At 36.6% G+C, this 274,027-nt stretch overlaps 6 protein-coding genes and 1 long non-coding RNA gene across 7 annotated transcripts in view; 4 read left to right on the top strand and 3 right to left on the bottom strand.

Annotated features, from left to right (window-relative positions):
* Positions 1 to 40,808: 40,808 nt before the first annotated feature.
* On the top strand, positions 40,809 to 54,119 carry LOC140153708 (uncharacterized). Its single transcript, XR_011859134.1, has 2 exons — positions 40,809 to 40,875; positions 48,814 to 54,119. It is a non-coding gene; the product is annotated as an uncharacterized lncRNA (long non-coding RNA).
* Positions 54,120 to 65,336: 11,217 nt separating this feature from the next.
* LOC140153707 (SNW domain-containing protein 1-like) lies at positions 65,337 to 82,913 on the bottom strand. Its single transcript, XM_072176530.1, has 15 exons — positions 82,836 to 82,913; positions 78,125 to 78,188; positions 77,079 to 77,156; positions 75,898 to 76,068; positions 75,091 to 75,186; positions 74,613 to 74,719; positions 73,776 to 73,880; positions 73,317 to 73,386; positions 72,748 to 72,813; positions 70,495 to 70,611; positions 69,739 to 69,874; positions 69,112 to 69,211; positions 68,252 to 68,375; positions 66,650 to 66,813; positions 65,337 to 65,591 (listed from the first exon to the last, which is right to left on the bottom strand). The coding sequence occupies exons 1-15, from the start codon at positions 82,850 to 82,852 to the stop codon at positions 65,378 to 65,380; spliced, it is 1,629 nt and encodes a 542-aa protein (XP_072032631.1). The 5' UTR covers positions 82,853 to 82,913; the 3' UTR covers positions 65,337 to 65,377.
* Positions 82,914 to 87,213: 4,300 nt separating this feature from the next.
* LOC140153706 (aarF domain-containing protein kinase 1-like) lies at positions 87,214 to 101,015 on the top strand. The gene is made up of 9 exons (XM_072176529.1): positions 87,214 to 87,409; positions 87,966 to 88,049; positions 89,040 to 89,243; positions 89,798 to 89,956; positions 90,628 to 90,786; positions 93,109 to 93,225; positions 94,167 to 94,313; positions 95,968 to 96,165; positions 97,057 to 101,015. The coding sequence occupies exons 1-9, from the start codon at positions 87,266 to 87,268 to the stop codon at positions 97,435 to 97,437; spliced, it is 1,593 nt and encodes a 530-aa protein (XP_072032630.1). The 5' UTR covers positions 87,214 to 87,265; the 3' UTR covers positions 97,438 to 101,015.
* Positions 101,016 to 103,488: 2,473 nt separating this feature from the next.
* Positions 103,489 to 173,415, top strand: LOC140153704 (ankyrin repeat domain-containing protein 13C-like). Its single transcript, XM_072176528.1, has 11 exons — positions 103,489 to 103,640; positions 108,215 to 108,256; positions 140,924 to 141,028; positions 147,100 to 147,231; positions 151,655 to 151,866; positions 156,043 to 156,245; positions 160,033 to 160,123; positions 160,524 to 160,603; positions 165,778 to 165,847; positions 169,141 to 169,270; positions 170,711 to 173,415. The coding sequence occupies exons 1-11, from the start codon at positions 103,532 to 103,534 to the stop codon at positions 170,887 to 170,889; spliced, it is 1,353 nt and encodes a 450-aa protein (XP_072032629.1). The 5' UTR covers positions 103,489 to 103,531; the 3' UTR covers positions 170,890 to 173,415.
* A 10,964-nt stretch (positions 173,416 to 184,379) lies between these two features.
* LOC140153703 (monocarboxylate transporter 12-like) lies at positions 184,380 to 196,779 on the bottom strand. The gene is made up of 5 exons (XM_072176527.1): positions 196,539 to 196,779; positions 193,852 to 194,156; positions 192,868 to 193,008; positions 191,393 to 192,193; positions 184,380 to 185,782 (listed from the first exon to the last, which is right to left on the bottom strand). The coding sequence occupies exons 2-5, from the start codon at positions 194,066 to 194,068 to the stop codon at positions 185,574 to 185,576; spliced, it is 1,368 nt and encodes a 455-aa protein (XP_072032628.1). The 5' UTR covers positions 194,069 to 194,156; positions 196,539 to 196,779; the 3' UTR covers positions 184,380 to 185,573.
* A 16,071-nt stretch (positions 196,780 to 212,850) lies between these two features.
* LOC140153701 (E3 ubiquitin-protein ligase UHRF1-like) lies at positions 212,851 to 245,153 on the bottom strand. The gene is made up of 17 exons (XM_072176525.1): positions 244,903 to 245,153; positions 237,069 to 237,329; positions 235,087 to 235,164; positions 234,714 to 234,751; positions 233,967 to 234,135; positions 232,975 to 233,146; positions 231,610 to 231,796; positions 231,174 to 231,297; positions 230,375 to 230,482; positions 227,617 to 227,721; positions 225,935 to 226,041; positions 224,890 to 225,052; positions 221,020 to 221,157; positions 219,176 to 219,326; positions 218,001 to 218,149; positions 216,272 to 216,370; positions 212,851 to 215,347 (listed from the first exon to the last, which is right to left on the bottom strand). Exons 1-17 carry the CDS (start codon positions 245,053 to 245,055, stop codon positions 215,201 to 215,203), a joined length of 2,349 nt encoding a protein of 782 aa, XP_072032626.1. The 5' UTR covers positions 245,056 to 245,153; the 3' UTR covers positions 212,851 to 215,200.
* Positions 245,154 to 245,373: 220 nt separating this feature from the next.
* The window catches only part of LOC140153697 (delta(24)-sterol reductase-like), a 60,802-nt gene continuing 32,148 nt past the window's right edge, over positions 245,374 to 274,027 (top strand). The window contains exons 1-4 of the mRNA XM_072176520.1: positions 245,374 to 245,501; positions 268,279 to 268,563; positions 269,830 to 270,091; positions 271,485 to 271,603. Coding sequence (XP_072032621.1) covers positions 268,321 to 268,563; positions 269,830 to 270,091; positions 271,485 to 271,603 — 624 coding nt within the window. The 5' untranslated portion in view covers positions 245,374 to 245,501; positions 268,279 to 268,320. The remainder of the gene's footprint in view (positions 245,502 to 268,278; positions 268,564 to 269,829; positions 270,092 to 271,484; positions 271,604 to 274,027) is intronic.

The following is a 274,027-nucleotide window of genomic DNA, read 5'->3' as shown; positions in this document are numbered from 1 at the left end:
AATAATCATCTCAAAACGTGAAATTCCGTGCTGGAATATCAGGTTTAATGTGCAGAAATCACATACTACGCTACGAGAAAATTGTGCGGTAGATCGGCTTGAATAGTAGATCGATTTCTCGATCAACGCTTGTCGTGCAACAAAATACACATATTACATCAAACTTGTAACTGATATTAAAACATCGATTAGAAATATCAACAATCTAGGCACGTCTCGTGAGTTTTTATCCGTAGCTGTAATAATCATCGTGATAATTGGATTGACTCGATGAAGCCGGTGAAAGGATGAAAAATTAACCAAAACATCTCGCTTATCTAACCAGTGTCACTGTTGTGTTTGTCGGCCGTCGTGGGCCGTGGCTTGGACCTGAGCTACAGAACCGGGTGAGATTTTAATTTTATGTTATAGTGGGGACCCGATTTTGTAATTAAAAATGTTTAAATAAATATAATAATTATTGGGATGTCTTTCAAAAAGTTTGGAGTCGAAAGGGAACATTCCCGTGTCTTTTGGTCATTTAAAATGGTTTGTTTACGAAGTCAGCAGGTAGGGAGAATTGACTGAGGCAAATATGCAAATAAAGTCAGCAGGTAGGGAGAATTGACTGAGGCAAATATGCAAATAAAGTTATGACAGCTATGGCTGAAGATGGGGACGGTTCGTTTGCCCGTATTTTAATAAATTAATTCATTTAATAAATCGTGTTTTAATAAGTAATGAAATCAGTAATGATAAGATTCAAGATTTATTTATTTGATATTCATCTTTCAATTTTAAGATATAATCAAATAAAGGATACAAATAAGTGATAGTACAAACGACATTACAAGATGACAAAATAATCATGTAGTACGTATGTTTATCAAAAGATGAGGAAACTATCGGAAATCGCGGGCGCCAATGTTGAAAAGTCGCCCAAATTTTTTCTTAACTAGTGGTTTTTGTGGGGCAGGAAATTGTAATAAGTCTCTGGAAAAATCTTCAAAAGTCGCCCAATTGGGCTCCCAAATCGCGGGTTTGGCAACCCTGATGAGTTAACAAACTGAATAACCCGATGAATGGTATCATTGTCATGTTAGACCAGATCGATAGACTGTCAAGGTCACAGATGCTAAAAATATGGGCATCCAAGCATCACGGTTGCAAATGCGTTGGAAAAAATAATAATAATAATAATAATAAATAATTAAAATTAAAAAGCTTATGAGATGATGTTCAGATACAATATTGAAAGCTACTTTTAGCAAAATAGGTAGCAAAAGCAAGTATTTTTGGCAAGAATTCAAGTTAAGCCATAGAAAATCTGAAAATTCCAAACATCTCTGAGCATTTTCGTTCGTATTATTTCGCTATTGATAGCCCGTCTCCCTCAAGAAATTTGGTCGTATTTGGCGTATTTTGTTCAATTTTGGACATTTTCTTAAAGGGCCTAAAACATTTTGAGGTTATGGCAAGTAAAATTTGATAGTTAATGTAACATAAGCACGTCAGGTTCTGTGATTTAATGAAGTGAAAGGCTATTATGAGTATTTTTTTTACCTTTACATTTTGGAAACTTAGGTGTAAAGCTTACTGACTCTGCATAAAACGTATATTTAATATGCATACACGATCATGTCAGAAATTAATATTTTGTTCTGGGTCTGATTATTCGGACTAACATGTCACAAGGTTGTTTGGTGTTACAATCTTGCTGGTGGGTTAAATGTTAACTGTTGCATAATGCCTTATTCATGAGGTAACCAAGTTCAATTTCATCTTAACTTGGTCATGCAGAGCTTGAAAAAAAATGTAACTAGGCAATGCTCTTTGGAATCCGTGGATCCTTTGTCTATAATGGTCACGTAAGACTCAAAAGAAGGCAACTTGAACATGCAATGCCCGTTAGCAATCCTGGGTTACGGATTTGTACAATTAATATTTGGATAAATAAATAAATAAGAATAATGATAAAAATAAAAATAAAATACCAAAACGATCAGGATATGAATATCTGGAAAAATAAACGAATAAGCTTTTTAGCTATCTTATCTAGTATAACTGGTTCATGCAAAAAAATAAATAAATAAATAAATAAAAACATCCAATGCTCTTTGGAATTTCTGGAACCTTTTATTAGAATTGTTATGTGAAAGACTCAAACGAAAGCATGGAGGACTTTTTAGCAATTTGGGTAATATTAAAATATTTGGAAAATAAAATAAAAGGAAGAAAAAAAACGAAAAAAAAACTTGGAATGGGATATTTATATTTAATATCTGGATAAACAAATAAGTTCCTTACCAATCCTTGGATTCGAATTTTGATAATTATATTTGGACAAATAAAAAATAAAAATTAATAAATTAATAAAAAATAAAAATAAAAAAAATAATAAAAAAAAAAAAAAAATAAAAAAAATGAAAAATGAATAAATTAAAAATAATAATAATAAAAAAAATAAATAAAAAAATAAAATAAATAAAATAAAGTTGGAAAAAATAAATAAATATGTATATATTAATATATATTAAACTAATAATAAAATTATTAAAAGTAAAGTTAATGTGCATGCCTAATAGCATGCTTGGTTCTTGGTTGGATATCCCGCTTTTTATCAGGTGCAATACATGAATAATGTGTAGAAATGATTTAATTCATAAATTTAAATTAAGTAACAAGATCAACGGATGATGGTGAGTTTAATAATTCAAAATTTTGGTAATCTAAGGTCATCAATTGACACCTGTATAGAAAAGAAAAAATGGTAATTTCCTGATGGCCACTAAATGGAGATCAAGTCAAAGTCATGATATAAGTAAATCTGTCCCTATTCTTGACATGCATAGGACCCATGTATAATCAGTGGCAGTGTGTCATTCTGGACTCCCTCATCTGCATATTAGTCATAACTGGCTAGCTCATGAGTTAGGTAGGAAGTTGCTCAAACAGCAGACTACCAATGCAGGGCACAGTATGCCTTGGGGTACACATACAAGTTGATATGAGATTCTAAAGTCTGGCTCAGCAAATCAAGTGTCAACTAGAATTTAAAATGTCAAGGTAACACTGTATGATGGTAAATAGTTCTTTAAAGTATATAATTTGAAATGTTCAAATTTCATGAGGAAAGATGATGGCAAATGTTTATGTCTCATAGCTTCAGAACACGACAACATGAAAAAGCTCCGAGTCGTGGGCAAGAAATTAATAAGAACCAAAAAATTGTTTGACACTACCGACATGTGATCTTTTTGGATCACAAATTAAATTAAGATATTAATAAATTAATTTACATATGGTAATTATTAAGGCTATGCTGTCAGGTGTTTCTCCTCTTTTCTGTTTTTATTATATTTTGCAGGTGAGGTCAATGACTCTTAAAATTTGGCACCAAGAAGGAAGCCTGCTTGCATACATGTGCATTTGGATACCCATAATTGCTAGTGTCAACTAGACCGGGTGTGAGCCTACATCAACTAGACTGGGTGTGAGCCTACATCAACTAGACTGGGTGTGAGCCTACATCAACTAGACTGGGTGTGTGCCTACATCAACTAGACTGGGTGCGAGTCATCATTGACTGTAAAGATACATAGCAAAGATATTGGATATTCTCAATTGTTGACACCTCTATAGATTGCAGTGATAGATATTCTACATTACATAATTATGGGATTAAAGAGAACTGAAGAAAGCGGACCTTAGAGATTTGGAAATTCTTTCAACGCCACATTAGCAGTGGACTTTAAAGTGGAGTGAAGGGACAACATGCATAAAAATTTGATAATATTTTACAGAGTTGTTCGAAAAATAGCGGTCAACATTAGAAAGTTGCATTGGACAATTGAATCTGATGCTGTGTTCTCTGTTTATCAAATATTTGAATGGCATAGTGTTTTATGAGGTCATTGCCACTTCGATGCTGGAACGCTGAATTACAGGTGCACCTGGATTATACCCACAATTGCTAGTGACTACTAGACGTTGGTGTGAGCCTACTGTAGGCTAAAGAGGCAGCGAAGATATGGAATTCCTAATTGTTAACAAGAAAGTACTTATCAAGGTGGTTATCATAGCTTTAAAAAGTACAAGTTTATTTCTACAACAAGTAACGATTAAAACAATCAACTGCAATCACCAGGTTATTTCTAGAGTATTAGATAATCTACAGTAATAGAGGACTAAAAATTACTGAAGATAGAAGGAAAGACTATACAATCAGCCAACATCTAGCGATACATGAAACAAAATGTAAATTAAAGGTGAACAAAATTATGCGCCACTGAATAATTATGTCATTACATTGGTAGTGGACTTTCGCATTGGAGTGAATGGACATCATGTATAGAAATTTGATAATTACAGAGTTGGACAAAAAAGCGGCCGACATTGGAAAGTTTCATTGGCCGATTGAATCTGATGGGTCGGAATATCATCAATATGTCATCTTCTCACCATGAACTGTATCTGTGTTGTAAATAAAACTTATAGAAAATGAAAACATAGTTTGGTGGCAAGCCCTGGAAGAGAATATATTGATGTTCTTCAGATTAAGCTATAGTATGTCTACCATATAGTGAGATCAGAGTGCATGAGTAGATCACTTCAGAGTCGTGTTTTATTTCAGCAACACGTCATATTGTGTTGCCCATTATGTAAAATCCTATTCTCGGGTGAAGAAGCATGAATGTTTCAAAAGTTTTAATGAAATTAATTTCAATGTGTGCCGGTTTGATCGATTAACCTTGTTATAGCTTCCTCAGCAAATGGAACGCGTGCATGGGTCATTGGGGACAGCATTGTGTACCGGGCTGGCCAAAGCAACACTCAGCTATATGGTGGTGGTGAAGTCCAATGGTTCGGAAAGCCTGGTGGAAAGTGTAGAGGCCTTGTGAAATGGGTGCTATTTCTCTTGAGAACAAATCCATACCCCACTACATTAATATTGCATGTCGGCACCAATGATATCTTATCAAGTCCTACGTGGGATATCAGACAGAGGGCATTAGAGAACCTGACCGAGTTGAGAGAGGTGTTGCCAAACACCAGAATTATTTGGTCAGATATTATGCTTCGCTTAGGTTATGCAGAAGAGATAAACAGGGGGGCAGGAAAAAAAATGCATGAGAAATGTCAACAAGTACGCACATGGGGTCATTAAAAAAGAGATGGGGGGCAATGCTCACATTGTAGTTCATTCTGGAAATTTTACTTCCAATAGGCGCAATGAGAATGGAAGACCCATTTACCTATATGATTGTGTTCACCCATCACCATTTGGCTTGCTAGTGTTCAAACAAACACTGTCAAACGCATTAGTCCACTTTGATAACAGAAATCAGTCCATAGTCTATCCGCCAGATGCTATTATAGACGAGGTGTAGGGATTTTTATGCAAAATAATTAGTGAGCAAACAAATTTAAGGGGGGGAGGGGGGGGGGGGGGATTGGTCAAGTTCCATATATAAATAAGTCACTTGTGTGGGATTTGAATTCTCTTTTCTTGAATTATAATAATACTCATGTCGTGTAATAACATATTTTATCCTTTGTAACTTCAGGTGACCACCTGTTGAGTCTTGGGACACACGCCTGGGAGCATTTGACTTGTATACACCAGTACCCTATTGATTGTTGAAATTCCAGCCATTATATTTTGCTTTAAGGATCCCAGGGTTCAGGGTCAAAACACTCGGATTCAGTCTTAGGGTGGGGGCACGCCCTAGGGCAAGTGTGGATCACGTGTTGGTTAGCCATGATTTTTTCTAGGTCCAACACCGAGAATTTATGCCAGGGTGGGGGCACACCCTCGCGCAAATATGAACACGGGGGGTTTTATGGAAAAATTATTGCGGTAGCGGCCACTGCTATAAACAGGAGTCAGTCGCTGGTCACTGACATCTCAATTTTCCTGACCTTCATATACATGGCTTTTACGGCTGAGATCATAGGGACTTGGTGTTGGTCTGAAAACAAAAGTCAATAAATGGTTGTCTTGTTTGATTGCCAACGAGATTACAATTTTGCGTCTTTGTGCTTCTTCAGTTTCTCGGTCTTAGGGTAATAAAGTTTAACGATGTGCAACAAGTTAAACTCAATTTGCCCTTGCCGTGAAAGTGGCGATTCCATTTGTTTACCGGGTCAGAGGTCATGTTGTCATGCCAGCGTTGTGGTGATTGACCCGGGAACCAATGAGAGTCGTCGCATGTCGCGGGTTTGGGACATGATCCTGGTGATCAAATCATTGTTGGTTTGAAATCATACAAGACAACATCTAAAAAATTTTCCCACCCACCGCTCCCATTGGGGGCAATTGGGCAGAATTGCATGATAAATCGTAAGCATGTATAGTATAAAAATTATGTCAATTAACAATAGCTAAATTTATTTATTTTAGGTACAGTAAGTTCTGCAAGATAGTGCCTGAAAAGGCAAAGCACTCAACTGGCAGCAAGAAGGGTTAAAGGAAAATTATAAATAATAAAAGTATGTTAATTGTATATACGTGAAAATAGAATGTAGGAAAAGGAGAGCTTTTGTTGATCATCAAAATTATTTATTTAAAAACTTCCGTTCTAGCAAGAGTATAAGAGAGTGCCTACATCGTCAAAAGATGCACATATATATTGTTTGATTAAGCAATAGTTCCAATTAGTAGATTGATGCTACAATTGTTCCCTTTCTTGTATAGCATGGGAAGAGCAAGATCACATATCAGCAAATATATTCTGCATATTTAAATTATGTATTTATTAATTGCAGTTGTTCATCATCGTCGGAGCTGTTGTACAGGTGTCGTTTAACACCAGCGTATTGTGCAGGTTTTCTTTTAGAAAAGGCAAAAAGTCGCACAAGCAAAAAAGAATGGGATTTGAATTCTCTTTTCTTGAATTATAATAATACTCATGTCGTGTAATAACATATTTTATCCTTTGTAACTTCAGGTGACCACCAGACTTGTACCCGAGTCCAGCTTGTCCGAGTCCGAGCCGAGCCGAGTCCATTTGTATCCGAGTCCGAGCCAAGTCCGAGTCCTTTTGTGTCCGAGTCCGGACTCGAGTCCAAGTCCAGGGGTGCCGAGTCCGAGCCAAGTCCGAGTCCAACAAAAATAAGACCTGAGTCCGGACTCGAGTCCGGCTCGAGTCCGACTCGGGGTGAGAGTCCATGCCCGGTGGTGGTGGCGGGGGGGGGGTTCATTCAACTTTAATGTGACAGGTATCTACCTATTGGCATTGCTTAGTTTGGATATAACAAAATGAAAAAGGGGTAATTGGGTATAAAATTTTGAAAGAAGGGGTCATTTGGTACAACATTTTGAAAAAATGGGTCATTATTTGCAAAAATGGAGCAAAATTTTATATTTTATTTCTTATTTGAAAAATTTACAATACAAATTTGCTGAAAAGGGTCAATTTTAAAGTTTCCGCATAATTTTATGGCATTTTGATGATAAAATTGTAGAAATGTGATGAGAAGGTCACTCACTGCATCACACCACACACCACTCTACCAAACCCCACCCAACACTGTTGACTCAACCATGGAAATAGGTTATCTACTATTTCCATGACTCAACCAACCAACCATACACACTTTCTTCAAAAGCCATGTCTATGAACATGATGAACAGGTTACTCCTGAAGGTAAAAACTACATGTATCAGACCACCTAGTACCTGTATCAGACAGCAGGCATGTGGGGGTATTTTTTGTGTGTGTGTAGCACACTACATGTAAACTCACAGTTAACTTAATTGCGGCTAGGGAAGCACTTTCCGTAGCAAAGTTACATCTTGTCAAAGATTGACTTTCATCAAAAGATTCAGCTAACAAAACAGCATTTCGGTCATAGACATACCACCTAGACCTATGACTGCCCATCCCTTACCACAGCGGGAGATGAAGCCCAGTATCCAAGGTGATATTGACGGATTGACAGGGTTACTATGCGCGGAGATAATCGCGTACATTCTGCCGCTCTCGGTTGCGTGGTTACTGCGCCGTTATCGCCCGCGTCAAATGCAATATGTTCCGTAGACGCGAACATTATCTGCTTGCTTGCGTCCGGGTATGCGTCCTTGTTCAAGTCGTTGCTAAGCAGTGTCGGATTCACTACGCGAGTCAAAGTCACTGGTCTAGGTACTAGTTTGTCTGAGATTTCGGTGGTGTTTCTAGATCTTAGTGTCATGATGATAGCAGCTTTTCTATGTGGAACTGCTATCAAAATCCGGGTCAAAATCCCTCTAAAATTCCATGTGCGAGTGTCTCATCGCCATAAAAAATCATATATTTGGGTCAAGTGAAGTATAGACAACATACTAGTATTTATGTAGGTTCTCTGCCTTGACCTACCTGTTCTTTTAAATTTCTATGTAAATATGTATTGTGTTCTAGGCGAATCATGACTAGCAGATAGGTTTGCCTGGCATACCTATACGCTGTGTGCCCGGGGCTGTGTGCAGTATTACATGTAAATGAATTGCAATATATTCAAATACAAATAGAAAATTAACATCATCATCATTATAATAATAATAATACTAACAGAAATTCACCTTTATAATTCTAAACATATTTTCAAATTGGCCCACACAAATGTCATGTGTACTCACTTACTGAGCACATGCAAACTATATAGCCCTACTGAGTGGGAGCTGAGATGTATGGTCCAGTGTGCATGTTTCTCTTTCAAGAGCTTAATGGATTGGAAAGTTCCATGAAAGAAGTCTTACATTGTAGGAATTTTTATATAGTCCAAATATTTAATAAAATTATGCATTTGATTAATTATCAATTATTTCATTTTAAATGATAACAAAAATATGATTCTGCTAAGTGACAGATAAATCTAAATAATTTGGTGGATATGTAGGAATAATAACAGGTCACAGATTTGACAGCCCCAATTAATTTGGAAAATGGCCAAATAAGTAAAGTCAACAAATTTGAGATCTATTTTAACAATTTTAGATAATCATTTCACAGTTTACATAGATTTGGACATTGGACTGGACTCGGACCGGACTCGCCTTCGAGTCCGAGTCCTTTTGTGTCCGAGTCCGAGCCGAGCCGAGTCTTTTTGTGTTCGTGTCCGAGCCAAGTCCGAGTCCAACAAAAAGTGACTCGAGTCCGAGTCCGGACTCGAACGATACATCTCTGGTGACCACCTGTTGAGTCTTGGGACACACGCCTGGGAGCATTTGACTTGTATACACCAGTACCCTATTGATTGTTGAAATTCCAGCCATTATATTTTGCTTTAAGGATCCCAGGGTTCAGGGTCAAAACACTCGGAATTCAGTCTTAGGGTGGGGGCACGCCCTAGGGCAAGTGTGGATCACGTGTTGGTTAGCCATGATTTTTCTAGGTCCAACACCGAGAATTTATGCCAGGGTGGGGGCACACCCTCGCGAAATTATGATCACGTGGGGTTTTATGGAAAAAATTATTGCGGTAGCGGCCACTGCTATAAACAGGAGTCAGTCGCTGGTCACTGACATCTCAATTTTCCTGACCTTCATATACATGGCTTTTACGGCTGAGATCATAGGGACTTGGTGTTGGTCTGAAAACAAAAGTCAATAAATGGTTGTCTTGTTTGATTGCCAACGAGATTGCAATTTTTGCGTCTTTGTGCTTCTTCAGTTTCTCGGTCTTAGGGTAATGCTATATATGCACTTGTGTAAAATGTTTATTTTTTGAAGTAATTGGTAAAAAGTAGTTATAATTAAGCATTTTGCTGGGTTTTGTAAACTACGCAATGAATAAATTATGCGTTTTCAATTGAGAAGTTAATATAAGAACGTATTATTTGAAGAGTTATTGATTGGGTGTCTTACGAATTTAATATCATATCAATAACTCCTGATTCATAAGACTTATGTAAATCACCACAAACAAGCCTGTAGCCACGGTTCTGCTATGCCTGTAAAAATAGCAAAATTGGACCAAAAATGTCAATAAAATCCAAATCATGATATTTCTGTGAAACTTGTTAAAAATATAATCCAAAAATCAATTGCAGATGGGATATAAAGGTCTACTTTTGGCCAGAATGAAGTTTTCTCTTGAAAAGGTCTGCATTTGGAAAATCCACAACCTCACGAAAGAAAATAAAATCTGGCTGCGGGCCTGCAACCAATGATAATTTCGATTGATGTCTTTGGTGCAAGTATGTTGACAGGAAACATGTAACATATACACATGAATTTGATGAGCATGCTTATCTGAATATGCAAAAAAAAGTCTTTTTCGTTTAAAAAGTGGGATAATTTGTGAATTTAGATTGTCACAATATCAAATGAAAAAAGTCGTTTCCGCGCGTGTGCAATCATGTCGAATTATCTGCATTGACAAGATTCATCATTATGCTGTGCTCAGAAGTTGGAAATAAGTACCATAATTAAAGTTTTTAACACACAATAAATAAACAATTATTAGGAAATCGGCCCGCGGGAACTTAATGAAATCGCGTCTAAAAAAAAAAAGTGTGTGAGCTGAAATGCAACATCACATATAAGTAGGTATGTCACAGTGGCTGCACAATAATTCTGTCATACTGTGCACGCATACATAACAGTGAATCAAAAAGCGCGCGGATCAAAGTTGGCCAATTTTTGAAAACATACATGTCAAAAAACGATTTCCTCGTTATGTTTCATTGATCACAATAATTTGTCTTTTTAATATATGGTAGGTGAAACATTTCCTAAATCACTATCAACTCCGCCGAAATTAAACACTGCCTAGTTTAAGAGTTAAGACCTGTTTTATAAAAATTTTTAGATCGTCCATAAATCAATAAATATAGGTCTCTCGAAATAGAGGACCGAGTACCACCGGTCTGAAATACCAGTGTTTGTTATCATGTATTTTTTTTCCTTGGACAATGAGTGAAACACTTCCCTATACCAATTGAAAACTCGGTGCACTTAGGCAATTAACTGCAGTTTCTTTATTCAACATCACAGCAGGTTCATATTTGACAAAATCATGCTGTATGAATAAAACATAAATAAAACATTGAAAAAAGTAAAAATTACATATGCCTAATTAACATAAGAATGGCATAAATATATAATTAGATGTAATTAGCTAATTTGCATAATTAATGACTTTTTGTGTATTTTTTGTTACCAAATGAAAGAACTTTGGGTACTTATGTGTGCAAAAAAAACCGCATCCTCACATCATGTACTGTTCTCTGTTGGCATTATTTTTGCATATTAATTAGCTGAACTTAGTCATTTTTTAAGCTTTTATTTGTCTGCAGATTGGTCAAAATGGCTAAAATTGTATATTTGGTGAATTTATTACATTTATTCGAGGAGAGATTTTTTAATCTTGTTTTCTTTAACGAAGTCCGGAAAGATATGCAATTAATCTGTGATACTTAAATCAATGCTACCTTTTCAAGTAAGTGTCCGAATAAGCATTACAAATCCCAAAAATTATCATTTTGCCATTTATATCAATTTGTGGCAGGTTTTCACCCGATTTCCGGGTATCTTCAAGTTGACGTTACATCACTTTGCATTATCCGATTTCAATTCTGTTTTTGTTTTTGAAGCATTCATAACGATGATTCAATTAAAAGCGTCAAATAACATGTTTCTGCTGCGCTTATTTTTGGGGTGATATACCTAATATAAGCCTATTGAAACCTTACACACGTAACCATGCTCAAGTATAAAACTAGAGAGTTTGGTCATTGATGTGCACCATCAATTTTGAACCTATGATCAATATTGCGAGAAAAAATTCACAGCAAACATGGTAGAATCTTCCCATTTCTGCTCAATGTAAAAATAAATTGCCAGACCCCTTAAATCCAACACATAACGCGTGTGGAAGAGTTACGACTGGTTTGGGACTATGGGTTTAGACCTTACGATGCGTCGTAAATGTGAGGGAAACGCACCCTTGATTAAAGTGCCTATGTTTTCAGCTAAAAGCGTCGTTAACCCCGGGCATTAAGCACGTAATTTTTCTACAAATCCAGATTTAATGTATAATGATATCACTTTTACGACTTTTAACATTTATATAAAAGAAGACATCTCAATATAATTTTTATGATGTGCTATGCTGGAGCCTGGATCCATATGAGTAGGGCTATTACGCAGCATGCATTAACGTCAAGTTGAAATTTTGAAGTATTCTACAAAATATAATAAGCCTATGATAATGGCTAAGAGTAATGTACCTGTATTTAGTTCCGGAAATGAGATGCTCCTTAAGTATGTCTAATAGCCTCTTGAATTTTGAATTTATCTCGTTCTTGTGAAACAGTTGAAAAAATCGCCTAAATATTTAAAAGTAACAATAGCTTTTTTTTTTTCAATGAACGTGTGTCTTTTAGCGATGGATGCTCTATTTCTTTCTCTCTTCACGATTGTTAAAAATCACCGATATTCAACGTTTTAAAGTGGCACTACACCCTTTGATAAATTTGTGACTATTTGTGCATTTTTCTTAAAAAATAATAACACAGTGGTAAGTTATATATATTGTAGGGGCAAATAATCTAGTTACTACACCAGAATTTCAGCAAGACAAGCGGTACGTTATTTATGATAAGAAAAGAGGTACCGCTAGAATGTGCAAAAAATGTACCTCATTTCTTAACATACGGTATAATTATAATGAACCACTTGTCTTGAATCACTGAAATTTCACTGAAGTAATTGGATTCCTTGTCCCTATAATATACATAACTTTTGTTGCTGGTGTGTAGTTATTTTTTGAGGAAAATACAAAATTAGTAATTTACCAGGGGGTGTAGTACCACCTTAACATAATCTCTTATATGAAGAGAGCGGACAATGAAAACGAGTTTTGTTTTCTTCATTTAGTAATAAAATGAGATTGTAAAACAAATGAAACAAAACGCACAAGAAGTACACAAAACAAAAACAACATGAAACAAAAGATATTGAATTTAAAAAAATCAATTTCATTTTCAGTATAGCGTATCTTAACAAGTGTCCTTACAAAACAGTAATAATTCATAATTATTATACAAAATTAAATTTACAGTGTCATGGAATACTTCTTTTTCTTCGTAAGAATAATAACGCTGCTTCTACCTAAGGCAGACATTACATGTACTTGTTACGAAATAGACGACAATACACTAATTTAAAAGCTATCTATTACATGTGCATTTCAGATGAAGATAATTTTCAATAGTTAGTTCGGAACACAAAAACGGCGACTGACCAATATAGCTCAATATGATGCATTTTATATTAATGAAAGAAATTGGCGTCCGACAGAAAGTGATAAAAATATTCCAGATTGGCTAGGATTGTTGTCGTTTTATGGCTTCTTGAGATTAATCAAAATCGTCACATCACAATCATGCAGGGGGAATCTTTTAGTTCAGCGAAGGGTGTAATTGCTTGCTTCCCTCATCCTGCGAGTTTCACTGCCGACGCAGGACCTAAATTCCCAACTTAACCAGTTGACTCGGACTAATTTTTGGGACATATATAGGGGCGAAGTGGATACGACGTTTTTTCCGCCACTGCGGTATAAACAAGGAATTTACACTTAATTTGGGTGCACTCAATAGCCATAATATCAAATATAGCAACACTGACTGCTAATCTGCAATCATCAACATTAGGCTTTGAAATTAGCGCATTTATGAATTCTACTTCATAATTGTGCAATTTGCAAAATAGCGCAATTATGAAGTCTGCTTTGCTATTCTGCAAATTTCAACCACATTTTGAATTTTGCGCCATAAGTTCACGTTGCAATTATGCAAACTTTCAAAATGCTTGATGATAATAGCTCAATTATGCAATAATGAAATCACTTGTTGAAAATTAGCGCAAGCCTACTTTGCTATTTTGAAATCAACCACATTTTGAAAATTAGCACAATTATGAACTAAACGTTGCAATTATGCAACTTTCAAAATGCTAAATGATAATAGAGCAATTATGAAATCATAATAAAAGAAGACATCTCAATATAATATTTTTTATGATATGCCGGATCCATACGAGTAGAGCCATCACGCATGCAATACCTTGAAATTTGAAGTAATCTACAAACATGACAAATGTAAGCCTATGGCTAAGAGTAATGTACCTGTATTTAGTACCGGAAATGAGATGCTCTTTATGTATGCCGTAGCCTCTTGAATCCTGAATTTACCTCGCTTCTTGTGAAACCTTTGCAGAAAATCGCATATATAAATGGCCATTTAAATCCACAATAGTTTTTTTTTAGCGATGGACGCTTTTATTAATGAATAAACGATGGACACTTTATTCATGTTATTTCATTGGGAGATTTGTAGTACGACAATGTACAGAAAGTAATCAAAAATTCGTTTAAAAAAAACAACAGAACAGGTTATTGTTCTCTTAAAAATTCTGATTTTGTTTTGTTTAATAATTCTTTTCATTGTTCTTTGTCTTCAAATCTGTTTCTCACTTCTCTTTCCATACAGGCCAGCATGCTTATATAGGCTTTTTAGCCTGGCTTGAGCATTTTGTTTGAGCCTGGTCCCATCAGAACCAAAGCGTGTCTCCACACGGAGCGACCGTGTATACAAACAAACAAACAAAATAATAAAATGAGATAACTTGAGATAAAATGAGATATCTTTCAGTGCAGAGCAATTTTGCTCTATCGTGTCTGTTTTATTTGTAAGATAATTATGTTAGTGATGAACTATTCTGTGTGTCCTCACAAACAGTAATACCTGCGAAATTAAATAGTGCCATCGAATACTTCTCTTTAATCAGCATAATAATGTTCCTGCTACTTGAAACTGTCGCTGCCTGTTACGAGACAATACCCTAATTTAAAAAGCTATCAATCACATGTGCATTTAGATGAAGTAGTCTTGCAATAGTTTGGAAAACAGAAACGTTGAGTAGCCAATATGATGCATTTTAGATTAATGAAAGAAATTGGCGGCAGACAGAAAGTAATAAAAATATCCCAGATTGTGACTTCACATCAACATTATGCAGGGTTAATCTTTAACCCTAGTTCAGCGATGGGTGTGTTAACTGTAGTTGCTGACTTTTTACCCTTCCAGATTTCCTGACCACGGTTCTGTATAACTGCTCTATTTAGCCAAATGACTCGGATAATTGTGGGACCACTTTAGGAGCGAAGTGGATGCGTTTCATTTCAATTTGTTCAAAATTAACGAATGGTCGTCTGTAATAGGCTGGAAATGAAAACCGCTGCATAAATCGGTTTCTTGATTGTTTCTGCTTGTTTTATTTTCTACTTGCAAGCGTTCATTTTGTACTATCATGGCATCGAAAGTGTAAAATGCGTGTGGGGTTATTCGTCATCCTATTCCGATAATTACTCAAATAATTTTTTGCAATTTTGAGAACATATGGTTCCCAAAATGACAAAAATTTACATAGGCAAATAAGGCAATTATCGTAGTAGGGTGACGATATATGTTTGAGTAAAGTGTGATGTGCCCTGAGTAATTTAATTTGATTATTTATATTACAACTTAAAGCTATGTCATGAGAAATAAGAGGAAGGGGGAAACCAAGAGTTCGTGTGTTATAAAATGCTTTAGGGAAAAACAAACTCAGTCAGAGTTATTTTAATTGAGTTATTTTCCAAGATTATTAAAATAATCTTGGAAAATCCCCACTATTCCAGCAGTATTGTCTAATGTTAACTGGGAAAACCCCATTTGCTCAAATAAGCTGAATGTGACAGAATGGTCTATTATATAGATTGTGGGTTAATATAAAAAAAAGTGAAAGCATTTGAGTTCGCTCTTTACAGAATATAAAGAGGCTCTCTATAATTGAAGAGCTTTGTTTCAAAACCCCTTACATCCACTTGCCCAATTTTGAGAACACATCATGCAAAAAATCATCAAAATAATCACTGATATAAGGTGGTTTTCAACAAAAGCAGTTTTTGGCGGGATGCTGATCCTACCCAAGCATCCCGCCGAAAACTGCTTTTGTTGAAAACATCCATATATCAGTGATTTTTTGGATGATTTTTTTATGTGTTCTCAAAAATGGGCAAGTGCCAGTGGCAGAGATGTATCGTTCGAGTCCGGACTCGGACTCGAGTCCGGACTCGAGTCCACTTTTGTTGGACTCGGACTTGGCTCGGACTCGGACACAAAAAGACTCGGCTCGGCTCGGACTCGGTCACAAAAGGACTCGGACTCGAAGGCGAGTCCGGTCCGAGTCCAGTCCAATGTCCAAATCTATGTAAACTGTGAAATGATTATCTAAAAATGTTAAAATAGATCTCAAATTTGTTGACTTTACTTATTTGGCCATTTTCCAAATTAATTGGGGCTGTCAAATCTGTGACCTGTTATTATTCCTACATATCCACCAAATTATTTAGATTTATCTGTCACTTAGCAGAATCATATTTTTGTTATCATTTAAAATGAAATAATTGATAATTAATCAAATGCATAATTTTATTAAATATTTGGACTATATAAAAATTCCTACAATGTAAGACTTCTTTCATGGAACTTTCCAATCCATTAAGCTCTTGAAAGAGAAACATGCACACTGGACCATACATCTCAGCTCCCACTCAGTAGGGCTATATAGTTTGCATGTGCTCAGTAAGTGAGTACACATGACATTTGTGTGGGCCAATTTGAAAATATGTTTAGAATTATAAAGGTGAATTTCTGTTAGTATTATTATTATTATAATGATGATGATGTTAATTTTCTATTTGTATTTGAATATATTGCAATTCATTTACATGTAATACTGCACACAGCCCCGGCACACAGCGTATAGGTATGCCAGGCAAACCTATCTGCTAGTCATGATTCGCCTAGAACACAATACATATTTACATAGAAATTTAAAAGAACAGGTAGGTCAAGGCAGAGAACCTACATAAATACTAGTATGTTGTCTATACTTCACTTGACCCAAATATATGATTTTTTTATGGCGATGAGACACTCGCACATGGAATTTTAGAGGGATTTTGACCCGGATTTTGATAGCAGTTCCACATAGAAAAGCTGCTATCATCATGACACTAAGATCTAGAAACACCACCGAAATCTCAGACAAACTAGTACCTAGACCAGTGACTTTGACTCGCGTAGTGAATCCGACACTGCTTAGCAACGACTTGAACAAGGACGCATACCCGGACGCAAGCAAGCAGATAATGTTCGCGTCTACGGAACATATTGCATTTGACGCGGGCGATAACGGCGCAGTAACCACGCAACCGAGAGCGGCAGAATGTACGCGATTATCTCCGCGCCTAGTAACCCTGTCAATCCGTCAATATCACCTTGGATACTGGGCTTCATCTCCCGCTGTGGTAAGGGATGGGCAGTCATAGGTCTAGGTGGTATGTCTATGACCGAAATGCTGTTTTGTTAGCTGAATCTTTTTGATGAAAGTCAATCTTTGACAAGATGTAACTTTGCTACGGAAAGTGCTTTGACAAAACGGTTTTCAGTTTTGACTTTCTTTACTCAAGGGCTTTAATTTGATATATAAAATGATGCAGTTTGATGTCAAATTTGAATTCACCTGGCATACCTACAGCCTTGTCCCTAGCCGCAATTAAGTTAACTGTGAGTTTACATGTAGTGTGCTACACACACAAAAAAAATACCCCCACATGCCTGCTGTCTGATACAGGTACTAGGTGGTCTGATACATGTAGTTTTTACCTTCAGGAGTAACCTGTTCATCATGTTCATAGACATGGCTTTTTGAAGAAAGTGTGTATGGTTGGTTGGTTGAGTCATGGAAATAGTAGATAACCTATTTCCATGGTTGAGTCAACAGTGTTGGGTGGGGTTTGGTAGAGTGGTGTGTGGTGTGATGCAGTGAGTGACCTTCTCATCACATTTCTACAATTTTATCATCAAAATGCCATAAAATTATGCGGAAACTTTAAAATTGACCCTTTTCAGCAAATTTGTATTGTAAATTTTTCAAATAAGAAATAAAATATAAAATTTTGCTCCATTTTTGCAAATAATGACCCATTTTTTCAAAATGTTGTACCAAATGACCCCTTCTTTCAAAATTTTATACCCAATTACCCCTTTTTCATTTTGTTATATCCAAACTAAGCAATGCCAATAGGTAGATACCTGTCACATTAAAGTTGAATGAACCCCCCCACCACCACCACCACCGGGCATGGACTCTCACCCCGAGTCCGGACTCGAGCCGGACTCGAGTCCGGACTCGGGTCTTATTTTTGTTGGACTCGGACTTGGCTCGGACTCGGCACCCTGGACTTGGACTCGAGTCCGGACTCGACACAAAAGGACTCGGACTTGGCTCGGACTCGGATACAAATGGACTCGGCTCGGCTCGGACTCGGACAAGCTGGACTCGGGTACAAGTCTGGCAAGTGGATGAAAGGGGTTTTGAAACTAAGCTCTTTATATGTTAGTCGTTGTTGTGCTTCAAAAGAAGGTACATTTGAACCAGTTTGCATAGCCAATAATGTGCTACATTTACAGCAACGAAGGAGATTTTGAGTGTATGAAAGTCCTGCTGGAGTCTGATTTATAAAACAGCACATCTGTCAATAAAGTGAAAGAGTGCAGAAAGAAGCCTGTTTCCTGAAGAAAGAGAGTGATTGGTGAAATAGGCACCATTTTTGGAGATTGTCATCTGCGCAAGGAGTTAAGTGTTTGGAGAAAGCATCATCATTTTTGTGCGAGGATTTTCACGCAAAGGATATATATATAAATGCAAGTGTACAGTGGACTTCGCTGAACAGTGATTTTCCCAGGACATGTGAACGAGGATATATACATCAGCCGTCCAAAACATTGCAACAGAACTCTATGGTCATCAAGAAGAAGACTGCCGATTAAGTAGTGATAATTAAAAAGAGTGATTATATTGTACGTGCATTTATTGTTCATGTACCAAGCATATTTCACTTTTCTTTTAATTAAAGACCAGATATTGTTAACTTAATCAAACAGTGTATCATTGTTGTGCATTCATGTGAATTTGGGTAAAAGGTGATTTTGGCCTTGAGTCATTACGGCTCGTAACAAAAAAAAACATGATCTTTATCCATTTGTATTTAACTGAACTGTTTTGCTAGACAGAAGGTATTTTTTGATCTTTAAAGGAAACCATATTATTAAGGTTATTAATTATTTTAAACTGTTGTGATTTGGTAGTTCACAGCATCTTACGAATGGTAATGAGCTTTGGCAAAAACTGCATTGTTCAATTCATAGCGAGTGTGTAGAAGAATTAAAATATCACAGATATACTTTTATAGGTGCTGCGGTTCTTTAGCTACGTTGTAAAGAGGGCTTAAACAACAACACTTTTGTAAAACGTACATAAACTCATTAACAACAATAAATTAAGCAAGTTGGCAAAATATACGATTTGTGGAATGAACTTTTGCAAGACATCAAGGTGTTATTTTTCATTAATATATTGATCTAGATAATGAAAATCGATTTTTAGGTTGCTTCGACCAACAATACCTCGTCTACCCTTAAAGACACATGAGCCATTTTAGATGTAGATCTAACGTAAAAATCATGTGGACGAGACCGCAAGTTAGTTACGACGGGTTTGGCTTAGTTGCGATGCGTCGTAAATGTTAATGACCTGCACCCCTGATTAGGTATATTTTAATTCAACCCACGCTCATTCTACGATTACACAGGTACATGATTATTTATGCAAAACAGAACTCACTTGAGTACACTATTTGCTTAAAGTGCTTCTATTTATCGTCATGATCATGCAGATTGACTGTCGGTTATTGCTAAGCTAAGCGTCGCTAAACACATCATTTACCATAACCATCATTTAACTCAAGACTCATATCATATTTATAATAATATCACGTCTACGGCTTAGCCTACTGTACAATAACCTTGTATAGTATATATGAAAGAAGACATCTCAATATATGATTATTATCATAATAAAAAAATGGTGGATTCATACGAGTAGGGTTATGATCGGGGTTATGCAACAGCGGCATTACATTAAAGGAAGGTGACCTGATATATTTGGAAAATCAAATTCTTTAAAACCTATGTATGACATAAACTGTTGTCCATTTCAAGCATGTAATTATGTTCATTGTAAATGCGACTAATTCTTCATGGAATTACTGACATTTAATACAGCGTAAAACTGGTAGTCTACAGTGTTTTTATTGATGATAATCATCATGATCATGTAATAAATTGATATCAAATGAAAGATCCTATTTTTCTCATTTAACATACTGAAATTTAGGAGTTCCAAATCGGTGTATTTCCGAAGATATCATCAAAAATCTGCTGAATTAGTCAAAATTGTGGTATACCACGTTTGAGACTACTTCGGCAGTTTTTGATGATTTCTTCGAAATATACCGATTTTGAACGCTTAATTTCAATATGTTAATGAGAAAATATGAGCTTTCACCTGATACCAAAATCTACATTTTGATAGGGTAAAGTTGGGGATGAGGCTGTCAATCAGGTCACCCAGTTTAATACTTTACGTCAAGTTAAAATTTTCAATATACAGAAGAGAAATGTAGGACCTTGTATTATATTTACTTCCGGAAATGAGATTGTCTTAGCCTTCTCGCTTCTTGTGACACAATTGAAGAAAATCCCCTAAATAGATGGTCATTGTAAATCCATGATATTTTTTAATGTTGCTGGCGCTTTATTTCGTTGGTGTATTTTCCCTATTTTTCTCTTCACGCTGCTTCACGGTTGACGTGCAAAGAATATTCAAATATTCACCACTGACGTCAGTCATCGTTAAAACATATAATAATCTTCCCGGGATAATCTTAAATAAAGAGAGCGAACAACGAAACAGGGTTTTGTTTCACAACAAAATTTTGATTTTGTTGTGTTTAATGATAAAATGAAATGATAAAAGAAATGAAACACATTAAGTACACAACACACACACACCCACACACAAAACCCCATAATAGTGTATCACTCAATGCAGAGCAAATCTTACAAACTGCAATTATTCCGCCATCGAATATTTCCTTTTAAATAACTTTCCTCTTAATACTGAATATTCGCAGTCATCCAGTCGTTAAAATCACAAACTGCATCTAGCTACTGACCTTAGTCGTCTTCAAGTGTCACATGACCAACTCAGCGGGTCAGTTGCCTGATGAAGTCTGATGGTATTAGACGCAACAGTAGCAAGTTGTAAAAGTAAGTTCCAGTAACAGATTTAATTCAAAATTGTGTAGTGTTCCTCTAATGTTCCGCTACTTGTTTAATACGAGACAATATCTTAATTTAAAAAGATATCAATTAGATGTGTATTTAGATGATGTAGCCTTTAAATAGTTTGGAAATCAAAAACGGTGCAAGCCAATATGATGCATGTTAGATTAATGAAAGAAATTGGCGTCCGACAGAAAGAGGTAAAATATTCCAGATTGGTCAGGATTGTTGCCGCCTTGTGGCTTCTTGAGATAATCAAAATCGTCACATCACAATCATCATGATCATGTAGGGTCAATCTTGAACCCTAGTTCAGCGAAGAGTGTGTTGTTGCTGACCTTTTTTACCCTTCCAGATATTATTTTCCTGACCACGGTCCTATATAACTGTCCTCTATTTAAGCCAAATGACTCGGGAGTAATCGTGGGACCACTTTAGGGGCGAAGTGGATGTGTTCACAGATGTGTTTCACCTCTTTTTGATGTTGTATGATGCCCAACATTCGATTGTAATTCTTATTTATTCTTCCAGATTTCCTGACCACGGTCCTGTATAACTGCTCTATAGCCAAATGACTCGGGAGTAATTGTGGGACCACTTTAGGGGCGAAGTGGATGTGTTCACAGATGTGTTTCATCTCTTTTTGATGTTGTACGATGCCCAACATCCGATTGTAATTCTTATTTATTCTTTGCATGCGATAAGGATGTGGTACTTCCTGCCGTAAATATATTACTTGAGAGAACCTTTCCTATAGTAGCCTATAACTCCTGCTACAAATATTGACTAATGGCATATTCCAATATGTCATCAATTCATTATTCATTCCCCGATTCATTCCTACTTGTCATTTTACTTAGTTTATCTAATGTGTTGCCATAATGGACAAAGGTCTTCCTCAGATAACAATTACATTTGAATGCAATAACAATGTTATTAGATCGTTGTTGTTTGGTCAGATAGTACAAGACTTACAATATTGTGATCAACAACCAGGTAGTCAAATATCGTCAGCCTGCTACGATAATATTGCCTACGTCATTTTTGTAATTTTGACACGGGAATTTTGAGAACAAAGTACAAAACATGGGTCAAGCATGAATTTTAATATATATATATTATATATAAAAATTCAAAGAACAGACCTTCCAGAATAGGTAGTCGTTACTCTGAGTTTCATGCCTAAAAGGCAATCGTCAGACGACACGATGAAATGCTTTGGGTGGACTACCATCACTTGGGAATGTGAAAGAATATACATTCCATGGTGTCAACACAGCCAAAGTCTATTCATATATATATTCACCAATCATTGCAAAAGAACAAAATGATAATGACATAAATACAATAGTCAGAAATAATTATGATGTACTGATGCATGCTTGAACCGTATTTTGTAAGTTGTTCTCGAAATTACAAAAATGACTAAGGCAATGATCGTAGTAGTACGGTAGGGTAACGATATCATAGATATGTCAAAATATAACGCGTGTACATCCAAACATTATGCTCAGAAATCATATTCTATGACAATCTGCGTGACGATCGTTTGTATGTCCAGGCAGTGGCGTAACCAGTGGGGCTGGGGGGCAAGCTGCCCCCCCCGGGCACAAAAAAAACTGGGAAGAAGAGCAAAAAATTGGGAAGGGGAAAAGGGGAGAAGGAGAGAAAAAGAGGGAAGAGAAAGGGGAAAGAAGAGAAAAAAGAGGGAAGAAAAAGGGGAAAGAAGAAAAGAAAAAAGAGGGAAGAAAAAAAGGAAGGGAGAAGAGAAAAGGGAAAGAAAGGGAAGAAGATCTATAGGGTCCTACTACTTTCATTGTGAAATTTGTTCTCTGAAACACTGATTTTTTAGCTTCTAATATGCCCAAAACCAGGAGCTTCAGCCCCTGGACCCCACCAGTTTAATCAGAAATTAATTTTCTGAAATTGGGAAATTTTACAATCTTGCCCCCCCCGGAAGGTCAGGTCTGGTTACGCCCCTGTGTCCAGGATAAGCGTACCGTTGCCAAGGGAAGGTAATGATTTGTGTATCCTTTGTGCCATTAGTTGTTTAACATTTTTACTATAGAGGCCTTGCATGTGACGTATCATCCCGTAAATATGGCGGACTACTCAAATGCATTCAACAAAAGCATGATTGCAATCTACCGTGACAGTTCGTCTCGCTCATATAACCCTGCACTACGATCGAATAGGTTGATGACAACATTTGATTGAATGGACTGCACTCCGCCATAACTACGGTGAAGGACACTGGTTCAAATCCTTTGTTTGGAGCCAATCGATAAAAGAATGCAGGGCCTCTATATTGTCTAGCATGTTCAATCAACCATGCTGAGAAGCACAATAGTCATGATAGCGCAAATAGTATAATTGGTGTCCATTAGAAAACTTAAGTTAGAACGTGATTGGAGAAGGGTAGTGTCCAAAGGTAATATACAATATTCCTGTAGATAATGAAAGGGGTGGCATCTAAAATGCTTCCCGGACAAGAGTCTCCACCTTCACCATCATGATCAGTTCATCATCTGATTCTTAGTAATATAATAATGAATACGATTTCTTGAGGATAAGGTGTGCGTCAAAGTCTCCTACCACCACCTCCACGTGATTTTCCATGAGCTGATCGTGCCGGTGCAACACGAGGGCTGCGACCTCGGGATTGAGGAGTTCTCTTGTGAGCAGTGTTTGCCTTTTGTTTTTGACCACCACCTAGTTGAATGATGGAATGTCCTTTAATTGGACGTAGATTACCAAACAGCCCATGCTGAGGCTTAGATGATTTCACTTGCTGTATTTGATTTCTATGTTGTTGTCGCCTTTTCCCTCTTTTTTCGGGCTTAAATCCAAACGCTACAGCAACTGTGCTTAGTGACATTCCCATTGTCAACTGAAAGATATAATAATATTATTGTATCATTATAAGGAAATTGTTGTCATAAATATTTGAATTGTGTCGTACATAAAAGATAAACACCGAACCGATTAACTTGGTTTTTCGATTTGATAAACCTGGTCTTTAAATCGAAAACCCAGATTTTTCGAATTTGGTTGTCATAGTTTTTGATAATTAAACCAAGTTTATCGACCGAGAAACCTGGTTTTTCACCGATAAACTTGGTTTTTCAATTCGATTGTCATACCTGTAGTTCTTTTTGATAAAAGTGGTTTTCAATCGAAAAACCAGGTTTTTGAATTCGATTGTCATAGTTTTTGAAAACCCAAGTTTATCGGCCGAGAAACCTGTTTTTTCGCCAATAAACTTGGGCTTTCACTGATAAACTTGGTTCGAAAAACCAGGTTTTCTGTTCTATTGTGCAATATACTTGCCATAGACGTCAGCAAGTCAACGTTTTGTCCATGTTGACCCAATAACCGATTAACCAACATCGGACCAACACCAACATCAGGAACTTGCAGCAGCATCGGGCCCACGATGATTCGCCAGTTGGTACAACACTGCACGGCTCACTGGGCACGTGTTCGGCATTATCTTATAAATGATGAGAATTCGCCGTAGAAGTGACGTAATAATCGGATTAACTACCAAAGCAATAGATGAATACAATCTTTGAATAGATCGCCCTGCACTACAAGCAGATTGCACTCTAACAGGTGCGAGTGATCAGCATAATATGCATATTCTATAGAATTACGATACATGTCTTTATCCAGGCGTTCTTTGATATCTATGGTTTAATGCATAGGTACCGAGTGAGCGTTGTAGTGAAGGGCGATATATTCAAAATCGTATTCATCTATAATAATAATATTAAGTTTTAAAATCTTACCTATGTATTGCGTCTCCTATATATGATATGGTGTCGCCAATAGAAATATCAGAGACATATTAATAAAGACTATGGAAAAATGCACTGATAGTGCCTGAGCAATTGCTGGGCCAAATCATGTGCCCGAGAGAGCGATAGATGAGTTGAATGAGCGAAATTTGATTAACCTTTCCATGTTTTACCATAGCAATCATCATTAGTGTAAGAAATAAACAGACCTTTTAGGCATCCATTGATTGAGTAGCATGATTGGTCTGAGGGAACTTCAACAATTGAATTATTTGTTACTCTAGAGACAGACTACACAGCAGTACAAGCTATTTTGTTGATAATAAACCTGCCGTTTAAATTCAAAATGTAAGTGATCGTCCTTGGGCTACTCAAAGAATTTAAATCATCCCGATGACGTTTATAGTGGGGTGTGCCCTGAGTAATTGAATTTGGCTATTTATCGTTGATTACAATTTAGAGTTACTTCCATGATGAGAAACCCCCTGTGCAAGAGTTGGTGCATAATAATATTTGGGAAATCCCTTTGTGAGGTAATAACTGTAAACAAAGGCAGGACTATTTATAGATGGGAATCCCCAAGAATATGACATCATATTGGGAATATACCCACAGGAAGTGATGTGATGTGAAAGGGTAATGTTTATAATTAATCTTGGGAAATCCCGAATTACATAATATATTGTGAAAGTAGTAATTGGCTATTAATATAATGGGATTTTTCTGGTGTTTGGTATAATTATTATAAGCAAATGTAAAGACAATTCTACACAGTATAGTGTTGTTGTGGGCTAGTGATAGTGTACTTACAATCCATTTCCTCTAAAGAAAGGAAATTGCGAACCAGAAATATTTTATGTAGTCAAGGTACTACAATTGAGTAATATCGGAGAAGATCTAGAATACGTCAAAGTGCGTACCTCTTCTAAGAAATGAATATATTCTTTTTGTCGACTTGCTGAAGTCTAGTTTATGAAACAACACGCAGGATATAAAAGTCTTCAGTGGCCTTCGCTGAACAGTGATCTTCGCAGGACAAGTGAATTTGAACATACATCAGAACTTTGAAATCAACAACACGAAGAAGGCTGCTGGCTAAGAAAAATTATTAAACATAGTGTATATTTATTCTGACTGATTGTATGTATTTATGTTCACTCACAAGATTATTGTCATGCTTTACTTTTGATTAAAAAACTTAGATAATGTTTATTTGTTAACTTAATCAAACAGTATGTTTTGTTGTGCATTCTGAAGTGAACTTGGGGAAAAGGCTTGAGTCATTTACGGCTCGTAACAATATCCCCGTGCAAATTAAGCGAAAATAAGTGGTTAACCCACCACTATAATTGCAACAGAATCCATTTAATTACAATTCATTTAAAAAAACCACAATTATTACATAACACATTAAAAGTCCCCGAAAATTAAAGTAGTGAAACAGTGTCAAATTTATATGAATTCAAAATGGCCCCTTATGCAAGTGTGAAATTTTAAAGTTGTTCAACTCTGGTTAAATTCAATACCAATGTGTTCCTCTCATCATAAGTATTCAGAAAAGTATAATTTGACCCACATACAGTTCATGAATTATAGGCAAAAAGGTTACAGTTCAAAATTTGACTGATGACTTGTTTCTTTGACTCAAGTGACACTCCACATCCTAGAGTATTATTAGTACATTGCTGCTTTGTGTGTAATTCTTGTTTGGCTTTTAAGGTCCGACATGCGGTCACTGTATGGCCTGATTTCCTGATGATTGCAAGTTAGTTGGGATTTAAATCCAGTCCCACCTGTTGGTACCTGATCCCCACGAGGTCCCTCTACCACCAGCACTATGCTGTGAATTAGACCCAGGTTTCCCTTCTTGTGTGCCACCCTGATTTGCTTTAGGTTGATTGTGGCTGAACTTGTTTGAATAACTTCTGTTATGACTAAATTTACTTGTATTCAACTTGTGCGTTATTCGCGTTAAGCCATAATCATCAGCCATCGTTGCCGCCTCATTCAGTGTTTTAATTTTGCTAGCGCTTTCATCCAAGTGGGTTTTATTGTCAGCGTGGACACATTTCTTAAACTCTTATATAAGAACCAATTGCTTAAGTTGGCCGAAATCATCTTTGACTTCTTTTGAATCAAGCCACCTGTCAAACGTTTGTTCCTTTACCCTAGCAAATTCTACATGAGTTTGATCTGCTTGCTTTCTTGAATCTTTAAACCTTTGTCTGTAAGCTTCAGGCTATGTATCATAGGCCTTAAGGACTGCCTGTTTGACTTCTGTATAATTATTACACTTATCTATTGGTAGAGCTGAGTAAGTCTCCCTGGCCTTCCCCACAAAACGACTTTGTAACTGTAGGGTCCAATGTTCTTTAGACCAGTTCAAATTTGTAGCTACCTTTTCAAAATGTTGATCAACTTCATTTTCTTTGAATTTAGGCACGAGCTTTACATACGTTGTAACATATATCAAAGCCTGAGGAGAAACATGATTTTTGTCACCTAGCATTGCCAACTTTTCTTCTTCGAACTTGAATTTTCCTCAATTTCTTTTACTTTCAAATGTGCTTCCAAATTGAGCTTTGCTTGCTTGCTTGTCTTTTTCTTCCATTTCCAATTTTGCTAGTTTTTCCTTTTCTTCCATAGTCAATCTTTGTTGTTCAAGCGCCATCTTTTCTTGGCGCGTTTTATCTTCCATTTCTAGTTTTTGTTTCTCCATATCTAATCTTTCTTGTTTTTCTTTATTTTGCATATCTAGCTTTTGCATGTCTAACTGCAATTGCATTATCATTTTTTCCATTTCCAACTGAACTTCTAGTTCTTTCAACTTAACTGCATCCCCACCGATTTCAGTTTGGACCTCTTTTCTCTTGTCCACAATGGATTCCTCAAAATAATCTTCATCAACCAAAACAAATGCCTTGATTATTGTTTTCTGTTGGATTGCTTCACTTTCAAATCATAGTATTGTGCAAAGTCTAGTAATGCAGGCTTTTTCAACTCATCAAACTTCTCCCAAGTTATAGTTTTAAGAAACTCTTCTGCATTGAACGCCATACTGTACTTTCACTTTTAAGACTTAGAATTAGTAAATTAATGTCAACATTTTTACAGTGTGTTTCCCGGACGAGCCCCCCAATTGTTACGAATCGCTTAATGACTCAAGGCCAAAAACACCTTTTCCCAAATTCACTTCAGAATGCGCAACAAAACACACTGATTAATTAAGTTGACAATATCTAAGTCTTTTAATCAAAAGAAAAGTATGGTTGAACAATAATTGTATGAGTCAACATAAATACATACAATCAATCATACATATACACTGTTTAGCAAAGTTACTTATCCAGCAACCTTCTTCTTGTTGTTGATTGTTCTCGACGATACAGTTCTATCAGGGACACCCTGTATAATCACAATCTTTGATTGTTTCAACAGTAATTTCTACTCAACATAATACAATACAGGCTGTAACTCATTATTACATCGAAACAACAACTTTATTGTCACATGATTACACCGTATACACGTATAAATAGATTTATAAAAAAAATTACTGTTTACTACTGACGAGTTCAAAAACATTCTTTATTTATCCTGACATATTTCCTGGATATAATGTATGAAGTGTGCTATATATAGTGTAGTCTGTTTCAATATCAACATCAACCATTTAAGGCGACGAAAAAAAGAAACCCTGTTCTACGGGCGGACGGACCTTTCAAGTAGGGTCGGTCGGTCGGCCTTTTTTTTTTTTTGTTGTTGTTGAAATGACCCAAAAAATCACCAAAATCTGTAAATAATTTGCAATTTGAGGAAATACAAAAAAAAATTGTTCCTGAAATTTCCAAAATTTGGGTCGGCATTCAATTGTACCGGAATTTTTTTTCCCAATTTGTTCAAAATCTGGGTCGGTCGGGCCCGTAGAACAGGGTTTTCTTTTTTCGTCGCCTTACTGATGGTTATGCAAACCTACGATATATTGTCATAGTGAAGAACAAACCAGCATTTACGTAAGTCAACAAGCATCACAAGTTTATTTAGGGAAATTTGATCTGAAATTTAACTTGCGTTATCATGTTACTCAGTAAATTTATATTATCTTGATGTCTCGTTATTGAATATCTGGTTTTTTTACCTATAAAATATACTTCTTGTCAATTATTTTGAGTAACTTACCATAAATACAATATCAAAAGAAAACACAATCACCAAAGTAGAATATTTTGAATCAGGTCAATCAACTAGTTTTTGATCGGCAGCACCACATAACATCCAGTTGGGTTTTTGGCTGGTATTCATTCAAAAACATAACACTGTGATTCAAGAAAGGGGCAATAGTCCCATGCATGTCCATAATAAACATCTCAAAAAAAGTAACTGACCCCCCTTAAATAATGACCATTATTCAAAAACGGGTAATTGTATTACAAATCTGTAAAATGCGTTGGAAGCAGAATTTATTTCTGCACATTTTGACACCTCATTTGTAGCAATTGACTAAATATTGACGGCACAGCGTACATTTAAATCAATGTAGACCAAGATTTGAAAGTTGCAGTCAATGCTATTGATTTTGCATTCAGTGTAATGGAAGGAAATCTGTGTAATGATATCTGAGTGTTTTTGTATTGTAAACATTTGTATGTAAGTGCAACTTTCAAATCTGGACCTTATACATTAAATTGACCGGTGTTTTCTGGGCTATCGTATCAAATGAGGTGTCAAAATGCGCAGAAATAAATTCTGCAGATTTTACAGATTTGCATGCAATACAATAGCCCCTTTTGAATAATGGCCATTATTTAAGGGGGTTTACTTTTTTTTTAGATGTTTATAAATTGTGGGATACGTCACTTCAACTAAATGTGGGTCATCACATTTATTGTTCCAATGCGCTTCTCATAGGCGTAGATCTCGGGGGTGGCGGTATCATTACAAAAAAAATTTTGCCAGGGGGTGGTCCATACAATCACCCCCCCCCCCCAATGTTGAGGCCTGTATATGGGTTTCTGACCAAATTAGCCTTATATTTGGCCATTTTAGCCCCAAAAGTGCACATTTTGGCGCGCTCTTCGCGCGAATTTATTCCACATTTGCACCATATTTTATCAGTTCGCCTGCATTTGTACAATAAACTTATTCTGTCGCTAAAACGTGCTGGACTCGCTATACTTCAAGAAAATTGTTCATCCCCCAATGTAAAAAAAATCTACGCCACTGGCCCTTCTGGGATAGTCCAAAGTATAGTATTTATTAGGCACAAATTGGCAAAAGGCCTTGAATACTTTCGTGCAACATTTTTTTGACACAGCTTTTAATAATGGTTTTAAATTTGACTTACACACTCTGATTTTTCGTTTGACCTGGATGTCATTCATAAAGAGCTGGTTTGAGCTGAAAAGGCATTTAATATTTTGTTATCTATCATTCTATTCTTATCCATTAGAAACGTTGTCCAAAATGTTGCACAAAAATCTAGAAATCATTATTTTGTCCTCTTAAAAGAAATCGAATCCAAACTTTTCAGGTGTCATTTTTCACAATTACGGACCCATTTGTTCCTAGCGATAAACTAAAAGTGTCATAAAACAAAAAATAAGAGCGGAAGAAAGTTGTTCATATTTATGGTGGTTTGGAAGAATGATGCTGTCATACAAAACTAAGAGCTGTGAAAGTTTTGTCAGTTTGCATAAACTGGCATAGTAATAAGCAACACTTCGGTGATACAGCCTCAGTTAAACAATGTTTCTTAATTCCTCGTCGTTTGAATGTAGCACTTCGGTGATTATACCAGCACTTCCAGCTTAGAACAGATTTTTTTATCATTCCTGTGTTTCCTTTTCCACATGCGAAGTCATTGTCTTCTCAGAGACCTCATTTGTTGGTGGAGAGTCTGGAGCCTGTCCAATTGAGCCACCTGGCAATGGTAAGAAAGGTCCAGCATGTGCCGCTGCTACTAACATGCTGACGGTATACTCGTGTTTTTGTAAAGGTTGTGTTGGTTTTTGGAAGAGTCGTTTGGTGGTTAAGAATTGTGCATCTGCTGTTGATAATCCAGATGACGAAGTTGGCCCCGCGTCTGCACCTGGTGCCTGCTGTACTTCTACTGCGCCACCTGAACGACATGATACAACAGATCCCATCTGAAAAACAATTAAATAAAGATTCTAAAGAAACATAAACAAGTGCAGCCTGTCTCTCAGATTAATATGTGCCAAAGTTTTTAACCTCTAATGTATATAAAACAGATACATCAAATTGCAACAATTAAATATTTGAGGCTATGACTTCCGATGTTTGTTTATTGTATATAGGCTTATACAACAAACTATACATAACCAACTGGTCAACTTGATTTGAAATTACTTGGTACTCTAGGTCGGTAAACATGAAAGATTTAATCTTTCCCTCTGCAAAGGACATCTTCAGGGAAAGATTAAATCTTTAATACTAGTACTCAACATGGCGCAAAAAAAGATTAATAGAAAACAATAAAATAATATATCAATAATAAAATGATGATGAAAGGACGATGATGACCAAATTACTTTCGAAATACTAAGTACATTTAAAAGTGGTATAGCCAAGACATGAGCCACAACGGGATATTCCAGTTGAAATTCATAACCCTACCGTAGGAAACATGACTTAACCTTTAAGGTTAGCAACTATTTTATACTGTTGCGATTTGGGAGTTTACAGCATCTTGCGAATGGTAGTGAGCTTTGGCAAAAATTGCATTTATCATTTCTTAGCGAGTGTACATGATGTATTAGAAGAATTCAAATATCACATATACTTTTGTAGGCCATGTAGTTCTTGAGTTATGTTGTAAAGAGAGCTGAAACAACAACACTTTTGTAAAACATACATAACTCATTAACAGCGATGGATCAAGCAAGTTTTCAAAGTATATGATTTGTAGAATAAACTTTTGCAAAACATCAAAGTGTTATTTTTCAATAATATATTTATTTTGATTAATGAAAATCGAATTTTTTTTTTGGCTGCTTCGACCAACAATACATCATGTACCTTTATATATCAAGAATAAGATATAATATGATCACGGCACCCGCGGTAAATATAATTTGAATAATGAAAAATGAGTAATTTCCTTAATACTCGTACTTAGGTTTTGTCAATTTGTATAGCCATTTACCATTTATGAGACATTCTGAAAGTGTTAATTTTTGATAGTAATTTTACGCGTACACGGGGCCCCGGAGACTGGTAAGACGCCAATACTACGACATTTGCTATACAAGCCAATTGTACAGGGTGTCCCAGAAAAAATTACCGAGTGAATTAAATTGAACGTAAGTCGAGATATAGACATCAGAATAAAAAAAAATCAAAATGCAGCGCATAGCTTATTTTGTTGTGCATCACATACGAAAATTTGATTTGATTCGGTTGACTGGTTTCGAAGAAATGAACGATTGCATAATCCGTGCATCAATGCAGTTCATTCCAAGTTTGATCAACAGGCGCTTTTTTCATACTCGCTCACCGCTTCCTAAAGTGTGTGTATCTCATTAAATTTAGTCCACATTATCTATTAAAATCCGACGGTGTTATGTCATTTATGTTTTCACTGAAGATGAATAACAGTTTGTCCGAGAAAACTTTGATTTCTGCAATTGGAAGCTCTCCAACTTTAATTCTTTAGGCTGTGCAAGTATACTTTACAAAGAACATTTGAGCCAAGAATGACAATGATCAGGTGCTTACAGCTTTACGTGTGATTTTTGTTTGATACCACGCAACATTAATGTTGAAGTTTTAAAAGATTTAAACTTTGCAATACAATTTCTTGGAAATATTCCGAAAACATTAATGTGTGTGAGAAATTTTAAGCCAGCTGGAATTCTTTATGTAGTATTCTTCATGCAACATTTATATCAACATTAACGAAAAAAGATATTTACAAATACCGAGCATCATCTAACATGCAAGCTTTCATTTTCAATATCGCGCAGGTTTTCAAATTTGAACAAAACCTAATTAAATGTTTGCAAGAAACAGGTTGTTTAAAAAGAACGAAAAGGATTTCAAATATGAAGCCCATTGACCCGTGCGCATTGTGTTGAATGATCTTTCTTTCAAACTTGGAATGAAGTGAATTGACACATGCGTTATGTAATCGCTCATTTCTTCGCGATCAGACAACCGATTCCAGTAAAATTGGCGTATAAGATGCAGAATAAGATGGGCTACTCGCTGATGTTTAGATTTTTGGATTCTGATGTCTATTTTTCGACTTACGTCCAAATTCATTTGCCCGGTAATTTTTTCTGGGACACCCTGTATTTTCATGTATCTATAGGTAATTGTCATTGATTGCATTCAGCGTGGGAAATCACGTCCACCATGGAAATATGCCTGTAACCATGGTGATGTTAAATAAATATATCTATAATTTGTTATTTGCGTATTTCAGTGATTTAAAGCTGATATGATGGATGGAACATTTGAGACTTATTTCAAGACTTGCTTTGTTTGTTCATCGTATATCACCTGGGAACCAAGGGAGAACAGTGCCAGTGCATTGATTGGTCACCCCAGGTTAAATAAAAAATAAATAAATAAATAAATAAATAAATAAATAAATAAATAAATAAACAAATAAAAAAATAAATAAATAAATAAAAAATATAGACACAGATATTAATACATTTCACAACACTGTGTTTCACGCCAAAGCGATCATCAGGTGAAATAAATATCAGGTAAATAAATAAATAAATAAATAGATAAATAAATAACTAAATAAATAACAACATTTTACTCAAGTTAGACTATCTAAATAAATAAATAAATAAATTTAAAAATTTAAAAAATAACAATCTAAAGGTTACTCTGTCTATCCTGCTTATACAGATCATGCCGGGATATCAGGGTCCAATCTGACCTAAGAACTGGTCAACATGGCGCGCAAAAGGTTAATAAAAATAATAAAACAATATGTCAATTAATAAAATGATGATGATGAATGGACGATGATGAATAAATTACTTTCGATATAAATTTAAAAGTGGTAGAGCAGGTTAAGGATATGAGCCAAAATGGACTATTCCAGTTGAAATCCATAACCCCATCAAATTAAAAAACAAACAAAAATCAAACAAAAAACAAAAACATGACCTTAATCTCCCACTTAGGGACTAGGAATTTCAAATGGGGTTACCTGAATGAGTGACTCCATTTGAAATCTAAACCCCTGGGCGGGAGATAGGGGGTGTAAGGATTTCATCTGGAATATCCCAATACGTACACACGGACGCAACCTTTAAATAACGAGCTATATAAATTTTTATCCTACTGCCATGAATATGATATGATCACGGCATCCACGGTCAATATAATTTGATTCTTCATATCTTAGGTTTTGTCAATTTGTATAGTCATTTTATCATTTATAAGACATTCTGAAAGTGTTAATTTTTGATAGTAATTTTACTCATACACGGGGCCCCGGAGACTGGTAAGACGCCAATACTACGACTTTTGCTATACAAGTCAATTGTATTTTCATGTATCTGTAGGTAATTGTCATTGATTGCATTCAGCGTGGGAAATCACGTCCACCATGGAAATATGCCTGTAACCATGGTGATGTTAAATAAACATATCTATAATTTGTTATTTGCGTATTTCAGTGATTTAAAGCTGATATGATGATGGAACATGTTTTTGGTTATTAAGTCGAAGGAAATATCTTAGTTTTGTCGTTAAATGAATCGTGGGAAATTTGAATAACACAACGACTTTAGGAGAAATATACCTTTATTTTTTACTTGAAAAAATGAAAGCAAATACAGAACTGAAGTTTTGTGTCCTAATGTACCCATTATGTGTCAAGTTATATTTCGCATCTTAATTTATGAGTGCATGCTGTTTAACATATTTAATTAAAAACCCAATCGTGTAACAACTTTTAACAAAAACAAAACATAAATGCAATGTTTGGGTTTGCGACTTGGGCGTCCCATGTTTCCTAGGCATTTTCATCTAATAATATATACTTCGTTAAAATGGTTGAGAGGACATTAGGCCGTATAAAATTAGGCCTACTGTTTTTGGTTCTCGTCCAGCGGATTTTCATGAATTGATGACTCTGATGAGGGAGGTCCTCCCCGGTGTAAAATTAGCATTAGTTATTACTAATGTTATTTCAGCATCTTGGGCATGTTGAACAGTTGAATAACAAAATTGTACATTATGGCTTTAAAGAGACCTTTAGTTGGAATTTCCAATTATTCTCTGGGATAAAACAAAAGAATTCCGCATGTTAATTGAAAATCTACATGGTAATTCCATCTCACAGATAACAATGTCATGGGACGTGTCCCTCGGTATATAAGACCCGTTCAAGGATGATTTGTATTTCTTTGCCCAACTCCAGGGTAAGACAGGAATAATAATTGTTTAGAATAAATGATATTATTAATTTTTATATCAACCATTAATATCCATTGAATTACGACCATGCAGCAAGAACATCATACCGTACCTTAATACATTAAAATGACGATCATATCCTTGATGGTTGTAAACAAAATTAACTACTAGGCCTATCTTAGATCTGTCGTATTATGACGTTTTAATGTTAAAAGATAACAAGAAAGAAAGAAGGCAGGAAGGAAGGAAGGAAGGAAGAAAGAAAGGAAGGAAGAAAAGAAGAAAGAAAGAAAGAAAGAAAGAAAGAAAGAAAGAAAGAAAGAAAGAAAGAAAGAAAGAAAGAAAGAAAGAAAGAAAGAAAGAAAGAAAGAAAGAAAGAAAGAAAGAAAGAAAGAAAGAAGGAAGGAAAACTTTGGAGAAAGTATACTTTGACCTCAAGTAACCGCTGGAATCACTTTCTTTGTAATATCATGAAAGCACCTATTTCAAAAGCACTTCACAGTTACCTTTAAGGGGGTACTACACCCCTGTGGTAAATTTGTGACTATTTTTGCATTTTTCTCACAAATTAATAACACACTGGTAAAATTTATGTATATTATTGGGGCAAGGAATCCAATTACTACACTGAAATTTCAGTGACTCAAGACAAGCGGTTCAGTAAATATGATAGGAAATGAGGTACATCCTAGCGGTACCTCATCATAAGTATCGAACCGCTTCTCTTGGGTCACTGAAATTTCAGTGTAGTAATTGGATTCCTTGCCCCTATAATATACATAACTTTTGTTACCAGCGTGTTATTAGTTTTTGAGAAAAATGCAAAAATAGTCACAAATTATTGAGGGGTGTAGTACCCCTTAAAACATGTAAAAGAACGTAAACATAATTAAATAAACCTACCTTGAATCTGAGATGCGTTGTTGCTTCAGTTCTAGGCCAATACTGGCAAAAAATGCATCAAGTTGTTAGTAATTCCTTATTATCCATCGTGTCCGTCATCCAGGCCTCTCTCGCTCGCTTGTCATAGAGACTTTACTGCATCACGCATATCATGCTACTCGCAATCAAAATGATCAAGGTTTGGTTTTTTTTCAGCTACTTTTATCCAAGGCGAAACAGCGCGTATTTGAATTATTCAAAATCCTTGAATAATCTTACAAATAATGATCGCATCGCGTATATCTTAATTTAGCTCGAACTGTATGATATTTCAGATTCTCCTTTATACTGAGCTTTGCATTTTTAGGCAAATTTCAACTGAACTATTACGGTAAAGAACTGTTACCATGGTTACGGATTTTGTTTATTTGTGATTTATGAAGCCAGCTTTAATTTCAGCTGAAAACACGCCAATTAAAAATAGGCCTTTATTTCAGCTTAATTGATCCACGTATTAGTCCCATATCATTTACAAGAAACATTTACATGTTTTTGCATGAATGGTTGAAAGGACCGACATTTTATGTTATACGTCGATTTTAAAGAATTCCATTTTCCAAATGTATCAGGTCATCTTCCTTTATATAATATTCAATCACGTTTTAAAATTGAATCGTGCTTTTTAAAATTATGAGAAAAATGATAATAAATAAATTTATAATTGTACCCATATTGGCATTACATTTATATGGCATTTAAAGCCATAATTACCGAACTCTTAAATGAATTTTAATAGCTTTTTTTTTCAAACCTGATTTTTGGGCACATTTGTAATGTTCACACATGTCCCATGATTTTAGTTTAGTTTAGCTTATTACCCCCCTCCCCCCCAAACACCAACATGTGATGTACTAGAACCTGAACAGGATGAGTGAGAACTATACTATTTATTATACAGACATCAACTAAAAGGTAACATAAGATATACAATACAATTCAATACAATACAGTATTATATAGGGCCTACTTATATAAAATGAGAAAGACTTACACAACATTATCATAATTATTATATAATTGAATATTTGGGTCAAGCTTGTAATATTTCTGAGCATAATTATGTGAAACAAGTTTTTGAAGCAGGAACATCACTAAGTATCCCTGTTCCAGAAAAATACAGAACTATTTTTTTTTTATTAAAAAATATTATCCTGTTTTACCAAATGAAACATAGCTAAATCCTAATCCTTTAGTTAGTCCCTGGTCCTAACTAGCAATAAAAGTCAGATTTTAATGTTTGGTCAATTTTTGTAAATCTGTGACAATCAAGCCCAAAGACTTGAACAAAGACTAATTTCAAGTTATGCATTCTAATTTTGGAAAACACATTTCTCATCTTTTTCATAACAAATGAGCAAAAATTAGGAAAAATAATATCGTAACATAATATTACAATTCGTCGCTATTTCTGGATTGCGTACATTTCATGTTAAAATGTATATATTCTATGAATTCCTAATTGTGATTGCATTTTTTGTATATCTTATATTGTATCACTTTTGTGTACTATTATACTTTATATTATATTATGTTTTGTATTGACTGAGGGCCTGCTTGGAAAGCAGTGCTGGTCACTGAAGTTGTTCACAATAAAGAAAGAATAAACTAAACTAAACTAAACATTAGAGCACATCAGACATATCTGAATACGAAGAATGTCCTTCTGATATCAAATAATTTTGATTTTTTGAAATTCGCAATGTAATACACATTTTATGGCAAATGATTAAAATTGATATTTTTGATATTTAACAGTACTCAAGTAAACTTTATAAATCTGATGATTTATACTTAAAGTGTATGTAGGTGGGATGAAAATCCGACTATCAATTGAAAATTTTGACCTTTCGTATTGAAGATATGGATTTTTTCCCAAAACACCAAAAAAATTAGGTCTTTTGGGAAAAAAATCCATATCTTCAATATCAATGGTTAAAATTTTCAATTGATCGTCGGCTTTTCCTCCCAGCTACATACACTTTAAGAATATATCATTAGATTTATAAAATTTACTTCGAGGACTGTTATATATCAAAAATGTGAAAATATCAAATTTTAATAATTTGTCATAAAAATTTGTATTAGGCCTATATCGTGAATTTCAACAAAATGAAAATTATTTGATATCAGAAAGACATTCTTCGTATTCAGAATGCAATTCGATATGTCTGATGTGCTCTCATGTCCCACAAAAATACTGTCGAAACGCTCAAAACGCTCATTCCAGATCCCTTAAGCTTTCGGCCCTCAGAAGTTCCTGTTTTAATGAAGAATAGTACGAGGGCGGTCAATAAGTTCGTAGAACAAGGTACTTAGTACTTGAAAGAGTACTAGCCAATTTTTTTCTATCTCACTTTTGAACATGGTCATTGCATATCTTAATGCACCCATCTCAATTTTTCTTGAAACATTCTATGTCATCTGAATAGAAGTCTTCCGATTGCTCCATGAGCCATTCTTCAGTGAAGGCTCACCAGCATTGATCACCATCAAACCTGATATTATGAAGGTAGGACTTAAAATTCTAAAATATGTTTCGCTAACTGGGGGCCATGCCTAGACCACAATATGGTTGTTTTAGTTATCTGACGTCTCTGTCGTGAATGGCAGCTTGACAAACTGAGAATAATGCACAGGACACAATCCGAGAACAGACCCATTTATACCATCAACCTTCTTCACTTGATGGCTTGCCTCAATTTAGCTATCAAAATTGTATGATATGTGCCTATTATTATACTTTCATTTGGCAACTGATCTGTCATCAAGACTCTCCCTGAATCTCAGAAAACAGCGATGAAGACCTTGACCTATGTGACCGAATGATGATCTTCTTAGGGGTGGGAGATCCAGGTGCTTCCACTGAATGTACTCATAATTTCAGTGATTAATGTATGTCTTATTACCTTTGGCTAAATACATACTGATGAAACTTGTGTCGGTCCTCATTATAGGTGTATAGCAGGTGCACAGTGTCTTCGACCCTATATCTTCATGGCAGGAATCGCCATGGTAGGTTAAATCCACAGCCACGATTAGCCATTTGGTTCAAACCTTTAAAGCTCTTTTAAACTAATAATTAGTCGAGGGACATAACTAAGGCTACTCACAATAGCCGGGTAATCGATCTTGGTTGTGCGTGATTAAGCTTGTATACCCCATTGAGGTCAATGGTCATCGACTTTTATACTGCCTACAGTGAGTGCAGCTGTACTACACGCTGCACGCTGTAGTCCATAACAACAGGACCAACGCAATATAAAATGGTCAAATTTTGAGTTCAAAGCGCACGGCCAATTTTCAAAGCGCATTCTAGCGACTATCATATCTGTTCAACACGTATTTCCAAGTTTATGAGACCAAATCTGGTTTCTTGAGAAAAAAATCATGACGGAGATATTCATCATTTTCTAACCCGGTATCAGAAGATTTTCGTCTGATATCAAAATCGTGCATAGCAATTCACGTGTATCGATCCCGTGTATTCATTTTAGTGTCCCTTCTGCACTAAATAATTATTAGCCAGGCGGTGTCGGTGTGAGGTGTGGACCCTATCAAGTCAACTGGCATCATTTTACATGAAGATTCACGGACCTCCATCTAGAAGACACCCTGGAATAGGTCTACCCAAATGTTAATGGATTTTACTTTAAACACTTTCATCAGAGTTGTTATACTTTGTGGCTATCTCATCTTTCTTGTTTGGTTCTTTATTTATTACCAATGTCACTGTACCAGCCCGTATATCATTAATGGTGACGTCAGCAAGTCTTTTGGACCTTGGATGATCTTCAAGGACGCTCATTCCATTCTTGAACTCTAAGAGCCATTTCGTTGCTGTTGAATATCAAGGACTTCATTACCATTTACAGCAACTGTACATTGTTATATTTCATTTGAGTTTTCACCACCGTCCGGAGAAATTTCCATGATGATCCCGTATTCACTTCTGGTAGTACCTGTGAATTCATGGAGGTAGGCTTCCTCTGAATAGTGTCCTGCCCATATACAGTGATGCAAAAATCTAATATCTTTGCAGTAATATTTTGAAGGGACAAGCTTTCAAATGAGACCAAAGTAGCATATCGAGTTCTACGAACTTTTTGACCGCCCCTCGTACTTTAATTGGTTGGAAATATAAATGGACATTATATCAAAGTTCTTTTGTTGCAAAAATGGGCAAAATTTGACTATTTTAAGGTATAAAATTATTTCCGAAATCACTGTCCCAAAATACCCCGTGTCCCAATTTACCCCAGTCTACCCTACACACAAAATCCCCGACCGCGCGATCATCAGCGCATAATCATGCCTCAACAATCCGGCATCCTCTGCAGAGCTAAGAAGCAAGTCAATTTGAAGAGAGCCCTCAACGGTGGGGTTGATGACGATGAAAACATGGCCGCCGAGTGAGAAGCAGTCGACGGCAAAACCGGCTGAGAAAATAACTTCAAAAACTTCAAAATACATTTGCTATTTTCTTTATCAGAACTTCAGAAGGTGTCCGTTTTGTTGTATCGAGTACCTGCAGGTGAGATTCTGGCCCTGGTCATGCTGGTGTAATCATTTAGGGGCTGGGGGGAATTGATTGTAATTTTGTTAAATTGTCAATGTCATGATTGTTTGTACCGTGTTTTTATATGTAATAACTTTTTGTGTAAATATGAACCATGTCATGATGCATGATGATGGATCATGGAGATGATTTGATTATCATAACCATTCGAATTAGATTATTGTCCCTGGTAAGCACAACCCATACCTCTTAATACCTAGGATCCACTCTCCCCCACCTATATAACCTCCTCTTCCCCTGGCCTAAGGCTACAGTGTCTCCTTTCCCCCTCCCTACTATACAATGTATATTCGATATTGATCTCCTCTATCGAGCTCTCCTCATGACTCATGTCCTCTCCCTTTCCTTTCCACTTCCAACATTTGCTCTCGCCCATCTGTTTCTCCTTCTCCCTCCCCTTATGCCCCCCCCACACACACACCCTCTTTCCTCCTCTCTCTCGAGCTCCCTCTTCTCATTTTATATTATCTCGTCATTCTCGAGTAATAAATAAAAGTCAATTTAAACCCGCCTGTTTATATTGGGAGTCATAGCGTTCTAGTATGATCGTATGCATGCGATAAAATATATATATAAATAGAGAAGTGTATAATCACTCTACAGTATTCTTTTGTTATATCCGTGGAAATATTTTGATGGTCTATATAAACTATATTTTTTCACAGTGAAATAAGTCATGGCTATTTCCAAAACTAAATCACACTTTCAAATTTGTACAAATGTAGATTGACTTGTGCACTGCGAAATTGAAAAACTTCTAAATGTATAATTTGCGACTTGCGACAAATGTTAAGTTTCTAACAAAGGGTACAGACAAAGATATCGATAGCTATATCGATAATGATGTCACTCAAGAGCTCGGGCAGAATAATAAGAAACCATGTGACCAAAACCAAAACTAAAAATCAATAAAAAATGACAGATTCTAAATTGTTATTATTATTATGTTTATGTTGTTGTTGTTGTTGTTGTTGTTGTTGTTGTTGTTGTTGTTGTTGTTGTTGTTGTTATGTTGTTGTTGTTGTTGTTGTTGTTGTTGTTGTTGTTGTTGTTATTTATTATGCTATATTATTATTTTTGCCAGCCAATGGGCTGGGCGCTTATTGGAATGAGACAGTTATAAGCCAGGCCTACACAATATTAGTTTGATAGTTTCCACAGCATAATGAACATATCAACATGATCAACGAAAGAAAATTATATCACTCAATGATGTCATACCAGTGGCACTTCCCTGGTATGAACAGTGAAGCTGTACGGTATTGGTTAGGCCTGGCATTTTCGGGTAATTTTGTACCCGGGTCCCCGCCGCAATTTTCGGGCGGGTAACCAGGTACAAGTGAAAAAAAAAAAAAAAATTTTTTTTTTTTTTTTAAGTTTTATTTTCTTTCGGTTTTGTAGTGTCTCTGGACCTAGACCTAAATGCCAGGATCATTCATGGTTGACCTAAAAAAAAAAAAAAAAAAAAAAATTTCAAGATATTTTGTTATTTTTTATATGAAAATTGATAATTTGTATTCATGTCATAGTCTATTAATGATTTCAAAATGTATTGAATTTGAATGCATTTTGAAATCATTAATAGACTATGACATGAATACAAAATGCATATTAAAAATAACAAAATATCTTGAATGTTTTTTTTTTTTTTTTTTTTAGGTCAACCATGAATGATCCTAGCATTTAGGTCTAGGTCCAGGACACTACAAAACCGAAAAAATAAAAAAGTTTTTTTTTTTTTTTGAATTTGGGTACCGGGAGGGTATTTCCTACCGGGTAATGTAATCTCGGCGGGTACCCGTTTACCCGACCGAAAATGCCAGCCTTAGTATTAGTATCCGTGTTTGCAGACCTGCAAGACCACTGAGCACAGCATGATATGTTTGGTTGTGAGTGCATTGATCATGTTGATAACAGATTATAATGTTGTAGATTTAGAATTAAAATCTTCACCATATGGACCGCGTCAATAAATAAATATCCTATCCTGTATCGTTTTATGGATAAAAATGACTCAAAATGTTATTGATGAAATCAAATTTTGATATCTTAAACATCCGTATTGTCTTTTCAACAGGAAAAATCCAATGCAAAATAAAGTTTTTACATGTAGGGCTTAGCCTTAGTTATGATATGGGCATAATTTATCATTTTGACCCCTGCTTGACCTTAAAAGCCATAATGTACGATTTTATAAGATGAAATTGGTTAATTTTTTTCAAACCTGATTTTTTTTGCATTTTTGTAATGTTTAGGCCTACACATGTCCCAACTTGCACCTAAATGGAATCGGCCAAATTTGTTCCTCCCATAGAACTGCGTGTTAAATGGCCAAAATAACCAGTGGGGTTTCTTTCACTTTACCTTGTTATTTCAACCTAAAATAGACAGCAACCCTTCTCGTCAGTTATTACTAATAGTATTTCAACATTTTGAATAAAGAATAACAAAATCAAAATTTGACGGAAATCGTACATTAAGGCTTTAAAGGAACACTCTGGCAATCACAACATTATTTACAATAACATAGTTCAAATCCATTTGCACCCAAACTTGGGCCAAGCTGCACTATGGGAAGTTCAATGTAATGGTGGTGTTCAAGGTCACACTGAGGTCAAAGGTCATTTGAGTTCAACTTGTAAAATAGGCTGACATGAGAAAAATGATAAATACTATGGAGTGGTGTTCACTTCTCATGTCTTCGGACGACTTATTCGGGACCACCATCCTTACTTTCGTTACTAAAAGTAATTATGAAAGCAGGCGGTTGTGAAAGCAGATGAGATTGGTGGTTCGAGAATCACCTATTCGCCTTGTTTATAATAGTTCTTGGTTGCTTTTCTTTTTTTGTAAATAATATATAATTGTTGTTATTGTGCTGTTTTACTGACTTCCTTTATTATTTTCTTTTCATCTGATTTGATGATATTGACTCCTACTTAAGTTTCCAAATACCATTTATAATTTACAGGCATGAGAATTTTCAGTTTAAAAACTGAATTCAGTTTTTTTTATAGTCAAAATTTCCGCAACTTTATTTAATTTCAGCCTGTTTTTGGTACTTTTTGCCCAATTTCACACACATTTTCAGTTTTTTCAGTTTTTTTAGGAAAGTGCAGTCTCAGAGTGCATCTATCGTCTCATATAATACAGGCGACATCATTATTTCAAGTAAAATGATGATAATATGTACGTAATCTGTGGTTTAAAATCTGTAATGGCTGCTGATCTGCGATGTGTAAGTCAGGCAAAATTGGCTGACCATTCAATTTTAAGGTGGCAAATTTCTTATTTTTGAAGACACATTTTTATGCCTGCACCGGAGGTTTTATTTTTCCTGGTTGTCCGTCCATCTGTCTGTCTGTCGGAGTGTCGGTTATCTGTTGACCTAATGGGGAAAAGAAGAAAAAAAGTAAAATTAAAAAAAAATTTTTTTTTAATATTGCAAATCCAAACTTTTGGGGAGAGAATTCATGCATTTTGGAAAAAAAGCACAAATTAGGCATTTTCGAAAACTGGCGCGCGCGCATATTTTGCTCTCAAAAAATCGCACATGTGCCCTATCCTATGCTTATCTATGGGTGGGTTTTCAGTGAAGACCAATGCCCTAAAAGCGCCCAATTAGAGCAAATTTGGGTGCTTTTTGTGAAATATTGGTACACTGATAACAGCAAAAAGTAGGTATAGAGAAAGTCAGCATCCAAAAGTCTGCATGGCACATCCCCTTACCAAATTTGTCAAAGAACCACCCCCATGGATTTGTACATGTGCTCATGCCTCATAGACCATGATATAGTCTGCATATGGTCTATGATGTGCTGCATGACAATCTAGGACTAGAGAACAAGAAGAAGAATACTATTTTAATATTTCCAGTGAATGAAGTGATATTAAAATGTTAAAACTTAAAAAAGCATCACAATTATTCAAAATTCATAATTAACCTATTTTACCACCGGTTAAATATGATGCGGTTAATTAACCGGTTAATTAACCGGTAAGATTGAGGTTAATTAACCGACTAAGAACACTGGGCTGTGTATATTCAGGGAATTACTACTTCAATTACAAGCTTTTAAAAAAAATGTGTTGGCTCATATCTTCATTTAAAATGCATTAGCTCTGTTTATTTTTTACAACTGTTAACTGTCTGAAAAGTTGCTTCTGAAGTAAAAATTAGGGTTTCTGCCCAAACCATTAACCATTTCATATAGAATATACCGTACTAGTACATTGATTTGACACTTTCCACCTCGACAGCCTTACCCTTTCCAAACCTTGGCAATGGTTCTAATTTTAGCAGCAAACACTCTCTATTTTCCTCCGCCATGTTTGAATACATACTTGAGCGCTTTTATAATAGTCCTTTTCATCTACAGAACTGAACCAGTTTCATTGTTCCATAGAAAACAATTTCAATAGTGTAAAGTTCAGTGTCTGATTCAAAAAGTTCATGACCTAGTACATACCAAGCCCTAAATATCTGTAGGTATGTAACCAGTACATTTGGTACTAGTTTGGTTTGGTGAAGACAGACATCTTTATCAAGACTGTAAACACACCCCCACCCACCCCCTACTTACACCAGGATTCTTGTGGGTTCCAGCATTATGTGTGTGTACAAAAATTATTATTATGATTATAATTATGTATATAGTATACACACAAGGCTTTTGAACTGGATACACATATTTTTGCCAAAACTTGACATGATAAAGAATGGCTCATAAAAAGAACATTGTTTTTCAGGTTTTTCGCCATCGGGCTGGTACCTATTTCTGGGATGGGGTCAGTTTGCTCAAGAGATTAATTTTTATTGGTATTGGAATGACTTTTGTTTAAAACTTTTTGTGGTTGAATTTTTTAAAAATATTTTAATTCGATTTGTAAGGAAAAGTAAGTATGTTTTGCCGTTTCAACGCACGAAAACGAGTGAGTATTACCAAAGTTATGTTTGAACTAATTATGACTTTAAAAGTTCTAGGTATAGGCCTAAATGTAACAATAATAGTTAATATATAGCATCATATGGTCAGCAGAAGAAAATCTGACATCACCTATGATGTCATATCAGTGTCCTTGACCGGGGGCCCTTACTCCTTGACCACTGAACAGCGTGATATCATGTTGATAACAGATCTATAGAATCAAAATCTTCATCATATCCCCCGATCATATCACAGATTCTCAACAATCTGTTATCATATGGACCATATTGATGTGAAAGTAGTTATCTATCATATCCTGTGTCGTTTTATGGATAAAAATGACTCAAAATGTTATTGATGAAGTGGTTGCTATCATAAACATCAGTTTTGTCTTTTCAACGGGAAAAATCCGATGCAAAATAAAGTTTTTAGGGCCTAGCTATAATATGGGCATAATTTATGCATGTAGGCCTATAGTATTGAACAATGTACCCCATTTGACATGCACTTATAGATAAATAAATTGTCTTACTTTATTAATTTAATAACTTCTTTATTATAAATAAAATGACACATAACTATTTGATTCATAAAATTACATTCAACAAAATGATTGAAGAGAAAGCACACAAGGCACTAGGCAGACTGTTATAGAATGGAGTATGTAAGATGCCATGTCCATAGCTTCGCAGGAGTTTCCGACTAGCAATCAACATGATCAGCACATTCAGAAAAACACAGTTTAAGAGTGAAGATTGTAGTGAGTAACCAGTCCTTTATAAATGTGCTGGCCACTATCTATTATAATATAGTAGGCTTAAACTATACATTGCGAATTAATTAAGTTATTTTAAAATAAAATGTACATGTAAGTTAACTCAAACCGGCAGTGTATTTGTGAAGTGGTATATCGAAAGCAGTGAAATCGGACATTCCTAAGCGAAGATATTGAGTTCGTAAGTTCTGGTATTACAAAATTGGAAATTGAGATATCGTGGGTAAAAAGCTGAAAAAAAAAAAAAAAAAAAAAACAACAACAACAACAACAACAACAACAACAACAACAACAAAACAAACAGACCAGAACAATTTGGAGTAATGAATTAAAAGAGTTGACATGAGATTAGGAATTAATGTTTTCTGCTGTTTCAGTGTGCATGTTCTCATCGTTGATGGTTTGGTGGACTGTCATGTAGATGTAAGCGTGATCTTAAAAATGCCTTTCACATTGACCAAAACTAATTACAAGACCTCTTCTACATTGAGGCTGGCTTTCCTTTTTAAAGGAATTTTATTAAAGAAAAAATTGGTTTTAAGGGTTTTGAAGCTGCCCACATTTAAATAAAGTTAAATGACAAATATAATATCGTGATAAATGTTTCTGGCGATAAAAAAATGCCTATCAGACATAAAAAATCATTAAAATGATGAAAATATTAAAAAGTTATTGTCATCTCATTGATGCGCCAGATGCATTTGTTGCCATTTGTGTTATCACTGAAATTATTGAGTGTTATTCTTGCAACAGCTGGCAATAATATCTTTTTTAATTACAGTATGCTTTAAATTAAACATTGCAATTGCAAACCCGATATTTCTAGCACACTAACAGATGTATATTTTAAAATTGACTTTCAATTCTGTCATTAATACGCAATTTATGCTGTACATAGTCAAACTCAATGGGTACCATTTAAATTGCAATATTGTATGTACAGGGTGTATAAAAATAGAGTAGAGTTTGAAAAATGCCACTAGATTAAAAAGTATGAGGTATTTGGTTAAAATGTATTTGTTGATTAATAGCTGAATCAACATCTTGTCCTCTCACAACTGTAAAATCACTCACTGCCGCATGACCATTATTAATATAAATATATAGCCTAAGCTTGGCTCAGTGGCTATTTTTGCGAGCCGTGTAAAAATGCAGTTCGCAAAGTCAATTAAAATAACATAAAAATCACAGTTTCACCACTTTCTTTACTGTAATTGACAGAATGCCTTGCAGAATTGTTTGCCAATTGTTTGATTGCTTTGAAGCAACAAGTGGAATGGCCCCTATTACATCTCCTGATCTTACATTGTACACCTCTGTGATTTCCTCTTTTGGACTATCTGAAATCAAAAGCCCTCAGCCCCCGAAAATCAGTGAGGGCCCGCAAAAGACACATCCGGTGGGCCCAAATGGCCCGCAAAACGTTGTGGCAATTTTTCTCACTTTTCTGTGGGGTTCATAGGTTAAAACCAATGGCCCAAATTGGGGCCCACAAAAATTTGTGAGGGTCCTCAAACATTTAAGATCAAGGGCCCAAATGGCCATAAGAAATTCTGGCTTATTTCGAGGCCTGTTAGAAGGCATTCAATTAAGGGTGATTTAGTCAATTGTGACAATTTCAAATGTACTGTAACTGATTTATCAAATTAGTTATTAGAAGGTACACAAAGTAGGCCTGTAGTTTTTTTTATGTGTAGAATATAATTGTTTTAATCATTGAATTCATTTGGAGTAATTGCATATATATGCAAAATATACTGACAGATAATCATTTCCAGAGACAAGAGAACAGGTATGCAGAGACAGGCCCGTATGCAGGAATTTTTTTTGGGGGGTGCTGATTTTGAAAAAGTGGACTTTTTTCCCAAGGGGGGGGGGGGGCGAATTTGTGAAAAGTGGACTTTTCCCCAAAAATTTGGACCTTTTTTGACCAAAAAAGCATAAAAAACTTGATTTTTTTTGCTCTCTACGCTCGCAATTTGTGAAATTTTGGGACTTTTTCCATACTTTTGCAAATTTGGGGAGGTGTTGTCGCACCCCCGCACCCCCCCTGCGTACGGGCCTGTGCAGAGACAATAGAATATGTATTTTGAAGTAGTGCTTTTTAGTCATTGTTTAACACAAAATATTCTTCAAAGTTAAATCATTAAAAATATTAAATATGTGTTTCCATTTTGATTCATTATACAGAATACTCAACATGGGTGACTGTCTTTCTACAAGCAGCACAGGAAATGCTGGTTCACCATCTAGATCCAAAGGTCATCCTATCTTTGGTCGTAGGAAAAACCCCAATGGTAATGGTGGTGGCCGCAGTGGTGGTCATGGCGGTGGTGCTAAGGGAGGTGGTAGAAAAATTAAACTCTGACACGGCTTCAGAATTAGTGGATCCTTTTGATAGGTTGTCAGGTGATGTACAATAGCTGCCTTTCGCCATTTAAAATATGTACCACTGTTAACCCCATGAGAACTACCTGCCGATTGGTCAAAAAGAAGTTTTCATTATCAATTGGACCAATCAGCAACATTGTTAGAATAATTTCGCCACACATAAATATTGGGGTGAATTATTTGCAAAGCTCCATCTGATTGGTGATTCAAGTGAAGATATCATGTAATTGATCAATCAGAAGCAATGTAAGATCGGCAGGTAGTGCTCAGGGGTTAAGGTATCGACTCTGGAGGAAGTGGGACTTGAGATGCTCCTGGGACCAACTTTGATCATGTGATGAACAATCTCAAACTTGATAATGAGATTAACATTTATGTGAAGTTTTTGGATTCAAAATCTAATGTGGGCAGCCTTATGTTCAGACAATACAACTTTCTTGCATTTGCACAACGCTGGTGCTCTCTTGAAGCTGTGGTATGCAGATATCTATCAGCTTGTAGCTGACAACAGATTGGTTCTTATACTGTCGTTGTTTGTCACTTTGTGTGATGTATCTATTGGAACAAGAATGGTTCTAGGAAGTTACTGTGACTTTTTTGCTTAACCTGTTTGTGTCGCAGTGAAATAATGTTTTGTGTATCAATTGAATCGAAGGGCCAAGAGAAGCCTTGTGATCGATAAACAACAACTGAATTCAGCCAGGCGGCCTACTGAGATACAACAGAAAACACTTGTTTTTAAAATCCACTCAAGTTGCAGCTCTGGTTTAGAATTTTGGTGCAAATTTCCAAATTGAGTCTCTCAATGATTCTTGTAAGAGTTTCATGAGTTTAATTGATTCTTGTAAATTTTCAAAGTCTGCACCAAAGATACCATGCAAATCAAATAATTTCACAATACAACATTCCTTTACCAGAATCAGGAATGAAGTATTGTTGTGCACGCGAAATTCTAAACTTGGAGCTGTGACTCACTGTAAATGTAAATACCAGTACATTTACTTAATTATAATATATTGTAAATAACTTGATAAAGTGTATTAATACCAAATCTATTATATTGTAATCAATTTCAGGTATCAGCTTGAATGTGTTAAAGGTGAACTTTGTATTGCACTTTTTTGCTAATTTTTGATTCTCGGACATGACACATACAATTTGAAAGCAATTCCACACACTGAATTCAGGCAGTTTTTGTTATCCAAATTTACGCAATTTTCATTCAGCCTGTTTTGACCCTTAAAGGCCAAATTCACACACTTTTTCAGGCAGTTTCCAAAATGCCATTCTCATGCCTGATGATGCACAACTCAAAAAAAATGCTACGCAATGTTGAAAGCAGTTGGTCACTAAGGTTGGAACCTCTGAGAAGTACAAATACACATATGAGATGAACCTATCAGTAAGTACACTTTCGTCCGAGAATTAAAACTAGCAACAGTGCATATATTTTTCTATAAATATCTATTATGTGTAGCTGATCAATCCTGAAACAGAACTGTGCCACATTTATTTTTAAATTCGTAATTCACTTGTAATGGTATCAAGGGCTTGTTCAAATTCCGGAGTTGCCTGCATTTCACTAATTTTGTAATCAGTTTTTGTATCAATAATTCAATCTATATTTGAGATATCACATTCTTTTAATTGTTCGGAATGAATTGGGTCTGTAATTTTTTTATATCATTCTTTAACAATGGTTATTTTGTACAAATAGTCTACATTATATGTAAAAAGTATATGTGTAACCATAGTGGCAACCCCATTCCTGTTTGGTTGTTTTTTTGTACAAGATGTGACATGATCTGGTCTATGGGGGCCAAAGGAGGCATTTTTAAAATTTGAATTACTGTAATTAGTACATTATATACAATATGCTATCATTTACTGAAAACACCAAAGGTCTAGCATACTTGGTTTATAAGTTTTTTGATGTCTATTTTCTTATGTATTTTATTGCTTTTTACTCCATATTTCTACCTTTATCTCAGTTCAAATTTGTCGTCTTTGGCCCCCATGGACCAGATTGTGTCACATATCCTATTATATTTAGTACTGCTTTGTATAGCTGTGATAATTTTGGGAATTGCTGACAAAGTTGGACTTCCTCTTAATTTTTTTTAACTATCGTGTATTCATCCAAAATATTGAACAATTTGAAATTAGTGTAACAGGCTGTTACACAGAAATGTATGTGTACTTACGTAATTTGTATAAGTTAAAGTTGCTTTCAATACTCTCACAATTCAGTCTGTATGCATTGTGGTAAATAAATTACTTAATGTAAATCCAAACATATCATTTTTCCTAGACAACAAAAATGATAACATCTTTCAGTGCCCAGGATTCTGTGATCCAAGTCATTAAAATTTTCATTAGGTATTTTTTAAATGAAACAAAACACAAGGAAGTCAACAGACTTATTGACAAAGTTAAACCCCATTCACAAATACAAGTAGCTAATTTCTACTTAGTAGAGATCAGTTTCATGTAACATGTCTTTCTTATTTTGTCACACAGCTTTTGGCTTGATCACTAGCAGGCAATGTTAGCTAATTAATGTTAGCACATCTATGTTACTATAAACAAAGGTGCAAAAAAAAAAATGAATTTGGATGATTCATTTTAATGCTTTTCCGAATGTCAAGCAAATCGCTGAATAGGCCTTTCATATTAAGTTTGAAGTAAAATGTATATCATTATCAAATTCTGTGAGTTTATAGCTCAGTAGTGGTAATTATTATTAGAAGACATTCAATACATACCATATTCATTCCATTAACCGCCCAGGGTGCTGAACAAAGTCATTTTGGGTGGGCGCTTATTTTTTTATATTAATTGTTTACATAATAGCCCAAAATATGGACTTTATGTGATGTTTATGTATTCGATATGTATGTGTGGTTGGATCCTGCACATAATAACGGAGGATCATGTGTAGCAAAGTCACTGGATGGGCGCTTAAAGAGGCATGGGCAGTTAATGGAATAAATACGGTTTTAGAGATAATGTATTTTACAGATCACTGTAGCAGATGGGTGATATTAATGGTTTGATGTGTAATTACTGTCAGTATTACAATGTTTGGTTTGCTCCAAGAAGACAAATATGCAACAATATGGCAACTTTGATAGCAGTGTTTGCCAAGCAACTATTTATATGCATGATGGATGTAATCATGATTGATAATGGTAGAATTAACCACAGGTGCATGAACATGTTTATGATCATGTTTCATCTGTTATTGTGCTTTTTTTTATTGGTGCCTGACTTAAAGGGGCACTTTGTAATCTATAACCTCATGAAATGTGGGGGGTAACCGGCCAAAATTGTTAAAAAGTGGCTGAAAAGAACAAAAAATGGGTCATTTTGCCAAAAGATGGAGGGGACACGTCCTGCGTTTACTTTGTAGCAGACTAGCAGGGTGACACTAATACATTATGTGTAGCTCACAGATTCAACATCTGAATCAACTGAAATTATGGAAACAAGCTTTTTCATGGATATTTATCTAAAAAGGATACTAAAATCATGAAATGCTCCTTTAAACATATGTACTGTAAAAATAGCATGAAGGTGATTTAATACAGTAATATAAAAGCATGCATGGTTGAATATTGTAGCACTACACAATGTATGCCTGATTGAGGCTTACTTTTATGAATAATATTTTATTACTTTTACGCAATTATATTGGTTTTCAGCCTGTTTGGAGGGTATTTTAGCCAAATTTCACACTGTTTTTCATGATTTTCTACTACTATTTCACAAGCTTCGAATCACATCCCTGAATAGTCTTGTAAATATTTATTGGGTCAAACTCTACATCAAGCAATTAGTTAACTATCTTCTTGTAGATTATTCTTCAGCTCACATAGTGAGTCAAGACTCAAAATCCTATTTTTTAGCAGAAAATTTCTATCATAAAATTGTTTTGAAATCAGATTTAAGCTGTCAGAATCTCTGTGAAGGTTATATTTGTAAAATGCAAAAATGCAACATTTTGAAGATATTAGAAAGACCAAAATATTGTTGCTGGGCAGGAAAAAACACCTATGTGTCATTGGCCCCTGAACATGTTTAAAGAGAAACCTCTATATGTAACCTGTTGGCAGCTTTGTTTTAAACATGTTCAGGGGCCAATGACACATGGGTGGTATTTCCTGCCCAACAACAATATTTTGGTCATCTCCTGTAAATACTGGAAAGAATTAATTTTGATGAGCAATTTGTTATGATTAATGGTAAACTATGATTTATGATATATGTGATGCGATCAAGCAAAATCAGTCGGAACTCAGAAATATTAATTTTATATAGCCAAACAAAGGAAACTCTTTAATTGCTCTTATCTTTGGAACTGGTTGTTCAATTTCAATGGGGTTTTCTGCAAAATCCAGCTTTCTAAATGCTTTTTACTCTCCTATAAGAAACTGAAAATTTAATATTTCTGAGTTCCGACTGATTTGGCTTGATCGCATCACATATGTAACAAACAAGGTTCTTCTAGTGGGTTAATTTATTATACGTACATGTACAAAATGTTTTTTTTTAAATGTGATTTTAACTAGAATGTACACATCTTTTCTTTTATAGTACTAATTTGATTTTGCTGTAATATTGCAGTGTTTTGTACTAGTTGATGTATATTATTACCTCCCACTGATTGAGTCTCACACATAGATTTGTCTTTTGATTGATTGAAATTACATATCACAACAACAAATAGTTTTACAATCAACCAATCAGAGGTGCTATCCTTTGACCCCCTTATCTGGGTCAAATGGTAGTACTTTTTTTGCTTTGCACATGTACCCATTTTTATGATGGCATATCACATGCTAGATGAATATGTCACCCTAGAGATGAGTTTATATACACAGCATGTAATAAAGTGCCTCATATTTAGATATACCAGAAATCTATCGGTAAACAAGGTATCATGTTGTTCACATAGTGAAACATTATTCAAGGCATCCAATTTCTGACTTCAAGACAGAGGGACATGAATCACATGTTTAAAATACAAATGTTAAAGGTGTTAAAAAACAAAGAGTTAAATAAAGTCATTCCATAAGAGCTATCAAGCTGAGTAGGCTGGAAAATAGGTATGTGCTGGTCAGGTCTTTAAATAGTTGCCTAGCATCTGTTTAAAACAAAGTACTCCAGCAAACACAAACTGCTTTTGACATTATTCTAACATACATAATGTGATCTAAGTGTTGACAAAATATTTGGTAAAAAATGTTTGCAAAAATTATTTTACAATAATATTTTGATAACATTTTAAAAATGTTGCAGTGTCTTTTCATACAAAACATTTTAAAACGTTTTCATGACCTTTATAAAACCCGACATTTAATGTTAGTAAAACGTTTTTACCAAAACCCAAAATATAATGTGTTTAAACCCGTTTCAAAAATGTTTTGTAATGTAAGTCATGAAGCCTCTATGCTTAACTGCAATAATGCTTAAAAATTACCAATTGTAAGCCCAAGTACATTTGTATGTAAAGCATGTGAAGAATTTAAAATCAAATGCAGAAATCAGCTGAATGCATTTTCCCCCTCTTCCCCCTGATTCAAACTCAGGTAAAATAAGCTAGAGATGCTAAAAACTTTCTAACTTGCATTCTTATACACACATGGAATATTTTCACTAACTTAACCCCATGAGAACTACCTGCCTATTGGCCAAAAAAGAAGTTTTCATTATCAATTGGACCAATCAGCAACTGTTAGAATAATTTCACCAAACAATTTTTTTTTTTTTAATTTTCCTTTCTGATTGGTGATTAAAATGAAGATATCATGTAATTGACCAATCAGAGGCAATGTCAGATTGGCAGGTATAGTGCTCAGGGTGTTAAAGCGTTAGTCACACAATTCTTCCAACAAAATGCCTTTATAACATATTTTCACCAATATTAAAAAAATTAAATACAGAAAAAATTGAACTGGGCAGTTTTCTAAGACAAAGAGCTCACAATACAAATACACAAAAAAACAGAAAAAAACGGACACTTTTTTGTCTATAATATATGGTATGCAAACTAAAAATACACAGTATCTTTACATTCCTTCAAATAATTGAAGATATTTACTCCTGTATAGCAATTCTTGGTGTACAAGCTATTATAACTTTAAGTGGCGCATTCATGTATATTTTCAGTACTCCATTATTCTATATTTATATTCAAAGTGAACCAAAACCTTCCCTTCAGTAAGACTGATACTTGGTACAGTGTATCCAAGCAAAACGCACAAGGTCCATTCACTAATTTTGACCTTATTTACTCCTGATTCCAGAAAAATACAGCACTCATTTTTGGAATTAAAAAATATCATCTTGTTTTGCCAAATCAAAGATGGCACAATGATCAATCCTAATCCTTTAGTTATTACGGGCAGTAAAAGTTAAATTTTAATATTTTTGCAATTTGAGGGAAAATAGGCCAAAAAACATGCAATTTTACAATGTACATGTCTTTTTTTTAAACAATTGTAGTCACAAAATTCTAAGACTTTGCACAGGTCGAAGCATTCAAAATCGTGAGTATAGGCTATAAGTAAGAGTTAGCTCCTAATTTAAATATTTTTATGTTATTTTTGATAATTGGTTATGAAAATGATTAGAAAATGTGTTTTTCAAAAAAACTTGAAATTAGTGTTTGAACAAATTAGTGTTTGTTACAGCATACAAAATAACTCCCTATTTTGACCTTTTTATTTCCACTAAATTGACATTGCCAGTTGGAACCAACTAAAGAATTAGGATTTTAGGCTTAATTCAAAAAAATGTGTGGTGTATTTTTCTGCAATAGGGAGTAGCGTAGGCATAATTTAACTTAAGACCAGATGTTTGGCTTCTACCAGACAGTATGCATGTTTGCATGATTTGATAAATACTCTCTGTGCATTGAACTGTGCACTGAATGTTAGCAAAGTTCAGAAAGGGCAAATGATTTCAGTTTTGCTTGGATATACTGTACTGTACTTTGTACTCTGTACTTTGTATACTATAATACTTGTATATTTGAATGTATCCATATGTACATATTAAATGCAAATGTAGATTTTGCTAATGCTCATATAGCATCATATTTATATATAAATCATTTTTATTATTTAATATTATTATTATTATTATTATTATTATTATTATTATTATTAATATTATTATTATTATTATTATTATTATTATTATTATTATTATTATTATTATTATTATTATTATTATTATTATTATTATTATTATTATTATTATTATTATTATATATTTATTAAATAATCAGTAGCCCACAGACCAAATCTGGGCTGCCAATTAACCACTGATATTTACCATTTAACTTAGGCCTGTTATCGATTGTCAAAAGTACAGATAGTCAGAAAATTCATAGACTTCCGACATGTCGGTACACTCAATGGTAGTATCGATATACAAACAATATGGCACACATGCTCAGATTATCCCAAATTGCCGTCTCCCAATTCCAGTGCAGCCGACAAGGGGGGTTAAGGGGGTGCGTTACCCCCGGGCCCGGGGTCCTAGGGGACCCGTTAAAGTAAAGAAAACATAAAAAGCAAAGAATAGAGTCCTCAGGGTGGCCGTAAAAAGGGGGCCTGGGCTTTCATTTTATCCCCGGGCCCGCAATGGTTCTCGGCGGCACTGCCCAATTCTAAGCTGAGCCATTCTGTCGTCTCAAACCCCTCCAGAAGATAAAAAAAAATACTTTGCGCGGTCGTTTTGTTATGTATGGGGCCTATTCTGTTATAATAAACATTGAAGACACATAAAATGCATCTTGAAAATATGTCAATATATTGATACTGTATCGATATGTTGCATTGCTTCTGATATATCAACTTTAAAATACTGTATTGATAAAAGGCCTAATTTAACTTGACCAATTCTAAACAGTAGAGGAAAACATATTGGCCCTCAAGCATGTATTATACTGTATACAGTATGTTTGTCCCCCTTGTGGCCCTTGAAAAAAATTCAAGTTGAAAACCCCTGTATTACGCATATTGACATTGATATTCATTGGGCTATTGCAGTTGAGATCCATACACCCCCTGTGGAAGACATGACCTTATAATCTTCCACACAGGGGGTGTGAATTTCAAATGGGGTTACCTGAATGGGTGACTCCATTTGAAATCTACACTCCCTGTGTGTGAGATGTCTTCCATACGGGGTGTATGGATTTCCATACGGGGTGTATGGATTTCCATCTGGAATACCAATCATTATATTTGATGAATGGAGTTATACAATTGATATAGTATGTATACCGTCCTCAAATATTGCATCTGTTGCTTCAGGTAAGGTAACATTATAAAAAGCAACTGACCTCTCATCTGGCAATGAAATAAAGTGTCTTTAGACAATTATTTGTTAATTGTCATGCCTTGCAATATTAATCAACATTATTTTAATTATAAATTACATGTATATGTTAGATTATATACTTGTTTTTCCATGACAGAAATATGAAACCCGACTTAAAATATAATATTGAGCAGAATGAACAATTTGTAATTTAAGGTGGTACTACACCCCTTGATAAATTTGCGACTATTTTTGCATTTTTCTCAAAAACTAATAAAACACTGGTAACAAAACTTATGTATATTATAGGGGCAAGGAATCCAGTTACCACACTGGAATTTCAGTGACTCAAGACAAGTAGTTTAATTTATTGATCAAATATTGGGTTTCCCTCATTTTTGACTGTAACTCCACAACTGATGTCTGTGCTGAAATAAAATTTCCAGTGCAGTAGTTGTAGTCCTTGCCCCTATAATATACATATCTTACTTATCACCATTGATCTATAATTTTTGAGAGAAATGCAAAAATAGGCACAAAATTGGCCAGGGGTGTAGTACCACCTTAAGCTAATCAATCAGGTTTTTGCTGTGATACTGATATTTGAATGTATTGCATTTCTAATAAAACGCACAAAATCATCATGGACACTAGAAGTTATCCAGTTGTTTTATTTTGATAACATACTCAAAAGTTACTTGTACTAGCAGGATGTGTGTCCAGAAACCGGTTAACCCAGGGTACGGAGTTGCTAAAATGTGCACATAGGCTGATTTTGCATATTTTTTAAAAAGCACGTGGGCTGAAGCCTAGGCACACCACTGCACTGCTATGAGCAATAATGCGACTTGTTTCTATGAACCCAGCCTAAGTTTGCTTTTGGAATAGCTATTTTAAGCTAACCTTTCAAATGGCACCAAATTTGTTTTGGGGCCATCTATACTTTGCAGAAACAAGGCAAGTTGCTGATGATTCTTCTAATATTAGGCTGTCCCAGTCTCGGTTCGGCCTGGTCTCTGGATAATGGAATGATACATAATTGCATAATAGCACAACCGAGCACAACCAAAATTTTCTTAATTTGACAAATTATTGAAATAATTTTTAAAGGGCCTTGATCTCAAAAGTCAAAACATATAAGGCTACACAAGACTGCTTTTATAGCTTCATTAGTCAACCGTGCAGAGATGCATTCAACCTGCAATTGCAATCATTATGGCCAGTGGTTGTTTAGTTATTTAAAAGGGAAAATGTCAAGATTTCAGCAAGGTACTGACAGCACTCTGCCGATTTGGCACTGCCGTTTACAGCATAAACGTTGAAGTGGGATTCTGATTGGCTATTTGAATCACATCATTATCACATTGGCACCTCATTCGCCCAACAAGCTGCATAGCACCCCATGTCCCAGAAGCAGAGTTAATTTTGTAGCCCCCCTTTTCGACTTGGGCAAAAGCAAGGTTAGCTTTATATGTAGCAAACTCATAAGCAAGGAATGCCAGGACTTCAAATTTCCAAACTACAAATACTACAAAATAGATGGATGTACTTGCTATTTTATTAGATCATCTAGCATTAAATGAAACTTAGAAAACCTTATATTTTGACCATTACACAAATTTGTGCTATCTCACTCATACATAAATTCAGTAACATTTCAAGAAAATTACATATTTTACAAAAAAAAAAAAAAAATGAGTTTAGGCGTGGCTTAATTCATTTGATCCAAATTTACCTGCAACGGTGAAATCACAAGTCATGCGAATCAGCACATACTATGTCTGACCAGGGCGTGTATCAAACAGTGGTGGTTGATGGCAAATATATCAAATGCTAATCAACCTGTGAACTGTTATGTACGAGTGATATAATACATAAACTGGGCTCAAAAAGAAAATTTTCACAAGGTCATATCTTAAAATCCTCTCCATAAAAATGAACCAAAAGTGCACACAGGATTACTTCAATACTCTACTTTAAACACTGGTCAGTAACCAAACAGTTGTCCAACTGACACAAAAACAGCAAAATGCCCTGACATGGAACAGCTTCCTGGACCACATTCACATCCCAATAACTGGCAGCCAACACAAGAAATCTGTGAGTAAGTGGAATAATGTGGAACAAGACCTGTTTCTTAAAGAAAGTGTGAAAAGCAAAAGCAGCCCCGTTCCACACTATTCCACTTACTCTTTGGAAGTTTCTTTAGTTTACTATTGTAACTTATTCTTCAACGTTACAGCTTGGGGTTGTATTTTGTGGCTGTCATATGGATGGTGTTGCTAGCTCTATTTTCAAACCAAAATCTCATTTTTACCAAAATTGAAGTTAAGATATTGTTGCGCTGAGCTCTCGCAATACTGACCTGCCAATAGTTTGATCAACAGATTTTCTGTTGTATCAGAAGAAAGCTCATTACCCCCATAAAATTTCATGCCCACGATATGTTTTGTTTAGATGATGTGAACAAAAACGGGGGGAGCGCGGCCGTGCGATTAAGGCATTGGACTCCAAGGGTCAAGGGTTCGAAATCTGAGTAGGTCCTTGAGCAAGGCACTTCACTCTACTTGCTTAGTGCTTCTTTAAGCTGTCGGTCCCGTGTACATATATTTCTGACATTAATGCAGTGTGCATGTTAAAGAACGTCACAGGCTATTTGAAAATAGCAGGGGGTCATCCCGGTATGTTGACTGTACTTCATACACTCATCTACTCTAGGTTCCAGAGTAAAAAATAAGTACAGCTTGTCTGTACGCAGTGTGATGATAATACTCGTACATAATGAAGGAGGCACTAATAAGGAGGAAGAAGAAAACTTTGTGAATTGTGGTAACCACAACTGAAAGTATCTACTATCCTCACGGGCATTGTTATACACGCTTTTTGCTCTCATATAACAAGCGATGAAACAATACAACTTATTATTATGTTCTAAGAAAAGTCTTTCCTAATCTACACAGATTGAAGAAGTATTGGTTGGTGTGTTATTACCACTGAAACTAGCCAATATAAAAATATTGTTAAAGTAGCCATTATATATAGAATATTGGCTGGCCACTGTAATTGTATAGTATACAAATATTGAATGTTTAGGAGTACAATGGTAAGAATATTTTCATGAGGTGAAATATGGATCGTTCTATTCAATTCTATTCTTTCCATTGAACAAATAAAAACATTCAATAGATGTTTTACATGTATATAACTTGTATATAAATTCCTTATATGTAGGCCTCAATGTAAAATTTAAAAACAGATTAAGGGATCTAAAATGAGCGTTTATTGCGTTTCGACAGTATTTTTTGTGGGACATGGAGAGCACCTCAGACCTATCGAATTGCATTCTGAATATGAAGCACGTCTTTCTGATATCAAATAATTTTCATTTTTTGAAAATCACAATATAATACAAATTTTATGACAAATTATAAAAATTTGATATTTTTCAAATTTTTGATATATAACAGTCCTCGAAGTAAATTATATAAATCTAATGTTATATTCTTAAAGTGTATGTAGCAGGGAGGATATTCCGATGGTCAATTGAAAATTTTGATCTTTCATATTGAAGATATGGATTTTTTCCCAAGAAAGACCTAATTTTTGTTGGTGTTTTTGGAAAAAAATCCATATCTTCAATACGAAAGGTCAAAATTTTCAATTGATCGTCGGCTTTTCATCCCACCTACATACACTTTAAGTATAAATCATCAGATTTATAAAGTTTACTTCAAGTACTGTTAAATATCAAAATATCAATTTTAATGATTTGCCATAAAATGTGTATTAAATTGCTAATTTCAAAAAATCAAAATTATTTGATATCAGAATGACTTTCTTCGTATTCAGAATGCAATTCGATATGTCTGATGTGCTCTAATGTCCCAAAATAAATACTGTCCAAACGTTCATACCCCAGCCCTTAATAGAATATTTAAAAAATATCAGACCATGCCCCTTTAAGAGTTCATCACAATATTTAAATCCACTGCAGATTGTTACAAACACTTTTATTCATCCTTTATTTTGATATATTATCACAAAATTATGGGAGATATTCATCATTTTCTACCCCGGTATCCAAAGATTTATCGTCTAAATATGAAATCGTGCATAGCAGATACATGTGTATTGATCCCGGGAATTGAAATAGTTTCCTGCTGTACAATGTAATTATTTACCAGGCGATGTCGCTGTGCAAGGTGTGCAAGGTGTGTGAATTGTGGGCAAAGTGTTGAAGATCTGATCATCTCTCCAAGCAATGTTGGTATGGACATTTAGCAACAACATAATCTGTCACTCCATTCAACATTCAGGGGGAGTGCATATGCATGCATAATCAACTATTCCATCTAAATCCATACATCCCCTGAGTAAGACATGATCTTCATCTTCCACACAGGTTTCAAATGGAGTCACCCATTCAGCTATAGCCCATTTAAAATTCACACTCCCTGTGTGGATGTATTCCATAGGGAGTGTATGGATTTCAAATGGATGGAATAGCCCAATGTGTCCCAACATATTTCTGCTTAGACTGTAGTTCAACAACTACCAAATAGACAAGGGGGGGGGGGGTGAGCATACTCTTATCTCGTAAATCATATACACATAATTGGCAGTGGCGTAACTTTGGGACAGGGTGCCCGGGGGCGAAAGTAGTTCGGGTGCCCCTAACCAAGGGTGTGCATCAGTGGTGCAGAGCTAATCAATTTTGGTATTGAAAGGCATATAGACCTACCGAATAACTTACAAATAGTGTTTCAGATTAAATTTATTTCATGTTTCAATACAAGCTAATGCAGTGCATGTTAATAAAACAAAATGTTTTCATATTCTCCAATGTCTTTACTTTTGAAGACTCATCACTAGCTGCAGTGATGTAGCTAGTGATTGTGGCGATCAGGGGCAAGAATACAAAATACCCCCTCTTCCTAAAACAATTGTGTGCAGGCGTGCAAAAATACCACTAATTTGGTATTAAATCAAGTTGAATTTAGGTCTTTAAAATGCCAATTTATGTTTCAATGCTTGCCGAAGCGTCATGAAAAAATTGTGTTGAAGGGCACCCAAACGAAGAGTAATTCTATGCATGGTGGTAAAGGTTTCCACTTCTTTCCTATAACAAAGTATTATCGTGTCGAAAGGGTATCCAGGCTTGGGTGCCCCTTAGCCTGGGTGCCCGGCCCCCCAAAGCCCATAGGAGTTACGCCACTGATAATTGGCAAATGTACATAACAAGCATCCACAAAACAAATGACCATTACATTTTTGAATAGATACTGTATTATAATAAACATATCACATAATTAACATTATACAAATACAACATGTTTTGAAGGGGAAGTAGTCAAAACTACTGGTCCCTCGGTGTTGGATGATTTGACTACTTCCCGGCCAGCGTCAGCGGAGGGAAGTAGTCAAATCATCAACACCGAGGGAAGTAGTTTTGACTACTTCCCAAAATAAAACATGTTGTATTTGTTTTACTATACCTCATAAATATTTTCACTATCACGGTAAAATCGCAAACAAAAGTCAACACACCCCAGTCAACGTGCCGGCCAGCATGGTAAATAGGCCTAATAGTTTGCTTACCTGATATTATTGGAGGATTTCTGTTCAATCAATTTACATTTTGACCTTTATTATTCTAATTTTCTTTTTAACATTCCATAAATAGCATTTTGTTTCATAAAATGTCAAATTCACGTGTTATTATCCATCGGAAATCTCAGCAAAATAACTGCAGCAGACGCCATTTTCACGATAAACGCGTCTGCAGAATTGCCGTTGTGTAGCATAATGCTACGTCAGAAGGAACGGCGACGCACGGGGTCGAGACACTGTGTGGTAGTAGGGTGCGGAAGTTTTACTACTTCCCGTGTGCGTAATTGCACAGGCGCGGGGTAGTAGTCAAAATACCGTACTCGGACGCTAGCGTTATTAACCAATAAGATGTCTGGATTACCTAATAAATATTTATGAGGTATAGTAAAACATAAGATGCCATTTCTCAGTTTTGGTCATCTTAAGTTGTATTATGGCACAACCTGGCCCATGGAGACCAAAGGAGGCATTTTTGAAAATTGAGTTCCTATAATTATTACTTTAATTTAATATTTTCTTAGGTATTCTATTATTGTTTACTCTATATTTTTGCCTTCATCTCAATTTCAAATGTGCCCCCTTTGGCCTCCATGGACCAGACCGTGTCACATATTGAGGTCATAGAACAAGAATTGTCAACAACTATAGCATGAACTTGGACAGTGTCAGAGTGCCATAGGTGTCTTTACAAAATCATTGTTTTTGCTGATTTTTCAAAAAGAATCCAACATCTGTACTCAAAACGTAAATTTTGGACACAGCCAGTTGTGGTTTTCAGTCATTGATAATTAGCATGATACTATGGGGTCTGTTTACCTCCAGCAAGTAAACCTAAGAGGAATTTGGATGAATAATATGATCAGATTTACAGGGTATAATTTTACGAGATCATATGCAATCGGTAACATAGTGGGTTTGGTTAATATGGGAGTGTACTGTTTGCGCATAACACATGGTAACACTTTTCACAATTTATACAAAATCTAGCAATTTAATGGTTTATACTAATATTACTTTGCCTGGCAGTATTTGTTAAGGACCCTGTGCTTAAAAAACCTCACACCTAATCAGATATAGGCAATAAAACCACTGAACAGTAAAGTGGTCATATCAAGGGGTTAGTGCAACAAAGTCCTAAGTTACATTTTTGGCATTTTGGCATGATTTTGCACAAGCATTTTGTGTGCTTCAATTTTGTAACTTATTGTTTATAAATTTTTTAATTATTTAATTAAAATTTAATTGCTTTTTAGAAATGTTCATAATCTATTCATAATTCAATTTCATCCAAAATGCCAGTTACGTCTCTCTTGCACTAGCCACACAATCAGGGTCTTAGCTAGCCATCCGTCTGGCCGTCATTTCAGACGGCCAGTTTGCTCCTGGGACGGGCAAAATTAATGCCTTTGACAGATGCTATATTATAAATTGTATGTTTTGAGAAGCTAATTGCCCTTTTTAGTGGACCCAGTTAGTAGAACAAGGTCATATCAGCACATATTTGAACTCTTTGAACCCCCAATGGGCTATAGATGTCTGGTAAATGTTTTTAAAGGTCAAATTAGGACAGGCAATTTTATTCAAATGACAGGCAACCCTCAATTTCTAGCTAAGACCCTGCACACAATACAATGTCACTCCCTCAAGTATATCGGTTACTTCACATTGCTGTTACCCCATCTATATTTATAGCTTGATTCAAACCACAAATCTTCATTTATATTACTAATGTTACAGTTGCTACCCATTCATTGAAGACTTCCGACAGAAAACTTCCAACATTTAATCCTGACCGGACCATACATTCAGTTTTGACTACTTTCTTCACACCTTCAATTTAAAGTGTTATAGGGACCCCCCAGTGATTTTACTACACCACAATACCATAAAATTCAGATTTAAGTACTTTGGTGGAACCAGCATAAATGTGCAAATAACCCCAGCAAATATATTCAAGAAAGCAAAACCTGTTTGTATGTTTTCTCATGCGCAAGTGTAGTTGTCAAATTCAGAAGTCATGGTTGGTAAACCCGAAGGATAGTTATTGGCACTTACCGTATTCATTCCAATAAGCGCCCATGCCCAATAAGCGCCCACCCAGGGTATTTTCAATTTGCTCAAGTGTACCATTAATGTTGAAGTGACGGATAGATGTCGATACAGTTAAACCATGTAAAAGTGAAACCATGTAAAAAAATAAGCGCCCACCCTAAATTGACTTTGGGCGCTTATTGGAATGAATATGGTGCAAAACATGTTAATGCAATGTTTTATGAAATGAGCATGAGATATTTTGATTATATTGACCTTTGTATGCTTGAGAGAGCAGCTAGGCAAAATAGTTTGTGCAGAAAATCTCTAGATTGTCCCTTTTTAATATGGACATACAAAATGGAAACGAAGGTATATTTCATTGTTTTTAGTAGTCTTTTCTTCTCTTGCCACTACGGTCATAATCATTGTCTCTTGACCGTGAGGAGCTGCCCTCAGCTGGTCGCTTATCAGCTTTCTTTACGGTCTTCAAGAATTCGTCTAAACCGAAAGGATCTTCATCATCTTCCCTTTCAAACTGGACTGGTCCGTCACGTCTTCTGCTACGATCTGTACCAGCAAAGTCCTTGTCTGGAACAAACCTATCAGGAAATCAAGCACAAGGGTTTATAATTAAAGAAAGAGCTAGAAATACCAAGTCAGATGAATTGAAAGCAAACCTGAAACAGATTTTAATAAAGGGGTAAAGGTTAAAGTTCATGCATGTGTTCACATGCATGTTTTCATATGCTGGAGTGCCACACTTTCTTTTGAAGGCATACAGGGCCAGACCTCAAGGAAGAACAGATGATTGTGTTTCAACTGATTGAGTGTCCCAGGTTAAAGAAGAAATAAAACAAAACAAACAAAAACCCCTCCCCAATATAATATGTGACATGATCAAGGGGAATGAGTCGGATGTCGCTAACATTGTTTTTGAGATATTGGCAAAAAACAAGTGTTCAAATTCTTTTGTATTATATTGTTTTCAGCCATTGATAAATTGCTCATAACTCGGTAACCAAATGTCCAATTTTGATGGGGTTTGCATCAAAATGTAGCATTTGTAAACTGTCAGAAAATGATATAAAAAACTTCTAATTGAAAATTGTCGACATGTGACTCATTCCCCTTGATCATGTCACATATGCTGTGAAGGGTTTCACACACCTCCTGCAAAACAAATATATTTTCTTCCCAGCATGAACTAAAGTTTGTTCGGTTTATATAAGGCGATAAAAATAAGACTCATAACACCGTGTATTGATATAGAATGGCATGCATACAGTTGGGTGCAATGCTTACGCTGTTTGTGTGTTGCGTAATGCGTGACTGGCGCACGCTTATGTGAATTAACGCGAGTGTGAATTGGGACTTTATTGACGTGTGCAGTAACAAAAGCCGAATAATTTCCACCTTTTATAAGCCGAACAAACTTTAGTACCCATGGCCAGGGACAGGCAATAGAGGGTAAAAAAGCCTTGCCGAAACGCAAACATAATGACACAGCCAGGGTTTGAACCGGCAATCTAAAAACCTTTCAATGAACTCAATGCCAATTAAATAAGTACATAGACAATCAATTGATGCCTACTGCAAACAATATGTTGTTAAGTCTGATGTACATGAAAATTTCAATCTTAAATTCATGTCAACCTACCGTTTCTGTCTGATGAGATCATCCAAGTCACCACCATATATATCCTTATCTGCATTCTTGCTAGGCCTGTACACAGCATTAGCTATATTCTGGTCTTTCCTCCATGGTTCACTGTATACATTGTAGGATTCATCTTCCCCAGCACCAAAACCACTGTCCAAACCCTGATTGAAAAACATTCGTGAATAGTCAATTAAACGTGTTGCAGTTCAAATGAACCTTTTGCATATCGTCACTGGGCGGGAAAAACCTCATGTTTTTTGCCCTTGAACATGGATAAAGCCTCGTAGGTGTAGACTTTATTATTGAAGAGGTTGCTTCATCCATCAGAGATGTCACAGGCTGACCCAAAAAAATCCTGAACTTGCGAAGCGTAGCGAGCAAAGCGAGCGGAGCTCTTGCCCAGCATGAATGGTTTGCTTTATCCATGTTCAAGGGCAAAAAGTACATACATAGGTTTTTCCCACCCAGTGACGATATGGGAGAAGTGGTAATGTGTTTAATTTTTGCACCGCAAAAAAATCATACCTTTTTTTATCATATTTTTAATTTCCCTCATGGACCTGCACACGAAAGAAACAAGTACGCAAGTTTTGAACTGCATGGTTAGAGAGATGAATGTACCATGAAAATTTCGATTCAACTTTCATACCCTCAGATTATAGTAGCCACACCCTATGTTGGTGGTGGGAAAAGACCATGGTGCAAATGATAGTGGCAATATCTTAGAAATGCATTCAAAATAGACACTTTCAGAGATCCCAAATAAATCTGAAAAAAATCCTTGATTAAAAATGGTTGATACATCGGTTTAAACAATTTTCTTTTCAGGACATATCAACAAAATATGATGAAAACTGAAAAGTTACACCAATCTTTGAAAACACGTCCCCCATTGGATTTACACAGTTATTCCTTATGTCCAGGCATAACAAATTGAGATTGGTCTCCCTTGACATGAAAACACATTCTAACTTATTCACTGTAGGGGTTAATCTAGAGTCCGAACGGAAAACGGAAAAAAATCACGGAATCAGAGGTACAACATGGAAAATGACATTTTTGTATGACGTGACAAAAATTGTTAAAAGATATTAGAGAAATAAATGTTAAAAACAATCTTGAGTTGTGTGTGTCAATTTTTATGATAAAAATACTGTTTAATAATACCAAAATAAAGGTATATTACCCAGGCATGAACCCCCTATCCATCCAAATATCGTAACAGTCTGATATTGCAATCAGAGCATATTGATCGTGATATTGAACACTTTATTGTGATATTAATTATCATTCATAATCATTGTTTATACATTTTAAGCTTTATTCATAAAACATGGATTTACAAATTTTACAACACGGATTACAACACGGAAAATGGATTTTAGAAAACGGTAAACTTCGGACTCTAGCTTAGTCATTACATTAGTATATATTCTAAAATGGCAAAAAATGACATGTGTGGGGAATTGCATAGGTTTGGATTGATGATTCTCTGAATATCACTTTAACAGGCAGATAAAGATCCGCAACACAAGGAATACTCATTATTCATATAATAACACACATATTTTGCACACACAGATCTAATTGATCACATACCTTTGATGTATTGAAGAGTCTTTGGTCAAATTGTACATCGTCTCCACCCCGACCGCCTCTATTGGGCAGACCAAGTGCAATCTGCTCACTGACATCACGCTCCCTCTGCTTCTCAAGCTTGGATCTACAGAGGATAATTGTGTTACAACCTTGTTAATAATTGATTACTTTCAAAGAAACTGTTATCTACTTCAAGGTTTGTTACTGTGCATCAGTTGCTTTGAGGGCTCAATGAAAAATGTACCCAAATAGTAATGTGCTGGGCATGTTACGCAGTCCGACTCTTTAAATTTTTCACGATCCCCAAAAATAAGCAATGCAAAGTCATTAACCTTATTCATTAACCAATGTAGCTATAATAATGCAGAAGCTGTGATAGTGCATAGCCTCATTACTCATACCACATCACACACAGATATCATCAATAACATCATGTACATTTTTACAAACGACAAATTGGATCACATAAATTGCAAATATAGTTACATAAAACATGATTGGGTCGCACACACTTATCTTAAAAGGGCATTTTGTGATCCACAGTATCATCCCCCCATTTTTCTCCAAAAAAGTTGAGATTTTTATACCACTGGAAACCTCTGGTTACATGTTTATGTACCAAATATTGTCAAATTTGAATTTCATTCTGGTATACCAGAACAAAATTACAACAGTGGCCTATGATGCAGTGTAATACACATAATTATGCATAACTCGCAAACTCAAAATCGGAATCAACTGAAATTTTGGGAGTAAGCTTTTTACGTGGATATCTGCTGAAAATGTCATAAAAAGAGGATGCTAGGATCACAAAATCCTCCTTTAAAAACCTGCAAAGATTAATTAATCTGTCATCGTACCTCCTGTCTGGCGCTGCCCTGTTAATATTCCTCTCTCGCTGTCTGTCACGATGCCTGTCATCTCTAAGCTTATCACGTTCTCTGGCTGCATCATCGGCCTCTGTGCATGCAAAATTGAGGTTACATGTGAACATAATCAGCTGGTTTAAACAATGGTGATATTTCCTAATCATCAACCAAATTCTATTTATTATTCATATGACGTCAACACTGCAGTCGCTGCTTGTATGTGTTTATTTTGATGTTTTCATAAAATATGTTGAAAATTCTTACTTGTGAAATCAGAATTTTAAAGACTCATGTTTTAATTGCATTAAAGGCATGTCAATAAAATAAAGATTTGCCAGTACTATAAATTACAGAAGACCTTATGATTTCACACATTAATGTACCTAAAAACACCGTCCCCACATAAGCAAACAACCTGTTCTGTCACATGACATCGTCAGCTCGTCATGTGACATCCCAGATCAATAACCCAATCACCATCAGTTTGAAAAAAGACAGAGTCGTCGTGTCGAAAGCTCACGTAAGTGAACAATTTTAGTTGTGTGTATAGGTTTAAACTCTACCAATATAAACATATCAATTTATCTTCTATCTACTAATTCCTGATATTCAACCAACCTGCTTGTTGTCTAATTCCTGCCCTGTCTTCCCTGGCCTTCTGAGCCAATTCCTTCAGCTGCTCCTCTCTCTTCTCTTTCTCCTTCTGCGCCACTCTTTTCTCCATGGATGCACGCATTTCAACAGCTTCACGAGCCTGTAAAAATGGGTTGTATTATTACTTATGAGTACTGGGAAACATGTGAAACAAAGTAGCTAATAATTTCTGCTGGTAGTTGTGAAATGTGGCTTCATGGGTCAAAATGCTCCTGAATTAAGCACAAACCTGTACATACCCATTTATACACAACATTATGGGATTGTCAGAGTTCAAACCCACAACTTCAATATATCAAAGCATGTACCTCCAAGCCAATGTGTACTCATTAACAGCAGCAGATTATACTGTGACTTGTAAGTTTTGAACCACAAATCTATTTCCAAAAAGAAGTTTTGTTGGATCACTTTTGAATGATTGGTGAAAAGTCATATAGGTGATATCCGTGTTAAACATGTGCACACAAGCTGAGCCGGTTCAAGCTTTCAGGAGTCTAAGAGTCTGTTATCAGGTCAAAGGTCAAGAAAATCACGACCTGATACAGTCACTCACTCGCTGATGAAAGATGGAGTACCATCTGAAAATTCCGAGGTAGGAATTAATTCCTTGTGTTTGGATCAAAAGTTTAAATCAAAATCAAGCTGAGCATGTATCAACCAACAAGACTGCCACAGAATATCCCAGGCATCTCAACAATGTACCATTCATAATTTACGTACCTTCCTGTCAGCAATGTACAATGCCTCAGCAAGTTTAGCAAAATTCTCATTAATCTGTGGATTCTGGAGGCCTCTGCCATCTGCTGCAAGACGTTTGTCCAACGGGATGGTGTAACCCTGAAAAATAGAATGAAAACTGTATTAATAGGGATGCTCACTGTCAATACAGTTGCCACTAGAACGATTTTTCATTTACTGTGTGCGTGCACTCACACACGTATTGTCTGTGGAGAAACCGATCGATATAAGAAATCCCAGGCCTGTTAAATGGCGTACATACTTGTTTTGATGCAAATGTAGGCCTATATCAGGGTGTTTCAAGAAATTCCTGATTCCACCAGAAAACATTAACCAAACTTTTTCCTGATTGGTCAGTAAATAGAGAGGACCTTCCTTCATGAAGAGATCAACTTTTTTTAATGAAAAATTTAATGAGATGAGAACTACAACAGGTTGAAGTGACACCATTCCGTGCATCAGGTGTTCAAACGCAATTATCTCCAAATTTGGAGTGATTCAGACAAGCAAACTTACATAGTCATAAAATGTAACTATTTTTGAAGACAAAATGTACAGGATGTTAAAAAATTAAAGAATGTTTAAGCCTGCCGAAACCCATCTCAAATTATGCACTCCTGACCACCATGTCCATTTTAGCATGATTTTAGATATGCTACATCATGGCTTCCATGTACAAACAGTATATTGCTCAATGTAGTAAAGATAACCTTTGAGTTGAAGCAAATGTCTCAAAATTGGTAGTGATTAATGTTACCAAACTTATATCATGATGAAATATAATCATTTTTGAAGATAAAATGTGCTGACATTAAAATATTGAACAATGTTTAAAACTGCCGCTATTCATTTGAAAAAAGGCATTTTTTGTTCAGCTTCTCTGTGGAGATATTTTTCATGGCAGCCATCTATGATCATACTAGAGGTTCCACCAAACAAACCATGGGTTTTGAGGTCTTATATTTTTTGTTGTATGTCAACAAAATCGTTTAAATTTTCAGGATGATCTTATTTCATGTGGTTATAAGCAAATATAATGTTCCAGATAACGCTAGTTAATAAATACATTAAGAAAAAGCACCTTAAAATTGTACTTTCTGTAGTATTCCATTTTGGACTTAAACTTTTTAACATGTTCTAGCAGCCCTATATAAAAGCGTGACACTCGAAAGGCCATATCTCTGGAATGAAACGTCCGATTAAAATTATTTAAACGCCAAAATGTTTCTTTCATCAATTCCCAGCCAATAAGTAAAGTCTGAATCAATTTAAAAGTACTTCAATTTTTAGTGGGCATGCCTAGTATTAACCATAATGCAACATAATTGTGAAAGTAATGTGAAGAGAAATTGCTACGAAATGTCGCTATAGAGCTATTCCATCTAAAATCCACACTCCCCCTGTGAAAGATTTTGGAAATATCAGAATGAATTTCAGATGGAATGAACACTTTAGGCAGCTCCATGTGAAACTTATCCTCCCTCTGTTGAAGAATCCGGTTGAATCTTTCTCAGAGGGTGTATGAAATTCAAATGGAGCTGCCTAATGTGCGCATTCCATTCCAAATTTGTACTCCCCCTGTGGAAGAAATCTTCCACAGGGGTAGTGTGGATTTTAAATGGAATAGCCCATTATTATTAGCAAGGATTTGCAATATGGTAGGCCATTAGGCCAAACATGAACTACGTTTTATTATGCAAGTGTGAACCATTCACAAAATAATCAGAGGATGTATGACCTAGAGTGGTATACCAGAATCTAAAGTTGCCCTGGCTAAATGTAACATGGCGTAATTCAACACATTGTAATGATGATGGTATTTATATTGTAGCTTTATAAAATGGTACCACGGTAAATATCAAAACCCATAAAACAACCTGAATTATCCAAGATACGAAAGTAGAACATTATTTCTTTACATTTCGTTTGAATTAATGTAATATGGCATGTCCAATGTTTGAAGACAAATTGTTCCCAAGTCACAGATTTAGTCCCTTGTAAATGGACACACAGGTATGACAGGCCTTATCAGAATTAATCTAGTCCAAACTGAAATAGCACCCAGTGGCATGGAATGAGTTCAACAAGATACATGATAGTGTGCAATATCAGCAGCTAAATATATGTATACACACAGTTAAGTTATGTAAACTATGTGCTTTTTAACTATGTGCTTTTTAAAAGTGAATTTAATCCAACTGAGTTGATAAAGCTTCCTTAATGCATTATACAAACCTTTGAATTCTTCCAGTTAGAGATGCAAGGTGGGATTTTCCATTCTTGTTGTTCTTTCACTGTCACCTGTAAATAACAAAATCAGATCTGCAAATTAAGTCACAAGTCATATAAGTAGAATACAAAATGTTGGGTTTATTGGTTAAACATGCTTCAAAATTTAAAAATTCATTTAACACTGCGCAAGATTAATTCCATATGTAAAGATTTCAGTACAACATAAAAATTTGAAATGCATGAAACATTTTATACCAAGTGATTATGTGGAAATAACCTGAAGAAAGTTATTATACGTTCCAGCTACGGTGGCACCGTGACAAATTCCATTCACTGTCAGAGGAAGCTTGTGGGTGTAAATGCAATGGAGCAAATAAACATGTAAATCAATACAGCATTGAATTGCATGGATAATAACACTCCAACAGAAACACTTCGGAGTGAATGAACTGGTTACAACCTTATTGTATTTTTGATGTAGTGCTTTTGAATGTGCAATATATGTATGTATATGTTTTCTGGCGAATAAAATGAAGTAAAATGAAACCCCGATTAGAGGAATGTACACATACCTTTCTTGTTGGAGAATGCATGACTGGTGCAGGAGGCGATGGTGGACCACGAGGAATTTTCTTGTTTGTTCTATAAAATCAACATGTTAAAGCAAATTAATACACATTCAAGTGAATTGAATTTCATATCAAACCACTGTAAAACAAGCCTGTGCATAACCAATACGGCCTTTTTAGGAGGGAGGAGTGGACGCATTAGCTTTGTTATTGACAATTCTGTAAAAGGTGGAAGGGAAACAGGAGCCAGAGAAGGTTGGTTTCATATTAATTTGCATCCTTCCCATCCTGATATTACATAAAAATACTTTTCTGAGGGACAGTCTGCTGCTCCCATCCCCAGGTTATGTCGCTAACAACAAGTAGTCTTTAGATCTACCTTTGTCACCATTAATCTACAATCAAATAATTATATAACTATGGAGCAAGGAGGAAATGTTACAACTACATCTGACAACTTACTTGAATCTTGGCGGTTCCATGGGATCTTTCTGCACTTCTACCATACGAATCACACGCTGCTTAGCACCAGAGTTGAAGGCCACGCCTTGCTGGGATGGAGTATATCTATCACAAACAGAAATTTATATCACAAAAATTACTTCCTCAAAACTACAACTTTTGAAATAAATCAGACAGAGTTGTATTATAATAGCTGCCATTGTCGTGTTAGGTTGTAGGCATACTTTGCAAAAGTTCTGACAGGCTGCCTGGATACAACATTACATAGTGTGATTATACAATGCACATAGATGGGTTGTGTATACTTTACAGCTTCATATGATTATTAAGGGACACACTCATTCCATTCAAATATTCATATTGTATCCCAGAAGTATTTACAGACTTTGTGCTTCTGTACACAGCATTAGTCAGTATAATAAGCTTTCTGTGAGCTTTCTATTTTACAACATCAGTACTTCGAATGATCGTTCACTAGTGAGCATGGTATCTTGAGAATCGTTCCAACTAAGGCCAATTTTAGCCAATACCCAAACAAAGTGTGGCTGCCTTGCCCATTCTTGTGTTAAAGTAATGGATTAGATACAGGTTATAATCACCCATGCAAAGGGCTTATTCATTTAAAGTACACTCTCTCCCTGTGGAAGGTTTTGGAAATATCTTCCACAGGGAGCTTGTCAAATGGAATTAGCACATTAATCAACTGTACTTGAAACACACCCCCTTCCAACATCTTCTACATGGAATAGCCTGTTAACAAAAGAATTCTCAACAGGGGTGTGTATCTTTACGCCTCCTTGTGCATTGACAGAGTAGGCACAGCAAGTACAAACATACCTGATATACTGTGCTGGGGCTGTCTTCTCAGCATGTCTCACTGGCATAGCAGCAGATATCTTACCCTGCACAAGTTTCTCCAAGGCTAATCGAGTCTTTTCAGTCGTCTGTGTTTGACAAAAAGAAGGAAGTTTTTATTGAAATACATATTATTACACAACTCATCCTTGATAAGCAACAACATTTTGAATATTAAGATTCATTTTAATAATTCTTTTTTTCTGGTACTGACCAGGCAAGGTGTGGTGTCTACAAATTTCATTTACTGTATAAGTAGTAATTTTCGTGTACAGTTTTCGCGAATATTATATTCGCGATTGCACAGTCCTTCCCTATACTAGTAATACATTATTGCATATATTTGCGAGGTGTTATTTTCATGGTTGGAGCTCTTATCACATAATTCACGAAAATAAAACCTTTGCGAAAATTACCACTTATACAGTATGATAATACTCGACTGATTTTATGCGCATACCTCTTGTATATCATCCTCATCAGGTCTCTGTATTTCAGGGTCGTCTTCACTTGTTATCTGAGTTGGTATCAAATCTTGAGGCTTGGAATGAACCACCTGAAACAAAGAAAATCAAGGCAAATTAAACAGCAACAGCAACAACAACAAAACTACTTGAAACTTATCGAAACACAAGTTTGGTAGAAAATCTAGCAATTATTCTCAAAATAATTTTTAAATTGTCTATTTGACCTACACAGATCATTTTCATGCTATAGTCAGGGATAACTTTAAGATGTAGCGGCATATGTTGATCTTTTTTAAGATCAGTTAAATATTCTCAAAACAATGGTCTAATTGTTTTTTCAACTGACATAAAGATACTTTCATTTCTCAATATTTATTAGGCAATGTTTACCTCATACACAATCTGTAAAATACAAAGAACTATGCATTCAATTAGGCAGTAATCTCATTTCATATGTGATTGGCTTATTTAATTTTCATAGTGGCTGTTTCATTTGATTATCAATGACAGGGTTCCCGCACCTTGGAAGCCTTTAAATTCAAGGACTTTTCAAGGACTTTCATGGTCCAAAAGCATGATTTTCAAGGACTTACCACAACACAAAAATCATGATGCGGCTCTCCATGCGGCACATATTAACAAAGTGAGAGTTCCTCTCCACTCCCCAAATTTTGTCAAAATTATACATTAGGTAAAATTCTAATTATCAAAGACTTTCAAGGACCTTATGCAAATTTGCAGGTGTTTTCAAATTCAAGGACTAAGGACCGTTCATCAACAAAATACTTATAATCCCCTACCTTGTCTTTTCCATGTCCGACCCTAGCCAGTGCATCATATTTGACCTTTCCTTCGGCATCTACCGTCTTTGCTACCGCATTAGATCCTTTGCCGGTGCCTTTAGTGCGACCCATATCCAGTGGATACTGGGCCACCTGGATCTCTGGGAAGGCACCTCCATCTCCATAGTCCTGAAAATTGCAACAACAGTAATGATTAAATTGATGTTGCTATATTGTGAACAAATTGCTCTATTGAAATACACACACAACATTGGGCTGAATTAATTTTGGTATAAGTTGGGACATGTGTAAACAATAATACTAAACATTACAAATATATCCACACAAACAAAAAACAGGTTTGAAAAAATTTTACCAATTTTATAAGATCATACATTATACTTTTAACAGTAATAAACATACAAACACACCCAGCATTATTGAGACAATGTCCAAGTTGTCATATTTTGGGAAACCTTCACAAGTCACTCTCATTATGGTACTGGCTTATGGCCATAAGCAGGACCAGGTCTATAAAACATTATCATCTACAAAATGCACAGCCCTTTAATGAAATGGGGCTTTCAGGTGTGGTTTTGAACATAATTTTACATCTCAGATGGGGCACTAGTAGGACAGGAGGGAGGGACAGTTTCAGTTTGGTCAGTAAAATTGGTCGATCATTTTGCCTCAAGGTCACAATCAGGTAAAACCAAAAAAATGTTGTTCATTGACTATGAAAAACCAAAGTTTATGGAACGCATACCCTTGAGGGAAAACAAAAAGGGAAGGAAGAGAGGAAAAATTAGAACTGAACCATGAGAAAGGGTGAAAAGGAAAATAAAAAGAGGAGAAAGAGAGAAACTGGTAAAACTGCATTTAATTGAGTAGGTCCATTCTTAAAAAGTCAGATCTAATTGAAAATTCAGTTCATTCAGTGTGTAAAATTAATAATACCGTTGAAAAATAACCAATAATAGTGAAAAAATGGTGCACCAAATGGCTTGGGCCTTCATTTTCAAAAAAAATTTCTAAAAACTTCTAAAGGGGCAATATCCCTGTCAGACACCACCCTTGTCATACTGACGCACCAAAGTCCAACCTTAAAGAGGCCTTCTCAAGTCTAAAACACCCCTAAAACACCACCTTGACATTTTTCTGGCTACACACCTGATCACAGATATATCAGAAGAACTTACCATGGCTGAGCGTGGTATCCATCCTTTCCGGTGACCATAAGGTGGTGCTGAACTTCTTCCTACTGCAATCAAACTTGTCTGCAATTTGGAAACAAGCTTGTGTTAATACACTATTATGATTTTATTGAAATTGCATTCTGGGGATGAACTCTTTGATAAATGTTTAACTTCTTCACAAATTTTTTTTTTTCAAGGCAAGTAGTTTTAACTTAATTAATTTAAAAATTGATTGATCAAATACTGGTTTCCCCTCATTTTTGACTGCAACTCCACAACTGCTGTCTGTGCCGAAATAAAACTTCCAGTGCAGTAGTTGTAGTCCTTGCCCCTATAATACAAGGTGTCCCAGAATGATTTATACTGTGTTTGAAAAAATATTAAAAATATTTAGTCAACAGTGTATCCAATTTTAATAAGTGCAATACAATGACAGACATGTCTCCTACTTATTCTGTGACTTTCATATAAATAGCTTGATTCGTTTTGGCGTGACATTGATATTACTGAAAATGGATGAAAACGGTGTGTGTAATTTACAGTGCAAAAGACATCATAACACATGGATCCTTTATCACCATCGTCCTGCCGTACTGTGCAATACCGTAAACGTTCGCCTAATGGCGCTATGAACTTTATAGAAATGTGAGAGCACCATTCTTGTAAAATCCCAACAGCATTCAGGATGTGTAGTTGAAACCTCGACATAATGATTCAGATTTTGTAAATACCACTTTTTTAGTGTTTTAGCTACAAATTGGGGCTTAAGTGCTCATTATTTGGCTTCAGCTGAGAACAATGTACTATGAGGCCAGACAGTTCCAAATGTACTCAATTCTGAAATTGCCCTGAAAGTGGGCCAGATGCTTGGTTTAGAATTGTTTTTCTAGTTTGACTATTTTATCACTCTACAGGGTAGGTTAGCACAATCTCTTTAAGTAATAAAGTTCCTGATGATTTTGTAGATTTTCTGATTTTGCGAAGTGCTGGTAGTGATACATTTTGTAGTACCTCTAAATTTAATTGATATTCGCAGATCCTCAACTTACACTTGGTTTTGGTCTTTGTATCTCCAGATCATCTTGGTTCCACTGCCTGGGGGCCGGCAAAATACTGCAGGAGAAACAAGAAGTGCATTATTTCTTTGTTAATTTCAAGTATTTAAGAAGAAGAAACTTGACATATCCATGTTGGTAGAGTAAGTATGCATTGCAAGTCATACCTCTGCCACATGTGTAAGGTAACCAATCACAGCATTGATGATCGGATAGGGTGATTGATTTGCTCACCAGTAGCTCCTATACCCTGTGTGGGTAAGTCATACTTCAGTATGACTTACTCTGAACGTCCGCATATACGCGTAAGAGACAGAGACATTGCACGAGAGCCTGCCAATTTAAGCTTCCTATAATATCAATTGCATTAAATATACTGAAGTCACAAACTTACAAACTTCAATATGCACTTCAAATATAGCAGACCAGCTGTTAATCATTACCGATCCTTCAGAACGTTTTACTCTTGCAGCTGTTTGATGTAAAATGCGACTTCGGTATCTCCATTTTCCCTATCGAAACGTCAGGCGTTGTTTACAATTTTACCGGAAATGTGGGAAATCGCCAGGCCTTCTTCTGGAAATGCGCAAGGCATTGTGGGAAATTGTCAGAGCTGTGCACGTTGTGTAGCCTAAGTTCCTTGGCCCCGATCTCGAAACAATAAACATGGCGGAATAAAATTACCGTGCGTAAGAAGTGAAGTGACTGGTTGATCAAACCTATGTAACTCATCGGTCTGACAAGGTCAGGTCATTACGCATCGTCAGAGTTGGTAAATACGTCATCTGCTTAATTATTCATAGCTACGCTTGAACCGCTGGAATACATGGATTACGCCATTGTTGTAGCCGAGAGAGCAAGCGTGAGGTCTGGACACTTTTCGTGTTCTGGACACAAATTTGTCATAAATATATTGGCGATGTCCAGTATTTAAGGGCACTTTTTACATACAGGTACGTTTGCTTGTGATAGGGTAGATTCGATAGCTGTACAAATTGTACAAAATATCAATTTCATACTGACCTCAAATTGTTTACAAAAATATATTTTTCCATACGTTGTCATTGTATCCATTGGTGGTGCGTGTAAGTAGCTCCCACCTACTTTTGTAGTTTTGACGTGCCAAAAAACCATTGCCTCACCCTTTTTGATGTGCTCAAACATCTTTGCCCCACCCCCTTTACACATGCAAGATTTTTGGGAACCCCAATTTAATAAAACATTTAAATATTGTTTTAATAAATTGAATGTTATCATGTTATCACTTATAAATATTGTCATATTTAAATGTGGTGCAGCGAGCAGAACATTTTAATACATTTGAATGTATTCCCAACTGCTTTCCTACCTTTTTAAAAAGGCATAATATAAAAATGTGCCCAAAACATCTGTGCCAAAAAATCCCTTGCCTGCTTTTTGACCACCAAAATTACCCCCCCACCCTTTGGCCTGCCAAAATATCCCCCCCCAATTCCCCACCCCAGTGGCGTACATAATTATTGCAGCAGCACCAATCAATCAATCAATCAATCAATTCTGGACTTCCCACCTCTTGTTTCACTTTCAGGTGCACCGCTTTATGGTAACTCCACAGCACAGACGAAAACACCACACTGTCACAATAGAATATAAAACACTCAAAGCAAGCCAAGCTAAAGTAGGTTACAATGCATGTACAACGGGGCCCGCAACGGGGACTACAACAACAACCTCATAATTTATCAATGAATGGGCACTGCCCCACTGCACTGCACACATATGTACCTCCAAAGTTGCTTCTTTATGGAAACTTGCTTTAAATCGTGATGATATAAAACGTGATATTGATTTCTTTTTGTCAGAATTTGTTAATGCTGATATTTCTGTTGATACTTGTCTTGATAAGTACTATGAGTTGTTACGTACGATCAGTTGTAAAGCTGGCTTACTGACGGATTAATTCTAGAGGTAAACGTGTTAAAACCAATAAGAAACAATCTTGGTATGATCATGATTGTAAGTTGATTTACCGGAAACTTAAATCTCTTTCTCGTAGTATTAAACAACAGCCTACTAATTTAACTCTAATTCATAGTTATCGCAAGATTCGTAAGAGTTACTTTAAGTTGTTATCTAGCAAGAAATCTGCTTTTCGGAGAAAGATTTTTCAGAAGTTGGATGATCTTCAAAGCAACAATCCTCAAGCTTTCTGGAACATTTATAATGATCTATGCGTCTCTAAGAAAAACATGTCCAATCCTATTTCACATAAAAAATGGTGGGACCATTTTCTTACTCTAATGAATAGGAATATTTAGCATAATGATGTTAATTTTGAGAAGCACATTGATGATTTTGTGTCCAATTTAAATGTTAATGAAATTACTTCACTTGATTTTGTAATCTCTCCATCTGAGATCATTCAGGCGCTAAACACTTAAAAAGTGGTAAGGCTGCTGGTATCGATGGCATTAGACCTGATATGATCAAAGAAGGAATTGATATATTTGCTCCTGCTCTAGCAAATTTGTTTAATTTAATCTTCCAGGAAGGGAACTTTCCTTCCCAATGGAGAACTAGTTCGCTCACTGTTATTCATAAAAAGGGAGATAAAAATACTCCTAGTAATTATCGTGGTATTGCTGTTTCTAGTAATCTGTGTAAATTATTTTGTATTGTACTTTATAATCGTTTATATACCTTTGTTACTAACAACTCTGTTATTCCAAAACAGCAAATTGGTTTTCAAAGAGGCTCACGTACAAGTGATCATATTTTAGTTCTTAAGTCTCTGATTGATAAATATATTAATCGTGCTGGTAAGTCTTATCTTTATGTTTGCTTCATTGACTTTTCTAAAGCGTTTGATACAGTATGGAGAAATGCACTTTTATATAAATTAGTCCATGTTGGAATTGGTGGCAAATTCTTAAATATCATTAAAGATATGTATAATTCAGTATCTTTTGCCATTAAGTGTGATGATAAGATTACAGATTCATTTCAAACTAGTGTTGGTGTAAAACAAGGTTGTGTACTTTGCCCGGTATTTTTTAATATATTTCTTCATGATCTTCCGCATATTTTTGATACAAGCTGTGATCCAGTTACTTTAAATAATTCTTTCTTGAGCTGTCTTATGTATGCTGATGATTTAATTCTTATTTCTGAAAGTGCTAAAGGATTACAATGTGCTATTGATAAATTGTATGATTATTGTAATAAGTGGAAGTTGATAGTCAATATTCGTAAATCAAATGTTATGATCTTTAATAAGAGTGGTCGCATGCTGAAGAATTATACTTTTAAATATGGTGATGTTACATTAGACTTAACGAATGAATATTGTTATCTAGGTATCATTTTTGTTCCATCTGGCTCTTTCACTAAAGCTATGAACCAGTTGAAAGATAAGGCCAATAAGGCGATTTCAAAATAAGAGATAATTTGTATAGTTCATCTGTTGCTTGTAGCCTAAAATTGTTCACTACTCTTATTCAGCCCATTTTGAATTATTGTTCTGAGGTTTGGATGCCCTATTTGCTTAAGAATTTAAATGATTCTAATATTACATCTATTTGTGATAAATTGCCTGGTGAATCTTTACATGTGAAGGTTGGTAAATTAATTCTTGGTGTTAATAAAAGAACCACTAACAATGCAGTAAGAAGTGAATTAGGTTGCTTTCCAATGTTACTTTTTATGATGAATTTATCTGTTAAATATTGGTGGTCTTTAAATAATCATTGTTTACATGGGAATAATTCCCTAGCCATTGATGCTCTTTTGGACAATAGAATATTATGTGATACTGGTTTATTCTCATGGTCTTCTGGTATTAAGAAAATTCTTGCTAGTATAGATAGATTAGATATTTGGGATAAACCAAACATATTAACTAAGCACAATTTTCATGTTAATATTCTTTCCAATCTTCAATCCAATTATGAAGTTCAATGTTTAGATTTTATGTGTCAACATCAGCCTAAACTTCGTTCTTATTGTTTGTTCAAAACAAATTTTCATTGTGAGAATTATGTTCTTATGTTTCATCGCACATTTAGATCAAATTTCAGTAGATTAAGACTCAGTGCTCACTCTTTGATGATTGAAAAGGGGCGTCATTTAATACCTAAACTAGATCCTCATAAGAGAATTTGTCATCTATGTACTTTAAATATGATTGAGGATGAATTTCATGTTATTATTAAATGCCCATTTTATGATACTTTGCGTAGAGATATGTTGAACATTTTAACTGATATGTATGATAACTTTGATAATCTGACTGACGATGTTAAATTTATAAAAATAATGAGTGTCACAGATTTTGATAGTATAAAACCTGTTCTTACTTTTGTAAACTCTGCTTTTGAAACGTAGTAACCTAGATGTTTAATAGTTTAGTTTTATAATTTACTTATTCTCTTTTATATTTTCTATATGTGTATCTTTTGTATAACTTGACTGTACCTATTTGTTTGGTGATGTCAATAAAATAACTTGAACTTGAACTTGTACATGTACACACACACGCGACACGCATTATTGAAAACAACGAAGAGAATTTAGGTCAGATTTAAACGATTTATATTTCGTGATCAAGTTGGCTTACAACGTTACAATACCCATCATTATGGTCCTTAGACATCATTTACTTAATCAATCAAATTACTGAAGATATTTTAGACAACGAAGGACAAAATTTACTATTTTATTCACTTACTCTGCCAAAGAAACCATCCTGAAATTATTTACGCTGGAGATTGATTGACGTCCTTGACCTTTTGCTTTTGTAGCCTCGATCATATACTGAGTTTATTTGGTAGTGTTTAATAAGCTGAAATTAAATAGATCTTCTTTTTTTTCAAAGTTCAAATATATAAATAACTAAATATATATTTATTCATACTAATAATGACAAGATATTCGTCAACATAAATAACAAATAATTATAATAGTATTATATATTTTAATTGATTGATTTATTTACAGCTCGTCACCATGAAAAGCAGCCGATAAAAATTGCGTAAAAATGCGGTAGTGGCTAATTACCAACATTATGTAAGCTTTGCTACTCAAACACAGGTAAGGTTGATACTAATTTACTAGCATTTTATTTCTGCACAGATTCGACCTGTCATTGGCCACATTTGGGACATGCTGTAGCTTGTGAAACACCCCTCAATATAAATTATAAACCCTCTCAGACTCAGTCTCACTCAGACTTCATCAAGTTCATGCCTCATGGACTCAGTCTCAGCCTGAGGCGGTGTCACTGTGTGTCTGTGAGCTGTGTTTTATGGCTACGGCATGCACTTTCAGTTTCCCATGCGTTTGAATTGGGAATTATTTTGCCTAGTCGCCACAAGATTAGGGAGCACATTTCTTCAATATTTAGGGGTGGTGCAATAATTATGTATACCCCGGGTGAATTATAGGGGGGCAAAGATTTTTGGCAGGCCAAAAGGGGGGCAAGCATTTTTGGCAGGTCAAAAGGGGGGTCAAGCGATTTTTGGCAGGTCAAAGGGGGGGCAAGCAATTTTTGGCACAGATATTTTGGGCACCGTTTCTATATTACGCCCTAAAAGGCGTGAGGAAAACGTTAGGAACACGTTCAAATATGCAAAATTTCCTGCTCGCTGCGCTCGCACTATATGATAAGACAATTTAAGGTTTTAAATTCGGGTTCCCCAAAATCTTGCATGTGTAAGGGGGGGGGGGGCAAAGATTTTTTGGCACATCAAAGGGGGGGGGCAAAGGTTTTTGGCACGGCGAAAGGGGGGGGGCAAAGATTTTTTGGCAGGTCAAAAGAGGGGGGGCAAGCGATTTTTGGCAGACCATTTTGAGAATTCACCCCGGGTACACATAATTATTGCACCACCCCTTAGGTAACCTAGGCTGTCCTAGGCAAACCTTAGTTAACACATTTACTAGTCAGCGAATTCGCCGAGACCGGGGCCCAAACACAATGCATATTTACATAGAAATTTGAATTTTTTCGAGAATAGGTGGGTGAAGGAAACCTACATAAATATGTTTTCTATACTTCACTTGACCCAAATATATGATTTTTATGGTGATAATCAAGTCGCACATGGAATTTTAGAGGATTTTGATAGCAGTTCCATTAAAAAAGCTGCTATCGCCATGAGACTAAGATCTAGAAACACCCCGAAATGCCGTTTTGGGGAATTTTGCTAGCTGAATCTTTTTGATGAAAGTCAATCTTTGACAAGATGTAACTTTGCTATGGAAAGTGCTTTGAAAAAAGGTTTTCAGTTTTGGCTTAGTTTACTCAAGGGCTTTAATTTGATATATAAAACGATGCAATTTGATGGCAAATTTGAATTCACCTAGCATACCTACAATATTTTGACAAGTTGACATGATAAAATGTTCTATTCTAATATTGTTTGGCAATAAGGCCAAATTACAATTGATCCTTAGTTTCCTGTCCTGTTTCCCTCGCGCGTCCAAAATCAAGAATGGAAAAATATTTAATTGTTTTCTTTTTATTTAGGTATTTTCATCTTTTAATTGACTTTTTAATTACTTTTATTTGCTAATATCTGTTTTTGATCATCTCAACTTTGATTATGAATATAAAACAAGAACATTGTAGGGTCCCCTACTAATGTTAATGTAAAAAATCAATTATAAATGTAAAATAATTAAATCCGTAGTCTTAGTCAAAATGACCAAATGGACTGTTGATAATAGTCACGACCACATTTTCAAAATAAAGAAAGTAATAGATAATTAATAATTAATAATTAAAAGTCGCCTCGTCCTTTATTTTCAAACTTGAAACAGGAAACTAAGAATTTAATAATTGTGAAGGGCCTAATGTCTTTTGCCAATAGTCCAAAGTTGTAATTTTTTGTTTTTGATCACAAAAAGTTCTGGACTCCCTGCTTTAAGTGATCATGATGTGGTATTTATGGACATTAATGTTCGTGCCTGTAGGAAAAAGCCTGTGAAGCGCAAAATCCTGTTATGGAAACGCGCTGACATGGACGCCATTCGTGACAGAATGAAGAAATGGTCCAATAAATTCACTTCTGACCATTCCTCGTCAACACCAGTGGAGGTTCTTGCTGAAGCGCTGCAGAAGGAATTAGAGAGCATTATTGAAGAGTGCATTCCATCTAAATTAAGCTCTATCAGACACAACCAACCTTGGTTTAATTCATCTACCAAGCAAGCTGTGAGACGTAAAGCTCGTTCCTTTAAGAAAGCCCATCGCACCAACAAGACAAGAGACTGGGCTCGCTTCAAGCGTCTTAAGAAGGAAACTCAGAAGGTATGCCGCAACTCTTACAATAAGTACATCTATGACATCATCCACACAGAGCCTGGTAGCGGAAGAAATAAAAGACTTGGGTCTCTTATAAAATCGAAGAGATGTGACAATGTGGGTGTAGCACCTTTGAAAGATGGTGGCTTCTTGCACTCCGATCCTAGATCCAAAGCCAACATACTGAACAAACAGTTCACTTCCGTCTTTTCAGAAGACGATGGTTCTCCTCTACCGGACATGGATGATAGCCAATTTCCTTCTATGGACAGTATCTTTGTTTGCCAGAATGGAGTCATCAAACTCCTCCGCAATCTCAAGCCCTTCACTGCTTCTGGTCCAGACGGAATACATGTACCTACTAAACTCCTGAAGGAAACTGCAGAGGAAATCTCGCCAGCCATAACTCTCCTCTTCCAGGCCTCCATTAACCAAGGCAGAGTTCCTACTCAGTGGAAGAAAGCGCAGATTTTCCCGTTGTTCAAGAAGGAAGCCGCTCGAAGCTGTCAATTACAGACCAATTTCGCTTACCTCTGTTCTCTGCAAGCTGTGTGAACACATTATACATTGTGCTATTATTCGTCACCTTACTGACTCCAACATCTTGTCAGACGCACAGCACGGGTTCCGGAAGCACAGGTCCTGCGACACTCAATTGATCCTGACTGTGGAAGACTTAGCTAAAGGCCTTGATAGCAAGTCACAGATTGATGTCATCCTACTGACATTCGAAAGCGTTCGACAAGGTCTCCCATCGCCATCTGCTAATGAAAGCTGAGCACTACGGAGTACGTGGCAACATCTTGAACTGGATTGCCGACTTCCTTCATGACAGATCTCAAGTTGTCCTCGTTGATGGCCAGAAGAGTTCTGAATCCCCAGTATCATCAGGGGTTCCACAGGGGAGTGTCTTAGGACCGTTACTTTTCTTGATCTATATCAACAATCTACGGACTCGTCCGTTCATCGACCACCAGATTGTTTGCAGATGATAGCATTGTTTAAGCGCATATCTACGCCTGATGACTCGGCCAGCCTCCAGAAAGATCTTGATGCCCTACAAGCCTAGGAATCCAAGTGGCTGATGAGATTTAATGCGGCAAAGTGCCAGGTCCTTCGAGTCACCAACAAGCGTCAACCCATCATTGCTTCATATAACATCCATGGTCATGTCTTGGAGGCTGTTAACTCTGCCAAATACCTAGGGGTTCATCTGGATTCTCGACTTAACTTCAACTCTCACATCGACGCCATCACCAGAAAAGCCACATCCACCAGGGCCTTCCTCGCTCGTAATCTCAATTTCTGCAGTCAAAAGGTAAAGGAAGCAACCTACACTACGTTCATACGACCAACAGTTGAGTATGCTTCTTCAGTATGGGACACTCACACCCAGCGGAACACAAAGAAAGTTGAACAGGTCCAACGTAGTTCAGCCCGCTTCATCATTGGTGATTACAACAGGACAAGCAGTGTCTCCGCCATGTTGCAGAAACTCAAGTGGTCATCTCTTCAGAACCGTCGTATGAATAGCCGCCTGATAATGATGTACAAGATTCGCTACAACTTAGTTGACATCTCATTAATCCCAGCCACAGAACACTACGCAGATCTAGTACATGGTAGACCAAAAGTTTATGAATCAAAAACAATTTGTTATATTTCCCAAACTGAAAGCCTCTGCAAATGTAACCAAGATTATATGTCGACATTTATATTGACATCTTGTACTTTGATTATTTTTTCTTATTATTATTATTATACTTTGATTATTGATTGTTTTGCAGATCTGGAAATTGGCACAGGTACATATTTCCAGATTTTATCCAGAAATCCAAGTAATTTTTCCAGCTAAAATGGGGCTGCTTCGAGCAATTCAACGCCATAAGCTGCTGTCTTTCTCTATCGCAGCTGCATCCGGTGTAGCAATTTATACTCAAACGAGAAGAAAAGACTGGAGTTCTGTTGGTACAGTAAGATTTGGACGTGCAATGTTTGGGGTAAGTATAGAAATAGTTGTACAATTGCAGGATAAATTGTTTTAAGATTTCCTTTACCTTCAAATACAACTCCATTTTTAGTGGGTTTTAAATATTGAAATTAGAACAAATATTCCCTGAATATGGCAATTATAATTACAATTATCCAGGTACAGAAAGTTAAATTTCTATAGAATCATTTTACAAGATAAAATGTTTGTGTTTTGAAAGACCTGTACGTGAAAGTAAAAGTATCATTTCAGTTTACATGCTTGCTGTGTGAAGCAGGGTGTAGTAAGAGCCTCGATCAGGGGCCCATGGACAAGGAGCAGTGCGGACCCTTTTAACATTCATTCCCCCTAATTTCGTTTTCGCTTTTGCTTGAGCCCCAGAACCTTCGCACCCGTAGACTTTGTCCAACCTGTCCACCCCCTTGCTACGCCTCTGGTGTTTAAAAGTGATCTTGTCATAAAAATTGAAGATGTTCTATATTGTGAAAAGAATTTGGAAATCAGATTATGCCAACGAGTCTGATACTTAAAGCCATTAAAACACAAACAATTATTTTAATTTTCAGGTTGCTGGAATAGTGGTAGACTATAAGAAAACCTTATTTCATGTTGATGACAGTACAGAACAATACAAAGAACTCAAATCACAGGTGAGAGTAGAATAAAATTCAAGCATTTATTTTCCTTATACATTGTAAATGGTATACATTGAAATGAAGAAGAAACCCCTTTGATTTTTAATGGTTCCAGTGTCTTACCTAGAAATTGAGTAAAAATTCCGGGGGGGGGGGGGGCACTCAACTTTGGAGGTGACGGTATGTGCCTGTCAATAAGCCCCCTCTTTTGAAGTCGACTATACCCGATGACCCCCTTTTTTAAAAGTCATACCCAATGAGCCCCCTTTTTTAAAGTTGCGGCTACCCAATGACTCCCTTTTTTTTTTTTTTCTACCCAATGACCCCCTTTTTCTAGATTTTCTAGAATAGCATCATCAAAATGACAAAAAAAATGCAGAAATGTTCAAATTTTGCTCAATTGTTTCAAAATTATGCCGAAACTTTCAAAATTTTGCTTCATTTTTTCAAAATTTTCTACCCTTTTTTTTGAGATTTTATACTCAATGACCCCTTTTTTCAAAATATTATACCCAATGACCCCCTTTTTAAAATTTTGTTTGTACCCAATGACCCCCTTTTTTAAAATAACGCTTTGTACCCGATAGGCCCCTACTTTGTGATGCTGGTAGGCACATACCCGTCACTTCTAAAGTTGAGTGCCCCCCGAAAAATTCCCTAACTTTGAGTCCAAAATCATTAACCAGGGTTTTTAAAGCACCCTACCGGAGAGCGGAGGCTCAATAAATTCAAATGTTGTGTGTGTCCTTCAGGAACTTGATACATTCTGAGCTCAATCAAACTTTGTCCACAGCTCTAATTAGAAATTGACATCTGACTTTTAGGCTTTTAAATTGATGAGCAGGGATGACTTGTTCATATCTGATCTGTAAATTACAATTTATGTTCAAAAATCTTCATTTATTTTCATATTTTGGAAGAGAGTACTTTAAATTTTGCCTATCTTTTGTTTTGTTTTGTTTTAATTCTTTTTTTTTTTTTTACTTGCCTTGATTATATTTTTAGGTTCATTGGCGATCAGCTGAAAAGTTACGTCAGATGTGCTGTAAAAATGGTGGTATATTTGTCAAAATTGGACAGTATCTGGGTTCATTAGACTATCTATTACCGGAAGAATATGTGAAAACCATGAAAGTATTACATAATGATGCTCCTAGGTCTCCGCTGGACTCCATCAGGAGAGTAGTGGAGGAAGATCTGGGATGTAAGGTAGGTATTTCCTTTTTTTCTTGGTGCTTTATCAATCAAATTTAACATTTTAAGTCTTGATCAAATTTAACATTTTAAGTTCTTGTTCTTGTTCTTGTTTGAATACTGGCCAACACTCCTGAAGGAGTCAAACGGCCAGTCTTTTTTAAAAGACTTAAAAGACTTAAAAGTCTTAAAAGACTTAAAATGTTAAATTTGTCTTAAAAGACAAAGTAAAAGCAAATATATGTGTTACCAGTAAATTAGCATTCTCTGATGATTGGAAATAATGTGTGCACTCATCTGCAATGCAGAAATATGATTGGAAAGTACAAATTGTTGTTGTAGAAGCAAATTACTGATCAATGTACAAAATACAAATATGTTTCAGACGTAACTTTGGATCCTGTTACTATGTAATACAGACTCCAAATAGGATGCATGACGACCTTGCAAACATTATATGATGATTACTTCAATTGTTTGAATATGTTTATTTTCAATAACCATTATTGCTTCTGCTTTGTTTGTTTCATTAAACTTTATTTACATGCATTTTTTACTCACAATTACAGGTGGAGGATGTGTTCCAAGAGTTTTCATGTGAGCCTATTGGTACAGCATCCTTAGCACAAGTCCATAAGGCATCACTCAAAGATGGCACTCAAGTAGCTGTCAAGGTCCAGCATCCTCAAGTCAAAGCTTACTCAGATGTGGACATGAAAACAGTAGATGTGAGTAAAAACAATTTACTACATATTGGAGAGTAAAATAAAGGGCAGTTTATTTTTATTGGATTATCAGAGAAACTGTAAAACAGGCAATATGTTTTTCAAATCCAAAATGAATTTTATAATTCATTTGAAGGTTATACACATTATGAAAAAACATGCTATGGCTTTTTTGTTTATATATAAGTATACTATGAGTACTACCAAAGATTGAAAGTTATAACATGTTGGTAAGGAAATTGCATTGCATAATTTGTATTGGCAAAAATGCATAGTATAATTTGTATTGTAGTGCAATGCAATCATTATATTTCAAAAATACATCTAATTCTTTTATAGTCCCATTTCACTTTACACAAAGCACTATATTTCTTCCACAAACATTGAGTATGGTATTGCAGTAATTTCCTGGAGATGATTTCCTCCTAAAGCATATTCACTGGTTCTCAAATTCATGATTAAAGAAATGTGCTCTTTGGAATCACTATGTTAATTCTTGCCTGGAAATAACAAAAAGGTTATGGTATGTAAGGTTATGGTTTTTCAGGTTTTTCTCACCAGTTTCAGTTTTTTAGAGTGAAACTGAACGGCTTCTGTGCCTAAAGTTTTCATTTACAGCAGCATTATATGAGGCTTAATGAAAGTTTAACAAGATGTGTTTCTTTAATTTACAGTTTCTTTTGCATGCAGTAGCTTGGGTGTTTCCTGAATTTGAATTCTTATGGCTAAGTGAGGAAATGAAGAAAAAATTACCGGTAGAGCTTGATTTCATCCAAGAAGGACATAATGCGGAAAAGATTGCAAGACTACTTGGACATTTCAAATTCCTTAAGGTATGAAAGATTATATTGGTATTAATAATGTGGTTGATTTTAAGATATTTCTTATTAAAATGTATGTGTTTTGTTGGCACTACTGCCACATTATCGTTGGGCCAGGTTCGTTCAGTAAAACACTCGAAACAGTCATACCTAAAACCCAAAATTATACTAGCCATTGTGACTGAATCATTGTTAGTGATCAAATACTTTGATTCGAACCCGAGACCCCTCGCATGCCAAGCACTAGACCCTCCCTCGGGTTCATGGAGAACGACTGGTAATGTAGATTATACAACATTAAATAAACCCGATACATGGACCCTTCCAATGTGTAGGCAAGTTGCCTTCCAGCTCCCAGCATTTTGTGGGAGTTCACTTTTACCGATCCTGGGTCAGATGAGTTTTCTATATATCACGTCCGTGGTCTCATTGTCTTGCCGTTTGTGTAAGCAGCTACTTAGTCTGACCAATCAATGTAGATCTCAGCAAGCAAGGCGATATTTGAAATAGGTTTTCATTGATGTTATGTGCCTACCATATTTGATTGACAATGAGGCGGGGCTATCATAATTGACGCCACAGTCACGTTACATAGCTTGATAATTATTTGGAAGGGAGTTTACTATCAAAGCGGAACAGTCTGGGTTTAGGAGAGCTATTATAAAAAAAATAAACAAGTTGGTCTGTAGATTAATTGAGTTTTCGTCAACACGCAGTGCTCTAGGAGCACTATAACTTTGTTGTCATTTATCATTAGGGCTTAGTGGTGTGTTGTTTTAATCTTTGGAATGAAGGAGAAGGTGGTTTTAGCTCATATTATTTACCCACAGATGGAACCCAGACTGTGGGACAGTCTATCCAAGCACTAGGTCACCAACACTTAGCCACGGGTCTTCCGCTGTCTAAGCCAACGAAAGCATGCCTATATATCACTTAGGGTGATCGAATCATCACATCCTGTGGGATGCATGCACACACACTGAAGTTGTTTGTAGTACTCAGGCCAGTTAAGGTTAATTAAGCTCCTATGGAGTTTCGATAGTGGTTACTTAACCCTAACGCCCAAAGGGCTTTTTTGGTGACTGGAAGGGAAAGAAGAGAGGAATAAAGAAAGAAAACAAACAAAGAAGTTGTTTGCCCTGGATGGGATTTGAACATGAGACCCTTTGCATGCCAAGCACTAGGTTGCCGACACTTAGACTGCGCTGCATTCCTTTTTTTTTTGATAAACAATTCATACGTTTCCATGCATGAAACCATTTAAAATCTATGATGAAACACATCACATCTCCAGTGACTGCCCTGCCCAGAGAAAAAAAGGACTGCGGTAGTTGGATATGACCTGTGTGACCCACCATATCTTAACACATAGACTCAACCTCTTTCATCTCCAATCTGAGATGAATGTTAATGAAGTAAAAAATCAATGTGGGTGGTAAATCTTAACCAATAACAGATAGGCAAGCATACATGTTTATGCATTAGCCCAACCCACTGTGTTCACTGAACCCAACCCACGTGGGGTAGCTCTATCTGGGTCAGGTAAACTTTTACAGTTGACAGCTTAGTCAAGCGTATACATTGGACCTTGTGCAAATAATACGCGCCCGGGAATACGCGCTGGACGGCTATTCAAACGGCTTAATTGGTAAAAACCACAGGATATGTGCATAAACAGCCAAGACTGTATTTTTAATGAGGTAACATCATACCCACTATAGAGTGCATAGTTCATTGTATATTCGAAATACAGTAGACCAGTTTTCTCATGGATATCTGAGCTGTTGAATCAGAACAGGAATGATGAGTTTTCCAGTTCAGAGAGATTAATTTAGGGAATAATAAATTAAACTGGTCTACTACAGTAGACTAGCCGACACTTAGCTATGGGTCTTACGCTGTCTAGGTCAACGAAAGCATGCCTATATATCACTTAGGGTGATCGAATCATCACATCCTGTGGGATGCATGCACACGCAGTGAAGTTTTTTGTAGTACTCAGGCCAGTTAGGGTTTATTAAGCCTATATGGAGTTTCGATAGTGGTTACTTAACCCTAACGCCCGAAGGGCTTTTTGGCGACTGGAAGGGAAAGAAGAGAGGAATAAAGAGAGAAAACGAACAAAGAAGTTGTTTGCTCTGGATGGGATTTGAACCTGAGACCCCTTGCATGCCAAGCACTAGGTCACCAACACTTAGCCACGGGTCTTACGCTGTCTAGGTCAACGAAAGCATGTCTATATATCACTTAGGGTGATAGAATCATCACATCCTGTGGGATGCATGCACACACTGAAGTTGTTTGTAGTTAATAAAACTTGTCTTTCAATCACAGGTACCTAAAGTCTATTGGAATCATTCCTCAGCTAGGGTACTCATCATGGAGTACTGTGAAGGTGGGTTTGTAGAGGATAAAGCATACATGAAGAAACATGGCATTAATGTAAACAAGGTAAGAAACGACTAGTATATTTGATAAGATTCCATGATGTTAATTATTATTTAGTTAGCTATAAGTGATAGGAGATGAAAAGCCTTAAAACCATATTATAACATTCGCCGAGGAGAATGCCCTCAAATTTTTCTCTCTGGTTTTTACACGATTGTAATGTACTCTAGTCAATAAAGATACTCTGCAAAAATCAAGACTTTAGGTGCTGTAGTTTTGTCAAAATCCGAGATTTTGAATAAAACGCTGGAACCGTCGTTTTATTATTACAATGGAAATATTAGTCGAACAAGTATGCACAGTACGCACAGTCGTTTACGGTGTGCGGGATATACACACCCAGAGGATCATACCGTATTACAACCGCAGGAGTAACATGCATGGGCGCTATTAGTAAAGTCCAATTTTCTATGGTTTACCTCACTTGTTCGGCTCAAAATTAAAAGGGGACATATCTGACAGTAAAAGTTAACATTTTATGGAAAATAAATGCTAATCTATTTTTACAGAAATGTTATAATATGGCTTTAAGTGTTTGTGAGGAGGAAAAAAGGCAAGTTGAAAGAGAGAGAAATGAGGAATAGATGACTACTTTTAAGTGTAATATTGGGTCCTCTTGAAAAGAACAGAACCTCTATACCCCTGAGATATTTCATACAATAACCAAACCTTGAGTGGTGGTTTTGGGGAAGGACCCTGTGCCTTCACTGTGATTGGCTCAGGCAGAGGCACCCTGTAAGTTGGATTTTGATTAGTCCATCAGGTTTATGGTTAAGCTATCTGATCATTTCCTGTAGAGTAGGCCCAATATTACATATAGAAGTGGCGGTCTTTTCTGTTGGTATTGGTAACTACATTGGTCCCGATGAGTTTGATGGTTAAAAAGTTAGATGGATAAATGTATCTATTAATTGACCATAACCTATCTATTTGTACTTGTGCAGATAACACAGGCACTAGGTGAACTATACAGTGAGATGATCTTTGTACATGGATTTGTACATTGTGACCCACATCCAGGCAATATACTCATTAGGAAGACTGACAAACAGGAGATGGAGATGATACTACTTGATCATGGACTCTATCAGGTAATGCACAAGCTGCAGATGGGGTGATCTGTGGTCAGTAGGGTGGGGCAAAAAACGCTTTTTTTCTCGGATCGACTTAGAACTCTCGGATTTTACTGGGGTACATACTAGTATTGTGCTAAAATATCAGTAAGATCGGAGCATGTTTCGCCCAGGCAGTGGATTTTCACAAAATCCCTAGTTATTTGCTATTTCTTACTGAATAACTCTATATAGAGAAATCAGTAGAAACAACCTGGGGGAAGTAGGTATTGATATGACATCATAGCCAATATTAAACAATTTGGGTATATGTTTAGACCCTCCAGAACATCACCAAATAGCAAACAGTCTCCAATTGGTTACCATTATTTTTTGCTAAAGACATGTATTTAGTTAAATATTGATGATATTTGAGTTGCTAAATTAAGGGGTAGGGGTAGCATTATGCAGCATTTCCCTAGTTCTACTGAGTCAAATTTCACAATCTTGTTGCGTAGATATGAACTGCAAAAGTACACACAATACATGAGATTTAGAGCAGCTCTGACTTGACCAGAGGTTAAAGGGTCATGTGACGCCTGATTTGTAGTAATTTTCAAGGCCGTGTTACCTTTTGACCTCTGGACAAAACATGGATAGCCGAAAATCATATATCATTTATTTTTGGCAATGCTGCAGGTCATATCTATGCAATAGTACCACCGTACATTTGGAAAATTTGACTGAGTAGAACTGGGGAAATGCTCCATAATGCTACCCCTACCCCTTAATGTATCAACTCAAATATCATTAATAATTAACTTACATAGGTGTCTTTAGCAAAAATAATGGTAAACAATTGGAGACTGCTTGGTATTTGGTGATGCTCTAGAGGGTCCAAACAAACTACCCAAAGTGTTTAATATTGGTTAGGATGGCATCTGAATGCCTACTTTTCCCACATTGTTTCTACTGATTTCTCTAGATATAGAGTTATACAGTAAGAAATAGCAAATAAGTAGGGATTTTGTGAAAATCTACTGCCTGGGTGAAACATGCTTTGATCTTCCTGATATTTCAGCACAATACTAGTATGTACCCCAGTAAAATTCTCAGAGAGTTCCAAGTCGATCCGAGAAAAAAAGTGTTTTTCGCCCCACCCTAGTGGTCAGTCATGTCAGAGTTGGTCATGATTTGATGTGGTGCCAGCGACGGTTTTACTGTTAATAATGTGTGAGGTCTGCTATTTTGTCAGGCTCGCACATGCACAGTTTGTCGTCTGCTCCCACCAAGACGACAGACTTTATATTTATGTAGCGCCTTTGCCAAAAAGTTGCAAAGCACTATGAAAAGAGATGAACAGAAATTTAACATTTATAAGCAAGAAAAAGAACAACTTGTTGAAACAAATATGTCTTGAGAAGGGACATAACATTTAGAAAGCATTTTCAAAAACTTAATTCAAAACATTCTAACATACATTTTTAAATATGTTGGTGTAGTGTTTTTTCATATAAAACATTTTAAAATATTTTCATGACCTTCATATAACCACATTTGCAAAACATTTGTGTATTTGCTGGGTTACAATTGCCCTGTCTGCTCACTCTATACTGTGCAGGTAATGGAATCCTGATAATATCATCTTTTTATTTGATACTAATACTTCATCTTCCGCCATTTTCTTGCTCAGACCCTTACAGATGAATTCCGGTGGAACTACTCACATCTATGGTTAGCCCTCATAAGAGCAGATTTGGACAATATTAAACAGTATGGCCAAGCATTAGGAGCTGGTGAATTGTATCCATTATTTGCTTGTATGCTCACAGCTAGATCATGGAATTCAGTTACGACAGGAATTGACAAAGTGACACCAAATCAAGCTGAGGTGAGTGAACTTTTTTTTGCTTAAAAATATGTCATGTCCAGCAAACTACCAGTTAAGCTGTTTTCATAATTGTGGGGCATGGTGGTTTAGCGGTATAGGTTCTGACTCATAATCAGAAGGTTGTGGGTTCGAGCCATGGTGTTGCCATCATGTTGTGCCATTAGACCTATATTGTGTCTCTCACTACCCAGGTGTATAACCGACTTATGCTGGGAAGGTGAACAGACTCGTTGCGTAGATGAGTCTGGCGCAAATTCGCTTCGAAGAGAGATGGGCACTCCGGCTTGTTAAATACAGGCATGAACCTGTACTACATAATTGTACAGAGTCATTTACAGTGCATCATGTGTGAGGTTTGATCATGTGTGATTATATGTGATGAGATCAAGTAAAATGAGGCAGATGTCGGGATTATTGATTTTGAGATATAGGCAACAATAGTATTCAACTTCCTTTATATTTTATTGTTCTGAGCAGCACTAAAATGACCATATCTCTGGAATCATAAGTCTAATTATGACAGGGATTTTAGCACAATAAAGCTTTGAGAATGGCTCATGTAATGAAATGGAAAAGTGAATTATGATTTTGATCGTCATTGGACCATTTAGCTTGATTGCATCACATATTGGAGTTTTTGACATTTTACACATACGTTAGGATTTCTAATGAGCTTGGTTCCAAAGGCAAGCACACATACTTGAGTACTGCGCCCTTGGCCACAAACTCTGAATAATTATAAAAATGTAAAAAATACTGGTTCAACATTTTCAATTGGCAACTTACTGCTTGATGTTTTTACTTTTTTTTCACATTTGAAATGATTACTGCAGGTAAATACATGCTTTTGCATACTAATTTTTAATATTACATCTGGGTGTTTTTTTTCAGGACCAAGAAATCCAGGAATCTGTTGGAAACTACCTACCAGAAATCTCCAGTATCCTCAACAAAGTTCCCAGACAGATGCTTCTGCTATTTAAAACCAATGATCTCTTACGCGGTATAGAGTTTGCATTAGATAGCCGCAAGAGTGCTAGCTCATTCATCAACATGTCCAGGTGCTGTGTAAGAGCTGTGGCCGATCAAGACTTATCTAGATGTACAAGTTGGATAAGTAGGACCAGAGTACATCTATATAAGCATTTAAGACTTGTGGGTATTAGTGCTTATCAACTATATGTGCAGATTTCAAATATGAGTTTTATGCAACACATCATAAGATTATTTAGTACAGCTCCTGTTAAACAAGTATCTGTTGTAGGATTATGATGTTGGCTTACATGTCTAGATTAGCACATTGTCACTGGGCGGGAAAAACCTCATATGTACTTTTGGCCCTTGAACATGGATAAAGGCTTGTAGGTGTAGACTTTTTATTGAAGAGGTTGCTTCATCCATGTTCAAGGGCCAAAAGTACATGCAGGAAACACCTCATATTTACTTTTGGCCCTTGAAAATGGATAAAGCCTTGTAGGTGTAGACTTTATATTGAATGGTTTGCTTCATCCATGTTCAAGGGCCAAAAGTACATATGCGGTTTTTCCCCACCCAGTGACGACATGTACAATTATGGTACCAAACAGTCACATATTATATATCCTTTACATCATAGTGTAATTATTTAGCATCAAGACTTTGTGTCTTGTATTTGATTCTGAGGAATAATTTTGGAATTCGCAATGCATTATCATAAATATATAATAACCCTAAACCTAAATCTAATCTTGCACAGGGTAAACCAAAATTATGCAGATTCTGCAAAATTTAATAGAAATTCAACAATTCATTGGCAATTGAAAATCATATAATATATCTGCTATTTACATGGAAGCTCACAGCAAAGATACAAAAGACCAGCAGTTGCAGGAATGCTTGGATCAAAGATACAAAATACATGTACCATGAAACTATTCCAATGTATCTCAATCAGAACTATACTTGTTTCACCTTAAGTTTGGTAGGTATGTGTGTCGCTGGTTGCAGTATGGAATGGCATGCGTCAACCTAATCCTGCAGAGTGTATTCATACAAGGGTGTACTCAAACTTTTTTGGCCACTAGCCAGTCGGGCAGGTAACTCAGAAAAGTTACCAGCCTGACAGAAATGTTGCCACCTGACATTTGCCAGAGTTAGAGTTATAAAGCACAAGTTACACAAAAAAAAATATAACGTACTCTGACAGTTTTGCAGATGTCTGTGATTTCCTCGAGGCGACAGAGTGACAGAGAAGTGCGGATGTCACATCCCAGAGTTAGCTCGGGCAGCTCAGCTCAGGGTTGCGATATTACCAGTTTACGATCCTCAATTTATTACCTGCTAGGCAAGCGGGTACTTTGAAAATTTACCTGCCTGACAGCAAAGTCACCCGCCCTTGGCGTTCGGGTAGGTGTTAAAGTATATCCCTGCATACACATACACATACAGTGGATGTATGTCAGCATGCTTGTGGCGTAAATGAGTAAAATCACTGGTGTTATTTCCAAGCTCAAGGTGAAGTGTAGGAGTGCAAGAACTACATGTATATGGCATCAGCAGCAGGGCTGTAGCGTAACCCCATGAGAACTACCTGCAGATTGGCCAAAAAGAAGTTTTCATTATCAATTGGCCCAATCAGCAACATTGTTAGAATAATTTCACCACGCAAAAAAATTGGGGTGAATTATTCTGATTGGTGATTAAAGTGAAGATATCATGTAATTGACCAATCAGAGGCAATGTTAGATCGACAGGTAGTGCTCAGGAGGTTAACACCCACCCACTCTCATACCTGTGACAGGTTACCAATCTGACAGATAGCAATGGGCTATATCCCAGTTGAAATCCTTATACCCCCTTATGGAAGATATGACCTCACAGGGAGTGTGAATTTCAAATGGGGTTACCTGAATGGGTGACTCCATTTGAAATTCACACTCCATGTGTGGGAGATTAAGGTCATGTCTTCCATGGGGGTGTATGGATTTCAATTTTTCAACTAGAATAGCCCAATATGAGATCAGTTTGGATAATATAAATATAGAAATTGTAACTTGTAAATGTCATGTTTGACTTAAAAACCATTACTTTGAGCAATTTTAAATTAATGCATTTTTAGTGTGTGTGAACAAAGGATTTTATATTGTACAGAGAAATATTTTTATCATGAACAAGAATATATATCTGAATGTGTATGTAGGTTCATTATGTTCCACTATTATAGTACTGAACTCATGTATTTCACTGGTACTTCCACTACAACTTCTTCAACATTTGCAGCCGTTTTTTCACAACTTCTTTGTATAATCTAAAAACTTCATATTTTGTTTTGCCAGATGAAACATGGCTCAATTCTAATGGGTGATTCAGTTGAAATCCATACACCCCTATGGAAGAAAAGACCCTAATCTTCCACACAGAGAGTGTGAATTTCAAATGGGGTTACCTGAACGAGTGGCTCCATTTTAAAATTCACACCCTTGTGTGTGAGATTAAGGTTATGTCAAAAATAATGTCTTCCATAGGGGGTGTATGGGTTTCATCTGAAATAGCCAAATTGAATCCTAATTCAACTAAATTGGAAATAATTCCATATCAATTTGTAGAGAAAAAATACCTTTTTGTATATTATAACAGTCACAGACCTGCCAATTGTCCCTCCTTTTGAGGGACTGTCCCTCATTTGGGGTTTTCCAAAGTGAAAAAGAGGGACAGTTCTGCTTTCTGAAAATTTCAGTGATGGCAAATATAAATGTAAGAACAGCAGAAAATGATGCAAATTTCACTTTAAAATTTTGCTATGGCATTCTCTTTAGTCTATTGTGATAAATTTAGACCTGCAAATCCTTCCCTGAATTATGAACGTATTGCACACCTCAAGTCTTTGAATTTGTTGGTACCTAGTTTATGTTATGTATATACAAGGTTTTGGCCTCAATGTCCATCTTTTTGACTTTGGTAGGTTGGCAGGTCTGCAGTCATCCCGAAATGCAAAGTCTATGCATTCCAAGTTGTGGCAAAGGCGCTTCATATTTTAATCTATAATCATCAATTAAAAGAGTGAAATTATGAGTAATATTTTGGCCTTTCTACATGATTTTGAATGCTTAGTCTTGTGCAATAAATGTGTTTTGGTCATCAGGGCCGGATTTACCTTTTTGGGGGCCCTTGGCCAGGCCAAAATTTGGAGGCCCCCAAACGCACCGTGAGGAAGGTATGTGCACTCAAGTGGCTAAGTTTTTAGACTTAAAAAAGGACATATGTGCGAGATGCGCGCTAAAAAATTTCGATTAAAGACTATTTTAGCCCAAATTGAAGCCAAATTTTGCTATATAATAGGCCTTTGCGCACAAAGCGCGCAAAATTTTGCAATTTTTGTATCCTATATTGGCTAAAATGGAAGATGCACACTACACAGGGCAATTTTGGGGGCCCTGGGCCCGGGCCCATCTGGCCCTATGGTAAATCCGGCCCTGTTGGTCATTTCCCTCTCAAAATTGATTAAATATGTAATTTTAGCTTTTAATTTTCGTGAATGCAATGCATGCATTGAGCATTCTTGGATAGAAAATAAAAAATACACTTGTACAGAGTGCAATATTCTTTTTGCAGCTGATGCTAAAAATAGCCAAAATAAATCAATATTATCTTAATTAATTGACCAATTAAATGACAAGAATCTTTGTATAAGCAATATAAAAAGTAACAATATCCATACAAATAATATCTAGTGTTGCATCTCAGCTTCAGAACTGGAATTGTATAATGAAAAAAACTATTGTTTAAAAAGAAAATTAAATGCAAAGATTTTATCCTGTGATGTGAATTGTCAATCAAAAAGATCAATTATTGTAAAAATTGTAAACTGTCAAATAAAGTATCATTTTATGATAATTTTACTTATGTGTGTTAAGTTATCTGTTAGTGTTATGCTCAATGGCAAATAATAATCTGCACAAAATATAACTCGAACAAATCAAAACTGGATCAAAAACAACAATATGCCAAATATATTCATGAAATTTGAAAATCTAGACATTTTAGACGGCATCTTCCTGTAAGAAACTATTGTTGTTAGGGTTTTATCTTCTTCGTTTGTTTCCTTATTGAGTCCAAAAATGGGTTATTCCTTCATGTAATTTTACACGAAATTAGGGTTAAGGTTAGGGTTAGGATTAGGGTTATGATTAGGATTAGGCAGGGCTGTCAACTTTTTGGAATTGCTTGGCGTGAGACAGATATCGTGCGGGATTTGCCGACTCAATGTTCATTTTGTACCATGATTATTTGAGCCACGGTAGCTCGAGAATAAGTGAAAAGCGGGGGGTGTAGGAGCAACAAATTATTCATGACGATGCGTGAGATTTTACTCATTTTCCAGCTTTTTGCGTGAGCTTTACTACCTTGGCGTGAGATTATACTACCTTGGCGTGAGACCGTGAGAAAGTGACCCAATGCGTGAGACTCACGGCCAATGCGTGAGAGTTGACAGCCCTGGATTAGGGTTAGGATTAGGGTTAGAGTTAGGATTAGCTTACACGAAATAATTACATGAAGGATCGACCCGAAAATGATTCACATCCTCTTATATGATTCCAACACGCACTTCCAGGAGTTGCATAGTCTCACTGCCTGGTTGACCCTTTGTTTTCACAATGCACTAAACCATTTTTCACCCAATGTGGCAGTGATGTCAATGCATTGCGACAGCTGTTTAGCACATTTGCGAAGTTTAAGGTGTGTGGTGCCCCCAACTCCTTCTTGCCCCCTCCCATGGGATTTTTCTCTATCACTCCTTTTGCAATCTTACCCCTTGAAAGTTATCTTTCCTCCTTCAATCCTAGCTCTAATAAGAAAAGGCTCCCATTATTATTGAAGTGTTTCCCATTTGTGATGCGATCAAGCAAAATCAGTCGGAACTCGGATATATTGATTTTGAGATATAGCCAAACAAAGGAACTATTTCGTTTTATTTCCTCTTGTTTTGAAATCTCTTTAATTGCTCATATCTTTGGAACTGGTTGTTCAATTTTCAATGTAGTTTTCTACTTTCCTATAAACTGAAAATTTAATATTTCCGAGTTCCGACTGATTTTGCTTGATTGTATCACATATGATTACACCAATACAGGGCTGGATTTAACCACAGGGCATGGTGAGCCCTGGCCTCCATGGCTACTAAAATATTGAGAAGAAACAAAATAATAATTTAAAAAACTTAATTGACAAAAAAGGAACAGGAAGTTGGAAAGATTTGCTGTCCTAATATTGTCCCATTTTAGCATTAAAATTGCATTTGTCTAAGTAAAGTCATTTTGAGGATACTCTAGCAACATGAAGCAAGAGTTTTGGAAAAACTTAGCTTACAGTGGTGGTGGTGGGGTGTAACATGAAGAGCCAAGGGTCCAATCATGTTGCCCTACCCAGGGCCCAGCAATTTAAATCGAGCCGAGCGGGGGGGACTTGAGTTCACCTACCCACATACCATGGGCTGTTGTACATATAAATAAATCATTTGAGATATTTTTTCATTCCAGAAAAATACAGCACTCATTTTTTTGGATTAAAATAATATCCTGTTTGCATAGTTAAATCCTAATCCTTTAATTCTAACTGGCAATGAAAGTCAAATTTTAATATTTGGTCATTTTGAGGAATATTAAGGGCCAAAAATATGCACTTAGAGCATTTTTCGTGTGCTGTGGCAATCAAGCCTAAAGACTTAGCCAAAGGCTAATTTCAAGTTATGGATTTATATTTCTGAAAAACACATTTTCTAATCATCTTTTTTTTAAACCATGATGATTATCAAAAGTAATTATTAAAAATATGAAAATTATGAAAATCTAAATTTTCAATTCTTAGAATTGTGCCATTTTGTGACTGGACCTACAATTGTAAGAAAACATGCAAAATTGCATGATTTGGGCCATTTTCCCTCAAATTGGAAAAATATTAAGGACTTTTATTGCCAGTTAAAAAGTTTAAAAGCAGGGTCATTTAGTGTTTCATTTCAAGACAAAACAAGATATCATAATTTCAACAAATTAGTGATGTAGGCCTATTCTTCTGGAATCAGGAGTAGCCTAGTTGTTGTGGAAGTTTTCGTTTTTTTGTACATACATTTGTTTTCTTTTATGCAGGGTAAAACGAAATTATTTCAAAAAGTTTCGGACCTTCCATAATCAAAATCTCATACCATGCAAGTTCCTGCCCTGGTTCCTCCAAAGTTTTAGTTGTACAGCGCCATCGTCTCCTTTTTGCCAGCTGATCTCTTTACATCTCTTACACAAACGTAACAATTACCGCTTTGTGCGTGGAATTCAAGCGCCTGCTCTAATGCTGGAGATGAGATAGTTGGCCAAAACCAAAACACGGAATTCGGAAAATGGCCGACAAGTACGATTTTCCGTTGCACGAAAGTGTATTTTATGATGATATACGAAGGTTATCAGCATTATTAAGGACACACGATGTTGCCCAAAAGGATGTCCACGGTAAGATAAATTTTGGTAGCTCAATGTTTTATTGATGCGAAGATACAGAGCATGCAATGAGAGTTTGAATGGTTGCATTCTATTTATCATGATTATACATAGATACAGACTTTAAGGTACATATTTCGAGGTGCATAACAGACACAAAATTTGTGTCATAACAAACACCAAATTGGTGTCGATGACCTGACATGCATGCATTCTTTTGTGATGGTCTTTCAATTTGTGCCGAGTGTCCTTGGCAGTCTTGACTATGCTTCAGTGGTCATGAAAGGATTCAATAGATAACCTCTGCCCCACTAATCCCCAGCTATTGTCTGAAATTGCACCTCGGAAGATATATTATAACAACTCAGTCCCTCAAATGATAGTCATATAACGACCAAAAGATAAATGACTGACTATCATTGAGGACTGAGTTCCGCAGTCTAGATTATACATACGTACATGTACTGTACATCATAAAAATGTTTGTAAATAAAGTCTTGCAACTGCAAAGACTTCATTCTTTGTCGTGACATCAATCATAAATAAATAATGATATGAAGATACGTACTGCTGAGTTATAGTTTATAGAAGTCTAGTGCAGGGATATATACGTTGATTTTTCATTTTTTATTTCTGTCGGTCGGACATCCGGGCTATCTCTAGTCTCGGGCCCAAACTGCATGTGGCTACGGTTTGTTGTGAACAACAGAAACCGGCTGTGAAGGAGGCTACATAGCGATGTTGCTGGAGTGACCCTCAATTTCGGAGAAAACGACACTCGACCATTGAATTTAATTTTAAGTTTGTCAGTATATAAACGGTAAATCAAGTAAGTTTCTTCCACTCTGAAGACTTAGAAACGGTTGTTTGATTCCACTGACTATTTGCGATCGAAATTTACATAACACCAATGACAGAAATCATCAACAAAAATCGAATGTTTTCACTCGACCGTGAGTCGCATCATCAACCGGAAGTGACGTGGCACGGACCGACAGAATATGGATCCATAGTCTATAGGTGACCCCGGAGTGACGTCACAACTTGCACAAGCCGTTGACCTCCGTTGACAACAAATCCGATCCAGAAGTCAAATTTGTAGTTTTCTGTGGTTTGTCCCTTTTCAAATCGGCCAAAATACTACCATTTCTATAACTTCTCGACATGGGGCCTCCAGCCAACAACAAAAATAAAGACTCTCCTCTACATGTTCATGTGTTCAGCTTCACATAAAATGCAATTTTTGCCAAGTATTTAACCTTTATTTTACCGAAATCGGCCGAGAAATTTGCTCGATTCGAGTTCAAAACAGAACGTAAACAACCGAATGAGCTCTGCTACAAGTAGTCGCTCAGCTGCACGATCTATTGTGGGTTGAAAAGCGTAAGTGTAGCCGACTGTAGCGTCATGTAAAATAAGTATCCGGATGACCGGGGTGACCTATAGATCAACAATATCAACGTACAATTATAGGCAGTGACAGTGTTCGAAATCATATGTCCTTTCGCATTGGTTTTGCACCCCAAAATTATCAGTTCAGTGTTGCGACCCGGGGTGTTGCAATTAATACAACATTAAAAGTGTGGTGCTAATAAATAAGCCCTTTCCCAATTTCGGAAAATTGCAACTGCGCATGCTCAGACATCGTCACACAGTTCTTTGAAGAGAGATAAACACGAGGAGGCTGCAGTGCGTTTGCATTGGCAATGCCAATGGTGGCGAACTTTTTACTTCCTTCAAAAACATATTTTTGTAAAACATTTTTTATTCATTCATACATTAATATTTCCTGTGAAATACAAATATTGTGAAGGAATGAAGACCAAACTGTCAGCGAAATTCCAGTACAAAACGTTTTTATGCAAACGTCAAAGTTCACCCCATGGCATTGAAAATGTACAGTAGCCGCATCATGTTTATCTCCAATTCTATCGGCAAATATTACCCATGATGCACCATGATCTGGAATTGCGAAAGGGCTTATCTCCTGTGGTCGGCAACTTATGTTTGCTGTGAGTGTATCTCTGTGCCAGGAGAAAAATTTTAATGTGATTTCAAAGGAGCATCGTCGGGGCCCAACTCCTGTCATGTTTGGCTAAGTAACAATCAGGCCTTCATTTTTGGGAGCGCGATCGCGCATGCGCTCCTACCGTGCACCTCAAAGCATAGTCAGGAGCGTTAATGACAGCGCTCCTTATTCATGTTATTCAAATTCTAAACGTGAAGGCCTGAACAATACTTTTGTGCCTAGTAAATTTATAGTCATTGTGTAAACATATATGGCAGATCTATGTCCACTCAAATCTCAATATTAGGCTATAAATTAATATAATAAACACTAGTCAAAATGTTTCAGAGATACCTATATGAAAGCAAAATTTCAATTCATTTTGAAATTTTGCACTACGAGTTAGGCCAAGGCCAAAATTGCTCCCTCACTCTTGGCCTGCCAAAAAAACCTTGCTCCTCCCCCCCCCCCCCATATTTCTGTAAATGCACTGCAAGCTGATTCCAAAACATACAAAATGTACACATCATGTTAGAATCAAATTAAATTACTGTCGCGCTATACCATTTTTCACCCTGATCCTGATGCGACATCAGAATGCATTGCATTGAGCACAGCCTTAAATCGCTAGCGCTTAAGGTGGTATTGGAGGCATTTTGGAAGTGCTCTATTTATGTTTTCACCATATTGAGTAGGGCAGGGAACACTGATCAATACACCATTTGTTTGAAGCTAATCGGACATACGGTTTTCATAATACATATATTTTAAATTTCTTTGTATTGTAGGCCTATTGTTTTTATCGATAATCAATACAGTTAATGAGCTAATATGACTTGAAAGTGCTCATTAATATGTAATTTTTGCCAATATTTTGCTAAAATTCAATGCCTAAATGTTCATAACATTTTTATTTAATAGAATATTGGTTTCAAACTTTGTCAAAGTGTTCCTAATGACTTCCAGAAAATTCATGCATAATTAATGAGCTGGCTGCCCTAATTTGCATAATTAATTAGCAATTATGCAAATTAGGGGGCGACTTCACTATATACATTACAACATATTAGAAACACTTTGACCAAGTTTCAGGGCAAAGTATGCATTTATGCATTGATTTTTAGCAAAATATTGGCAAAAATTATATACATGTACTGAGCCTTTACAGTCATTAGCTGATTGATTATTGATATAAACAATAAGGTACAAAGAATATAATTTTATCAGGGCCCTGACACTCAGTTCAGAAGTATGTTACTGCGTGGAAGCGGCCTTTGACCCTGTAATCGCGTATCCAGGAACTACCGGTCGCGTAGGCGCACTTGTATGCGTGTTATTGATCGCGTTGGACTTGTGCTGGCGACGCGTTCATTAGCACCCCATTAGCACCCCATGGCAGCGCCCATACGTGTGTCAATTTGTGGTTCGCGGGATCTTTTTTTTTCAGGCTCTGTAGCGTGCAAATTTGGCTGGTGCGATTTTACAGTTTACCGTGTGATTTTATGTATTATGGAAACCGTATGTCCGATTTGCTTCAAACAAAAGGCATATTGATCAGTGTACTTTACTCTACTCAATTAATCTGTTTAAAATATGCTCAAAAAGACACCGCATAGCTGTGCGAGCGAAACAGCCTTCAACGCATTGACGTCCCTGCCACATCAGGTTGAAAAATTAGTATAGATACATACATTTATTTTTTAACAAAAACATGCATTTATTGTGCTATCAATTTTCTGTCTGCATGGATATAATTATAATTTGAACAGCTTGTACCTGCACTTTGTTATTGGGAATGTTATTTTCAGTTGCTTATAGTACATTGTAGTCCTAACAATGTTGGGAAAATTGATTTAATTGGATTTTCAATTGCACCTGTTAAGAGGAAATTATTTAATTAAAAATCTGAACACAGCTTAATTTTGTTGAAAAATGCTCATAAATAATTTAAAATCGACTAATAACATTCGGATTGACTGGATGCACACTCCTCTCACATGTGTACACACCCCACCCACACCCATCTACCCCTGCACACACCCCACTCGCATATATGCATGCACTCACCTCCACACCAAGTACCAGAAGTACCAATATTATCAATTTCAATTTGTACAGAAAGCATATGGGTCAATATTTAAAATTGACTTTCAAAAGTCTTTTTACTAGGGGGGGGGGGGGGTCAATTCATTAATTCATCCCAATTTTGACCCTTGATATGGAACTGAGTCTTACTAAGAAATATAATTCATTGGAGTAATCTAGTTCATCATAGACTAAGGCAGACCATTTTTGGTCGGGTTATAGGGTTCCCGACCGAGATTTCACTACCCAGGTAGACTAGAGTCAGGCAGCATCGGGTTACCCAAAAAAAATTCCAATATTTGATCGTTCATGTAGTGGGTGCCAACATCCACTACTCAAAATATTAGACCTGCCTGTTATCTATCACACGGTAGAGGATAGTAAAGATAAAAATTCATATCGTTTATTCTCTAAATTGCCATCATCATAATATAGGTACAGTATTACACCACATGTGTTACAATGCATCTCTTTTTTTACATCCATTATACAGGTAATACACCCCTACATTTAGCTGTTATGTTAGGAAGAAGAGGTAAGTTATTGATATAAAATTGGATCGATTGAGCCCATATTTATTGGTCGAGCTACAAAAACAATGTATGAGTTTTTGTTAAGTCCAATATTTTAAAACTCATAGCATCTAATTATATAATTGTTATGTTTTGGATTCAATATTTTCACATATTTGGGATTCATCGAAACATACATGTAATAAAATTAGATCGATTGATTGAGGATCGTCGACGATGTGATACTCGTACTTGCTATTTGAACCAATCGGATAGCAACAATGGGACTGATCAATTCTAATCCCTAGGTTATCCTTGTAAAATGTAGAATTTAATTTGATTAAAATTTGGTATACTTATGATTAATATTTGAATTAAAATGTTTTAGAATGCCGTAAAACAACCCGGCTTCACCTCATTGTTTTACTTAAATAATGATGTCGTACGTATTAAATGAAATGATAGTTTCACGACAGCGGCTAAAAACAATACCTAAATTTTCTAAATCATGTTTTGTTCATGACTAAAACTAAAAATACAATATCCGACGATACAGATCTTTCAATGACACCCTGTATGTATGATACATGTATTATTTTGTAGCATGCCTCGTCGATCAGAGTGTAAATTATATATTTTTTTCCTGAATATAATCTCTTTTCAAGGCAGTTTGTGGAAATTAGTGGCAGTGTAACTATTGTACTCTTGGGAAATTATATCTTAGCTCTGACAAGTGCTATCCTTTACAAGCATGCCCGCCCCCCGGGCCTGTTGACACTAGCCAGGATTTATTTTGGGGGGTGCTGATTTTTTAAAAGTGGACCTTTTTTTTCAAAATGTGGACCTTTTTGGACTGGGGGCAGATTTGGACATTTTTGGACCAAAAAGGCATAAAAAACCTATTTGTTTGCTCGCTACGCTTGCAAATTGGACTTTTTGGGCCTTTGGCATTTTGGGGTGGGTGGGTTTACATCACGCCCTCGAACCCCCCCCAGCTACGGCCCTGCCCTCCCCTGGGTCAGGTCTGTACCTGTACCCACCTTCCACTAAGAACACCCCCTCCCGGGCACCCCCTCCCAGACATACCAGCCTCCTATTATACTACGAGGCAGAATCAACCAACTTATAAATGATCAATGATGCAGAGTGATATTCAATCTTCTCTACAAACCTCTTGTCCTTGACACCCAGCTCTTGCATATGATGTGGAATAAAATTAGAGATGTTATCTCTAGATGTACGTGCCTCCATATTTATGAACCGTAAGATTGGATTTGCATCATGATTTGTATGGACAACAGAAGTTGTATAACATGATCATTTCTGTCAGGTTTAAAAATAGTAGTTAATTGGCTCTGTCGAGCCATGCTTGCTTATTAAAGCAGACTTACTTTGGTTTCGATCTTGCCTTTTTTTTGTTCAGAAAGGGATTTATTACTTTTTTATTCAGTTTTCATGTTATCAGCTTTTTAAATGTTTCATTTTTTGCTCGCACCAAAATTATAAATCTAATAAAAGCTTATTTTAGCTTAAAACCGACTCGATATGCAAACAAGAAACTTGAATACATGTAATTGGTTATTTTAGTGTACATGTTACTGTGAAATGGAAATTACAACTTGAATTTTTTCATACTCATTTACTCAATCATAATTCTCTTTGTGTTTATAATTTGAAAGAATATCATACATATGGAGCAGAGAATAAATTTTGCTTTTATTGAATATTTTGATTAAATTTTTTTTCAAGATAAATTCAGCATAGATAAACAACTGTTTTCCTGACATTATCTGCTGCCAACGCAGCAAACCTCTTGGGTAATAAGTGATACATAGGCGCGTTCACGCGGAGGGTTTTTGCTTTTAGCAAACAAGGATCTCAAGCAAAAACTTGGGGGAATCCACTGTGTGAGCTGACTCCAGGATTCTAATCCCAAAGTTTGCCCACAAATTTATCCTCAAGAAAAATAGCGGATTTCACAAATGATCCCCAAGTGATCCTTGAGAGCTACTGCCTTGTGAATGATACATTTAGCGATTCTCAAGTGACCATTTCAGTATATCCCATAAGCCTCTGCGAGTACACATGAGAACTTGTCATTTGACGTCACGCCTTCTTTAATATGGTTCAATATTGCGCAACACTAAATGTAGATGGTGGCGCATTGCATTCTCTAAATTCAGTAAATTTTCATCGTCAACCGTGTAATTGAATGGGATTATTTTGAAATTTTAAAACGCTTGAAATATCACAAACAAATAGGCCTATGTTGATAAATAATATAAATACAAGCTAAAACCGTTGGGGTTCGATAATGAACCCCCACAAAACTAACCGAGCATATTGGAAAATGCCATACGGCTGGGCGGTTTCACAAGTTGCCGGCTCGATCATGTCATCCGCCGCCTGGTGTGGACACACATTTGGAGACTGACCTAGGAATCGCAATTCTGGAGCACGCCGACCCTCAAGAATTCTTTGTCCGTCTGAACACGACTTGTGTGATGCTGATTAGAATCAATAAAAAGACAGTGATTTGAAGGAAATTGGAAAATTATTTGAACATCAAATCCTGTTTAAATGGAATAAATTGAGGTTTATTTGTCTTTGATTTTTGGGTCTCAAAAGACTTGTTTCATCGGAAGTGTTATATTAGCTCTGAATGCAGAGATAGATCATTTGCACTCTTGCTCAAATGACACATATATATCAAACATTTTTATTGTGTAAGTAAAATAAGAAGTTCTGCATCCATGTACAAGACGTGCAATGACTTGTAAGCTCAGAGTTTTTGGTTGTTTTACCCCAAATGTTTTATGCACTATCGTATACCATTTTAGTGCAGGAAGAAAATGATGTCAGGTGAATCATAGATTTTGGGTGAATGAACATTCATGCAGCGATTCATGAACATTATGAGTCATTATGCCAAGAAGCTGGAAGGCAGAAATTTGATGTGCAGTGCATCCTTGCTACTTAGGTACTAAACAGTGATATACTCTATATTGAGATTAGTTTGTTAGTCATCAATTGGCTATCCAGATTTCCCAGATTATTATTACAAATACTTCCAGGAATTCTATAAACAAATTGATCCAAAATGGTAAAATTCCAAAATTGTATCTGTAATAAGCAGCGTTCGAAATTTTGGTTGTCCGTTCGCCCGGGACAACTAAAAATGTCGCAGGACAACCAAAAATACTGATTCGGTTGTCTGCCGGACAACCATAAATCTGTAGCCAAAAGTCACCTTCGTAGGCCTACGGACAACCAAAAACTTAGACGGACAACCAGAAATTGTAATCTGGTTGTCCATGGGACACCCATTTATTTTTCCTTAATTCGAACACTGGTAATATGGCCTAAAAAATTGTGTTGTCCCACTGTATGATGACCAAATTGTTAACACAGACTGAGACTTTGAAAAAGGAAGACTGCAAAAAAGATTTAACACTACATGTACAAAAGTATACAGATCCACATTGTTGACATTTCAGACAAAAGGGTTTTTTTCACTCTTTTCAATATATTGGTGTTTTAAAGTACTTTTAATTCTAAATTGACATGAATATGTTGTAGGACGTTTAAATATTTGATATTATCATTTTCATTCTTTATTTATCATATGGTCCCTAACCCATGAAATGGTAATTTTGGTAATTTTTAAAGATTAAAAAAATCAAGCAATCTCATATTATACGAGGTTTAAAAAAATAAAATGAATCCAATTTTTTAGGGATGTTGATCAGGCCAGTAGCCAGGATTTTTTTGTGAGGGTGCTGATTTTGAAATAGTGGACTTTTTTCCGGGGAAGGGGTAATTTTGTGAAAAGTGGACTTTCTTCCCCAAATCTTGCCCTTTTTTTGACCAAAAAAGCTTAAAAACCCAAATTTTTTGGCTCCCTACGCTCACAATTTCTTAAAATTTGGGACTTTTTGTATACTTTTGCAAAAAAAAAAAAAAATTTGGCGGGGTGCAATGGGCTTGATGTTGATAATGTTGGGAATGACCCATTCTATATCAATGAAGGACTTTCTTTCATTACATGTTTCTATCTTTCTTTGAAGTAAAAAATAAAATTTGTTCAAACAGTTTTGTCAAATTGTGCTCAAAGCTCTGTAAATGTATACTTTATAGTGTGTCCAGCGTGAAAAGTACAATATTTCCACTTTCTACTACTAGTATCACATTCATTTTGACGATTTGTACAACTGACAAGCTGCCTGCATGCTGTGCACCATCGTCAAAAGCTGGCAAAATGAGGCCCACAGAAACTTGATGCTCAGCATTGAAGCCTCTTGAGAGGATAAATGATGTAAAGAATGAATTGCTGTGAACTGAATGTGCTATGTTAGTTGACTTGTTACTAAGTGTCAAAATTGACAGTGTCTCATCTCAACCTTGGCGTTGCCACAGTATGGATTTCTTACAAGCCTGTTACCTCTGTAAAACAAAATAAGGAATTAATTTCATCTTGGATGCAGAGGCTAGAAGGATGGTTTAGGTATATGATTTAGAGAGTTAGAAATGGCGAGTTTAATTGAGACAATGGAGTTCACAAGAATCTGTGATAGAATATATGAAATTGAAATGGTTTAGGACTTAAAGACGGTATAGGGATGAAGTCATTCATTAGTGATGGTGGGGATGGGTAAATTCCCTCTAGTCACAACCAGGTTAATTACCAGGGTCTTAGCTAGAAATTGAGCTTTGAAATTGACCATCATTTGAATAAAAATGCCTGTCCTAAGTTGACCTTTAAAACATTTACCAGACCTCTACATGCCATTGGGGGTTCAAAGAGTTCAAATATGTCTTGCTATGGCCATGTTTTGCAAAGCTGGTCTACTAAAAAGGTAAACAGCCTTTGTCAATACCTACAATTATAATGCAGCATCTGTCAAAGGCATTAATTTTGTCCGTCCCAGGAACAAACTCCCTGTCTAAAATGACGGCCAGATAGGTGGCTAGCTAAGGCACTGGTCACAACTATATTGCCCCTCAGCTGCCACCTATAGGCTTAGAACTGTACTACTACTAACTTATTTGCTTATCCCATGCTTACAATGATTTCAGGTTAACTTTTAAAAGAACTATAAATTATGTTTTACAGAGTGATATCAGTTGGCTAGATGTAAGCTCCCAGAAAATTGGATACCGGTATCTATGACCCTGTTTAGACTAGAGAAAAGTCGAATTCAAATATTATTCGACATCAAATTCGATTAAGACAGAGGATTAGCATAAATTAATTTGTGTTTGTGGTTTTTAGTGGGTGTTTACACTAGTCCATGCGCCCGAACGAATTCGACTCTGTTGAATTCGATTACGACTATTTACGCCCTCTGTCATCCAGTTGTTTTTTTTATCAAACCTAAGATCAAGGGTCGCGCTGGTGCGCGTCTGCGCGTCAGGGACGCGTGGAACTGTTGTTGGGACGCAATAAAATTAACCTTAAGCTTACCTAATGCGTTAGACAAGAATATCTCAGACGCACAGAAAATCAGGCATGTAAAACCTTATGGACAGGGCACAAAACAAATGCGATCATTTCAGACAGAATGTCAAAAATAAATGCTCCAAGAACTATATCAGATCGTTCACTCTGAATACCAATCTGTTGAAACATTGTGCAAGTCAAGGCTCTGCGAATGATATAGTGTGACAATTGACTCCACTTGCGAAAGAATCTCTCCTTGTATAAACTGTCAGTGGGGATTTCACCGATCATGCATTAATGTTTACTACTGATGATCGTTTTATCGGGAGTTTTATACCATAGTAAATCATCATTTAACTAATTTTCATGTCATGCTTAGTAAAAATGGAGTTTCCTCAACACAAAAAAGTCAACTTTGTATTCTTTATTGATGGCAATATAGGATAAAATTGCAGTGAATTAGCGGCACATGGTAAGATTTGGGGTGTTGAATTCTGCACCTTTTTACATTAAAAATACACATAAACATAGCATAGTCACGTCGTGTGATCATAATTTTTCAGAACTTTGCCAGTTTTGAAGGGGTTGATTCAGGTTTAGGAGGTGAAAGGTCAGAATTAGGGTTAGGACTACGTTTTCGATAATTAAGGGTTGGCATTTTGACTAAATAAAAAGCTCCATTATAACATTTATACATGATGAACAAACAGGACTGGATTGTAAAAAACAACCCCTGAACACGGACTGGATTGTAAAAAACAACCCCTGAACAAGGACTGGATTGTAAAAAACAACCCCTAGTTTTGGGGTTTGCACTCCCATATTTTGGATTTTCTTGAAGTTCAGAGGTTGTGCAATTATGAGGGTAAAATTGGGGGGGGGGGGCAAGAATTTTTTGGCAGCTGGGGGGCAATTTTTGGCAAGTTAAAAAGGAGGGCGGGGGGGCAAGTGCAAGTGATTTTGAGCACACATTCATGGGGCATGTTCAAAACTAAACGCTCGAAACAAACTTGAGAAATAGTAGGCTTATGGAAACTTTAACATTTTCCTGCTTGCGCCGAATACAATTTTTAGCAGGCCGGGTGCAAGCAATATTTACCTTTTTTTAGCCGTTTGGAAATTTTACCCCCTGGGAGGCTCATAATTATTGCATGCTGTATTTTGTTGATGTAAAATGCATAATACAACCCCATGTCCAGCATATCGTAACCTCTAATATAAGTGGGTGATGTTTCCATAGTCGGACTCGGACCCCTTAAAATTCCCATTGGACCCCTTAAATTTGACTTTTGGAGGGCTGAATGAGTCCAACAAAAATCACTTGGACCCCTTAAATTTTGAAGCCAGCGCTACCCCTGCCTAAGATTATAATTCATTATATTCTATTTTAAATGCCTGTATACTTTTTAAACAAAAAATCTACATGCAAAGTAGTAAAATTGAGATAAAAGTCAGCATTATCTTTGCAGTAGAAAGTTTTGAGTATGTCGCCATATTGAATTTTTAACACATATTTTCCTCATTCTGAGCATGTGCAGAACACGTCACTGCTCAACTCTTATAAAATTCAACCGCGGGGCGGCTCACAGAATTCAGGCCGCGAAAACTTTTATGACCTTGCTTTATGAACTCCATTTGCCCCATTTGCATCCGAGTTATGAGATGACACTTTGACACATTTACCCTAAATTAAAGTTGAGGATTTATTTCAGATGAACTAACACCACGATAAAATCGGCCATTTTTGTGGAGTTACTTCAAGTTTGGAGTGAAAATTGGATGTACACTCACTACAGTATGCAGCACATGTACGAAAATACACGAGAACAGCTGTTGTTTAGCGATATCACAGTGCCGTTGCTTAGCGTCAAATCGACGGACCGAAAATTCACCTCGCCAGGTCAGCGATATGCATGAAAAAGTCGAATTTTAATTCGACTGACTGTTTAGACCAGGAAAAGTCGCACTTCAACCACGACAAAGTCTAATTGAATTCGACTTAATGAACCTCGGGAGCATTGTTGAACAACGACTTTTGAACTCGACTTCGGTCGTACTTGAACAACGACTGTACCTGTTTAGACCTGAATTCGACTGAACTCGACTTCAAAAAGGTTGTTGTTGAAGTACGACTTTCCCCTAGTCTAAACGGGGTCTATAATGCAGTCAGTGGCACAAGAGAGCTGTATCTAGAAGGCAAGCATAGTTTTGGAGGCTTTGGGGGGACCATGTCTTTGGACAATAGACTGCCAGTGCATTGGGGTCTCAAAGTGGAGTAGAAGATCTTGGTTCCTGAGTTAGCAGGCTCAAGTCCCTTGTACTCCCACACTATATATCCCAATGATAAGCTCATTATCCTTGTAACTCCACAGTTATGAATCTCACTTGATGATACTGGTTTATGTCATCAGGGTGTCTGCAGGTGGAATAAATGACTGGTTGATGAATACTCAGCTGTGATGTACATTAGTATAATGTAGCCCGTGACAGTGTTTTGTTTTCATTCTAGATTAATAGGAATTAGTTACGCAGTATTTGAGGCATGAAGAATTATAGCAGGGAAGTGATTATAGTGCAACTATGTCAATCAAGAATGTAATCAAATGGGGAAAATAAATATGAGATAAACTGGTTCATGCCAACAGACATGCTTAAACGTTTTTGTTGACATGCTTGAACGTTGTTGGTGACGTGCTTGAATGTTTCTCGTTAATTAGCCGTACCTTTGTGAAAACATCTCTTTCAGCATTAAAATCAAGGAATTGTATCTATAAGAGAGTTTTGGGTGTAGATTGGAAATAACAAGTGTAACAATATTGACAATTTGTCACATTTATATTAAACATTGCTTTGATTTAAATGCCAGCAGGTCACCACTCTCCAAGTTTACTGTGAACCACTGAGCAATTTAAAGGTATTAGGCCTGTTGTCTTCTTATGGACGGTGAGCTATTCCAGAAATTTAGTGATATTGGATTTCCAACAATTATTATATCCTGTAATCTCTGTGGGTAATTCCCAAGAAAAATCATCATTTACCAGCGGGAATTCCCAAAAATGTATCATGTTTATTTCAAATGACTAAAGAAGTCATGGGATTTCCCAAAGATCTTTGTGAAATTTTACCTTTTTTCTGGAAAATGCCAATTTTCAAGAAATTTTCCCCAAACTGCCAATTCCCATTTTTTTCTAACAAAATCTTAGTCTGGGAATTCCCAAGTCTTTAAAGTAATACATGACATGTGTCTTTTTGGGGGTGCAGTTAATTTCTGGAATAGACCAATAAAGGGTGGCCCACAGACCCCAAAAATACACTAATTTGGTATGAACTCATACAATTGTTGGATCTTGGTTTTGTTTTGGGGGGAGTTAAAGGTAAGAGATGGTTATGGAGGATTTGGTTTAAAGTTTAAACCGATCTAATATTGGAAAATGGCAACTTGAGAAGTTGAGACCCATACCATGGAAATAAACATATCTTCACAGCGTTTTGTGGATATGTATTATTCATATGTGTATTTATGCCTGATGTGGGTGTGTATGCCCTATATGATCTCCAATTACTGTCAGTCAGTCAGTCACAGAGCCATGCCTGATATATCAAGTCCCATGTTAAGTTCTGCAATCCAAACAGTGAATAACTGTCACATTCAATACACTCATACATCAGTTTCCTCGCGGTTTATATTATTTTATATAGAGCATGGCAATGGTATCCTTACTATTTATTAATCCAGCACAAAATGTCATTGTGAGAGGGAGGTTTTGTTGGTTTCATTTAGTTCTAAATTGTACTTGATTGGGATAGACTGCAACAAATCACAGTGACATTTATTTGTCTTCATGAAGGTGGTCATATTTGATGCATTATTGGCTTTTGAAAATTATTTTTAAAGAATTTATAAACTGAAAACAGATCCTAGACAGAAATTTCTTCAAAAAAATGCAAACCAATTTCTTTAAAAAAATGCAAACCAAACTGATTTGGCTCTGATTTTTTTTGTCATTGTCTTCTTTGTCTTCTGCAACATAAATTTGGGAAATTGGGAGTAAATGCATACACCTACTTCAGCAAAATCGATATCAGCAGTAGATACGTGTAGTTACTTCATCAAAATTGATATCAGGCATAGATATAGCTACTTCATCAAAATTGATATCAGCAGTAGATACGTGCAGCCACTTTATCAAAGTTGATATCACTTATCAGACAAAGATGTGTGTAGCTACTTCATCAATACTGATATCAGCAGTAGATAGCTACTTCATCAATACTGATATCAGCAGTAGATAGTTATATTAACATTTTTTTCACCAGGTTCGCCGTCGCAAATAATAAAGGAGACAAGGAGAAAAAGTGATCCCGCCTGGGAATCGAACCCAGGACCTCAGGTTTACGAGACCTATGCCTTAACCACTTGGCCACGGGAGCTTCATGATTAGGCTGGTTGAAATTCGAACCCATAAGCGGTCACTTAAACTTATCTCCTTATTTTAATATATAATTCCCGTCGATCATGCCACTGTTTTTCCATGTAGTAGATAGTTACTTCATCAATACTGATATCAGCAGTAGATAGCTACTTCATCAATACTGATATCAGCAGTAGATAGCTACTTCATCAATACTGATATCAGCAGTAGATAGCTACTTCATCAATACTGATATCAGCAGTAGATAGCTACTTCATCAATACTGATCAGAAGTAAATGGCTACTTCATAACTGATATCATCAGTAGATAGCTACTTCATCAATACTGATATCAGCAGTAGATAGCTACTTCATCAATACTGATATCAGCAGTAGATAGCTACTTCATCAATACTGATATCAGCAGTAGATAGCTACTTCATCAATACTGATATCAGCAGTAGATAGCTACTTCATCAATACTGATATCAGCAGTAGATAGCTACTTCATCAATACTGATATCAGCAGTAGATAGCTACTTCATCAATACTGATCAGAAGTAAATAGCTACTTCATAACTGATATCATCAGTAGATAGCTACTTCATCAATACTGATATCAGCAGTAGATAGCTACTTCATCAATACTGATATCAGCAGTAGATAGCTACTTCATCAATACTGATATCAGCAGTAAGCTACTTCATCAATACTGATATCAGCAGTAGATAGCTACTTCATCAATACTGATATCAGCAGTAGATAGCTACTTCATCAATACTGATATCAGCAGTAGATAGCTACTTCATCAATACTGATATCAGCAGTAGATAGCTACTTCATCAATACTGATATCAGCAGTAGATAGCTACTTCATCAATACTGATCAGAAGTAAATAGCTACTTCATAACTGATATCATCAGTAGATAGCTACTTCATCAATACTGATATCAGCAGTAGATAGCTACTTCATCAATACTGATATCAGCAGTAGATAGCTACTTCATCAGTACTGATATCAGCAGTAGATAGCTACTTCATCAATACTGATATCAGCACTTCATCAATACTGATATCAGCAGTATATAGCTACTTCATCAATACTGATATCAGCCATAGATAGCTATCTACTGCTATATTCACATCCTTAAGAGATTTAAAAACAAATCCTATTAGACCATCTTAATTTAATAGTTTGTCTCAAAGCCCTTTCGAAGTTAAAAACCTGATGTGGAATGCGTTTTTTAGAGCTTTTTTTACGCAATTTTTTTTATCAAACTGGAGGATGAGCTGTTTGACAAAAACACGCCAAGTTGAAAAATGTTATTGAATTTTATGACTTAGGCTATTTTTACGTATGTTGAGTGTCAAATGTTAATGTCAGGTGGATTTGGAATAAATAATAACAGCATAGAAAATATGAAATTTACTCAATCCAGCAGGAATAATGTGCAAAAAACGGGCAGTTTACTAACTTAAATTAAGATGGCCTAAGGTTCATAATTACGACCACAAATTTGTCAAAATGTATCGAGTTTTGTAAATCAAATCCTTCTGATAGTTTGTGCATTCTGTGAGAAAGGGTTCCAGTGCAGCATGTGATTTTTTAATGTTTGCCATGTACCTCAGAACCTGATTGACTGGTTGTAACCAAGTTCAATGCACTGTATGCCATGCTCTTGAAAACCACAATTAATGGTAATTTTATGATATTGAGGATGTGTTAGGATAATGACATATCACTTTTTTTATCAGAATCTCTAAATGTGTGTGTACACATAATGGGGCTTGTTGGTTTTTCCAGGTTGGCATTGAAAGGTTTTGTTACAGGGTATGTCTGAGAAAGTTTTCACCTGCAGTATGTTGAACCCCATGAGAGCTACCTGCCGATTGGCCAAAAAGAAGTTTTCATTATTAATTGGACCAATCAGCAATATTGTTAGAATAATTTCATCATGCAAAAAATTGGGGTGAATTATTTGCAAAGAATTATTTGCATTGATAGAAATGGAAGATAAAAGATTTGAATTTATATCATAAACTGGCACACACAGATGCATTCATGTCGATGCTTTAAAAAAAACTAGTAACTTTCATGTACAGCATTATTAATAATTATATTGCTAATGATGATACTAAAGGTGCAAGTTACATGTATGTGCTGTATTCTGTAAAGGGGATTTTCATGATCCACAGCCTCGCTCTCATCCGTCCACTTTTCACAAAAAAGTGTTGTGATTTTTAAACCTCTGTCTACTTGATATTAATGTACAAACATATTCTTGCAGATTAATTCCTTTAGGTGACAGAAAAAAACCTTGTTCTACGGGCAAATGGACCTTTTAGTAGGGTCAGTCGGTTGATCTTTTTTTATTATTATTGAAATGACTTCAAAAATCAACATAGTATTTTGCAATTACGGGATATACCAAGAAAAAATTTGTTCCTGATATTTTCGAAATTTGGTTTGGCATTCATTAGTACAGGAAAGATTTCTTGTAAAATATGGGTTGGTCGGATCTGTAGAACAGGTTTTTCTTTTTCCGTCACCTTAGCATAAATTTCGTCAAATTTGTTCGAAATTACAACACAGTGGCCTATGGAGCAGTGTAGTACACATAATCAATTATTAATCATGCATAACTAGCAAAAACCAAAATCGGAATCAACTGAAATTTTGGGAATAAGCTTTCTTCATCGATATCTACTGTAAAATGTTAAAAGAGAATGCTAGAATCATGAAATACTCCTTGCATGCAGGAAGCAAAGTGTATTCGGTATTTAGTTGAGTAAAGTGAAACCTAATATTTTGGTCCAGGCTGAAATGGAAAACAGGATTAAGTTGCAATTTTGAAGTTCCGGTACCGTAATTACAAATTTCATTCTACTTCCTTATTTTTGATCATGTTGATGATTTGAAAGGACCAAATTGTGATGGTTGTATGAAGGGAAGCCATACACTGTAATTGCTTTGTTTTTACTATTGCCTTTTACATTCAACTCCAGGATTTGTTTTCTCATAATCAATACCTGATTAGATTTTTAGATTTGCAGGCACGTCCCTTATAGTTACATATACCTTGGATACTTTCCAATTTGCTTTTAACATGCAATTTCTGGGAAAATTAAATGTGCTCACAGTACCCTTGTCTTCTTATACTGTGAGCCACTGGTGGTGACTGCTTACTCAAACACTAATGCTAAATCACCAGACTTGGAGACTCTTTTAAATTAAAAATAATGTGCACTTCTTAAAACTGCAGAATCTCATTTACATCTATATGATCTATTAAGTTTGAATATATATTCAACTGTCTTGATACCAGGTAAATTGAAAGGGCATTTTGTGATCCACAGCATCATCCCCAATTTCTCAAAAAAGTTGAGATTTTTATATCACTGGAAACCTCTGGCTACATAATGTTTATGTACAAAAAATTTCTTGCAGATTCATTCATTTAGCAAATTACAACACATTGTCTATGGAGCAGTGTAATACACATAATCATGCATAACTTGCAAACGCAAAATCGGAATCAACTGAAATTTTTGGAATAAGCTTTTTTCGTGGATATCTACTAAAAAAATGTCATAAAGAGGATGCTAGGATCACGAAATACTCCTTTAACAGGCGTTTTTCAAAGTAACACTTTGATTTGATGAAGTTGTAGAATATAAATTGACCAAAATCAACATGTGACTCAAGATTGGATTGCAGAGAAAATATACTGATGTTGTAAGTGTTGCATTGTAGTGTCTGGACGCTAACAGTACTGGATTGGAAATAGTACATGATGTCCTATGAACAATCATCAACAATGATGATCAGCATCCTGTTCATTGTACATGACTGCAGGCACGTATGCAGGATTTTTTTTTTTTTTTTTTTTTTTTTTTTTTGGGGGTGCAGATTTCCAAAATATGGACCCTTAATTGAATGAAAAGTGCACTTGCGCAGATTTTTTTTGACAAAGGTGGACTTAACCCCCCCCCCCCTAAAAATTGTCCTTTTAAACTTTTTAAATGCCTTACCCCAAAATGTGAACCTTTTGTCAATTTTTCTCCCACTTTTGGACCTTCTTGTTGGAAAAATAGCAAAAAATAGTGTTACATAATTTTGTTCAGAGTGACCTGAAATGTACATCCAATATAAATATTACATGCTTTAAAATGTTGGATTATCTAAATCAACAGAACAACTTGGCTAATTTCTATGCTTATAAATACATAACTAATATCAACATTTCATTTGCAGTCACCTTATCCATTTAGATCAAGTATTGCATTGTAATTCAAAATCTCCCCTATCCGTTGAACGAGAAAGAGAAATCATTGCGCCTGTCTCTCTAGACTTGGCTCGTCCCTTGCACCTAAATTAGATTTGTTGCTTGCTAGCTGTGCATACGTAGTACTGACGACATCAGATCAATAACACTTTATACTCGTCAGCTCTGCGCAATCTTTATCTTCAGTTACCAGTCAAGTTTGTCTGGAAAATTGCAATTCAGTTCAAGGGAAAAAGGCCAAGGTTTTGAATTTTGTAAGACAAGCATCATTGCCTGTTTTATGTTTTATTATTTCGGTGAAACCAAACCTTTTACTTGATGTTTTCATCAACTGAAAATGTTTTATTCAGGAGGTGTCCTTTTAACATTAAAGCTGTGGCGTCTGTGCCATTGTTATTTTTATACGAATGAATGAAAAGTATGATGTGAGAGGACTATCATTGCAAATTGAAATTGATTATTTACAATATAAACCGATTTAAGCACCAGGTCATCTAGACTAATGGGCAAATGCTGTACTATAGTATAATCCACATGTTGCTTTGTCAGGTCTATTGTTTAGTCCAATAATTATGTCTGAAGAGACTACATTATTTGCTTGTTTATGGATGACAGATGATGCACATTTGCATGAAGGCTACAATCTGTTGAATTATTTATACAAAAAAATGGTAATGTTATTGCTGCAACCATGAGCATTTTTATGTTAATGTTTGGGAAGTATGGCAAATATTTTTTTATCAAATATGTACAAGTGGACGTACTGCCTTAAATTTAAAAAGAAAGTATTGTTTCTCTGCCTAACCATTGTCCAAAGGTTTAAAATTCTGATATTAACCCCCTGAGTACTACCTGCTGATCTAACATTGCCTCTGATTGAACAATTACATGATATCTTCACTTTAATCACCAATCAGAATGGAGCTTTGCAAATAATTCACCCCAATTTTTTTGCGTGGTGAAATTATTCTAACAATGTTGCTGATTGGTTCAATTGATAATGAAAACTTCTTTTTGGCCAATCGGCAGATAGTTCTCATGGGGTTATATGTCAGGTGGATGGCCAGTTTGTGGTTTTGGGTTCCCTTCACAGTGTAGATTTTCTCGTTTATCATACCGGTAACAAAAACTCACGATTGTGTATACCATTTTTCACCCTGATGTAACAGTGACATCAGTGCGCATTGGGCGGCGCAACCTCAAATCGCTAGCATTCGCTCAAACAGGCTGCAAAATAAGGATTCTGAAGGGCACCCATTTCAAGGCAATTTTGAAAGGGCACTTCTATTTTACAAGGCAATTACATGTTAAAAGAATAGCAGCAATTAATAGGGCATCAAGGCAACTGGTAGAGCTACCGAAAGCAATTGCTTTCGGTGCCTTCGGTTATTTTGCAGCCTGCGCTCAAAGCACTGTCATACACATGCACAAGCTTAAAGATGCCGCATGGATGTGCGAGCAAAACAGCTGCTTGTAGACATTGACCATGTTGACGTCACTGCCACATCAGGGTGAAAATTGATATAAAGATAGGTAGGTGGCCAGAATCAATGTTGTCTGCTGTCCATATTAAAATAAACACAGAGCAACTGTCCGCTGGAACGTAAGAATTAGGAAAAGTTGTGAAGAATTAAAAAAGCTAAATTGAAAAGAACTTTGTAGAATTGAAAATAAATTTCATAACCTTTATGTTGTTATGAATTGGCAAATAAGAAATAACAGCATCATCTCCTGATTTTGAAGTAATACAATTATGTGTGTGTGTGTTGACATAAATCACATCATACTCCAATGCTTTAGTAACGCACTCGTTCTTTGTGTCTGTTCATGGGTGTACTGTAGGATGCTCCAATTTGGTCGGAAAAATATTGTCGGCTATGACATCAAGGAATATATTTGTTGCATTTATGATTAAAACTTAAAATTAGCTTGGTTGGTGTATGTATCAGAATCAATGTACTATTCTCACTCACAGTTAAATGCACCCACAAACACACATATATATTGAGTAAGATTTAATCTTTCCCTAGAGAAGTCCTTTTCAGAGGGCTGAGCTTTTATAACTCTAGCGAGTACCATCTTCAGAACCAAAGATCTGGCTATGAAGATGGACTCCCCTCTAGGGAAAGATTAAATCTTACTCATGTTTACCGACCTAGAGTCTTAAGTAATTTCAAATCACACATATATATATATTTGTTTGTTTGGTTTATAATTGGCGAACATTATTTGGTTTTTGTTACTGCGCGCATCAATAAAGTACCTTAAATGCTTCCATAAATTCACATAAGCATGCGCCAGTCATGCATATTACAGACAATTGCACACAATTGCGTGCACACCATTCTATATCAATACACGATGTTACAAGTCTCATTTTTTGGCCAATTATAAGCCAATCAAACTATACATGTAGGCAGATAATCGGAAAGTTGCGGGTTCTAGCCCCAGCAACATCATCGTGTTGTGTCCTTGAGTAAGGTACTTTATCTCGATTACTCCTCCCCACCCAAGTGTGTAAATGGGTGCCGGCATTCTTAAATGCTGGGAAGGAACAGATTTGCTGTGGAGGAGGTGTGGAGTCTTCCACACAGGGAGTACAAATTTCAAATAGGGTTACCTGAATGGGTGACTCCATTTGAAATCTTCACTACCTGTGTGGGAGGTTAAGGTCATGAATGTCTTCCATAGGGGTGTATTGGATTTCAACTGGAATAACTCAATGCATGTCATATTTAACTCTAATACCCATCCTGAAAAAACATCTCTCCAATCTTGGTTGTGAAAATATTTTTGTTTGCATAAAAATTTTTAAAAATCTGCTAGCGAAAGTGTTTATTACTTTAATATAGACCTGTCTATGCAAGTGGATTTCTCATTTAAAAAATCAGTGCTATGAGCTATGTTATATAAAGACCCTGGGTTGAAATGGAGCACGTTCTATCGTCTGAGATGGGCAGATCGTATGGGCAGGTTTGATGAGTAGTCAATCTGAAAGGCTGGCCTGATATGAGATTGAGGAGTTGGTTCGGTTTAAAGGTGGTGTCATTTCTGAATATCTGGATCCATGTGGCATACATAATGCATAATATCCAGAAAATGTTGATTCCGCAGAAAGAGTAAACTTGACACCCTCATCTGTTGCATGCGGGATTGAGAAGTAAATGGGGGAGGCAAGTGGAGATCCCAATAAAAGGTATGAACATGATGATGCAAAGGTGTCAGAAAGGGTGTCAAAAATCCAAATTTTTGAAATATGATGCAATTTGATCACCTGTGGTTCCCAACAAGGGGTTATTTCCATATATTCTTAAATTGACCCTAGACCCCCTCCCACCATGACATCTATCAATCTTGCAGTCTATAGAGGCCGTCAGCCTTTCGCCATCTTGTGGGTACAAATGATCTGTGTGTTCATGCGTCGGACACTACGCGCAGGGCGCAGCTTGCCACGCAGCTGTTATCGCGCATCAACGCAGTGATTTTGCTGTCAACGCATGGAGATATCAAACGACCATCACAGCGTGTACCCACAAGATGGCGGCATATGACGTCACGCTGACGGCCTCTATTAAAGAACTGGCTCAGTTCCTCGGATCGTGATGCCCTCAAATAGTGCACATATAGCCACTCAAGCTGACATGAGATGGTTACTGGAATGCAATTGGTTAATGCCATGTTGGATCTGTCACATGATAACTCACATCCGTACTGGACCAGAGCTAATGCAGTCGATGATATAACTGATTGAACCCAGGTTTATAACTGTCTACATTGCATACATGTGAAGAACAGAGAACTGAATGTGATTGTTCACCAACAGTCTTTTAGTGGGTTGGTCAGCAATTTGCTTTCCTTACAAAACATCCATGTCATATCAACTTTAAATTTCCAGTGTGTTATGAATTGTGATTTCCCAGAACTGAGTGAAATTTGATGGCATTATCTCCCTTGGTAGGCTGACTGGCTTACTGTGATCATGGAAGTACTTGCTGTGATAAGGAAGTAGGGAAAATGTTACAACTCGGTATATTTAAACATGCATACACAATAAACATGGGCAGAACATCACCTTAGCAGTTTCCTACATACTTATTTCAAGCAAAATAGGTTGTAGACTGACAAATTCACAGACATGTCAATATCTACTTCCTAGACTCCTAGTATCATTCACATTATACAGATTATCCAATTAAATTGAGTTCAATGTTAGGTAGGAGCCGCTAATCAAGTTGGCATAATACCCAATGATGAGCCTATACCTGTACATCTTGTGCAACACTATACCTCAAATATGTAAATAATTCAGAAGTTTGACAGCGTGAAACATGTCAGCTGATTAATAACCATTTTGTCTCAGGTGATAGCAGTGTTTTACATGATATAGTATTACTTCAATGAATTTGGCAAGTAAAGAACAAATCATAACAAAACAAAACAAATCAGAAGGATTCTGTATTATTCAAACAGCATCCTGTCCAATTTAAAGGGGAAAGTGTATCCTCTGTGGAAAGTATTTGCAAAGATGAAGCCATTTCTGAAAATAGACGACTGCTGAGCATGCTGAGCAATCGTAGGATGCAGGGAAGGCAGCTGAGCTGGAGGCTGTGTATGATGGGGCCATATTAAGGCGAATGCATCCTGAATGAGCTTGCTGAAAAAGCATCACATGTGAAAGTGGCGGTGTTTATTTTCAGATTGTGGATTGTGGTATTTATATTAGGTTGTAGGGTAGTGTCTGTTTAGCATCTATTTTAACCCCCTAGGCACTACCTGTCGATCTAACATTGCCTCTGATTGGTCAATTACATGATATCTTCATTTTAATCACCAATCAGAATGGAGCTTTGAAAATAATTCACCCCAAATTTTTCGTGTGGTGAAATTATTCTAACAATGTTGCTACCAATTGATAATGAAACTTCCTTTTCGACCAATCGGCAGGTAGTTCTCATGGGGTTAAGAGACAAAATTGACTATCATTGTTTTGCTATGTATTGATTTTACTCTTTAAATTCCGGAATATTCAAATCAGAGGATGTAAAAAGGCAGATAGGGTTATTATTTGAAATGTCATCATGATCATGGCTATGAATTATTGTGGCTGAAAATTACAAAGTAGGAGGCTGAGGTTGAACATTTTAGTACAAATATATACAAATCGAATGAATGAATGAATGAAAGAAGTAATACCACTTGCTCATGACAAGCGTGTGACTATTTAAAAAATAAAATTTAGAATTAAAAAAAAAATTAGAATTTAATTTTTCACTATGATAAATATTTTAGTTTAGTAGAGTAGTTGTTACATTTTGTTGATAAAAATGAGCAATGAATGTGCATGAGACTTATGTATGGATACATGGCCATGTTGTCATTTTTAATTATTTTATAGTAGCACTGATTCCTTTAAAGCGATTTGCAGGTCAGTCAGTATGGTTTCCACAGCAGCCAATATATAGTTAATATTGAGCATAATTTCTGACAATGGCGACAGATAATCAAACAAATTTCAACCTTTAGTATTTCAATCAATAAAGCGTGATTCTAGGAGAAAGCTACTGATAAATAATGAATGGATGTCAAACTAAACACATTTAAAGGCAGGTGACCTGATATTTTTGGAAAATCAAATTCTTTAAAACTTATGTATAACATAAACTGTTGTCCCTTTCAAGCATTCATGCAAAAAGATCATGTAAATGTTCATTGTAAATGCGACTAATTCTTCATGGAATTACTGACATTTAATATAGCGAAAAACTGGTAGTCTACAGTGTTTTTATTAATGATACTCATCATGATCATGTAATAAATTGATATCAAATAAGAGATCATATTTTTCTCATTAACATACTAAAATTAGGAGTTCCAAATCGGTGTATTTCCGAAGATATCATCAAAAAACTGCTGAATTAGTCAAAAATATGGTATACCATATTTGAGACTAATTCAGCAGTTTTTTGATGATTTCTTCAGAAATATACCGATTTGGAACGCCTAATTTCAATATGTTAATGAGAAAAATATGAGCTTTCACCTGATACCAAAATCTGCATTTTGATAGGGTAAAGTTGGGGAGGAGGCTGTCAATCAGGTCACCCACCTTTAAACATGTGATTTTAAAATTAATTTCAAAGAGGGAACTGCATTTAAATATTGTATAATATTTGGTCATTTCAAACAATAGCCATAATAAACCATTCTATTACCCCCACGACCCATTATTCAAAATCGCGCACTGTGATTTGTTGAAACGCGTCACGTGACAGACCATTAATTAGCGATAAAGTGTCAAGGGCAACGAACTTTATGTTCTTCTATATATCATCACAGCGCACAGCACACCTGCTTATGTAGGGGAGAATGGAATGTCAGGGGTGTGTTATTGTATGTGCATACCTGCTTATAGGGGAGAATGGAATGTTAGGTTGTGTTATTGAAATGTGCATACGCTTTGGCTACGCGTATGCGCTCCACTTTAAATCACACTATTTTGTGAATAGAATAGAAATAAAGGGTGCAGCATTATCCTTTACATAAATAATGTGTCCTCGGCAGTAAAAGCGTTTAAATAATGGGTTCGGCTGCCTCACCCATTATTTACGCTTTTACTGCCTCGACACATTATTTTCATGTAAAGGATCATGCATTACCCTTTATTTCTTAATTATAACTATATATCAAAATCGCAATAGCCATTATATTATAATTAATATCAAAATTGTTACATTTCACATTTTTCAGTTGTGAAGAAAGAGCTAACCTCATCTGAATAATATCCTATATAGTTTGATTAGCCTGTAATCGGCGGGAATTGTTAGGCTTTTATCACTACGCCGAAAAGTAGAGACATTAAGAGTGATATATTTGACCTGTCTAGTGTCTGGTCTATATTTTGCGTGTTAAAGAAAGTAGACTTTTAAAAATTGTGATGCTTTTGACAAGATGGCACAAAACAGTTATCAAAATAGAATATATTGATATTAATCCGCTATGTCATAAGGCCCTCCGTTTACGAGCTGATCAAACTATAGTAAAATGGAAGGTAAATTTAAAGTAAATTAAGGGGTCAAGACAACACTCACAGCATATAGACCTATATGTGACATCTCAAGATTGTCTGAAGTAGGTAAAGTGGTGTGTTATGAGACTGGCATTAACCAATAGATTCATGCAGTCCAGATATAAATCCCTCTATTTACATCAGCACCTGCCGTTGCATTAAAAATGCAGATTAAAATAAATGTAGATATTTTTATAGCGTTTTATGCCATAAACAGCCTCAAAGCGCTTCACATTTATTCCGCCGTCATTAGAGTATGTCGGAACCACGTTTGCAGCCTACAAGTGCAGGGTTCATCAGTACAACAACTGTAACTACTCCTACAGCTTCCCATTGCACCTGGGTGGGGTGAGGCAAGCGAGGCAAAGCGCCTTGCCCAAGGGCGCAACACTGTTGTGGGACAGAGACTCGAACCCACGCACGTCGAGCAAGCTCAGAGTCCAAGGCCGTAACCACTGAGCCACCTTGTCCTTACCAGATTTTTGAGAGTGTATCCATGTTGGCTAGCTATCAATGGAGAAGATATTGCTTTTAAAAATAGTTAAGGGGGTACTACACCCCTAGGCAATTTTTTGCTTATTTTTGCGTTTTTCTCAAAAATTATATCGCATTGGTGACAAGTAAGATATGTATATTATAGGGGCAAGGACTACAACTACTGAACTGAGAATTCAGCAACTCAAGGCAAGTAGTTATTGATTTATTGACCAAATATTGGTTTTCCCTCATTTTTGACTGTAACTCCACAACTGTTGTCTGTGCTGAAATAAAATTTCCAGTGTAGCAGTTGTAGTCCTTGCCCTATAATATACATATCTTACTTGTCACCAATGCTCTATAATTTTTGAGAAAAATGCAAAAATAGGCACAAAATTGGGCAGGGGTGTAGTACCCCTTAATGACACCCCTTATCTCATTTTAGAACAAGGGTGAAATTAAGTGGGAGACAGGAGCCGTTTGGCCCCCCAAAAACTCTGCAATGGCCCCTGGTTCCATCTCATTTGTAGTTGACCAGGGGACACTTCTCACAAAACTGGCTCCTGGATAGCGAACCAAAAATATCAAATTTTAAAGCAAATACTAATAGTGCTTATTTAACCCATCCAGCATTATCAGCATATATATATCTTTATTTTGATTGGCCCCTTGGTAATTGGAAGTGGCCCTGGTTTCTTCAAATCTTGGTGAACCAGGGGCCACTTTATTTGCCAAAGTGGCCCCTGGTTCAAGCTCTCTTATTTTCACCCTTGTCTTAGAAATTACAAAATCAGTATGCAGTAGAAAGTTTCTTAAAACATGATAATGCCTGTGTACACTCTATGGGTAAAAGAAGTGAGGACTTCAAATCATAGACCATATAGAACGATCCATGCGCAGATGCAAAAACATTATAAAGGCTGCCTGATGTCCTGGGGCCACTTACAAGGACTTTCACAAAGTAACCAAAAGCAATATTTTTCCTTTGTGTAAAATGGACCCAAAGCAAGTATTTTGTGATTGTTTTCCTACCCTAAGCAAGTATTTTCCTATTTTTTTACAATTAAAACAAGTTGTTGTTTTTAAATATCCTAAACAAGTATTAATATATAATATAAATGTAAATGTATTAACCTTCCACCTTGGCAGATGTCAAAAGAACTTATTTGATCTTCAGAATGTTGCAAACATTATAAAGGCTGCCTGATGTCCTGGGGCCACTTACAAGGACTTTCACAAAGTAACCAAAGCAATATTTTTCCTTTGTGTAAAATGGACCCAAAGCAAGTATTTTGTGATTGTTTTCCTACCCTAAGCAAGTATTTTCCTATTTTTTTACAATTAAAACAAGTTGTTGTTTTTAAATATCCTAAACAAGTATTAATGGGGGTACTACACCCATGTGATAAATTTGTAACTATTTTTGCATTTTTCTCAAAAAATAATTACACACTGGTAACAAAACAAGTTATGTATATTATTGGGGCAAGGAATTCAATTACTACACTGAAATTTCAGTGACTCAAGACAAACGGTTCAGTATATATGATAGGAAACGAGGTACATCCTAGCTGTACCTTATTTCTGGTCATAAATAACAAACCGCTTGTCTTGGGTCACTGAAATTCCAGTGTAGTAATTGGATTCCTTGCCCCTATAATATGTATAACTTTTGTTACCACTGTGTTATTAGTTTTTGAGAAAAATGCAAAAATAGACACAAATTTATCGAGGGGTGTAGTACCCCCTTAATATATAATATAAATGTAAATGTATTAACCTTCCACCTTGGCAGATGTCAAAAGAACTTATTTGATCTTCAGAATGTTGCAAGTGTTTAAATAAGTGTAGGCGTGAATCATTGACGTATTATACTATGTTTATCATCTACCCTCTTTAGTTATCTTATATGTCGCAGCTGCTTGAAACTGCGCTAAACAACGATCGGTGAGCTGATAAACGCAATGACGATAATTATAGGATGAAATTCAAGTTTTCTTTGTTGTACCTCATTTGTGCGGCTTGAAATTAAAGGGGACATATGAAAAGATTAGAATCTATTCTTAATGGAAATCGCACATTATTGCTTTATAGTTATGTGGCACCTGAACTCTGTTAGTGTATGCACCTACTACATGTAAGAAAGTAAACATCGTACATCTTGAAGTTAATAATTCAATACTCAAGTAAACTCTACAGCAAAAGTATAAAAAAAATCTGAATTTGTGCTATAGTCACACATCCAGCAACAACCTGTATTGTTTAGTGCAGAAGAGATGTATGGGCCTATGGGGCAATTCCAGTTGAAATCCATACACCCCCTATGGAAGACATGACCTTAATCTCCCACACAGGGGGTGTATGTTTCAAATTGAGTCAGACATTCAGGTAATCCCATTTGGAATTCACACTCCCTGAGTGGAAGATTTAAGTTGTATCTTCCATAGGGGGTGTATAGATTTCAGTTGGAATAGCCAATTTTGGAGCAGACTACACTGAATGGGTAACCCCATTTGAAATTCACACCCCCTGTGTGGAAGATTAAGGTTGTATGTTCCATAGGGGGTGTATGGATTTCAACTGGAATAGCCCTTTGCATCTGTAGACTGCTGGAGGAGATTGTCAAGACAAAGACATGTTGGCTTTGATGTCACACCTGCAGGTACTCTGTAAATAGCTAGTCTTTGAGCATGTCTCACAAGCCGTTTTCTTTCAATGCACTGTGCCTCCAGTTCCTGAGGTTTACAACGGGATCTGCAATGCAAAGCCAAGCTGACTGGAAATATCAAAAAACGCTACTTGAAAGGGATTTCAATTCCTATCATGTATTTAGAAATCTCTTCCCTTGTACTATGTGTACCTTACTATGTCTACACATACTGTGTGCCATGGGCATATAATAGTTGCATTAGGCGGCGAGTGGCATGATAGAGCCGGCAACTTGTTAAACCGCCCGGCCGTATGGCATTTTCCATATGCTCGGTTAGTTTTGTAGGGTTCATTATCAAACCCCAACGGTTTTAGCTTGTATTTATATTATTTATTAACATAGGCGTATTTGTTTGTGATATTTCAAGCGTTTTAAAATTTCAAAATAATCCCATTCAATTTCACGGTTGACGATGAAAATTTTACTGAATTTAGAGAATGCACGGCGACCACCACCTGAGTTGCATGAATGATGCATTCCACAAGTAAACGGATTATGGAGGAATTGCAGCGAGGCAGTTTTGTATGGCGGTCAATACTCTTTGGCCATTGGGCGGGTGACCACTTAGTCTGACCAGAGCATCTGTGGTATATGATGTATAGGTTTTGACTGGCATGAACGTGACGTATGTAATTCATATTGTAGTATGGCAAAGTCTTAACTTATCTTTTCAGATTACACATTGTCATACAGTTTATAAAAGCAAAGGTGGATGAAAATTAAAAACAATTTTAAAGACATTATTATTGATATGACTGCAAAAATTTGGAAAATTTACAAAAAGGTTGTAATAATTTTCATAAGAAAAGCTGATTCATATCGTCGGGTGCATTTCATATTGACGGATGTGCACTTTATGGTAAAATCCATAGTGACGGATGTTGAGTTCTACAAAAAATTGCTCAAGACATAGTGACAGATAACTTTGTCAATCTATTACATATATAAGACACAAGTCCAAATTAATTATTTAGCTCCCATTACGGTTGAGCACTTTACCTTTGGATGATTTCAACCATCTTGGATGTATATCTTGGATTTATCTATTTATATAAGATATACGATTTTACTACTGAAAATATCTTTTAAGGGTCGACTTAAAATAGACACATGAATTGCCGAACATATTAATGGCAAGTTTATGCCCAATACATTGTACCTACTCAACGTTTTCCCGATGCCCATTTTTTGATAAATTTGCGATCAACATCTGTCACTATGTAATACACCCTGGGTTTAACATACGTCAGTATGTAATGCACCCGACGATATGTAGGACCAAGTTACATGTTTTGTTTTGTTAAAATGTTTTATTTCTTCTTTTGCCTGGGTTACTCAATCAGTGTGGATGTTATAAGGGATACTCTTTTCTTCCATGAGGCCCAGGTTTTATTGTTTGTTGTGTTTGTGCTTTAGTAAACAGCAATATTATGTTATACATGAGAAATCTCAGTGTGTCCGCACGCAGTTGGTTAATAAAAACTCAATAAAATGGTGGGGCAATATCCACAGGTGCCAGTGTTTCACATTTTGTCACAATGGTCCATATCTATGTGACACTTTATAAGACTTGAGTTTCAAAAATCATTAATTTAACCAGACTGATAACAGGTAGATCGAGTAGGATGAATGTCCATCTTGCTGATATTAGTAACAATAGAGGCCCTGCAATCCTGCATGCTTTTATCGATTGGCTCCAAACAAAGGATTTGAACCGGTGTCCTTCACCGTAATCATGGCGCAGTGCAGTCCATTCAATCAAATGTTGTCATCAACCTATATGATCATAGTGATTTGTTATGTGTGCGAGACGATCTGTTGCGGTAGATTGCAATCATGCTTTTGTTGAATGCATTTGAGTAGTCTGCCATATTTACGGTATGATACGTCATATCGTCAGCCTGCTACGCTAATTGCCTAAGTCATTTTTACATGTTTCTCATTTGCAATTTTGATTTTCTGAGTAATAAACCCATAATTAATCACATTTCCAGCCGCATTCTTCATTAACTTGTGGAATACATCTCTTTTGATGTATTCCACAAGTTAATAAAAAATGTGGCTGGAAATTTGATTAAGTATGGGTTTATTACTCAGAAAATCAAAATTGCAAATGAGAAACATGTAAAAATGACTTAGGCAATTAGCGTAGCAGGCTGACGATATGCACAACCTCCTATTAGTAACAATAACATACCATAGAATTCCATCTACAAGCAATGCCTCTAAATGAGTGTTTTTTGAAGAAAGACAGACACCCTCCACAAAAACATTACAATAGATTGGTCTTACAGTAATACATATTTGTGAACTGAAGCCATATTTGTACATGGTCCATATTTGTCGGTGGAAACATATAGGGGTCATTGTGTGTGTGAGCTGTGGTAGGCTGTAGTATGTTATTGCCATAGCATGTTTTAGAACCACCCATCACCAAAAAAAGCAGAAGAAGATGCATATGCATTAAATTGTTTATTTCACCAAACTCAAATACATCTGGTCAGGTATGATTATATAATGATGGTAAAGTTGTCCGATAAGTCATGACCTATTTTTTTATATATTTTTTTTTTAGAATGGATCCAACAATTAGACCATGCTAGATATTGCCTTGCTTAACAGATAGTGATCAGTATGATGGTCAGTACAAATCTGCACAAGAAGCACACATACATAAACCGTCATGGTTGCCATGGAAAAACAATGTCTTCACTGCGGGTTATTCCTTCATGTAATTTTACACGAAATTAGGGTTAGGGTTAGGGTTAGAGTTAGGGTTAGTTTAGGGTTAGGATTAGGGTTAGGATTAGGGTTAGGGTTAGGATTAGGGTTATGATTAGGATTAGGCTTAGGGTTAGGGTTAGGATTAGGGTTAGAGTTAGGATTACATTACACGAAATAATTACATGAAGGATCGACCTGACTGCGTAATTTTAATTTGAAATGAGTCCCTGTATAGCATGAGGATTTAAGATTTTCAGAAACCAGGAGATTTGTGCCAAGTAGTGACATAGATATGAGCTGAATTTCTTACTCGGCTCTTGATGCGATGAAATTACCTGTTTTTATCATGTATGCAACCACTGTATACTATAAACTATTGTTAATATTGTGGCTGTCCCAAAATTGCAATGCATTAATTTATCATGAAAGTAATAATTTGAATTTTAAAATAAAGTTAAGCAAAAAAAACACCAAATAAACATGTTTCTTTCCTGTTGGTGGCCTGAAAATCAAAATACAAAATGTGTTTATTTTATTATTTTTGTTTTAATTTTTGTTGTTGCTTTTGTTAGGTCAGGATTGATCCGAAGTGTATGCCTCAAATTGCACATGCTGATAACTTCATTTTATGAAAATCATAAATTTATGCAGCACTGAAGATTGATTTTTTAATCATTTATTTTTAATGTGTTTGTTTGTCATGAAAGTAACAATTTTACTTGATTTTTGAAATAAAGCCTCTAAATGCAGTACAAAAATGAAATGTGAGGTGCCTACATGAAACAAGCTTGTTTCTTTTTTAGCTTTAATGTGCAATTTTATTTTATAATTTTGCCTATAAATATTACACTAGAAGGTTATTTTTAGTCTGGTGCTAGAACAAGTGTAAAATGCTTACTGATCAAATGAAATTTCTTTTTTTACATTCTTACAATATATTTGAAATGGGCATATGCTTGAATATGCTGCAAAGTCCAAACATTTTTGGCTCTCAGTGTGGCAGAATTCTGTAGAATTCTAAGTCTTCAAAACATACAGAATGAAATAGTTATGCACTAAGACATAAAATAAAACTATAAAAAATATTCCAGTTGGTCTTACATGTAGATGACAATCTCCACAGGTATCAGATGTAGCTCGCTGTGATATCTTGTCCGTTGTTAAATGGTATACATGGTATATGGTAGGGAAGTGGGGCCGTGTCATCTATTTCTATGTTGATGCATACCATGGGTATGTCTGTATGGTGTGTACATGTTTTAAACCATACAAGATAATTGGATGGTTTAGCTGATGTGTGTTGGGTGCAAGTGATGTCTAGTGAAATGTGTGGTTTCTACCATAGAGGCTACCTTGATCAAAAAGGATGCTGTTATTTTGATTAATTTGAATTTAAAGGCATCCATAAGACTTAACAACTTTCACTTATTGCAGTTTTTCGTATCCTGTATGAAATGTTTGGCATCGGGTTATGGTTGAGCCACTGGGCCCGCCATGATTGACTATATTTTGACATCATCATTGGTTTAGCATGTGAACATAAAATATTTGCCAAAATATTGATCAATATGCAATATTGTTATAAAACAATATTTCTTCATGCTAAGATTGTTGGAGTCTTCGAGACGACTCCACTTCTAAGGACTGGCTTTGTATGAATAATAAGCATGGCATATAAACTGAGCTCAAAAAGAAACTTATAATTTTTCACAAGGTCATATCTTGAAATCCTGTCCATCAAATTGAACCAAAATTACACACAGATTTACTTCAATACTCTACTCTTAACACATGTCAATAACCAAGCAGTTATCCAACTGACACAACAGCAAAATGCACTGACATGGGACAGCTTCCTGGACCACATTCACAGCCTAGTCCTGTTTCATGAAAAAAGTGTATGAAAAGCAGAAAGCAGCACCGTTTTATCATCTGTGCAAGGATCTTGTGTGCATTCTCACAAATTTTTTGTCCTGGGTGCCAAATGTTGGGCTGTGAAAGTGAAAGAAGTCCAGGAAGCTGTCCCATGACAGTGCATTTTGCTGTTGTGTCAGTTGGACAACTGCTTGGTTACTGACATGTGTTTTGAGTAGAGTATTAAGGTAATCCTGTGTGTAATTTTGGTTCATTTTGATTGACAGTATTTTAAGATATGACCTTGTGATTCACAAGTTGTAAAAAATTATAAGTTTCTTTTTGAGCTCAGTTTAGTTAAAATTGTGTATGCATGCAATTCTGTGGCGGATTACTAGGTCCATTGGTAAGGTTTTTGCTTCATGCGCTAGAGGTTCCGGGATCGAATCCCGGCAGCAGCCATTTTTTTTGCATGGCCACCATCATCTGAGTTGAGTCACCATCTCTGCTACCCTTTCAGCCAATCTTGTAGCGAAAACGATATTGATACCTCCCTAGAATACTTTTAAATGCAAGGCATTATTTTAAAGTTAAATGCTCTTAAATATTATCACATTTGAAAAATACATTGTATCATACAAGTTTTAGGCAACATTCAATAATGCTGAAGTCATACAAACTGTATCAAAATGATTGGTTGATAATGGATGAATCAAAATGCAACATAAGATCCAAATAATTTGAAGATAATTAGGCCTATATAACCAGTCCGGTCCAACTGCCTGATCAGGAAGTACTGCCGAATCAGGCAGTATGTTGCCGAGTCAGGCAGTATGGTATGATCCCACAATGCAATGCTCTATTTCAAATAGAGCATCTTTTAATATACCGTTATTTCTTGGTTTAGAGTAAAGAAGTAGGTAAAATATATAAAATTATCAATGAATGTACAATTAGTAGTAATTTTTCATCAATTTTAGTTAAAATAAAGTTAATTTGCATATTTAAATCAAATTTTTAAAAAAACCGTTAGAAATTGTTTTGATATTTAAATTATTTTTCTCCCGGTGGAATTTTTTTTCGCCCGGTGAAAAATTGTCAACTTACATGTAGCTCATGTGTGTCAAAGTAAAATTTCCCCCGATCTTTTATAAAATCACCATGAACAATTTAGTCCTTAAAGTGTGTCGAATTCGGAAGGGTTACCAAAGCCTGTGTTGCCTAACTCGGCAACATGCTGCCTGATTCGGCAGTATTTCCTGATCAGGCAGTCGGACCGGACTGATAACAAGTCATAAGCTCTACAGTCTGGACATTTTGAAAATATCCAATGTTGCATTTGGAAGAGGCAGACTTTTCAATAAAAATCAAAATTGCTGGGTACTGATCATTTTTATACAACCTGTACACAGATTGAATTCAATTATTCGACTTGTTAAAAGGTACAGGCATCTAAAGCAAGATAACCTTAACTGTAGCATCCCCATTTCCATCATGTTTTGAGAAATTTTGGAAATGTAAAGATAACAAGACTTTATTTTGGCAGGTGGAATGGTAGAGATGATGTTGAGATTGAGTCTCACAAGTAGCATATTATTCATTGTAGGATGAAGAATGAGATTCCTATGGGGAAATGGGGTTTCCTGCGATTTGAGACGGCTTTGCTGACGTAATAGCTAATGTACTGTGGGATATTTTCGCTGTGTTCTTATTTTTCCGGCTTTTCACAGTTTATTTTAGGACTTGCAAATTTAAAAGCTCACAAAAATATGTTTGATCCTTTTAATAATGTGTAGCTGTTCAAAACCATGAATAAGAAAAATCACAAACTGTTCAAAACAATTTGAAACAGTTTTTGATGACAATACCGGTAAGCGTTAAAATATCCTGTTATGCAGACACATGCAATGCAAATGGACTCATATCAAACAGGCAATGACCTGCCTGTATTGATATTACACAGTAGCCAGTGGAGGCTTCATTGATGGAATAGACATGAATGATCCAAGGTTCTATAACATTTCATTTGATTGAAATATTCAATAGAAAACATTGTACCTCTCTGACATTGAATGTGACTTTGAAAATGACTCGCGATAAATAAATTCATTATTCAAAAGAGTCCATATTGATGACCACTTTATAACCCTTACTGAACCAGATCTCACTAAATCTCACTATGAAAACCACTGCTCGTGCACGCATTGCACATGACTTGATGACGCAATCGGCCTAAGTCATATATACCCAGGGAATCATTGGCCGGGCCAACGTCACCTGTGTGGCTATATGCTGGGGATCTTCTGCGTGGCATGCGAGGGGTCCGAGGTTCGAATCCCGGGGTGCCAAGTGCATTCTTTCTTCATCTTCTCTCCTTTTTCGTTTCTTCTTTCCCTTCCGATAGCAAAAACCCCTTGTGTTCAGTTAGGGATAATATTTTGAGACTATGTGTTAAAGGAGTATAGTTGGGTTTGTGTAACATTAGCTAACATGTGCGCAATGATCGTGCTCATATAGACAGGCCTAAAAAAACCTGAATATATCTGTCATCTAGGCATTGTAGGACTCTTTTCTTAACAGGCCGGCCAAGTGCTGTATAGTAAATGTGAGTTATGTCACATTATTTCTGCTTTAATGTAATGTGAGGTGCATTTATTGATGTGCAGATAAACAAACAGAGATTACAATTTCTATTTATTTTGATATCTGCAACTTTTTACTCATAGTTTGACTATCTTTTGAATAAAGTGCTCAATCCCATAAGGGAGAGCGTATAAAAATTCAAAGAACAGACCTTCCAGAATAGGTAGTCGTTGATATTTTGATATCTTTATATATATATATATATATATTTATTAACGTAATAGAGATGGGTGCTTTTTATCCATTCCCGTAAATAAAATGACACTCTTTAGAGAGGAACTTGGAGTTATTGTTCTTGTACAACTCCTCTTAAGTTGCACATTTGAGAGGTATAATAATTCCTCTTTATGATCCATGGACTATTCTTTCATATTGTCATAACATCAGAAGGTACACAAGGAAAAACAAAAGGGGGTAGAGTTAGGATGTTTGCCATAGACACTTTTATATACACCTACTGATCAAGGTGGTTATCACCCCGGGGTTATCAGAGGGCAAGAGTTCTGATGGGGGGAAGCCACTCGACCCCTCACCCTCTGTGTGTTATACCACTGTTTTAGCTTGTTTTCACACAACATATGATGAGTTCCTCTGAATAGTAAAAAATAGAAAAGTAATAGACCCGTAATGTTGCGTCATTGATCATTTTAGTTCAGGTCTAATTACAAATACTTGTAAACTTCAAAGACAAAATGTCTGAGTATCCAGGTGCTGTGATCTAACAACATTATAATGGCTTCTAGGTGAGTTTATGCAGATGCTGATCAATGTTTCAAAAACAACATCAGAGTAATAGTGTAAGGAATAACATGATGTTGACAGTGGCAGCACCATGAATGTTTATGGGGGGGGGGGGGTCAATCAGTTTTGTGCAAAATTGCCACAAAAAGTGGAAATTTTCGTAATGTTGGTGTTTTTTTTTCCATTAGAAGTGGGAGTTGGGCAAATTCCCCCTTGCCCCCCTTGATTTCAGATATCTTGGTACCCTTGATATCCACTCCATTCTCCACTTCGAGCAACATATGTTCAAACCTCGTAAAATTAAAATGATTTTGTTTTGTTTTTTATGTCTTTCAGAATGCATTCATCTACTTCTAGCACACTATGCACCAGTAAAAGCTCGCAATTCATTAGGTTGGACCCCATTAGCAGAAGCCATAAGCTATGGAGATAGACAAACAAGTAAGTACTGCATCAGGCGATTATATCGGACGCAAATATAACAAATATGCTTTTAGAATTATCTAACCTCTTGGGTAGAGAGTTTTTTGTCAGATTTTAAAACCCATGCAATTATGGGCATTTAATTCTATCAAGAATCAATGCAAAGTACATCCTTTATGATCATCAGAGTTCTTTCGTACTTTGTGCTGATATAGCGTAAGAAGTGTGTCAATACGGAAGTCAGCTCCGGATTCCCTCATTGAATCATGTCTTGTCAGTCATGAAATTCCGGCATCTTGGTCTCGTTGAATATTAGACGGGTATAGGAGGCCGGTCGACTGCATATCCGTCAGTATACGCTTTTCAAAACGGAATAAATGCTAACCTCATCGTGACATCATCCAAGCAGCAAAGTTCATTTCCCATTGAAAAAGTGTGTATTGACGGATATGCAGTTTACCGTTCTGATAGTGTGTCTCCTCTTAAGTTGAGAGGAACGCCATGTTGGATTTCGCACATTCAAACGGCTCATGCTAATCTAATCCTGCAGGGCATATACACATGCGAAAAAGTTGATTTGTCCATTTGCTGGTGACGCATCCGGGTAAACGCACTGATTTGAAATTATCTGCTACTGCGAAATCCAACATGGCGTTACTCTCAACTTGAGACAAGACGGACTATAGTGTCATGTGACCATGGTGTGACTATTTTGTAATTCTTTTCGCACAATTAAAAGTGCGCACCATCAACAGGTCTGAAAGAATTCTACACCTTTGTATCGGATGAAAAGATCATGCATAAAATACATGAACAAATTATTTGTGAAGCCCTCAAAAACTACTGTGTTGCATACGTAAGTTTGCTTAATTAGCATTTTGTGCAAAGTTTATTACAAACTTGACAGTGTTTTTTTATGGACTTTTCCACTTTACATGTAAAGCCGAGATGAAGGTTACATAAGGCTAGAAAGGGCGCTATATCCTGATAGGCCATTAAAAAAGGCATATAAATTGCATACAATTATTGTGTAACAACATTTGCCTGGAATGTAATTAAATTCTGAAGAGGGGCTGCAGTCAAAACAAAAATGTCCTGTACTCTAGTGGTTATGAAACAAAGGCACCTAGCCAATGTCACATAATCTCCCATCAATTCTTTTCTCCCTTTCAGAAAGAAACATAGATACATGGTTTTTGTATTACCAATTTTAGGGTTGCTTTTCGTTTTCTATATTCAACTTTTTAAAATAAATTTGATAGCAGGTTTTTTTTGCAATTTATGTGAATTTGCAAATTACCAGCAATAAACATCTGGTGCGCTTATGGTAGTACGGTAAATTGGCAATAAAAATCCTATTCAATATGCCTACTGACAAATGAGTAAAATTTGCCTGGGCATGCATAATTTGAAGAGCTAATGATGTAGCCACTGTGCAGCTGATAATACCGGTATGTGTGTAACATGCAGAAAATTACACAATCCTGGCATTTGCAAGTGAAGCAAATCATAACATTAATGTTTGCTGAACATTCAGTGCTTTTTTTGCATCAGCTGTCATTTCATGTGGGGTTAGAAGGAGCGAAGCGATGGAAATGGTCAAGTCAATCGCTTCCATCTCTGTGTATTTTGTTACTGTTTCAGGGATTTTTCATTACACGTAGCAAATTTGATACCCCTTAGAGTAGTGCTGCCATCGACATGCAATTACCGTATTTCGTCAAATAGCCGCCCCCCCCCTCAAATAAACGCCCCCCACCACTTTTTTTCAACCAAGATGTTAAAAAAATTCTGATATTTCCATGCTATCTTGTGTAGTAAGCTTACCAAGTTGCTCACATGGTTGATAATAGCAGCAATAAATGGCGAAAATCTGCATCGGCAACCCGGAAGTGAACCAAAAGTCAGTGTCAAAGTTCATAGTTCATCATTTTAGCGTGACTTTTAAGCTTACCTAATGATTTTAACGGGAATTGTCGTGCTAAAATGACCTCTAATAAACGCCCCCCTTGGGAAAATGTAACACCCGGGGCGTTTATTTGATTAAATCTGATATGTCGATATCAGAAAATGTTGCTGATGTTGACATAAATAATTTGGATACAACATTGTTTATGATATGGTACTTACAAACTTGTGGTAACATTATGTTTAGAAATACCCGAAAAACAATTTTAAGTGTGTTTTTTTTCTAAAGATGTCAAAGATAATGTGTTGAGTATGCATTTACTGTGGTATGTACGATAGTTTATTCAACTTCATTGACATTCTCGACCGAGTCATGTCGACATGTCAATAAATTTTTCTGACATGTCGACAAGAAAAAGCATTTCAATGACAGCACTACCTTAGAGGCCATTTATTAAATAGTTTTGATAATATATAAATCCAGTTTTCTCCTTATTTGCCTCTAATCCAACATGTTTATGTATGAGCCTGAGAACCCAGCCACAATCTAAGATCCTCCAGGCTAAAATTCATGCATTTATTTTTCCTCCCACATTAGTATTGCTTCATTATCCATTCAGTACATGTGGGCTACTTTAGGATGTACTATGATTTGTATCAGATTCAAATATTGTAATACATTTTCTATATCACTTTTGAGGCATAAATAAGAGAAATGGACATTTCTGAGTCAGTGTTATGATGTTTCTCCTATGACATAAATCTCAAGGCTGCTTATCTTGAAAATACATCATGTCATTTCTGTAAAAGTGATTGATTTTTTGTGTGTGTGCTGCAGCAATTTCAAACATTTTGTTTTAATGATATTATTTTCCAAAATTTTACACACACATCTGCACTCAAATCTATTCATGTGTTGCAACAATAGCCACTCTGGCAGTTTATTTGCAATGAGAGCTGCCAGTGAAGACATTCAATTATTGTATGTCATTTGCATGTAGATTGAATAACACCCACACTCTTTGTTTTAGCAGCCCACCATTGGTTATTAATGAATACAGACAATTATGATATATATAGTATAGAATTAGTTATTGAATTGTTTACATGTTCATAGTAATTAAATTTTATGTAAGGAAATGAGGTATGAATTATTATCTGTGTGCAGGCACATAGCGACTAATTTAGGATTGGTGGGATCACCGAAATATGAAATGCTTGGGCGACGCAGGGGGGTGTCTCAGGATTGGGAAATATTTGAAAATGAAGGTCCAATTGAAGCCATTTGGTTGACCTTTTTTACACTATTTGTGTACACAAAAAAAAAAAAAAAAGTTTGAAAAATGGACAATTTTTCCAAGAAGACAATCACACACTAAACATGCTAAAGGACATCATCAACAAGATCCTATCGGCTGCTGAACAAAATCTAGACTACCTCTCAGAAGTAGTAACTGTGTACAAGTTAGCCAAGTTAGTCAAATCAGCCATTTTTAGGTTTAAAAAATCCCTAAATATGGGTAAGGGTTTCAGAGATCAGTAACCCCCGGGCTACTAATCATGCTCGTCGGCAAACTTTGAAAACACCCCCTTTAATTTGCACTCATTTCGCGAACTTTTCAGAGGAAAACATCCCTTTTTTAGCGATTTCACGAATTTTTGCCCTTCGAAAATGCCCCTTTTTGCTTTTTTTTCAAAACGCGAACGATATTTCAAAGATACCTTTTTTGTTGTTGACAGAAACGTGTAGGCCTATATACCTACGACAAGTCCCGAGGCCTAAAGTTTATGTGTTTTTGTTTCCCAAAATAAGAATTTCGAGCAATAATCTGAGAAAAATGAAAAATTGAATATTATTTTGTCTTTTTTTCTTCTTTAAACAAAATATTGCTCGGATCAATCCCTCTGATCCGAGCCATGGCTACGCGCCTGTCTGTGTGTATCCAAACTGTCAAGATTTTCAAATATCCTATGAGCTTTATCAGTTGTTCAAAACTTACGTATGAAAGTATAGCGGCAAGGATCTTATTATGTTTCAAGGGATCCATGGTCATATCAGTGGCAGCACCAGAATATTGGCGGTTTTTTTTGGGGGGGAGAGGGTCGGGGAGAAAGCAAATTTCCAGGAGGGGGCAACTTTAGTCATTTGTGGTTTTTACTGGGGTCCCCATCATCCCAATGCACCATCACTGGTTCAGTTCAAACCGGGAGTTATCATGGTTATTGGCACCCCAATAATCATGTATTTGTAAGGAAGCGATTTGAAATATCTGTTTCCAAAATTTTGCCAGATAATTAAACTGAAATTTGCTGTTAAAATTGTGGCATTTGGCAATATCAAGAAAATCAAAATTTATTGTATAGAGGTTATCCACTTTACTCATGCGTGACTTCTAACAAAAGGCGCTGGTTCCCGTAGTATTCCTCATTCAAACTAATTCAATGCACAACCTCGGAGTTACTTGCATGACTTTGGCGGGCTATTTTGAAAATATTCATGGTTGCACCTGCAGGTACTTTTTTTGAAAGTCCTAAACAAGGTATAGGAGTCGCTGGTAGGATATGCAGCGTATAGAACACGGATAACCTCTATTGTTGTTTTAAAGGAGGATGCTGAGAATTTTTCACCAATGTGTTTTGTACCTCACATTGCAGGCTTGTGCCAAAGTAATCTGATTCCCATTTGAGTTCAGTTGCAACTTGCACTTGCAGTTTTGACCAGTGCCGTAGCAATGCCAAATATTTTGTAGTGTCCATCAAGATGTGGGGCAGCAAAATAAGGTTATGATTAAAAAAAAAGATGATAAAAACGTAAGAATTGGCTAAAAAGGTGGGGGGAGGGGGTAATGGCTGACCCGGCCTCCTAGGCTTGCTACGGCCCTGGTTTTGACACTAATAGCAAAAAAAGTGTGGAATGAACAGAATTGGTGGTAACTACCATGGAGATGAGGTTGTCACTTTTTCATTCATAACATCCAAACAGAACATATTTCAAGCCTAAAAATTTCACTGGGATTATGAGAAAAATATGAGCTTTCTTCTGATTCCAAAATTTTAATTTCAATAGGATAAAGTGTGGAACGAGGCTGTCAATCTGAGCACGCCCCTCTGATTCCATGACCATCAACAATTATTGTAACCAACATTATTTTATCATAAAAAACAGTGGTTCTAAAGCAACCTGTTGGAGTAAAAGAGCACTGCATGTTATAAATCACAGGGGTGTGATTCTTCAGGATTTTTCCTCATTTCAGGGTTTTTTGTGGCCAAAATTCACGCTATTTTATTGATTTTCAGGACGTTTTGGGGGTATTTTAACCCAATTTCACGCTGTTTTACAGGATTTTCTACTATTTTCAGAATATTTCAGAAGCTTTGAATCACACCCCTGAAATCAAGGTTTTGCTAAATAATTTTGTTCTTGGTTGTTACTGATATTTCATTTTGTAATTTCTGCTACATGTATATTATCAGCCCAACAAGTGCACAAGTCAGTCCCCTTGAGTAGAACAATACAGGGACAGGAAAAGATGTTTCTGTTATGACTTCAAAGGAAGGAAGGAAACTGTCTTGATAGCGATTACTCAAGAAACTGAAATAAAATGTTTAGATTTACAAGAAATGAATGAATATTTTTAGTACCGGACTTACGATAAAAAAAAAAAAAAAAGGAAGGTTTTTTTTAAATTTCAAACTCTAATGGTGACCCGCAGGTCAAATTGCTAGAATTGTACATTAAACACAACTAAACAGACACAATGCAATTTGCAGGCAGCAGCTTAATCAGCGCCAATATTGCAACATTGAAACAAAGAACTATACAAACATCCAATCCAACCCAACCCCATCAGGCAATGAAGATAAAGTGCCTTGCCCAAGGACACAACACGTTGGCAAGAGCAGGGCTCGAACTCACAACCTATGTATTATGAGTCGGGCGCCTTATCCACTCGGCCACACGTGCTCCTCAAAGTGTGAGGATTAAGTATGATAGCTATTCTGTTGATTTAGAATTTATGAACACTGACAAATTTGTACTAAATACACACACACTATTCATTTTCCAAGAAAGACATTTGTTATTGTAACCTGTTATTTTCTTTTCCTGAAGGTTCGCTTACAACTCTGTCCAATATAAATGCAAATCTAATCATGTTATCTTTGTCCATTTTCTTTTCCAGTCACAATCCTGTTACGGAAATTAAAACAACAGTCAAGAGAAACGCTTGAAGCAAAGCGCCCTCAACTAATTGCAGCGTTAGAAGAATTAGGCGATTTTTACCTTGAAATCAGATGGGACTTTCAAAGCTGGGGTAAGTGGTTGCATTATCGTATGTGAGTGAATTGTAATGTGATGGTAGTACTATGTGAAATACAGTGGATGCTGAACCTCATCAGAAATTATCAAGTTCAAAGCCCTTGGTGGTTCAATCAGGGGCTCGGCCGTGAAAAGTATTGACATTCTCAGGTGCAACTTTTTCCAAACCCCAGGCCTCTAACACCACAAACATACTATCGCCATTTCATCTCATTTAGTTGTGGCGTCAGTGCTTTTGCGGTTGTGCCACAAGTGTACTGACAAACTGCCTAATATATGCCTGTGTATCCATGGGATTATGTTAGCGCACAATTCAATATTCTGACCAGTGAAATGTGCACCTTTATCACTACTTAATTGGAGATGAAACAAAATATATATAAGAAAACTGGTTCATGTACCCATTTTTGGCTTCTTTTTTATGATTTCATTGTAAAATATACTAAGTGTAATGAGTTGGCAGTTGCTCTTGCTCATCAGGCCTGCATTTTGAGTAATTGCCCGTAATTTGTTATTTGTTACGAACCCTGAGGAGGGTTTAAAACAATTTGAAAATGGCTAGAGATATGCAATTTTTCTAATAAGTGAGGCATTGTCCCTGGATATTGAGCATTGAGTTATAAATTGTGTACTGTATAAGTGTCTCTTATATACCAGTGCTTTTATCAAATTAAAATATGTTAATTTCATTTTAATGTATATTTTGATCTTGCCTAATGTCATAATGCAAAACACTGAATTTTGAGAGAAAGAGTTAAAAAAATAATAAAAGCTTATTACTTTTTCACTGATTCTGATACATGTACCAGTGTTGAGTTACAAATTCTTCCCTTAGTAATATTACACTACAGTTATATTTATGCAAGATTGGTAATCAAATTAATCTTAAGGTGGTACTACACCCCTCGATAAATTTGTGTCTATTTTTGCATTTTTCTCAAAAACTAATAACACACTGGTAACAAAAGTTATGTGTATTATAGGGGCAAGGAATCCAATTACTACACTGGAATTTCAGTGACCCAAGACAAGCGGTTCGTTATTTATGATAAGAAATAAGGTACCGCTAGGATGTACCTCATTTCCTATCATATATGCTGAACCGCTTGTCTTGATTTACTGAAATTTCAGTGTAGTAACTTTTGTTACCAGTGTGTTATTATTTTTTGAGAAAAATGCAAAAATAGTCACAAATTTACCACAGGGGTGTAGTACCCCCTTAACCCTAACCTCAGGGCTTTTTCATAATGGGAAGGGAAGGGATAAAGAGAGAAAACAAAGAAGTTGTTTGCTCTGGGTGGGATTCGAACCTGAGACCCCTCGCACTGGGTCGGCGACACCTTGCCACAGGTCTTGGGCTTTGCTGGCCAGCGAAACCGTGCCTATATCACTTAGGGTGATTGCGTCATCACACCACATGGGATGCACGCACAAACAGCGCGTATATCAAGTAGTATTTTGTAGTAGTAATGTATAATAATTTCAAGAAAGTATGGAAGAGAAAAACAACTATATGATCATTTCTAGTGCATTTGTTGCGGTGCTTTTAGAATGATTAAAAAGCTATGAACTTTTGAATATGTTGTATATCATCAAATTGCTCTGTGTCACTTGCCTTTCTTGGAAGATCAGTTGTGAGCTATTGCTTAGTATAACATCATAGCACTTAAGGTTGCTCTAATGGGATATCTGAACCAGAGGTGCTGGCTGCTGCAGTGTTTGAATGCGAACTGTAATCATGTTAGTTCAACATGGGGTATGGTTAATGCATGGAAGGATACAATAGCTGCCTTGTGTTCGGTTACAGCACTTGAAGTCGATGATTTGAAGTCGACGAGAATTTAGCTCAATCGATAAGCAGTCCGGTCCGACTGCCTGATCAGGAAATACTGCCGAATCAGGCAGCATGTTGCCGAGTCGGGCAGCATGGTATCCCACAATGCAATGCTCTATTTCAAATAGAGCATCTTTTTATATACCATTATTTTTTGGTTTAGAGAAAGGAGTAGGTAAAATATATAAAATTATCAATGGATGTACAATTAGTAGTATTTTTTCATCAATTTTAGTTAAATGAAGTTAATTTGCATATTTAAATCAATTTTTTTTTAAACCGTTAGAAATTGTTTTGTTATTTAAATTATTTTCCTCCCTGTGAAAAATTGTCAACTTACATGTAGCTCATGTGTGTCAAAGTAAAATTTCCACCGATCTTTTATAAAATCACCACGAACAATTTAGCCCTTAGTCTGTCAAATTCGGAAGGGTTACCAAAGCCTGTGTTGCCTGACTCGGCAACATGCTGCCTGATTCGGCAGTACTTCCTAATCAGGCAGTCGGACCTGACTGATAAGGCATTCGACTATGGTGCGAGAGGTTGCGAGTTCGAACCCTGGCGGTGCCTAGTAGTAGTACGCTCTCGTGGAAAAATTGAGTTGGCTTGAAATTCCCCTGGACAAGGAATCACTGCTAATTTGTCCCATTGTAACCCGTACGAAACTCGGGGAGCTGATCCTGGTTGCGAAGGTTATTTGTGGAATGTCTAGGGTGTGCGCTCTTGAAGCAGCAAAGTCCCTGAATGTTAAATGGTTTATGGAATGATGTGTGCCATAGTGGTCAGCGACAACCTGTAAAGTGTGCTGAGGCTTGTGGATCAACGTCTCTATTGTGCCTGTGCGTAGCGCACTATAAATCACTGCGCTTTTTTAAAAATTTGTTATTGCATTTTGTCACATGGCATCTGTCACCAAATGTGGTTCAAATTGACATTAGGTAATATTAGTACAAGGAGGTGCAGTTGCACACATTCCCACACCCACACACACCAAATTATTAAGTTTCTTTCTTGCCATTTTGTCACATGACATCTGTCATCAAATGTGGTTCAAATTGACAGTACCTATTAGTAGTACATGTATCAAAAATGTATCTCGCACACCTACCCCACGCCCCTACACACCTCCCTACTCCCACACACAATCGATCAATCACATTTAGCAAGCTACTTAAAGCAACTATCGATTTATTTCATTGCATCATTTCTTTCTTGCTTTGCTATAGAAGATGATGTGGGATGTGTTTAAGTGCAGTAGGTTTGTTAGGGGAATTGGAACAAGTGGGGATTTGACAATTACAAATTGCATCCACGCTAGGGAAAACAAACACGTATTAGTTGAGTCAAGTGTGCCACCGAGTTATTTAAAACTAAATTAGCAGAGGTGGTCGGAGATTTATGTAACATATTCGAAGAGTGACGTTTTACAAATAGAATATGTATACAGTAACATTTCAGCGTAGACTATGATTTAGTTCAATAATGAGATGATAGATACGGCAATTTCCTGAATTAATAATGTGTGTGCCAGGATAAGGAATGATGATAGCTTTGATTGATGTATTTTAATAGGATGTGTCTATGAGGTGGTTATTTGGTGCTTGAAAAATCAATTAGCAATAGCAAGTGGTGTGTCTTCATCGCAGACATTGCCATAAGGGCGGTATATTGAGTCATCATTAATGTGTCTTAGTATTAGACTTATCAACATGTTGCTAGGTAGAGTATGAGATTTGTTCCTATACTAAGCAAATGATGTGGAGAGACACACCATTTTTTATTTTAAAGAAAGATGCCACTAATGTGTATAGTTCAATTTAAAGCCGCTTGTCACAATTTTAAACAAATTAGAATCTTTGAAATCAATTAAAGTTGAATATCTATAAATCTATAGCGCAGTTTCAAACAGCTTGTGACACAGGTAAAACAGGAGGTCGTTTCACTTTAACATGAGGTGTCTAAGTGAACAGCTCTTTTCAGCTCCACTATTTTTCACTAAAAAATCAAATGGCTGCCGCTTTACACACACCATACTGTAAAAACTTGATAGTTAGCATATATGAGCTTACTATCGTGCACTTTTAAAACATGCAAACATGAAGAGCCCCATCCATAAAAGTGTAAAGGGTTTGGAACAAATCATCGATACACATAGTTATATACGAACAAGTAAACCTGCGCATTTGTGTCTCAACCCCGGCGCCAGACTTTGGTACAATTTCATGTTTTCAAAAGCGCCGATAGTAAGCACATATGCTAACTATCAAGTTTTTACGGTATGCCCTCTAAGAATTGCCCCTTGTTAATAATACCCTTAAATACACATTTAAATCAAGAAGATTCTATACTATAACAACAGAACAGGTTAAATTTTGTTTTGACAGAAACAAAAACAAGCAAACAAAGAAATAAATAAAACGGTTATTTTCAAAGGTTGACATTTAGAAAGGATTTTCTAATGGTAAATTTGTTCGAAAATTTTATAATGGCAAACTTTTTTGAAACTAGAAAACTATCTTGCTATAATCTATCAATGTGGTGATAACATTCTCTTACCTTTGTTTTGTTTTTCTCACTGTTGCAGTACCTTTACTATCCCGGATGCTACCATCAGACACTTGCTACATCTACAAGAAAGGTACCAGGATACGAGTAGACACCACCTTGGTAGACTTCAGCGAGATGAAGTGGACGCGGGGTGATATCACATTCTTATTCAACGGCAGTGCCAAACCCAATCAGTCTTTAGTTGTTTTAGATAATGAACACAAGTTGTATCAGAGAGTTAGATATGAAGTAAGTATTAATGTATACAGTTCTCTTGGTCTTGTGCTTCTTGTACAAAGACTCACAAAAGTAGTGAAATTATTTTTTCCATAGTTAGACACATCTCAAGAACTGAAAGACCTAAAATTGCAGATTTTACAAATCCAGAATGGTACTAGCAATTTAGAAGTTTCATCTTCTGTATGGAAGATTTCATGAAGATGAATATAAGAAGGAATGTGGATCAGAAAGTGGGGTAGAAATGAAAGTAAGGAAGGTTGCAAGAAGATGTGCAGCTGCTAGATTGGCATATTACTGATGAAATCTTCCGCATAGAAGATGAAATTTTTGTGCGAAATTTTGAGTAATATTATTGACTTTTGGAATTTTAGTATAAGGATTGAAAACCATGGCCAGGTGTGGCCACTACCTGGCTTGAACTGCATCAACATGTGTTTTTAGGACGTGCAGTCTTGATGGTGTTAAGATTATCAAGCCCAGGTTATATTACATCTTGTTGTCAGTTCTTTCAGCAACTGCTTCCGACTTACGGGCAGTGATAGGATGAGCTCTTTGGTCCCAGGAACCTTCCCTCTCCAGCTGCAGATACTGTCATGACATTAAAAGGACTTTTCTGATTTTCCATCCAAAAAGGATAACAATCTTGATAAACTTATTCAAAGAACTGCAAGACCTGTTGAGTTAAAAGTTTTCACTTTTAGTCAGGGCCGGATTTACCTTTTCGGGGGCCCTGGGCCAGGCCAAAATTTGGAGGCCCCCAAACGCACCGTGAGGAAGGCATGTGCACTCAAGTGGCCACGTTTTTAGATTTTACTAGGACATTCGCACTAAGAAAAAATTTCAATTTATGACTATTTTAGCCCAAATTGAAGCTGAATTTTGCTATATAACAGGCCAGTGCGCGTGAAGCGCACAAAATTTTGCAATTTTTGTACCCTAGTTTGGCCCAAAACATGGGTGTTTTTCAGCTAAAATGGAAGATGCACACTGCACAGGGCAATTTTTTTTTGGGGGGGGCCGGGCCCATCTGGCCCTATGGTAAATCCGGCCCTGCTTTTAGTACATGATTTGAATTTCTTAGAGCCTCAACACAATTAGGATCATTTATCACTTTTCACACTGCCAATGCCAAAATGAATTTTGAAGGAAAAAAAATTGGATTTTATATGGACATGATGATCTAATTAATATACCATATTCTCTAATTGCATTTTAATTAGAGATCGTTTTTACATACAATGATAATTCCCATTAAAAACATCGCTAGTACCGTCTGCAAGTGCTGTCATGCTCCATAAAAAAAATGGAATTTCAAACAAATAAGGTAAACACTTTGACCGCATACATGAATATCATGAAGTTTGTGATCCTATGTTTGAAAATACAGGTACTGTATGGTATTTTGACAGCATTTATGCGACAGTTTGGTTGAAAAAATGATGGGAGCATTTATTAGAGTGGGGCTTTAATTAGACAGAATACAGTAGTCTTGTCAATAATTGGTATCAAGTCAGGAGAACAAATTATTTTATTTACTGAAAAGCTCAGACTATATCCCTTTAATGTCATTTGCTTCATTTTGTAAATTGGTAGCTCTGTACTCGCTCCCTGAAAAATTGGCAGTAGCTCTATTTAGTCCTGATTTATGATCAAGCTTGCTCAGCGTGATTTTCAAATGAGGATTTAATTTGATATTAGGTATGTGTTGAGGAAACTCAGCAAGGGACATAAGTGTCGCAATATGTATGTGGATAAACATCAGCAAAATATGTGCATCTTATTTTCTTTTCGTTTTTTATTACATAATAAATTTCATTTCCCTCACACTCTCTCTCTCATTATCTCTCATTCTCTGTCCCTCACATACGTGCTGAGTGAGGTCATGTTTCACACTTGAAATGGGCAATTCCGATTAAAATCCACACACCCCCTATGGAATACATGACCTTAATATTCCACACAAGGAATGTGAATTTCAAATGGGGTTACCTGATTGGGTGACTCGATTTGAAATTCACACTCCCTGTGTGGGCAATTAAGGTCATGTCTTCCACATGGGTGTGTGGATTTCAGATAGAATAGCCCAATATGAAAACGTCTGTGTGCAATATGAAATAGGAAGTATATATTGATGATGGCAGTTATGCAACCTGACTTCAAGTGAACCGTAGTTTTCTGTCATAAAATATACACTGTAATAACCCCCAAAGGTATAAATCAACAAATTCAACATTAGCAAGTTCCATGAGCACATGTAATTAATATGCCTGATTTTGTTGACGATGATAAAACTACCTCTGTAGGGATTTTTGAAATTTTACGGAGTGAGTGTGGTTTAAGGCATTGCGTGTTTGTTAGACTGTTGATGTGAATGGTTCTATTCTATTCTAATAGACTTATCGAAAAAAGAGTGCTGCTGTCAGCCTGTTGTGGATTCAGATATTTGTATGTAGGTTTGACTTCATGATGTATAACATTGTCAAAGATTGATCAGGTGCTGAGAAGATCTCTTACACTTCCCACAATGCATTTCTTCCCACACTGAGAAGATCTCATACACTTCCCACAATGCATTTCTTCCCACACTGAGAAGATCTCATACACTTCCCACAATGCATTTCTTCCCACACTGAGAAGATCTCTTACACTTCCCACAATGCATTTCTTCCCACACTGAGAAGATCTCTTACACTTCCCACAATGCATTTCTTCCCACACTGAGAAGATCTCATACACTTCCCACAATGCATTTCTTCCCACACTGAGAAGATCTCTTACACTTCCCACAATGCATTTCTTCCCACACTGAGAAGATCTCATACACTTCCCACAATGCATTTCTTCCCACACTGAGAAGATCTCTTACACTTCCCACAATGCATTTCTTCCCACACTGAGAAGATCTCATACACTTCCCACAATGCATTTCTTCCCACACTGAGAAGATCTCATACACTTCCCACAATGCATTTCTTCCCACACTGAGAAGATCTCATACACTTCCCACAATGCATTTCTTCCCACACTGAGAAGATCTCATACACTTCCCACAATGCATTTCTTCCCACACTGAGAAGATCTCATACACTTCCCACAATGCATTTCTTCCCACACTGAGAAGATCTCATACACTTCCCACAATGCATTTCTTCCCACACTGAGAAGATCTCATACACTTCCCACAATGCATTTCTTCCCACACTGAGAAGATCTCATACACTTCCCACAATGCATTTCTTCCCACACTGAGAAGATCTCATACACTTCCCACAATGCATTTCTTTCCAGACTGATTTGCTTTTCAGTGCAACATGGGTTGATAGTGACAAAAAATTCCTCAGTTAACAGAGCTCATCTTGCAATTACGGCATTTCTTGTCGCTATCAACCGATGGTGCACTGAATAGCAAATCAGTACAGGGAAGAAATGAATTATGGGAAGTGTAAGATATCTTCCTTGGATCAGGTGCAGGCAAATAAAGAAAACCCCTTCAGTTTCAAATCCAATATCATGTGTTGCAGAAAAGATTAGAATAAATCAAAAATATTAAATACTTCCAATATGTCAGCAGCTTTGTTGTCAGGCCAAGTTGAAAGTCATTTCTCTGCCACCAAAAGGTCTTTAAAATGTTTTACCTATTCATTTTTAAGCTTAAGTCTCTCGGAGTATGTGTGTAGCATCAAGTGTGTGCATAGAACGTTTTGCAAAAATAATACACGCTGGATGGTTAGTAGTATGCTTAAGGTTGGTCAAAATGCCAAATTTGACCTCACAGATGAACTTATCAAGTCTTTGCCATTCTAAATATGTATACTTTTATATACTTTAGACCAACAATTTAGCAGTTACGAGGTGCGAAAGTTTCCATAATTCCAGGGTTCAGACCAACCTTTTGGATTTGGGGAAAACATTTTAGTTAGAACTTCCTAGCAACATTTGCCATACTTTATTAATGGGCATGGTTAGTGAATTAATTAGTATTTGATGTTGATGGTATGATCGTGGACATAAATTCATAATTTTTGTTGGTAATTTGATTAAATAATACAATCACAATTGAGTACACTAATGCATAGATCATGGATTTTTGATGTTTTTAAAATCAACTTTGGTCACACCATTACGTCAAAATAAACCTCTCTAGATGCATAATGGCTTCTTATTTCTGTTTGATCCCACCAACAGCAAGACACCGATAAAGAGATAGCCGAGGAAGTAGATATCTTAATGTGCAGCGACATTATCACAGCCACCATGTCCACTAAGCCCATCAATTTCCAAAGGGCACAGAGTGGATGGTTATTCCGTGAGGATAAACGGGAAATGGTCGGCAATTTCTACGCCGACTTCTACTTGGTTAATGGCATCATATTAGAGTCACGGAAAAGGTGAGTGCAGGAAGACAGGCAGCTTACATGTTGTATACAGATATTGAGATAAGAACATACATTGAGGCAGAGATTTATGCTTTTACAACCAAAAATAGGTAGTTGGTTTTCTTTGAATTAGTACACTAGGGATTGGTATGTTCTTTTCTTGGCTCACTGGGTTATAGGCCTATTCCCCAAGAGTAGGAATTAATATCTTGCTTGGCAACATTAGAAAGGTATCATGCGAGTATTCGGCAACACAAAAGCATTAATTTTGCATATAAATTGGGCTTTTATAGATTTTGCTGGTATGGGTCTAAAAATAGACTGAAATAATATAGTCTTTAGTGTATCTGGTATGGGTGTAAATCAAGAATGTTTTCACAACATATCTGGAATTATCTGAAATGATCCGAAAAAGTATTGAATGTGGTTTTTCACTCCTTAGTTCGCTAGTTACCCTGCCCTGCTGCTCTTTCTCTACCATTAATTTGTCGATCACAACAAATAGTGCCGTATGATGATTTTGATAATTTTTTATGAAATTTGGCCCTATGTACACCAAGTAGGAGAGCTCAAAATTAATTAATAACTTTAATTAATTAATTGTATGTTAACAATTCAGGAAGAATCCAATATCCTCCATTTCACATACTGATGTATGATCAACATCCGCCGCTATGTGATGCAGTGAAAACCAAACTTGAGGATATTTTGGCAAAGAATCTGCATAATCTGTCAATTAAATGGTGCAAATTTGGCACATGCTTTGAAAACGGGCCAAAAACCCCCAAACCTCCCATTTTACATACTGACGGATGATGTGGCGTATGATACAAAAAGACACTGAAAGTCCGATATTCTCTGTTTCAAATTGTGACATGTGCGACCTAAGCTTTCAAAAAGGCAGAAATGCCAAATCTTCCATTTCATATACTAACATACAGGTTTAGAGCTAGATATATCCTGTATTGTTAATAGGTCACAGTTTGATAGTGTAAACCTTAAACTTTTTTAAATGCAGTCACACTCCATATTAGAAATCAAAGTGGAGGAGTGACTGTTATTAGTAGCATATTATTCAAATATGTTTTTTCAGACATGTATTTTGCATTTGTTATGCACGTACACCACTATGTTCTGCGACCGACAAATTATTGTGATATCGGACACAAGACCTTGACTATTTGAAAAAATGACAAAGACCTGATAAGTACTGTCAGAGGGAAGCAAGAATTTCACAAGAAGACTGCATTGGGCTATTCCATTTAAAACCCACACTACCCCTGTGGAAGATTTTGGAAATATCTTTCACGGGGGGAGTATGAATTTCAAATGGAATGAACACATTAGGCAGCTCTATTTGAAACTCAACCTCCCTCTGTGAAAGATTCAGGTTGAATCTTTCTCAGAAGGTGTATGAAATTCTAATGGAGCTGCCTAATGTGTTCATTACATTTGAAAAACATAGTCCCCCCTGTGGAAGATATTTCCAAAATCTTCCACAGGGGTAGTGTGGGTTTTAAATGGAATAGCCCATTGCATATTTTAAGTCTCAACTGACAAGTTCGACATGTGCAAAATATGTAACAAACAACTTGCCAGCATACAGCATGTAATATGTGTCATAGTGCATGCATGTGAAAAACACTGTCTATAACAAAGAAATTAGGACAAAACAGCTCTGGTGGGCAATTTCAAAAATAGATTCAGGTTTTTTGCTCCAAGGCAACCTATTTAGTGACTTAAAAGGCAATACAAAAAAAACATCCCAACCAATGCTAAACATCACATCAGAGTTTTATAACACACTGCGTGGACCTCCTACTTACAAAGGGAAGACACTGAATCGGTCTCGATTTATTGAAGATGAAAGCATAGATGAATGTCCTGAATGTGAGCTAGCTTGCAGGCTTTTAGCTCATCTTACATCATTAGCAAGGATTAAAGAAACATTAGACTCGGGTTTTAGAAGATGGGTTTCTTTTTGTTGCACAAATGGGCACTCCCAAGTTATATTGTTTGATTTTCCAAGATTCAAGCTAATAATACTTTTAGCTCACCTAACGTCATTAGCAAGGATTAAAGAAACATTAGAGTCAGGTCTAGAAGATGGTGTTTTTTGTTGCACAAATGAGCACTTGCAAGTTATATTGTTTGATTTTCCAAGAACTAGCCAAGATTCTAGCCAATGATACTTTTAGCTCACCTAACATCATTAGCAAGGATTAAAGAAACATTAGACTCGGGTTCTAGAAGAACAAATGGGCTAAAAGGACACATTTTCCAAGAACTATTCCAAGATTCTAGCCAATAATACTTGTTGTATAAAGATGATTGCTTCCGGCATGTAGTAGATGTTGTTTTTGTTTGCATTTTTGGTTTGTTTCTTTGTTTGTTACTTTGTGGAAAAGGGGAAATTTCTGATAGGTGAATAATTGCCCAAATATCACATCTTTAATGTACAGAAAATCAGAAAATTGTTTGGTACAAAAAATCAGCCCCAAAGTATGACCTCATGTCCCAGCAGAAATGAGCATCGAGAATTCTCCTCAGTCCACCTCATACATCACCATCAAGTGTATTGGATAATCTGTGAATAGAAAAGGCCTAGACGTATATTAACAGGTATTGCTAGGTCTAGCCCTGTAGAAACAATTTGGACCAGACAGTCAGCAAGTCACTAGCATGATTTATCACTTCAACCATGGCCCAAACTGTGCATGCAATCCAATAAATTTTCAAAACCACAATGTGCCAGACAACTCCTGAGCATCATCTGTATAATACCTACACCTGTATTATCCACCGAGGCAGGTATCATCCCAGATGATGATCCTCTATGCGTTATCTTATTTCCTTTGTTGTAAGACGTGCCAAACGTTATGATTCATCTTTAATGACTTGCCTTCTTTCTGGGTCACATGGAAATATATGTATTTGGTTCACAATTACTTTCTAATACAAGGTAGCCCATTGTCCTAATTTCTGATGATTGCAGCAGTGTCTTTAGGCACAGTGGGAAGGTGGTAGACCTGACTGCCGATATTGGACTTGACTTACAGACAGTGATCAATTTGGGGAATGGATGGGAAAAAAGAGGGAATATTATACCTCGGAAGCAAGCAAAGGTTAATAAAAGAACTGTTCTCTTTATAGTTCCATCTTCATCCTTTTCTTTAATGTGTTTGAGCAATAGTTTGAGCCAGTGAACAAAACAGGCTGTTGCTACCATAACATGGCAAAAATAAATTTTGTTTCAGTTCTTTGTTTTTTTCTTGCATTTCTGTTATGAGTGAAAGGTATCGTTTATTGAGCAATAGTTTAATCCAGTGAATAAAACAGGTTGTTGCTATCACAACTAGAGAAGGAATTATCAAAAAAAAAAAAGCAAAAATATAATTTTATTTCAGTTCTTTGTTTTTTCTTGTATTCCTGTTATGAGTAAAAGGTATTGTTTAAAATGAGCATACAAAAGTTACGGATAGGAGACATACTTGGGCAATTATGTTGATTTCAGGCCAAATATTCATGTCTAAACCTTTATTATGTTGATTTCAGGCCAATATTCAAGTCTGATGTGAAACTAGTATCCTGTGTTTCTAACATTGGTTTTAAGTATGTCTTGAAAACAAAAGGGTTGTAACACAATGTGACAAGTCATTAGTAGCCTTATATGCAGCACGTCACCCAGGAAACAAAATGATGCTACTTTATGTTATCATATATTCATAAGCCCATCATATTATAACACACATAGGAATAAAATGTCTCTAATTGTAATGTGTTATTGTGTTTTGTTCAGGAGAGAGCATTTATCAGAGGAAGATGTACAGAAAAACAAAGCAGCGTTAGAAAGTCTGAGTAAAGGCGATGTATATGACGGTAACATACAAGTGAGTATCAGTCGCAGTCCCTAGTGGGGTAGGGATGGTTAAGATCACTACTTTATACTCTAGTATTTTTGCAACTGGTTTATTTCTGCAAATATCACGAGTGAAAGTAGAGATGTGAAAATTACAAACACATACAAATATATTTGACATAGTATTACATTGGACTTGATGTAATTTACGCAGAATTACCCAGAACTTTTAAATCATGAAACATTCTGAATGTAAAAATAAAAGCTTATACATTCATTGTAAGAAAGACAAAAGCTGTAATATATAGGCCACAATTAGCTACCTGATGAAATGTTGACAATATTGATAATCCAAATCGTTTTGTAAATATTATGTTTGTTTTTATTTTACAAATGAATTTGTTTCTGTCTTTGTTTCATTTTCTTTGTAGCCTCAACCCCGCTCTTCACTACCTCTCCCTTCAAAGAATATCCCGTCATGGAAGGAATACATCACATCGCATACAAACAGGTAAGATGCATAAAATGTAGTGATGAAATCATCTAGGATTTGGTCAATTGCTGTCAATTCAAAAAGATTGAAACCAAGTATACCAATTTATCAGACTGATCTTAAAATATCTGTAAGGCAACAAAAAAAGAAAACCATATTCTACAGGCTCGACCGATCCAGATTTTATAAAATTGACAAATAAATTGTTTCTGTACAAATGAATGCTAACGAAAATTTCGAAGTAAAAATATATTTCAGTTCAGCAGTTCCTACATGTATTTTACCGTATTGGTAATCGATGAAAATTATTATACTTGTTAGTAATCATTTGCTAATCTGGAAAAAAATGTTTCCATAAGGTAATCAAATCAAATCAAATCAATATATTTTTCATCTCATACATTTACATATGAATCAACAAATGGTAATTATATAAAGAAATCCTACAATGTGATTCAATGAAAACTTGTATGGTTATTTTATGAGGGATGAGGATGCGATAATAAACACAGAGAGTGCACATGTCCTTTATGACAACCCTATAATTACATCACATTATAGTAATCTGTTCAAGCTTGTGACAGTGTGCTGAAAGTAATTTGTATTGAAGTAAATGTGAGTACAAAATGAAAGCATTATGAAGCCAAAAGCGGCAGTTTTAGCAGGTTTGAATCAATAGCTACCTTCGTAATGTTGATGAAGGACACTGCTTATAATTTCCAGTTGATAAACAGCTTTTAAGGTAATGCGTAGGAGGCCCATCAAGTGAGGACATATTCAAGGATGTTTTTGAATGGTTTCTGTTTGTTTGTTTTTGTTTGGTTGTTGATTCATACTGATGATGTGATAACAAACTCGGCAATCATTCCAAATTAATTGTAATAGATATTGTGTTCTACATTCAGCAGGTGGGTTAGTTTGTAATATAAAAATCAAATTAAGACATTTTTGTTTTGGCTTCAAACGGCCCAAGCTCAAGATCTTGATAATACATGCAATAATTTGATTCTAATAAATGTCCCCAAATAATAATTTATTGTTTCCTTAGCAGTGATGTCTTAAATGACGACCAACAATTCAATAAATTAACAAAAAGTATCTAAAACAGTAATAATTATAGAAATTGTGAAAAGTAATGATCTTATAAATTGTATGCTATATTTAGCTGTTGTTGCTATGCTCAGGCTGTTCGCAGCTTGAAAATGTCAAAATTATAGTATTATACAGTATCTTAAAATAGCAAACATTGTCCCAAGGTTAGTCGTTTTATTCATGTCACTTATTGGCCATTAATGTGATTTTTTTTTATCTACCTGCCAGGACAAGTCATGAATTGATAGAAGCATTTGATGAAGCGATAAAAGATGATTAATTACCATGATGCATGATGAGAATCTTTTCTATACATGGGTATCAAAAATTAAATTGAATTTGGTCACATAATTTTGAAAACCTTGAAGTGTACATTAGCATGACATAAAACTCAAAACAAAGCCATAATGCAAGGCAGTGCTCAGTTAATTTATGTTGTGTTTATACCAGTTTTATTTTCGCCCTTCAAAAATAAATTCATATTGTGATAAATTTTGCATGACATTTCTTGGAATACAGTGTAATTTGTGATTGTGATATTGCAATACTTGGAACATGATATATGCACCTGTTATAGTTAACTTTCATATTCAATGAATAGGCCTGGTCATTATTGGTTGTGATGGGATGCTTATGGAAATTTTAATGAGATACTGAACTGTTGGTTCCGTTTATATATTTAATATAAAATATGCAATATGCGCTTTTATATTACACTGGAATGAATTGGTGGTATACAGTCACAAGCTAGCAAGCCTGTAGCCAGTGGTGCAGGGTGCACTCCCCCTCTCTAAGCCCTCCCCCCTTCTCCATAAATTGGCAAAAGGTTTGCTTTGTCTGTTTAAAAATAGCAAAATTGGGCCAAAAATGGAAACATTTTAGACAAATGTGACCGTCCACGGCGAATGAGCCGTAAATTCCTCCCCCGGTCAATTTTGTTTTATTTCGTGTTTAAAAAATAAACATCATAAACTTAAAAATGGTATATCATTTGACTTCAAGCGATATCCAGTAAAGCGGAGTTATGGTTAGTTAAACTTTGCTCCTTCAACAAAATTATAGCTTTTTTTCGTTTTTTTGTGTGTCTCTTTTTCCACATTGCTGTCAATAAATATCAAACAGTCATAATTGGCGGTCATTTCAAATCATCCCCAAGTCAACGAGGTTTAAGAAGGTTCGCTCATTGTTAATTGTTGGTTATGCATACCTATACAAATAACCCACCACTTGAAAAGGATTTAGCAAAAGCAAACAAAGACCAGAATAGGATTATTGATTGGTGTTGTGACTATCAAAATAAGACAGATGTCGCGCCAGCTTAAGTGACCGATGAATACGACCTTCGTACACATTTTACACCATAACTCAGAATACAATTTAGGGAATTTACGGCTCGTTTGTGCTGCCGGGTCACAAATATACCCCAAATTATGAACTTTCTATGAAATTTGTTTAAAATATAGTCTCCAAAAATCAGTTGTAGGAAGGGTAAAGGTCTGATTATGGCCAGAATGAAGAGTACTCTTGGCATTTGGAAAATTCACCCCACCAGTCTAACATGAAAAGAATCTTATATTTTGTTTATTATAATATATCTTCACTTCAATTTCACCAGAATGTTATTCAAGAAAATTAAAATGTTGAATTTGTTAGTTGACTAAGTAATTAAACCTTTAAGATTGGAATACCATATAACCTACTAACTAGAACTGATAAAGCTCTGTTTCATTTAGATCACTGTGTTATGAGCAGTATGAACAGTAGTGATTGCTAAATAAGTGTTAATAAAAACTTAATAAAAAACTTCTAGAAGTGGGCACTAATTCTCTTAAAGTGTTACAAAAACATGTATGTTTAAAGCACAAAGTGGATTGCCGACTCTCGTACATCAATTAATATACTTGAATATACATCTGAGAGGGCGAAAAATATATATCGGCTCTTTGACTTTATAAATGAAGTAGCAGGTTTTAGTTAGCTAGCATTTTACAATCAATCAATGCATACAAAAATTCACAATTGTGTTGCCAATATTTTTAGCTCTTACCTTAAAGGGGCATTTAAATGATCCACAGCCTCATCCCCCACTTTCTCAAAAAAGTTGAGATTTTTATATCACTGGAAACCTCTGGCTACATAATGTTTATGTACAAAATATTTCTTGCAGATTAATTCGTTTTGCAAAGTTATCGTGAAATTTGAATTTCGTTCTGGTGCACCAGAACGAAATTACAATGCATTGTCTATGGAGCAGTGTAATACACATAATCATGCATAACTCGCAAACACAAAATCGGAATCAACTGAAATTTTGGGAATAGGCTTTTTTTAGTGGATATGTACTGAAAAATGTCATAAAAAGAGGATGCTAGGATCACGAAATACTCCTTTAAAATAACAAGTCGCTGTTTATGTACTTTATAGTGTGTTCCAAAAATCATGAGATACAAAGGGGTTGGTAAAAAATTTGAATTCAAGAGTGTTATCATTTTTGCTGTACGTTGATTAATATGACAGTGATTTTAAAATCAAATTTACACATTCAGATATATACGTTGAATGTTGAATATATTTTTGTAATAGAAACATATTATGTGGCATGAAATGATCTGGTATCCTGCTTTGATTGTGTGAGATGATGTTCGATAAGTAGCATCATTTTATGTACGTTAAAGAGGTAAGATACATAGCCCGAGACAAGTAATAAATGTAGGGTTGATGACTAATTTGATAACACATAAAGATGTAGGGCTAATAAACAAAAGCAATTGTATGGAAACAAAACAAATCAAATGCATGCACAAAATATTTCATTGATTCTGTATTCTGTACAAAATTTCGGCAAAAAGGTATGTCAACATTTGAAATTAATTACTGTGTGGTATGCGATATACATTTCCCAGCTATCTCAATATTATGATTTCAGTTATGCTTGCATTCCCAATTGCAACTGAAATGTATATACATATATAAAATGCCGATGTGAAATTGAACTTGAGATCAATAGGCTGTTCCATTTAAAATACACACCACCCCTGTGGAAGATTTTGGACATATCTTCTACAAGGGGAGTATGAATTTCAAATGGAATGAACACATTAGGCAGCTCCATTTGAATTTCATACATCCCCTGAGAAAGATTCAACCTGAATCTTCCACAGAGGGAGAGTGAGTTTCAAATAGAGTTGGTTATTTTGCTAATTCCATTTGAAATTCATACTCCCCCTGCGGTAGATATTTCCAAAATCTTCCATAGGGGTAGTGTAGATTTTAAATGGAACAGCCCAATATGACTGCTGAGACAGAATATACAGTGATTGCTTGGTGCATATTGCCGAGTGTATCATATCACTCTGTGTGCAGAGCATTGCCCTTCACCAAGGCAAATATGGCAGAATCTGCTTGTAGTACTATTCAAAGATATTTGTACAGAGAAGATATGTCGCAGTAGTAGTTTAAAAGCCATCGGTGCAACTTCAGGATTATTTTCTTAATTTGATTGATTGTTGATCTGTCTGCTTATTTGTTTGTATGTCTGTTTGTTTTGTACTTTTAAATAAAGTTAAAGCAGTTTAAAGAACATGGACATAAAATATGTTTTAAGATACCAAGTATCTCATCTCAACTCTATTGTACGTATAGATCTGTATGCGATAAACATTTTGCAAACTTTCTGGTCCAAAATACGTAATAGTACTTAATAGATCTGTATGTGAAAATTTGAGCAGTATTAGACAATTTTAATAGCTTTATCAGAATAAATAATAATATAAAATATCATCATATAATAAGGGTTTCATAAAGTGTTGTGTTTTTGTATTCAGTAATATTAATTGGGATTAAGCACAGGGTAACTTGTATACTTTCATAACTTTCTATTTCTTGCTATTTTGACTTCCTTTTATTTATAACGACCAGCATGTTTTTAATAGGCTGGCCTGTGTATTTTGCATAAATTTTTCATTGACCCAAGCAAAAAAGCATGTGTCCCTTACAGACTAACCTAGTTAATCAAAAAAACAATCGTCAAAATAAGGATTCAATTTTAATAAATTTGTCGATTTCACACAGGATTTTCTTCTTCTTTTTGTCCACCTCAGGGCTCCATGTTTAGGTAGACAACAAGTGTGCAAGGAAACCAGGAAGATGTTCAAAGCTACTGTAGCATTGGTAAGTCAACTTCATTATCGCTGGGATATGAAGCCGTCGGAAGGTACTTCTTTTCCCTCATGTTTTGGATTCAATGTTTCCAATAGATCAAATGTATTGTGTTGGCTGATCGAGAAAAAAAACCCTGGGGGTCCACTTATTTTCACATGCTATACTGTTATAAAGAAGGACCTATCAAACATACTTGTATTTGCCAGTTATACACTTGCTTACTTGCTTAACGCGGCTGTGTACTCAAGACGTTGTTTCTTTCGCAAAATTGAGCTTTTTTGATATTTGTTACTTTGTTATGTTTTTTATAAATACAAGGAAAGAAAATCCAGATTTATAAACTCCAACTGCGCTATTTTATGGATTTTATTTCACTATTTCATTCGTGTTTGCAATTTTAAAAGAGAAAAATCTTTGTTGTATCAGCGGGGGTGACACGCGGCATAACAACGCATCGCGCAATTTGTTAACGCACAGATACGCTTCGCATACGCCGACGCTTATCTGCATGCGTGGTGCATCCTTTGGAAACACTAATTTCAAGTGGTCAAATGGCTCCATTTTAGCTGATAAAATGTGGGTTTTTTCAAGTTCTTTTTCTCGATTTGAATATCAAGTTATGAATGGATTTCGCTCAAACTTCTCAACGGGCTGTGGATTTACCCGATGTTCACATAATATAAGGTAGAAAAAGCGAAAACTGCCGCATTCTCCTGTGAGATTCGATGAAAGGGCAAAATGTGACCACTTTAAACTTTAACGGCCATTATTTCAATGTTCATTTTCTCGGTAAAATGACGATTTAGGTACACGATAACTCAATAAATACAGCATCTATAGGTAAGCAAATATGATCATCGTAAAAGCATGATCGACTCAAGAAACGGTTTTCTCATTTTTTATATTTTGGTCTTTTTCCGATTTTAGGCATAATTTTGTGCAAATAGGCGTTTGTGAATTTTAAAAGGTTCAATTTGATGCCTTATATGGTCAATATCTCAAAAACTAAGGCCAATATCAAAAAAATAAAAAAAACGTTTTTGGAATGGAGCCTCAAGATTGAGCTAAAAACAAAATAAAATATTTTGGAAAGAGTGTTTTTTTGTTATGATGTACCTAACAAATATTGCCAATAACTCACTTTTTTGTGATTTTCTTCATAATTGTTGTTTTTACCCCAAATCTGTATTTATATTAAGATTTATTGATGTCTTGCCTTTATAAAAATATATACTTTTATATGTCTTGCGCAAATAATTACAAAGTTATTGCACTTTTACTACATGCATGTCTGAGAGTACACAGCCACCTTAAGATGAGTGGTGCCCTTGAACTACAACAGCATTGGCTGTTCCCAAATCCATAATATCCAGTCCAGTGTCCTGGATACATCCATGTACGAGGGGGTATCTATGTAATCACTGGTCCTTATGTACATTATGGTCAAAAAATGGTCTCATAAGTATGTTTACTTTCGTTACAGGTGGCGCTAGATGGGCAGTAGGGCGCATAACCTGTAAGATGGTGAAAATTGAGGCACGCAGCGTGATTAAGTTCCTGCATTTGAAGGGTTAGGCCTACAATGCTCCGAAAATCTATGATGAAATGAAAGCTATCTACGGTGATGATTGCCCATCATATGGCACTGTTGCTTTTTGAAAAAGGAATTTCCAAACTGGCCACATGTCCCTCACAGATGAGCCAACAAGTGGATGTCCATCATTTACGGATGATGCGGCCACAGTGAAGAAATTCAAGAAAGTGGAGGATCTTATCATGAAAAGGTTATGCGCCTACTGCCCATCTAGCGCCACCTGTAAAGAAAGTAAACATACTTATGAGACCATTTTTGGACCATAATGTACATAAGGACCAGTAATTACACTGACAAAATTTCATCGATATAGCTCCTTCACTTCTGAGCGATGTCAAAAACTTTTGGATACCCCCTCGTATGTTAGAGGGGGTCTACCAGGGTTCTGTTTCCATGATTTAATGTCTAGTGGATCAACTTGGCCTCAGGTTCATGTATGCTTCTGTATGCATGCCCAGCGAAGTGTGTCCTCCACTCTGATCTTCTCTGAAAGCTTGGGTAGGTTACCATACAGCTTGGGTAGGTCACCATACAGCTTGGGTAGGTCACCATACAGCTTGGGTAGGTCACCATACAGCTTGGGTAGGTTACCATACAGCTTTTTGTTCATGATGTGCTGCTTCCACAGAGATGAAGGGGGGAGAGATGACAGAAGACTAATGAGGTAGAACCAAAGAGTACAAACTCCACCATGTTTGCGTGACACTCATGGAGTAGTACAAATCGACTGTTCAGTGCCAGAAGTAGGCAAGTTCAATAGCTGCCATGTGTAGATGAGTACAATATACTGTGTGTAAATTGCCAGATGTTCAAAGGGCAGCTATTGCACTTACCCTCTTCTGGCACCTCCAGATAATTTTACTATGCACTTGGTAAACTTTGATTCATAGCTTTTGGTTGTTTGCATTCTGCATGTAACACGTTTTGCCAAAACCTTTGTAAGGCTCAAGCTCTTGTCGAAAAACACAGGAGGCACACGATTTGCCCTCCATTAGCAACTAACCAATATATGGTGGCTATACCATGTAGCGTTACATATGGAGGAATTTGAGTTGGTACTCTTTGAAATAATGAAAGCGGAACACATATTAAATTCATATCTGTTATACTTTTGTTCGCCTCAAGTTTGGTAGCGACGTAGGTGCGCATTTCGCTGGTCATAGTATTGAATCATGCATGTTAATTGCGCAGAGTGCATGCACATGAACAGTGGTGGCTTGTCAGCATTCTTGTGACGCGACCGCGAAAGAGCATTGACATCACTACCAAACTTGAAATGAACCCGACATACCATGCACAAGCATATAGAGGTTGTGCATATAATGTATCAAATAGCAAATGGCAGACTTCTCAAATGCATTCAACAAAAGCATGATTGCAATCTGCCGCGACAGTTCATCTCACACACATAACAAATGCACTACATCGAATAGGTTGATGACAACATTTGAGTGAATGGACTGCACTGCGTCATGATTACGGTGAAGGACACCAGTTCAAATCCTTTGTTTGGAGCCAATCGATAAAAGCATGCAGGGCCTCTATTGCACAAGCAGCAAAATATGCTTTTGCCAGGAAAAAGAGTAAGTCTGAAAATATTGCTGAAATTTGTAGAAAAGCACCTCAGCCCAGATGTAAATATGCCGAAACCATTGATTAGCTGTCTGCTACCTGTCTGATGCCGTCTTATATGTTTTGTTTACATCAGAGCGAGGATTTTCCTATGGATGTTCAGGATCTGTTAAACCTGCTGGAGGTGCTTACACCTGTCAGACATTTCAACAAGCTAAGAGAATTTGTACAAATGAAACTGCCACCAGGCTTTCCAATTAAAGTTGGTAAGTTACTATAGGAGTAGGCTATTCCAGTTAAAATCCATGCACCCCTATGGAATCACCCACAGGGGGGTAGATATCTAATGGAGTCACTAATTCAGGAAACCCAGTATGAATTTAGGGGGGGTGGATTTTAACTGGAATATCCTCATACAGATTCAGTGGAATATAGTGAAATTGTGTAAGTCAATATTTTAGATGAAAAGCGTGATGTAGTCAAGCTTGTTTGCCCAGATGATGATAATATATTAGAAACAGTGTGCTGAATAAATTAACCAGGGTAGCTTGTGGGTTGTTATTTGTCATACATATTAGGTCTACCATATTAAAGTAACACTTAAATGAGCATCAGTTACTGGCATTTTTAGAAAGTCTCTTTTTAACATGGGAAGAATTTTGACTCATTGTAGGGATTGTAGGAATTCCTAGAGATTGTAGGAATTCCTGGCGATTCTAGGAATTTCTAGAGTAGAGATTCTAGGATTTTAAATTTACACTTGCAGCTCAACCAGTCACATGCATGAGGTAACTGTATCTGACACTTTTTGGCTGTAACTTAGAACTATAAAATCTTTTGAAGATCAAGAGAATTATATGCTCCATTCCTCTTGCAAAACAGCAATGTTGGTCAATTCTTGTCCTAACAAGTAGGCCTACATGCCAAAAAAAAAGAGCTATTATAGTGGCTATTGAACTGAACTGAATAAGATCAGGATACACTATGATGCATGATTATCCAAAAGGAAACAAGTGTCTTTCAGAAATTAACCAATATTTACATAATAGAGGTAATCAGTGTGACGTCATATGCCGCCATCTTGTGGGTACACGCTGTGATGGTCTTTTGATCTTCATACATGAACAGCAAAATCACGCGTTGATGCGAGATAACAGCTGCATGGCAAGCTGCGCCCTGCGCACAGTGTCCGATGCATGAACACACAGATCATTTGTACCCACAAGATGGCGAAAGGCTGACAGCCTCTATTGAATGACATGTTGTGTGAATGTAAGTAAAATGTTGTTTTTGTATTTGTAGTGTAATTGATATTTTCACATAAGTTCAAATGTGGCATAAAAGGGTCCATGACTTCACAGGTGAAAGGTAGGAGAATCTATACCCATCAATTTGTCAGTAGGGTCATCCAAACACTATGGACCACAATAGCCTCATCCCAATGGCATTGTTCAACAACCTCAATAATACAATCATACCGGTACTGCAAAATTTGACCTCAAGTTGCAGAGTATGAGTTTTTGTACCCAAGGTCATTCAATGAATGTACAAATGTATTGGGTTAAAGAACTTTGTCCTGATAGATAAGCATGTTGTGGATCCTAGTGAAAAGATGATGTTTCTCCTTAGATATCGTCTTAATACATTTTCAATCTTTGGTTTACAAATATTGACTGTTAACAAATCAATTTGTTTTTTGTCAACAGACATACCAGTTCTGCCGACCATCACTGCTCGTGTCACTTTCCAGGATTTCCAGTTCCGCGACAACATCCCCGCGAATCTCTTCCAGGTCCCACGCGGATACCGAGAGGAGTCCAGTCGCTTTCCGATCTTTAGCCCTGAAGTGTTGATCAATGACATACTTGGACACTTGGCTTCTTAATTGCTATAGATTTTGCTATCAGCCAATCAATCTCATTGCCGAATACAAAGTCTTGTGGCCTATATAATAATACTGAACTTTGGGCACTCACAATTCTGATAATCATGATTATTGATGTCTATTTGGGTGCACATATTTTGTTATATAACAAACTTTGTATTAGAGATGAGATTGTTATGGCTGATAATATTTTGTGTACATCAGATATGAATATATATATTGATAAATTGCTTGAGATTTTTATGTGATTTTATGCCAAGGTGGGTTTTATTTCAAAATTATTTTTGTCTAACAATGTCTCAAGTTTTTGTCATCGAGAAAGATTTTTGTGTGTGGTATGAACGTTTTTGAGATTACATTCAAAATTGATGTGTGTGGTTGTGGAATAACGCAAATTAGGCAGTGTGTACATGATATTTCTTATGTGTTTGGAAAGGATCAGTAGTTTCCAATGATCCCTTTTAAAGTATCTGTCTTGGTATAATTGTTTCATTATAGGAATTACCAGCTATTACAAAAACCTGATAAGAGCTAATAGCTGTAAGTGAGGCAATTCACAGAGCGTTTCTGACATTAGATTAGGCAATGCATTTTACAATACCAAAGTCTTTCTTAAATTCGATGGGCTAGTGCAAGGAGGTCATATCTACTATAGCTGCCTTATAGACTTGACAGTTTCTGCATTCTATATTGTACATATTATGACACCTGGCAGCTATCGCAGAAGGGACCTTATTGCAATAACCCTTCAAATTCTTGCCTCAAACCTTTTAGGAGAAAAGAATCTATACTCAAATGCAGCAAACCTTAGACGAGCGCGACTTCCGTGATGTTGCAAATTCGGCGCTAACAACGCGTACGGCGCACAGTTCATTCATAAATTTCCACTCAGCAACCGTTAATCGCCTTAGCAGCCAATCAGAGACAAGTGCGTGCAACGCAGTAAATATGCGATGTATCCTTACAATACGCGCTCGTCAAAGGTTTACTGCATTTTAGTATAGATATAGTCGTATTGTTGAGAAATATTCAAGTTTCAGTGATATGTGTGTGTTATTAGATGTCAATTGTATTTTATACCAAGAATGTCGCTTGTTCAAATTTCACTTACAAATCATCTTTATTATGCACAAAAATTGGGCCATCATACAATTCTCAATGTGTACCACATGCCATAGTGTTGATATATATATTTGGAGTTCAACACCCTGAATAACTTCAGAAGTTGGTAATATTTTCATGATTTGATTAAAGAATTTAGCTTATGGGCAAAATTTAGAAAACACAAATAAAATTTGGAGTGCTTATTTTTGTGAAACTATTTTGGAAAATAATTTTATATAAAACAAACCAAAAACAAAATGGTCCGATGTCACTTCATTGGATCATTGTAAAGGTGGTTAAAGATAAATTACACTAAAATGGATCCTTGAGATGGTAAACAGCAACTGAACCTTGTGCACTTGTCAATGCAGAATACAGAAAGAAAGACATTGTTAGACAAAATAGTTTTCTTATCAAATCCACCGTATTCAATCAAGATTTATATTATAACTTTGTATTTTATAATAAAAAAAGAATTTTTTTTTTTAAATGTATCATATATATAAATTATATTAATTATTATGTCATATAGCTGAAATGGATTGATGCTGTGTATTGAGTTTCATAGAAGTGGACGTTGGACTGAAATAAAATATTTAAGTTAGATAAGAAGTGTGCCAGGCAGGTTGTATGGGAACAGGTCAATTGATGCTCAGTTGACAATATTTTATTTAGACCAGTTGGCAAATTGTATTGTAATTGCATGATCAGTGTTTGAACAGGATCCTCAATCTTATTGTGTATAGATACTGAATAGTGGCATGTACAAAGACTCCCTCCTCCACCTTAGTTCACGGAATTCAGAGAAGTATGTTGACCCTTCATTTAATATTTTGTGTAAGAAAGCCTAACCCTTATCCTAACCCTTATCCTAACCCTTATCCTAATCCTTATCCTAACCCTTATCCTAATCCTAACCCTTATCCTAATCCTTATCCTAACCCTTATCCTAATCCTTATCCAAACCCTTATCCTAATCCTTATCCTAACCCTTATCCTAATCCTTATCCTAACCCTTATCCTAATCCTTATCCTAACCCTAATACTAATCCATATCCTAACCCTAACCCTAAACCTTATCCTAACCCTAAATTTTGTGTATTGAGTAATCAAGAAATTTGAAGGTTTTTTCCCTCTTTAGTAGGGGGAATCAAGACCTTACCCAACCTATTCAACCTTCTTACATCCCCTACCAGCTAGTTTTGAAAAGGCACCAGCTAGTTTTGAAAAGGCACCAGCTAGTTGTGAAAGGGCACCAGCGAGTTTTGAAAGGGCACCAGCTAGTTTTGAAAAGGCATCAGCTAGTTGTGAAAGGGCACCAGCGAGTTTTGAAAGGGCACTAGCTAGTTTTGAAAGGGCACCAGCTAGTTTTGAAAAGGCACCATTGGAGTGGCCTTTGAAAACTGGAGCATACAAAAAATCCCCAGTGTCTTGAATCGGCACATCAAATATTCAACACAGGGGAAACAAAAGTCAAGATAGAAAAGAAGAAAAGAAATCGGGGGGAAATGAGGATGAAGTGAAAAGAAAAACAAGGAAGAATCCAATAATTATGTTTTTAAAATCTTATCCCCAAAAAAAGAAATTGCAAATTCAAGAGTAAATAATGTAAAATACCAACAGCCCCATACCAGCCAGTTTCTCATCAGGTATGAAATTCTGCAACCAAAAGCAAAAATGATGTACAACCTGACCTTTGATCTATCATTATTAAATGAGGATTCTTTTCAAACAATATACCCCTGCATTACCGGTAACTTGTTTTATATTTTATTCATGTAGCCAGCAGGTTAACCAGAGAGTCAGTTGGGCTGTTCCAGATGAATTCCTTATGGAAGATATACTACCTTAATCTTACACACAGGGAGTGGGAAATTCAAATGGGGTTACCTAAATGGATGACTACATTTGAAATCTACACCCCTGTGTGTGAGATGTCTTCCATAGGGGGTGTATGGATTTCAACTGGAATAGCCAGTTGATACAGTGGCAGAGGGCATACACCCTTGGCAAGGGGGATTAGGACTTTGGGTATAGATGTTCATGTTAAAAGCCAAATGTATGACAGTAATGGGGGTTATGCCCACTTGCCACTGCAGTAAACCTGGCTCTTAACCTGTATCCCCTAGAATACAGGTTTGTGTGTGCAAAGTGCAAAAGATCTTAACCCCCTAAGCACTACCTGCCGATCTAACATTGCCTCTGATTGGTCAATTACATGATATCGTCATTTTAATCACCAATCAGAATGGAGCTTTGTAAATAATTCACCCCAATTTTTTTTGCGTGGTGAAATTATTCTAACAATGTTGCTGATTGGTCCAATTGATAGTGAAAACTTCTTTTTGCCCAATCGGCAGGTAGTTCTCATGGGGTTACTGCCTTGCCATTCTCTGGTTATGCGATCAGGCTATTCCAGTTGAAATCCACATACCCACATGGAAGATATGACCTTAATCTCCAACACAGTTGGTGTAGATTTCAATTGGAGTTGATCATTCATTTAGGTAATTCACACTCCTTGTGTGAAAGATTAAGGTCATGTCTTCCATAGAAGAGTGTGGATTTCAACTGGAATAGCCCTGTGTTTGTATAGCAAGTAGGTTGCATTAAGAAAGATCCTTTTTTATTGGTTTGTGTATTCATTTGCCAATGCTATTGTATGTTTTATAATCATTTCATATTATTTGTAATCATTGATGATATTTCAATCTTATTTTACCCTCTATTATTGCAAAATTTGTGTGCATTTTTAACCAAATAAGTTTTCATATGTTGTTTATATGCTGAATTGATATAATTTTTTATATTGCAAGTATTAAATGCAATTGATAGACATTGCCAAGTGTCCAAGCTGTGGAGTTGAACACACCTTTGCCATTGCGTGATCATGTTGGTGCAATTTATTCATTGCAGAATCAGTCCTATATTACCTCAAAAATACATGTGAAAATAAGTATTAACAAATTATGTGTAAAGAGGGTTTTTTTTGGTTCAAGAACACTGTTAAATTGAAATCTTAAATTAATTTTCACTTATGTCAAATAATTTGACAGTTTGTTACCAAATGTAAAAAGTTTTTGAGATGCCTCAAGATTACTTTCTGTGTACTGAATTTAACCTAGTGCCCCAGGGGCTTAGGTCAGTAATTTTTGAGGACAGTAATTTAAAAAATGCAATGAAAGGTAAAATTGGGAATTTACACATATAAGCATTAAACCCACAGTCTGTCTGAAGTCATTATCATGAGAACCCTACGGCAGATCGTTTTTGATAGAAATTTTGGGAGAAGACATTTTACCAAATTTAGTTGTGCAACTGTATTTAAACCGGGACATTTAGATGGTAGTTAGTTAACAATTTCAGTAGGATTCCAAGTACAGGATTGAAGTAAATTGGTATTATAATTTGAACACTAACATGAGATGGCAAAGGTGTTTCTAATTCCTTTAATTTTGTCCTACTGGTGTACTGAGTGATGACCAATGCTACCTACCCAATTCCCAACTGATGGCAGACAACGAGTGGACTGCTAACATGTTGATATTGTTTCGCTGTGGTATTGGTTTTACCAGTTTGTACATTCACGTCATGATCAACACTTCCTCGTAAGTTTGCTCATTATGACGGCCTCAATGACATTATCGTTCTGAATGGCATTGTAGTGGAAGAAAATATTTCTCTTAAAATATCTCAAAAATAAGCAGATTTTCAGTAAATTTACAAATACTTAGATAAAGCAGTATTATTGTTTTTTTGGATTGGAGGAATTGTTGAAGTCAAGTCGCTGCTAAAATGTTCAGAACAATATGATTTACAAAAATAATGTAGCAAATATTTGGTTATGTAGTGGTTTGCCTTATGAAAATATGAAATACTGTGCAATTGTATATAGATTGTAGATAGACTTAACAAAAGCTGCCAACTACTGAACATAGTTAAATAAAACTACCTGCATTTCAACATGGCTGAAAGATCAACAGGTTCATTGCACTTTCACATGAAAGAATGCATCAATTACAGGGTCATATTGTGCTTTGAATTTGATTGAAATCAAATTTATTAACGCAAGATGTTTTACGTCAGTCAGGTGACTTATCAGCATGAGGTTGTATTTGGCTTGCATGTATATCTGAATATTCTTGACTTCACATAATTCTTTCAAATCTGAGAAATGTTCAATTTAAAGAAAAAATAACCCACATAGTCATTGTTTTGTTGAAACTCACAGCAAAAAATCAAACAGAGAAAATATGTTCCAAACAAGATGCCATTCATGTAATGAGAGGCTGAAAAATTGATGTAGTGTAAATGATGTTAATATGTTATATATGTATGATATTACAACTTACCTAATCTTTCTTCTAGAAACACTTGTGACTCACTCAAAGTGTTTTTACCATGTATGCTGCACTTATGTAAGAATTGACTTTTGAATTGTGTAAAATATTCTCCCTTATATTGTACTGTATAAATTTTGCCATGTGATGAGAGACAGTTAATTAACTAAGGCCAAAAAAAAAAAAGTTCGTCTCAAAGCTTGCGCGCGCGTTTGTAAAATCCCACGATTTGACAAAAAACAAATGCGGAATTTTTTTTATTTCCAAAAAAAAAAAATTTTATAGTTTTTCCAGAAAAATCGGCGAAAATCAGACTTTTTCTCAAAATACCATGAAAAAAAAATCGGGAATAAAAAATTAAAAAATCGCATTTCGCATTTGATTTTAAATTTCTCGTGAGCTTTGAGACAAACCTTCTTTTTTTTTTGGCCTAACTTGTCTTTATTGGCTGGACTGCACAGTAAAATAATGAACTTCAAAGTATGCACTTCATAACAAATCATGAATAATTAAGTACCTTAATTCTTGCACTCGTGTCTAGTTTTAGCTTAGACATTTAACTAGGAATAGTTTCAAGTGCTTTTGTGGTGGGATTTACATGTACTTTTGCAACTCATGTTTACAAATCTGTATTTTTGACTGCCATGTAAACATGATTCTCTGTTTGGTGATGAACACACTGTAAATTTTCTACACTCAAATATTAGAGAGTGATGATAAGGTTGGTTAACAATTGAATACATGAATCCAAAACCCACCCAAGTCCATGGGAAGTGATTTTGAGAAAAAAACCTGTGTATCATTTTAATTCCTTCAGTTAGATTTACCTGGTCAATATGGTAAGTTATGCGTGCAAATGGGTGAGTTAAACTGTATTAGGTATGACGGTTAGCATTTCAGGGACTTCGTGGGGTTCATTTTAAATTCTGGACTTGGGTGGTTTTTTGAATCATATGCAAAGACAATAATGTTGGAATGAGATTACCACTAGTAAGATAATACAAAATAAAGCACACAGTTATGTATAATGTTGACAAGCATTCTGCCTTGTAATATAAACCACTTTCCTTGATTAAACCCATTTTTTTTCCAAAAGTCACTCTCCAGCAATGAATGTGTTACAAGTGGACTTTTATACATACTGGATTTCAATCAATGTGTTACAAGACTCAAATCATGGACTTGGGTTGATTCTTTCATACATGCTTATTTTCACATGCTCAATAGACACAGAGGATGAATTTGAGTTGTTCTTTCATACATATGACAGGCCTATGTATAGCAACACTTTCCCATGCTTAACTCAATTTGGCCAAAGTATGGACTTGGGTGGCTTTTGTATTCATATATTCAATTATATAATCAGAAAGTTTTTCTAGAAATATAATATTTTAATAGATTAGATATAATAAATCAAAACATGAAGTGATAAGGAGTGTAACCATGTGTACCGTCCATAATAACATTGTACAACTCATCTGTGTCACTGACTTGTAGACAGAAGCACATCTTTTATAAGTAGATGCAAATGAAGTAGAATTATAGTGGTAAATATGTGAGGGGGTCTGACCCAATGGGCTATTCCATTTAAATCCACACTACCCCTGTGGAAGATTTAGCTAAAGTCTTCCACAGAGGGAGTATTAGTTTTGAATAGAATAGAGAGTTGGGTAACTTCTATTTGATAGGCTCACTCCAGCTGTGTAAGATATAGGTAAAGCCATAATACAGGGGGAGTATGGATTTCAAAATGATTAACTCTGACCAATTTTATTTGAAAATATACTCCCCCCCTTTGGAAGATATTTCCAAAATCTTCCACAGGGGTAGTGTGGATTTTAAATGGAATAGCCCATGGATTTAATCAAAATTGACACCCATTCCCCACATGCACAGCTCCACGCTGGTTTTCAGAATCATAAAAGGAAAAACTATGTGTATGGTCCTGTAAAAATATTGTTTGAGCCAGTAAAATCCAAACAGTATTTTATTTTGCTGTGAATTTTTCACATTAAGGGCCCTGGCCAATTTTGAGCCTATTTTTGCATTTTTCTCAAAAATTATAGTGCATTGGTGACAAGTAAGATATGTATATTATAGGGGTAAGGACTACAACTACTGCAATGAAAATTCAGTAACTCAAGGCAAGTAGTTATTGATTTATTGATCAAATACAGGTTTTCCCTCATTTTTGACTGTAACTCCACAACTGTTGTCTGTGTTGAAATAAAATTTCCAGTGCAGTATTTGTAGTCCTTGCCCCTATAATATGCATATCTTACTTGTCACCAATGCGCTATAATTTTTGAGAAAAATGCAAAAATAGGCACAAAATTGGGCAGAGGTGTAGTACCCCCTTAACGAAATGTGCCATTTTCCATTGACATTAAAATATCCATTCTGATGGGGAATGGTGGTGATGGGCTTTTGATTGGACTTTACTCCTTTGATATTTGCAATATATTTGAAAACTTTAATTTATATTTTAAGATATATTTGATATTGTGTAAATTACAGTCAATTTTTTGATTTTATAAGGAATGAAAAAAACACCAATATATCAAACTCATTGCACTAGCTAAAACATAAAACAAGCTCTGAATAAATTGATACCTGTTGAGTTGAAAGTTACAAATTAGTAATGTCAAGGAAATACCATATTTTGTATGATAAAAACAGTGGCGGTGCCACGGGGTGCAAATTATCCCCCAGTCAGAACTGTTTTCCCCCCAGAAAAAAACAAAAATTACCACTTTTTGTGGTAATTTTGCGCAAATTTTGTTGATTTTGCCCACCCCAGAAATTCACTTTGCCCCCCTAATCCTCCCCCGGAAAAAAATTCCTGGCACCGCCACTGGATAAAAATAAGGTTGTTTATGTTTTGCTGGATAAGAAAGACATGGTAATGGTAAAAAATTAGTTGCTGTTTTACTTACATTTCAGTATGTAACACCTTATACCAAGCTCTTCAACATGAACATTATAAATGCAAGAAGTTACAACAATTTCATGTTTAAAACTATGTGGTCAATCCAAGTGGGAAATTGTGCAAATTATTTGTTAAAATCCAGCTAAAAAACTTTGAAAAATTCTGAAATCCATTTGGCTTCTGCACAATTTGGGTCATATTTGGGGAATTTTGTTTCATACTTTGGCACTATTTTTGAATTTGGAATGACTACAAATATTAAATTTGGTTTAAATTTTCTTCAAGGAAGACATGGTTTGGAATTGCTCATAAAGAGATGGGTGAAGCATTTAGTTCATAAAAGGAAAATGAATCACTCATTTTACAGCTTGAATAGCGACAATTGGACGTATTTTTGTATTACCACTGTAGGTGAATTATGTAACCTCTTAAAGCCATATTATAACATTTCCATTAGAAATAGAATTGTATTTTTTGGTATAAATTGTTAGTTTTCACTGTCAGATATGTCCTCTTTTAATTTGGGCCCATACAGACAGTCTATACAAAGAAAAGTTAATACCAATGCGAGCCACTCATTCGAAACATGTATCGTATCGGCTCTTTTGATATGTCACGACTGCCCGCACGCCATGCATGTATGTACTGTGTTATGCACATCGTGTACACGTTCGACTAATATTTCCATCGTAATAATAAAACGATGGTTCCTGCGGTTCATTCAAAATCTCGAATTTCGACAAAACTACAGCACCTAAAGTCTTGATTTTTGCAGGGTATGTTAGTTTACCTAAGTACATAACAATTGTGTAAAAACAGAATTTTGAGAAATATTGAGGGCGTCCTCATCAGCAAAGGTTATAATATGGCTTTAATCAACAAAGGAGATAATTATATCCCTTTTTCAATCATTTCACCATGCAGTTTGCTCTAAATTAAGTAGCTTGTTGTCTTCATGGCTAATCATGTTTGAGCTGTATCCAATTTTGTTACCTATGCACATATTTCCGTTGCCTTAATGACATTTTCTTGTTATGGGCTGTTCTATTTAAAATCCACACTCCCCCTGCGGAAGATTTGGAAATATCTCCCACAGGGGTAGTATGAATTTCAAATGGAATGAACACATTAGCAGCTCCACTTGAAACTCCCCCTCCCTCTGTGGAAGATTCAGGTTGAATCAATCATTCTCAGAGGGTGTATGAAATTCAAATAGAGCTGCCTAATGTGTTCATTCCATTTGAAATTCTTACTCCCCCTGTGGAAGATATATCCAAAATCATCCACAGGGGTAGTGTGGATTTTAAATGGAATAGCCCAATTTGTGTGAAATTCTATATCAATGTGTACATTTTCTTCCATGTTATTATTTTTCAGTATTGGAGAAAATAAATATTTGAAAAGTAGCAGTATTTTGTGCATGAAATGGCTACAAAGCTTAAAAGCTTTTTGTGTTTGCAAACAGGAAGCTGTTATGAATACATTTACACCATTTGTATAAGAGGAAAATAATAAATTTTATTGAAATATTTGCCAAATCACTTATTTCAAGTTCATTGTACTTTAGTATGATGCTGTGATATAATTGAATTTATTATTCAACTTACACTGAAAAAGTATTGTCAAAGTTTGGTGCTGAAAGTGTTTATATTGAAGGGGGTGTTGATGGGACTTGCTACACATGTGGATTGCCGGGGAAGACGGGTACATTTCTTCTCAAATAAATTCATATGGATCGTAATAGTAATAACTCATTTTGACATGTTTGTACCCTGTGAAGAATTACCAAAGACATCTTCCGAGTAAAGACGGAAATGTCCGAAAATATGTCATGGGTACCCGGTAAATTGCGATATCATGTACAGCGCAAGTTGTATGTTGACCTTTGTTTGGTCAAGAATCTTTGCGATTGACGTTGGTATATCGAAATCCACTGTGTAAAGGCATCCCAATGTTATAAATGTGGTATTTATTAACGGTTTTGTTTTGAATAATTGTAATGCTCAACTTACTTTATTTGCTGTGATATCAATGTGTATTTTCTTTTTAGTATAAATTGCTTGAGTATACCTTATTTAGGTTTGGATAGTGCATAGTACTCAAGCCCTGAAGAACTTATTTTATAAGTGACGTGTAATGTTTTTTTATATATATATATTTTTAGAACGTTTTACCACAAAAATTACTGATGTGAATGGTGTGAATACAATTACTGCCATGTAAAAGTTGGTGACAGGGTTGCTGACCATATGAACACTGAACACTTGATTTCCTGATCATATGGTGGCTATTCCGGTTAGAAATCCATACTTCCCCTATGGAAGACATGACCTTAATCGCCCACACAGGGTGTGTGAATTTCAAAGGGGTTACATGAATGTGTGACTCCATTTGTAAATTATTAACAACCCCTGTGTGGAAGATTAAGGCAGTGTCTTCCATAGGGGCTGTGTGGATTTCACCCCCGGGGGGGCCACTGGTCATTGACAAGGGGGTATCATGCGTGGCCAAAAATCACGTAAAGGGTCTTTTTTCACGATCAGGCACTGTACGTACGTATCGTGAATAGGGTGTCAAAAACATGGAAATTAGAGAAAAAGGGTATCTTTTTCACAACAGATTTACGTATTTAGGGTCCGTCCAGACACCAGTCCTTCATAAGTTTCATGTCCTTCATGTTTATCCCTAGACTTGACTGTGTAGTTCTCTGTTTAGTCCATAGGAAAGATTGCCGACTTCGCCCAGCTGGCCTGTTAATATTTTTCCATTAACCCATTCAATGCTACATGCACAACCCTACAACATTCAATGGTGATGTACACATGCAGTACATTGTACATGCACAGCACGTGTATACTCTGATTTTAAGAGTTTCAATTCTCCTTTATAAAGTCCAAAGTTTCTCATTTCATTTTAAAATATTTTTACTATTATTTGAATTTTCTATCTTGTATTATGGATAAAAATAAAGATTTTCAAGCTAATTTTCATGTTGTATACAATTATTTAACCACAAATATCTACGGTAGAGGATTGATTGAGTTGACCTGTGACCTATCCACAAAATAAATAAATAAAAACATGCATGTTATTATCGTCAAAAGCATCATATTTTTGTCAGAATTTTGTCACAATAAGTGATCTTGATTTTATTTAAAAAACAAATTTTAAACTTTTGAATAAATTGTGAAAACATCAAATGAATATTAAAAGGTAAGATGGATATGGTGCAGAATTAAAATACGTTTTTGGATTGGTATCAAATTCTGCAGTCATACACGAATCCTGCAAGTCTTGGCTGAACTGATTGAGCACCATGCATCTCAGTCGCTATTTACCGACTTATTTTCATCCTAATACTTTATTCAACTTATGAAATAATACCACTATTATTCATCCGATTCCTTCCAGAAGTAGGCCTTAATTGTTGTCATTTTAAGCTTTTAAAATAAATTATTAATATTATGCACTTTTCGTCTTTTCGCAATAAGGCCTAGGTCATAAAAAAAAATCTGACCACTATTTTATGATTTTTGTCTCACTTTGAAACATGATTTGTAGGTCTATAATAATCAGTAAATATTTGGAGGATGGAGAATAAATTGTCGAAACTTTAATAGGGCCTACAAAAATGATATAATTTCACATTTCTTGACTTCTTTTTCTCTATTTTCTTTTCTTCGTGTTGTTTTTTCTTAGTTAGAGTTTTGTAAATTTTCTTTTCATTTAATTCCCTCTTAGGCTCTCTGATACTATAAATCAGCTTAAAATAATGTAACGTTTATTTTGTAATTTTAAAATAGCTCATATTCTGCCCTGGTAGCAGAGCCATTCTGAGTTAGGCCTATTATTAAAGAAATCAATGAAAATGGAGCTTCAAGTAGGCCTATTACTTGCTTAGGGTGTCGAAAATATATGTTTTACTTGCTAAGGGGTAAAAAAACGCCAAAACTTGTTTAGGGTAGGATATTACACTTGTTATACTTATTTAGGGGTGTATTTTCAGTCGCTGCACATACTTGTTTAGGGTGCTTTTTGAAACTCCATGGCCACGCATGATACCCCCTTGTCAATGACCAGTGGCCCCCCCGGGATTTCACCTGGATTAGCCTATTGTTACATCAGATGATGCCTAGATGATGTGTGAATGAATTTAATGAAGACTAACGATAAATGTTTTTAAAAATTGACATAGTTTACACAGCATGCTGTTGTTTTCTTGTTTCAATTCTACGAATGAAGTTCAATATTGCGGAGAATTGTGTGATAAAGAGTAAATCAATTTCCCTCATTTCATAAGTTTGTCATGATAGTGATTGTATTTAAAGAAAATCATGGTCTACCGTAGAATTCCGTCTAGAAGCATATATGCCTCTAAACGAGGTGTTTTTTTAACGAAAGATATGAAAGGCCAATACCCTTCTCAAAAACATTGCAATAGATTGGTCTTACAAATATACATGTTTGTACAGCCGCCTTTATCAGTAATATAGTTGTTCAAACTCCAAATAACGTTTTTGTTGAGAGTGTCTGCCTCTTGTCTCTTGTGTCAAAAAAAACCTCGTTTAGAGGCATATATATGCTTGTAGACGGAATTTTACGGTATATACATTTATATTGATACATTTGCATCATATCTTGGAACATGCATTGTGCATCTGAATCTCCACTTCTGATAAATCTGATCTCAACTTCAAACCTCCCATGTGCTGTGATGTGAAGTGGACCTCAGTGACAATGTATCAAACATTGTTATCATACAAAAAATAATTATACAAAATTCCAAGTAGATGATCTATAGGCCTTGTCTCTTCTCCCTTTTATTCCATTGTATATAATGTAATAGATTGTATAGTATGTATAAAGATCTTATATTTGGGATTTCTGGTGGTTATGTATATGCACATTGATATCCTTAATAAATGGAAATATGCAAAATAAATGCAAGTAGTGTCTTTGTGTTTAATTATTATATCAATATTTAATTATAAATATTAATGACTTTATTGAATATTCTTTGTATTTACAAACCTTTGCAGTAGAGATCATCTTAAAGAAGTATTTCGTGATCCTAGCATCCTCTTACTTACATTTTTCAGCAGATTGATTACCCAAAATTTCAGTTGATTTTTTGCGTTACCGAGTTATGCATGATTATGTGTATTACACTGCTCCATAAGCCAGTGTTGTAATTTCGATCTGGTATACCAGAACGAAATTCATATTTGACGATATTTTTGCTACAAGACTTAATCTGCAAGAAAGTTTTTGCACATAAACATTATGTGGCTAGAGGCTTCCAGTTGTATAAAAATCCCATCTTTTTTTGAGAAAAGTGGGGGGATGAGGCTGTGGATCACAAAATGCCCTTTTAATTACCAAACGATAATGTGTACAAACGACCTAAACACTTTTCGAAATATCCTCCAAAATTTCAGAGCCAGCCTTCAATTTGGGTTAAAATAGTCTGAAATTGAAAATGTCTAAGTATAAGGGGCATAAAATATACCCATCTCCCCCCTAAATTTTAATGCTTCTGCTGCCAATTTACATGTCACCTGGCCAGTTCTGGAGTTGGCTATACCAGGGCAGGTGTAATCATTCTGTGAGGTTGATCGCACCTGTCTTCACAGAGAGGGCCTAGAGCTGAATGGAGGTTTCTGTCAAAAATCACCAATTACAGATGACAGTTCTGCAAGAGCAAATTACCATTCCCATATGGTATAATTCTGGTATACTCTGCGCACACTGTGTTTTAGGGTTAGGTTAGGGTTATAATTAGGGTGGGTTAGGATTAGGGTTATAATGGTTAGGGTTAGGGTTATAATTAGGGAGGGTAAAGGGTCTGTCACACTTGAACGGACTGGGTAACGATACATCGCCGTATACAAAAATATTATATCCGTGGCAAAATCTTCAGTCCGGCAGAAGATTCGTGGGATTTGGGATCCGATACTAAAATACCATCCATTTCTTAATTGTATCCGGCGATGTGTGACAGGCGATAAGTTTTGTCCATGCAAAAACTTGCAACGGACTTAACGAACATCACCTAACACGAAAGACATTTTAATGATGGTAGGATATAAAACGAACATTGACGAATAACAACGGATTTACTAAAATACCATCCGTTTCTTATACGTAGGGCTGATCTGGTGAAGTGTAACAGGCACATAGTTAGGGTTATAATTAGGGAGGGTTATGTTTTTAATTAGGGTGGGTTAGGTTTATAATTAGGGCGGGTTAGGGTTAGGGTTATACTTGTGTGTAGTGTATTCCAGAATTATTCCCTCTACATATTGCAGATTTTATACTGGTGCTGATGTTGTTACATCAGGAATGCTAGAATAGATGTAGTCTATGGACTTCAATGTTGTTTGATTTTCTGTAGGTCTATGTCTTGATTTCCAACGTTCTAGAAATGGGTCTGATAATATATTGAGTGCTAAACATAAGCCGAAGACACCACATAGAATGAGTGATGGTTGGTAGCTGCTGAACTCATCACGAAGAACGCCTGAAAGAAAACACATTAAAATTGATCAGATTCATTTCTATGTTAGTATTGTTCTTCTAATTCAGTTCGGGGGCACTGCTAATTCAAAGACGTCTCTGATATCAATTCACATACGGGGGTCTGTGATATCACATACGTCGTGCTATTTTGACAGTTCGGCGCTAGATGCAGCACATCGGCACGAAGGTGAATGTATCAGAATATGCTTTCCTATGTTTAGCAAATATCTGTAACGAGATGTTATAGTATATGGATTTATGTAATACCGCCCAGCCATATACACCGCGATGTTACTTAGCTAATAAAGTACCGCCCATCCGGGCTTCTACAACATGGCCGATTTAGATAAAACCAAAAAAAAAAAAAAAAAAAAAAAAAAAAAAAGGACGCCACATCATACTCTGGACTGACCACAAGCCCCTTGTATCCATCACAAAGAAACCATTGACCGCTGCACCCAAACGCCTACAGAATCTTCTGCTGAGAATGAACAAGTATGACTTTGAAATCCGCTACATGCCAGGAAAAGAGCTCATACTCGCAGACACCCTCTCGCGTGCATATTTGGAGAACACTGACCGTTCACAAACAGAGACTAGTATTGAGAGTATTCATACCGCTGACTATCTACACTTGACAGAGAGCACACGCAAGGAACTGCAAGATGCCACCGCACAGGATACAGAACTCTCGCATGTAATCAGATACATCCAGCACGGTTGGCCTGAGAAACCTCATGAATGCACTCCTGAAGCAAGACCGTATTTCAATATTCGTGACGAGCTGTCATATCACGACGAGATCATTGTCAAAGGATTACGCTGCTTCATTCCTACATCCATGAGACCCAAGATTCGCAACAAGCTCCACGCTGCACATACAGGGATTCAGAGCACAATCAGATACGCAAGAGAGACTGTATACTGGCCAGGGATGACTAGTGAACTCAAAGACATAGTCAGCAAATGCGAGACATGTAACACTTACCCCCAAAATCAGCAGAAAGAACCTATGATAAGACATAAAATCCCAGAGTATCCATGGGAAGAAATTGCTTGTGATATATTCACCCTCAACGGACAAGACTATCTCTGCACCGTAGATTACTTCTCCGACTACTTTGAGATAGACAGATTGACAGGCAAGAAAGACGCAACAGCCATCATAAGACTCTTAAAGAAACATTTCGCAAGCCATGGTATTCCGGCGCGATTCTTTAGTGACAATGGTCCTCCATTTAATTCCCAACAGTTTGCTGAGTTTGCTTCAGAATACGGTTTTTCACATTCTACCAGCTCACCGACATATGCCCAAAGTAATGGTAAAGCAGAAAACGCGGTGAAGATCGCTAAGCAGCTACTCAAGAGAGCGAAGAAGGACAATGGAGATATCTACTTAAGTCTACTAATTTGGAGGAATACTCCATCTGAAGGGCTAGAAAGCTCGCCCGCCCAGAGACTTTTTGGTCGCCGTACTAAAACAAACCTACCCACACGCAAAGAACTTTTGCAACCCAAAATAGTGGAGAATGTAGTAGACAAGAAAGCTAAGCAGAAAGCCAAGCAAGAACACTACTACAATAGAGGTAGCAAAGAATTAGCACCTCTTAAAGCAGGTGATACAGTGAGAATCAGACCCACTACTGGAAATACTGAGTGGGAGAAAGCCAAAGTACAATCCCAAGTGAATATCAGGTCATACGAGGTCATCACAGAAGACAGTCGCGTATACCGCAGAAACCGCAAGCAAAAGAAAAAAAACGCAAGAATCATTCTGTAAAGCCCCAGAACCTGACTTCCCATTCAGCAATGCGCATGATTCGCTAGACAACGCGCAGAGTAACCCAGCTGAAACGCAAGCTAAACCTACAGTGAAAATGAAACAACCATCAGAACCACTGAGGCGTAGTAGCAGAACGCATAGAGCACCTAAGCATCTAGAGGAGTATGTGTGCAACTAAAAAGGAGAGACAAGGACATTATAGACAATTAAAAGCACACTTGTTAGTTTGTTAAACTTTGTTTATTGTTAACTGTTGAACAGTTTATTGTTGCTAAAAACAATTGGTCAAAAAAAAAAAAAAAAAAAAAAAATGACACAGGTCTAGAATTCACACTGGTTCATAATATCAAGTGCCATAATACCTTTTGTGTATTACACTCTTCCAGTATTATAATATTATGGTTTTGATACTGAGAACACAGGAGGATTCTCTTCTTTTCATTATGAAAGGAAAGGTGTAACGAGATGTTAGGCAAAGTAAAAAATAAAACATGTTTCACGTCCGGGTTTTTGAAAAAAAAGGAGGAAGAGGGGGCTTTTTATTTTCTATTTTTTATCGCAAAATTGGTGTAAATACCCATACTTAGAGCTGTTTTAGCGTACAATCCGTACATACAATAATGCCTGGAAAAAGAAGGAGGCCCTTTTTTATTTGTTGTTCTGAGAGTTACACCCCCTCTAATGATCACAAAACCTTCCTAAAATATTTCTTGTATCTTAACAAGGTTATAGAAAGCATCCCAACTTCCTAGACATATTTTTTGAAAAGTTATAACTGAATTTCAAAAAATAAAAATTTATTTGAGAAAACCTCAAAAAAGGAAGCGGGAGGGGACGTGAAACATGTTTATTTTTTTATTTGGCCTTATAGTATATGGATTTATGTAATACCGCCCAGCCATATACACCGCGATGTTACTTAGCTAATAAAGTACCGCCCATCCGGGCTTCTACAACATGGCCGATTTAGATAAAACCACGTTGACTTTATAGCCTGATTATTATTATATATTATGCGACTCATAGCCTCCTGATTACTCTAATATGATATGCATTAGAGCGGGCATATTACAATATCTATCTGTGCAAACATCATATCTATCTGTGCAAATTCTGACAAATGGTCTCAGAAAATACTTAGATTGCAAAATCGAGCCATTTACGGCCCAAATCCAACGTTTTGAAGTAAAAAAAATCCCAATTCACAGGAGTGAATATTTTGGCAAGGAAAACAATGTGGGGACAAGGAATTTTTTGCCAGTCAACGAGGGGGGAGGGGAGCGATATTTGGCACGCATTGTGGCGGCACGCTGGCGGCACCTTTTCAAAAATATGTTCAAAAATGACTTGGGGGGGGAAATGGTAGGCCCTATGGAAACGTTCAGGCCTAACCTCGTGGCCTGACTCTTCTTGCACACGTGCATGGGGATGAATTCGGATAAATATGGACACTTGTATTTTATTAATAGGGGTGGGGTTATGTTATGATCAGGTGGCTCAAAATAGATCAACAAATTACGGTAAACCAGGCGCGTGCCCAGGGGGTTGGGCTTTGGGGCCTGCAGCCCCCGGGTCTTAAAAAAAGAGGGAGACAGAGAGAGAAGGGAGAGGGAAGAGAGTGAGGGAAGAGGAAGGGGAGTGACAGAGAAGTGGCATAGCCAGGCCCGTACGCAGTATTTCTTTTAGGTGGTGTTGATTTTAAAATGTGGACCTTTTTCCAGGGGGTGGTGCGATTTTGTAAAAAGTGGACCTTCTACCCAAAACTTTGGACTTATTTGACTAAAAAAGCATAAAAAAACTTTTTTTTTCTTTTGCCACACCGCACGCCCCTCCCCTTCGTACGGGCCTGGGCAAAGCCAGTGGGGCAGTAAGGTATATAGACAGTGCCCCCTAAAAAATCGAAGGGGTGGAAAAGGAGGGAAAAGGAAAAGGCCCTTTTTCGGTCTAATTTCCCAAAATTGAAAGAAATATCCCGAAAACTGAAAACAAAAATTAAAATAATACCAATACCGGGACGAAAATATTACAAAAATCGGCACAAAATATTAGCAAAACTGGGATGAAAATTTTGTTTTGCCACAGCCACCTAGCCTCATTTCAATGTCCGGGCATGTTTAGGCAAAAGAAAGGCAGAAAAGTGGAAAGAAAACAAGGAAGAAAAAAGAAGAAGAGTACGTTCTGAGTCATTGCGCATCATATGTTCATGCTTGAAATTTGTGACACGGAAATCGCATCCACTGGAAATCCGTTCTAAAATACATATTATGCATTATCATGACATGATGATATGGCCTATAGGCTATGCTTAATCATGATGGTCGGAAAAATAAGTTAATAATAGGGGCCTAATGTAAAATGTTTTTAGTTTGAGGATAATATCCCCCCTCACAACTCGGGTCCGTTGAAATCTATTATGCCGAAAATAATACCAATAAATAACTTTTACACAAAATGACTTTATTGTGCCTTTCATTAATTTTTTGAAAAGTTCCCAACTTCTGAGGGAGCACATCCCCCTCAGGTACCCTTCTCCGTCAAAAAGAAAAGGCTAACTTGCAAGTATCCATATAGGCCTAATTGAGTAGGTTCATACCCATAACATTTGCGGCCCAGAAGTCAGGTCCGCAGGAAATTTGTATGAATTACAGGCCTATCATTCATAAATATATGCCTATAAGCCTATTATAGCATATCCCCCTCAAGCACCCCTAGCGTTAAAACAAAAAGGCTACACTTAGGCTGAATTGTAGGAGTTATTGAGCACACGTATTCATTTAAAACTTAAATTTGCGGGTCAGTTGGAAATCTGTAAAAAGTATTATGTTCCGAAAATAACCAATAAACATGTTGCACCAAATGGCTTCATTGGGCCTTCACATTGAAAAAAATTGTCTAATTCGCCCCTCAGCTGCCGCGCCGCGCCGATGTTCAACATTTTGAAATTTTGTTCAGTTCAGCCCCCGGCGGTCTCGGAATCTAGAAACGCCCTGTAAATAATAACGATGATAATAATTTTAGGAAATAAAAATGTTTTAACGAAATAGTGAATAAAAATGCTTCTAGTTTCTTCTTGGTATTGGTTGAAATTGTTTCCATGAGTCGGGGCCTGAACAATTAATTTACTACTCCCATAAATGTTGCAGTTCAAGTATAATACTCTATGAAATATTAATGTAGACAGCATTGTTGAACTCGTTGCTATCTGCTGAAGACAGCACTACTGAACTCATTGATATTTACTGAAGCAGCACTGTTGAGCTTATTAATAGCTACTCATTGATATCAACCAATTACAGCACTGACGAACTCATTACTATCCACCATATACAGCATTGTTGAATTCATTGCCATATACTGAAGACAGCAGCTTTGTTGAACTTATTGATATTTACTGAAAACAAACAGTATTGTTGAAATCATTGCTATCTACTTAAGATAGCAAGTATTTTTAATTACTATCTACTGAAGAAAGCATTGTTGAACTCATTGATATCTTCTGACGACATTATTGTTGAAATCATTGTTATCTACTGAAGACAGCATTGTTGAACACAATGCTGTCTACTGAAGATAGCACTGTTGAATTCATTGCTATAGTACCAAATACAGCACTGTTGAACTAATTGATATCTACTGAAGATAGCAATGTTCAACTCATTGATATCTACCAACAACTACATTGTTGAACTCATTACTATCTACAGAAGACATCATTGTTGATCAACCAAATATAGCACTGCTGCACTGTATCTTTATATACATAACTTCGTTACTTCATTTGTTATTACTATATTAGTAACCTATTTTAATAGGTGTTAAAACACTTACCGCCACCATATATGCATACAAAACTCCCTACCCCACGGCCAAGTAATGTCCATGCTATTGCACCAGATGAACTTTCTTTAGAGCCGCCAGAGTGTGCCACTATGACAATAATAAATGTACTAGTGACGCCCCAACCAATTCCATACAAGCCAGCGAGTACGGCTAGTCCTGCAAAATTCTCCATGAAAGTCATCAGGATAGAAACAGTTCCTGATAAGATTGATGCTGCACCAGCTAAACTTGAAGCTGATATAACATTCTTATCTACCAGATATCCAAAAGGTATCAATCTGGCGGTAAGACTGCATGCAGCCACAGTTGACATTAGTAACGGTGATTTGATGTCCGTGATACCGACACTTTCAGAATACGGGATGATATATATCAGCAGAGATACAAACCCACCGTATAAAAAGCCGTTGATAACGCTTTGAAAAATAAATCGTACTTTACGAAATAATACTAAATCAAAATCCTTCACTATATCTTTTAAAATGCTGTTATTATTTGTTATTTTCTCATCATTTTTGACATCAATTGGGTGTCCATCTTGTGTTTTGACGTTCTTCGGAGATCGCAAAAGAGCACCGCAAACACAGATATTAGCCGTAATCGCCGATACAATTTGCAAAGCTCCTCTCAAGCCAAAGTAATCGATGAGAACTTTGGTAAATGGTGGAAATATAAAGAAAGCTATTGCTGGAGCTATACTAAACAGTCCATTAGCGAAGGCAAAACGTTTGTTGAAATGGCGAACATAATAAGACGAAGATGTCTGGAAGACAACACTCATTCCAATACCTGCATAGACAAGATGACAAAATTTATATATAAGCCGTGTCATTAATATCCACATTTCACCGCGACCACATGCCGTTTATAAACAATGGGGAAAAATTAAGCAACGATCGTAGCCACTTACCAGTGGCGTAGCGTCATAGTGCACGTGCCCCCCACCCCCTCCGAATCGATCTGAAATTCTAAGAAATCCCATAGTGCCAAAAACACGGTTTGTGCCCCCCCCATCAGACATGGTGCCCCCATCATGGTCGGTGCCCCCCCCACGCCACTGCCACTCACGTGGGTACATCGATCAATGCCCGGGGTAAATTTTACTTTGAACTAATATAGGAGCAAAAACAATACCGAGCTGAAAACATACGAAAACAAAGTAAATAATAGGGCCTTCAATTTTATATATAAATGGTGAAAACTTTTCGGCATGTGGGGGGGGGGGGGCAATGTGGGAATACCCCCTGACTGATTTGAATAGAAAGTATTAGAAAATAACAGTAATTGTTTGAAAACAAAGGTTCAGTTTATACCAGAAATGGCGAAAACATTGAAATATTGAAACAAAACAAAGATGTGTGTCTTACAATCTTGGATATCATAATCAACACATGTCCTTTATAGGGCCTAAATATTATTTTTTCTACCGTTTTTAGCATGAATGGTTAGAGGCCTATACGTACCAAGAATGGGGAGTATCACATAAAGATACCAGAAATGTGTGGCTAAACTTGCTGCCATTAGACAGGTAGATGCTATCATCCCTGCTCCTATAACGGTGACCCTGTACGTCAAACGATTACCTAATGCTGACGACACTGGTGCTGAACAAGCAAAAGGGAAATCACATTAACATGTAGGCCTATGCTCATATTTTGAAAGATGGTTAGCTCATCAAACACAATACATTTTATACAAAACGTTTGAATTTCAGGTTAAGTAAAGGGCATAGAACGTTTTACTAACACTTATTTATAGAGCACATTTTGACGACATGATGTAAAACATTTGATTAACATTTGTATCAAGCCCGGGGACTGTAGTCGAATCATAATAGCAGAAATGTATTATTTCTAATCCAGTGAAGCCTATTCACTGGACGTTTAGTTTCAAAGTCTTGCACTCTTCGTTTTCAACATTATTGTTTTTGTAACAACCTCCTGTTTACCACAGATGATGCTGGTTGCTCAAAAACGCGGTTGCCAGTCCTTTTCAAAAAAGTTAGTGATAAAGATTGTATTGCCCCTCCCTGTTCATTGCACGTTCAGAAACAAATTGGTACAATTCTCTGGCACCACGGACATCATATATATATATATAGGCCTACTCAACACCTTGCAAGAATTGTACATCAACTTATGTTGGAGAGACGGGAAGGAAGTTTGGTGAGCGGAGAAAAGGACAACGGGCAGGGGCAAAAGTATAAGAACTCGAGCGTGAACTCGAGCTACCACAAAGACATCTCAATCAAAAGGTTAACAAATCCGCCATCACATAATGGAGACTCATATCATAGTCTGAGAGCAGACTAAGGTGCTAGGCAAGGAGACGGACATATATAACCGATGGGTCAAAGAGGCAATACAGATCAGGAAACGAGACAACATTATGAACAGAGACGAGGGGCAATACATTCGTGTATGTTGAACTCATTGATATCAACTTACATGTCACGTATGCTACCATCACAAATAAAGTTGCAGCCCAGGCAGTTTGAGAGGCACTTACGCTGAAATGATCTTCCCATTTTATCATTAGCATGCCTAAAACTGACCAAAATCCATCCAATATGAATCGCATCAGAAAGCAGCTTCCAAGTATTACCCATGCGTAGCCATGATCAATCTGTGTCTTTTGTCGCTGCGGTGTCTTCAAGGAACACATTTTGGAGGTCACAGTAGTAGAGTGCAAAATCACTGTAGGCCTATACGTTAATTTGCCGTCATAACGGAAGTTTTGCTCATCGCTGCCTCTGTAAACATAAAAGAGAGAATGTGTGAGAGAGGAGAGAGATTGGGGGCGGAGAGAGAGAGAGAGCCACATATAAATTGGGGACGACGTCAGTTTTGTGAGTGAGAACTAAAACGACCGAAATTATGACTCAGTTACTGACGTATTCTTCTTTGTAGATATCATATCTGTTTTGAACGAAAAAAAGTTGTAAAAAAAAAAAAGATGTCAAAACCAAATTTTTTCACAAGCTTGAAGACTTAAAGTAGGCCTATAATAGATTATCATTTGCAGAAGCAGAGATATGAGTGTTTAGGCAAAACGTTTTGAATTGCCGATGACATTTGTCATTCTTCTGGCCGGATCTTCTTCACTTCACTGGAGGTGTCCATGTTAAAATGTTACTAGAACTAGGCCTATATGCAAAGGTCATGTTTGTTAAAAGGTTATACTGTTCAACTGTTGTACTTTAGTATATCAAGTTCGACCTCGGTCAGAAGTTGCGATGAATCTACTCCACTGGGTATGGTCTTGCATTGTGTGGTGTCCCAGAAGACAAGCTGCAAGACGCGGACTCCTGTCATCTTGCATTATGAGCAACAAAGTTTAGGCGTCTCCCTCTGAGGGGAAAGTCGGTTGCCATCCAAGGTGGGGTGGTCTTAGATCTGATGTAGCACACAGTGACATCGCCCCGATGTCTTCATAGTAGAAATCGCCATGGTAGGGTGAATCCACAGCCACCCATGACCATTTTATTCGGACCTTATGAGATGCATATTATTAGCGAAGTGACCTGACTAAGGCTACTGAATAGACGGGTAATTGATTTCTCGCTCTGTGAGCAAGCTTGTATACGACATTGCGGTCAATGGTTATACTCTCTCCACTTGAGTGAGTGCCGATATAGCCTGCTGCGCGCTGTAGTCCATATTGGACCAAGGCAATATACAATTGATAGTTTTGGGCAATTTTTTAGTTCAAAGCGCACGGCCAATTTTCAAAGCGCACGCCAGCGACTATAATATCTGTTCAACACGTATTTTCAAGTGTATGAGACCACATCTGGTTTCTTGAGAAAAATTCATTTACGGGAGATATTCATCATTTTTTAACCCAGTATCCGAAGATTTTCGTCTGATATCAAAATCGTGCATAGCAATTCATGTGTATGGATCCCGTGTATTCATTTTAATGTCTCTGCTGCACCAAATAATTATTAGCCAGGCGATGTCGGTGTGTAGCAGCAGTATAGAGTCTTGCTTCGATTTTGTGTGTGTTCAACGGTTAACGTAGGCCTACATTTAGCACCATATAAAAGGATGCTCCACTACAGCTCGAAATTAAGTTGCTCGGACTTTGAGATGGTCATATAGATAGTAGGCCTGCAATCTTTAATTGCAGGCTTCCCAGGCTATATATATAGGAATTTCCTAATTTAAAAGTCCCTTTCCGTTTCATCCATATGGAGATTCACCAACCCATGCATGCGCCAAGGTATTGAAAATCCTCAACTTGCTCCACGCAGTTACCATCCCGGTGCAGTTTTGTCAGTTGGGTCTTTCACGCTGTCGGTGATTTTTATGGTAATTTAGCCTCTTCCAAAACCCGACCGAGCGACCTACACTTGTAGCTACTTGTCCGTGGTGGCCTACGTTGTGATTTCTTTTCAATATGCTTGTTTGTGAGTAGTGTGCACGTTATTAAAAAGTTCAATATTTTGGTGCGGCCTTCTGCAATCAAGACATTTAAAAATCGTACATAATGTACGATTTCCTTCAAATTTTAGATTTGTTATTAAACTCAAAATGCTGAAATAATACTAGTAATAATAGTCAGGAAGGCTTTCTGTCCATTATGAGGTGAAATAACAAGGTATTAAAAGTGAAAGAAATCCTACTTATTTTGGCAGTTAAACATGCGGCTCTATAGGAAGACATAATCGAACTTTGCTCTGTTGACCTACAAACATGACACATTTGACTGACTCCATTAAAGGTGCAAATTTGCCAAAACAACAGGTTTGAAAAAAAAAATTATCCAATTTCATATTAAATATAGGCTACGATCGTACATTTATAGCTTTGAGGAAATGTTTGTTACTTTTACCTGGTACCCGTACCGGTCTTGCAAAACAAAATCCGCCAGGCCAGGAATAGTTCGTGGGGTGCGGATTTTCTTAATGTAGACCTTTTTAAAGATCGGATTTTTCTTTAAAAAGAGTCTGTTCTGTTCCAACGCAGACCTTTCCCGGAATTTTCATTACCTACAGATTCATAACGGAATTTTGCAGATAACGGAATTTTGCAGATAACGGAATTTTGTAGATAACGGAATTTTGTAGATAACGGAACAGATAACGGAATTTTGTAGATAACGGAACAGATAACGGAATTTTGATTATTACCTTACAGACTCCAGATCGATCGTCTATGTGAAATATTCATTGGTAAAGCAATACAATGTCACGGTATAAAGCTTAGAAACACAGTTTTTGTTTGATTCGTTGTTGTTTTCGATGCCGGCACTCGGGTTCATTATGAAGACAAAATGATATGACAAACAAATTGGAAACTGCGTGGGTGTCAAGGTTTCGCACTTCATTGCATAATACAGTTCATTCAAGGTTTGTACGTGTAACGTGTTTGTAGTCTGAACCGGAATGGAATTACTAAGGCCTAGTATTTTGCTGGCTTAGACCCGGCCCGGGCTTAGACGAAGATTATTTATGTAATTATTAGAGCTTATTCGTCTGTCTCGACGGTTATGTCCTTGGTGTGTCAGATCTTTGGAACTGTCAGGATTCTAGAATTCTGACGGGTGTCAGAATTCTGGAATTCCGACAGCTGTCAAAAAGTTGGAATTATTTTGTAACGTCGGGTTCATGTTATTTTCTTAATCAATGTTAAAAGCGATATTCTGAAGGGGGAAAACCCCGATTTAGTTGCATAATGTTGTAGGCGCAGCTGTCCGTTTGGGTTCGGGCGGCTGTTCACGGCCCTGCACTTCTTAGATCGCCTTGATAAGAGTTCGAAGCCCTGTCGTCAACAGAGGGCAGTAAACTCGAGGTAAAGAATATCCCATATCGCGCTAATGAGCTGGGCAGTAACCGTAGAAAACGCTCGTTTCTGGCGAAAATTGACAAGTAACTTGCACAAATTTCTAGATACAGTTACTATAAGGTCGTGCGATGTATTCAAACCATTTGTTAACCATTTCTTTTTTAGGGAGCAATAATTATTTATCATGAATATTATTGTCATGTTGATGACATCATAGTTGCTCGCATTTTGTTCATTTTTAAATTTTGAAATATTTAACGCTCAAAAGTCACACAAAATCAATCACCTATATTTTTCTTTATTTCACCAGAGTGTCCTTGCCAAGATACAGCTTTCATAAGTGTTAGGTCACTTCTGTAAAATTCTTATAATTTATTTCATGCATACAAATAGCGATGCACGTTTTTGTTGTGTTTTTGATAGGTTTTCATGTCCGATTTTAACGATAAAACATTATTCCCTATAGAAAAACAATATGGCAAAACATACAACAGTTTGTAACATTCTCCATGAACTTAACCATCTATGTTTGGATTGTGATGTAATTAACGTGTGTAATGAGATTTTCTCTTTCTGAATCTGACTAAATATTATCTTTCATCACAATTTCTCATCCAATTCATACATTTCTGGGTCAAAAGTCAGGTAAAACACTTTGTGGTTTTGAAATTGGTTTAGATAGGCATATAACGCTAATAAAATCATTTGGGTTGATCAAGCAGTTGCTTTTTATGATTTTCAAGGCAATATGCATAAATAATGAATCTACATGTACATAATTTTTCACTTCAGTAAGCTCGTCTTTTGACCAACGTTCATTATTGATCACTGTGACGGGTTATATTGTATGCGATTGACATCAAAGAACCACATGTGTATGAGCTTGTGCATTGAATTGAATTACACAATGGTTATTCAGGTTATTGATCGCTAGATGGAAGCGAACATGATACATATTACGTAGGATTCCATGCCTGTGCGGGGATTTGAACCCTAGCGACCAGAACTATGAACACTTTGAAGTGTTAGCACCTTGCAGGGCCGTGTGTTATTAGCATGATTAGTAGCTATGGGTTGCAGAATGGTGGGGTGGGAGAGGGGCGGCCTTCCCAGCAATCAGGACGTGTCCCCTAGTGCCAATAATAATTGTTTAATAATGTAGGGAAGTATACTGGAATTTAGTCAATTTCTTCAAGTTTGTAGGCCTATGTTGTTAATAAATTTTAACAATGTTGATGAACTTGAATAAAAGAAAGAATGAAAAGCAAAATAAAACAAGAAACGATTTCCATTATGAACGTATTAAAGTTGAAATGTTTTACAATGTTTCGATGTTTTAGTCGCCATGCAGAATGCCCTTTAAATCACTTTATCGATAATATCATCCATATAGCCTAAGTGTATTGAAATCCCTCACATACAATATAACGGCCTGGGCCCAGCCACACCCAGCTGGTGGTGGTGGTGACGCGCCACAGAAGTAATGTTCCTACTTTGTTGTAAAAATGTTATCTGTCAAATTTCAGAAATTGTAGTTTTTATTGTCATAATTTCAAACATGTTACAATTCCTACTAATACAAGATCAAATAAAGATCAAATAAATAATAAATAAATAAATAAATAAATAAATAAATAAATAAATAAATAAATAAATTAATAAATAAATAAATAAATAAATAAATAAGTAAATAAATAAATAAATAAATAAATAAATAAATAAATAAATAAATAAATAGTAAAATACAAGTACTCTACTCACAATCGTATTTATTTATTTAGGTATTCTATTTATTTGAAAAATTATTTCTTTATTTATTTGGGTCAGTGTTTTCAATTTTAAGTTCCTAATGTTTGACACTGAGAATATCCCCGGAGAACATTGTCAAAATTCTGGAATTTGTATAATTCCTAATATTTGACAGTGAGAATATTGTCACAATCCCGGAATTGTTTTAATTTAATTTGTAATAAGATTCCTAATATTTGATATTATGGAGCATTGTCACAATTCTGGAAATTTTAAGTTCCTTATTTTTTGACAGTGAGAATATTGTCAGATTTCCTAATATTTGACAGTGAGAATATTGTCACAATCCCGGAATTGTTTTAATTTAATTTGTAATAAGATTCCTAATATTTGATAATGGAGCATTGTCACAATTCTGGAAATTTTTAAGTTCCTTATTTTTGACAGTGAGAATATTGTCAGATTTCTGGAATTTTGATAGAATTAAATAAAAACACAAAATGCGTGAATAAAAGAAGGAAAGTGATAGTAGGCCCATTCTTTTTAGTCGCTTACTTTAATAATAGTAGGCCTATTTAGAAATTGTTCCCAAATTTTGACAAATTCTCAAAGTTCCTTACATCTGTCTTTGCAAGATTTTATTTGCGTACATCTATAATTAGAAGAACTTATCCTACATCATTTTTATATTATTGACAAGCATGGTCTGGCAGCATGGACCAATCAGCGTCCTTCTACCGGGCATTTACACAAACAGCACGGAGGTCATTTCGTTCCTATTTCGTGTCAAATGACACGAATAGGCACCATTCAAGATTTTGACAGCGCCCCCTGTCGAAATTCCAGAATTCCGACAGTTCCAGGTTTCTGACGCAGCCTGTCAAAAACTTGGAATTGTCGAAATTCCAGAATTACGACAGGGGGCGCTGTCGCAATTCTAGAAATCTGACAATTCCAAGTTTTGACAGGCTGCGTCAGAAACCTGAACTGTCGTAATTCTAGAATTCTGACAATGCCAAGTTTTTGACAGGCTGCGTCAGAATCTTGGAATTGTCAAAATTCCAGAATTTCGACAATTCCAAGAATCTGATGCAACACTTTTCAAGAGATAATGTATAATTGGTTAATTTTTTTCAAAAATGATTTTTTGGCATAAATGGTTACACATGTCCCAACTTGCCAAGCAGTGAGTTAAAAATTGTCTGCAGTAGGCTACATAGTAATGAATTCAACAATATCTTCAGAAAATAAAAATGATCTCAACAATGCTGTCTTCAATCAATATAATTGCGTACAACCATCATGACCATGCTGTCTCCAGCAGATAGCAATGCATGAGTTAAACAATGCCATCATCAGCAGATATATCAACGAGTTCGACAACGCTGTCTTCAATAGATATAGCAACACTGATAGCGATGAGTTCGATGTCTTCAGTATATAGCAATAAGACCAGAAATGCCTTCTTCAGTAGATAGCAATGTGTTTAACAATGTCTACAGTAGATAACATTGAGTTCAAGAATGCTGTCTTCAGTAGATAGCAATTAATTCAAAATGTCTTTGGTAGATAGCAATGATTTCAACAATGCTGTCTTCAGTAGACAACAATGAGTTCATCAATTGTCTTCAGTATGTAGCAATGTGTGCAACCATGCTCATCGAGTGGTAGCAATGAGTTCAACAATGCTGTCTACAGTAGAAATCAATGAGTTCAATAATGCTGTCTACAGTAGATATCAATGAGTTCAAGAATGTTGTCTTCAGTAGACATCAATGAGTTCATCAATTGTCTTCAGTAGGTAGCAATGTCTATAGCGTGTCTATACAACCGGTGTCAACAATCCTATTTCTCAGATGATGTCTTTATACCAACATTACCAAGTATTGTTCAGAGATGTGATAGAGTGTTGGTAAATTTCCTGAAAATTGAACTGGCCCTTGGCGACAGCCAAGTGCGTGTTTGTGGCATGCATCAAAAATTTATTAGAGCCAGGAATAGGTACGGGTGTATCACCCTGACAGACGCCCTCCCTAAAAAATAATTCCAGTTCTGACATTTTTTTTTCATTATGGCCCAATTTCCTGAAATGTTACAGCTCTGATTGTTGCAGATATAGAGTTCAATAATGCGTTCTTCAGTAGATAGCAATTACAATGCTGTCTTCAGTAGATAGCAATTACAAAGCTGTCTTCAGTAGATAGCAATTACAAAGCTGTCCTCAGTAGATAGCAATTACAAAGCTGTCTTCAGTAGATAGAATTACAAAGCTGTCTTCAGTAGATAGCAATTACAAAGCTGTCTTCAGTAGATAGCAATTACAATGCTGTCTTCAGTAGATAGCAATTACAAAGCTGTCTTCAGTAGATAGCAATTACAAAGCTGTCCTCAGTAGATAGCAATTACAAAGCTGTCTTCAGTAGATAGCAATTACAAAGCTGTCTTCAGTAGATATCAATTACAATGCTGTCTTCAGTAGATAGTGTGATGTGCCCTCAGTAATTTAATTTAATTATTTAACTTTGTTTACAAGCTGAATGTATGTCATGAGAAGTGTGAGACAAGGGAAAACACCTTGGAAGCAATCATGCAATAGTTTGTGTGTTATGGCAGGTGGTGTATGACGTGCAGTCCCTAAATTCAGTAAATTTTCATCGTCAACCGTGTAATTGAATGGGATTATTTTGAAATTTTAAAACGCTTGAAATATCACAAACAAATAGGCCTATGTTTATAAATAATATAAATACAAGCCAAAACCGTTGGGGTTCGATAATGAACCCCACAAAACTAACCGAGTATATGGAAAATGCCATACGGCCGGGCGGTTTCACGAGTTGCCGGCTCGATCATGTCATCCGCCGCCTGTGTTATGGCATGTTCTGGGGTGGGTTCCCTTTCATTCATCAGGTGATCAAAACAAACTGAATCAGAGTTATTGATATCATAGGGGATTTTCCGTGCAGTGCACCATCAGGACCCCCCCAGGAAGTGATGTAATGTGAAAGGTTAATGTGTATAATTAATCTGGGGAAATCCCAAGCTTGCATCATCTGTGAAGATGTGAATGAAGTGGTGGTCTATTAATAGATCTTGGGTTTTCTGGAGTATAAAAATGTGAGAGCTGGAGTTTGCTGATTACAGAATGTCATGGGAGATTGTGAAACTCCACATGTGTGTGATGGTCTTCGTGCTTCAAAAAAGAAGTACATGCATTTTAACCAGTTTACATAGCCAATAATTGAGCTAATTTTAATACAGCAACGAAGGAGATTGCGAGCATACAAAAGTGCTCTTCCTCATCAAAGGATTAAAGTTCTTCTGTCGAATTGCTGGAGTTTGCTAGGTTTGTGAAGGCCATGCATCTGTCAAAAACAGCGGAGCTGTGTTAAAGAAACCTGTTCTCTGGAGAAAGAGTGAATGGTGAAAGAAATACCATTTTTGGAGAAAGCAGCGCAACTGCGCAAGGAGATATTTTGGAGAAAGCAGCGCAAGAAGATAAGTAATAGGAGAAAGCAGCATCATTTTCGTGTGAGGATTTCATAAGCAAGGATATTTATAAACGCAAGTGTACACTGGACTTCGCTGATTTTCGCAGGACACGTGAATAAGGATATATTACATCAGTCGTCCAGAACATTGCAAGAACTCTAAGATCACCACCAACAAGACCGCTGGTTAAGTACTGATAGAATAAAACCGTGATTGTGTGATTTTAGTGTATATTGTTGTTATATGTACCAAGGCTTGTTTTCTCAAAATTATACCATAAAATATGCAAATTCGGTACCTAAGCCCAGGCAATTTTAGCAGAATTAGCACTCCTAAAGGCCATTTTTAACATAAAAACCTGTTTTAGACTTTTTTGAAAAAATGCTTCCTTCATCCCAAAAGTGGTTTTAAATGTTCAGTTTCCTATACTTTTGTACATGAGAGACATTCTCCAAAGTATTTTTGGCCTAATAACATGGCCTACATGGCTGAAATGGATATATATAATGCGCAATATATAAACGATGATTCATCAAATTTTTGAACCCCCCCCCCCTATTTTTTGGTTAAATTTTCAAAAAATATTTTTGGCCAAAAAAGCAAGTTATATGCCCTAAATTACTTGTTCTTTAATGTTGGAAACCATAGAAATACTGCTAATTTATGTTTACAAAGTTGGATAAAGTTGTACATTTTAATTACTTTTACTTCTACTGAACAGCTAGCAATGTATACTAATTCAATGTGTTCCTGACTGTTCAATAGAAGCAAAAGTAATCAAAATGTACAACTTTATCAACTTTAAAAAATAAAATTGGCAATTTGTTTTAAGTAGCAGTATTTCTATGGTTTCCAACCATGAATAACAAGTAATTTAGGGCTATAACTTTTTTTTTTGGCCAAAATATTTTTTGAAAATTAAAAACAAAAACATTTTGTTAAAAAAGAAAATCGGATTTTTTTGGAAAAATACAAAAATCGGAATTCCGATTAAATCGGAAGATTGGCATCTCTGCTTCAGTAGATAGCAATTACAAAGCTGTCTTCAGTAGATAGCAATTACAATGCTGTCTTCAGTAGATAGCAATTACAAAGCTGTCTTCAGTAGATAGCAATTACAAAGCTGTCTTCAGTAGATAGCAATTACAATGCTGTCTTCAGTAGATAGCAATTAAAATGCTGTCTTCAGTAGATAGCAATTACAATGCTGTCTTCAGTAGATAGCAATTACAAAGCTGTCTTCAGTAGATAGCAATTACAATGCTGTCTTCAGTAGATAGCAATTACAATGCTGTCTTCAGTAGATAGCAATTACAATGCTGTCTTCAGTAGATAGCAATTACAATGCTGTCTTCAGTAGATAGCAATTACAATGTTGTCTTCAGTAGATAGCAATTACAATGCTGTCTTCAGTAGATAGCAATTACAATGCTGTCTTCAGTAGATAGCAATTACAATGCTGTCTTCAGTAGATAGCAATTACAATGCTGTCTTCAGTAGATAGCAATTATAATGCTGTCTTCAGTAGATAGCAATTACAATGCTGTCTTCAGTAGATAGCAATTACAATGCTGTCTTCAGTAGATAGCAATTACAATGCTGTCTTCAGTAGATAGCAATTACAAAGCTGTCTTCAGTAGATAGCAATTACAATGCTGTCTTCAGTAGATAGCAATTACAATGCTGTCTTCAGTAGATAGCAATTACAATGCTGTCTTCAGTAGATAGCAATTACAATGCTGTCTTCAGTAGATAGCAATTACAATGCTGTCTTCAGTAGATAGCAATTACAATGCTGTCTTCAGTAGATAGCAATTACAATGCTGTTTTCAGTAGATAGTGATGTAATATCTGCAGACAGATAGGAATGAGTTAATCAAGAATGCCGTCTTCAAGAATGCCATAGAATCTTGAATTTTGCTGAAGGGGTACTTTTCATTTTTTTTTACCCTTTCGATTGTGAATTTTTCATCTGAAGGGTATAAAACATTGCCCAGGGGGTATTTAAACATTTTTTTTGACAATGTGTCCCAATTTCAGTGAATTGTTGACCCATTTTTTTGGCCAGGATGCTCAAGAATCTAAAAAGATTAGATATACTATTTATTACTACTGCCACATGCCACCACTAGCTACAGTCATAATCCCATGGTTCATTCTCATACAAATGAAGGGTGTATATCGTCATCTATCATTCACGACCAGATGAAAATATCAGTTTTAGGTTCCATTCACAAACACTTGTTGGGTGGGGGGGCTGATGCAAAAAAAAAAATTCATCGCTAAATTTTTTCGCCCCTCCCCCCTTTACACACCTCAAAAATTTCAGGACCCCTTTTTGACTTGAAAATTATGGGTCAACCCTGTAGAAAAGCATATAAACTCAATTTTCCCAGGAAAATTTGTGGTCATTTTTTTCAGGCCCCCCTCAGGAGGGTCAACAAATTTCAGGGCCCCCTTTTTGCATCAGGCCCCCCTAACAAGTGTTTGTGAACGGTCCCTAATGAACGTGTATGTTTTCAAGATTTTGTACGTGTGGTACTTTTCACTTTAGTGTGAACGTCTAAATACATGTAAACCCTGCATAGAATACATAACATTTTCAATCAATAGTAGAGTTCAGAACGATATGCACGAATTCAACAATGCTGCGTTCACATAGAAGTATCGCTCATTCAATCAGGCTGAGTTCACATAGGAGTATACTATGTGAACTCAGCCTGATCGAATGAGCTTATATCGTATACTTCTATGCGAATGCTGCCTAATGAACTTTATCAGAGAATGGCTGGAATCTCACACACAGCTACTGCAATAAACTTTTTTTTTCAAGATTAAAAGACATGAAAAATAACAAAGGATACAATCATTATTTTTACAAAATGTTTATTGACAAGCAAATAAAGGCACAAAGCTGCACAAAACACCACTATTTATTACAATTCTCACATTGACAAGACATATTATATGGCACAAATTGTCTGCATCATTAGCATTCTGATCCACTCATGCTAAAGGTCGCAATTATGAAAATAAAAATGCAATATATTTGCCCTGTATCTCTAGATAGCATACTTGGATTTTCAAAATACGCCTTATCATTTTCTGTTATTTTTGTTCCCAATTGTTCTATCATTTGATTTCAAATTAGTTACCAACAAGTGGCTCAAATCATGTTAAGCCCCCCCCCCCAACAAATAATCATTGCATAAAATATTTCCCATTTGTATGTACTTTTAAACAAGTTACTTTGCAGTTTCGACAAGTATTTTAGTACATGGACCAACCATGCGGTTCAAAGTTGTAGATCCTTGCCTAAACCATCTTTAGTTCTTTAGCATATAACTGCATTGGTGTTTTTTTTTTTTTCTCTTGGGGAACAAACCAGAATTTCACAGATGTCCTACAAACCAAAGCCCTTTCCTTTCCTTTATGGGAGAGGGGTAAAAATATCAGTAAAGGTTGATCTAAACTAAACTTTCATGTATAGGATATCACCAAACTTTGTTTTGTTTCGTCCATTATCTTTGAATTTTTGGTGTCTGCAAGTATACTTTCTAAAGTTTGTCCACTTTGAAGTCACGGTAAGGATGCACATTTTATGTAAGCTTATCGTGACGTCACATATTAAGACGCTCATGTATTTGTGTGCGCCTAGCAGTGTGTTAATTCCATTTGACATTATGGTGCGCAGAAACTGCGTAATTTACTTTGTACTTCAAAGTGGACAAACTGTACATCATGCTGTATTTGAGTTACATCATTCTGGGCAACATATACAAGTCCGAAAATTTGAGGTACGTCTTAATGTGTTGAGATCATAAGTTTAAATTTATGAAGTCTACCAAAACAGATGAACTTTCATGCTAATATACAAGTATAATTAGATTACTTCTGAAATCTTATCACATTCATACATCCATACTTAAAAGAACATCAAATTGGAAGTGTTAGCATGACGCATGAACAATCATGACAATTCATTTAACATTGTCTACAAGCATACCCTATATCATAGTCCCACATCTCAAGCCTGTGGTGCCAAACTCTAGCCTGCCTAGTCATCCATGGTATGAACAAGCATGACGATTCATTTAACATTGTCTACAACCCTACCCTATCATAGTCCCACCCTATCATAGTCCCACATCCCAAGCCGTAGTGCCAAGCTCTAGCCTGCCTAGTCATCCATGGTATGGTAGTATCACTGAGACAACATGGGTTAACTACTGTCAGTCATTTGACTACTATATACAAATACTAACACATTTTTAAATTCTTGGTCCTTGTTAAATTCTGACACAGCTGCCCTACATCATGCATAAAATACACTACACTTTTTTAAACAGAATTATCTACAGTTACAAAGTTATTGGTCCTCAAAATATGTCAATTGCCTTTAACAATATGAAATACTCAATTTACATATTTAATAATGACATTAAAACCCTGTGAATCACATAAAGTTTAATTTACACAATTTTTCATTTGTAAAAAGTTCATTGGTCCAAATTCTGAACATTTTTAAGTTTAACAATCATTAACATTTCTTTATTTAAGCAGACAACTTTCAGAATACACAGGTCAATTTCAGTAACAGTTGCAATAGGCTGTTCCAGTTGGAAGTCATACAGCCCCTATGGAAGACATGACCTTAATCTCCCACACAAGGGGTATAGATTTCAAATGGAGTCGCCCATTCAGGTAACCCCATTTGAAATTAACACCCCCTGTGTGGAAGATGGAGGTTGTGTCTTCCACAGGGGTGTATGGATTTCAACAGGAATAGCCCAAAGCCTCATAGGTCCCATCATAAGTCCAAAGCCGTTGCAAGTCCGACATATATATTCTATGGAAGAGTTACGAATGATTTGGTCTTTATATGGGTTTACTAGACTGCTGCCCTCATTCGTCAATCTTCTGGATTACCGACTGAGAAAACTACATGGAAAAAAAGTGGCAGACTTTTGCAACCAGATTCTGGTTGCACATGAATATTAAGCAGGTTGCAAACTTTCACTGAGAATGCGCAGTTGTGTCCAATACCGAGTTTGTTGTTTTTAGAACTTCAGAGCGTGATCTTGTCACAACGGCGCGGTACACACGGCGCGGTACACAGGCGCCGTTAGTCAATCGCGCTATGGCGCATTAACCAAAGTCACAAGCATGGGTCCGCCACAATTTGAACTGCAAGATAATCAGTCGTCACTACGAAGCATAACACAGTACATGCGCAGTGTAGACGGCTGGTGGAAGAAGTCTAGGTTTAGGACTCTCTATGAAACCCAACACCCTGATCGTATTAACTGGTATTTACAATGGCAACTCAATTTAGTCTTGGATTAAGATGGGCCCCAAGTTTGATACTCGTATTATAAATGCAAGCTAATAGAAGACATCATAGACACACTAAACAGTAAACGGATCTTCAACATTGAATTTTGTAATGAACATTTGGTCACGTTGGAACAAGATTGCGATTTTAATGATCATATACTGATAAGATTTCATACTCTACCATGCTATCGGGTGGCAAAATTGGAGGTTGAATACCATAAGACTCATGGGCGGATCCAGGAATTTTCAATAGAGGGGGTGCTGAGCCACCACTGCTGCCGTGGCTCGGCACCCACACAAAGTCGGGCGCCTCTCTGCAAAAATACTCAAAGTCAGGTGCCGCTCTGCAAAAATTAGAGGAGGTGCACGCCGGGTACGTCCCCCTCTAAATCCGCCCCTGAGACTAACACCCATAACTAAAGTTAACTAACCCACTTTCGAGAAAGCTGATCTTTTTATTGAACTGAACACTACAGAAGAAGTTTTATTGTTAACATGTTATGTTAAATATTGACTCCATGTAACAGAATAGCACTGGCATCGCATGTATTAACTATACCCTAAATACCGTAAAACCTTGTCTACAAGCATATATATGCCTCTAAACGGGGTTTTTTAATGCAAGAGACGAGAGGCAGAAACTCTCCACAAAAACAACTATATTACTGATATAGGCGACTGTACAAACACATATTATTGTAAGACCAATCTATTGTAATGTGTTTGTGGAGGGTATTTGCCTTTCGTCTCTTTCGTCAAAAAATACCTCGTTTAGAAGCATATATGCTTGTAGACGGAATTCTACGGTATATGCATTGAAACATGTTTTTCATCAAGTTATTTCGAGGATGTATGATTTATAAAACCAATGCAGATTATTTCACTTTGAAAAAAAAATGATAGGCAGAACACATGAAACATGTTACAAGAAACTTAGTCTTAACACTGGGAATGATGAATGCATTTGAATTTCTTCAAACACTAGAAATCTAGATGCCACAATATCATCTACTGACATACTTACAGCATAACAATTATATTAATCCTATAGGTGTGGCTGAGTAGAACATTCTTTGTGCAACTTCTGAAATGTTTCTTAAACTTGCGCTTAAATACACTGGTAATGTTCTAAGACAATTCACCGCATAGGTAGTGTCTATTTTGACAGGCTTGGTTCTGAACGAGCTACGCACATTGGGTACTTGGGATTACATAACAATGTTAGCTCTTGAATACACAATCATGTTACCATCACACAAGGGTAGGATTAAATGAGTTCATTATGGTCACTTACAGCGTATTTATAGTGAAAATACCAAGTTTTGAATATACCGTATACGATAATCCTTGTATATATACCGAAACTCTTGCTGTTTATAGTGCGACATAGTTACCGCACAAATTATATCAACTAACATTACCGTACATTTGCAATGACTCAGAGGTCACATGGGAAATATGTAAATATTGTGGCGCAAGCTATAAACAGCCCATTCAACAGTATGATCATAGCGGCGAACATGTAGCGTCTGTTTTGGTAACTCTTGGGGTTGATGCATCCTACGCATTATGAAGAAGCTGCTACTTCCGGTAATACAGCACACAATTTATCCTCGTGTGTTTATAGTGCAAACGTCTTGCGCCAATATCCTTTGGCTGAGAACGATATCGATGTGTGGTACATACAAATACAGCTACGCATTATGAAGAAGCTGCTACTACAGCACACAATTTATCCTTGTGTGTTTATAGTGCAAATATTTCGCGCCAATATCCTTTGGCTGAGAACGATATCGATGTGTGGTACATACAAATACGGCTACGCATTATGAAGAAGCTGCTACTACAGCACAAAATTTATCCTTGTGTGTTTATAGTGCAAATATCTCGCGCCAATATCCTTTGGCTGAGAACGATATCGATGTGTGGTACATACAAATACAGCTACGCATTATGAAGAAGCTGCTACTACAGCACAAAATTTATCCTTGTGTGTTTATAGTGCAAATATCTCGCGCCAATATCCTTTGGCTGAGAACGATATCGATGTGTGGTACATACAAATACAGCTACGCATTATGAAGAAGCTGCTACTACAGCACACAATTTATCCTTGTGTGTTTATAGTGCAAATATTTCGCCAATATCCTTTGGCTGAGAACGATATCGATGTGTGGTACATACAAATACGGCTCGCATTATGAAGAAGCTGCTACTACAGCACAAAATTTATCCTTGTGTGTTTATAGTGCAAATATCTCGCGCCAATATCCTTTGGCTGAGAACGATATCGATGTGTGGTACATACAAATACGGCTACGCATTATGAAGAAGCTGCTACTACAGCACACAATTTATCCTTGTGTGTTTATAGTGCAAATATCTCGCGCCAATATCCTTTGGCTGAGAACGATATTGATGTGTGGTACATACAAATACGGCTACGCATATGAAGAAGCTGCTACTACAGCACACAATTTATCCTTGTGTGTTTATAGTGCAAATATCTCGCACCAATATCCTTCGGTTGAGAAGGATATCGATGTGCGGTACATACAGATATGGCTAATGTTTATAGTGAGCTAGTTTCCGGTAATTTCTGACCGGATAGAAATAATACCGCAATGTACCGCACATCTGCTTCCACTATAAACACGCTGAATGTTAGCTGGGATAATCGTCAACATTGACACATCCAACCCAGTTTACGCATCGTCGTTGGGCAGGAAAAACCTCTTATGTACTTTAGGCCCTTGAACATGTTTAAAACAAAAAAACTGCCAAGAGGTTACATACATGTAGATGGTTTTGCTTTAAACATGTTCAGGGCCCAATGACACATGGGTTTTTCCTGCCCAATGACAACATGTATCAATACACTATTGGGCTAGTCCAGTTGAAATCCATACACCCCAAGATTTGACCTTAATTTCCCACACAGGGAGGGTAAAATTCAAATTCAGGTAGTCACATTTGAAATTCAAACTCCCTGCGTAGGATAACGAAATTAACGATAATGTCTTTCATACGGGGTAAATAGATTTCTACAAGAATAGCTTATTATTATATGAATTAACTCACATTGCACACTAAAATATCTCAGCAGGTTTTGTGCTCAGTGGCAGCACTACCGGGGAGGGCAAGGGGGCATTGCCCCCTCCCAATATTTTTCTTCTTCCCCAGTTTCCCCCACTTTTGAGGCAAAATTATGTAAATTTCCGCTTTTTGTGGCAATTTTGCACAAAATTCCCCCCCCCCCATGCCCCCTGAAAAAATTCCTGGTGCCGCCACTGTTTGTGCTGTAGACCAATGCTTTGCACACATCTTTTCCTCTGACAATGGACACCATATAATGTACATATTTTACAGCTTATATACAAAGTAAAGCGCCCTCTTTTCCCACCCTAGGTAGTCAGTGAACCCAAAGAGGTAGGATTACAATATATGTGATTGTGAACTTTATGAACACGACATAATATTGAATGGTACTAGTATTGTATGGCAAGATGCTCCACATTTTGAGTGAAGTGCTTCACAATTCATTGGTATTTTGTATGCAAAATGATACAATTGCTATACACCATTCTTATAATTGGCACCTTTCTGCCATTGTTATGGGTGAACATCGATAAGAATACCACATATTATAGGATAGTGGAAACATTTTACGTGATTATTACGTTATTTTATAATCATGTGATACCCCCCTTTCGTTGTTTTATAGTATGTGGTATCTATGTTTACCGTATCATCAGCAGGTAAGTTATTATTAACAATTATAAGGTCAATACAAATGTGTTAGTATTTGCTACACAAAGTTTCCACACTAAATTATGCCCTGCTTAGCAACCATGCCAATTGCTTTGAGGGACACAGCGCAAGTAAGTTCATAATTTGTCTCATCGGTAGCTGATAGTAACATATGAGACCGAAGGCAGATACCTCCACAAAAACATTAGATTGGTCTTACAATAATACTCGTTTGTACAGCCACCTGTATCAGCAATATAGTTTAATTCTATGGTATAGCTCTTGAACACAAATCTGATGTGGTAAGTATTACTCACTGTATCTGTGACATGGTCTCCCCAGGAAGTACAAACGATACTACATATCACACCGAAAGAAAACCAAGAGAAAATATTCAACGGAAAGAGGTAGACACACAAAAATATATATCTACATTTTAAGAGGTACACATAAGTATTAAAATGCTTGGCCCATAACCACCAGACTATGATCAGCATTCTTACAAAACTAATTAATGGGCATGAACTATCACAACACCTGCTTGAAATATGTACAGACTTCAAAGCATGTGCAGTGGTTTGATGAGTTTCAATTCCTGCCCACTTCAGCAGTGATAGGGAAAATTACCCCTATGAGAAGCCCCCCTCCCCAATGCTGGCCGATTTTTAGGCCTTTATTGTAATTTTAAGCCAATTTTTTGACAATTTTCGTCAAATTTTGCACCCCTTGCCTCCCCCTTTAGCCCCTCTGAAAATTTTTGTGATGGAATTTATCAACCTTCACAAAATTGATTTCCTCTGATGGCTGCAGTTCACACTAGTTAATCTACATAGATACAACATCTAAACATTACCAAGTACACCTCACTACAAGATTAACACCAAATTGAAATGAAATAAACATTTTCTTCTCTTAAATATAACTGTAATAGCAAATATCTTATTTCCGATGAAGTTGAATATTTTGATACTTTTCTTTATAATAATGGACATCAAAATTACGATAGCAACCATACAAGCCTCTTGGAGACAATTGCAAAATTACAAAAAACAAAAACGCCACATATTGTGGCTGTACCGTTCAATATACATTCACGATTATTCTTTTCAAGGCACTCGATAATCCGTACAAAAAGTATGACAAACCTGTCAATCAACCGTTACAAAAATCCGTACAAAATAGAACATTGTCAAAAAATACATTTCTCTTTCCATGACACTTTTGCCTTTTCAAAATATCAAAATGTTTAATATCAAATTTTGAAATACAAAAAGTAATTTGAGAATGCAAAGGTGTATTAAGAAAACAATTTAGGAAAAGTTTATTTAAAAAAAAAACACCTTGTGATCAATTATACAACATGGCTTTGAAATTTCTACATTACCGTAATAAGCTTTATTTGGCAATTACACAACTCAAAATCTATTACATATTAAGCCTACTGATTTGATTATGAATATTCATTATTTAGTATCAAATTTTATGTTAATTTTTGTTTGAGTTGCATTTATGTATGTTGAATTGTTTGATCACAAGTTTAATTTTTGCTGCAAAAGGATTTCCAAAAATTGTTAACACATTTATAAATTTTAGGTGAAACTGCTGAATTCAACATACACGCACATACAGTGTGCTAATTCTGTGCATGTTTTTCTATTGTATGTTGCAATCAGCAATCGCACCAAACTGGACTGTTCCATTAGAAATCTATACACCCCTGTTGAAGACATGACCTTAATTTTCCATACAGGGCGGGTGAATTTCAAACAGAATTACCTGAATTGGTGACTATTTCAAATCTTCACCTTCTGTGTGGGAGGGAGATTAAGGTCATGTCTTCCATAGGGGGTGTATGGATGTCAACTGGAATAGTCCATTGTATTATACAATAAACTCATGCCTGGTTGCGTCTTAATACATGAACATTTTGAAAACACACTCCCATCACATTCTTCAATTGATCCCTGCAGATCGACATTATTTTTGGCACTATCTTAACATATTTTACATATTAATATTTCTTTTATAGCTGCCGGCAAAGATAAACTTGAAATGTTGTGTCCAACGTCTTGTCAATCAGACTGAATATGCTGTAGTGTGCTGCCGGTCAGCAGCCAATTACACTGCACCTCTGTCAGGAAGTCAGACGCAAGATTCCAAGTTATCTCTGCCGGCGACAATAATAAAATATTACAAAATGGCTTCCTCAATCACTCATGACCCATTTGGTTCTATGGGCAATTTCAGTTGATATCCATACACCCCTCTGGTAGAGATGACCTTAATCTACCAGACAGTGGGTGTAGATTTAAAATGGAGTCATCTATTCAGGTAACCCCATTCAAAATTCACTCTCCCTGTGTGGAAGATTAAGGTCATGTCTTCTATAGGGGTGAATGGATTTCAACTGGATTAACCCAATTTGGTCAATTGATCCACAAGAATATACCTTTGCTGTTACAATGTAATAGTAGTACTGTCCTCCTTGTCATTGTATACCAACTTGTAAAAAAAATATTTGTGCGTCATACAGTATTTAACAACGACATTTCACATCTGTGTTTGTGCTATCATTTTTTACTTATTTAAAGTGGAAGCCAAAAATTGAATAACATTTTCACACATCAAAATTTTACATTACAATTCCATTTACAATAAGTATCTCTGGCATACAACTGTAGCCATGAGGTATAAAATCATATTCAATAACATTTCTGAGACAAAACTTTTGAATCAATAACATCAGCCTCACAGACTCAATTGTATCAGCCTCACAGACTCAATTCTCAACTACAGGGTTCCCGCACCTTGAAGCCTTTAAAATTCAAAGACTTTTCAAGGACTTTCAAGGTCCAAAAGCATGATTTTCAAGGACTTACCACAACACGAAAATCATGATGCGGCTCTCCATGCGGCACATATTAACGAAAGTGACAGCTCCTCTCTACTCCCCAAATTTTGTCAAAATTATACTTTAGGTAAAATTCCAATTTTCAAGGACTTTCAAGGACCTTGTGCAATTTCCAGGACTTTCAAGGCCTTGAAAAGGTGTTTCAAGGACATTCAAGGACTCTCAACGACCGCGGGAACCCTACATCTAAATCAAGCCGTACAAACAAACTGAAACATGTCTATTACCTTTCATTTTGTGTGGCAACATGTCATATTTGTAAGTCATTGAGCTGACGAACAGGCATGTTAACATCACACATAGCTGTTAAGTCAACAAACTGTATTTCCATTTTAAACCAAAATAAAATTCCAGTAGCATAGCAATTACTCATATTGCAAGAGCTGCAGATGTTTTCATCATTATTTTACTTCTGCAAATTTGTTGACATTTTCCAAAGGTCCCAGAATACAACTGGAAGAGCTATAATTCACCAACACAAGTCAATGGATAATATCATACCAACATTACATAGCTGATTTTATCATCATCAATAGCAAATGAAGGACTACAAATTGACCAAAGAACAAAATGATCTATTTTTTGCACATAAAGAATATAAGTTCTTGGACAGAAGTCACTTTTCAAAGCTTTTGACGGAATTTAACAGACTATATAAAAACATCAGCTAAAGACAGATTTGACGTTGCTCTGGACACGTTGTCACTGTGGCATGTGGATGCATTATAATGATTTTGCGAGGAAGAATCCAAGGGGAATGTGATGGATTTATCGTCCAGCTTCATATCCAGGGAAGAGTTCTTTCAAGATGGCCGACAGTACTTTATTACTAGCCATGCTGAATCCTTTGCCTAATTCATGCCGGCAGGTTGGACAAGAGTGAACATCTGCCTTGAAGGAACGCTGCAGACATGACTGAAAAATAGAAATGGGTAAAACGGGTATTAAATAATGAATCAAAAACAAACAGGATGTAGCAGATTATGATAATGCCTAACCACACTTGTTCTAAACGCAACTGCAAATACCAAGTGTGTGCAATAAATTTGCACAATACATGGCAGATTATTCAAGCTCTTCATGAAATGCAACTGGCAAAACTGCTACGCACATAAACGCTGAGAGACACAACACATGATTGAACGATTGGCCCTCATGAATGTGCGAAAATTCACAGCATACAGCACACCGACATTGCCCGGTTAATAATTACATTACACAGCAGAGACATTGAAATGAATACCCGGGATCGATACACATGAATATGCTAAGCACGATTTGATATTCAGACAATAAATCTTTGGATAACGGGGTAAAAAATGATGAATATCTCCCGTAATTTAATTAGTCTGAAGAAGCCAGATTTGGTTCCTTGCACTTGAATATATGTATTGAACGGATATGATAGTTGTTAGCTTGCGTCTTGAGAAAGAAGCTTGCGTCTCACAAAAATTCTGATTTTATATGTGCAGAACTATAGCGCAGCGTATAGGCTAGCTCCACTCACTCGTGCAAGCAGTCTAAAAGCATATGACCATTGACCTCAGACATGGCCTATACAAGCTCACCCCTACACAGAGATGACAATACCAGGCTATTGTCAGTAGCCTTAGTCGGATGTCGTTCGGTTCATTATGCATCTCAAAGGTCGGAACAAAATGGCCATGCGTGGCTGTGGATTCAACCTACCATGGCGATTTCTGCCATGAAGATATCGGAGTGATAACACTGTGTACAGTGCATGGGGACTTTGGCTGCTGGAAAATAGTCTGTTAGTCTATAGGTATAACAATGAAACTCTTCAGATATACATATAGGATAGTAAACCTGGCACCTTACCTTGCACACATTATGGAGACATGGTGTTGTAATAGGAATGTAGGCCACATCTTGACAACAGATGCATGTAAACGCCTCCTCAACACACGATAAGAATTTCTACAGGATGAAAAGAATACAGGTACAGTGTAAATGCCTTTAACACTTGTGTGTTCTCTTTCTTTACATTGAATAATTCAATTATAGAAAAAATAGTAGAATTCGAGTACTACAGTTTGTCCACTCTGTACAAAGTGACAACGCTCGCGTATACAGCGCGTAAACAGTGCGCAGTGCTGCGTCTCTGCTGAGGTATGCTTGCCTTCAAAGTTGGCACAATGTGTGCGTCCGCGTCTGTACTTTGTACTTCAGAGTAGACTGACTGTACCATCATCTACATGTAATAGGATGTTTGCATAACTCGTGTTTTAGGGTACCTCCTAAAAACAAAACAAAACATGCATAATTTTTGGGTACCGTATGAAATTAACAACTGCAAACCTGAAACTGATCCCATTAGTAAAAAAAAGCTGAAAATGCTCGAAAAAACCCATGAAAAACAGTGTGAAACTGTGGTAAAATATTTCAAATTGGGCTGGAAATAAAAGAAAACACATATATTTGAGCAACAACAACAACAAAAAAGCAGAAATCTGCTAAAAACTTAAAAATTTCAGGTCTGCAACTGATTGTGACACATGATTTGCCAATGATACATCTGGTTATGGAGAAAAAGTACTCTGGTGTACAAATTTAGTTCTTAGAAAATCTTGGGTTAATTTTCAAAGTGTCTTGTTTTCAGAAACATAATTCATTTTGCCAAACTTCAGTTAATTAACATATTGAACTGGACCTATTACTGACTGTTGTTATAAAGTCTAATATCTGTATTACAGTTTTTGGCAGAGAAGAACGGCAATTTACATTTTGAGAGAGTAAACACATAAATGGGATCTGATTGGCTGAATCAATCGTCTGACAATCATAGCAACAGACTGATAATCGTGATTGGCCGATAATGCGTCGAAACGTTAGTTGATGCAGATCGGCGCCCTTGAAGGAGACGCAAAGCACAGCACATGTCGTTCATTAACAGGGCGCTCTTGCGTCGTCACAAGCAAGTGACTGCCGTTCTTTTCTGATACCGAGTGTAGCAAATTCCTTACACAAGTAATACAATTTCATGAATGAGCATGACTACCGCTGCAATTAAAAAGGTCAGACCCAATGAGAACAGAATCAAACTTGCCCTGTACATAATGCTATATGGCAAAATCACAATCTCGGTTTGTCATGCATGGATACTAAAATAGTACACCTCCTGTATTTATCTGCAAGAGTCCGAAATCGAACAATATTTTGCACCTGAGCTTGAGCATTACAGAGGTTTGTGTATGTAGCGGCACAAAATCTTTACACGCAGAATGCAAACACTTTAACCCCATGAGAACTACCTGCCGATTGGCCAAAATGAATACTGGTCCAATTTTGAACCAATCAAGTAGTGTATAAACAAGATCATCTGCAAATGCAAGTTTGACCATAAATAGCCATAATTGGCAATAAATGAGCATTTTCAATTATCAACCAATCGGAAATGCTGTTAGATGACCCGTTGTATCCAAGGGGTTAAGTTTGCCAGGCGCAAGATAAAACAATACAGAGGTACAATATTTTGCCCTCCATGAGTAACATGCAAACATGGCAGGTTCGATTCTCGTTGGTTTATCTTTTCGGCTGCCAAACATACCTTTCCAGACTTAGCCTCCTCTAAGACATCTTCCCATTGCTTCTTATTAGCCTCATCCGCCTTGATCTGCTTCATCATATCTGATGTGATGTCTAGTTTGGCCTTCTTGGCTGATGGTTTGGGAGAATCGGCAACATCATCATCTGTACCTATAGAAATCAATAATGGAAGACGTGTAAATATATTTTGATGCATAGAAAACATCCGATTTGTTAGCCGTTTCACATACTGTCGTATCTCAAAGGGCTGCCTTGTGTGATTCATCTCATCTCAAGGGCTGCCTTGTGTGATTTATTTCAAAGGGCTGCCTTGTATAATTTTTTTTATCATTATTGCCATCATTGAATTGTGATGAGATCTACTGTTAAATTTGGAAGTAATATCACAATTCCAAGTCCATTAATGCTGCAATATTAAATAACAATATGAAATAATAAAAATCACAGAAGGCAGCCTTTTGAGATATGAGATGATGTGATGCAGACGACAGATTTTCCACACACATTTTTGTGATCAGGTCTCATAACCATTATACACTCCCAGTTGATGGTTGTCTGCAACATTTTTCTTAATTTCTTCAACAGCAGATGGTTTATTTTGCACAAAAACATACTTGAGTCACTATGGACCACAATGGCCTCATCCCAATGCCATAGTTTAATAAACTCAATAAAACAGTCATAGTGCCAAATTTGACCTCAAGTTGCAGAATATGAGTTTTTGTACCCAAATTTTCAAAGTTCATTTAATGAATGTACAAATGTATTGGGGTTACAGAAATATGCCCTGATGGATGAGCATGTCGTGGATCCTAGTGAGTCGATTCTGTTGTAAAACAACTGAATCACATGTTAACCAAATATAATTAAATTCTCATTTAAATATAGCATATAAGGGCTACAATTTTGCTGCATTTTGATATTTTTTCAATCACGTTCTATGCAGTTTTTCCCATCTAAATTCCGGTATGTAGTTTTCCTCAGTATTTACAAACAACAAGTATTTTCTGCCGAACGAGTCCACATACTTCATAAACGTCCTACTTTTATTTTTGTCAATTCATTATCCACATAAACCACTAGGCCCGGGAAAAGATTGTTTTGCGTAACCAAAAGTGATTAAATCCCAAACCCAAAGACATATTTTGGTCCAATTTCTGTACCATGCATACATACCTTTCTTCCTCTTGCCTTTGCCTTTCTTCTTTCCTTTCTTACTCCCTGATGATTCCTCCCCGTCAGAGTCTGAGATTCCCTCCTTTTCTTTCCTCACCCTTTCTTTTTCCTTCTCTTTCGCTGCCATTGCTTCTAAGTAGCCATCTGGGTACTGAAATCAAATAATTTTGACACGGTTTTATTATGAAATTGACTTGATTTATTCAATCAATGAACTGTTCAGGTCCAAAACCAGATATATACTGTATTTCTTTGAATAAACGCCCCCGCCGGGCATTGCATTTTCCAAACGGGGGCGTTTAGTAGAGGTCATTTTTAGAACAATAATTCCTGTTAAAATCATTAGGTAAGCTTAAAACTCGCGCTGAAATGATGAACTATGAACTAGAAACACAGACTACCGACCAGATTTTCGACCATGTGAGCAACTTGGTAAGCTTACTACACAAGATAGCATGGAAATATTGGCATTATTGAAACATCTTGGTAGAAAAAAGTGGTGTGGGGGCGTTTATTTGGGGGGCGACTATTCTAGGAAATACGGTATCCATTTTTCTCAATTTAAGATATACGCAAACATTTAACTGGTCTACTATTTTGAAAATAAATAAAATTTGAGCAACTTTTGATCATATTTTCACAAATTTACCTTGGGATTTTTAAAGCAGTTTGTTAATTTAAACACCAGCTTTATAGAGTAAGTAGATGTTGGTGGCATAAACTTTTTTTTAAAAGTTTGAAAATGGTGTTTATGTTTTTTGTTAAATGAACTCTTCAAATATTTATCAGAAAATATATTTCCACTAAATTATCATTACCATGTTGTACACTGTAGAACTAGACAAGAAAGGTGGACTGCAAAAAGCCTCATGTATAATGGCAAAAGATCATGGATTCCCAAGAAAGCAAAAGAATTACAAATGTTGGCACAAAGAGCTTAGAGCAGGCCTTTTCAACTAGTTTATTTGAAGTGCCAACTGGAAAATTTGAGTGACCATGAAGTGCCAACATGTCAAGAGAGGACTCTGCGAGGTAGCGCGTATGCATAGCGGTTAAGGTGCAATGATGCTTTATCGGGGGTCCAGAGATCATGGATTTTAAGGTTTTTTTAAAGGCCCAGATTGGGTATTTTCACCCCCTTTTTGTTCAAGATTTATGTGAAAAAATTATTAAAATTACCGTGCGCCACTTCAACTGACTCCAAGCGCCACAAGTGTCGTTCATTAATAGGGCGCTCTTGCGTCGTCACAAGCAAGTGACTGCCGTTCTTTTCTGATACCGACTGCAAAAAGCCTCATGTATAATGGCAAAAGATCATGGATTCCCAAGAAAGCAAAAGAATTACAAATGTTGGCACAAAGAGCTTAGAGCAGGCCTTTTCAACTAGTTTATTTGAAGTGCCAACTGGAAAATTTGAGTGACCATGAAGTGCCAACATGTCAAGAGAGGACTCTGCAGGTAGCGCGTATGCATAGCGCGTTAAGGTGCAATGATGCTTTATCGGGGTCCAGAGATCATGGATTTTAAGGTTTTTAAAGGCCCAGATTGGGTATTTTCACCCCCTTTTTGTTCAAGATTTATGTGACGACGTAAGAGCGCCCTATTAATGAACGACACTTGTGGCGCTTGGAGTCAGTTGAGAAGGCCTGGCTTAGAGCATTAACAGCACAAGCATGTGATCTGTCAATCAAATAAGCCCCGCTAAAATAGGCTATTCCAGTTGAAACCCATACACCCCCTGTGGAAGACATGACCTTAATCTTCCACACAGGGAGTGTGAAGTTACCTAAATGGGCGACTCCATTTGAAACCTGCACTGCCTGTGTTTTTAGAGTTGATCTTACCTCTATTTCAATGCCCAGCATTTTTATCTTCTTCAGTCCTTCCTTGGTCCATGGTGCTGGTTGTGGGTCATCTCTCTTAAGTAAATACCGCCATACGATGAAACCACTCTTGCCTTTCTCCGGCCAGTACTTTTGTACCTGTTTTGATAAAGCAAAGGTTATAATTAATATAATATTGAACAATTCTTCCTGCCATAATAACACAGAGTCTAGAAAATATTGGACAGCTTACCGATTTCTTTGTCATAATTATGCCAAATCAAAACCCAACCATTACACATTTCAGAATTCTGTTTCACAGATAAAATTCAATTAAATCTTGGACAGGGAGGAAAATTGGTTCCGAGAGTTATTCAGGAAGCCATCCACATCAAGCGCAAATGCAGTCACTAACTTCCACCAACCTACGACTCGCTCATCCATTTTGACCGTCTTCCGGTCAGATGACCCAGTTTCTCCCTACCATCAAACCCAACATCAGTCGGCACTAAAAGACCAGTGGATGCTGGTCGCAGGCCACCAATCTCCACAATATAAGTTGTGAGAACTTTGTACAATTTTACTATCTCAATATAAAATAAAATTGAACTAGCTTGAAATTACTGACAACAGCTGCTCATTGCCCCAGTCTAACTGGGGTAATTGATCCTGGCTGTGATGGTTATTCTATGTGTAGGCTGAATAGGGTTCTGTGCCTGTATGAAGCTGCATCCCTGAATGATGATAAATGATATGTGGTCAACAAATTTACGTAGAGCACAATGATCTTGTGTAATAGCTCTATATAAACCTGTGGCTTGTTTGGCATGAATCAGCAAGAGCAGTTTCATTGTAGGAACTCAACCATGGACCAAGGAAGGACAGAGGGGTATCAAGATGCTGGGCATTGAGATAGATGGCCAATGAGGTCATCAAATTTACGCAGAGCACAATGATTTTGTGTAATAGCTCTATATAAACCTGTGGCTTGAATGGGCAAGAGCAGTTTCATTTTAGGAATGTACTTATTAAAGAGATATGATCATCAACCATGGACCAAGGAAGGACAGCGGGATATCAAGATGCTGGGCATTGAGATAGATGGCCAAAGAGGTCAACAAATTTATGTAGAGCACAATGATTTTGTGTAATAGCTCTATATAATCCTGTGGCTTGAATGGGCAAGAGCAGTTTCATTTTAGGAATGTACTTATTAAAGAGATATGATCATCAACCATGGACCAAGGAAGGACAGCGGGATATCAAGATGCTGGGCATTGAGATAGATGGCCAAAGAGGTCAACAAATTTATGTAGAGCACAATGATTTTGTGTAATAGCTCTATATAAACCTGTGGCTTGAATGGGCAAGAGCAGTTTTATTGTAGGAATGTACTCATTAAAGAGATATGATCCTCGACCATGGACCAAGGAAGGACAGAAGAAAATCAAGATGTTGGCCATTGAGATAGATGGCCAAAGAGGTCAACAAATTTACGTAGAGCACAATGATTTTGTGTAATAGCTCTATATATAAACCTGTGGCTTGAATGGGCAAGAGCAGTTTCATTCTAGGAATGTACTTATTAAAGAGATATGATCATCAACCATGGACCAATGAAGGACAGAAGAAGATCAAGATTATGGGCATTGAGATAGATGGCCCAAGAGGTCACCAAATTTACGTAGAGCGCAATGAATTTGTGTAATAGCTCTATATAAACCTGTGGCTAGAATGGGCAAGAGCAGTTTCATTGTAGGAATGTACTTATTAAAGAGATATTATCCTCAACCATGGACCAAGGAAGGACAGAAGAAAATCAAGATGTTGGGCATTGAGATAGATGGCCAAAGAGGTCAACAAATTTACGTAGAGCGCAATGATTTTGTGTAATAGCTCTATATAAACCTGTGGCTTGTTTGGCTTGAGTAGGCAAGAGTCGTCTCATTGTAGGGATGTATTTACTGAAGAGAGATGATCATCAAGCATGGACCAAGGAAGGACAGACGGATATCAAGATGTTGGGCATTCAGGGTCAGAAATTTGCAACCAAGTGCAAGAATCCTTTTGGATTCTCCCAGTGGTATATTGCAAGAATCCATGGATTCTCGCCATATAACTTTGTGTGATAAACTGAAATACTTACGAGAATCCATTTAGATTCTTGCAATTTTGTTGACGGGAATCATTGCGAGAATGGATTCTCGCTGAATTTCTGACCCTGGCATTGATACAGAGGTAAGATCAACTCTAAAATATATTTTATCATATTATTTGTTGTGGTTAAATTTGATGTTTGTTTGTGGTATTTCTTATTATGGAGCTTGCAGAAAATGGAAATCTTTGCCATTACTTTGATAGATGAAAAAAGAAAAAGAGGATGAGAATGCCCTTGAAGTGGGTACTTGTGGTATCAAGTACCTAAATCACACAAATCACAGTTACAGTGACATGGTCTGTACTGTCAAGCCAGGGGATCCAGGTTCAGCTTAAGACATGGACATCACCCAAGACAACTGGAAAGCGAGGAAAGTGTCAGTGGATGGCTCCAGAGGTCATCATGGATTAAAGATGCTTGATGAAATCCTATGTGTTCTTCAATAGTATGGGAGATCTTCAGTACAGAGATTCCATATGAACATGAGAGGAGAATTGCAAGTGATGAATGCTATTTGCAAAGTAGAAAAACCAGTGATTCCAAATGATTGGCCACCATCTCGGAGATCTTATCAGTTCTTGCTGGAAGGTCGCCTACAATGAGGAGAGATCAAATATTGGCTAATATCTGCCCATATGCTATTGAACAGGAGCAATCAATGACTGCAGAACTAAGCAGGAAATTGCAGGAAACAGCCATAGATAATGGCAAGGAGAGCAAGACCATGCAGCAGAAGATGGCTACGTACAGGCATCTCACATAGCGTCTGATTGTCCAAGCATGACTCTAGCACCATCAGAAACTGAGATGATCAAAACTCGACAAGAAATGCCATTGATCTAGCAGCTGTTTACAAGAAAGGCATTGTAATCTACAGGACATGTCAGCTGTGATTCATCCAATTCAAGTTCAGTAGCTATACAAAATGATTGCTCAACCTAAGAGGAGCGTATCTGATCATCAACATTATGGATTTTACTCAAGCAAGATGCAATGGCTACAACCTGCTTCATGACAGGAGAGCATGAGAAGTTGACAGCAGTAAGTTCGTGACCTTTTGATGCCAAGTTAAAATTCAGAGTCATCTCAAAGACCAATCTAATCTCAGAGACCAATCTAAACTCGGACTAAATTGACACATGTAACAGTGGTTGTGGTGGATTTAGAGATTGTGCTGTGTACAAACAATTTTCTACCTTGAACAAAATCAACAGATTTCAACCAGAGCGTGCCAAGAAGTCTTTGCCAGAGAATGCGACATGGTCACTTTGGATTTGGGGTTTGAAGAGATAACGTCTTAGCCTTATTTTATCGTCACATTTAAGCTACCTCTACCAATCACCTTCTCACACTCTACTGCTGACTTGTCAATGAGGAAATGTTTATATGCATGCTGTAATGCTGCCATTGTGCAGTCATAACAATACTCTGAAGTTTTAAAGGTAAACAAATTTTTTACTTTCAAATTCAAATGTGTAAAATATAAAAATAATATGAAAATTCACTTGTTTTTCCTTCATATATTCACAATAGAAGCCATGATGGAAACCAGGAGGATGGTATCATTTGAAAGCTTATTTCATTGCCTGCCAAACTAACATTAAATCTCTTCTAATATTTCCAAAATATTACCCCTAAGGTACCTTCCCCCATAAAAGGTCACATCATAATCCAATGCAGCAACAAAAATCCAGCTACGACAGTGAAATCCCCTATCAGGCACTCGCACTCACCTTATATAGTCCGTCATATCTATTGCCTTCTTCAGGAGCATACTTTGAATGTTTGCGTCCCTTACAGCTTCTGATCACTCTCACTGGTTTCCCAGCCTTCCAATCCTTGGCTTCATTACCCTGCTTGTTGTTGATTGGTGCTGCACAATTACGTGCAAGAGCCCTACAAAATGGCACAAAATAGAGACAATTTAGATCTGTGACAATAAATCACATTGACAATTTTGACTACTGAATCTTTCACATTTTAATACGGTACATGAGAAAATGGGAGTGCAAGTCTGCTGCCCTCATTCTTCAACTTTCTGGGTTGACGACTGAGAAACTTAAGATTCTGGTGATCTGAGACTGCGCAGTTGTGTCCAAATTGACCTTTTGACCATGTATAATAAATAAATAAAATAAATTTCGGATTTTATATAGCGCATTTTTCCAGAGGATTCAAAGGGCTGTAATATCGCTGTGTGGGCTGTAATATCGCTGCGTGGTGAATCATCACAATCAGATCGCATCAACTAGGCTGGTTGCAGCCGAACCTGGTGCAAACCTATCTGCACTTAGGTTGTAACATCCACCCATTTTCTGCAGCTCCCCAAATTCCAAAATCGGGATAAACCTAGTGCACATACAGGCCTTGGGCATGGCCGGGGCTTGAACCTGGGACCTCATTGGTGCAAGGCGAGGGAACAACCGCTGCACCAACTCGCTCTCCCATGTTTGTTATTGAACACATATTTTTAGAACTTTTGAGCGTGATCTTGTCACAACGGTGCGGAACAGTGGCGCCCAACCAAAGAATATTTGCATGAGTTCGACGCAATAGGAGTGGTAAGGTTTTTCGGTCATCACTACAAGCACTTAAGTCTATATGCAAGTCCTAATCTTGAATGTTCTGTAAATACAATACCCAATATTAATAAACAGAATAACATCAACAATACCACCAAATAGCTAAAACAAAACAAAAAACACCTGAAATCAAAGAAAAATATTGAAGGCATATTGTAAACTTGTTAGAAGGCATATTGTATGTATGACTACTTACTGGTTCATTTTTGTGAGTTTTTGGTCACATGACTGCTCGGCTGTACGTTTGTTCCCCGAAAGATCTCGTCCTCCACTGCCAGTGTAGTAGAAGTAGTCGCCACAATCCTGGATGAATCAAGAAAGGTAAATTTTGTGACTAATTATTCAAGAAAACATTTCACTCTACAAGGAAGGATCCAAGATTATGATGGAAATTGAATCAATTGTACAATTTTACCTTTCATAATTTCATCACTTCTTGTGAATATTTGAAACATGTTGATTTTAAGTTGTTTTAGATGGATATGGAGTAAACTATTTTTGAACAGGTAGATTATCAATTAAGGGGCTCATGAACTTCACAATATGCAGTAATTCTATAGTGCCAAGATCAAATGCTTTTAATAATTCTGTTCCCTGCTTGGAGTAATGAACAAACAAATCAAATCGCCTCACCTACAGCCTGTCTCAAAAAAAATTGTGCAAGTGACCTCTTTGGCAATTAGAAAATACCGTTGTGACATAATGCTTACATCAACGTCACGGGCGCAGTATTTAGCTCTCAAATGCTGTTTGTTCTGTTCAATTTGCTTCTTCCAATTTCGAGATATGTTTATTTAACAACAAAAGGGTAAAATCACAATTGTGCCACTTTTACTAGGGAAGAGAGCTGTACATGTAAATCAATGATAGCTGATGTTGATGCGTCTAATGCACTCCCCTTTTCGGGCGCATGCAGACGATCAACATCAGCACGCTGCGGCATTATTCTGTCTAATATATCTCCCAACAAGTAATACGCGTTCATTAACCTATAACATAATGTATAAGTGCGCAATATTTGTTTGTCTTTTAACATGTCTTGAGTGACTAAGAGAACAGTATTTACCATGTTAAAATCATTGACATGGACATGGAGAACAGCAGAATGTGAAATCAATTTTTACAGCAGAATGTGAAATCAATTTTTACAGCAGAATGTGAAATCAATTTTTACAGCAGAATGTGAAATATTTATTTATCTTTTAATCTCTTTTAAGTGGAAAAAGAGAATCATCATTCCTGCATCATGACGAAACAGTTAAAACAGTCAAAAAATTTGTATTGTGTAATTGATGCATTCTTTTGATTTCACGAAGGAACTCTTGATAAACTTGATGCTATCACTGTTACATGTAAAGCCCTCTTCCCTAGTAAAAGTGGCACAATTGTGATTTTACCCTTTCTTCTTTAACTAAACATATCTCGAGATTTAAACAAGCAAATTGAACAGAACAAACGGCATTTGAGAGCTAAGACTACACCCTTGACGTTGATGTAAGCATTATTTCACAACGGTGTTTTCTAATTGCCAGAGAGGGCGCTTTTCACTTGCACAATTTTTTTTTTTTTTTTTGAGACAGGCTGTATTTCCCCAGACCACCCAAGATTGTTTGGAATAAGGATTGCTAAAATATTTCAGCCGAAATTGTGGGTCAAAGATTCAAAAAGTAACCCAATTTTCTCTTAACCATTGGTTTCTATGGGACAGCAAACTAACAGAAGTCACGGTAGCCAATGTTGAAAAGTGATAATTTTTTTCTTAACCATTGGTTTCTATGGGACAGGAGCTTGTCAACTCCCCTGGAAAATCTTCAAAAGTCGCCCAACTGGGCTACCAAATGACGGGTTTGGCAACCCTGTTTGGAATCCCTTATTTACCTTATCATCTTCATATCCACCTGCTAATACAATGGAGTAAGCACCTTCAATTTCACGCCCATGAATACCTGCCACATGAGGGCGGTGTACACCCGCCTCACTCACCTGCAACATGAGTACAAAACATAAAATGTCAGAAAAAAACGATACAAAAATTGTACGATTGTACACCATTCTATCCTGCATCGACTTCTGATCGACATATCTGCAATCTGTTTTCCAACAAGGCGGTTCTCGAACCACGAGTCTCGCCTGCTTTTGTGACCGCCTGCTTTTGCGATAACTGTTGGTAGAGAGGTAAATGAATTTGGCGGTTATCGGCTGGGCACGATTATCTGGCCGATGGTAACTGTACCCACCAAGTTTCATGCCCATGCAACAGTTTTTACTAATATGACCTCAGATGACCCTGGTGGCCCTGAAATGACCTTCTAAAATGTCGGCTCTAAATGTTGACTGTACCCCTCGTGCTAAGTTTCATGCCCATACGACAGTTTTTACTAATTTGACCTCAGATGACCCCTGGTGGCCTCGAAATGACCTTCCAAAAATTTGGCTTTAAATGTTGACTGTACCCATCAAGTTTCATGCCCATACGAGTTTTTACTAATTTGTCCTCAGATGACCCCTGGTGGCTCTGAAATTACCTTCCAAATATTTGGCTTTAAATGTTGACTGTACCCACCAAGTTCCATGTCCATCCAACAGTTTTTACTAATTTGACCTCAGATGACCCCGAAATGACCTTCCAAAAATTTGGCTTGAAATGTTGACTGTACCCACCAAGTTTCATGTCCATATGACAGTTTTTACTAATTTGACCTCAGATGACCCCTGGTGACCCCAAAATGACCTTCCAAAAATTTGGCTTGAAATGTTGACTGTACCCACCAAGTTTCATGTCCATATGACAGTTTTTACTAATTTGACCTCAGATGACCCCTGGTGACCCCAAAATGACCTTCCAAAAATTTGGCTTTAAATGATGACTGTACCCACCAAGTTTCATGCCCATACAAGTTTTTAATAACTTGACCTCAGATGACCCTGAGTGACCTCGGATGACCCGTAATGACCTTCCAAAAATTTGGCAAAACCAAAGAACTATTTCATCAAAGTAATAAATCAAAACAGAAAGATGCTTCCTTTACGAGTTATCACTCATTGAAAGTGCTACTTTGCTATACTTTACATGGAAAGCGACTATCTTAAAGTCGTCATATTTCCTTAATTACATGACCGATCAAGCTGTTCTTGGGATATGTGATGCACAGTTGAAAATTAATTATTAAAAGATTTGGTGATCTCAGTTGACCTTTGACCTTGTATGTGACCTTTGACCTCACGAAATTGGAAAAAGTATGTTGCGCTGAAAAATCAAATTTGGCAATACCAAAGAACTATTTCATCAAATAAATCAAAACAGAAAGATGCTTCCTTTACGAGTTATCACTCATTGAAAGTGCTACTTTGCTATACTTTACAAAGAAAGCGACTATCTTAAAGTCGTCATATTTCCTTAATTACATGACCGATCAAGCTGTTATTGGGATATGTGATGCACAGTTGAAAATTAATTATTAAAAGATTTGGTGACCTCAGTTGACCTTTGACCTTGTATGTGACCTTTGACCTCATGAAAATCTAATCAGGTCGAGTACCTCTGGCCACGCAACTCCCCACCAAGTTACGTCACTGTACCCCATACGGATCTCCAGATAATCTGTTCACAAGGTATTTTGCTTATTACGCATATATTATGCAAATTAGGTACTTAATTACCATATTTTACGCTCAAAATCTAATCAGGTCGAGAACCTCTGGCCCCGCTTCTCCTCACCAAGTTACGTCACTGTACCCCATACGGATCTCCAGATAAGCTGTTCACAAGGGTTTTTTGCTTGATACGCATCAAATACGCATAAATTATGCAAATTAGGTACTTAATTAGCATATTTTGCGCTGAAAATCTAATCAGGTCGAGAACATCTGGCCACGCTTCTCCCCACCAAGTTACGTCACTGTACCCCATACGGATCTCCAGATAAGCTGTTCACAAGGTTTTTTTTGCTTGATATGCATCAAATACGCATAAATTATGCAAATTAGGTACTTAATTAGCATATTTTGCGCTGAAAATCTAATCAGTTCGAGAGCATCTGGCCACGCTTCTCCCCACCAAGTTACGTCCACTGTACCCCATACGGATCTCCAGATAATCTGTTCACAAGGTATTTTGCTTATTACGCATAAATTATGCAAATTAGGTACTTAATTACCATATTTTATGCTCAAAATCTAATCAGGTCGACACCCTCTGGTCATGCTACCCCCTATAAAGTTTCATCATCATAGCACTAACGGTTCTCAAGATAACGCGTTCACAAGCTTTTTCCGAACACACACACGCACACACCCCCACACGGACACACACACACCATAGTGATTACTAAGTCTCTCCCTGAACATTCAGGCGAGACAATAAAACGACGGAAATACATCATGAAGATAATGCGGCTGCTTAGTATGCTACCCGGGTATGATACGGGCATAAGTCTCCTTTTTTATCACCCTTACTCTCGTCTCTTACTTTCACTCTTACCCCCTCCCTCTCTTATGAAAAACTATCACACTGCAGAAACATTTTGATGAGATCTGAATTCAATTTTAATGAAGTGCAAACATGTATGAGACTTTTCTCAATTGCAAGCTACCAAACACATCTGCTTAGTTATATAATAAATCATCTATTTCTTACCGTAACCCTGAATTTCCACAACTGTCCCACATGTATGCCTGGTATTTCACCAAAATGGTTGGGTGGTACGATGGTGCACACTTTTGATCTTCCTTGGCATGCCATACCCTGCAAGAATGAAAAGTTTGTTCCGATGAATACACGAAAAATTTGTTTGTCAAAAATAATTCTGGTCATGTGATTCAATTTGCATATCAACATTATTGTGCACCAGAAACATCTAGCAAAGTTAGTGAAACATTTCTTTACTAACTCTACTGTTTTTGTCAATGATAATTTGTCTGAAGCTTCCTCATTTAAACTAGTTTATATTGTGTCTTGTTTCAAGTTGAAAGTAACAGGATGTGCAAGTTTCGCAGTTCCAGTTGTGCACTGACCTAATCCTGTGGAGCATACATACACATGTAGAAGGGCAGGGTTTCCGGACTGACGGCACTCTCAACTTAAGACAACACACAGTTTAGTCTACAGCTTCATCTATCAATCATTACAAGTTATGCTGGTTTCATACTGCATGCCATTTGCCACATCGGCGACATGATACTTCATCAATCATGCTGCTGGCATTTGTCTGCAAGTGGCACACCGCTCAGCCGCATGACTCTGAAAGCCAAAGTTGTTGCACTTTAGCCAAAAATCGTATCCTGTACTCAAGATTTCAGAGCGCCAACACTCCCGAGTTTGATTTGCTGCGGTGGAGTGATTGATATATTGGCTTGCTACTAGCCACCGCAGGCATTGCTAGGCTGGTTGCATATCATGGCATAATACAAATGATATCTAAAATGACCCCGCTTACCTTGCCCCAATCCCTATTGCATGTTCCTTTGGCTGATGCCATAGCACTCTTCTTTTTGCTGTGTTTGAGTTTCTCTCCTGCTTTCACAATAACTGTGTCATCAGTCTTGCACAAAGGACAGTACCTGATGAAAATAACATTTACAAAACTTAAATTGTTTGTTTGTATGTAGTACTGAAACTCTGCTGATGCTTGAAGCTCTTACCGTGTGATTACTAGCCATGCCTTCTACTTAAATCAGGTGCTATGATGGTTTGATGCATGGGAGGGAACAAATCAAATCAGAGCCTATTCTACAGGCCAAGTACTGTCGGTTGGGATTTGTTGAATTTTTTGGTTTCTGAAAGAGACTAAAATCACTTCAAATCACCGAAAACTGGCAAACATTGGGTCAGTCGAGCCGTATAACAGGTTTTTGTTTGTTGCCTAAACCTACCATTCATCAATATCTGGTATCTCTGACATAGGTGGGTCCAAGCAGAATATATGATATGCCATATCACACTCATCACACATTAACTGTTTGTCTGGTTCATCTTTACCCCCGCACACATGACACGCGCAGTACTTGCACTTCTTCTTTTCATTGTCCTTACAAAAATCACAATCTGGCTTGTTGGCTCCTTAAATGAAGAATAGTAAAATAAAATTGACATTATAATTAGAGGGAATTTCTTGTAATATCAACAATTGCATTTTTGGTCCACATATATATATGTAATCTAGATAGTTTTTGATTTCAGAACTCTCACCTGAAGATGAATATTTACACTAGCTTCCTAAAAGTGTGGTACTTTCTTGCTTTGATCGATGCAAGCAACATAGTGGGGGCTTTGCATTCCCTTCATGAGCGCCACACTGCACCGACCAACAACGTTTTGGCACATAATCAGATTCTTGGTTTGTTGTTATGACTGTCAGACGATTGAATTAGGGATTCAATCATGTTTCACTGTTGTTCATCACCGATTAACAACGATGCGTCCGCGTCGTCTGAGTGGTTTACTTCGCGTGCCCGGCGAAGTAAACCACGCAGACGCTACCGGACGCGAGTTGTTTATCGGTGATGAACATCAGTGAAACATGATTGAATCCCTTTCAACAAAACAAGCTAAAGATGTCTAATTCACACGATTCTTTCATTCGGAATGTCCGTTTATCATTGCCACTCAACCTTACAAAAAGATCGCGGTATTTCTCTGTTGATATCAGCAATAAATCTAAAGAATAAAGCGGTAATATTTAGCTGCTAGCGCCAACATACATGTATTAGAGAGTTCATGTTTACGCATGTGTTCCAGCGCTCATGCGTAACGCGTAACCTTGCGCTCGCGTATGTATACGCTACTGAACTGTGGATTCATCACGGATTAACAACGGTTGGCTCCTGTACAAAGGTATAGGAAGAGTTGTTGAATCAGCCAATCAGAACTCCACATTTGTGTTTACCCTGTGTACGCTCTGAAAATGTGTAGTGGCAGCACCTATTGTGAAATCAGCTCCAGATAGATGTTCATCAACCTTGTAACCCACATAACATAAATGGAGTTGAAATAGGGACACACACATTGTGACCTGTTATCATGGAATGTTGATATTCTAAATACTATATCATGCTATACAGAACACCACACAAGAGTTTTTTTAAACGTTTTTCTCCCTAACAACCCCCAAATTTCTTCCTAACAAGAGATAGGCCTATAAGTGATTATTTACTTAAAGGCTGTTTTGTCAAACCGAAAAGAACTTTAGAAAAGAACTCTAGATTTCACTATTTTTCCAGGCATATTGTTGTGCTTACTTTTTACCGATGATCCCTCACTCTCCATGGCATCCTTGTCACATGTAGCTTCTCCTTGCTTCTCAATCTTGAAGATCTCATCAGTGAATTTGATTCTGCAATCTTTCAGTACATCACCGCTGGGACCGAGCAGAACATCACCCCGAAGTTCCTTGTAAGTACGAGATGATTTCTGTATTTGAGGGGGGGGGGGTGAGGGGGAGGAGAAAGAAATTGATCAAACACTATCAAATCATTGTTGTATATATCTTAAATGTCTACTACCTAAATAACATGTAAATCATCTTCTTTTTTTTCCTTTAGCAATTTTTTCCAGGTCTTTTACATGGATTTGGATTTTTGTTTTAAATGGTCCATAACCAAATCCCAGTCAGGGCCAACATGTTGTATCCTTGGTCAAGACACTTAACCTCACTTGTCCCACTCCATGAGTAAAATGGAGAGCTGTTATAGTCTGTTTTTTGTTACTGCAGACATGAATGAAATCCCAACTTACGCAAATTCAAATACATGTAAGCGTGCGCCAGTCACAAATTGCTCAACTAGCGAAAGTGCTGGACCAACTGTGTGCATGCCATTCTATATCAATCCACAATGTTATGAGTTTAATTTTTTCCCGCCTATTATAAGCCAAACAAACTTTTGCAGGCAGCCATACCATTTTTGTTAGCAAATGATGTGATCTATCCTAGTGGCCGGGGAAATCACTGTGAATAACTTTGATCCATTTAATTACGGATCTAAAGTGCTATGTAAATGCCGACATCTACTTATTATTACATAGTGATTCGTGCAGCTATTACCGAAGTTTGGTGGCAAAACACTTCATAAGAGACCAAATTTTGACCAAAAGCCTAACATATTGTTGCTGACACACAGATAAAAACACACAACTCATGCGGCCATAAGGTCTCTCCTTCGGACGGTAGAGATTTAATTTTTTAAATTATAACAGCCAGAAATGTCCACCAAATCCATACCCCTAGTCTTACCTTTTTCAGCACCTTGACATCATACCAGAAGCCTCTTTCTGTTGGTTCATCTGAGTTGTAGTTTGCCATCACAATATCGCCTTCTTTGATGTTTTCAAATTTGAGGTAGGATCTTGCTCTTGGTCGCAGGTATTGACTTCTTAACTTCACAATGCCTTGTTCATCATATCTGTGAGGAAAGGATAAAAGTATTTATTGTTTACAATGTGATATGGTCGAGCAAAATGAATTGTATTTTCACATCAGTCCTAAAGATATGTTCCATTTTAGTTTTTCTGTCAAACAAAAATTGCATTTTCATGGACCATTTTTGACAAATTTTAGATTACTTTAACTTGTATTATTGCAAAGTTTGTTTTCACAAAATAAGATGTCATATTAAATAATATTCAGAAAACTGAAAAGGCATAAGGACCTAAAGTGGGCCCCTGAAATGCAAGGTTGTCAAATTTGCACAACAGCAAGTATGCATTTGATCTGATTAAGGTGCTACATCAATTTTCCTTCCCTTACTTCTTTTTCACTTGTGCAAAAATGCACATGTGATTACCATCCACACCCTCACCCAGACACGCTCGGCTCCGGAAAAATAATTTTGATTCCTAGAATTGAATGATGGTATTTTTAGGGGGTGATACCCCTGCAACTCCTGCCATAGCCTATTCTCCGGACAAGCCCCATAAATGTGTAGAGCTTTGGGTTATAATGTTCAGGGTGTTGGCTTTGTTTATTTCCTTATAAACCTACCCATCATATTTAACATGATAGATCATCCCATCATCCTTCTCATCTTTGTCTGATGCATTTGCTTCTGAATGGTCACCATTGGTTAATTTGCTCTCTGTGTCTTTGACATCGCCATTTTCTTCTGATGTTTTCTCATTGTCCTTTTCTTCTGCTGTTCTACTACCATCCTCCTCCTTATTCTCTGAATGTCCATTAACCTTTGGTGTTTCAGCTTTGATATCTACATGGTCATCGCCATTAACCTCACTGTCTTTAGGTTTCTCTGTCTTTTTTACATCCTCGGATTGTTATTGTTGTTTTCCTCCACCTTATCTTCTTTCTTGACTTCTTCCTTATTTTCTTCTTCTTTCTTCTCCTCTTCTTCTTCCTCTACTGCTGTTGTGATTTTGACAATGTCCGCTTCAAACCAAGCTCCCATGCTCACATCCATGGCATCGATGACATCACCAACCTGAAGAAAGTAGCATCAAATTAAATTCATTATTTACTAATTATGTAATAATAAAGTAAGCAATAACAAACATTTAACTGGGCCCTAACCCAGAGGATGTTTAAAGACATTCCCACAACCCAATGGGGTTTCTGACCATGTATGTCTGGCTTTTATACACATGTGGCACAGTTGACCATACCTTGCATTCGGATTGTGTACAAATATCTGGTGTTTTCATCCTATTATTTAACATTCAAAACATCGAGACTTATGAATAAAATTAATGCAGTGGGACAATATGAATATTTCCTGTAAGAAAATCAAATATCAGTCATTAGTCTATTTTAGCTTGTTGGCTGCAGTTTTAAAATTACCATTTTGTGTGTGTGGCAATGGGGACTTTGCCTTTAAAATTAGGTTACATTGATCAAATTTCCCAATCATCAGTGTTTACTCAGAGACCGTATGTCTCAATTTTGGCCCAGTGAAAATAATTTTTGGCCCACACAAATTTGTAATGCTGTATTACAATTAGTCAATTTGTGGAATGACTGAGCCAAAATTGGGCCAGTTTGGGAAGAAAATGTTTCATTTGGCGCACCCAATTTCCAGAGAGAGTAAAAGCACTGCCAATCATAGTGCATTGAAGGAATGCCTTTAAGCCTCCTCTGGCCCTAACCCTAAATGAACCCTGATATAACTAGAAACATTTCCCAAAACAATGTGTGAAGATCATAATTTGTACCAAAATAAATATCAAAATTAGTACCACATTTGTACAAAACCAAAAACACAGTCTACAAACATATCTTAATTCCCATACCATAATTATGGCAGAATTAATTTCAATGGAGAGTGACCATACTAATACTATTATGTAGTGAAGTTATTTTCCTCCACAAAATACTTGATCTAATAAATACAATGAGGGAAGTTATCCTTTACTTGAAGGTCAATGACCTGTGGTTAGCTGCACACTTTCTGGACACAGTCCAAATATTAAAGCACAGTCAATACCAAGAAACTGACCACAACATTTGTCTACATTGTACCTAACAGTGTCAACTGTTAAACCTATAAGTTTGGTTGCTGCATAATTTGAGTAGGCCCTATATTCAAAATACCCATTGATGTATTTAGCATAATAATTTCAACTTGCACCCACAAATTGGTTTTGATCAAAGGGCTTCAACAATCTTTTGTTTGGTCCTTATTTCACATCCAATGACTCACCTACAATGTTGTATTATTATGGGAACATGGCATAAAAAATGTAACATGTTAATATGGAGGTGCGTTAATGGCAGAGGATCAGTGTTCGATTTTCATCTATTTTTTGTGTAGCAAAAACTGCTACTCACTTTCAGATTTGAGTACAGCAATTCCAAATTTGTGAGTAGCATTTTGCTATGCTAATCCAGGTAAATCGAACACTGCAGAGGATGCCAGTGTCCTGCAGTGACTCTGCAGGAAATGCCTGAATTTGGGCACTAAGCAGCGTTCAACTTACCTACATGTAGTGCAGCAGAGCAAAATGCAACCTGCTACACAAATTTTGGCTTGTATAGCAATTGTTTTTGCAAAGAAAGAAACCTCTACACCTTACAAATGGCAAATTTGTCAAAATTGATCTTCAAAAATGAGACTGATCATACCAATTGAGGCTGTAGAATTCAGATCCATCTCACTTGACACATATAGCAGTCATTGACCTCTCAGTTACATTTATCATGTTTTATAGTAAAACATTTTGTGAAAAGTTGACTTTCTTCCCTAAATTTGTGACCTTTTTTGACCAAAAAAGCTTTAAAAATCTTATTTTTTGGTTTGCTACGCTTGCAAATTATTAAATGTTGGGACTTTTTGTATACTTATGCACCCCCCGAACCCCCTGGCTACAGCTCTGCCTTTCACCTACTGACCTTATAAAGCCCCCTCAGACCGGATGATTCTCCACTACAAGATGGTGCCTCATCAACATCCATGGCAACTTCATTGTGACTTCCACCTGACCGTTCCGAATCACTGATCTCAGATGCAAACCCACTGTCAGGTCTTCCTTCACTGCCCTGGCTTGAAGACTTACTAGGTGACACTTCCTTTGGCATTGGTGCTCGTACCATGATCTGGATGATGTCATTGAGACGGACGTCGTAATCATATAGACTGTGGCCATCTTCCAGCTATTGAAAGAAAAAAAATGAGGGAGAGAATAACAAACAAGTTTAAATCTTCCTGCTGGTGATCTACATTTAAAATTAAGTATACATGTAATCAAGAAGAAAGACTGGGCTTGACGACGCCACTCTTGCACAGCCCCAAAATCATGTCCCACGATGACACAGTTTGTTTGTTTTTTATTTGGCATATCATTAGCGTACAAAAGCAATGATAGAGAGAGCAAAAATAACAAAGCACATCAATGTGACATAAAGCCATTCAGACCCAGGACACAGACAAAAAAATGACAAGCCAGAATAACCCATAAAAAGCCAGTGTCTCAGCTAGTCATTATAAGGCATGTTCAAACGTGGGTTCAGTCGGCATAAATTTACACCAGCTTACCAAAGAATTAAACAAATTTCAAAAGCAAGCGTTCACACACTCTGACTCATTTGCCATGACCTTGCAGCCAAATTTAACACAACCTTCGCCGGGGACCATTGAATACTCAGAGTAACTTCCGGTAGAAAGTGGGAGTGCTGAATACATGTCATTGTGGCACAAATTCCAATATGATTGGGTATCATCGAAACGCCCAAACAAAATTTATTTATTTATTGGTCAAAACAAATTGCTGCTGACAATTCTTTACTTTTTTGTCAACCACAATTTGTTCTGCTTTTTAATACTTTTTTCAACATTTTACTACCGAATACCGTACTAATTTTCCCCCGCCAGATTTTATCCCCTGGCATCATTCACCACTGTTTGCCCATCAACAACACGGAGCCCAGTGGCAAATAGAACAACCAAGAAGCGTGAAATAGTGCATGAACATTGCATAGAGGCACAATTTGCATCTTGCTTAAGGGATTGTGGGACATTACAAGATACAAGATACAAGATATTTTATTTTCCCATAATTCACATGAAATAACACAAGTATAAATTTTTAAAAACAAAGACAATATCAAACAAGCGAATTATGGAGGGATGACCAGAAGGCCAGAGGAAGTCACCCCCTTAAAGAAATGTTACCATCAAAAGAAGTAAAAACAAAACAAAGTATAACAAACAAAAGAGAAACACAATGCTCAAGAATTAATCATATTTTGAGATCAAGTCACGTTTATATATCTTACGTAAATGTTTCAATGAATTTGCAGTTTTATTGAGTTTGGCAATGAATTCCATAATATTGGACCAGCAGTACGAATGGCATGGTCAGTAAATGTTTTGTTGTTCTTCATTAAGTTGAATTTATCTGCGTTTCTCGTTTGGTAATTATGAATATTGGAACGTAGTGTAAAGAAGCCATCAAATACGCCCGGTAATTCATTATTACTGTACTTGTACATAAATACCCCCAATTCAAGTTTGTAGGTGTCTGCAAGAGTTACAATATTGTATTTGGCAAATACACGCATTAGAGCACATCAGACATATCGAATTGCATTCTGAATACGAAGAATGTCTTTCTGATATCAAATAATTTTCATTTTTGAAATTCACGATATAATACAAATTTTATGACAAATTATTAAAATTTGATATTTTTCACATTTTGATATATAACAGTCCTCAAAGTAAATTTTATAAATCTAATGACATATTCTTAAAGTGTATGTAGCTGGGAGGAAAAACCGACGATCAATTGAAAATTTTGACCTTTCATATTGAAGATACCGGGGTATGGATTTTTTTTCCAAAAAGACCTAATTTTTTTGGTGTTTTGGGAAAAAAAAAATCCATATCTTCAATACGAAAGGTCAAAATTTTCAATTGATCGTCGACTTTTCATCCTACCTATAGATATACACTCTTAAATCATCAGATTTATATTAGTTCAAGTACTGTTAAATATCAAAAATATAAATTTTTAATCATTTGCCTTAAAAATGTGTATTACATTGCGAATTTCAAAAAATCAAAATTATTTGATATCAGAAGAACATTCTTCAGATTCAGAATGCAATTCATAATGTCCCACAATAAATACTGTCCAAACGTTCATACCCCATCCCTTAAATGGTGATCTTTCCCCCAAACACGGCAAAATGTCACCGGCTTGTTGTGAGAGGTCACCTTACTCTGACTGGCATGTTTACTTGTTCACACAGGCAGCTACTCCGCCACCCACCAGGTCATGTTTATGTGTTACTCTTACAAAAGTCAGGAGTAATTAAATTGGTCATGGGAAGGTTGGAGTAGTACGACTAGCGTTCACATTGGCACTACTCCGATATTTCACACAACCTTCCGCTGACCCATCCTTCCTCCACCCCACTCCGATCTTTCGCCGGGGGTGTAAAACCCTGCGTCTGAACACAGCTTTAGACAGGAGTTTGCTCCTGGGATGGGCAAAATTAATGGACTACTTTGACAGAGACTACATGTACATATGATATTTTGTTTAAAGGCTATTGACCTGTTTAGTAGACCAGATTTGCAAAACAAGGCCATAGCAATACATATGTTTGAACTCTTGGAACCCCAATGGGCTGTAGAAGTCTGGAAATGTTTTAAAGGGCAAACTAGGACAGGCAATTTTATTAAATTTCTAGCTAATGTACAATTGTACATATATACAGGCTAGACCCTGCACAGACTTGCAATTTAAACAAAAAAACGATGCAACTTCATCAATGTCATGAAAATCTATTTCATTTGAAATCAATGAAGCATGACACAATCAATGTAAGGTGAGCTACATTTTGTACAATGTACAATGAATGGAAGTTCAGAAGTAAACAACATGTGCACAGACAATCATGGCATTCATGGCTGATCAGTGGATCACATCAAAATTTTTAACAATATTGCCAAAACTGTAATTTCAAGTTCAGCTACATGTATTAAAATTAAAGACTTCAAAATCATGACTGATCCAAAATCTAAATAACTTTTATCCAAATTTAAACATCTATGTCCGGTACTAGAATATTTTCATGATTGTGCTGCAAAAAATATCAATCCTAATCTACCAAAAAAAAGAAAAAGATCTAGCCTCGAACTATTGTGTGCAAATTTGAAGCTAGATTTCTTGAGTGAAGCATCAAGTAATGTAGTGTTTGACTTAAAGCCATTATAACATTACATGTGGAAAACGCCCTTAAAACATTTTAAAATTCTGGTTTTTACACGATTGTAATGTACTTTAGTCAATAAAGATACTCTGCAAAAATCAAGACTTTAGGTGCTGTAGTTTTGTCAAAATCCGAAATTTTGAATAAAACGATGGAACCGGCGTTTTATTATGACGATGGAAATATTAGTCGAACACGTATGCACAATACGTTACACGCAGCGTCAGTGGGATACACATGCACTCACACCCGATGATCGTACCAGTATTACAACCGCGGGAGTAACATGCATGGGCGCTAGTAGTAAATTCCAATTTTTATGCTTTACCTCACTTGTTCGGCTCAAAATTAAAAGGGGACATATCTGACAGTAAAAGCTAACATTTTATGGAAAATAAATACCAATCTATTAAATTACAGAAATGTTATACATTGTAATATGGCTTTAAGTAGTAAAACTGCTACAAGGTTGGATAAATTGACTTGCAAGCAGGGTTCGATTTAGAGGGGTTTTACATGCACAAATGCATGTAACTTTGGCTCTGTGCATGTAGAATTTTGCCTGTGCATGCAAAATTTTGTGTTATTCAGCCCATTTTGAGGAAAAAATCAGAGTTGTGCATGTAAATTTTATTTTCTAAATCGAACCCTGCTTGCAAGATTAACTTGCAAATCGGATTGGATATCAGTATTTAATTTTTTTTTTTTAATCCTTAAAAAAGTTTTCGGTAACTTGGAGAGCCACTGGACCTATTCTTAAGTGGTACTAGTAGGATCATATGTCACAGTTAATTTCAAAAAAATGACAGTGATATAAAAATCTCAACTTTTTTTGAGAAAAGTGGGGGGATGAGGCTGTGGATCACGAAATGCCCTTTTAATTGACAACACAATGACTACATAAAATAATTACCGTATTTCGTCGAATAAACGCCCCCGGGGGCGTTACATTTTCCCAAGGGGCGTTTATTAGAGGTCATTTTTAGCACGAAAATTCCTATTAAAATCATTAGGTAAGCTTAAAAGTCACGCTAAAATGACAAACTATGACCTTTTGACACTGACTTTTGGTTCACTTCCGGGTTCGGATGCAGATTTTCGCCATTTATTGCTGCTACTCATGACCATGTGAGCAACTTGGTAAGCTTACTACACAAGATAGCATGGAAATATCGAATTTTTGAAACATCTTGGTTGAAAAAAAAGTGGTGGGGGGGCGTTTATTTGAGGGGGGGCGACTATTTGACTGAAATACGGTATAATAATAAAAAAAACCTGACAATTGTCATCATGATTCATGGCATGAAAAAAGACATGATGATCATTTAAGGCATTTTGTGATCCACAGCCTCATCCCCCACTTTTCTCAAAAAAAGTTGAGATATTTATATCACTGGAAACCTCTGGCTACATGTTTATGTACAAAATATTTCTTGCAGATTAATTCGTTTAGCAAAGATATTGTGAAATTTGAAATTACAACGCATTGTCTATGGAGCAGCTATAGCTAAAATAATAGTTTCTCGATCATGAGAGCTCAATAGGCATGCAATGACAATTGCGTCGGCGTATAGCGCCTACTGATTGGCTGATGGACTTTAACGTCAAGAAGTGTGCGGTTCTTGCTATATCTCGCAAAAGAAAACCCAGTCATTTCCAATATTCCATTCTTGGGCAGCCACTCACCAGTGTAGAGCAACATGATTACCTAGGTATCTCCATCTCCAATGATCTTCGATGGAACTCCCACTGTAACAACATCATCAAGACTCTGGGCCTGTTGCGGAGGACATTATCACCCTGTTCCAGAGATATTAAGAAGAAAGCTTATGAGGCCCTGGTTCGTCCACGTTTAGAGTATGCTGCAGCAGCTTGGAATCCATATACAATATCCCTGGTGTACAAGCTCGAGCAAGTTCAGAGAGTTAATTGCTGCTCGCTTTGTTTATGCTGATTTTCGTCGGACGACCTGAGCAGTTACACCTATGATTACCAGTCTTGGTTGGGACTCCCTACACGTAAGACGCCTGGTAGACCAGAGTGTGATGTTCTACAAAATCCACAACCAGTTTGTCAATATCCAGTTCCCTCCATGTGTTACCCCTGCATGCTACCTGTCTCGCAATGATCATCAATTGAAGTACAGTACCAACTCCATCTACCGAGGGTTTCAAGTTTTCCTTTTAGGCCAATGGAACTCGATTATTAGTTTCCGATTGGATGTTTGAAAAAAAGGATGAGGTCGCTATTTCATTATTCATTATTCGGTTTCTTTTCATTATCCATTATGTCAACAAAATTTACAAAATCAATGATTTCATGAACAGCTTTCTCCAAATTTAGGTACCCCACCAGTACCAAAGTATATTGTTGATGAAAGACTATCTCAAAACCAGTATTAATGCTTAGATCATCTTTACAGACATTTTGCAACAGATTGAGAAAAGATTTGAATTTGTTTTCATTAAAATGAAAAGAAATTTGCAATTTTTGTAAGTTCACTAGAAATACGTTTACGTCGATACTCAGCAGGATCCTTTCCGGACGTCATGCCAAGGGTGCAGAAATGTTGATCACGTGCAGACTAGACATACAGGTGCAGCCAACAAAAAACTTGAAAATTGAGGGTGCTGGAGTTGAAGACAACTGGAAAACTCAAATGGTGCGATGAACTGGATGAAATATGATGAGGTAATCCTTAAATTTCCATTATTTGCTACGGTACATATATCCTCTACCCCTACAACTAAGAAAAACTGTTGATTATGATCAGCAGGGGATGTCAGACATTTTGAGAGCTTCAAATTTTGATTATTTGCATTTCAATTTTCAGATAATTGACTTTTTTATGAAAATAAAGTTTTGTCAAATTGAAAAAGTGATGCGGGCGGTCAATAGGAAACTAACAATCGAGTTCCATTAGCCTTATCCACGCTCCATACGTGTTTGGAATCATCTTCCTCCATCAGTTGTGATCCAAGCAACCCCAGCTGCCTTCAAAGAAGCTGCCCTTGTGTCATCAGGGGATGCTTCCGCCACCAGGCAGCAAACTCCTGTAAACCAGTCTCCAGTTCCTGTATATTAGTGCACCCTCAGTTCATCGTTGGATGGTTTTTTGCCGTAGCATTGTTTTTCTTCACCTTCTTCACTACGCACCGCACCATGGCTGTTGACGTCACTTTGCACCGTTACAACTTACATCCTAGTTTAGCTCAAGATGAAGCTGTAAAAGGATTACTCTACCAAGTACCAAGTACCACACACGCTTTGGGTAGCGCTGCATTTCCTGTGCGTGCACAATCGATCGCGCTATCGTGTCATTCCACTAAACTTGCGACATTACGCAGTGCACACAGTACATTCATACTCTCATGATCGAGAAATTATTATTTTAGCTATAGTGTAATACACATAATAATCATGCATAACTCATGAACGCAAAATCGGAATCAACTGAAATTTTGGGAATAGGTTTTTTCGTGGATATCTAATGAAAAATGACATAAATAGAGGATGCTAGGATCACGAAATACTCCTTAATTGTATTTGTAAAAAATTCTGCAGTGTTTCAGATGCGTTAATGGCGATCCTGACTTTTAGACCACCCAAGCTATATAAGGTACAAATTGCAAATTTATCATATTAAACTTTACGCAACAAGGTTAAACATGTTTTCAACTGTACAAACATACCTTTTATTCCATCAAACAAGCTTTATTTTGTTCCAAAATTCACGTTTTTATAGCTATTTTTGACGTAAAAGAGCTGGTAACAAAACCGGTGATGCCAGCTCCGAAGTTTTCGCGTAGCACAAGCGCTTGATGTACGCTTTCGTTTGACGGTAATTTACCCTAGCGTATCATGCAATTTCAAGCGCGTTTGACATCGTTTTACTGCGTGACGCAATTCTGCATTTACATTGTTTATTCAAAATGGCGAATTTCTCGAAAAAGCGTGATACATTTTACCCGAAATTTCCCTCATTACTCAAAGCCCTGCCCGTTTTCACAATATTTTAGCTTCTTGGATATCATCGGAAACATAGATTAGTAATATTAGGTAGGTCACTGTATTTTTAAAGATTGTTTAGATGGTTTTTACAATGAAAAAATTGACGTTTTAAGCTTCTTTTCAAAAATTGGTTTTAGCTTGTTAAAAAACGGGTAAAAAAATCGTTTTTAGTTTGTTGGATATTGTTGCTTAATAGTTTAAAGCTTGACTCCTTAGATGAAACTTTTAGTTTAAGCTTGTTAGAATATTAAACCTTGATGAAATAGTAATATTTGAGCCCTATATAGCGCGGGTGGTCTAAAAGTCAGGATCGCCTTATTTTTCCTACCAGAGACTATCGCCATATAAAAATGTTGTGAAGTTTTGACCCATGAACAGCTACATGTACACTACACATGCACATTATTTGATGTAAGCATGTTAACTTGGTAAGCTTATGAATATGATAGGGTCATATAATGTCATTGTATAGTGTGTACTGTGCTGTGATACTCACCTGTTTACCGCGGTAAAACAAGCGTTGTCTTTCTGGATCAGCGCCAAACGTTTCCACAAGTTTCTCTCGCAGTTGCTCAATTTTTGTAAGCTTTGACAGGTCGTCGACTTGCATCGACTTCTTGCCGTCAAAACTACGGATCTGGATCCACATCTCGTTAGCTTAAGGTTTCCAAAACTTGACAATAATATTTTCAAAATACTACAAAATGTTTGGTGAACTGCACTGCACTGCACTGTTTACAGTATCAGCATGTGTACGGTATACGCTGTACATGAAACGGCGGGAAATCTAAGCCTCTTACACAGTCGTAATTAATACAACCATTTGAGCATGTGCTGTCCCATGACTGTGCAAAAGATCACGAAAATCGCGGAAGCGTGACATTTAAAAAGAGTCAAAGGTTGGCTTCCGGTAAGATAATCGGTCGGGTCAAGGCCCTTTACACATGTTTACATACACGCACATGTCAACAATACAATTTCGTTCATCAAAAGCTGTAAATTGCACCCAAATTGCTCGAAGGCAGAATCAGCCAGAGTTTTCCACCTCTCTACGTTATCTGTCCTGTCTTGCTAGCTGGAGCTGGATATCATTAGGTAGGCAGAAATTTTTAGTTAATTGTTTAAATATAAATACATGAATAAATAAAATATACTTGAGTTGGAATTGTTGTAGGTAACCTAGGCAAACCTTAGTTAACACATTTACTAGTCAGCAAATTCGCCGAGACCGGGGCCCCAACACAATGCATATACATAGAAATTTGAATTTTTTTTCGAGAATAGGTGGGTGAAGGAAACCTACATAAATATGTTTTCTATACTTCACTTGACCCAAATATATGATTTTTTATGGTGATAATCAAGTCGCACATGGAATTTTAGAGGGATTTTGATAGCAGTTCCATTAAAAAAAGCTGCCATCGCCATGAGACTAAGATCTAGAAACACCCCCGAAATGCCGTTTTGGGGAATTTTGCTAGCTGAATCTTTTTGATGAAAGTCAATCTTTGACAAGATGTAACTTTGCTACGGAAAGTGCTATGAAAAAAAGGTTTTCAGTTTTGGCTTAGTTTACTCAAGGGCTTTAATTTGATATATAAAACGATGCAATTTGATGGCAAATTTGAATTCACCTAGGATACCTAATTGTTGACACTTCACTAGTTCACCACGTAAACTTGTATGGCTCAAAATTCGGAATGAGGACATCGTATAAGTTCCTTGTACTAACACTTCACATGCTTCAAGTTCAAAATGACAGAACTTTTTATAATTTTAAATTTTTTTTTGTAAATTTCAATTTTTTACAAAAATACAGTGTATATGAAAAAAGTCTAGGGTCGGGCATATTTTAGGGTCGGTCGTGTTACGCCAATCAAATAATTTTTGTCCGGCCTAAATAATTATGCCTGCCCTACCCTGAGTAAGGTTAAACACTTGTGCTGAACGTGAAATTTATGGCAAGCCACATCATTCATAAATGCGAGTTTTGCCCGCTATAATGGTCGAGGAGCCCGCTATACTGGTCGAGGAGCACGCTATACTGGTCGAGGAGCACGCTATAGGCCTACTGGTCGAGCGGCATGCTATACTGGCCGAGCAGCTACATACATCGAATGTATGGAGCCGGTATATAATCCATAAGGATTGTGAAAAGCCGTAACTCACACATACGATGGGTGTACCGAGCAGCACGCTATACTGGTCGAGCATGCAGCACGCTATACTGGTCGAGTTTCACCATGCCGAACAGAGAGTTTCACAATGCCGAACGGCGAGTTTACACCACGCCGAACGGCGAGTTTTTCTGACGCCGATCTAAAATATTCACGTAGTATAAGGCCAAGTAACAAAAATAACATGTGTATATCGTCCGGACTTTTTCAAAAATCGGTGAGGGAGGTCCTTATTATTTGTTATTGTGTTATTTTTTTACCATTCATTTCTGTGTAAAATCGCAATTGCAAAGTGTTTGTCAACACATCATCAAATCGGGGAGGCCCCCAGATATTTTTGTTATTTCCCCAAAGCCCTACCCCTAGATTGAAGAAAGTGTTTACAATGTGTTTGATAACCAAGAACTTCTAACATGTCTCTTCATCACAACAATTTTAGAAATAAAGTTAGGGAGCAAATAGGAAAAATAACAAAAATATTTGAAAATCTCCAAAAATCAGTGAGGGCGGGGACGATATACATGTTATTTTTAGCTCATTGCGTAAGCAATGAACTCTAGGCATGATCCATTTTTCTGTATGTTTTTTTCTTTCTCTTGCTACATCGTTTGAGCAATGGATCTGGTAATTTTTGGCGGCGATCTTTGCATGATCGTTCATGATTGTTACCTGGGATTGTTACTTATTTAGCTAAGAAAATTCGGACAGAAAGTATCATTTTGGAGCATTTTCTTACAAAAGTTTTACCAAATTTCATGGAATAGTCTCCTATGCAAACTGTTTGTGGTGCTTTTCATATTACAAACACTGTACAAACTCCTTGATCGTGGCGAATTTGTAAAAGAGATGTTGAACTTTACTGTTTCAGTGCGGCTACAATGTTTGCTTTTCAGTGTTGCTGTGCCTTACATTCTGCAAGTGAATAGATAAAAAACCAATTGGGCTCGTGCTGTGTAGGCCCTTACTTCTGTGCACGAGCCATGAGCAAATAGTGTCTCAAATTCTCCCAATTTGGGCTACCAAATTGTTGGTTGGCAACCCTGACTATGAACAAACATCTCACTCATTTATCACACATCTACCCAGTCACTAAACCCAATTAGTTATGTAAACATTTACTCAAGGTGAGTAGCACTTTTTCAGTGCCTGGTATATCAGTATATGGGTGACAACCCCTCTCTGAGATGGAATGTTTAAAATTATTGTTATTCGATTTGTAAGGAAAAGTAAGTATGTTTTGCCGTTTCAACGAATGAAAACGAGCGAGTATTACCAAAGTTATGTTTGAACTAATTATGACTTTAAAAGTTCTAGGTATAGGCCTAAATGTAACAATAATAGTTAATATACAGCATCATATGGTCAGCAGAAGAAAATTACATCACCTATGATGTCATATCAGTGTCCTTGACCGGGGTCCTAATACTCCTTGACCACTGAACAGCGTGATATCATGTTGATAACAGATCTATAGAATCAAAATCTTCATCATATCACAGATTCTCAACAACCTGTGATCATGTGGACCCTATATGTGAAAGTATAGTTATCTATCATATCCTGTGTCGTTTTATGGATAAAAATGACTCAAAATGTTATTGATGAAATGGTTGCTATCATAAACATCAGTTTTGTCTTTTCAACGGGAAAAATCCGATACAAAATAAAGTTTTTAGGGCCTAGCTATAATATGGGCATAATTTATTCATGGAGGCCTATAGTATTGAACAATGTACCCCATTTGACATGCACTATAAATAAATTGTCTTACTTTATTAATTTAATAACTTATGTGAAGTCACTTTCTATCTTTTTTATTTGATTCATAAAATTACATTCAACAAAATGATTGAAGAGAAAACAGACAAGGCACTGGGCAGACTGTTATAGAATGGAGTAGGTAAGATGCCATGTCCATAGCTTCATGCAGGAGTTTCCGACTAGCAATCAACATGATCAGCACATTCAGAAAAACACAGTTTAAGAGTGAAGATTGTAGTGAGTAATCAGTCCTTTATAAATGTGCTGGCCACTATCTATTATAATATAGTCCCGGGGAGGGACACACTTTAGAAGTGACGGGTATGTGCCTACCGGCGTCGCGAAGTAGGGGCCTATCAGGCCGGGCTATCAGGTACAAAGCGTCATTTAAAAAAGGGGGTCATTGGGTACAAACAAAATAAAAAAAGGGTGTCATTGGGTATAATATTTTGAAAAAAGGGGGTCATTGAGTATAAGATTTTAAAAAAAGGGTCATCGGGTAAAAATATTTGAAATAAGGGAGCAATGAGGTTTGAGAATACTGAAATGTGTTTTTCAAAGTTGGCAGCGCTGTATACATAGCTATACATGGCTAGTTTCAAGTTTTTATTTGGAAATTGCTTTTACATCAGTGGCACTCATCTATCCGATGGTGCATCCAAGGCATTAAATATACAAACAAAACTGTATTAAACAAAATAAAATCAAAGGATACTTGACAAGCAAAAGGTACAAATAAATAAATGCCTTGAATAAATAAATATCTTGAGAACCGTAAGTATATATTCAAAATGCTGATTTGTGCTTGATCACAGCACTATGGTGATTTTGAGGTTTGGGAATACTGAAATGTGTTTTTCAAAGTTGGCAGCCCTGTATACATAGCTATACATGGCTATACATGACTATACATGGCTATGACATGGTTACATATGGCTATACATGGCTATACATGGCCATACATAGCTATCCATGGCTATACATAGCTATGCATGGCTATACATAACTATGCATGGCCATACATAGCTATGCATGGCTATACATAACTATGCATGGCTATACATAGCTATGCATGGCATTTACCATGAAATTGTTGTAGTTTTTAAGTTTCAAGTTTTTATTTGGAAATTGCTTTTACATCAGTGGCACTCATCTATCCGATGGTGCATCCAAGACATTAAATATACAAACAAAACTGTATTAAACAAAATAAAATCAAAGGATACTCGACAAGCAAAAGGTACAAATAAATAAATACCTTGAATAAAGAAATATCTTGAGAACCGTAAGTATATTTTCAAAATGCTGATTTCTGCTTGATCACAGCACTATGGTGATTTTGAGGTTTGAGAATACTGAAATGTGTTTTTCAAAGTTGGCAGCCCTGTATACATAGCTATACATGGCTATGACATTTTTACATATGGCTATACATGGCCATACATAGCTATCCATGGCTATACATAGCTATCCATGGCTATACATAGCTATGCATGGCTATACATAGTCTATGCATGGCTATACATAACTATGCATGGCTATACATAGCTATATATGGCTATACATAACTATGCATGGCTATACATAGCTATGCATGGCTATATACATAGCTATGCATGGCTATACATAGCTATGCATGGTATTCCTGACCATAACCCATAACAAATGAGCTACAGCACCAGTGGTGCTCTTGTTGTTACTTGGCCTAATAATATTTAAATAGGCCTACACGTAGTATAATAATGTTTAAAAACAATTTTGCAATATGCTTCAAGTTCAAAATGACAGAACTTTTATAATTTTAAACATTTTTTTGTAAATTTCAATTAGGGTCGGGCATATTTTAGGGTCGGTCGGGTTACGCCAATCAAATAATTTTTGTCCGGCCTAAATAATTATGCCTGCCCTACCCTGAGTAAGGATAAACACTTGTGCTGAACGTGAAATTTATGGCAAGCCACATCATTCATAAATGCGAGTTTTGCCCGCTATAATGGTCTAGGAGCCCGCTATACTGGTCGAGGAGCACGCTATACTGGTCAAGGAGCACGCTATACTGGTCGAGCGGCATAAAAAATTTTTTTTTAAAAGGTCAAAATTTTCAATTGATCGTCGGCTTTTCATCCCTCGAGGACTGTTATATCTCAAAATGTGAAAAATATCAAATTTTAATTATTTGTCATAAAATTTGTATTATATCGTGAATTTCAAAAATTAAAATTATTTGATATCAGAAAGACATTTTTGTTGTTTTTTCCATTTTTATTCACCTGTACTTGGGCCTGGTGGAAAGGAAAAAAGAACATACAGGCATGGTCCACCAGACCCCATCTTAATTACGGTAACCAAGATAGATACAAAGATGCAATCAGAGTATGACAATGAGATTTTTTTTAAACTGCCCCACCATGACAACAGGACCCAACGGATACCTCTGTTAAAAAGAGCATAATGCTGCACACTACCAAGAGTGATGAAAAAGACAAGCAAAAACAAGTAGTGGTAGTCCAGAACCCGGGGTCCAGCAAAGCAAGAAAAAAAATCCTTTTTTAAAAAACCAGACACAAAGGCCACCGTTGGGTCCCCCCACCATGGGTGGGCAGAATAAGCACCATCGTATACTACATGTAAGATGAAACAAATAATGTTGGTTACAAGTGAATCAATTAAAAACAGATCAGGGATTACCCAGTTTTCCCTTGCTTTCTGCAATTTTATATTCTGTGCCAAATTTAACTTTCCCCATGTTCTTGTAAGCTTGAAAACTAGGGTTGACATCCTGAAATTTGCATCTATGAATATAATATTTCAAACATAAAACAAGAAAATTTATGGCATTTTTATGTTCAGATTCCTCAACATCCAAACCAAACATTTTCTGAGGTTTTTACTGCGCCCGAACGAATTAGACTCTGAGTCTGTATGTGGTCATCAAAAAAAGCATTTATCAAGTTCCTCGTTTTCAGTCCACATTTAACCCAGAGTTTAATGGTTTGTTGAAGTTGTTGGCAACCTTACGAACCATTTCAATTTCAGGTCGATCAAAATTAGCAAAAACTATTCCTGGAAAACTTGAAAAAAGATACGATCAGACACTTTGTGCATGAATGTACACTCACTGTATGCTGATTCATGCTGCACATGTACAAAAATACACAAGAAGAGCTGTTGTTTATCGATATCACAGTGCCGTTGCTTACCGATAAATCAACGGACCGGAAATTCACCTCGCCAGGTCAGCGACACGCATGAAAAAGTTTCAATTCGACTGACTGTTTAGACCAGGAAAAGTCGCACTTCAACCACGACAAGGTCGAATTGAATTCGACTTGATGAACCTCAGGAGCAGTGTCTTAGCTAGCCACCCGTCTGGCCGTCATTTTAGACGGAGAGTTTGCTGCTGGGACGGGCAAAATTAATGCCTTTGACAGATACTACATTATAATTGTAGGTGTTTAGAAAGTCTATTGACCTTTTTAGTAGACCAGGTTTGTAAAACAAGGTTATAGCAACACATATTTGAACTCTTTGAACCCCCAATGGGCTGTAGAAGTCTGGTAAATGTTTTAAAGGTCAAATTGGGACAGGCAAATTTATTCAAATGACAGGCAAACCTGAATTTCTAGCTAAGACCCTGCTCAGGAAGGAGCATTGTTGAACACAACTTTTGAACTCGACTTCGGTTGTACTTGGAAGTTGAACAATGACTGTACCTGTTTAGACCTGAATTTGACTGAACTCGACTTCAATAAAGTCGTTGTTGAAGTACGACTTTTCCTAGTGTAAACGGGGTCTTAGACATTCTTGTTTTGTCACAAGCGACAAGTCTTTCAATTCGTGTGAGTGTTCGTGATAGGCTATTGAAAGATGATCTCCTGTTTCCCTGTCAATTTTTTTTCCCGAAGGATGAGGCGACTCTTTCATTATTCATTATATTTGAGCATTATTATTTTTACACATTGGACTTTCTATCACACTATAAATAAATAATAAAATACGCCACATGTGTCAAAGGCAAGAAAAGGACAGGTTAATTATTTAGGGGCTATCATTTTTATATTTAGGGGCTATCATTTTTATATTTTTTCCCAAATATACTGGGGTCATAAATTTTGGAAAGAAAAATAGGGGGGTGTCATAAAATTTTTGATGACCAAAATGTAGGGTGTCACAAGATGACCACAGATACTGCACATTTATTTTACGGTATTCAAAAAGACTGATTTTAATACAATTTTAGCCTGTTTACGGGGTAAGGTATATCGGTGGTGGTGGTGGGGTGTAATACAGGGTGTCCCAAAAGTAACTTAACATTGTGAATTGGCCATAACTTGTGTTGTGTTAATAGTGTTGTTACAAAAATTGCACAGTATGTAGATAATTCTTTTAGAAATGTTATGATACCAAACATGCCTATGTGGTCATGACCCTTTGGTATGAAATTAATGGATATCTACCGTACCGTGAAACCCACTTTTATAAACGCAAAATAAGTCTCGTCATTTGAGACGTGATAACACGATATAACGTGTTATCGTTTTCAAATCTTTTTTGTTTAATTTTGCTATGTTTGTTTGATTGTTTGTTTGTTTTCAATGCGTAATCTTCATTTTCTGTTTTATCTGATCTTTTCTGAGGATTCGATGAACAGTTGTACGCGGTACGTTGTTCTCCATTGAAAGTCGACGTACTGATCGTCTTGGGCTTTTCGCCACCACTCTTATATGACATCGATGTTTGTAGCCGATCTTCCTGTTCTTCCACGTCCTGCCCGAGGTAGATTATGAACAGATCCAGTTGATAGGAATTCCTGCACTAGTCGCTGGATTGCATTTCGGCTGGGTGCATAATTTACATTAAAATGTTCCCTAAACTTTGCTTGAGTGAGTTTGTCCGACTTTGTCGAAGAATCAGAATCCGTTGATCTAAAGGAAATTCATCTTCACTTCAACTGTTTTAAAGTTAAGTTTAATATTGTCAATTCATCCTAATTATAATCTAAAACAGCAGTCACGCTTACGCTAGGCCATGTAATCCATGAATGTTCATACCTAAATGTAGCGTGTGCAGTGAGTGAACCAACTCTATTGTTGAGGGAAGCACACATCATTCATGTGCTTGACCAAAGAACAAACCCACAAAAGCTTGCTTTTGTGGGTTTGATATACACATATGTACAGTCGCACAGTAAGGTCAAGGAGTCATCAATAATGCTGTTTTTGGTATCAGAATAATTCTAAAAGATCAATATATGTGAATAATTTCTCCATTTTGGTATGAAGTAGGAAATATTTGAGATATGGCAAATTCACAATGTTAAGTTACTTTTGGGACACGCTGTACTATCATTGACTATTTTTGTTGCCGAAATAGGGGTTCTCAATTTTATTGACACTGACTTTTTGTAAATTTGGGACCCCCTTCCAGGCTGTACAGACAAAAATAGCTACCTTGAAGAAGCATTTATCTTATACCTGAAAGCGATGAAGGATTTCCTCCGGAATTGTATTTTGAGTCTCTCACCCATTGCCTACATTACAAAGCCAATCTCAAAGCAAAGAAGCAAGAAAAAAGCTGTGGAACTACAGGGTGTCCCAAAAGTAACTTAACATTGTGAATTTGCCATAACTTGTGTTCCGGGCTTGTGTTGGGTTAATAGTGTTGTCACAAAAATTGCACAGTATGTAGATAATTCTTTTAGAAATGTTATGATACCAAACATAGCTAAACATGCCTAGATGTGGTCATGACCCTTTGGCACAAAATTAACGGATATCTACCGTACCGTAAAACCCACTTTAATAAACGCAAAATAAGTCATTTGAGACGTGATAACACGATATAACATGTTATCGTTTTAAAATCTGTTTGTTTAATTTTGCTATGTTTGCTCAGTTTGTTTTGTTTTTTCTAGAATAAGGTTGTTTTTCAGCTTTTTTCTCTCCTTTCATCTTGGAGTCGGGTAGTTTTTTTGAACGTCTTGAAAAATGCAGTAATTCATGTACATTCTATATTTTGTCTGACTTCCAGATGAAGCTGTTGCATCATGGCAGTCAATGGAAAGAGGAGTCATAGTTGTCAATATTGTGAGAAGAGTTTTAGATGTCTTGGCGAGAAGCAAAGGCATGAAATAATACACACAGGATATAAACCACACAAATGTCAGTATTGTGATATGAGATTTAATCAAGCAGGTCACAAAACTGTTCATGAAAGGATCCATATGAAAAACAAACCTTACAAATGTCAATATTGTGACAAGCAATTTACTCAAAGTGGAGACAGGACTAAACATGAGAGGACACATACTGGAGAGAAACCATTTGCTTGTCAGTATTGTGATAAAAGATTTACTAGAGGGGGAAACAGAAATAAACATGAAAAGATGCACTTGGAAAAACCTCACAAATGTCAGTTTTGCGAGAAAAGATTTGCAGATATAAGATTAAAGAAAACACATGAAGTGACTCATTCAGTGGAAAAACAACACAAATGTTTGTTTTGTGAAAAACAGTTTCTCCGTGCTGGAGACAAAAATAATCATGAGAGGGTACATACTGGGGAAAAACCGTTTGTGTGTAACTATTGTTACAAGAGTTTTACTCGATCTAGTCACAAACACTCACATGAAAGGACACATCTCAGACTAAAGCTGCACAAATGTTACTATTGTGAAAAAAGTTTCAGGAAGGTGGGAGATAAGTACCGCCATGAAATGAAACATGCGAGGGAAAATCCTCACAAATGTCAGTGCTGTGAGAAAAGATTTAGTGATGAAAATGACAAACAAACACATGAAATAACACATGTTGAAAAAGCAAAACCTCACAAATGTCAATTTTGTGAGAAGAGGTTTAGTTGCGAAGGACAGCTGAAAAATGAACATGAAATGAAACACACAGGAGAAAAACCTCATAGCTGCCGGTATTGCGAAAAGACATTCCGCAGGTTGATTAACAAGAACAAACACGAGGACACTCATGTGGTAGAGAATTCTGATAAACGTGAGGAACTAATCAGTATAGAAGGACATACTGATGAGAAGAAAGCATGTGATGATCATAGTGATGAGATGACATATACTTTAAAAGAAAACCCCCGGGTTAAATGCAAGCATTGTAAGAAATGGTTTGAGGTTTTGACATTTTAGCACTAATTTTGGTGCCAATTTTAGTTCATTTGTTTAACATGCAAGTTACCATTGTTCAGACAGGTTTTTTTTATAGATAAAGACCTATGATTTGTTTCCATGATTAAGGGAACAGGCTAGCAAATATTAAAGTAAGAATTATGAAAATCGAACATTTGATGGTATAGTACATTAGAGTATAAAGAGTAGATTAAAATTCAACCACTGTTAAAGGAGGATGGGCTGACCAACAACCCCACACAGTGTCATCGCCCGATATCTTCATGGCAGAAATCGCCATGGTAGGTTGAATCCACCGCCACGCATGGCCATTTTGTATCGACCTTCGACCTGTTGAATAGTTTTGAGTCGCATAATGGGCGAAGGACATCTGACTAAGGCTACTGACAATAGCCCGATTAGCTCGGTGACTGACCTCGCTGTGTGTCAGTCGATCATGGTACGCCATTATTCATATGCTTTTAGATTACCTCCACGATTGGCCTATACACTGCGCTATATAATTAGGCACATATAGGCCTAAATCAGAATTATTTTAGTCAGTTTTTGACTCAAGACGCAAGCTACTCTCTCAAGACGCAAGCTAACGACTATCATATCTGTGACCATCCAGCACAACTGAGCCCTGAAGTCGCCAATCATCATTTTTGAGATATTCAACCAAAATATTCTGCTTGAAATTAGCTTTAAAAGGATGTATATCATGTCTATAGTCGTCGTCGTCGTCGTGGTCCTATGGGTCATGACTGACCCTTTGTGACCCTGTTGATGATGGTATTCCAGCAGCTTCTGTCTTGAGCCAGACGGTGGGCTGCTGACGAGAGAAAGGCCTGTTAATTGTTTAATTCCATCAGTCCATCTAAGCTTCTGTCTACCTCTTCTACGACTGCCTTCTATGTGACCTTGCATAATTATCTTCTCAATGCTGTCACCATCTCTTCTAGAAATGTGGCCAAAATACGCCAGTTTAAACCGATCTATTTTTTGGGACACGGAAGCATGGTCTCCAATTTGGTTTCTTACAAATTCGTTGGTCTTATGTTCTTTCCACGATATTCTCAGCATCTTCCGCCAGCACCACATTTCAAACGCCATGATCTTTTTCTTATCTGTCATTCCAACCGCCCACGTTTCACAGCCATACAAGGCAATCTTGAAAACCAGAGCATCCAGAATTTGAATCTTGGTAGCTTTAGAAATACCTCTGTCTTTCCATATATCTGTCAACGCAATTGCCGATGATCTTGCCATGGCTAGGCGTCTTCTGATTTCCTGTGAACTGCCCCCTGCATTGTCTATAAGTGATCCCAGAAAGTTGAAAGTGTCAACTTGTTCCACATCTTCTCCATTCACCTTCACTTGCTGATTTGTATCTCCTCCACAGATCATTATCTTTGTTTTCTTGACATTGAGATGCAGCCCAAATTCCTCACTACTTGCTTTTACTCTGTCTAAAAGGTCCTGAAGCTCATCTGATGACTTTGCAATAAGGGTGGTGTCGTCAGCGTATCTGAGGTTGTTAATCTTTCGTCCTCCGACTGACACCTGACCTGTAACACCAACAAATGCTCTCCTCATGATGTACTCTGCATATATGTTGAAAAGGTACGGTGACAGAATGCAACCTTGACGAGCGCCTTGGCCAATAGTGAACCACTCACTGTCTCCACTCTCTGTTCTAACGGTGGCTTCTTGGTTGTGATATAATGAGCAAATCAGGTCAGTCACATGCTCGGAGAACCCCATTTCTTTCATTATTCTCCACAGCTGCCTATGCACTTTTACAATCAAATGCCTTTGAGTAGTCAATGAAGCAAAGGTATAATGGTTGCTGGAATTCCCTATTTTCTCCATTAAATTCCTCAAATTGCCAATTTGGTTTCTTGTCCCTCTTCCCTTCTAAAGCCAGCCTGCTCTGGTGGTAATTCATTCTCAAGATGATTTCTAATTCTCTCAGCAATGATATGGAGGAGGACTTTACTAGCATGTGAAATTAAGGCGATGGTGCGGTTGTTAGCACATTCCCTTGTGTCTCCCTTCTTTGGTAAAGGTAGGAATACAGCCTTTTTCCAGTCCTCTGGCCATTCTTTACTGTGCCAAATCTTGTTACATAGTCTGTGAATTATTGCAACACCTTCCCCTTCACTCTCTTTCAACAGTTCTGCCTGGATGTTGTCAATTCCTGGTGATTTACCATTCTTGAGCCTCTTCATTGCTTGGTTAACCTCACTCAACAGGATCTCTGGTTCACTGTCAGTGTCTTCGCTTTCAACCCCATCTTCCTCCTCTGCATTGTCTTCTTGAGATGCATATAATTTTTCACAGTATTGTTTCCATCTTGATTTAATTTCTTCAACCTCCGTTAGGATGGTTCCATTTTCATCCTTCAGTACGTTGAGTCTTGGAACAGGTTTGGAAGTCAGTGCTTTGATATTTTTATACATATCTTTGGTGTTGCCTGATACACTATCCTTTTCCACTTCAGCACATTTCTTGGTGATGAAAGAAGTTTTATCTCTTCTGATTTGTTGCTGGATTTTCCTGTTCAACTCACGATACTCTCCACGTTGATCTTTGTTCTTCAAACCATTTGCTTTAACCTTTCTTCTTTGATCAGCCAATTTGAAGACCTCTTCTGTGAGCCAGGGTTTTTCTTGCTCTTACATCTGGGAAGAGTCCCTTGAGCTGTTTCTGTCACTGCTTTCTTGATGTTTTGCCACAGTTCTTCTGGAGTAGATTCTTCGGAGTCAGTCTCCATTAGACTCTGGAACTGGTTCTTAACTTCCACTCTGTATTGGTCATTGATCTTGCTTACATCAAATCTGGCTGGTTTTCGCTGTCGCTGATCCTCCTTAGTTTCATTTTCATGGTAGATATCAGAAGTTGGTGATCAGATCCACAGTCCGCTCCTGGGAGGGTCTTCGAGATATGAAACTAGATTTCCATCTTCTTTGTACCAAGATGTAATCAATCTGATTTCTGGTGCTTTGATCTGGTGATGACCAGGTATATAGTCGTCTTGGGTGTTGTTTGAAGTAGGTGTTGATGATTGCAAATTTGTTCTCTTGGCAAAAGTCAACAAGCATCTCTCCCTCTCATTTTGTTCTCCTAAGCCATTACTGCCCATCACATATTTATTGGTACTCCTTGCTCCAACTTTAGCATTGAAGTCACCTGTGACGACAAGAATGTCTCTCTTGTGAATGCTGTCTATGGCCTGTTGTAGCTGGTCATAGAATTGTTGGATTTCTTCATCACTTGATGCAGAGGTGGGTGCGTATGCCTGGATTACTGACATATTCATTGGTTTGCCTTGGATACGAATGGTAATAATTCTTTCATTTATCGGGTTATAACCTAGAACACATTTGGCGACTTCTTCATTGACTACAAAAGCAACTCCATGCTCTCTTTTACTTTCTGTACCAGAATAGTAAACAACGTGTTTACTTAGTGTGGTGAAATGTCCTTTTCCTGTCCATCTCATCTCTGAAATTCCTGTTAGGTGCACATCATTTCTCTCTAATTCATTTGTTAGAATGTCTAGCTTTCCCAGATTCATCGTCCTGACATTCCAAGTCTATAGTACTTGACATTTAAGTAGTGAAAAATCAATAAAGCAGTCAATAAATCCTTTTTTCCTATTGTTTATTGTTAAGTTCAATGGAGCATATCTCAATAGTGGCACTGGCGACATCCGGGCTCAGTTGTGGAGGATGGTCACATCTGTTCAAAATATATATTCAAGTGCAAGGAACCACATCTGGTTTCTTTATACGAAATCATTTACGGGAGATATTCATCATTTTCTACCCGAATCCAAAGATTTTCTTCTCATATCAAACTGGTGCATAGCAAATTCACATGTATCGATCCCGGGTATTTATTTTAGTATCTCTGCTGACAAAGTAATTATTAGCCAGGTGATGTCGGTGTGCCCCATTCCCACATCAACCTCACTTTTCTCTATCAAAATGGTGTCAATTTTGGTATTGACAAACTTATAAGGAATAAAAATTTAGGTGAAGAATGAGATTGTCAGTGTCAAGGCCATTACCCAAGGTGGAAAGAGTGAAATTGGACCACCCAACCTCCAATCCAGCCTCTTCTTTTTGCTAGGATAATGGTGTTGTCCTCTCCTTTCATCCTAGAGTCTGGTAGTTTTTTTCATGTCTAGAAAAATGCAGTAATACATACATTCTATATTTTGTCTGACTTCCAGATGAAGCTGTTGCATCATGGCAGTCAATGGAGAGAGCAGTCATACTTGTCAATATTGTGAGAAGAGTTTTAGTTACCTTAGCCAGAAGAAAAGCCATGAAATGATACATACTGGGGAAAAACCCCACAAATGTCAATATTGTGAGAAGAGATTTAGTTTCCTTGGCAACAAGACAAGTCATGAAAGGATACATACTGGGGAAAAACCCTACAAATGTCAATATTGTGACATGAGATTTACTTTAGGAGGAGACAGTGACGACACATGAGAGGAAACATACTGGGGAAAAACCATATGCATGTCAGTTTTGTGATAAAAGATTTAGTTTAGTGGGAAACAGAAATGTACATGAGAAGATTCACTTAGAAAAACCACTCAAATGTCAGTATTGCGAGAAACGATTTGCAGATATAAGATTAAAGAAAAAACATGAATTGACTCATTCAGTTGAAAAACGACACAAATGTCAGTTCTGTCAGAAGCAGTTTCTCCATGTTGGAGACAAAAATAAACATGAGAGGAGACATACTGGAGAAAAACCATTTGTGTGTCAGTATTGTTACAAGAGTTTTGTTACCTCCAGTGAGAAATACAAGCATGAAAGAATGCATCTTAGACTAAAGCTTCACAAATGTTACTATTGTGAAAAGAGTTTCAGGAAGGTGGGAGACAAATATCGCCATGAAATGAAACACTCTGTGAAGGAAAATCCTCACAAGTGTCAGTTCTGTGAGAAAAGATTTAGTGATGAAAATGACAAACAAGCACATGAAATAACACACAATGAAAAGACAAAACCTCACAAATGTAAATTTTGTGAGAAGAGGTTTACTTGTGAAGGACAGCTGAAAAATGAACATGAAATGAAACATACAGGAGAAAAGCCTCATAGCTGCCGGTATTGCTCAAAGACATTCCGTCGCTTGATTAACAAGAACAAACACGAGGACACTCACAATCTTGAGTTTTGTGAGGAACTGTGTTATACAGATGGACACACTCAGCATGCTCAAAAGAAGACAAATGAGATGGCACATGCTTCAGAAGAAAACATTTGGGTTAAATGCAAGTATTGTAAAAAAGTGTTTGAGGTTTTAATATTTTAGTAAAATGATGATGTATTTGGGTCTTTTTGAAATGCATTTCAATTCAAAATGGTTGTGGGGGAGCTCATAAGAATGAACCCGTGCACCTTGAAGGCATTGTTGTAACAAGTCAGGATTTGTGACTTGAGGTAAAATAAAGCAAGTGACTTTGATATTCAGTGACTTGACCCCCTTGAAGGTCGCTTCTTCTCTACCCCTTTATGTACCGTACTGACGCTAGAGTATAGTCCCACCTTCGAGTAAAGTCCAACCCCCAAGTTTTCGAAAAAATAATTTGAAAGTTATTTTTCTTTTCAGTTTTGCTAGTATCATTCATGGTTGACTTATAACAGTATAATAAAAAAAGCATTGAATTTGTATCCCTTTTGAAATCATTAAAGCCTTAATGTACGATCTTTTTAAATTTTTAGATTTTTCTTTTTTTCTTCCAAAATGATAATATGCAATCATAATGAAAGTTCACAATACATTTGGACGCTAAAAACATTGGGAATTTGCAAAGAAACAACATCATAAACTTCACCTCTATCACTCGAAATATCTCGTACTATTTGGATTAGGACGGCGAGTGCGGCCTCAGAGTAGTCTCCTACGCAGCCCGTTTGGTTACGCTCCCTCCACATGTGGAGGGAGCGTAACTGAACTGGCTTTGTAGGAGACTATGATTTGCGAGTCGTTCAGACATATTATCATAATCTAAAAATTATGATAATATGTCTGACCAACAGAAAATCATCCCATTTTACTACAAATATGGCGAATTTGACCGTTTGCTCATAGATTTAAGTTGGAACATGTGTAAGTATTACAAATATGCCAAAAAATCGGTTTTGAAAAAAATAAAGGTATATTCTGAACAAAGATCGTACATTAAGGCTTTAATAGAGTATGACATGAACACAAATTATCACTTTGCATATTAAAGCAATATTATAACATTTTCAAACAAAATAGATTAGCATTTCTTTGCCATAAATTGTTAGCTTTTACTGTCAGATATATCCCCTTTTATTTTTTAGCCGAACAACTACGGCAAAGCAAAGAAAATTGGAATTTACTACCAGCGCACATGTCGCCAATACGTACCACTCATTCGGTCATGTTGTGGTACGACTCTTTGTTGTGTATATCACCGTCCCGCACGCCGTGACGTACTGTGTGTTATGAACATCGTGTATGCGTTCGACTAATAATTCCATCGTAATAATAAAGTGCTGAATCAGCCTTTAATTCAAAATCACGGATTTTGACAAAACTACAGCACTTAGAGCCTTGATTTTTGCAGGGTATATTGGTTTAATAAAGTACAATTTAATCGTGTAAAAAAAGGAATTTTAAAAATTCAGTGAGGGCGTCTTCCTCAGCAAATGTTATAATATGGCTTTAAATACACAAACAAATTTTTTTTAATAAGTCAACCATGAATGACCCTAGCGTTAAGTTCTTGGTCCAGGGACACTACAAAACTGAAAAAAAAAACCAACAACTTTGAATAAATTTGAAATTCGAGTAGAGTTCCACCCCAAATTTTGAGAAATGCTCACAGAAAAACATGGTGGAACTATAATACTCGAGTCAGTACGGTAATAGAATTGTGGGAATCAACTTTGTATTTCCTTTCACATTGCTTGTTGATGCAACTAAGAGGTGATAGTGCTAGCGGAAAAAAGACCTTAATTCCAGGCATATTATTGAGCATCATGCAATTCTTTAGCCTAAAGAACTCTTTCACAAGTTTTAGCCAAACATTTAACCATTTCAACATAAAGCAATTAAATTGGTGACAACTTGTGGTTTGTGTGGTTGAATAGATTGTCAGGATTGATAGAATAATATCGAAAAACTAAATATTTGGCCAATTTATTGTGTGTTGAATAGTAGGTGCTTTAATACCAAAACATGCACCAACCTAATAGATCAAAAATTAGAAAATGATGAATGAATTTGTTAGCTAAACTAGTCAAACAAAGTTAATGAAGTCATGTGAAAAAATCACAAAAGGAAACCACCATTGAAAGATTGATAAAGCCCCATAAAAAGCGGTTTGTTTCATTGCTGCTACCAATCTGTAACAAAACTGTTAAACTGGAATGAAAAATGTAATTGACATTGTTAACCCCTCCCTAATACCCGGGCCTAATACTGTAAAAGTAGTTATTTTTGTGGGGTAATTTTTGCGACCAATACATAAAAGAACATTATTAACACATTTATTTTCGCAGTTTATTGACCGTGAAAAAGATGAAAATTGATGTTCTACAAAATTTCCACTTTAATAGGACTTTGTTTCAAGATCTTTTGGTTTCTTTTCTGAATATTCCTGATTCAAGTTTTAAATTGTAACTTTGAATACTGCTTGCAAGTAAACCATGGTAACCCTATGAACTTTCAATATATTGTGCCTTGAAGGGGTTTGAAAACCCACATTGTATATTAAATACATGTGCACCACATTATTGGTCGCAACCACATAATAGGGATAGAAAACTAAGCTAACTGGGTTATGACCTCCCCACAGCGCTTATTTAAAATGTAAAATCGCTTTTGATATCACGTCCAATCCATCAATCTTGATATTGGCATTATACTGCATAATATAGTCATATACCCAGCAAACACAATACGTTTTTCACATTATTCACCAAAGGTTGGCAGAAAACATGTAAATGCGGGGTTAAATAAAGGGTATAAATGTTTCATAACAATTAACATTCAAAAACATTTTTTGAAAACTTGCTGCCAAATATTCTACCATAATGTTATTTAAATGTCAACAAGATATTATACAAAATATTTTGCCAAGGTTTATCAAGTTTGCCAAAATAACATTGTAATATATTTTCATGCAAAATGTGTTAAAATGATTTCATGACCTTATATACCGGACATTTTTATGTTATTAAGCCGTTTGCACCAAAACCAAAATATGACCTGTTCAACAAAATGTTTTTACAGTGTTTGTTGGGTAGTTATTTTGTAATGCGGTCTTATACATTACTGATATATGTACATTATAAGTGAAGTTTATTGAATGTTAAGGTTAAGTTTACACTTTTAATATGTTTGAATTAAAAATTTGTTTAAAATTAATGTGTGTATGTTTTCTGTTTGTTTGTTAGGAATGACTATTATGTTAAAATTGGGAATTTAAAACAAGGACACTAAGTATTTTAATACTTATAGTGTTGTTGTTGTTTTTTGGGGGGGGGTAACCGGGGAGGGAGATGCTCTACCCTGTAACTCGGTTTTGAAAGGGTTTTTAATCTTTTGCAAAAATGTAGGTCTTCATTAATTTGCAGATGTAGAGGCTCTAGTAAATTCATATATAAATGCATCCCACCCCACCCCCTCCCATGAGAAGTCTTGTGTGTGGAAAATATTCATGTTAGCTCATGTTGGACAGGGTGAGAAGTCCTGTATTCACACAGTGCAAAATTTATTGGTCTTGTCCATGCACATAAGGCCAAAAAAAAAGTTGTTTGTTTGTCCTCCACCGCCCGCTCCTCAGATGAAGGCCTGACCAATATTTTTTTTTTTTCAATTTTTTTTTTTATAAGTAAAATTCAATTTTTTTTCCAGATTTGGAGTATCTCTGGACCTCTTTCATGGTTGAAAATTAAAAAAAGTCCACCAAATCATTAAAAGACTATGACATGAACACAAATTATAACTTTAACTGCATATTAAAGAAACAAAATGGTTTTTTTTTAAGTCACCATGAATGATTGTAGCATTTAGCTCTAGCAAGGTTAAAAAAAAAAAAAAATCCGCCCGCCATACGTCCTCTTTCAAAGCTGTGGAGGACAAACAAACAATTATATTTTTTTGGCCTAATCAGTGGCGGCACCAGGAATTTTTTTCATGGGGGGGGGGGGGCAAAGTGAATTTTTTTTTTTTGGGGGGGGCAAAATCAACAAATATTTACAAAATTGTGGCAAAAAGTGGAAAATTGTGTGATTTGGGGTTTTTGGCCTTAAAAGTGGGGGGGGCAAACCTTGATTTTGCAGTGTACAATGTATGTTAGTTGATTAACTTACATTTATCATGTAAAAATCAAAATTCTGGAAAACACTGAGGGTGTCCTCCTCTGCAAATGTTACAAAAGTGGGCCAGCTTCATTCCGGGCTTCATTCTCATAACACATTTGATAACAACACATGGTTATGTCACCGTATAGTTGGTGATCTTTGTGTAAGAGCGGGGGCTATCTTTAGACTCAATTCTATTTTTACAATCTGACATTTGATAAGAAACATAATCTTATTTGTACTGCATTTTATGATCTGGTACAGGTGGCCCGACAGGCGGTAGTCTGACATAAGGTAAAATGGATGTTATTGTAATGCTATAAGAAGGGCTTAATTAATGTTATATAAGATTGCATAAAGGTAAGTGTACTTTGAATGACACTTTTCCAATAGGGATGTCAAGTTTGCTCACTTGATGTGGTACTCCTTTGCACTGCTGTGTGATGATGTGAGTTCAAGCCACGTCATCTCCCAATATGGTGCTCCTCAGTGAACAAGGAACTAACTTGCATGGGCACATCCTTGTTCCAACAGAACTACTGAGTTACAGTGTAAGCTGATGATGAGGGCTTGTGGTCCTGATCATGCTGAGTGAGGCAAAATAGTTAATTATGATGTGTCTTGGGCCACAGCAGTGATCATTGATTTTCTCAGTCTGTAAAGGTGTTGATTTCTCAGGCTGTAACTGTAAGGGGGCTATCTTTTTCTTTGGAAGGGGGGGTCCCAAATATATGGGGGTCATATATTTTTGGAAAGAAAAATAGGGGGTCATAAACTTTTTGATGGCCAAAATGTAGGGAGTCACAAGATAACCACAGATAGTGTGGACTGTGCTTATTTTATTCAAAAAGACTGATTTCAATACAATTTTAGCTTATTTAGGGGAAAGGTGGTAGGTGTAATAAATTTTCTTTTTGAGGAAATGGGGGGGGGGTCACAATTTTATTGATGCCGACTTTTTGTAAATTTGGGACTCCCTTCCGAAGAAAATGATAGCTTAAGGTGGTGTGATCATCAAGAATGGGCTAAAGTGGCCAAAATAGCATTAGTTGTTTTCAACAAATTTAGGCAGCCATCTATAATTAAAAAACTGATTTGAGTTTTTTACAACCTTGATCAACTTAGCTGGGGTAGTTTATATATTTTTGTTAATTGTGTCCAAAAGGGGTATAAAATAGATTTGTTACCAAAATCTTGCAAAGGGGAAAATAGGTGTAAATGTTTCTTGTTTCAGTATATGATAGCCTAATGTTTGTATAAGGCCGGTAATATTAAATTATAGTAACTCAATTTTCAAATATGCCTCCTTTGGTCCCCAAGAAGCAGATCACATTCACAATACATAGTCCCTATACAATGTACATATTTTATTATATATACCTGTTTTCTTGAAAATCTGTGTTCATTATTTTAACACCTACCGTTCCACAACAAAATACCACCGTACTTCCTTGTTCCAAAATTGGGCTATTCCATTTAAAATCCACACTACCCCGGTGGAAGATTTAGCTCAAGTCTTCCACAGAGGGAGTATGAGTTTTGAATAGAATAGACAATTGGGTAACTTCCATTGACATATTCCAGTTATGGAAGATACAGGTATAAAGCCATAATACAGGGAGAGTATGGGTTTTAAAATGATTAACCCTGACCAATTACATTTGAAAACATACTCCCTCTATGGCAGCTATTTCCAAAATCTTCCACAGAGGTAGTGTCAATTGTTCAAGTGAGTTTAATTCGATCATTAACAATTAATTTATCATTCTGACAGTCCACATCCAGTGGTGGTGCCCAAAATTACTCCCAAAAAGTTGATTTTTTTGTGTAATTTTGGGTTTTTACTGGGGGTAACAGGGAAGAAAGAGTTCTGACTGCCCCCAAGTGGCACCACCACTAGGGCAGAGCAACTAAGGGCGCGTTCTCACTATGCCTGTTTGATACCAGGACGTGGGCTCGATCCTACATCGAGTCCACATCGAGTCCACTTCCAAGCATAGTGAGAACGCGAAATAAGTGGTTTCGATCCTACATCCAGGATGTAGCATCGAGACCACCTCATTGAGGTAGTCTCGTACCTAGGACGTGGTATCAAACAGCATAGTGAGAACACGTTTTCAGTGGACTCGATCCACTTATTTTATTATATTATTATACCGGAAATGTTGTATACACAACCTTGATGGCCGTCGTTGTACTATAATAGGCCTATACAATATACATGTCTACATTATATAATTTTCCATGATAAAATGTAAACATGCATTTTTAACTCTAAAATTTGTAGCTGGTATTATAGAACAAATTTATACATGCATGCTTTATTTCATGAATTTACAATATTTATTTTTTATGCGGAAAAAAGTCGAGGGGAAAGTGGATATAGCCTACACGGACGTTCCTTCGTTCGAGATGCTTGCCGTAGTTTGATGAGCAGCATGCTTCTCGTGCAGTGTGAAAACACAACGGCATCGCGGCAAGATACAGCTTTTATGATTTATCCAGTTTCAGAATTAAACAAAACGACATGCATTGGGCTTTACAGTATTATACAAAAGAATATTCAGGTGTAATATTCGTTTTTGAGGTGTACATTTTGCTAGAATGAGTTAAAATTACCAATCAAAATTAGTAATTTTGATGGTGATTTCCATTTAGAGGTTGTGTTGCGTGTGAATCGGCGTGCTTGACCAAAATCAGAAATAACAACACGATGTATTTCTCTCATTTTACACGTATAGGCCTATATAAAATAACAGTTTTTAGAGGTGTTTATTTCAGATCTTTCCAAATACATGCATATATCACAAAATAACATATCCATAAATTGAAGGAATATATCAGGGGGACTGGAAATAAAACATGATCTTTCAAAATTGATAGTCTATAGTAAAGTTTGATTTGTGCTGTGAGTTCGGCTCAAAACATGCATTGGAACAGAATTTGTGACGTCATGGTCATGCATTGAAGCGCTTGATATTATAACATCCGGGTAAGTGGAGTCAATCCTACATCAGCATTTTGGTGTTAGTGAGAACGCGAAATCAATGTGGACTGAGTCCACTTGTATGTGGACTCGGACCTAGGTACGAGACCCCATGTCTGTAGTGAGAACACGACCTAAATGTAACACTAAAACAGTGGCAGCACCACAGGGGGTGGACCAGTCAGTACTCTTCCTCCCAGCCCCCCCCCCCCGGCCCGTAAAAACCCCAAATTACGAAAATTTCCACATTTTGCACTGCAGCTATTTTGTGCAAAATTTGTTGATTTTTGCTGCCCCTGAATTTCACTTTGCCCCACACCCCCTACATTGTTTTTGTTTTTCGGGTGCCGCTCATATTTTTGAAATAATTATGTGAAAATTGATTTTAAACAATGTTCAAAGATCTGATTAAAATTGGTTTTGAACTTGAATTGTATTTCAGATACAGAACCATCTGTCGGAACTGAACTACTAAAGGAACAACATGGCATCATATGAAGTGTGGTTGGCTGCATTATGTACTCCATTGTTAAGTTTAATCATATGGATGCGAATCAAAGGATTGGAATACATCCTCATCAACTATCGGTGGATCCTCTCCTGCTTTGTTCTTATGCCTCTAACAGTCTTGTACAATGTGGTCTTCTTTGTAAGAAACTGGATTATATTCAGGTTGAACAGTGCCCCAAAATTACATGACAGGAGAGTGGCAGATATACAGAAACAGGTAAAAGGACTTTGTTTTGCATACTGCATAAGTGATAATTTTGCATACAGTTAATTTTGCAATTTGTAGTGAGAGACATTTTCGCAGGGTGTTAATTTCACTGTTGGAACTCCATTTGCGAAACTCTCGAAATAAAACCCTCGCACAAATTACCACTTACACAGGATTTGTTATTTAAGGTGATTCTATGTAGTAACTTCCCGGGAGTCACTCCCATTGTGGCCTGTACACCATCCGCGATAATGAAAACGCGTAAAAGGGTCAAGTTTTTTAGGGTGGGTAGGCACGATCTGCCAGCGTATCGCGTTTAGGGTGTCAAAAACATGAAAAATTGGAAAAAAGGGTAGCAAAATTGCAATTGCTAAATACGCTGAAATGAAATTTAGGGTATGAAATTTGATGTTAGGAATGAAATCCCTGTTTAGGGTGTCGCTTTTAGCCAAGGGTTAAATCCTTGTTTAGGGTGCTTTTCAAAAGTTGATTATCGCGATGGTGTACAGGCCACAATGGGAGTGACCTCCGGAGTAACTTGTTTTTGAAACTTTTAGGATCTTAATAAAAATGGGCTATTCTAGTTGAAATCCATCCACTCCTATATCCTATGGAAGACATGCCCTTAATCTCTTACAGGGAGGGAGTGTGAATTTCCAATGGAGTTACCTGAATTGGTGACTCTTTTTTAAATCTACACTGCCTGTTTTGGATATGTTGCCTATCAGGCCACAGATGATACGTCATTTTGTGTATTGATATGGCATAACATGCTTGTAGACTGTAGAGGTGCGTGACTGTAGCATATTGTTTGCATAGACTTGAGACATAATACTCGTACATGCTTACAGTTCTTGCAACTTAAAGTTATAAACAAGTTTTGTTCATTTTAGAATAAGGGCAGTTTTTATAAAATAGTTTATAGTTATCATTGGTTATTAAAGTAATATTAAAGTGACGAAGAATGAGAATAAATGATATGAATTTTTGTTTTTTCTATCCTCTACTGTGGATAGACGACAGGCAGGTCCCATATTTTATCGTAGTATTGGACCTGCCTGTCATATATCACACGGAGGAGGATAGTACAAACCAAAAAATACTGTTTATCCTCTAATTTGAATTCCTTTACATTTTCCCTCTTGCACATCATTTTCAGTCAAGACAATGAAGACTTTGTGCTTCTATGTCATTTATGTTTTCACATGGATTACTCAATTTAATGTGTGAAATAATTTAACTGTATATTCTTGTGTTCGTTGGTACTGTTTACAGGTAAAACAATGGAAAGAGGATGGTTGCAAACAACCCATGTGTACATCAAGACCAGGATGGCAGACCATAAGTCCAAGAAGAGGTCTCTATAAAAAGACTATGCGTAATATCCATGTCAACCTGGTAGATATTCTAGAAGTAGACACCAAGAGACGTGTGATGCGTGTGGAACCATTAGTTAGCATGGGACAGATTACTGCTATGCTAAATCCACTGGGATGGACTCTACCTGTGCTGCCAGAATTAGATGATCTTACTGTAGGTATGTGTTATATGATCTCATCTTACACAATGTCTAATGTGGAATATGATATGCAATATGGGATGGACTCAGCTTTCAAGTGATTTCTGATCTTACATGTATCAACATGTGGAATAAAATATGGGATAGCTGTTACCGTGCTGAATTTGGGACATTGGACAACAGAAGCAACAGGATAATAACAATTGTCCCATTTTTAGTCATTTTAAGGACACTCTACTCTTTGCCGTCCCCATTTTATCCCTGAAAATGTTCTGGGGGTGTAGTTTTCCCCCCCCCCCAGCCCCCCCCCCCCCCCCTGGCTGAGCCCCTGACAGTTGCACAAGCTCTTTAACCAGATACAGTTACTACTTTGATAGTTAAGTAGTCTATGCAGCGTTTGCTACTATGCACTGATCACTTGTTAAGATAATTTGGAGAGCCACATACTTCAACTTTTCTGCAGTCACCAAGAACTCTATGTTATTTTAATCATGCTAATTTCCCAGCAAACACAAAAACGTTTTAAAAACGTTTTATATAAGTTATGTTTTGGCTTTTGGTTCAGGTAAAAACGTTTTAATAACATAAAAATGTCGGGTTATATAAAGGTCATGATAACGTTTTAAAACATTTTGTATGAAAACACACTACAACAATATTTTAAAATGTTTTCAAAAAATGTTATTGTAAACTATTTTTGAAACTATTTTTGCCAAATATTGTGTCAATACTTAAATAATTTTATGTTAAAATATTTGAACATAGCAAACACAGAAATGTTCTTAAAACGTTTTTTTTTCAAAACCTTTTAATAACATTTAAATGTCAGGTTATATAAAGGTCATGAAAACGTTTTTAAAACGTTATTGAAAATATTTTGGGCAAACATTTTTCGCAAAATATTTTTTCAACCACAAAATAACATTCTGTTTAGAATGTTTTGTATCAAGTTTTCAAGAATGTTTTTGGAATGTTATTAAAACGTTTTTATACCCTTTATCAGTGTTTACTCTCTCTGGAAATTGGGTGCGCCAAATGAAACATTTTCTTCCCAAATTGTCCCAATTTTGGCCCAGTAATTCCCCAAATTGACTAATTGTAATACAGCATTACAAATTTTTGTGAGACAAAAATAATTTTCACTGGGCCAAAATTGAGACATACGGCCTCTGAGTAAACACTGCCCTTTATATAACCCGACATTTAAACGTTTTCTATAAAACATTTTTGTTTGCTTAGCTGTAGATTATCAAAACATGTTTTTTAAGGTTATGAAAACCTTTTATACTCTTAATATACCCTTTATATAACCCGACATTTAAACGCTTTTCTGACAACCTTTTATAACCTTTTGCGAATGATGTCGAAAACGTTTTGTGTTTGCTGGGTTATCATCTATTGCCTTCTGCAGGTGGACTAATCATGGGTGTTGGCATAGAGACATCTTCACATAAATATGGTTTATTCCAACATACATGTCTGTCCTACGAGCTTGTTTTAGCTGATGGAAGCCTTGTCAAGTGCTCTAAGGTACGCTTACTTTTATTCTACTAAGACTTGTGTTCGCAGTGCCGATTGGTACACAGGTAATCTCACTTAGTTATGATTGCATACACTCTCTCACTGTGTGTGTCTTAGTGTTCTAGTTGGCGCAGCGTTTATTCCCTCGCCTTGCACCACTGAGGTCCCGGGTTCAAGCCCCGGCGCGGCCCAAGGACTCATGTGCACTTGGTTTATCCCGATTCCATGCTCGCTCTCGCAGGTTTTCTCCAGGATCTCCGGTTTCCTCCTGCTTTCAAAAAATCGGTGATTAGTTGTTTGGCTATCAAAAACTTCCTTCACCCATGGAATTTGGGGAGCTGCATAGATAATTGGTGGATGTTACAATCTAAGTGCGGATAGGTTTGCGCCAAGTTCGGCTGCAACCAGCCTAGTTGATGCGATCTGATTGTGGTGATCCACCATGGCAGCGGAATTACAGCGCTTTGATTTTATGTTAGTGGCCGAGTATTAAATAATGAAGAAAGTAGATGGCCTATATGCTTCACCCTGGCAGGGCGTAAGACAATGCGAGACACAAAATATATGTGAGGGATCGGAAATAAATGATGCAAGCCCAAGAAATTACAATTAAATTGACTTTATGAAGCTCAGGCAAACTGACATATAATAAGTAGAAAGAGCAGAAAAAATCAGGACTCGGCAAAGCATGTTGAATCCCAGACCTCACGATTAGCGGGTGAGAGTTATACCACTGGACTACCTGAGTTCACAGTTGGTACACAGGTAATCTCGCCGTGTCTTGATTGCATAATCTCGCACTGTGTCATTGCCCGAGTTTCATAAAGGCATTTAAATCATATTCTTATTCAATGGGTGCGTCTTGTAAAGAATTCACGTAATTTGATTGGTTTTCTGGTGTATAATATCTCACAATAGTTGATAGTGATATTAGTCAGGGCGCGCGCCGCCACGCAACGGTGTACGCTTGTTGCTCCTCAATGATCTCGCGATAATGCGTTCAAGCGTAATACACGTGCGAGAACCAAGAACGCGATTTGGCGGCTTAGATGTTCGTGATGGGTTCGTTCATTTAAAACAACGGGGATGTCCTCATAAAAGTAACTTTTTTTTTGTTTTTGAAAAAGGCAGTTTTTGTCGCAAAAATTACATTAAAACTGAATAAGAATGAGAATAAATGATAGCCGGCATCCACTACTCAAAATATTGGCCAGCCCATCCATTATGACACGATATTGGATAGGCAAAAGACAAAATCCTATCATTTATTCTCTAAATTTCTTAAGCTTCCATCATTTATTTCCGATCCTCGCATATTCCTCGCATTATATTGTCTTATACCATGTATACCCTACTAGATTGAAACATATAGGCTGTCTACTTTCCTCATTATGCATTCAGCTTAAAATTATGAAATACATCAAATTGATGTTGCATTGATCCCGGGGGGGGGGGCACTTCAATATGAAATGGATATAGGTGTAGGGCTGGCACTTCGCACTAAGGGGCATTCGGTGAGAGCAAAATGTAAAAAATATGGGGTCATTGGGTGAGAGCATGATTTTTGGCATTCGTGAGAGCAAAATGTAAAAAATATGGGATCATTGGGTGAGAATATGACCTTTTTTTAAATGGAATCTTTGGCTGAGAGCCGAAAAAGTGCCACAAAAACCTCGAAAATCGAATTTCTAGTTCTAAATGGCTTCAAATTTCTTTATTTTTTCAAAATAAGTAACAAAATCAGTGATAAATGAAAGTTGCTGTTCAAATTGAATTTGTAAGGGTCTTTGGGTGACAGATCAAATGGAAAAATAAGGGTCTTTGGGTGACAGAGCATGTGTTCGTAAAAAATGTGGGGTCTTTGGGTGACAGCGATGCTGAAAAAGGGGGTCTTAACAGCCCTATATACGCGTCACCTCCAAAGTTGGAGTGCCCCCCCCTGGGCATTGATCAGTTTACAGAGTAAAATGAAGTGTTTCAAATGTTCTGATTATGTAATTTATGTTGACATGCAAGTTTTTATTAACATAACATAACAACATAACAAAAAGTATTTATATGCGCCTTTGCCTAGGGATTCAAGGCGCAAGAGAAAAGAAAACAAAAAAATTCAAAAATACAAAAAGCAATGGCAGCAAAAATTATGAAAATAAGTGAGTTTTGATCAATGAGTTAAATGAGTCCAGGCTGATGGCATTCTTGATTGTAGATGGTAAGCCATTCTAAAACCTTGGGGCAGTCACTGAAAAGAAATGAAACAAAAAGACCATCATGGATATTGCAAAAATCCCTTTGTCAAAGTGTCAACAGAAGTGAACCATTTTGACATTACTTCATTTCCCACCATTTTCATTCAACCAGGCCCATTGCTATACAGATTTGGAGTCATCCAGACTCTTGTATCTGGATTCAGCATTATTGTGAACTGCGTAA

The sequence above is a fragment of the Amphiura filiformis genome, chromosome 5, assembly GCF_039555335.1.
Source record: "Amphiura filiformis chromosome 5, Afil_fr2py, whole genome shotgun sequence".
Taxonomy (NCBI): domain Eukaryota; kingdom Metazoa; phylum Echinodermata; class Ophiuroidea; order Amphilepidida; family Amphiuridae; genus Amphiura; species Amphiura filiformis.
Note: the sequence above shows the minus strand (reverse complement) of the source record. Positions and strands in the feature narration are given on the sequence as shown.

Excerpts from the sequence above, each read along its gene's own strand:
- LOC140153704 (XM_072176528.1), top strand. The coding sequence starts at position 103,532 with ATGGCCGACAAGTACGATTTTCCGTTGCACGAAAGTGTATTTTATGAT. Across the intron at positions 156,246-160,032 it reads ATATTAGAGTCACGGAAAAG|GAGAGAGCATTTATCAGAGG; the intron begins GTGAGTGCAGGA and ends TGTTTTGTTCAG. Across the intron at positions 169,271-170,710 it reads AGGCTTTCCAATTAAAGTTG|ACATACCAGTTCTGCCGACC; the intron begins GTAAGTTACTAT and ends TTTTGTCAACAG.
- LOC140153706 (XM_072176529.1), top strand. The coding sequence starts at position 87,266 with ATGGGGCTGCTTCGAGCAATTCAACGCCATAAGCTGCTGTCTTTCTCT. Across the intron at positions 87,410-87,965 it reads TTGGACGTGCAATGTTTGGG|GTTGCTGGAATAGTGGTAGA; the intron begins GTAAGTATAGAA and ends TTTAATTTTCAG. Across the intron at positions 94,314-95,967 it reads TTGATCATGGACTCTATCAG|ACCCTTACAGATGAATTCCG; the intron begins GTAATGCACAAG and ends TTTCTTGCTCAG.
- LOC140153707 (XM_072176530.1), bottom strand. Across the intron at positions 77,157-78,124 it reads TACAAAGACCAAAACCAAGT|ACAAGTTTGATTGCAGTAGG; the intron begins GTAAGTTGAGGA and ends TCCAAATTGCAG. Across the intron at positions 65,592-66,649 it reads GATCTCATCAGACAGAAACG|GTTTGTTCCAGACAAGGACT; the intron begins GTAGGTTGACAT and ends ATTTCCTGATAG.
- LOC140153701 (XM_072176525.1), bottom strand. The coding sequence starts at position 245,055 with ATGTGGATCCAGATCCGTAGTTTTGACGGCAAGAAGTCGATGCAAGTC. Across the intron at positions 233,147-233,966 it reads ATGTCAAGGTGCTGAAAAAG|AAATCATCTCGTACTTACAA; the intron begins GTAAGACTAGGG and ends CCTCAAATACAG. Across the intron at positions 218,150-219,175 it reads CAAAGGCAAGAGGAAGAAAG|GTACAGATGATGATGTTGCC; the intron begins GTATGTATGCAT and ends TGATTTCTATAG.
- LOC140153703 (XM_072176527.1), bottom strand. The coding sequence starts at position 194,068 with ATGTGTTCCTTGAAGACACCGCAGCGACAAAAGACACAGATTGATCAT. Across the intron at positions 193,009-193,851 it reads GATGGTAGCATACGTGACAT|CACCAGTGTCGTCAGCATTA; the intron begins GTAAGTTGATAT and ends TTGCTTGTTCAG. Across the intron at positions 185,783-191,392 it reads TGTATGCATATATGGTGGCG|GCGTTCTTCGTGATGAGTTC; the intron begins GTAAGTGTTTTA and ends GTTTTCTTTCAG.